We start from the raw sequence: 288358 nt of genomic DNA on the forward strand, positions 1-288358 counted from the left end.
TGGAACAGCGTCTCCCGCCCCCGGTCCAGAGAGGGTTCCCCAGCCCCTGGAAAGCCAGGACACCCCCTCGGCTGTCCCAACACGCCTCAGCTGAGGTCCTGAGCCAAGATCACTGTGCTGCCTGTGACTCCCGACTGAGCGCCAAAACCAGACCACTCCTTCCACCCTTAGTTGGCCACAATTGTCAGGGTGACCTCCAGAACCGCCTTGTCCTCCAGACAGCAGCTCACAAAACAACCACTGACCAAACTGCCTTGCCCACAATACAGGAACAAAACCCAGAGTGAAGACTTTCCCACTCTAGGAGTAAATTCTAGAATCAAGAGGAATTGGAAAGAAGTTTATATTTGTCTTTTATGTTTTAAAAGAGGCAAGACATTAGACATTCATGCCTTAGACCTTTGTTGAAGACTTAACCCCATTCAAGAACAGTTCCCATTCAAGAACAGTTCCTCTCAAAAGGAGAGAAAATTTAGAAGTCCCTGAGGACTTCATACTGAAAAATGGGTAGGCCTAAAAACCCACTAGCAGGAAGTGAAGCTTTGATTTCTACATGACTTAATTTCATCTTGACTATACAAGCTAGGGGAATGTGAGAAATCTCTCAATCTGTCAGCCTCATCTTCTTCACACAACTCTGGAAACAATTATAGGAAAGTTGCAGCAACAAATTGTAAACAAACCCAGATACTCAAAGAGTGAAGGAAGGGTTGATTGAGATGAGTATATGAAAGCAACCACCCTAAACAGAATGTAACATTTGAACAATAAGGCACAGCTAAGAGGCCCAGGACATTGAACTTTCTCCAAATATAATCTAACAGCTTCACTGAATTTAAACCAAATTTTAAAATTATTTTTGAAGGAAAACAGGGGGAATTATTTGCTGTCCAGGTGAGTTTGTAGCATCTTTCTGAAGACAGAAGCATAAAGAAGGATTTCATTAAAATGAATGGAATCTAGAGTTGGTAGGGATTACTCCATCCCTCCGCCAACACATACCCAACCCCATTTTCCATCTCTGGCAAATCACCACCTGAGGGTCCCAATCCTGTTACTCCACGCTAGCCCTCCCTGGACTCCCATTGAGGTATTTTATCATCTTCCCCCAGAGCATATCCGTTCCCTTTCAACATTGCCTTGCTCCATCCTCTGACCTACCTATTACTCACTTCCCTGACACCCTTTTCTAAACAGTTCTCCCATCACTCCCTTCCCACTCTGTTGCCACTCCCCAGGTTTCTACCCAGTTGACCAGCTCTCCCCCAAACCCTTGCCCTATCCACCCATCTCCACCATAATGTGTTTCCTGTCTGGCTCTTACTTAATAGAAGCCAAAGACTTTTGTAAATGTAGGGCCAAACACAGGAAAAAGGGCACAGTGAGCCCCAGATGACAAAGGGTCATCATCTGAATTTAAACAAAAAAAAACTTTTCCCCAGGTAATAGTTGAGATTCGTGCCACATACCCAAGCAGAATGCAGATTCTGCTTATTACAGGACCAAGGCAAGGCAACAATTTACTAATTCTTATATTTTCAGGGAAGTAATGATGTCCCTGTTCTACTTTTTTCTGTCAACTAATGATCAAGTTAGACCCTTATAGGAGTGTCAGTTTCCCTTCCCCCCTACCCTCAATACTTCACCTAGCCAGTGATTTTCAACCTTTTTACACTTGGAGACTCATGAAAATAGAATTATTTCGAAGACTGCTATGGCAGAAAATACCCTGAGCATAAGCGAATTTGACTAAGATCATTGGGTCTCTAATCTTCATAGAACATCAGAGTGGTTAATTCCTTCACAGACCAGCAGGAAATTTCTGGCCAACTGATTCACAGACTGGCAGTTTAAAAACACTGGTAAAGCGACCCTGGCTGGTTGGCTCAGTGGTAGAGCATTGGGCTGGCGTGTGGATGTCCTGGGTTTGATTTCTGGTCAGGGTACACAGAAGCAACCATCTGCTTCTCCACTCCTCCCCTCATCTCTCTCTCTCTCTCTCTCTCTCTCTTCTACAGCCATGGCTTGATTGGTTTGAGGGAGTTGGTTCCTGGTGCTGAGGATGGCTCCTGTGGCCTCCAGGTACAGGTGCTAAAAATAGCTCATTTGCAGAGCAACAGTGCAACACCCCAGATGGGCAGAGTATCGCCCATAGGGGGCTTGCCGGGTGCATCCCGGTGGGGTGCATGCAGGAGTCTGTCTCTGCCTCCCCTCCTCTGACTTAATAAAAAAACAAAAAGAAAAATACTGGTAAAGCATGAAGCAGATAGAAAGGAGAAACCTCAAGTTCAGCTTCAGGGGAAGGCCTGACTTGAGGGTAAGTTAGATTAAATCAGTTTTGGCACGGGAACTAAGTGGTTTGTGTTTTGTTTCAGATGGGAAAGTATGGCATTGATTTGATTTACCCCCAGGCACATAAATAACCTATTTTACCATCTAGGAAAAAATGTAGAGTAGCAGCCCTTCTTATCTTCCCTACTTTAAACTCAGACATGAGTTAGAATGAGACAGCTTTGTTTACTGTAAGATTTTAGGTCTCTCTTCTAATTCTTCAGGCCAGTCAAGGACCCCTGAGAACTAAGTCTTCTTATGTGCATTCTGACAACTGAAAAAACTGAGGAGTTAAGCAACTTGTCCAAGGATGTAGTTGGAAAACCCAGACATCCATTTCCAGAGCTTTTGCTCTTCCTGCATCCCTACAATGACATGGAATGCAGAAAAAAACCTCTGCTTGGATCACTTCACAAGTTTACCTTTCCATGGTGAGACTCTAGCCCCTTTTTCTAAATTCATTAAAAAGAAAAGCCAGAGGGGAGAAATTGAAGATCTTTTGTGAAATCTGCTAGAACATCATGGAAAGGAGCTGATATGACGAAGTAAAAACATGGATCTATCTCTGCCTCTTGGGACCATCCTAAGTTTACTTACTGGCCCAAGATCCAAGAGGCAAAGAGAGACATGCCTCAGAGCACACACAACAGAAAGGTTTGGGTGAGTTCTGGGAGACTCCGACCTGCCCCAGGCTAGGGAGGCACTACCTGAGTTCGCAGGCTACCTGGAGAGCTCTGCCCAGATTTATCTGAAACTGTCACTTTGGACTGACCCCGCCTTCCCCCCTTCTCCTCCCCCATGCCTGACCCTGCAGAGAAGCACGTCCAGCACGAATTCCTCCAAGCCTCAGATGCCTTTAGAATTTTAATGTGTCTAAAGAGTTCTCTACTTGACAGGCAGCATTAGTCAAGTTGAGTGGGTGAGGAGGACATTTCCTGGTGATCCAGGGCGTGGGGGAAGGGGAGACCCTCCTCCGTCCTTGCCTTGGCAGGCAGCTTCTGGAGACATCCCAAAGCAAGCAGCTTCTGGAGAGATCCGTGTGGGTGGTAGTGAGTACAGACAAGGGAGGGTTTCTTGCTGGGCAGGAATGCCCACGGGCCACACCTTCTTCAGCCCTCCAAGCACCCCATCGTGTCTGGACCCGTGAAGGGGGTGGCAGTGCCAGGGAGTGGGCTCTCCTGTGTCTGGCTCCAACAACCGGTTTATTGTGATGATTCTATTTGTGTTCCCTGTGTTCTGTTTGACTTGGCAGCCGGGAAGGGAAAGGGCAGCAGGTTCACTCCGGTTTGTACTGGGTGGTTCCCGCAGCCACACCCAGGCATTAAAGCCAGCGGCTTGCACCAAGATGCCTTTAGCTGGGGCCCCTCTGAGTGCAAAAGCAAGGTGTGGGAAGTATTTCCTTTCTGTGGGCTAGCCAGGTGTGGCTGGCATTTCACCTATTCCTGTATTACTAACATAACCCAGATTCAGGTCAAAGGGTGGCTTGGATCCCATCACCCTGGGATCTGGAACCAGGAGATGCTTGAAAAGAACCGTTGGGGCTGGATTACCTTGAGTCCCTCCTCCCCAATGGGTACCTTACCTCCTGCGACTAACACAAAAATCCAAGGTGACAATTGTGTTTTACTTTGAGGGACTCACATTTCCAAAATTGAAATCTAGACTTTCTTAAAGCATTCAAAGTAGGGATTCTTTTCATACAAGGTAGTAACATTCAAAGAAAACAGACTTCAGGGTCAAATCAGCTTAGTTGAGAGCTCTGGGTTTGCCCCATTATTTATCTGATCCTCTATCTAAAACTAAAATCTCTGGCATGTGGGAAATACCAGCTAACACTTACGGTACTACATTCCTGGCATTGTTCTAAGCATTTTAACGAAAACTCGTTTTAACTTCAAAACAACCTAAAGTGGTGAGTAGGTGAGTGCTATTATTATCATTCCCTTTTACAAATGAGAAACAGAGTCACAGAGAGGTTAAGGAAATTACCAGAGGTCACCCAGCTAAGTAACAGTGGATTCCACTGCAGGTAATCTGGCTCTGGAACCCATGTTCTTAACCACTACGAGGAGGTGTCATTCCTAGACAACTAACACTGACCCGGGAGCTAGAGATGCCATGGAGGGCAGACACAGATAGAGCCCCCAGTCCCCACCCTGCCATCCCCACACTTTACTTCCAAGGTTCCCAAGCCAACTTGAAAAGGACCTTTCTACCAAGCTTAGAACTGCCCTTGCCCTGGACCCTGGAATAGCCATTCCTTTTTTCTTTTTTAAAATTTTTATTTATTGATTTTGAGAGAGTGTGTATGGCCAGTAGCCATGGCCACCATCACAGCCGTCTGGCCCATGCAGGTTCGTATTAGATTTGGACAGTAAAGAAACGATGAAGCCAAGAACTGGTGGGCCATTAGCTTTAATCCTAGCTTGCACCCGGCGGGCAAGTAAAAACACACAATCTGGGCTCCAAAACCCACTCATTCGGTACTCACAAAGCTACTGACTTATCGGAGTTTCCTAGAATCAAAGGTTTCTAGCTCACTAGCCTTATTCTCCTATTACCCATCTCCTTCTCTCTGCACAAACTGCACAAACTGGCTTCTCCTTCAGCATTCTGCCATCTTGGCTGCTTCTCTTCTCCTTCACGTGGCCTTTATCTGCTCTCCTCTCTAATGCTAATCTCAGGAACCAAGAGAGCAAGCTCATGGTCTGCTCCATTTTATAGTGTAGAAATCAAAACCTTTAATCCAATATACAAATAGGGAAGTCTCTAACAGAAAGTCACTTATCTGAGGCATAATGGGATTCCTTATGAGAGTGCACCACCCTACATCATGTAACAGTCAAGGGTGTGGACAAAAGCTTAGTTTTAAAACTAAGCCTTCTTTAGGACCTGACCAGGTGGTGGCGCAGTGGATAGAGCATTGGACTGGGATGCGGAGGATCCAGGTTTGAGACCCCAAAGTCACCAGCTTGAGTGCGGGCTCATCTGGTTTGAGCAAAGCTCACCAGCTTGGACCCAAGGTCGCTGGCTTGAGCAAGGGGTTACTCAGTCTGCTGTAGCCCCACGGTCAAGGCACATATGAGAAAGCAATCAATGAAGAACTAAGGTGTTGGTTGCAACAAAAAACTGATAATTGATGCTTCTTATTTCTCTCTGTTCCTGTCTGTCTATCCCTATCTATCCCTCTCTCTGACTCTCTATGTAAATAAATAAATAAATAAATAACAATAACTTTGCCAGCTTATAGCCTGTCTCCCACACACAATGCAAACTATAAGTGAGCAAACATATACAGCTAGTGCTCAACTTACAACCATGATTGGTTCTGACAGACCGGTCATAACATGATTTGGTCGTTAGTTGAATAGGCTATATGTATAGTACTGTGAAATGTTATAAAAATCTTTAAAACATTTTATCATAATTTTCTTTGTTCATTTTATGCAATTTGTATCATCTCTACACCATTTTGATTCTTATTTTTATATTTGTCAGGTTTAAGTAAAACACTGCATTACCAGTACAACTGGTTTAATATTTGCAAAACATACAAAATTACAAAATACAGGTGCATACAAAAATATAAAATACAGGTGTAAAAAATACCATAGGAAACATTTTCCCAATTGCAAAACATATCAAAATATATAAACATGTACGAAACATTTTATTGGTCACTGGTGCTTGGCTGCGGATTGTTGATGTCGTCATCTGAGGCAGCAGTTGGGGTTACTGGAGTTGGTTTTTTCATAAATGTGTGTGATCGCATTCACTTTCTTTCCTCCTTCATACTTGTTTATTGATTGCTTTCTCATATGTGCCTTGACCAGGGGGTTACAGCAGAGCAAGTAGCCCCTTGGTCAAGCCAGTGACCTTGGGCTCAAACCAGCGACCATGGGGTCATGTCTATGATCCCATGCTCAAGCCAGCGCCCCTGCACTCAAGCTGGTGGACCCATGCTCAAGTTGGATGAGCCCGCACTCATTTTCGTGTTGAGATCAATGGCCTTTCTTTCTTTCTTGGCAGGCTGAGGCGTAGACAAAGACAATTTCCTCTTGGTGGACATCTTGGGAAGGTTTTGATGAAAAATATCCAAGAAACAAAACATAAATTGCTGTACCAAGTCAGGGATAACAGTTGAAATGGTGCACGTGGAGATGGTAGTGCTGCCGGAAGCTGGTCCGCACTGTCGTACACCCAGCTGGGCAACACTTGCGCTGCCAGACGCGGAGCAGTCATGGCTAGCGATTGTGGTTGTAAAGTCCAATGGCAGTAAGTTGCATAGGTCGTAAGTCGATCAATATCTGTATATCATATTTATAAACTTATTTGACCAACAGAGAGCAAGAAAAAGACATGTAGATTTTATATTATACCCATTCATGCTATCATTGGTTGTCTCTTTTTTTTTAAAGACTTTATTTATTCATTTTAGAGAGGAGAGAAGGAGGAGAGAGAGAGAGAGAGAGAGAGAGAGAGAGAAGAGGGGAGGAGCAGGAAGCATCAACTCCCATATGTGCCTTGACCAGGTAATCCCAGGGTTTTGAACCAGCGACCTCAGCATTCCAGGTCAACACTTTATCCACTGCGCGACCACAGGTCAGGCTGGTTGACTCTTGTACATGCCCTGACCAGGGGTTGAACCCACAACCTCAGCATGTTGCACTGATGCTCTAACTAACTGAGCCTCCCAGCTAGGGCTAGGATATCTTTTTTTTTTTGAGGGGGGGGAGGGGGGTAGCCTTTTATTTTTTTATTTAATTGTTTTTTAGATTTTATTTATTCATTTTTAGAGAGAGAAGAGAGAGAGAGAGAGAAGAGGGGAGAAGCAGGAAACATCAACTCTCATATGTGCCTTAACCAGGCAAGCCCAGGGTCTCAAACCGGTGACCTCAGCGTTCCAGGTTGATGCTTTACCCCCTGCACCACCACAGGTCAGGAAAATAGCCTTTTTTTTCCCCCCCTCTTGCCCTTATTAGGGCCAGAACATCTTTTTAGTTCTTTTTTTTTTCCTCACTAAACCAGGATCCAGTCAAGGTTCATACATTATATATGGTTAGAATTCCCACTTTCTTCTCATTAATAACTGACTTTTTTTTTTTTTTCAGGGACAGAGAGACAGTCAGAGAGAGGGATAGACAGGGACAGACAGGCAAGAATGGAGAGAGATGAGAAGCATCAATCATCAGTTTTTCATTGTGACACCTTAGTTGTTCATTGATTGCTTTCTCATATGTGCCTTGACCATGGGCCTTCAGCAGACCGAGTAACCCCTTGCTTGAGCCAGTGACCTTGGGTCCAAGCTGATGAGCTTTTGCTCAAACCAGATGAGCCCGCGCTCAAGCTGGCGACCTCGGGGACTTGAACCTGGGTCCTCCGCATCCCAGTCCGACACTCTATTCACTGCACCACCGCCTGGTCAGGCTAGCCTTTTTTTTTTTAATGCAGGCATTTCCTAGGTGAAGGTGATATCATGGTCATCCAGCCAGGTCCCAATAAAAGGACCTTAGCTTTCATGGGATACTCACCTGCCCCAGGGGCAGGAACAAGAACTTACACAGCCACACTTGGGGCCTGTCATGAAAGAGCATTCTACTGGGCAGGCCAGCGGGTGCCTCTCTGCGTTCCTTTGTATACTGGGGGGTGGCAGAATCAGGCTAGGGTTCAGGGAGTAAGCAAGCATGTCCAGCAGGCAAGGCCACAGAGCCCTTCCCTGAAGAAAGCAGCCCTGACCTAGACAGCCAGGTGATGAAACCATTTCCTCTTGAAGAGAGGCCTGCAGGGCCTGGCAAGGCCCTGGCTTTGTTCATCTGGCCACTCCCTACCGGATATGATAATGTACACTGTGGGTTTGAGACAGTTAGAATTACTTTTTAAATGGATGCAAGGTGTAGATTTATGGAGTGCTTAGCATGCTTTATGTGGCTGATATGGGTTCATGTATTTAATCCTTAAAGCAACACTATGAAATAAGTTCTATGATTATTCTTATTTGACAAATTTTAAAAAATGGAGGCATAGAGAAGTTAACTTCCCCCAGTCTGCATAGGCAGTAAGTGAAATTCAAACCCAGGACTGACTAACTTCTGAGACTATGCTCTTAACTGTCTAAAGCCACGTGGGAGCCCTTCCCTCAGAGTCAGTGGAGACACAAGACCAGGGAGGAGTCCTGAGACATTGCCATATTGGACTGGAGAGGGTGCGGTTCAAGGCCTCAAAGTCCACTTTTCTGTGGATCCTAAGGACCACTAGGTTCGTGTTTCCAAAAGTATCATTTGATTCTCAGGCTCTCACTGGCTACTTTTAGAGATCCAGTAGCCAGAGATGGTTCAGGAATTCCCTTAGGCTAACTAGATCCCATACTAAAGCCTAATGCTGGGCTCTTTGTCTGGCCATGCCCTGTCCCTCTGTGTTTGGGTCCTCTTCTGAGGCTGGGATGGCATCATGCAAGGCCAACCCAAAACCCCCAAGGCACCTTCTAGTCCTAGCCCTTTTGTAGCACCTCCTCACCCTCTACCTCTTCTCAACAAAACACACACCCTGTGGCGGTATTTAAGACCACCAGCCCCGGAACCAGACTCCCTAGGTCAGGGGTCAGGAAACTTTTTGGCTGAGAAAGCCATGAACGCCACATAATTTAAAATGTTATTCCATGAGAGCCATACTACGACCCATGTACATTACGCATTATCTAATAAAAATTTGGTGTTATCCTGGAGGACAGCTGTGATTGGCTCCAGCCTCCCACAACCATGAACATGAGCAGTAAGAAATGAATGAATTATAATACATGAGAATGTTTTATATTTTTAACATTATTATTATTTTTTTATTAAAGAGCCACATCTGACTTGCGAGCCATAGGTTCCCGACCCCTGCCCTAGGTATTAATCCTTGCTCTGCCAACTCATTTGCGAAGTATTTAGCTCTCAAATTATTGACTCTTTCTGTGCCTCAGTTTTCTTATCTGTAAAATGGGACTAACAATAGTACCTTCTTCATAGTGTTGCTGGGAGGACAGTGAGATAATGTGTGAGTGTGTAGCAGATGTTCAATGTTAGGCATTATGATTGTGGTGGTAGATTATTATTTCTTTGCATCCTTCTTTCTCTGGATATGAAATAGGTTTGTTGAAACCTGGCTCTAAGCTGTCATTTTCTGGGCCATTGTTCACACTGCTCCTTCCCTGTTCTGCTGCTGTCAATTCTTATGTCGTCCTTTCTGAAGTGATCCAAGGAAGGGGGTCCTTAGAATGGGGAAGAGTTCCTGTTAGATTAGGTCAGGGGTCTTTGGGAAATTCCGTACAGCCAATTTTCCTAAAAAATGTAATAGGTCAACTTGGGAAGGCAGCTGAAGCTATCAATTCATAGCAGCTGCTGAGAAATTGTTGTCAACACCTCAGTAGAGAGCCTCTCTATTGGACACAGAGCAGGTCGAAAGTCATGAAACCTGAAATAATTATTGAGCAACAGCAATACAGGGGATTACTGATGGCAAAATAAACAACCCATAAAAAAAAATCTACCCTTCTCCCTCCCTCCCCCTTCCCCCAGAACCCTTGGCTGTGATTCCCTGAAGACTCTCACCTCCTTTTCTTAGGTTATCATCTCAGGCTGACCACAAGCCATGTGTTAGTAGATTTTACCTTCTCACACAAGGGCCATACGAGCCCACATACCTACTAAATATAAGCTGCTGATGAGATGGGCCTGGGATAGAAAGTGAGCAACTAGATGGGGAGTTAGTGCTGCAGAGGAGAGTCAAGGTGAAGAGGTGCCTTATCTCAAATCTGAACAAAGGAGTGTATTTCCTGTGAAGTCTGATGAGGAAAAAAAAAATGCGGTTTGACTCCATCACACAAAGTAAGTTACCATGGGTCTTGCCCTGCTGTAGAACTTGAAAAGACCTGAGCTGCACATTTGCGGTTTGGTTGTGTTATCCAGTTCTGGGGCTGAAACATGCTGCTTTTAGTTCATGGCCGTAGAGTTTCCAGTCCTCCTTTACGCTCTTACGTGATGGTTTCAGGTTGGCCATACATCTGTCTCCACGATTCAGATGGAACAGCTGCCAGGTACCCCCACTGAGACCACATTAATAACAATAGTAGCTGCACCCGAAGGGTTGCCAAGTGCCAGGCACTGCTTTATCTGCCTCATTTCATTTATGATGCCCGCTCCACAGGTTAGGAGACTGAGGCTTAGTACAAGGAAAACGATGGATTCAGGCTCACGCAAGCAGAAAGGTGTGAAGTGCGAATTCACACCCTGGGCCCTGCCATGGGTATGAGTGCTTATCCACCAAATTACACACGATCATCACATGCTTCCCTCCTTCCACACCTTTGCCTGTGCTGCGCTCTGCCCTTTCTCCTTCACATCGACGGAGAATCCCATCTCCACTCTGTCCACCCCGCCAAGACCTTCCCCTCTGTCCTGGTGCCCCAGCCATTCTAGCGCAAAGTAATCTCTCACCCTTCTGAACCTTTTCATCCGGACTATTTATTTTTAGCACTTTATTATGCATCATCCTGTATTTTTATTCAAATGTTTTATTGCATAAACTGCAAACTTCCAAAAGTCAGGATCCACTTATTCCCCAGCACTCAGCCTACCGTGAACAAACCATCTGCTCAGCCAGTATCCAAACAAATGAAAGAAAACTCAGAATAAAGTGTTTCAAATGTGGCCTCTACAGAGGGTCTATTTTCGACAAGTGAGAGCCATTTTGAGCTCAGCTACTTTGAAAGGTAAATCTTTTTGTAGTCCCTCGTCCAATAATAAGTGTATGAGGAATGAAAGGAAGAACAAAATTCCTTCTGCATCACCTATGAGTAACTTGGGCAAATTTTCTGAACTCCTCCAAGTCTCAGTTTCCTTATCTATAAAATGGAGCTAATTCTCAGAGAGTCTACGTGAGAATAGGACCGTGTGAGGCTTGTCCTCTCGTGGTCCTTGGCACATGATGGCTACTACCATAATTATCATTATCACCATTACTACTTCCTAAACCTTTCATGGGAAATAGTTTCAGCTACTCAAAATTAGAGGAGTTGGGTCACTAGTACAATGAGTGAGAGGTGGAAAATTGCTACACGAGATGATCAAAACAATCCTAAGCAGCCACATGGCCCACAGTCTTCTGCATAGTGTTATTTACCAGTGGGGTTGCGTTTTGTTTCTGCTTGTGGCCAAGTCTGTGGGCAAGTCGGAACCCCCATGGGGTCTTCCTATGGAACTCAGTATACCGTTGCTGCGGGGGCCTGCTTTTCCTTTCTTTATTAAGAAAAGGAAACAGGAAATCGAATGTAAAACCCTCCAACGGTTAGTGTCACACCGAAGTTGTGAATTTAACCACACCCCCGCCAGGAAATGAAAGTACAGTTCTCACAGTGATGTTCCCTCTCCTTTCATGACCCACACAGTGTTTTTCAGATTTTAGTTAGATAGTGTAGATGAAAGGGCTGAACTTTGGGCAGTGGGCTGTCTTTGGGTATTTGTTGATTTGGGTATAGATTAACACAGATTTGATATTGAGCAAATGGAGAAGAGACTTTCATTTGCTGTATGACAGTATGGCTCTATCAGATGTCACAAACTGGGGTGTCCACAGGCAGATTTTGACCCACTGATAGTTTTTTTTTTTGTTCCAGCCCACATAGTGTATTTTAAAATTTGCTTCATTGCCAATGCTTAAAAACGAAGAAATTTCGCACATATGCACACACATATCCAATATAGATGTATGCCCTCCTTTGGCAGGGGATAGTGATAGTGTGTGACAACTCCTCTTTGGGTGAACACATGTCTTTGGTTTGATGTAGTCACAAAGCTGTGACTGCCTTTTAAATTCACGGAACAGAAGCCTGGTATCTCAAATGCAGGCAGGTTATCACAAGCTCCTTGAGGGCAAGGATTGTGCCTTAGCCCCAGTTTCCTTTCCAGAGCCTCGTACAGTGTGCCTGGCACGCTGGCACAGAGTAAGTGCTCGAGAAACGTTGATTGAGTGGGTAGATGGAGGGATCACTCGTTGAGTCCTTTGGGGCAGGGCATCTAGAAATGAAACTCACTCTAAGTCCTCTGTCCTCTGTGGGGTTGCTGCTCAGTCCTACAGGTGACGTGACTTACCTGAATCTGTATTTTTTAATAATGGTGTCATGCTGGCATTCATACAAGATTTCCACATAGTTTCTCTAATTCTTTTTTTATTATTATTATTTTAGAGGTGGGGGGGAGAGAGAGAGAAAAAGGAGGAGCAGGAAGCATCAACTCCCATATGTGCCTTGACCAGGCAAGCCTGGGGTTTTGAACCGGCAACCTCAGTGTTTCCAGGTTGACGCTTTATCCATGGCGCCACCACAGGTCAGGCAGTTTCTCTAATTCTTATGCACTGAGATAAAACACATACCTTGTGTGGTTACAAGTTTGGGATCTGGAGCCAGGCTGCCTAGGGTCCAATCTTAGCTCATCCATTCACCAGCTGTGTGGTCTCGGGCATGTTACTTTATCTCCCTGGGGCTTCATTTCTCCATCTGTAAAATGAGAGTACTAAGAGAACACTCCTCTAAAGTTGTGAGGATGAGGATTCCCTGAGTTGATGGATGTAGAATGTTTAGAAGAGCAACAAGCGTGCAGTTAGCAGTCAATAAACATTAGCTAGTATCCTCACTGAGAGCCCTGTTATGTGCCTTCTAAAAAAAACCAACACAAATGTCAACAATGAGAGCCTCTCCAGTGTCTGTCATCACGCCCCATAAGCCAAATGTGCTACTGATTTTGAAATATCTTACATGCTGAGCACAGAGTATATTGTTTTAACTTGTCCTCATCCTTGGAAGGTGTCCCAATTTCTTGTTCATTTCTTGGCAGTTAAAGCACACATGTTCCTAGGTGATGGCAGTAGTGCCCCATACACATAATCCCTTTAATACCCACCCACTGTGTAAACCGAGTCCCCTTCCCTCCTTGTCATCAGCCATGGGATCTTCTCTCCCTTTCCCCGAAGTGGCCAGCGTCATCTCATTCAGGGGGAGCTACCCTAACCACTGCAGCTGTTCAACACTGTGAGCATGCCAACAGCCATCCTCCTTTCCTCTCCACTCCCTGGGCTCCCAGACTCTCGGGCTCTCTGTGGTCCCCTCTCCGTCACAGCAGGGTGAATGGCTGTTAGAATTTATGAGCCTAAAAAAACAGGCAGCATTTAAAATTCTGAAAATTTCCCAGAAAATGCCAATTATGTTCCCCCCCCCAACCCATAGCCAGTTTATTCCTGGGTTAATATCATTATTATCCTATTATCATGGGGCAACTCTGAGAACAGGGAAAAAAAGGACTTAAGACAACACACTTGTGTGTATACGCACATAGATTTGTCTTAGGAAAACCAGTAAGCAGCTTCTGACACAGTATGAAGTGAAAATGTTCGGGGCAGTGATGCTTTGAGAGTGTTGAAAAGGTAGACCCAACTTTCATAAAGCCCAATAAAGGAAAGTGGGAATTTAAAACAGATTAAGTGGTGATTAACCATCTTTTAAAAAATTATTTCATAGATAAAGGCTATATGAGGAGTTTAATTAAAGAGCCTTTTTTGGAATATTTGAAATCTGATTTATAGTATAGCAGGGGTCCCCAAACTTTTTACACAGGGGGCCAGTTCACTGTCCCTCAGACCGTTGGAGGGCCAGACTATAAAAAAACTATGAACAAATCCCTATGCACACTACACATATCTTATTTTATTTTATTTATTTTTTTTTTAATTTTTTTTTATTTATTCATTTTAGAGAGGAGAGGGAGAGACAGAGACAGAGAGAGAGGAGAGACAGAAGCTGGAAGCATCAACTCCCATATGTGCCTTGACCAGGCAAGCCCAGGGTTTCGAACTGGCGACCTCAGCATTTCCAGGTCGACGCTTTATCCACTGCGCCACCACAGGTCAGGCCACATATCTTATTTTAAAGTAAAAAAACAAAATGGGAATGAATATAATATTTAAAATAGAGAACAAGTAAATTTAAATCAACAAACTGACCAGTATTTCAATGGGAACTATGCTCCTCTCACTGACCACCAATGAAAGAGGTGCCCCTTCCGGGTGTGCGGCGGGGGGCCAGATAAATGGCCTCAGGGGGCCGCATGCGGCCCACGGGCCGTAGTTTGGGGACCCCTGGTATAGGGCCTCCACTAATCCTGTCTTCATTTTCTCAAAAATACTAGTATCAGTTAACACTCAGACCCAAACTGGCCTAATCTAAATCGGTCAAGTATAAGGTGCTCGGCACACTGGCCTCCAGCCCGGGCCTGAGGCTGGACTCCCCAGGGTGTGGCTTGGCAGAGAAGCCGCCCGCCCAGGGGGCTGGAGCTGTCAGGTTCTGGTGGGAGTGGCACAATCCCAGCTGCTTTGGCAGGTCCTTGATGGTACCACAGGGACAATGTGGACAGGTCTGCGGTCCTCCACGAAGGACATCGAGGCCCGTACGTAATTCCTCCCCCTCACTCCACAGATGCATGGTGAGAGTGGAGTGTAACAAGACGGACCCCATGTAAATTATAGGAAAGATGCTAATCAGTGATGGCTGATCGCTGTGATGGCAAGAACATCACACCAACTACACTGCCCCACGCAGCAGTCCTTCCTGCCGGGACACAGTAGTGGGGCAGGGCAAGTCCCTCCCCCTTAGGCTTGAAGACAGAGATTATGGGCCCGCTGGTATTGTCCGTGGTCAGGTTTCCCAGGACTTGGCCTTGCCCCTTCAATCTCATCTACACCTGATCCAGGCCTGGAGGGGTTATCACAGCTTCCTAAAGAACGTGATATTTGAGTTGAAGCCTAAAGCAAACTCAGAGGAAAAAATGGAAGGGCATCCCAGATAGATGGAAGGTTCCTCGCTAACAGAGAGAGAACAAGAGCGTTTAGGACATTCATGGAATTGCAGGTGGTTCAGTAAGCTTTAAGGTGTCGGGGGTACAGTGAGGGGGAGAGGGAGCTGGCCCGCTCGGAGCAGGTGAGAGGGTTGCTGTGTAAGCTGGGCCAGAGGGAGAAGCGGGACCCAGATCCCAGAGGGCCTGTGTGCCCGCTCAAGTGGTCGGGTTTCCTCTGCATAGAGAGAAATGAAGAGCCTTTGAAGTTTATACAGTGGGGTGACCAGATTTGTGTTTTAGAAAGGTCACTCTGAAACCAAGAAAAGCCAAACAAAGAAAGGTCAGTCTGACAGGGAAGGGGGGAGACTGGGGGTGACAGGGAGACCACTGAGCAGCCAGAGCGGTGACTGCCTGCCCCCAGCCAGGGGCAGAGGGGAGGAACAGGAGTGGCAAGATTCTGTGTCAGTCAATTATTAATACACTGGGCACAGTGATTCATGTATACCTTCCCCATTCCTAGCTTCATTTCCCCATCCGGCCCCCGCAAGCTCTGTCTTTTAATCCAGTCCAGTTCCCTTCAGCCCTATGCAGCAGGCTGCCAAAGTTTTCTGGTTTTCTTCATGGAAAGCTCCCGAATTTTTCTCCCTAAAATTCCTTAGGAGTACTCTGGCCAGTGGAAGAGAAGGGTCTTCAGTGCCTTTCAGAGAGCAGCTAAGAAACAGGACTTTAGTCAAGTTACTAGTAATGGGAGCCCCACAGCGTGGTAGCTGCCAGTGATGGAAAACCCGAACCAGAAACAGGAGCGCCAGCCTCAGGCCTCACATTCCGCCAGGACCCAAGAGCCACGCTGTGGCCATGCCAAGTCTTCCCTCCTCTGGTCATGCCTTTTGGGCTCCATGATGTCAGCCAAATACATACCCTGGGCGATTATACACGGGAGTCACGTAGCTCCGAGGACAGAACATCTCCTCTCCCCTGCTCGTGTTGGGGGACCAGGCACATACCTGTGTGGTAAGCTCATCAAGCTCCTTTAGGCTTGTTTTGGGTGAACAATGTATATTTTGAGAAACCTGGTTCTTTCAAATTCATAAACAAATGAGCTATATATTATATTAGGAGTTTGCTGTATGTTTATCCATCAAAACTGACAGCTCTAAAAATATGTATTTAGATTTAATAGTGGGAGATACTAAGATAAATTAGATGTAATACATGACAAACTCTAGCAAGCCCCTGTCTTTACACAATAGTCACAATATTAGCACCGTAGGTCTTTTTAATCCGTAAGGAAAAATTTCCAAGTAAGATTTGTCCCCAGCGATGTTGGAAATGCCATCTTCTGTCGTCGGCCCATCCCTAAATTCAGGCTTGCATGTCTAGCTGCCCTTATTCCCGATGAAAAATCCCTGCCATTCATAGGTCAAGCTGTTTGTGTATAATTTATGATGCTCTTGGGTCCCTTCAAAGTGAAGGGTTACTGAAATGAAAGTTATTCTTATCGCCATACTAACAGCAGACCCACCACCTCAACTCATGAACACGCTCTGTCCTACAGCCCAAAGCGCATACACCCACATTCCTCCATCAGAAAGATCTTTCCATTTCCTTCAGAAAACAAACCACCTTCACATACAATTAGCCATCCCAGTAGTATATGCAGGCCTCCTCCCCCAGCGAGCTCCCGAGTGCATACGCACACCACACAGAGTCCTCCATCGCACACCACACACAGTCCTCCTAAGAGCCCCAGGGATGTGTGTGTGAGTGTCTGAACTGATGACATACTGTGACAGAAGCACAAGAGTGAGGCACAGCCACAAAGCAATGCAGGTCACAGCAATAGGCTTTATATAACCCAGAGCCACGGAGAGACCCAAAATAGCAGCCTCCCTGCTGCTCAGTTAGTCTCCTCCATCAAGCAAGGATAAAATTAGAGCAGGCACTGACGCGCACCTGCGTCTGCAGCGGGGCTCCAGGGAGACAGTGAGAACAGGCTTGACACTGCCATCGGCCATGCAGACTGCCAGATTCTTCAGGCCCAATCTGTCACCAGACAGAGAAGTGTGTGTGTCTGTGTGTGTGTGTGTTTGCATTTGCATGCGAGTACACGGGCTGTACGTGCGCACCATGTGCAGCCTGCTCTGAGGAGAACATTTCAAGGGGACGGCCTGGAACTATTTGGGGCTTTGAGAAGGATGTTCCAGGGCTTTGGGGAGGAAGTGGATTTCCACACCAGCCCCCCACTTACCTCCCAGTTCATCTTCACTGCCCTCCACACCACTTCTCTCTGGTCTTTACGGGGTCAAGTTTGACTGGAATGTCCCTCCTTTAGCATCTCATTCTGCAAAACAAAATCCAAATCCTACTATGTTTACTTCAGGTTGACCAAACACACGCAACCTAGAGATTAAAAGGCTGTGCCAAGACATCAGGAGGAAAGACAGGGCTGGGTGAATTTGGCTGACTGTTCTGTAGGTCTTGGGACCTTGACCTTGTCTGGAAGCCAAGATCACAGCTCACAGGTGTCATGGACAGAGATGCTGTCCAGGTGAGGCAGCACAGTGATCTGTTCATTTTCTGCTTAAACGTAGGCAGGGGCCCTGGCCGGTTGGCTCAGCGGTAGAGCGTCAGCTTAGCGAGCGGAGGACCCAGGTTCAATTCCCGGCCAGGGCACACAGGAGAAGCGCCCATTTGCTTCTCCACCCCTCCGCCACGCTTTCCTCTCTGTCTCTCTCTTCCCCTCCCGCAGCCAAGGCTCCATTGGAGCAAAGATGGCCTGGGCGCTGGGGATGGCTCGGTGGCCTCTGCCTCAGGCGCTGGAGTGGCTCTGGTCGCAATATGGCGACGCCCCGGAGGGGCAGAGCATCGCCCCCTGATGGGCAGAGCTTCGCCCCTGGTGGGTGTGCCGGGTGGATCCTGGTCGGGCGCATGCGGGAGTCTGTCTGACTGTCTCTCCCTGTTTCCAGCCTCAGAAAAATGAAAAAAAAATAAAAAATAAAAATAAAGGTGGGCAGGACAAAATATTTTCCCCCCTAAAAAATATATATGGTTAAAGATTTGTTATTTTGATCACTGGATGCCAGATATAAGTTCCAAGGGAGGAAGAGTAGCTGACCCCAGGAAAGAGAGACCAGAGAAATTACACGAATAGCACCGACAACATAAAAAGAAAATGGGTGGGGTTTATTTTTTGTTTTGTTTTGTTTTTTAAGGAAGTTATCATCCAATACTATTCCTTCTGAAATTCTACTAGTACGTGTTCATTTCTGGTGATAGCGGGTATTTCTGTCCTTGGAATTCTCTTCTCAGTAACTACTTCAGAGAGAGGTAGGTAACATACTAAACTGTTTCCCATGGAGGTATCAGTGATTTATCAAATCCTTTTTCTTTTAAGGTAACCCGAATAAATCCTGGACCTCCTGTGTGGCCCAGCGCCTGCACAGAAACATCTTACAAAACAAAGCACAACCATATATGCACAGGTGAAATAACCTAAACTAATTACAAACTCATTTAAATTTTATTCCCATTTTTATTTAAATATTGAGAAGAGCAAGACATAAAATTGTAGAAAAGGATCTAATCAGCAAACAAAACCACACTTCTAAACCTCCCCTTTCCTCTCCTCTCTACATCTTACAGCTGCTCTGAGCCCCCTAAAACTTTCAGACACCCAGCCCTCGGGAATATTTCTCTCTCCCAATGTCTCCTCTCTTAACTGTTTATTTTGTGTGTAGTTTGACTAGTTCTCTGGCTTCTTCGAGTCCGCTCCAATCTTCCCACTGTTCTTCTCACACACTGTTCTTACACACACAAAAGAGCATCCAGCAGATGACTCAGTAAGCGAGAATCTGTTCCCCCTTAGAATCCTGGGCATAGGTTCAGGAAGAGGGTGGGTATTCATCTTTTTCAACCAGCAGAGCTGTGATGCTCTGATGAGTGAGCTCAGGGATCCCTGGAGGGAGATTTCCTGGGAAAGGACCTTTCTAAAAAAGATGGATGGGCCTGACCAGGCAGTAGCACAGTGGATAGAGCTTCGGACTGGGATACGGAGGACCCAGGTTCAAGACCCCGAGGTCACCAGCTTGAGCGCGGGCTCATCTGGTTTGAGCAAAGCTCACCAGCTTGGACCCAAGGTCGCTGGCTCAAGCAAGGGGTCACTTGGTCTGCTGAAGGCCCACGGTCAAGGCACATATAAGAAAGCAATCAATGAACAACTAAGGTGCCGCAACGAAAAACTGATAATTGATGCTTCTCATCTCTCTCCGTTCCAGTCTGTCTGTCCTTATCTATCCCTCTCTCTGACTCTCTCTGTCTCTGTAAAAAAAAAAAGAGAGAGAGATAGATGGAATGGAGGAATGGCGAAATGCAAGTGGAAGGAGCTTCAGAGTGAAATTCTTGTTTGAGTTTTTGTCTCTACCCTACCCTGTACTGTCCCCAGGCCAAGAATTCATTGAAAGAACATGATGTTCATGACTTACTACGCCTCTCTTTTCTCAATTGCCCCCCAGCTAGCGGCCCCACTGGACAGCTCCATTGCCACTGAACAGGTTCTTCATACTCTTGTACCTTTGTTTATGATCTTCTGTCTTTTCAGAATGTCCTTCCCATACTTCCCTCTTCCCTACCCAACTGTCTCCATTCCTTGGCAGCCTAGAGCACTTAAATTCATTCTTCAGCCTGAACTGTGGTGGCACAGTGGATAAAGTGTTGACCTGGAATGCTAACATTGCTGGTTCGAAACCCTGGGCTTGCCCAGTCAAGGCATATAGGGGAAGCAACTACAATGAGTTGATGCTTCCTGCTCCTCCTCTCTCTCTGTCTCTCTCCCTCTGTCTAAAAATAAATAAGTTTTTTTAAAAAATTCATTCTTCACTGCTCAGCTCAAAGGTTTCCTAGCCTGGTATATTCCTATTCCTTCTCCCTACCCCAACTTTGATAGGCAGAATTCTAAACTGGACCCCAAGATTCCTGGCTTCTGGTGTACATCTCATATACCCTTGTATGCCCTTGAGTGTGGGTAGGCTTTGTATGATATGACATCACTTCCTTGATTATGGCAAAGGGGATTTTGCAGATGTAATTAAGATCCCTAATCTGTCGATTTTGAGTTCATTAAAAGAAATATTGGCCTGACCTGTGGTGGCGTAGTGGATAAAGCATCGACCTGGAAATGCTGAGGTCGCCGGTTTGAAACCCTGGGCTTGCCTGGTCAAGGCACATATGGAAGTTGGTGCTTCCAGCTCCTCCCCCCTGTCTCTCTCCTTTCTCTCTCTCTCTCTCTCTCTCTCTCTCTCTCCCCCCCCCTCTCCTCTCTAAAATGAATAAAATAAAAATAAAATGAAAAATAAAAGAAATATTGACCTGGGTAGCTCTGAGCTAATCAGGTAAGCCCTTCAAAAATGAAATTAGACTCCCACCCTCTGAAAGTAGATTCTCCCTCCGGCCTTGAAGAAGTAAGGAGCTATGTTGTGAGAGGGCCTATAGAAAGGGCCATGTGACAAGGACTCGAGAGCAGCAGAGGCTTGGAGAACGGTTCCCACTGACATCTAGTAGGAAAACAGGGACATCGGTTTTTCAGACTCAAGGAACTAAGCCCGTGAACTTGGAAGTGGACCTGAACTTTAGATGGCAATACAGCCTAACAGGCACCTGGCTTGCAGCCTGGTGAGTCCCTAAGCCGAGGACCCAATAAGCCATGCCTGGACTCCTGACACACAAAATCTACGTGATAATAAATGTTTGTTGTTTTAAGACACTAAGTTCACGGTAATTTGTTATGCAGCAATAGAAAACTCATACCAACCCTTCCCAGGAATGAATTTATCATCCTCTGGACATCAATATCACACCATAATATAATTACCCCCTGCACATCTATTGCTCCCGTTATCACTGCAGTCCAAGTCTCGGTCTTCTTTGGGCCTGGCCCCCAGTATCTGGAAGCTAATAGGTAGTAATAGTAGGAAGTAACACATGTTTGTTGAATTCATATCATACAAAACAAAAATTGCTTTTATTTTCACTTGCTGGGAATTTTAAGCAGAGGCCATCTTTTTTACCTCATCTGTAGGCAAGGCTGGCTCAGTTCTCCATGACATTTTAGATATACATAAATAGATTCAATTATTAATATAATGTGTCCCATAATAGCCCCTAAAACAAGATATTGTTTTGCAGCTCTCCTCTAGCTTTAGGCTATAACCTTTCTCTTGAATGTTCTGGGAATATCAGATCCTCCATAACAGCATCTTTAAAATCCCATATAATAATGCTGATCCTTAGTGAGCTCTGAGCAGCTGGTTCAGTCTATGCTTACATATCCAGGCCTCAACTCTTAGCCAAATATTGTCTCTCCCAGAAGCCTTCAGGACATCCCCCAAAGCATACCAGAGCATCTCTGCTGAACTGTTAGCCAATAGCTTCTGTATCTCATGTGGACGGTATCAGTTTCATTGTTGCTATATTGTTCCCTCAGAGATAATTGCATTGGCCAGTCCAGGTGGCCTGACTTTTGGTTTAGAAAATGCAGTCACTGAAGCTACACTACACATGATCCTAAAAACAGGGGACAGCTCTATAAGGTTGGTTTGCCTAATTCCTACCCCACCTCCATATACACATGTGTGTAAAACACAGGCACAGGGGTGTACACACACACCCCTCCTTTATTGGCTCCACTGATAATATATACAAATACCTGTAACAAGGGACAGAGCTTTTTTTTTTTTTTTAACTTTATTTATTCATTTTTAGAGAGGAGAGAGAGAGGGAGAGAGAGAAACAGAGAGAGAGAAGGGGGGAGGAGCTGGAAGCATCAACTCCCATATGTGCCTTGACCAGGAAAGCCCAGGGTTTTGAACCGGCGACCTCAGCATTTCCAGGTCGACGCTTTATCCACTGCGCCACCACAGGTCGGGACAGAGCTTTTTAATTCTCTCTGTAAACAAAAAAACAGTCATGGAATAAAAGCACGTGAGGGGGACTCTGGGTATACCAAGGCACACATTTTCTTTGTCACCGTTTTGCAACCTTGTCAGATTTCCTTTGGCCTAGAAAAAAAGGAGGCAAGACTTCTTATGCATCAGGGAATTTAAGCCAAGGGCCCTGGGGGCAGGGACAGAAGAGGAAGTAAGGGCAACATGACAGGCACTTCTCTGTGCCTTTGATTCAGACATTCCTGGTGCTTCCCAGGTGCAGACACCTTTCCCTAAGCCCATTCCTTTGCACGCAAAATGGGTGTGATAATCATGCTGACATCACGGGGCTGTCTTAAGGATTATATGGAACAATGTATGTAAGGCAGACAGTTCAAAGCCTGGCATACAAAAAACCACTCAGTGCCCTTTAGCTATTAACATTATTTGACCTCTAATCAGGCTCCAAGGGAGTCTTTTAGGGTCTCAGAAATTGAGTGGAAACAGGCCCACCCCCAGAGTTGCTGGTTGTTCATCAGCTCTTAGGGTCACTGGAAGGTAAGTAAGCCTGACGGACTCCTCAATACAGCCTGCTCCCCAGTCACCTCACCTTCATCTCGGGAGTGGCAGGGAAGGCCTCTGGCAAGAAACCCAGGAGTGAGACAATAGGTGTGAATGATGAAGCAGGAAGTCTGGCTTGGAAGCAAGCACCAGCAGTATACCACTCAGAGAGAACACCCGAGTCGGGCTGCTGATTGCGTGCTGAGCCATCATTCGGCTCACACTTCAACAGGAAGCTTTGTATCAGTGCCCCCAAATTAAAGGACACGGCCCTACAGGTCACCAGGGAAATAGAATGGGTTGGAGACCAAGGCCTCTTTTGAGATAGCACAGGCTTTGGCCTTCTGAGTTCAAATCTTATTATGTGACCTTACTCAACCTTCCAGAGCCTCTGCTGCTTTATCTTTGAAAGGGGCAGGGCTGTTGGGCGAGTTAATTGGGATAAATGTAGAGAGCCTATCACAGCACCTGGCCCACTCCATAAATGTGCGCCCTTCCCATTTCCCCTCCCAGGTGTCTGGGACACCCCTCCACCCCTTCCTTGTCTCCCGGCTGAAGACAGTTGACAACGATGTCTGAGATGACGCTGGTTCTTAATTATTTGATATTGCCACATATCTGGCCTTATCGCTGGTTATTGACTATAAGACTGGCTGCTTTCTTCTCCACCTGGCTCCTTCCTGCCAGGTGGTTTCTCCTGACGCACTTGGGCAGTGATGAAGGGTTGGGCCAGGTTGCCTAGTGGCTCCAGAATTGATTTGAAAAAGATTCTGCTTAATAGTCCGAACTTATGGAAAGGAAATGCTTTTAAAATGCACATGTATCTCTGAGCCTATAACACATACCCCTGTCCTTAGGGTGCCCTGGCTGCGGCCTCCCTCTGAATGCCCTGCCTGTTCCTTCCTCCTCCATTTTCGTGGTTCCTGGGCTTCTCTGCGGGATTCTCTGTGGGTTCTTCTTCCTCAGCCCATCTCCTGAGTGCCGGGATTTCAGAGTTCCACCCTGAGTCCTCTTCTCACATCCTGCCACACAGGCTCTCCGGTACCCTCTCATCCAGAGCCTCCACCACAACCATCCTCAGCTGATTTGCTAATCCATCTGTCTGGTTCACACTCCTGACCACAGGTTTATTTATACAGCTGCCTCTGGAACACTTCTGCCTGGTGGTTCCACGGCCCCTCGGGCTCAGTCTCCTCAACAACGCTGTCATGCAAACCCAGAAGAAGCCTAAGCAGACTCCTAGCTGCTCTCTATCTCCTGTGACTTCCATTTCCTTAGTCTCTCTTGACTATATCCCCTCCTTTCCATTCCCATTCTGCAGTCTACATGCAGGCTGGCATCTCATCTTCCCCGGAATACTGTCTCCCCCTCCCCCCTGTTCAGATGGACTCCCTGACTCCAACATCATTTCCATCACTGCCCTCAGGAGAACTTTCTAAAATGTAAATCTCCTCTTAAAATCCCGCAAGCCCTTTCTGTCAGTCAGGGGCCAGCCAGAGACCTGAAATCACACCAGTTTAACGTTTAAGATTCATTTCAGATCAATTATTTACTCCGTCTAAATTTGTCAACTAGGAAAGTGAAAAAACAAAGAGAATGCTAAGGTGGCAACTATGAAAAGGGCGCAGAGGGAAGCAGTTGGGATAATTAGTGTCCATTACATTAGTGATAAGGAAACAAACTAGTTGGAGAAGCAGAGTGCCCGCTCGCTGTCTCCTGCCTCTGTCCCTGGCCTCTTCTGCGGGCACAGCACCGCCTCCGCATCCTCAGCCCAAGTCCGCAGTCACCCTGCTTTCAATCCTCCAGGCTTGTCTGCTGTGGCTGCCGCCACCTGAAACGCAGCTCTCCACCCTTTTCTGGTCACTCGTCCCTCAAGAAAGGCTCCGTGGGGCTTCCTCCATTCAGAAAGGCTTTGCTGAGCACCACCCCGACTTCAGGCAGAGTTCAGTGGCCCCCTCTGTTAAGGGTTCACAGAACATCCTGGTCACGTCATCACCCTGGATTTTCGTTTTCATTTTAACCACCTAGGAGCTCCACGGGGCAGGATGGGGCAGTCCCTTTGCCCTCTTTGCATCTCCAGCTTTTAGCACCATGCCTGGCACATAGTATGTGCTCAATACATTTTTAAAATTGATTTGAGAGAGAGAGAAAAACATCATTTTGTTGTTCTACTTATTTATACAGTCCATGATTCATCCTGTATGTGCTCTGACAAGGGATTGAACTTGCAACCTTGGTATTTGGGGATGACACTCTAACCAACCTGGCCAGGGCTCGATAAATTGTTTAAAGTTAGACCTACATCACCTTTTATGTAAATAATCTCCTCTGCCTGCTTTCTCCATCAAGTCTGTGCTTTCTAAGGGCAGCTACACTTTTATCTGTCCAAGGATCAAAAAACCTTCAGTGGCTCCCCATTGTCTGAGGAATAAAGTCCAAATGCCTTAGCATACCATGTCTGGTGCTTGTCTCTGACCTTTCTATCTCGGCTTATTGCTCTACACCCCTGCGTGTACCATGAGCCCCTCCCATGCCAAGCGCCCATTACTTCCTCAATACCTTGGACTCTCTCCCTCCGGATCAGAGTTCACTCTGTTACCTCCACCGAGAAGCCTTTTGGGGCTTCCTTTGCCTGCTGCATCTCTCCTCAACCTTCAAAACCTAGTTTATCAGTTGCCTATTTCAAGAAGCCTTCCTGCATCCTCTGTTAGAAGTGGAAGATAAAATCCAAACGCCTAGCCTGACCTGTGGTGGTGCAGTGGATAAAGCGTCGACCTGGAAGTGCTAAGGTTGCCGGTTCGAAACCCTGGGCTTGCCAGGTCAAGGCACATATGGGAGTTGATGCTTCCAGCTCCTTCTCTCCTCTCTCTCTCTCTCTCTCTGTCTCTCCTTCTCCTCTCTAAAATGAATAAATAAATAAATTTAACAACAATAAAAAAAATCCAAACGCCTAACAGGACTTTCCCATCCCTGTGGGGTCTGGCCCCTGCCCACTGGTTCAGCCTTATCTCTTTCCACTTTCCTCTGTGCTCTGTCTGGCCTAGAATGCTTGTCTTCTCTGGTTCCTGGGAGGTGCCACGCTCTTTTGCACCACTGAGCAGTTGCACAAGCTGTTCTCTCTGTCTGGGAGGCTGTTTCTGCCGTCACTTCACCCCCCCCCCAACTTCCCTGAAGACCAAGTGGGTATTCTCTGCTACAAATTCTCCAGGCACCTGGTTTGTTCTTTTGTCCTTTCATTCAGCAACCGTCCCTCTGCCTGTAGACTAGACTGTACACTGCATGAAAGCAGGCCCGTGTGTGCCTCATTATCATTGCATCCCTGGCAGTCAGCCTGTGTCTGGCTCACACTGGATGCTCAGTCAATGTAATACATGTTGATTCACTAACAAGCTTCCCATGTATAGCTTTCTCAGCAGTCTGCAGCTAAGTAGTTATTTTTGTACATTTCTCCCCATCTTGATCATAAGATTCTTTAAACAAACAGAAAGAAAAACCCACTTTTTAATTTTGGTCCTTTTCAAAGATACAGAAAAATCAAGAGAATAATGTAATAAACCCCCTTTTCTCATCATGCTGCCTCGACAGTCATCAACAGTTGGCCGGCCTTCTTTCCTCTGTTCTCCCTTCTTTTTTTTTTTGTATCTTTCCGAAGCTGGAAACGAGGAGAGACAGTCAGACAGACTCCTGCATGCGCCCGACCGGGATCTACCCGGCACGCCCACCAGGGGGCGACGCTCTGCCTACCAGGGGGCGATGCTCTGCCCTCCGGGGCGTCGCTCTGTTGCGACCAGAGCCACTCTAGCACCTGGAACAGAGGCCAAGGAGCCATCCCCAGCGCCCGGGCCATCTTTGCTCCAATGGAGCCTTGGCTGCGGGAGGGGAAGAGAGAGACAGAGAGGAAGGAGAGGGGGAGGGGTGGAGAAGCAGATGGACGCTTCTCCTGTGTGTCCTGGCCGGGAGTTGAACCCAGGACTTCTGCACGCCAGGCCGACACTCTACCACTGAGCCAACCAGCCAGGGCTGTTCTCCCTTCTATTTCTAGTTTATTTCAAAGCGCATCTCAGGCATCATAAATTAAACACTTCTTGAGGGTTGATGTGTTTCTTTCATCTTTCACGGAACCCTTAGCTTAGCATCTGGCCCCTAACAGAGGATAAATGCCTATGAATTAATTAAGGAAAATGTCATTCATAAATTCATTCGACAAGGACTTATTGAGCAGCCAATATACGCCAGACACTCTTGGCATTGGAGATGGATTCTAGTGGGAGGGCACGGGGAATAAATGAGTAAATGAACAAATGATGACATTTTGAAAGTATCCCATAGTGGTAAGCTTTATGCAGATCATTAAAATGGGCGATGTGATAGCAAGTGATTAAGTGGCTACTTAGGACATGTGGTTAGGGAGAACCTTTCTGAGGAAGTGACCTTTAAACTGAGTCCTGAATGGCAAGAAGGAATCAGAATGTTCAGCTGAGTGGGAAAAGCCGTCCAGACGTGAAGAACAGCAACCACCGTGTCCCCGAGGTGGGGCCAGCTTGCCTGTTGGAGGAACAGACAGAGGGCAGTGTGGTGGCCTGAGGAGGCTGAGGGCAGTGGCAGGGGCTGGGGTCTCCGGAGCAGGCAGGCCACCTCCTGTAGGCCTTTATAAGGCATGGCGAGGAGTTTGGGTTTTGTTGAAGATTTGTTTGTAGGCCTTTATAAGGCATGGCGAGGAGTTTGGGTTTTGTTGAAGATTTGTTGGCTGTCCCTAAGAGGCTTTTAAGCAGGGGAGTGATATAATCTGTTTAAAAGATCATTCTGGCTGAGGCATGGCTAATAAATAAACCACAATTGCAATAGCTCAGGAGAGAGGGATGGGGCTTTAGAGCAGTTTGGAAGCAGCGGTGATAGACAGATGTGGAAGCCCCAGGGGGTGTTCTGGAGCCAGAAATGACAGGTCTCGCTGAGGGGCTGGATTGGAGGTGAGGGAAAGATTCCTGGGGGAAAAAGGTCAGTGACAGGAGAGGAAGTCATCAGGAAGTGCCAGCAAGTGAGCAGCAGCGTGCCCATACAAGTGGAATCAGCTACGTTCACGTAGTTTTATTTTGAAGGCTTCCACACCAGCCTCAGTTTCCTCTTTTGTCCAATGGGCATGGTGATATCATCTGAGGATTTCTTTTGAAAGTTAAATGAGATAGTGTGTAAAGGGCCAGCAGTGTCTGGCACAGAGTCAACACAAAATGAATGGGAATTCTTATCTACTGTCCCCACCCCAGACACACCCCTCAACCCATCAGCCATGGTCTGCCTGAGGATTCATTCTGGGGAATGGGTGTACTTCCGTCCCTCCTCTGGGAGTGTTACCATTCCCAGGAAGAACCAATTCACCTACTCACTTGTTGGGTAATTCTTGTGCTTTCAGTGCCTAGGATAGGAAGGGCTGGGACCACAGGGAGATCACTGCCCCAGGGCTAAAGTGTTCTCGGATGAGTGAGACCCAGAACTCCTGGGGTACCTGGACTTCCCCATAAAAGGGTAAGAATGAGAGGGAGCAGGAAGAGAGGGACACAAGGCACAGCCCCTTTGTCTCATGTGGGGTCCAGGGTCACAGGAGCCCCTAGGGACCCGCTGCTTTCTGCTCAGGGTTCCTCCCCGCCCCTAAGAACTTTCCTGGACCATCCTTAGGGGATGGTCTCCGAGAACCAGAACCCATGAGCAGAGGCCAGGGTATCCAAGAGTTGCTCCTTCTGTCTTCCTTCACCCCTGATGGACCACACGTGCTAATTTTTTTTTTCTTTTAAGTTACATACGTGTATGTGTCTACATACACACACACACATCTCTCTTTTTTTTTTATAAATATGTATATGCATAGAAGAGTAAAAGAGACATGCACTAAAATGTTAAAGGTGAATTTCTTTGGGTGAATAAACTATGAGCTTTTTTCATTTACCTTTGGGCTTTTCTGTATTTTCCACAATGCAGTGTTTTCTAACTGCACAACATCTTCCATGATTCTGGTCTGTTCCTGAAACCGTCTCCCTGGGGAATGTTTGTGGGAAAGTGATAGCAGAGAGCATTCGTTCACTCATTCACTCATTTCATTCATTCCTTTATTGACAAATATTTGAGTGCATAATGGGTGCTACTGCTGGACTTCATGATAATACAAGATATGTAAGAGACAGTTCCTGTCCACAGGAGCTTATAAATTCAGATTTTAAAAAATTAAAGCAGAGCCTGACCAGGCAGTGGCTCAGTGGATCGAGCATTGGCCTGGGATGCTGAGGACCCAGGTTCAAAACCCCAAAGTTGTCGGCTTGAGCCCAGGGGCGCCAGCTTGAGCGTGTGATCACAAACATGACCCTATGGTTACTGGCTTGAGCCCAAAGGTCACTAGCTTAAAGCCCAAGGTCGCTGGCTTGAGCAAGGGTTCAGTGGCTCAGCTGAAGCGCCCCTCACCCCCTGTCAAGGCACATATGAGAAAGCAATCAATGAACAACTAAAGTGCCTCAGTGAAGAACTGATGCTTCTCATCTCTCTCTCCCTTCCTGTCTGTCTGTCCTTGTCTGTCTGTCTCAAAAAAAAAAAGTTAAAGCAGAATACTGCAAGGAAATAACAAGTAATGTAAAAATAAAAATAAAGGGTTCTGAGGAGGATGAGATGACTTTCAGCCTGAGGCATTGGTATAATTACATGCAAGAACTGGGGTTTGAACTAGGCCTTTAGGGTGGGTCTGACTAGCTAAGTGAGGCAGTTGGAAGGGTGCAAGGTAGATGGCATAAGCAACAGCACAGAGGTAGGGAAATACCAGGGGTACGGAAAATAGCAGTAAAGACACTGTCTCTTGGCTGCCATGGCTAACAAGGTTTATTATGTAGATATATAAATATATGTATACTCACTCAAGAATTTGCTCCGAGTCATCCAGTAAAGTAGGTGGAGCTCCCATTTCACAGATAAGGAAAGTAAAAGTCTGAGGGGATAATGGCTTCTATCCAAAGCTTCCAAGTAGCAATGGGAGACATGGACAGAGAAGGTTCTCAGATCTCCAGACCCCATGGGTGCTCACACCTGGTAAAGAAGCTGTGGGTAGAGGTAAAGGGGTTCTCATCAGTGGAGAAAACTGAGTCACTAGAAATATGGAGCAGCATTCTATTACTCAGAAACATATAATCAAACAAACAAAGCAGCCCTTTGTGCGTATGTAGATAGGCTGTACACCATTGCTTGGTGTAAAGCCAGTAGCCACGACCACCATCACAGCCGCCTGGCCCATGCAGGTTCACATTAGATTCGGACAGATGGTAAAGAAACAATGGAATACTTACCTGGCAGGGGAGATACCATAATCACGAAGAAACAATGGAGCCAAGAACTGGTGGGCCATCATCTTTTTTTTTTTTTTTAATTTTAATTTTATTTTATTTATTCATTTTAGAGAGGAGAGAGAGAGAGAGAGAGAGACAGGGGGGAGGAGCTGGAAGCATCAACTCCCATATGTGCCTTGATCAGGCAAGCCCAGGGTTTCGAACCGGCGACCTCAGCATTTCCAGGTCGACGCTTTATCCACTGCACCACCACAGGTCAGGCCTGGGCCATCATCTTTAATCCTAGCTTGCACCCGGCAGGCAAGTAAAAACACACAATCTGGGCTCCAAAACCCACTCATTCAATGTTCACAAAGCTACTGACTTATCCAAGTTTCCTAGAATCAAAGGTTTCTAGCTCACTAGTCTCATTCACCTCTGTTCCCCATCTCCTTCCTTCTCCCTGCACAAACTCTGCACAAACTGGCTTTTCCTTCAGCACTCCGCCATCTTGGCTGCTTCTCCTGCCCTCCTCCACGTGGCCTTTCTCTGCTCTCTCCTCTAATACTAATCTCAGGAACCAAGAGAGAGCAAACTCCCGGTCTGCCCCCATTTTATAGTATAGAAATCAAAATCTCTTAATCCAATATACAAACAAGGAAGTCTCTGATACAAAGTCACTTATCTGAGGCATAATGGGATTCCTCATAAGAGTGCACCACCCACATCATGCAACAGTCAAGGGTGTGGGGAAAAGCTTAGTCTTAAAACTAAGACTCAGGCTATAACGACCCTGCCTGCTTACAGCCTGTCCCTCACACCCAATGCAAACTATAAGCGAGCAAACCTATATATCATATTTACAAACTTATTTGAACAACACTTGGGCATAGAGAAAGGTGTATGTATACCATGCTGTCAATATTCATTTGGGTGGGTGGGTGCAATAAACAAAGAAGAAAGGTAGTGGGTGAAAGAAGAAAAAAAGGAAATAAAACATGTTAGAGGACACATTGGGAGAAGCATAGGTATGTACAAATATGTTTGTTTGCAGGCATAATTTATAATGGCAAAAATGGGAACACTTAAAATATTTAGGTATAGATTTTAGTTAAGATAATTATGGCATTTTTGGACCATAGAAGAAACTTTTTTAGCCCTCATAAATGAGAAAAAGCATATGTAATTATTAACATAAAATAATTTGGCCGAGGCAGAAGACATTTTTTTTTTAATTTTAATTTTTTATTTATTCATTTTAGAGAGGAGAGAGGAGAGAGAGACAGAGAGAGAGAAGGGGGGAGGAGCTGGAAGCATCAACTCCCATATGTGCTTTGACCAGGCAAGCCCAGGGTTTCGGGCAGGCGACCTCAGCATTTCCAGGTCGACGCTTTATCCACTGTGCCACCACAGGTCAGGCCAGAAGACATATTTTTTTAAGTAGAAAAGTTATATATTAATATGTATAATATGATCCCAGCTCTTTGTTAATTTGCATATGGAAGCACTTCAATGATGGCTGCCAATGGCTATATGAGAGAGAGAGAGAGAGAGAGAGAGACAGAAACAGAGACAGAGAGACAGACAGAAAGGGAGAGAGATGAGATACATCAACTCATACTTGCGGTGCCTTAGTTGTTCATTGATTGCTTTTTCATATGTGCCTTGACTAGGAGACTCCAGCTAAACCAGTGACCCTTTGCTTAAGCCAGCGACCTTGGGTTCAAGCCAGTGACCATGGGGTCACATCTGTGATCCCAGGCTCAAGCTGGTGAGCCCACGCTCAAGTCAGCAACCTCAGGGTTTCGAACCTGGGTCCTCGGTGTCCCAGGCCAATGCTCTATCCACTGTGACACTACCTAGTCAGATGGAATTATGTTTTTTTAACAATAGCTTTTTTTTTTAATGTTGGGAAAATTTGCAAAAATTCTAATCTGCTTTTATATTACATTTTTTTTTTTTTTAATTTGCTGGAGTCAGTCTCTGGTATTGACCTTCCTTTATTTTCCTGATTGACCGAAGGGCCCCTTAGAGCACTATGAAGAAGGACTGCTGCTAGTGCTGCTGTTTCCTGAAATGTCCCGCATGCGAGAAGGCTTGTCCTGCTGCCCATCCTGTGGCTTCTTCACAAAAGATCCTCAGCCCCAAAATAAACACCCGGGGTGTTTCCTCTTCCTAAAGGGGAAGCAGAAGCCCCTGGTGAGCAGAGGGAAGGGTGAGCCTGTCTAGACCATCATCCAGGGGGAATTCTGTCCACACAGTTCCCCCTGGAAATCCCCGAGCTCTGCTGACTCAGGCCACCCATTCTGATGGTGCCTTAGATCGCAGCCATCCTTCCCCAAGGAAAGGCAAATTATTCCAGAGCCAATTGGTGCAGGGCATCTTTCAAAGGAGAATTTGCTCAGATAAGGTAATGGGTCTAATTACAGTCTCCCAGATTGATGTCCTGTCAAGTCCAGCCTTGGGCCCTGCCTGGAGATAACCTTCTCCTGCCAGGCTCTGGAAAAAAAAAAAAAAAAAAAAAAAAAAAAAAGGAAAAGAAAGAAAGTAAGCAAGAAATGGGCTGAAATGGCCTGAAGCACTCAGAGAACAAACAGACATTTCAGGAATGCAGGTAAAACAGGGTCCAAATTTTATTTATGAGTAAAAGAATCACGTGTAGTGATTCTCAGCTATGGCCAGGGTGCCCCCAGAAAACTTTTTTTTTTTGTATTTTTCTGAAGCTGGAAATGGGGAGAGACAGTCAGACAGACTCTCGCATGAGCCCGTCCGGGATCCACCCGGCACGCCCACCAGGGGCGATGCTCTGCCCCTCCGGGGCGTCGCTTTGTTGCAACCAGAGCCACTCTAGCGCCTGGGGCAGAGGCCAAGGAGCCATCCCCAGCGCCCGGGCCATCTTTGCTCCAATGGATTCTCGGCTGCGGGAGGGGAAGAGAGAGACAGAGAGGAAGGAGAGGGGGAGGGGTGGAGAAGCAGATGGGTGCTTCTCCTGTGTGCCCTGGCCAGGAATCGAACCCGGGACTTCTGCATGCCAGGCCGACGCTCTACCACTGAGCCAAACGGCCAGGGCCGAAAACATTTGACAATATCTGGTGATCTTTTGGATAGTCACAGCTGGAGCGTTTGTGTTCCGCTGGCAGCCAGGGGGCAGAGGCCTGGGGAGATAGATACTAAATGTCCCACAGTACACAGGAGAGCACCCTCCCTTGTCAAAGAGTCATCCAGCCCCAAATGTCAATAATGTCCAGGCTGTGAAACTGCTCTCAAGTGTGTCCTATACTTTACAGATGCCAAGAAAGGGGAGCTGGGGAAGCCCCCAGACTTGGGGACATCTGCAAAGGAAGACCCACGGGAAGAGGGTTTTCCTAAAGGTGAGAGCCCTGTTTCCAAACTGTCAGCCCCACTGAAACATGGGATAACTTTACTTCAAAAGTATTTTTTCAGTGATTGTCTTATACGTACTGTTTTTGAAAGATTTTATTTACTGATTTTAGAGAGAGGAGGAAGAAAGAAAGGGGTAGGGAAGGGGCAGGAAGTATCAACTAATAGCAGCTTCTCATATGTGCCTTGACCAGGCAAGCCCGGGGTTTCAAACCGACAACCTCAGCGTTCCAGGTCGATACTTTATCCACTGCGCCACCATAGGTCAGGTTAAAAGTACTATTTCTAAGGGGGGAAAAAAGAATATGGGAAAATGTGAAGGACAGGAAGGAGAAACACTTGGATTCTGGCCAATAGCTTTGCTCTGATTCTGAGGATTTAGTGATTAAAGACAGACTCTTTTGTCAAAAACCCAGCAAATAAAGTGAAAAGGTAAAATCTGTCTTGTTAACCTTTATAATTGTCTGGAACCTTAAAAATATCTTTATCCATGCCTGAAAGTATATCAGCAATACAAACTGAACTAGACATGTAATAATAACACTTGAATTAATTTAATTAATAGGCGGTCAAATGTCTAGGGTCGAAGTTGTGCTACAGGACAGAGAACCTGGCCCTTCAAGTCTGCCTGGGGCCAGCCAGTAATGTGTGGGTTCTTGATGTCATGCAGGAAAAATTTCACAACACAGGTCCTGGTGATTTTGAGAGCAAGTTTATTAAAGCTGGGACAGGAACGGAAGAAGCAACGAGAGAGCCGAGGCGGGGCCGCTTTGGCCCACTGAGAAGTCAGAGAAAAGGGGGCCTTGAAGGCAGGTTCAGGGGTGGGCCCCGGCCAAGCTGCCGCCGCCCACTGCTCCCCTGGTTGCAAGTTCATGGGGATCCTTAGAGTTTAGGACATACACAACTGTGGGGAAGAAGAGGGAAGGGGGAAGGGAAAGGCAAGCTTCTGGCGAGCTGGCTCCTCTGTCCTAAGGTCTTTTAAGGATGGAGAGATGAGGGGAGCTCCCAGCTCTCCTCAATAAAAGGAGGATCTCAATAAAATATTCATTAGCTCTTCAGGTGTCTCCTTTTAGGGCCCTGCTCTCCACTGACTGGTCAGGGCCAGAGCAGTGGGTCATTACTCAGTGCAGCTGGTCCTGAGGTCAGCCCTGGCATCCCTCATCTGGTTTAGCTGCTTTTCTGGGCCTGGAGCTGAAACACAACTGAGGCCTAGATGTTACCCCTAGGGTTTAATGCTTAAGGGCTATTCCCTGGCTCCCTTGTTGACTCCCTTGCTGAGGGGGTCTAACCTGCATTACCAGCAACATGCCAGGGGGGGGGAAGGTCAGGGAGGGTCTGAAAGGCATGACTGGAGATATGAAATAAGGGGTCTAAACTGGATGACCAGCAATGTGCTAGTGGAGGAAAGGTCACCCTGGGGGCAAGATCCTTGTCTTCCCACTCTTAACCGTTCCTAGACACCTGGGGCTCTCCACCCTGGTGACCTTCTGTGCCTGGCCTATAGTCTTTCCTCTGCTCATGTCTGTCTAACCGCCTACCACCGTTGCATCAATGAAGATTTGAATGAACTATATCTGCAATAATCACATCTGCCAGATCTTCACTTCACTTCTCCCTACATATCCTTGGTACTTACTTGAATATCTCGAGCTTCTGGTAAGATGCTGTTATGTGTCCTCCTCCCTAGATCTAATTGATTCAACAAGCATTTACTGTGCCCTCCCAGTGGGCCCAATGGTATGGGAGCTGCTGTGGATATGTGCATAATGCATGGATGCTAATTTGGGATTAGTCTAGGATTTTGAGACTTAAAGCTTGAAAAGAATGTGTTGCCTGTAATGGAAGAGGGTATCAGGTGAGCGAGTGGAGCTGGCTGGGGTTAGACGGTAATGACTCAGGGCAGAAGATGATCAAGGATATCCCCGTGGAAGATGTTCATGAAATCATTGGACCTGGAAGGTTGGATCTTAGGTGAGAACATGAGCTCAAGATCTAAATGTAGAAATCTTCCATGTAATAAAGAGTCCATTGAGATGGGTAGAAAATAGAACAGAAGCCCAAAGGCTGGATGGACCTCAAGGTGCAATTCATAGTTGAGGGGTAGGAGGAGGAAGGGAATGCAGCAAAGAGGATGACTAAGAACAATTAGAGAAATAGGAAGAAAACCAAGAGAGCACAGCACTGTTGCAAGTTGAGTTTGTTTGTTTTTAAGGGTGTTGTAGTAATATAAGGTTATAGTAATTAAATATATAGAAATATAAAAATATGGAAGATAAATAAAAGTAATTAAAATGACATTAAAAATAATTATTAAAATTAAATAAAGTTATGCCATTTGGATAGGAATTAATATAGTGGCTAGTGCCATAACTGTAATGTGATAAACAGACTCTGACTTACAAGCAGAGCCCAGTTAGTATGTGTGTGCAGTTATATATAGATAAGAAGTAACTTGGTGTTATTTACATTAACTTTGTAAATTAATGAAAATAAGAACATCTTAAAAAGTGGTTTAATGTGAACATTTCAGTAGATTGACATAGAGGGGAATCCCTGCGAGGAACTCCCAAAAAGGTGGTTTGAGGTGATAATCCGGTACATTGACACCTGTTATAAGGCGTTGGCCAGAAAAGGTACTAAAGCTGAGGGGCCCCGTGTTGCAGTAGTCGCCCAGACTCCAACGTTGATGTGGACTGTCTCCACGCCGCTCTGAGCTCTAACCAAAGACAGCTGAGAGGAGCATGCCAACGGGGCCCCCTTAAGCTGTATCCAGGCACGCCAAAAGGATTTGTGAGTAATAAATTGCCTGTGTGATTATTGCAACTAATTTGTTTGTCGGTAATGTCTTTCCTCCGGTGGCACTTAACAGTAGCATCCTCATAGCCGCCTCAAGAGTAGTCTCGAAGAGGCTGCCAGTCCTGCTTACAAGCAGGAGTGTCCCACTGCACAGGGCAGTCAAATCAGGGATGCCTGATCGACATCTTAGAGCTTGGGCTCTACTGGGACAAAGGGACAGTCAAAAAATGTCAAAGCTTCATAGCATGAACCCTGAGAAAAGAAGTCTGGGATGTAGTGTGACCAACTGTTCTATTGAATAGTTTGCCCCAGACTGTCCCAGTTTTAGTACTGGAAGTCCCATGTCCCATAAACATCTCAGTCCTAGGCGAACAGGACAGTTGGGATGTGCAAAGCCTTGAGCTAAACACTAAGCTGGGGCACCGACAACGAACAGCTCAGCAGCCAGCCGTGTCTGTACATATGCTCTGGGAGACCACATTTCCAAAAAATCTCATTCTGTGTTCACCACATCCTCTGAGCATGGCCCTGGCTCAGACACAGGCCAAGGTTAATAAACGAGTTGGAACCAGTCTTTGAAAACCTTTGATCACTTTTTTGAGGTTTTTGGCTTGGAAGCATTTCCTATCATAAAATTTAGTTAGCCAAACCCTGGGCTCAAGTACTGGTTTTCTAAGTTTTTTTCACTCAAGTGATTGCTTTTACTGGAAACTCACCTGTTAAGATAGAGTTGATGGCCTTTCAGAAAAGGAAGTAAACCTAAAAACTGATGCGATTGATAGATTAAAGAAAATTAGCTCACTCTATCAAAGCGACAGGTCCAATTGTTAGGCACCAAACTGATTTGGGGAACTAGAATGTATACATCCACCTCTGGCCACCTCCAGCAGCCCGTAGCTTTTCCGAAAACCAAATGTTATCGTGTTTTTGTGAGTGAACAGCGTCGCAAAGCTCTTTTTCCAGGAGTATCCTGTGATGCTTGGAAATCAGAGGAAATTGTAAATGAGTTCATGTTTTCTGTTTTTGTTTTTAACATGTTTCCGGTTCTGCCCATTTCCTTTAACCTGGAGGCCAGAAGCTGGCAGCCCGTGGGTCAACTCAGCCTGCGAGTGTGTTTTGTTTGGCCTGGAGGGTGTTTTTTAAAATTCTGAATTGCTTGCCAACATTTAAAAACCAGGAGATTTTACCCCCACTCCTCCCCTCCCCCCAAAATCCAGATTTCCTGCTTTTCTTGAAATATTGGGAGATCTAAGGCCATCGGGGTTGCATGTGCCCAGGGCAGTAATCCACAGGAGCCGAGCAGCAGCTGCCCGCTTTGGACAGGGCATGTGCCCTTTCGTTGGCCTCATGTCCATCTGGCCTGCTACCTTTCTTTACCTGCTAGGCCCATCTTAAGACTCCACAGAGAATAAGGCTCCCCAAATTCCTGTCATTAGTGCTAAACCACTTGCTTTGACCTATTTCCTGTTCTGCATCCCAAACGTGTTCCCAAACCTTGGAGGTTCTGGTGTTATAACTGATTTCCTGTTTGTGGATTCAGCTCGTCCCCTTTGCCGAACACCTGGCACCATTCCCCCAGGTTACCCAAGCTTCCTGCCTCTGCCCCTCTACACCAGCTCAACCCACCCCATGTTCCGTGCTACTGGCAGCTGCAAAATCAAGCCCCCGGCTCCCCCCACTTGGTTTGCTCTCACTTTGTATCTGTCCCTGCTCTTATTTCTCACTCACCACTTCCAGAGTCTACCTGGTTGCTGGTCCTTCAACTTGGTCTCCTGTTTCCAACCTTGACATCGTCCCTTGGACTTGACCACAGAGTTCAGCTCTTGTTTGAACTCTGGGCCTCCCTCTCTTATGCTTTGCTTGTGAGTCTTCCTACTTACAAAATCTTCAACTCAATCCAGCTCCAGCTCTTGGAAATTTATTAGTCAGAGTAATGCTAGCTGCTGTAACACACAAATCCCCAACAATTTCAGTGGTTTAACATAAAAAAAAATATGTCTCACTCACATAAGAGTGAAATGGGAGTTTTTCTGTCTTTTTTTTTTTTTTTTTTTTTTTACAGGGACAGAGAGAGAGTCAGAGATAGGGATAGACAGACAGGAATGGAGAGAGATGAGAAGCATCAATTATCAGTTTTTCGTTGCAACACCTTAGTTGTTCATTGGTTGCTTTCTCATATGTGCCTTGACTGGGGGCCTCAGCAGACCGAGTAACTCCTTGCTGGAGCCAGCGATCTTGGGTCCAAGCTGGTGAGCTTTTTGCTCAAGCCAGATGAGCCCGCGCTCTAGCTGGCGACCTCGGGGAATTGAACCTGGGTCCTCCCGCATCCCAGTCCGACACTCTATCCACTGCACCACCGCCTGGTCAGGCGGATGGGAGTTTTTCTGGCCTGAAGGCAGAACCCAGGCTCCTTCCAGCTGTGGCTTTGTGATCCTTGGGAGCGAATCCTCGTCCTCCTGCTAGTGGGTAGCAAAAAGGAGAATGGCAGGGGAACCCCTGCTTCCGAACTGCTTTCACTTCCACTCCCACTCCACTGGTGAGAACTCACATCTGTTCCCACCTAAATGTACGAGGAGATGGGAAAGGCAGTCTGTGGGTGAGGTACCATTCCCCAGGGACTATGCCATGCCGGAGGGGGGGGGGGAGAGCCTGAGTTTGGGGAGGAGAGCTGGCTGCCACAGCACCAGCCAAGCAGAGGTCCGCTAGCTGGTTCCCTGCTGAGCTGATACTAGTTTCCGTTATGTGTGGATGGGAGATCGCACACTTCTCTCCAGGATTATAGAATTCTCCATGGCAGAACTCTCTGTGGCAACTCACAGAAACCCAAATCAGCCTAAGAAAAAAAAGGGACATTTGTTGGCTCTCACAGCTGAGAAGTTCAGGAGCTGAGCTGGCTGAAAGTATAGTTGGGTCCAGACACTTCAGCAGGGGTGCTAAGTCTCTCCTCTCCTTCCATTTCCGTATCTTGACTCAGGCCCTCTCTTCTGCAGATTTTCTCCATAGGGCAGGAAAGGTGGCTGACAGCTGCCCTTGCTGTCCTCCCAATTCCATGCTCTAAAAAGAAAAAGCACTTTCTCCTCCAGCTCCAAGCTTTAAAACGACAGGAAAGCCTCCGCTTGGCAGGGCAGGAGTCTCAGTTCTACCGGGGAGGCAGATGAACTGGGAATTCCTTTCCCATTGGAGTGGGACAGGAGCAGCTGCCTTGGGCAGCAGGCTATAGAACAGACAAAGCAATATATATGCAAATTGTTGATCCACACAAGCTCTGACCAGACTTCTGTGACCCCAGCCAGACCCCAGGGAGCAACCCCCTGAGATCTGAGTACACTCACTGTGCACAATATTAGTTAAAGCCATGGTTTCTGTGAGAGGTAAAAGGATCTTCATGACTCTCCACGAATTCACTAGAGTTGGAGAAGGCCTGTTGCTAAGTTTTTAAAAAATAAAACCTGAAGATCTTAAAAACAAACAAAAAAAAAACCCTGGAGATCTTATAAGTTCCACCAAAAGGATGTATTTACATAATAAAAGATTATTGGAAAATTCCTGTTTTTCAGCCAGGAATTCACTTCAAATGCTGAAGTATCTCCTTTTTCTGACCATCTAACAAATAATTGCTAAGAATCTGAGATGTGCCTAGTTTTCTGTCAGGTACTGAATATGCAGCGATGGCTAAGTTCAAATCCATGGCCTCACGACACTTAGAGTCTCTAGTATTTAAAGAAACACAGTTGAGGCAAAATGTGATAGCAGGATGAAATTATTAAGATAATATTGCTATAAAAAAAAGACATAAGAGATTCCGAATCTTTCCTTTTCTTGGGATCATGTCAATGAACCCGCACTCAAGCCAGCAACGCCACGCTCAAGCTGGTGAAGCTGCACTCCAGCCAGCAACCTTGGGGTTTCAAACCTGGGACCTCAGCATACAAAGTTGATGCTCTATCTACTGTGCCACCACTGGTCAGACGACACCCTGAATCTTGAGTATAGAATCAAGAGATTTTCTTTTTTTTTTTTTAATTTTATATATTGATTATAGAGAGACAGAGAGGAGAGAAAGAGAAAAACATCCCCTTGTTGTGCCACTCATTATATGTTCATTGGTTGATTTTTTATTTTTTTTTAATTTATTTATTCATTTTTTAGAGAAGAGAGAGAGAGAGAGAGAAGGGGGGAGGAGCAGGAAGCATCAATTCCCATATGTGCCTTGACCGGGCAAGCCTAGGGTTTTGAACCAGCAACCTCAGCATTCCAGGTCGACGCTTTATCCACTGCGCCACCACAGGTCAGGCCAAGAGATTCTCAATAAGAAAAGAATTACTGATATGTTGAAGAAACAAAGGTAGGGATCAGGAGCAAATTCCTGATGTGTGGCAAAGCACTCTCGAATATAGGTGTCACTGGTATGCTACCTTGCCAGTATGCCATTGGGACCAGCCATCCTCTAATGCCTTCCTTGATTGCTACTGAGTTCTGAGTTTTTTGTTGTTGTTGTTGTTTGTTTTTTTCACAGAGACAGAGAGAGAGTCAGAGAGAGGGATAGGCAGGGAAAGACAGACAGGAATGGAGAGATGAGAAGTATCAATCATCAGTTTTTTGTTGCGACACCTTAGTTGTTCATTGATTGCTCTCTCATATGTGCCTTGACTGTGGTCCTTCAGCAGACCGAGTAACCCCTTGCTCCAGCCAGCGACCTTGGGTCCAAGCTGGTGAGCTTTTTGCTCAAACTAGATGAGCCTGCGCTCAAGCTGGCGACCTCGGGGTCTTGAACCTGGGTCCTTGGCATCCTAGTCCGATGCTCTATCCACCGCGCCACCGCCTGGTCAGGCTGCTACTGAGTTTTGTTTGTTTGTTTGGTTTTTGTTTGTTTTTTGTATTTTTCTGAAGTTGGAAATGGGGAGGCAGTCAGACAGACTCCCGCATGCGCCCAACTGGGATCCACCCGGCATGCCCACCAGGGGGCGATGCTCTGCCCATCTGGGAAGTCGCTCTGTTGCAACCAGAGCCACTCTAGCGCCTGAGGCAGAGGCCATAGAGCCATCCCCAGCGCCCGGGCCAACTTTGCTCCAGTGGAGCCTTGGCTGTGGGAGGGGAAGAGAGAGACAGAGAGGAAGGAGAGGGGGAGGTGGAGAAGCAGATGGGCGTCTCTCCTGTGTGCCCTGGCTGGGAATCGAACCCGGGACTCTTGCACGCCAGGCCAACACTCTACCACTGAGCCAACTGGCCAGGGCTGCTACTGAGTTTTAGTTGGAGATTTTCTCCCAAGAACACACACTACTAATTTTTTATTAAGTCAATGACAATTATTTTACATTTTCAACAACTTGTAATGTTATTATACAAAGAAAAGTAAACCCACACAATCTAGCTCTGGATTCTTCTAATAAACTTTTTATTGGAAGATAATTTTAGATTTACAGAAAAGTTGCAAATAATAATACAGAGAATTCTTATATACTCCTCATTCAATTTCTCCTAATAGTACATTTATCAAAAACAAAGAAAGCAACATTGGGCCTGACCAATGTTGGCGCAGTGGATAGATCGTCGGACTGGGATGCAGAGGACCCAGGTTCGAGACCCCAAGGTCGCCAGCTTGAGCGCAGGCTCACTTGGTTTGAGCAAAGCTCACTAGATTGGACCCAAGGTCCCTGGCTTGAGCAAGGGGTTACTCGGACTGCTGAAGGCCCACGGTCAAGGCACATATGAGAAAGCAATCAATGAAAAACTAAGGTGTCGCAAGAAAAAACTGAAGATTGATGCTTCTCATCTCTCTCCATTCCTGTCTGTTCCTATCTATCCCTCTCTCAGACTCTCTGTCTCTGTAAAAAAAAAAATAAAAAAATAAAAAAAAAGAAAGAAAGAAACATTGGTATATTACTATTAACTAAACTCCCTACTTTATTCTGATTTCACCAGTTTTTCTACTAACATCCATTTCTATTCTAGGACCCAATCCAGGAGACCACATTGCGTTTTGTAGCTCTTGATTTTTAAGGATGTTTTCCTTCAGACATGGGTCAACTCTGCCTCTCAATTCTGCCTCTTTTCCTCCCTCCTGCCAATGCTTAGACATTTCATGGTTCATTAGCACCTGCTCTAGAATGTGAGCAAGGGAAGGAAACAATTTTGAAATGCAAATTAGCCAAATGTTATTTATTGGTTTGTGGCAGTTAGCTCAGTTGCTAATAAGGCCAAGGTTATTGGCTTCATCTCTAGAAATGAGTCAGCTAGCTTAGCAATGACAGGGAAAATTTTGTCCTGTGGCCATTATTTGTACACTAAACCCTGTCCAGCTTTTCTTTCTTTTTTTTTTTTTTGTATTTTTCTGAAGCTGGAAACGGGGAGAGACGGTCAGACAGACTCCCGCATGCACCCGACCGGGATCCACCCGGCACGCCCACCAGAGGCGATGCTCTGCCCCACCAGGGCGTCGCTCTGCCGTGACCAGAGCCACTCTAGCGCCTGGGGCAGAGGCCAAGGAGCCATCCCCAGCGCCCGGGCCATCTTTGCTCCAATGGAGCCTTGGCTGCGGGAGGGGAAGAGAGAGACAGAGAGGAAGGAGGTGGGGGTGGAGAAGCAAATGGGCGCTTCTCCTATGTGCCCTGGCCGGGAATCGAACCCGGGTCCCCCACACGCCAGGCCGACGCTCTACCGCTGAGCCAACCGGCCAGGGCCATGTCCAGCTTTTCTTAAGTGCAATTTTTTTTTTTTTTTTTTTGCCACAAATGGGTAATGGTGGGAGAGCCTACCCTATTACCTTGCTACTCAGTCTGGCTCATGGACCAGTAGCATCAGCATGCACCTGGATCTTGTTAGAAATGCAGAATTGTGGTGCAGTGGATAAAGCGTCAACCTGGAAATGCTGAGGTTGCCGGTTCAAAACCCTGGGCTTGCCTGGTCAAGGTACATATGGGAGTTGATGCTTCTTGCTCCTCCCCCTTCTCTCTCTCTCTCCCTCTCTCTCTCTCTCTCTCTCTCTCTCTCTCTCTCTCTCTTTCTGTCTCCCCTCTCTATAATGAATAAATAAAATCTTAAAAAAAATAAAATAAAATAAACCTGACCAGGCAGTGGTGCAGTGGATAGAGCGTCGAACTGGGATGCAGAGGACCCGGGTTTGAGACCCCGAGGTTGCCAGCTTGAGCGCGGGTTCATCTGGTTTGAGCAAAAAGCCCACCAGCTTGGACCCAAGATCGCTGGCTCCAGCAAGGGGTTACTCAGTCTGCTGAAGGCCCGTGGTCAAGGTACATATGAGAAAGTAATCAATGAACAACTAAGGTGTTGCAATGTGCAATGAAAAACTAACGATTGATGCTTCTCATCTCTCTCTATTCCTGTCTGTCTATCCCTCTCTCTGACTCACTCTCTGTCTCTGTAAAAAATAAATAAATTTAAAAAATAAATAAAATAAAATGCAGATTCCTGGGCTGTGATCTAAATTTCCTGAATCTGATTATCTAGATGCAGCTAACTGGAATCTATTTAAAAAAAGAAAAAAAGAAAGGAAAAAAAAAGAAATGCAGAATTGCAGGTCCCACTCAGATCTAAGAATTAGAATCTGTTAGGTAATTAAAAAGCATGGCTGTTCACCAAGTTTATTGAGAACCTACCCAGTGTAGGTGCTGGAATTTCAAAAGAAAAAAAAAAATCAAATCTTGCTATCATAGAACAATACCATCTGTTTAGTAGGGATTCTAGACAAGCAAAATGACAATGACAATTACAAAGGCAATTATGAAGATGTGGCACATTTATACAATAGAATACTACTCAGCCATTAGATAAATTGAAATTCTGCCATTGCAACAATATAGATGGACCCTGTGAATATCATGCTAAATGAAATAAGTCAGTCAGAAAAGGACAAGAATCATATGATTTTACTAATATATGGGATATAACACAGAAAGCAACAAACAAAAAGAACTCATAGGTACACACAACAGTATGGTGGTTACCAGAGGGGAAGGAGGTGGTAAAAAGTTAAAAGGGGGTCAAATATATGGTGACAGAAAGAGACTAAACTTTTCCCTGGCTGGTTGGCTCAGTGGTAGAGCATCAGCCCAGCATGTGGATGTCCCAGGTGCAATTCCCAGTTAGGGCACACAGAAGAAGAGACCATCTGCTTCTCCATCCTCCCCTCCCCCCCTCTCTCTTCCACTTCTGCAGCCATGGCTCAATTGATTGGAGCAAGTTGGCCCCAGGCACTAAGGATGGCTCTGTAGCCTCCACCTCAGGCACTAAAAATAGTTTGGTTGCCAAGCAGCAGAACAACAGAGCAACTGCCCCAGATGGGCCCAGTAAGGGGATCTGCTGTCCTGGTTGGGGCACTGTGGGAGTCTGTCTCCCTGCCTCCCTTCTTGTCACTTAATAATTAAAAATAGAGAGACTAATCTTTGGATGGTGAGCACAAAATGCAATAATGTATTATAGAATTGTATATGTGAAACTTATATAAGCTTATTAGCCAGTGTCACCCCGCTAAATTTAATTTTATAAAAACAAAGGCAGTTTTGATGATGGGGTCATCAAATAAAAGACAGCCTAACCTTCAACTAGGAGACCAGAGAAGACTTTTCAGAGAATGTCTTATTTGAGCTGAGACCTGAAAAATAAGAAGGTTTAGCCAGTGTAAAGGGAGGAAGCTACAAGGGGTGAGGGTGGAGGAAAAGCAGGTTAGGGGTGAAGGAACTCAGAGGTAAGAAAGACCATGGCGTCTCTTGGGAACTGCACATAGCACAGCGTGGCTAGAACCTGAAATGCCAACACTGGGGATGAGCCACAAGTTTTTTTCTGTCTGTATTCACTGCATCATCAGCACATATTATTGAGCACCAACTACATGCTAGGCACCATCCTATGTGTTGGGGATTTAGCTAATAGATGTCACAGTCCCATTAGATATGGAACTTCAGTCCCAGTCAGTTAAATGTAATTACCCAACGAACCGGAGGGAAACGGTACACAATACATCAGAGGATCCCCAGGTGGAACAATCCAAGGGAGGCCAGGTCTGGGTTCAGATAAGCTCGGTAGACTGTGACAAATATTGAGAGGCTAAGGAAAGGGGTCCTAGCTAAAGCATCCTACAATGAAACAGTACATGAGTCCCATAGAGCCAGGAGGTGATGCCAAGGTCAGCACTGCACAGGGAATGGGAGGTATAGTTTTCTATTGCTGCCTAAGAAATTACCACCAACTGCCTGACCTGTGGTGGCGCAGTGGATAAAGCGTCAACCTGGAAACGCTGAGGTTGCCTGTTCAAAACCCTGGGCTTGCCTGGTCAAGGCATATATGGGAGTTGATGCTTCCTGCTCCTCTCCCCTTCTCTCTCTCTCTCTCTCTCTCTCTCTCTCTCTCTCCCCCCCCCCTATAATGAATAAAATCTTAAAAAAAAAAAAAAAAAAGAAATCACCACCAATTTAGTGGCTTAAAAAGTCACCCATGTTCACTGACAGTTCTGTAGCGAAGTCCAACAGGCTTAGTTGGGCTCTCTGCTTAGGTTCTCACAAGGCAGAAATCAAGGTATTATCAACCAAGCTGGGATTTTATCTGGAGGCCCTGTGGAAGAACCCACTTCTAAATGCATTCAGATGTTGGCAAAATCTAGCCCCATAAGGCTCTAGGACCGTAGTGCCTGTTTTCTTGCTGGCTGCCAACAAGGGTATGCTCTCTGCTCCTACATGCTGCCCACATTCCTCAAGTGATCTCCTCCATCTTCAAAGCCCTCAACAGTGCACCGACTCCCTCATGCTCTGTGTCTCCAACTTCCTCTTCTGCTGTCAGCCAGAGAAAGCTCTCAGCTCCTAAGGGCCCATGTGACTAGATGAGGCCTACCTGGATAATCTCCCTATCCTAAAGTCAGCCGTGTCAAATAACATAAATAGTCACGGGAGTGACCTATTCAGAGATTCTGGGGATTAGGACATCTTTGGGGATGGCAGTGGGAGACCATTTTATTCATTTTTTTTTTCTAGTGGGAGACCATTTTAGAAAGTCTGTCTACTACAGGAGCTTGGGATCAAAATGGAGATTTGGAATCTTCACCGGCCAGCCCTGGTCAGCAGCCAAGTCCCACATAAGATGCTTGGTGAGGATGGAAGCGGAGCCTGCATTCTGATGGTCTCCTGGGACGGTGGTCGGCAAACTCATTAGTCAACAGAGCCAAATATCAACAGTACAACGATTGAAATTTCTTTTGAGAGCCAAATTTTTTAAACTTAAACTATATAGGTAGGTTACATTCTTTATCGAGGTAGCACCCGCACGTGGTATTTTGTGGAAGAGCCACACTCAAGGGGCCAAAGAGCTGCGTGTGGCTCGTAAGCCACAGTTTGCCAACCGGTTTGCACTACTGTGACTGCACACAGTCAGAAAACTCTCACACCCACTTCATGATTTATCTGATCTCTTGTGGGATTCTGGTGATCATGGTTACTTCTGGGATCAAGCTCCTCCTTCCCCAGAATTAGGCCAGTCTACAAATCTCACCATCACTGTGAAGGGGCCCTGTTCTGTCCCACAGCCACTCAGAAATGGGGTTCAGTCCCCTTCCAGTCTTGGCACACATAGACACAGTCACTGTGGCCTTGGTGGGAACAGCAGGCCTTACTGTGGGCTGAAACACCCTATCACTCTCCCTGCCCACATCCCTCTCCTTACGGGCATGCTTGTTTCTCATGGTGCTTGTTTCTCGCTTGTGTCTCCCCTCTCCAACTTCTCTTCTTACACTGCTTTACCTCTTCTTGACTCTCAGAAGCCAACCTCGTTTCTCCCTTTATCACATGTAGAACAAGTTCCTTTCCCTAGGTCCAGGGCCTCTTTTGCACAGCTGATAATTTGGCTAAGATGTTCATCCTTAAGCCAGGACCACCCTCCTCCCAAGTCCTAGTCTCTCCATGGGAGTGAGGGTGAAGGCGGCTTCCCTCCTCCAGTCTCACAGACTGTGCGTAAGTGCTGGGTCAAACGGGGTCAGAGCCTGAGCAGGCGGTGGCGCAATGGATAGAGCGTTGGACTGGGATGCGGAGGACCTAGGTTCAAGACCCTGAGGTCGCCAGCTTGAGCGCGAGCTCATCTGGTTTGAGCAAAGCTCACCAGCTTGGACCCAAGGTCGCTGGCTCCAGCAAGGGGTTACTCGGTCTGCTGAAGGCCCGCGGTCAAGGCACATATGAGAAAACAATCAATGAACAATTAAGGTGTTGCAATAAAAAACTGATGATTGATGCTTCTCATCTCTCTTCGTTCCTGTCTGTCTGTCCCTATCTATCCCTCTCTCTGACTCTCTGTCTGTCTCTGTAAAAAAAAAAAAAAAAATGGGGCCAGAGACCCCAAACGGTGCCCAGGAGGGTGGAAACCGGGTCCCACCTAAAAGGAATAGGTTTTACTAATAGAGGGAACCGAGAATGAAGGTGCAAGTCTTGCTTTAGGAAGTGAGGAAGGAGCACAGAATTGGACTTAAAAGAAGATAAAGATTCAAGTAGGAAGAGAAGAGGAAATAGCTTTCCAGGCAGCCCTGCTGACAGAAAAGGCAGGGAGGAGGACTGTTTGGCTGCTTTTTACCCATTACTGGACCTCTGACTGGAAGGCAGGACTGTCACAGAACATGCAGGACATCCTGAGTGGTAAGGCCAACTTCTAAAAGGCCTAGAGCACAAGGCTATTGCTGGACTTCCCTTCTACAGGCAGTGAGGAGCCGTTGAGTTTTGGCGTGGTACTTCAGTTTGTGCTACCAAGGTCACTTTTATTGACTTAGCTGGTATGTTTGCAAATGTATACCTTCAGATTACAGAAAACCTGCCTTTATACACAAACACAGACACACACACACACACACCCATCTAATTCATAAAAGAGCAACTGGTTGGTAATATAAGAAGCTGCATTGATCTTGTTTTTTCCCTTTGGCTTAGTAATCCCTTAGTTCCCAGGGAATTGGCAGCAGAGCTGCCACTGACAGGCAACGTGTTGAAGACAATTAATTGCCTCCTAGCACGCAGTCCCCCTTGTACTGGGCCTTCTTAAAAGCTCGAGAGTATAAATTATGTTTCTCAGACTCCCTTGGGCTAGGGTTCTAGATGGTAAAAGGTGGAACCCTAGGGTAAAAAGCAGAAGAGAGTCGGGTCACCTCCCCGATGCGCTGGCAATATTCTGCTGATAAGCACCGGCAAGGCCAGGTGGACTCCTACAGCACAGTCCAGTGTGCAAGTTCCAGAGCCGTGAGTGTCAAGTGGAGCTGGAGGCAGAGGAGGCCGGGGTGGCACCTGATCCTTGGATTCCAGCCACAATGGCAAACTCTTAAACCGAGCCATTTCATTGGTAGTCTCCCAACTACGGCGGAGTTGCCGTTCCCCTGGCAGATCAGTTTTGCAGGACTGTGGTATTCATTCTAAGAGGGAGCTCAGTCCTCCAGCCCTTCTGATAATTATAAAATCATTCATTACTTCTTGATTAAAATATCTTGGCTGGCTTTTGTTTCTGGCTCTGAACCTTAATTTCTGTAGCAAGAGGTTATAAAAGCATAGTTTTGCACTAAATAGACTCTCAAAAAAAAAAAAAAAATTCTTACTGTTGACACCCAAACTGTAATGAATTGAGGGGCCTGGAATCACGTGCCTCTTAGCGTGTGGGCTTTTCTAAGCTAATGTTCCCAAAGTGTGATACAGATATCTCTAATGATATATAGCCCTCCCTTTGTAGGAGGACATTAAATCTCATGGGTACCTGACCAGTGGTGGTGCAGTGGATAGAGTGTTGAACTGGGATACTGAGCTCCTAGGTTCGAAACCCTGAGGTTGTCGGCTTGAGCACAGGCTCATCAGCTTAAGCATGGGGTCACCAGTTGAACATGGGGTCATAAACATGATTCCATGGTCACTGGCTTGAACCCAAAGGTCACTGGCTTGAATCCCAAGGTTTCTGGTTTGAACCCAAGGTCGCTGGCTTGAGCAAGGAGTCATGTATGAGAAGCAATCAATGAATAACTAAAGTGACACAACTATGAGTTGATGCTTCTCATCTCTCTCCCTTCCTTTTTCTTTCTCTCCCTTCTTTTTTATTTTATTTTATATTTTTTTATTCATTTTAGAGAGGAGAGGAGAGACAGAGAGAGAGGAGAGAGAGAGAGAGAGAGAGAGAGGAGAGACAGAGAGAGAGAAAGGGGGAGGAGCTGGAAGCATCAGCTCCCATATGTGCCTTGACCAGGCAAGCCCAGGGTTTTGAACCGGCGACCTCAGCACTTCCAGGTCAACGCTTTATCCCACTGTGCCACCACAGGTCAGGCCCTCTCCCTTCTTCTTTATCTCTCCCTTTTCCTCTACCTCTCCCTCTCTCTCATACAGCTGAACATTTACACACTTTTAATATTTTTTTAAACAGCTTTATTGAGATACCATGGGTTTTTTGTTTTTTTGTTTGGTTTGGTTTTTTTTTTTTTTTTAACAGAAACAGAGAGAGAGTCAGAGAAAGGGAGAGATAGGGACAGACAGACAGGAATGGAGAGAGATGAGAAGCATCAATCATCAGTATTTTGTTGCTGTTGTGACACCTTAGTTGTTCATTGATTGCTTTTTCATATGTGCCTTGACTATGGGCCTTCAGCAGACTGAGTAACTCCTTAGCTTGAGCCAGCGACCTTGGGTCCAAGCTGATGAGCTTTTTGCTCAAGCCAGATGAGCCTGTGCTCAAGCTGGTGACCTTGGGGTCTCGAACCTGGGTCCTCCACATCCCAGTCCGACGCTCTATCCTCTGCACCACCGCCTGGTCAGGCTAATATTTTTTTAATGTATACTAGAAGAGAATTTACAAGTAGCATATCAGACCTGATTTCATGAATATTAACTTCATAAATATCACTGCTTTTATTATATTATATTATTATATTATATTATTACTTCAATAATATGTTAATACATAACATATTATTGTTATGTATTACATACATAGTAACTTCATAAATATTATTGTTTATGGCAAGGCGAGAGTAGGTAGTGAGTATGCCAGCAAATCATGTTAATTAATCTAATAAAAATGTTAAATAAATAACAGATAGATGGCACACAGATCTGGCAAAACAAAACAAAAAACATACAAAGCATGAGGATGGTATTCTAATGACTGAGGTTAGTGAAACCGTTTCCTAGTTACTTATTCTTATGAGTCTCCTCACTGTACAAATGGAGGGGAGAAATTTGAGACCATAAATTCTCCAACCTGTACCAGACTCCAATCCCAAAGACCACCTTTCTTTTTTTTTTTTTTTTTTAGATTTTTATTTATTTATTCATTTTTAGAGAGGAGAGGGAGAGACAGAGAGAGAGACAGAGAGAGAGAGACAGAGAGAGAGAGAGAAAGGAGAGACAGAGAGAGAAAAGGAGGGAGGAGCTGGAAGCATCAACTCCCATATGTGCCTTGACCAGGCAAGCCCAGGGTTTTGAACCGGCGACCTCAGCATTTCCAGGTCGACGCTTTATCCACTGCGCCACCACAGGTCAGGCCTTTTTTTAAGATTTTATTTATTCATTTTTAGAGAGAGGGGACAGAGAGAGAGAGAGACAGAGAAAGAAAGGGGAAGGAGCAGAAAGCATCAACCCCCATATGTGCCTTGACCAGGCAAGCCCGGGGTTTCGAACCAGCGACCTCAGTGTTTCAGGTTGACGCTTTACTCACTGCGCCACCGCAGGTCAGGTGACCGTCCTTCTTTTTAACTCCAAGTAGTACTGAAGGTCTATATTACACTGCAGTGTCATGGAGAGGACACTTAGCACCTGTGGGTTATTATGCTCATCAGCAGGACCAAAGGGTGGGGTAGGGAGGAGAAACTGCAAATTGAGTCTGGCTCCAGGAACAGCATGTATTCAACACAGAGCCATAAGTCCAGAAATACCAGACTTGGGTGTGTTTGTTATGGAGACTTAGTATAGTGAAAGGGAGGATAAGAATCAAGGATTATTCTCCTCAAAGGAGATGCCAAAGTCATCGCCCAAGAGTCCCTATCAAAAGCCACATGCCCTAGACACTAACAAAATCAGAGGACAGCTAGCAGACACCCTGCCTCCCTGATCTTGTTTCCATTCCCTCAGACCTCAGAAGAGATACTGCAGATACATGACTCTAAATGTAATGAGCACAAATTGCAACTCCTCAAAATCTATACCTTGATAATGCTTAACTGCAACAGCAGAGAGATAAGACAAGAAACCGGACTAGAGGACATTTAGAAAAAAAGGGTCTAAGAGGTCGATGATTTCCAAATGCCCAGCTACTGATCAGTGTCCAGCTGGCTGCAGAATGATCACTTACCTGAGGGTTGGGTGTGTATGTGTGTGTGTGTGTGTGTGTGTTTAATATTTTTTGCAGCTTTATTGAGATATAATTGACCTATAACATTGTGTAAGTTTAAGGTGTACGACATGTTGATTTGATATGCTTATATATTGCAAAATGATTACTACCATAGGATGGGTGTGTGTTTCAAATTATAGATTCCCAGTCATTGCCCAGAGAGTTCTGGTTCAGATCAGAGATGGATTCTCAGGATCAGTGGTTTTTGTTTTTTGTTGTTGTTGTTTTGTTTTGTTTTTAATTTAATTTTATTTTTTTACAGAGGCAGAGACAGAGAGAGACAGACAGGGACAGACAGACAGGAATGGAGATGAGAAGCATCAATCATCAGTCTTTCATTGCACGTTGCAACACCTTAGCTGTTCATTGATTGCTTTCTCATATGTGCCTTGACCGTGGGCCCTCAGCAAACCGAATAACCCCTTTGCTCGAGCCAGTGACCTTGGGTTCAAGCTGGTAAGCTTTTGCTCAAACCAGATGAGCCCGCGCTCAAGCTGGCGAGCTCAGGGTCTCGAACCTGGGTCCTCTGCATCCCAGTCAGATGCTCTATTCACTGCGACACCGCCTGGTCAGGCTTGTTTTGTTTTTTTGTTTTTTTGTATTTTCCTGAAGTTAGAAGCCAGGAGGCAGAGAGACAGGCTCCCGCATGCACCCGACCAGGATCTACCCGGCATGCTCCCTAGGGGGCGATGCTCTGCCCATCTGGGGCTGTTGCTCCGTTGTAACCAGAGCCATTTTAGTGCCTGAGGCAGAGGCCATGGAGCCATCCTCAACATCCAGGCCAATTTTGCTCCAATGGAGCCGTGGCTATGGGAGGGGAAGAGAGAGATAGAGAGAAAGAAGAGGAGGAGGGGTGGAGAAGCAGATAGGAGCTTCTCCTGTGTGCCCTGGCCAGGAATCAAACCTGGGACTTCCACATGCTGGGCCGATGCTTTACCGCTCAGCCAACTGGCCAGGGCCTGTTTTTTGTTTTTTGTTTTTAGTGGAAGGCTTTTTTTTGTGTGTGTGGCAGAGACAGAGAGAGTCAGAGAGAGGGACAGATAGGGACGGACAGACAGACAGGAAGGGAAAGAGACGAGAAACATCAATTCTTCGTTGTGGTTCCTTAGTTGTTCATTGATTGATTTCTCATATGTGCCTTGACTGGGGGACTACAGCAGACCAAGTGACCCCTTGCTCGAGCCAGAGACCTTGGTTGGGCTTAAGCTGATGAGCCTTGCTCAAACCAGATGAGACTGCACTCAAGCTGGCGACCTCAGGGTCTCAAACCTGGGTCCTCCACATCCCAGTCCAACGCTCTATCCACTGCGCCCCACCTGGTCAGGCTGGCCAAGGCCTGTTTTTTAATATTTTATTTATTGATTTTACAGAGGAGAGAGAGGGATGGGGAACGAGAAGTATCAAATCATAGTTGCTTTACTTTAGTTGTTCGTTGATTGATTGCTTATCATATGTGCTTTGACCAGGAATGCCCAGGGCTTCAAACCAACACCCCCAGTGGTCCAGGTTGATGCTCTATCCACTGCACCACCACAGGCAAGGTAGGATCAGTGTTTTTAACAAGCTTCCCTGGTGGCTGTAGTAGCCTACTTTGTAAACTAATTTTTTAGCTCTTGTACCTCATGTCTATTTGCTTCTTCTCATTCCCCACTGGCCCAATGTAGTTCATTCCTTCCTTATTGGTTGATTCTAACAACTTGCAAACCCATCTTCTGCCTCTTTATTTCTCTAAACACTTTAGAGCCAAACCAATGACTGTGACAGAATGGAAAATCATAGTGTATCCAAAAAGAGCTTTACATCCTGGGAACAAGTCATGTAACTTCTCAAAACTATAAGTTTTCTTCATCTTTTAAAGTAGGAATTAAGGCCTGACCTGTGGTGGTGCAGTGGATAAAGCGTCGACCTGGAAATGCTGAGGTCACCAGTTCGAAACCCTGGGCTTGCCTGGTCAAGGCACATATGGGAGTTGATGCCTCCTGCTCCTCCCCCCTTCTCTCTCTGTCTCTCTCTACTCTCTCTCCCTCTCTGTCTCTCTCTCCTCTCTAAAAATGAATAAATAAAAAAATAAAGTAGGAATTAATAAATGTGTGCACATTACTGGATTGTTGAAAGGATCAAACAAAACTATTGATTCACCTCATCAGGTGGTGGCACAGTGGATAGAGTGTCAGCCTGGGACGCTGAGGACCCAGGTTCAAAACCCTGAGGTCGCCAGCTTGAGCATGGGCTCACCAGCTTGAGTGCAAGGTTGCTGGCTTCAGTATGGGATCATATACATGACCTCATGGTTGCTGGCTTGAATCTAAGGTCGCTGGCTTGAGCAAGGGGTCACTGGCTCAGCTGGAGCCCCTGGTCAAGGCACGTATGAAAAAGGCAATCAATGAACAGCTAAAGTGCCACAACCATGAGTTGATGCTTCTCATCTCTCTCCCTTCCTGTCCCTCTCTGTCTGTCTCTCTTGTGTACTAATGAAAACCAAACAAACAAAAAACTATTGATTCAAGCATTTGTGACATATGATCTAAGTTAATCACTTCACTTTTATGCCCAGAAGTATCCATGGCAACTGTCTCCCATCCCTTGTTCTGCAAGATTTTGTAGGACAATCAAAATAGCAGGTCCTCTGAGGTGGGCACATGACCTATGCCTACCCAATCAGACTCTCTTCTGGGAACTTGAATGTTGAGTAAGGATCCTGGGATGAGAGGTTTGAATTTTTTTTTAACTTTGCAGTTCATTTATTAATTATTCTGTTGTCTTTTATTTATCTTTTGAGATCTTGGAGGTTGAGTCATGACTTCATCCTCTGGAGATCCCCTCTTGCTTGGTCAGTTCTTCCTTCAATTCTGTAAACTCCCCAATATCCTTCTTACAGATTGTCCCCTTTTTCTTTTCAGTTAACCCAGAATTGTTTCCTGTTTTCTAAAACTGAAGAGCCCTAACTGATACAGCTCCCCACTGTCTACGGAATGAAGCATGCCAACTTCTCATCCTGCGGTACAGATTTTCCACATTATTTAGATCTCACTTCATGGCCCTTCCCTAAATAAGCTAAAGCCCTTGTGTAACAATCCCATGAGAGCCAGTTATAGACTGTTTGCATTTTATGGGCCAGGAGGGTGTCTCACTCATCTCTGTCCCATGCTAGATGACTTGATGTATTTTGACTGGATTTAATTAAGAACCAGCTCTGACATTTAAAAGAAGAAAAAGCATTCTATGGCTCATAGAAGAAATGCTTCCCAGAGACTAAGATTACAGAGAATCTGGGGCTATAAAGCAAGTTTTGGGAATATTTTTAAAGGTATATTCCTAATGGTATGTTCTATTTCTTTGGCTAGAAATTAGACTCCACAGTTTAAAGATAGAGGGCCTAAATGAACAAGCCAACTGATCTGAGTCTCAGTGAAGCCAAACTCCTCTGTGTTTATATACTGTAACCCTCTAGGTTATGCATTTTAGTGTCCAGAAAGATATTTGTTTCCTTCAGAATATCCTGACAACCCAGGAAATCTTACTCATAAGTATTGAGTTCTGGGAACTTAAATCAAATGGAGGAGTGCAAATTCTTAACCTATCACAAATAAAATTAAGAAAAAAGGTTGATTTTGTATTGATCTGGTAAGAAGACTATTAGTACATTCTCTTTCCCTTTCTTATCTGTCCTGCTTCCTCTGTTATGAGCTCTAGTCACCAATTAGCCATTGCTATCTGGGGCCCCATTCACCAGAGTTTTTTTATTACCTGATAGTGGAGAGGTAATGATTAAAGTAATTTCTCCTTCAAGAATGATTCAATTAACAAGGTAGCCTTGGGGTCCAATAAACTTGGGTTTATATCTTGCTCCGGCATTGTTTGTAGTTTAACTTCAAGCAAGTTACTTCCCCTCTCTAGGCCTCAGTTTCTTTATCCATAGAATAGGGATAATAATGCTGGCCGCCATCTCCAAGACTCTCATTCTGTTGGACCACGGTGGCTGTAGATCATTGGAATTTTGTTAACAGTAGGTTGTGATGAGGATCAAATGCCTGAAAAGCTCTAGAATGGTGCCTGGCACTGAATTCAGTGCTCAAAGCCTGTTCCTTTCTCTCCTGCTCTGATGACCTCTCCCCTAATACCATCTGTTCCTTTCCACTCCAGACCTCAGATCATATTGCATACAAGTATACGTACATTACAACATGCGATTTTAATATATATACATATACTATGTACACATTTGCTCATTTGCTCAACAAACAGTTATTGAGAATCCATGTGTGCTGGCAGTGTGATAAACTAGTTAGACAGGTTCCTTGTTCTCATGAATCTGGCTTTCTAGCAGGGGAGTATTCCTGGTGATGTGATAAGGAGACATGATATGGGGGTGGGGGGCACGTGGGCTAGGCAGGTGAGGGAAAGGGGGCCTGTGAGATCCAGAGGACAAGGAGGGGCCAGCCACAAACCAGGCTGGGGAAGAGCACCCCAGGCAGAGCACACAGCGAGTGCAACGGCCCAGGGCCGGAGCAGCTGGTACGTTTGAGGAACAGAAAGGGTCTGGTGCCAGGAGGGTGGAGGAGAGAGGAGAGGGCGGGCCCCTGCTGGTGTGGTGAGGAGTTGGGATGGAAATGCAACACTGGAGATGCTGCAGCAGGAAGGAATGGGGTCTGTTTTATATTTTAAGCTTAGTTTGTTTGTTTGTTTGTTTGTTGTTGTTTTTATTCATTTTAGAGAGAAGAGGAAGAGACAGAAAGAGAGAGGGAGAGAGAGGAGAGACAGAGAGAGAGAAGGGGGGAGGAGCTGGAAGCATCAACTCCCATATGTGCCTTGACCAGGCAAGCCCAGGGTTTCGAACCGGCGACCTCAGCATTTCCAGGTTGACACTTTATCCACTGCACCACCACAGGTCAGGCCTGTTTTATATTTTAAAAGCATCGCTCTGGCTGCTGTGCCTCAGAGTGGATTGCAAAGAGCCAGGATGGAAGCAAGCCTCTGTGACTACCACACACGCATGCTACCAGATGGGTGGACTCCCAGAGTTAGAAAGCACAGAGGAGCCTGGGAAACACTGGTCCTCACCCCTGCCTGCACAGTGCAATCACCTGGGGGCATTGTCAACAACATTCCAAGGATGCACAGCCACTACCGCAGGCCAGGAGAATCAGAATCTCATAGATGGGGACAGGCTACTGGGATTTTTTACAAAACTCTCTGGGATATTTTCTATGCATTCAGAGATGAAAATCACTGTGTCTGGGAGAACTCTCCAGAACTCAGAGTCAGGCTGCCCCAGAGACACCTTTCCAGGGTCTGACATCCTGTCATTATAATGTTCTTTCTCACAGTGAACTGAAATCATCTCTGGGTAGCTTCCCTGCTCACCCACTCTAGTGGGTAAAACCAGCAGCTCTCTTTTTCTACTAAAGTTACCCCTCTCTTCACCCCCATCAGCACAGTCAAGGCAAATCTCAGCCAAGGGGAGTGAAGGAATTGTGGGACTTCTGGGAATTGCCCCGTACCCCTGCAGGGTGCCATCTAAGAGGCTTTTGCATCCAGGGCACTGAGTGTGCTGCTCAGAGTTGGCAACAAGTCTCCAAGAGGTGCTGATGACTGTCCCCTCCCACCCAGTCCCCATGGAGAATTCGAGAGCTGGAAGAAGCTTTGGCATAAACGGTTTAATTCTAACTTAGCCATGGGTTGGCAGGAGAGGGAGCCAAGCACTAAATATAGTCAGCCTTGTATTTCTAAGGCGTTCCTAGAAGACCGAGAGCGAGGGAGAGAACTTATCAGCCACATTCTGGCAGGCCCTGTGCTCTATAATTTACAGCCCTCACAAAAGCTCCATAAAACAGATGCTGTTATTCTCAGTCAGAGATTAGGCAACCGAGGTTCGAAGAGGCAAAGTCACTTCACCGAGGTCCTGCCAAAGCCCCATGAAAACTGTTGTCCTCGCACGAAAGCCCCGGGTCCATCCGCCACTGCACCGTGTTGTCTTGGTGTCCTTTCCTAGACTCTCCCTTCAGTGGAGGGACGGCCAATATCACACTTTCCCCATGTCACCCCATTTGAGGTCAGTAGGGTACCTGACCCAGCTCTCTTGATCTTTGCTACTCCCTGCTCATCACTCTGTCTCCCTCACGCCCCCCACCCCAAGAGCCATCACGCAGTTCCCCCTCCTCTGGCTTCTCTCTTCTCTTCCTCCACCATGTTTCCTGCAAACCCAAGCAGAGCACAAAGCAGCCCTAAAGTATTAAGAAAGAACCAAACATGGAAGTTGAAAAGCAATCCTTTTCACTTGCATGTTGTTTTTTGTTTTGTTTTGCTTTGTTTTATACAGAGACAGAGAGAGAGTCAGAGAGAGGGATAGGTAGGGACAGATAGACAGAAACGGAGAGAGACGAGAAGCATCAGTCATCAGTTTTTCGTCGCAACACCTTAGTTGTTCATTGATTACTTTCTCATATGTGCCTTGACCAGGGGGCTACAGCAGACCGAGTGACCCCTCGCTCAAGCCAGTGACCTTGGGTCCAAGCTGGTGAGCTTTGCTCAAACCAGATGAGCCCGCACTCAAGCTGGCGTCCTTGGGGTCTCAAACCTGGGTCCTCCACGTCCCAGTCCAATGCTCTATCCACTGCACCACTGCCTGGTAAGGCACTTGCATGTTTTGATGAAGGGGCAGAGGGAGGGAACTGTTTTAACCCTTGTGTCTTGACATGTCGCTGACTGCTTTGCCTGAGTTGTTGTGATTTTGCATACTGATACCTCAACAGTGAGGAATTTCCCAACTACCCCAGGACTTCAGTGATCTCTCCTTTTGTGGGCTGTGTCTACAACAGAATTAGCACTTAACCTAGGAAATCAACTTATCCTGGAATATTCTCTGGCTTTTGTATATGGACATGTTGTGACTAACCACAGCCAGCACCCCACATTCAACTAAGAGGTTGTTTTATACTCCACTCCTGTGCCTCAACACCCCGATTGGCTGACCGTGTTGTATGCAGGGAGCACTCAATTCATACCTGAAAAGAGGCACCACACCTACTTCTAGACCTCAAAAGAGCAGGGCATAGAGAGAGAAGCCATTCTTTATGGCATTTTGCTTTCAAGGCACAGCTGAGGCTCTGGAGGAAGCCACTCCTGTAACCACAGTCCTCTTCCACCTGAAGGAAGCCTCCTCCAGCTGCTGACAGATGCTTTCGCCTCCTCCTCCCCTCCTCCAGAATGTCAGGTGCTCTGCCAGGCCCTTTTCTGATTTAGCTTCGTTAATTCTCACAACAGCATTACAGTGTTCCCATTTTACAGCTAGTGAAACTCAGGACCAGAAAGGGTAGCACCGGAAGTAACTTGCTCCAAGGTCCCGTGAGTTAGTAAAGGGCAGGTGTGCTGGGCCATGGATTGTCAGGCATCTAACACTCATTTCTGGGCTTCATCTCCACCAGAGTCAAGGCTCCTCAGAGTGGACACCAGGTTTGGGTTCTCCACAGGTCTTAGCCTGTGGCAGGGGCACAGTGACTGTTTGCTCAGTAAATTGTCAGAAGTTTACCCTGATTACCTATTGTGTGAGACGAGTATTGGGGTAAAGAGGAAGTGTTTGTGTAGGGATAAGGCCTGTATGCCTGATGGTGGCCCCGTGCCCTGGGCCAGGACATGAAGCCGGAGGTGGACAGCAGGATGGCACAAGGTGAGAGGCCCTTCCCTGAAAGGGGCTGCGGGAGGGTGAGGGGTGGACCAGAGACCTGGGATTCAGGGCAAGATGAGCACAGCATCTGAAGGTTGACTGGCTGTTGGCTTCCCCAGCCTCCGAGCCTGCAGGTGTCCACAACGGAAGGTGCTATAGGCCTGTAGGAAGAATTAGGCAGCCTCTCGGTGGACACGTGGGCCACCTGGGGTTGCAGGAGAAACCTGTGTGTGAGGTGGGGATTTGGGTTTGGGAGACCCTGGGGATAGATGTAGGATTTGAAGGAGCTCCCCAGGGAGATGAAAGAGAAATGCGGTTTGATTCAACACCTCTGAAAATAGGGCGTGGAGGGCCCCAGGTCAAGGAGGCCAAGCATGAGAAAGCATGGTTTGAAAGGTTCAGAAAAGACAGAACTTAATGTGAGGAAGCTGTGTGAAGGGAGGTTTAGGAATTTGGTTCAGAGAGATGGCTGGGCCTGATAGGGGACATGGAATGCCTCAGAAGGGTGGTGATAGTGGAAGTGTTAGCAGGACCCAAGCCCACCTCACCATTTACTTGCCTGAGGGACTTTGGGCCAGTCACTTAACCTGTCTGACCCTGAGTTTCCTTATCCATAAAATAAAAGGTCATAATATCATCATGAAGGCAAAATAAGATAAAGCACATACTGAGGTTAGGTAGCACGGTAGTCAGACAAAAAAAGTATTCAGCCTGACCAGGCGGTGGCGCAGCGGATAGAGCATTGGACTGGGATGTGGAGGACCCAGGTTTGAGACCCCGAGGTCACCAGCTTGAGTGCGGGCTCATCTGGTTTGAGCAAAGCTCACTAGCTTGGACACAAGGTCTCTGGCTCGAGCAAAGGGGTTACTCGGTCTGCTGCAGCCCCACGGTCGGGGCACATATGAGAGAGCAATCGATGAACAACTAGGGTGTCGCAACACGCAACAAGAACAAAAAAAACTGATGATTGATGCTTCTCATCTCTCTGTTCCTGTCTGTCTGTTCCTCTCTCTGACTCTCTCTCTCTCTCTGTCTCTGTAAAAAATAAAAAATAAATAAATTTAAAAAAGTATTCAATAAATGTGCAGATAGCAATAACTGATGATGGTGGTGTGAAGCCAGTAGCCAGTACCACCATCACAGCCACCTGGCCCATGCAGGTTCTCATTGGATTCGGACAGATGGTGATGAAACAACGGAGCCAAGAACTGGTGGGCCGTTAGCTTTAATCCTAGCTTGCACCCGGCGGGCAAGTAAAAACACACTCTGGGCTCCAAAACCCACTCATTCAGCGCTCACAAAGCTACTGACTTATCTGAGTTTCCTAGAATCAAAGGTTTCTAACCTCACCAGTCTCATTCACCTCTGTTCCTCATCTCCTGAAACTGGCTTCTCCTTCAACACTCTGCCATCTTGGCTGCTTCTCCTGGCCTCCTCCATGTGGCCTTTCTCTGCTCTCCTTTTCTGCTATCTCCTCTAATGCTAATCTCAGGAACAGAGAGAGAGAGAGAGAGAGAGAGAGAGAGAGCAACAAGCTCCGGGTCTGCCCCACTTTATAGTGCAGAAATCAAAATCTTTAATCCAATATACAAAATAGGGAAGTCTCTAATACAAAGTCACTTATCTGAGGCATGATGGGATTGCACTACCCCACATCAAAAAGGGTGGGAAAGGCTTAGTCCTAAAACTAAGCCCCTGGCTACAAGAATCCTGCCTGCCCACAGCCTGCCCACAGCCTGCCCCCAACACACATTAATATCACCTGGGTGACGGGCTTCCACGTAGGCAGCACCATCTTTAACAAAGTGAGCATAATATATTTTATCTGCCCAACAGGTGGAAAGATCAATGTATATTCCTGGGAAGAAGCGTTCTAGGAATATAGTGAAAAAATAAGCAACTGCCAATCTGTTCTCTTTCATAACAGCTTAAATGTACTGAGTACATACTATGTGCCAGACACCATTCTGTTTTATATGTTTTATTTCCTAAACATATAAATTAATCCTAACCACAGCCTTATGAGGTTGACATTATACTTATGCTCATTTACACGAGGAAGCAGAGGTGCAGAGAGTGTAGGTAACTAGCCTGAAGTCACAGTTAATGGGTTGTAGAACTCTGAATCCAGGCCCACTCACTTATATGCAGCCTCTCATCAGCTTAAATAAATGTCAGATATTTAGAGGATCCATCAGAGAACTGGTCATGGATTTGCAGCATGGCATGGGTATCCCAGACCTCTGGGGCATCAGGATCTCCCAGGGAGGGGATCCAAAACACACACTTCAGGGCTCCACATCCAGAAAGCCTGACTCTGGCAGCAGTGACAGTGATAGAAGTTAGAGTAGGGGGACAGAAATTTGATTTTTTTGTTTCTTTGGTTTGACTGACAGATCATGCCTTGGGTTTATTTGTATAAACAGCACAGGAGGACACCAACCCCATGCAGATAGCAGCCCAGGGGTCACACCAAGTCTTCCATCTTCACATCAACAGACAGAAGCCTCTACTTTGGAGCCTTCTTTGAGGCCTGGGCATCTTTGGGAGCCTGAGTCGGAGCTGGAGCTGGAGCTGCAGACACAGCCGTAGCCGCAGACTGGGTCTTGGTTTGAGTCACGACCTTGGACTTTGGCTGGCAGAGCTTGAGACCCCTGGTGGTACGGGCACAAACACTCTTCCCAAGCGTGGAGTGAGTGATGTAAGCAACTCGATTGAGCTTGTGGCTGCTCATCTCTGGGATCTTGGGCTTGACCTCCTTGGGCTTTACGAAGGCCTTGATACCCTTGGCACGTGTCGTCATGGCCTTGGCATTGTTGGCCCGCATCTTCTTCAGGCCCTTCTTGTTAAGCTTCTTGGCAAAGCACGCGTTCCTCGGAACTTGGGATTCACCTCTTAAGAGACTCATATCTTTGTGATAGGGGTTTCCTGATGCCACGTCTGTGCCATTTTCAGGACTGGTTGTACATGGTGTGGTTCTTGGACTTGGTCGTGACTGCACTGAAGCACACAGCTCTCAGAAATTTATATTTCAAACAAGATCCTTAGGGAATTCTGATGCAGGTGATCTAGAAGTAAGGGAAGGACACGTAGGCAATACAGGAATAACCAGATGGCCCAGTGGAGATAATATCTAGGTGACATGAAGTGGCAAGTCTCCCATATAAGGTGGCATTTGACTTGGGGCTTAAGGACGGATAGGATTTTGTACAACCCTCTACTTTTCTCTATTTAGAGGCTGTATTGGTTTGAACTGTGTCCCTATAGAAGATATGTTGAAATCCTAACCCCTGGCACCTTGTGAATGACTTTATTTGGAAAAAAATGTAAGTAAGTTCAGGATCTTGAGATGAATTCATCCCTGATTATCTGGGTGGGACCAAATTCCAATGACAAGTGTCCTTGTAAGAGACAGAAGAGAGAAACAGAGAGAAAGGGAAAAACCCACTTGAAGATAGAGGCAGAGACTGGTGTGATGCAGCCACAGGCCAAGGAAGGGGCGCCTGGAGCCCCCAGAGCTGGAAGAGGCAAGGAACATTTTCCCCCAGAGCCTCTGATAAAGCATGTTCCTGCTGACACCTTGAGTTCAGTTTTCTGGCCTCCAGAACTGTGACAAAATATATTTCTGTTTGAAGCCACCATATTTGTGTTAATTTTTAATGGCAGCGCTAGGAAACTAATATGAAGGCTTTCATCCTAGTCACACCATTTGCCCTGGGAAGGTCTTTGCAATTAAACACCGAGTTGTGGAGGTCACAGCTTGCAGACAGCTCAGCTGTGACTGCCAGATCCCTGGCCAGGACAGCAGGCCCTAAAGGAGGAGGTGGAACACTGCAGGTAATGATGTAGTGACATCACCTTTGAGAACTTGCGAATTCCCTTCTCTTTGGATGCAAGCGTGTAAAAAGTCAAAGGCAGGCCCTGCCCTCTGTCTCTGGGTTCACATTTTACAAAGGAGATCTCAACACCTAGAAAGTGTAATTTCAAGCTCAAAGTCACCCAGTAAGTGGGTGGCAGGCCAAAGCCAGGACTGCTATCTAGAGCTCACATTGGTGGAATGCCCAGTCCACAGCTCTCAGTGTGGGTTTGCCATGAAGCCCTGGTTATTATAATGCTGTAATGCTGTCTCTTTAATTTCACTCCAAAAGAGTCAATTATCTCTAATGACTGTCTGGTGGTCTGTCTTTCTTGTCCCTGACCAACATGTGGGTAGTGACTTTAGACCTCTGGTTTAGAGACTGATGATTCCCTTCCCCATTAGTGGTGTCTTCTGCTTTAGGGATGCAAGTTGATCTATCTTTGGAAGCCACTCTCCAAAATGCAGAAGTTGGCCATCTGTAGAACTGACAGCACTAGTTGTGGTCTGTGAAACACCAAATCTTGGAGAAGTACTTCTTTAGAAAGCTTATTAATACCTCCTTTGTCCATGTGCTGCAACGACTTTCTGCAAGGGAGAAGAAAAGGCTCCCTCATGTGCCTGCGGAGAGAGCTTCCTCCTCATCTGCAGCCCTTGCTTCCCATTCCTCCCTCTTGGCTAACACTGGAGCTGAGAACATAGCCAAAAGAGGAATGAACCTTGTCCCCAAACCGGTGTCCAAGCACTCTAGCTACTAGAGGACTAATTGCATGTCAGGTTCTAGGAGGAAGGGCAGCAGAGTTCAGCAGGAGAAACAGAAGTATAAATCAGACTGAGAAATATTTATTGAGCACGTACCACTTGAAAGGCATTGAAAGGTGGGGTGATAAAATAGGAGTGGGCAAGGATTAGGTTGGAGCATTAGTTTTCAATCCTGGATGCAGGTTGGATCCCAGGAAAGATTTTAAAAGTCCCAATGCTCTGGTTGTACCCCATACCATTTACATTAGAATGTCTGGGGGACATTCAGGCATTAGCACTTTTTTAAAGATTCCCAGATAATTTCAATGTGCAGCAGAGTTAGGGAACCACTGAAATATGATAGTCCCGTGGACCAAACCCAGATACTCTGTTTTCAGTGGTCTGAGTTGGGTCCTAGGTGGGCCCTAGGCACTGGCAGTTTTTTAAAAGCTGTTTAGGGGATTCCAGTGTGCAGAGGTGATTCCTATAGGCAATAAAGGGAAAGACACACAGGAATTACCAAGGTGCCTGCAGCTAGTGCTCTTTCCATCTGTATGGTCCCTGTCTCTTGCCAGAAGGAGTTTTTATTGAAGGAGAATGAGTTTTGGTGGATTCAAAGAATGCTGGATACCAGATACTGCTTAGTGGCCTGTCAAGGAAAAAAAAAAAAAAAAGGCATTGGAGAAGAAACCCCAAACTTTCTCAGAACCAGGAGTGAAGGTCGACAAGCGTGGTCCTCTGCTCCAACAAACTGTAAGGTCTCCAAGTGCTTTTGAAATCATCTCAAGCTCTTTGAGGATCTGCGTGTGTATTATCTTTGGGTACCGTGTCCAGATGTAGAGTGTAATATAGTCACATGTTTGGGGGTAGACGTCATTTGACTCTATTAATTCTTCTTTGGAAGGCCTCAACTATGGGGCTACTTCACAAAGTACAGTACCAGGCAATTTTCCCATTCTTTTCTTCTCAATACTTTTTTTTTGTAGCATAAGTGGCTACACACATAAGGTCAACAGTTCCCACCTTACTTACCCAGCCCTAATTCCTTCTCTCCTGGAGTCTCATATTTGCAACTCTTCTTTTTTTGTCCCTTTGTTTCTCTACTTCGACTCATCCAGTGGATTTTTTTTTCCCCATCTCATTTGTGCCTTGGAATTCTGCCTTCCTGGACTCCAGGACTTACTCTCTCTGCCCTGTCCCTAGGGCTGGTGTCCTCCATCAGCAAACGGTGCTGATGGGGCGGAGGAGATGCCTCCTTCTCATCCTTTTTCAACTTTGTTTTGCTCTCAAGGCATGTGAGTAGTGGTGATGGTTCATGTGATGATTCTTGCATTATCTGAAATTTATTCCTTTGGGAAATACTTCGTGTCTTTTGCTTGCATCATCTCTAAATTTCTTCCTAATAAAATTTTTGTTAAATCCAGACTCCTTAGTGCTCTCAGCTCACACATTTCACTTGCAGAACTTCGATCCTGGCAATCAGGATTTATAGGCTGTAGTATATAAGGCAGGGTCTTGATAGTTTATCTTAACATTGAGGAAGGACAGTAATTGTCAGGGACAGTTGTATTCCTGTTTCCCACTCAGGAAGATAGAAATTTAGCACCATAAGGATCTGAAGAGAAAGATAAAACAAGAGGAAGATCTTGTTTTTTCAAAGAAAGCAAATTTAGGAGAGATACTAGTAGATGCTACAAGTATCAACTATTAACATCTTCATAGATATTCTAAAAGGCTTAGACTCACTTAAAACCCACAAAAATGGAATTATGAATACGAGTGAAGGTGGGAAAAGACTACCCTGGAATCTCAGACTTCTCAGTGGAGTGGAAACTTAGTAAGTATCATGTTTAGGAAATGTAATGACAATTATGTCTGAAGACTAGTCTGCAGGTAGGAGCTCTCGTTTCTATTCTCAGCTCTAACACTGACTCAGCATGGACTGAGGCAAGTCACTTAACAGCTTTGGACCTCAGCTTCTCCACATGAAAAATGGCAAATAAAATATTAGCTAGAGTAGCTAGCATTTATTGAGCAACTGCTCTATGTTTATGTGCTAAGTGGTTTATAGTATGTTGTATTATTTCATTCATTCACTCAGCAAATATTTTTGAACACTCACCCACTATGTATAGGATAGTGCCTGGTCTCAGGGATCTATCAGATACAAAACAAAGACCTTGCTCTCTCTTAAAGATTAAATTCCAGTGGGACTGGGTGGTAATAAACAAGAAAAGAAATAACAAGATACTACCAAATAGTGACAAATGCCATGTAGGGAATAAAACCAGATCACGTGATGGAAAGTAACCTGAGGATAGGGTTACTTATACAGGGCGGCTCTCTTGGAGGTGACATTGGAGTTGGGACCTGAATGATGAGGAGAAGCCTGCAGAGGCCAGAGTCCATAGGACAAGTCCTGGGCAAGAAAATGCCAGCTAGACAGTAAGTGCAAAGGCCCTGAGGCATGTAGGAGTTTAAGCCCTTTGGAAGGCCAGGGGAGAGAGAGTGAATAGGTGGGTGTGGTGGAAGTGATTACTGGGTAAAATGAGATTAGAGAGGTAAGTAGGAGCCAGAACACAGTGGCTTTTCTAGCTATGGTAAGATATTTGGGATTTATTCTGATTGATCTAATTTACATTAAAAAAAAAACCCAGGAGGGAAAGGGGGTAGGGAGAAGTGGAGGAGAGTAGATGATGATGGAGATTTGACTTAGGGTAGTGAACATATACACTAATGCAATACAGAGATGATGTATTATAGAATTGTACATCTGAAAATTGTATAATTTTTTTTTCAGAGACAGAGAGAGAGTCAGAGAGAGGGATAGACAGGGACAGACAGACAGGAACGGAAAGATGAGAAGCATCAATCATTAGTTTTACATTGCAAGTTGTGACACTTTAGTTGCTCATTGATTGCTTTCTCACATGTGCCTTGACTGTGGGCCTTCAGCAGACCAAGTAACCCCTTGCTGGAGCCAGCGACCTTGGGTCCAAGCTGGTGAGCTTTGCTCAAACCAGATGAGCCCGCGCTCAAGCTGGCTACCTCAGGGTCTCGAACCTGGGTCTTCCGCATCCCAGTCTGACACTCTATCTACTGCACCACCGCCTGATCAGGCTATAATTTTTTAAACTAACGTCATCCCAATAAATTCAATAAAATTAAAAAATAAATAAAATTTCAAAATCCTTCCAAAAAACACAAAATGAGGAAAAACAACAAGTTCTGGGTGAGAGGGAGACTCTGATTCTCAGAGCTACCATATTATTAGATTCAAACACCCAGTTTTCAACAAAAATTACAAGACATACAAAGAAACATCAAAGTATGACCCTTTCAAAGGGAAAAAAATCAACAGAAACTCCCTGAAGAAGACCTGGCATCTGATCTACGAGGCAAAGACTTTACAAAACTGTCACATTTTATTTGCATCTATCTGGATTCATTTTTTACACCTATGTCTTTGATTCACTTGGAATTCAGTGTATCATAATATGAAATATAAATCCAACTCTATCTTTTTCTAGATGTCTCTCTAGTTGTCCCAACACTATTTGAATAATCCATCTTTTTCCCCACTGAATTGAGATATTACTTTATCATCTACTAAATTCCTGTATGTGTCTAGGTTTCTTTCTGAACACTCCTATTCTGTTCCATTAGCCCATGTTCCTCTTTCAAATACCATTATCAGACTTCTAAAATTGTTGGTGCTTTATGCTTTTGTATCTGATAAAGTGAGCCCTCTCCCATTGCTCTTCTTTATAAGAATATCCTGGTTGTTTTCTCTTTATTCTTTTTTCCTTTCTTTATTTCCTTTTATTTTTTTATTGAGTTATAACTGTCTATAACATACTGGTTTCAAATGTACAGCATAATGATTTGATATTTGTATGTATTGTAAAATAATCACCAAATGACCTTACTGGTTCCTTTGCTATATGGACGTTAGAATAAACTTTGCCATTTCAGGGGGGAAAATACCAATCAAGGTACATTAAGGAGCATGATCACAGTGGGGCAGGGATGGAAGCAAAGACAACAGTAGGGAAGTCATTGTATAGGTGCAAGGAGCAAACCTTTCTTGTAAAGAGTCAAGATAGGTCTAGTGAGCCACATAAACTTTTTTTTTTTTTTTTTTTTTTTTTACAGAGACAGAGAGAGAGTCAGAGAGAGGGATAGACAGGGACAGAGGGATAGACAAGGACAGACAGACAGGAATGGAGAGATGAGAAGCATCAATCATTAGTTTTTCGTCGTGCAATGCGACACCTTAGTTGTTCGTTGATTGCTTTCTCATATATGCCTTGACTGTGGGCCTTCAGCAGACCAAGTAACCCCTTGCTTGAGCCAGCGACCTTGGGTCCAAGCTGGTGAGCTTTTGCTCAAACCAGATGAGCCCGCGCTCAAGCTGGGGACCTCAGGGTCTCAAACCTGGGTCCTCGGCATCCCAGTCCGACGCTCTATCCACTGCCCCACTGCCTGTTCAGGCGAGCCACATAAACTTTCTATAGCACATCCTTCTCCTTCTTCCTGTCCTGCTCCTCCTCCTCCTGCTTTTTTAACACCTTCTAAAAATGTAAAAACCCTTTGTCCAAAAACAGGAGGTTGCATGCTGGATTCCGCCTGCCTAGCTGGGCAGTAGTTTGCTGATCCCTCACTTAGAGAGAAGTAGAAGCTGATTGCCATAAATTTAGGACACAGAACTGGTAGGATTTGCTGATGAACTCGCTGTGTGCGGAGGGGGTAAGAGAAAGAGGAAATGAAGATGGCTTCAGTGAAGTAGAAGGTGGTGTAATTTACTGAGATGGGGAAGAAGCAGATTTGGGAGTGGGGTGGGGAGAAAGGAAATTAAGAGTTCAGTATGAGCTGCCGATTAGTCATCCAAGTGGAGATGTCAAAGAGGGAGCCTGATACAGACACATTTGGGAGTTATCATCCACAGATACATTTCAAGTCATGGGACTGGGTGAGATCACCCAGAGTGCAGTGCAGAGGTTTCAGAACCAGGTCCTGGGGTCTGTGGAACTCAAAGGATCCATAAAAGAGGTCCTTGGAATCACTCTCTGGGTCAAAAAGTATGACACATGACAAACAATGCCCAACAGCTTTCCAAAAGGGCCTTTTGTATCTTCACAGAACTCATCTTGTTTTAGTGATTTAAATACACACTATGAGTGGGACTGTACACAAGAATGAGCAGTGTTGGTCAAATAAGCTTATAAAATATGATTCTTATGTTTGCTCACTTATAGTTTGCATTGGGGGCTGGGCAGCGCCAGGTATAGGTGGTCTGTGAAATTGCAAATTACCTTCCTGCTTCGGAAGGGCCATTATTTTGCTGATGTTTGCTGGAGGAGATGTTTTTGCACCAGAAAGTTTTGAAAAGAGAGAAGAAGAGGCAGAAAGAAGCCATGTTTGCAGAATGAGAGCAGAGAGAGTGCAGTGCTGAAGAAGAAGCCATGTTGGCAGGGAAAGAGGTGTGCAGATGGGGAACCAGAGCTGAGGGGCTTTGGGAGCCCTATTGAGGTTTGTGGGGCCTTTGATTCTAGGAGGAACCAGAGAATATTCTCCTGGTTGTGGAACCTGAGCATGTGTCAGGGGTTTGGGAACTCTGGATGAAGAGGGAAGTGTTTTCCCTGTGTGTTTGCTTATTGGCTGGTGCGAGACTTCAATAAAAGCATGGCCCACCATTTTTGGCTCCACTGTTTCTTTACTGTCTGCCCGAATCAGACGGGAACCTGCATGTGAACAGCCACGATGGTGGTGGCCACTGGCCTTACAGGCAGGACATGGGAATGAGGAATTCTTGACTGTTTTTGCTTTAGAGCTGGGGAGCCTCGGGCCACACTGGAGGATTTGGCTGGTTACAGGAGGTGCTGCGAGTGCAGAACTGCTTCCAATGATTCGCAACCGCAAAATCACCCAGCAAGCTTATCACAAATGCAGATTTTTACTAAGGGCTTCAGATTCACTGCTTGCGGTGAGATGTCTTTTAAACATACTCCCTCTCATACAAACAAAAGGTTGAGAAATCTGTGGCTTAGGTTAGGGATAGACTGGGTACAGGGTGTGTCCTGGTAACATTTCTTCACCTCCAGGGACTTGTGGTGCTTCAGGAATCTTAGGTAGGTCTGGCAGGGGCGATTTCAAAATGAGAGAGTGGCAGAGGACTGTGAGATCAGGAAGAAACATTTTCTTTGGTTTTGGGACACTTTTCTTTTGCTCTCCAATTAGAATGAGGCCTTTCCCCTCACAGTTGTAAACTGGTATATATATGGTATTATATATAATTGCAGATGCAATTTAAAAGTTTGGGTTCCCTAGGAGAATATACTCTGCCCTTTAGTTCTACAGCACTGAGGGGAGAATTTTTTTTCTGTCTTTATTTGGAAAAAGGAATACATTTTTCAATTCAAATACAAGATATACTTGTTGATGAAACTGAAATCATACCTACACTTTACATACATTATGACTTTGTGTGAAAACAGCTAAGGAATAATGTAAGGAATTTGCTGTTGGGCCTTCTGCTAGGAGCTAAGGAATCAATCTTGCATTCACTAAACCATTATTTATTTTGCCTTCTACATGCCAGGCACTATTTTAGATTCAGAAAGTAAAGCAGTAAACAAAACAAGACAAAAACTCCTGCCCCTCACAAAACAGATAAGTTAGGGAAACAAATTCATACACGTGATATGTAAAATGTACATTATATTACAATAGATAGTGGTGAGTACTAAAGGAGAAAAATATAAAGGAGGGAATGGGAACAGGAAAGAGGGGTTGGGATGAGTGAGACTACAGGACAAGAAAGGATTCGAGAGCTGTGATTTAGGAAAGTAACAATTTCTCTAGTCTCAATTACTTCAATCATTGGAAGCAGTTCTGCACTCACAGCACCTCCTGTAACCAGCCAAATCCTCCAGTGTGGCCCGAGGCTCCCCAACTCTAAAGCAAAAACAGTCAAGAATTCCTAATTCCCATGTCGTGCCTGTAAGGCCAGTGGCCACCACCATCATGGCTGTTCACATGCAGGTTCCCGTCTGATTCGGGCAGACAGTAAAGAAACAGTGGAGCCAAAAATGGCGGGCCATGCTTTTATTGAAGTCTCGCACCGGCCAACAAGCAAACACACAGGGAAAACACTTCCCTCTTCATCCAGAGTTCCCAAACCCCTGACACATGCTCAGGTTCCACAACCAGGAGAATATTCTCTGGTTCCTCCTGGTAAAATAATAAATAATGCCTTCCAAAAGAAGGTTCAGGTCCTTAGACTGACTTTGTTAAATTTTTTTGTTTTTCTTTAAGATCTTATTTATTGATTTTACAGAGATGAGTGGGGGAGCAAGAAGTAGCAACTCATAGTTTGCTTCACTTTAGTTGTTTATTGCCTGCTTGTTATATACGCCTTGACCAGGCAACCCAGGGCTTTGAACCCGGGACCTCATTGTTCCAGGTCGACACTCTATCCACTGTGCCACCACAGGCCAGGCAATAAGTCAGTTTTAAACTATGGCCCTTCAGAATCTCTTTGGCCTCTCAGGAACCTCCTTCCTTATCTGTGACATGAACAGACTTGCCCAGCCTTTGCATGTCACATGGTTTTTGAAAATGTCAAATGAGATACATGAATAGTTCAAAATGTAGACACTATTATATAAATGTAAGGTAAAAATTTAAAGAAAAAAACACAGAGCAAGTTTTTGGATTGCAAATCTCTTGTGGATGGCCAGTAGAGCCTCAGGACTGAGAATAAACAACGAATTACGTAACTGCTTTGTACTGATTCCCTACAATGCCAGGAAAAGGCCAATGAAAATTATCGAGATGTACCAGCAGACTGGCAATCTTATCGTAGATCAGGGATAAACTAATCAAACTAAATATTCCTAAGTGGACACCTCATTAAATAGTTATAACATGGTATTTGTCAAATTTTAAAATACTTCACAGCTCCTTTATGTTTGTTCTTGTTTTATTTGTGGAACTTTGGTTCCAGAAATAGAACTAGATGGATTGAAAGGAGTTATAAATATAGAACAATCATTTAAATTACCAAGAGCAGATGGCCCATCCTCAGGTATTTCTGTAGATCACAGGTAGTCAACGTTTTGATACCTGCCACCCACTTTTGTATCTGTTAGTAGTAAAATTTTCTAACTGCCCACCAGTTCCTCAGTAATGGTGACTTATAAAATAGGGAAATTACTTTATAAAATTTATAAAGCAGAGTTACAGCAAGTTAAAGCATATAATAATAATTACTTACCAAGTACTTTATGTCGGATTTTCACTGTTTGGCAGAATAAATCTTTTTTTTTTTTTTCCATCTTTGCCTTTATTTATTTATTTTAAAAGATTTTTTTATTTATTCATTATAGAGGGGGGGGGAGAGAGAGAGAGAGAGAGAGAGAGAGAGAGAGAGAGAAGGGGGAGGAGCAGGAAGCATGAACTCCCATATGTGCCTTGACCAGGCAAGCCCAGGGTTTTGAACCGGCAACCTCAGCGTTTCCAGGTTGACGCTTTATCCACTGCGCCACCACAGGTCAGGCCAGAATAAATCTTTATAAAACAACTTACTATAGTTAAGTCTATCTTTTTATTTATACATTGGCTGCTCCATTACTGCTCACCGTGAAAGCTGGAACGCCCACTAGTGGGCGGTAGGGACCAGGTTGACTACCACTGCTGTAGATGCTCAGCAAACATTAACCAAAGTAGATGATTCCAAACATAGGCTGTTGTGTATTTTTTTCCATCTTCATATTTTCTATAGCCCTGAATATTTGATAGCATCCTAAGAGTGGTTTGTTCAATAAATAAACATATTGGGCCTGATCAGGTGGTGGCGCAATGGATAGAACGTTGGTTTGGGACATGGAGGATCCAGGTTCGAAACCCCAAGGTCGCCAGCTAGAGAGCAGGCTCATCTGATTTGAGCAAGGCTCACCAGCTTGAGCCCAAGATCACTGGCTTGAGCAAGGGGTCACTCGGTCTGCTATAGCCCCCGGGTCAAGGCACATATGAAAATGCAATCAATGAACAACTAAGGTGCCTCAATGAAGAACTGATGCTTCTCTCTCCCTTCCTGTCTGTCCCTATCTGTCCCTCTGTCTCTGTCACACCCACAAAATAAATAAATAAACATATTGGTATACATGCATGGTATAGCATCTGGCACATAGTTGATACTCAATAAATATTTGTTAAACGAAAGCATGGTAACTGTGTAAATCTGCTTCCTATAGACGAGTGAATTTGATTCCTAAAATGTTTGTGCGTTTGAAACACACAAATACTTGCCTTCCCTTGACAACGCTCATCTGGTAAAACGAATTACGTCCATCTCTGAGACCAGACTAAAACACGCTGTTTTATTTGACTGTAATACAAAACACAAAGTCAGTTTGAACATTACCTAGCATAAGTGCTAAATAAGATGCACATTCAGAAAGCGAACAATTACTCCAGCCCAAATAGTCTGCTCAGCAGCATGCACTGGCCGCCCGTCCAGTTCACATTCACCAGGGGCCTTCTACTTCTCTGAGGTCCGGCCCCGCTCGCCTCGTAGCCATACAATCTTTCCGCTCAGACTACCGAAGTTTTCCTCAAGGAGTCAACGTCGCAGCTGTCATACTAGGGCCGGTAAGGCGGCACTGGAACTGCGCAACCTCCGCCTCTGTCCCCGCCCCGCGCACCTCGACAGCGGCCGGGCCAGCCCCGCAAAGGACTTTGTGGCTGTTTCCTATTGGGGCTCGGTTGCTATGGTATCACCAGCCTAAAAAGTGCTGGCAGTTTCCGTAAGTTAAAGAAGAATTACTTCCGGGTCTGCCCTTACTGGCTATGGCTGACTGAGCAGACCCCGAATTCAACGAAAATAAGTTTTCCTAGGGAAACTTCTCGAAAACCAGATTTAACCACTCTTAATTTGTGGGTGTGACCTGGTACCATATCCTTTCTTTCCTTTCAAAAGATTTACTATATAGTCTTCGTCTATTTGCCAGTCTCCAAAATGGCGCCGGGCGTAGGCCAGAGGTCAGTCACGTGGGCCCTCCCGGTTCCGGCGCTGTAGAGGCCCGGGTGGTGAACAGTCTCCGGCACCATGTCTGGTTTGTCTGGCCCTCGAGTCCAGCGTGGCCCTTGCCAGTTAGCGTTGCTGCTCTTATTCCTGCTCGGCCCCAGCTCGGTTCTTCCCATCTCCTTCCATCTTCCTGTTAACTCCCGCAAGTGCCTTCGCGAGGAGATCCACAAGGACCTGCTGGTGACCGGCGCATACGAGATCACCGACCAGTCCGGGGGCGCGGGCGGCCTGCGCACCCACCTCAAGGTGCGGCCCTGGGCGGGGCGCGGCGGGAGACCTCCGGCGTAGGCGAGGGGAAGACCGAGGGCTGGGGCTGGGGGTGTCCGGCGTGCGGAGGTCTGGAGGGCGGCTGGGCCTCCCCGGAGCGCGAAGGGCGGGTCGGGGAGACCGCCCCCTCACCTTGCTGGTTGGCGTTCGCGGGGCGGGGCTGTGCGCCAACGCTCCGGAACCCCGAGCGCGGCCGCCGCGAGGTCTTGGCGGATGTGGTGACAGCTGAGCTGGGGCGACCTCGACTTGGGTCGTCGTCGGGACCGTATATCTGTGTTGGGCTTAGGTACCTTGAACTGTAACTTGGTTCTTAGAAAAAGTTTTTGGATGTTGATTATTTGTGGGGATTGGAGTCATAAGACCCACTGAAACCTGCAAGAAGATATTAGAGGCGTTGACGCTTATTGAGAACAATGAAACCTGTTATTTGTTGAGCATTTAGCTCGGTGTGCGATCTTGTGCTACTTTACATACATTTCTGTTTAGTTCCTACACTCCTCTGTGAAGTAGGTACTGTTAGCTTCATTTTACACAGAAGGAAACTGAGGCTCAGAGAGACAGTAGAATAAAGTGATCCCAGAGCTGGAATCGATTCTTAGTTTGGGAGTTGTGTAAGGTGAAAGAAAGTGCTGGAATTTTGTTCTCTCTTTCCTTTTTTTTTTAATTTTATTTGTATTTTTCTGAAGTTGGAAACGGGGAGGCAGTCAGACAGACTGCCTCCCCGTTTCCATGCGGCCGAGCGGGATCCACCCGGCATGCCCACCAGGGGGCGATGCTCTGTTGCGACCAGAGCCATTCTAGCGCCTGAGGCAGAGGCCATGGAGCCATCCTCAGCGCCCGGGCCAACTTTGCTCCAAGGGAGCCTCGGCTGCGGGAGGGGAAAAGAGAGACAGAGAGGAAGGAGAGGGGGAGGGGTGGAGAAGCAGATGGGCGCCTCTCCTGTGTGCCCTGACCGGGAATCGAACCCGGGACTTCTGCACGCCAGGCCGACGCTCTACCATTGAACCAACTGGCCAGGACCCTCTCCTTGCTTTTTATTTGTAATTCCAGTGATCGACTAAATGGATTATTGGTCACAAGTGGTCTGAGTCTCTAGTCCTTTCCTTGCTAGTACCCCAGAGTCTGGAGTTGGCCAAGTCTCATGTAAATTTCAACGGTACTCTCTTGGTGACAACTACTATCATCCTGTCAGTCTGGGCCCATTTTGCCATTAGGATGACCGGATTGATCTTTGAAACGTTAATATAGTTTGATATTACTCAACATTGATTACATTTTAGGTACTTTTATTTTTTTTTATTTTTATTTTTTTTCATTTTTCTGAAGCTGGAAACGGGGAGAGACAGTCAGACAGACTCCCGCATGCGCCTGACCGGGATCCACCTGGCACGCCCACCAGGGGCGATGCTCTGCCCATCCTGGGCGTCGCCATGTTGCGACCAGAGCCACTCGAGCGCCTGAGGCAGAGGCCACAGAGCCATCCCCAGCGCCCGGGCCATCTTTGCTCCAATGGAGCCTTGGCTGCGGGAGGGGAAGAGAGAGACTGAGAGGAAAGCGCGGCAGAGGGGTGGAGAAGCAAATGGGCACTCCTCCTGTGTGCCCTGGCCGGGAATTGAACCCGGGTCCTCCGCACGCTAGGCCAACGCTCTACCGCTGAGCCAACCGGCCAGGGCCATTTTAGGTACTTTTATTCATTCACAACACGCACGTGGTTTTTTGTTTTGTTTTGTTTTGTTTTTACAGAGAGTCAGAGAGAGCAATAGGGACAGACAGACAGGAACGGAGAGATGAGAAGCATCAATCATTAGTTTTTCGTTGTTCATTGATTGCTTTCTCATAGGGCCTTCAGCAGACCGAGTAACCCCTTGCTCGAGCCAGCGAACTTGGGTCCAAGCTGGTGAGCTTTTGCTCAAACCAGATGAGCCCACGCTCAAGCTGGCAACCTCGGGGTCTCGAACCTGGGTCCTTCGTATCCCAGTCTGACGCTCTATGCACGTGGGGTTTTTTGTTTGTTTCTTTTGTTGTTGTTTTTACAGAGACAGAGAGAGTCAGAGAGAGAGATAGACAGGGACAGACAGGTAGGGAGAGATGAGAAGCATCAATCATTAGTTTTTCGTTGGCCATTGCTTACACTTTAGTTGTTCATTGATTGCTTTCTCATATGTGCCTTGACCGCGGGCCTTCAGCAAACCGAGTAACCCCTTGCTCGAGCCAGCAACCTTGGGTCCAAGCTGGTGAGCTTTTGCTCAAACTAGATGAGCCGGTGCTCAAGCTGGCGACCTCGGGGTCTCGAACCTGGTTCCTCAGCATCCCAGTCCAATGCTCTATCCACTGTGCCCCCACTTGGTCAGGCTTGTTTTGTTTTTTTTTAACAGAGTGGGTCTTAGACTAAATAAAAAGAGACATTTTTACTTTTTAATAGCACTTAAGTATAAGAGGACCATGATTTTCAAGTATTGGAACCCAGTAGTGGTAATAGAGAGAAACTGTTTTCAGGGCTATTGCTCAGTGACCCATCCTTTTATTAGTCTCTTCAGGTACCAAACTAATGTCTGGCCAGGAAAGCCATGATGGCATATTAGAGGCTAAAGACAATGTTTTGGTCATGGTTCTGGCCCTTCAAAGGATGTAGATAGTACATAGAATCAGAGAACAATTTGAACAAAGAAGGAGATTTGACTCTTATCTCTCCAGTGTTGACCCCTCTGATTTGTATTTATATTTTAAAAACCTTCAGTAGCTTACTGTTGTCCATCAGATAAAGTTCAAATTTCCAACATTCCCTGTAAGGCACTTCATCTGTTCCTGAAGCTTTATATATGTACTTTGTGGTTACTCCCCACTTTGCATTTTACAAATGAACGACCCTAAACAGTACCCTAAGCTCACTTATTTTCATTTTATGTTATAACCACTTGTGTTTATACCTCGGCTTCCTTATTAGATTCTTAGTATCTTGAGGGTAGGATTTATCTTCATGTTCCTATTCTTCAGAATGTGGCATACTGCCTTGCTTCTGGTAAGCACTTAATAAATATAGGAACATATTGCATGACCTAATGGGAATTATATCTGTATCCAAAGCTGCTGAAAGAACTCCTAACAGGAGCCTGTATATCTACCGTACATGCTAGTATTTTGCCATTATGGATAATTGGGAGTGGTATTAGAAACTTAATTTAGAGTAGCCAGAACTCAGCTCTTGATATGGGCCTTGTTGGCACATCTGATTTTTCAAATGAAGTTAGAAATCCAGATTATGATGTGAAAACTCCTGATTTTTAAATGTGACGAACTAATTCAGATTGTTTTTGGCATTGATTTGTTTTCCGTTTTATGGAGAAGAGCAGTTTATTGACCATATACCCAGTACTCAGAATCTTAGTTACTAGGGCCTTGTCACACTGATTTCATCTTAATTGCTTCCCCCTTTCATTTATGCTGAATTGTTTTAAAATAAATCACAGTATCCTGGTATTTCAGTCCTGCATACTTCTGCATGAATCTCTTAAAATTATGAACATAATTACAGTGTTTTGCAGCTATACTCACATATCACAAGATTAATTACTCACATATCACAAGATTAATAATTTTTTTTTTTTTTTGTATTTTTCTGAAGCTGGAAACGGGGAGAGACAGTCAGACAGACTCCCGCATGCGCCCGACCGGGATCCACCCGGCACACCCACCAGGGGCGACGCTCTGCCCACCAAGGGGCGATGCCCTGCCCCTCCGGGGCCTCACTCTGTTGCGACCAGAGCCACTCTAGTGCCTGGGGCAGAGGCCAAGGAGCCATCCCCAGCGCCCGGGCCATCTTTGCTCCAGTGGAGCCTCGGCTACGGGAGGGGAAGAGAGAGACAGAGAGGAAGGAGAGGGGGAGGGGTAGAGAAGCAGATGGGCGCTTCTCCTGTGTGCCATGGCCGGGAATCGAACCCGGGACTTCCGCACGCCAGGCCGACGCTCTACCACTGAGCCAACTGGCCAGGGCCAAGATTAATAATTTTTTTTTTTTTTTACAGGGACAGAGAGAGAGTCAGAGAGAGGGATAGATAGGGACAGACAGACAGGAACGGAGAGAGATGAGAAGCATCAATCATTAGTTTCTCGTTGCAACACCTTAGTTGTTCATTGATTGCTTTCTCATATGTGCCTTGACCGTGGGCCTTCAGCAGACCGAGTGACCCCTTGCTCAGTGACCTTAGGTCCGAGCTGGTGAGCTTTTTTTTGCTCAACCCAGATGAGCTCATGCTCAAGCTGGCGACCTCGGGGTCTCGAACCTGGGTCTTCTGCATCCCAGTCCGACGCTCCATCCACTGCGCCACCACCTGGTCAGGCACATACTTACATTTTGAATTTATGTTTGCTTTCTTGAGGTGTCGTTTAACCAGTCCTGTCCCTCATGTTTCTTGTAAAAGGAATCAAATGTAAAGACATACATAGATTCGGGTTTATCTTTTTGGTGAGGGTATTTCATGGGTGCTGTTGTGTATTTGAGGTGATATCATGACAGACTACACAGTACTTTTTGTGCCCCGTAGTGCTGCTAAGATTGACCAGTGGTTTCATGTGTGTATTAGTGTCTTACTGCTGCTGTAACGAATTCCAGAACTCAGTGGCTTAACACAACACACATTTATCTTACAGTTCTTGAAGTCAGAAGTCCTGAAAAGCTAGGTGTCATCAGGACAGTATTCCTTCTCATTTTAGGAGAAGGCTCTAGGGAAGAATTTGTTTCCTTGCCTTTTTCAACTTCTAGAGACTCCCTGCATTCTTTGGCTGGTGACCCCTTCTTCCATATTGAAAGCCAGTAGCTTTCAATTAGGGTGAAACAAGTTAACATAATATAGGTCTCAACTGCCCAATTCTACAACACATCTCTGTGCACTCAATTGTGTGTTCACCCCGCGTCCCAAGTCAAGTCTTTCTGTTTATGCCCCCATACTTTCTCCTACCCTCTCCCACCACCTACAACCACCTCACTGTTGTGTCCATGAAGATTTGTGTGTGTGTGTGTGTGTGTGTGTGTGTGTGTGTGTGTGTGACAGAGACAGAGAGAGGGACAGATAGGGACAGGCAGGCAGGAAGGGAGAGAGATGAGTAGCATCAATCTTTTGTTGTGGCACCTTGACTGGGGGCTACAGCAGACCGAGTGACCTCTTGCTCAAGCCAGTGACCATGGGCTCAAGCTGGTGAGCCTTGCTCAAACCAGTTGAGCCCGCACTCAAGCCAGCGACCTCGGGATTTCGAACCTGGGTCCTCTACGTCCCTGTCCAATGCTGTATACACTGCACCACCACCTGGATTTTATTTATTTATTTTTTTTTTACAGAGAGTCAGAGAGACGGATAAATAGGGGCAGACAGACAGGAATGGAGAGATGAGAAGCATCAATCATTAGTTTCCATTGCGCATTGTGACACCTTAGTTGTTCATTGATTGCTTTCTCATATGTGCCTTGACCGTGGGGCTACAGCAGACTGAGTGACCCCTTGCTTGAGCCAGCGACCTTGGCCTCAAGCTGGTGAGCCTTGCTCAAACCAGATGAGCCCACGCTTAAGCTGGCGACCTCGGGGTCTCGAGCCTGGGTCTTTCCGCATCCCAGTCCGACGCTCTATCCACTGCGCCACCGCCTGGTAAGGCTGGATTTATTTTTAAAGAATTCATCAATTAAGACCATTTGGTTATCCTGAAATTAAGAATTCATATAGGAAAGGCAGGAAAAATGCAGAATCTTTTCTTCAATGTTTTTCAGAGTAAGGAATTGTGCTTGTCATTTTCAATATAGTCCAGAGGGTTAACTATTCTGAAATTATTTTTTGTTGTTTCAAGTTTTAGTCATTGTTTAGTCAGTTACATTCATTCCTTATGCTCATGTCTCTGGCTTCCATATATCCTTTTGACACAATCCCATTAGGCTTTGATAGCTTCCTTGTTTTGTGGAACAATAAGCTATCCTAGGCTCATCTTTTGTGTGTTCAGCACCTGATCTGGAAGTAGCTACTCCACCAAGGAGTTCTGGTTCCTTTTAGTGAGGAATGGTATTTTAGAGACTACAAGCTGGATGTCACTTTTAAAAATTTAATATACTGAGCAGGCCTGACCAGGATGTGGCGCAGTGGATAGAGTGCCTGATGGGAAGCAGAAGACCCAGGTTCGAAACCCTGAGGTCGCCAGCTTGAGTGAGGGGTTGCTGACTTGAGCGTGGAATCATGTGGGATTATAGACATGATCCAGTGGTCACTGGCTTGAGCCCAAAGGTTGCTGGCTTGAACCTAAGATCAGTGCTCGAGCAAGAGGTCACTCGCTCTGCTGTAGCCCCCCAGTCAGGGCACATATGAGAAATCAATCACTGAACAACTAAGGAGCTGCAATGAAGAATTGATGCTTCACATCTCTCTCCCTGTCTGTCTGTCCCTTTCTCTCTCTTTCTTGAAAAAAATTTTTATTTTTTTTATTTATTTATTTTTACAGAGACAGAGAGAGTGTCAGAGAGCGGGATAGACAGGGACAGACAGGACGGAGAGATGAGAAGCATCAATCATCAGTTTTTCCTTGCGCATTGCAACACCTTAATTGTTCATTGATTGCCTTCTCATACGTGCCTTGACCGTGGGCCTTCAGCAGACCGAGTAACCCCTTGCCCGAGCTAGCGACCTTGGGCTCAAGCTGGTGAGCTTTTGCTCAAACCAGATGAGCCCGCGCTCAAGCTGGTGACCTCGGGGTCTCAAACCTGGGTCTTCCGCATCCCAGTTCGACGCTCTATCCACTGCACCACCGCCTGGTCAGGCAATTTTTTTATATTATATATTTTTTTATATTACACACACACACACACACACACACTGAGTAGGCCACAGAATACATTTGTGGACTTGATCTAGTTCCTAATAGTATCTGTTCACTCAGTTCTGGTTTCTCTTAAATTTTGACCACTGTGGCTGAGACTGCCTCAAGGATCCTCTCTATGCATCATTTCACCTTCTGAAGTGCAACTCCTGAGTGCAAGAATCTGGTTCAGCTCCTTTTATGCCAGCCTACATTCCAATCCTTCTCTTTGGACTTATGTCCATTTCTGGTTCAAGCAGGCATAGTTTGGGTAGAGGTTAGAACTGGACAAACTGTGTACTGTAATGCAAAAATCTGGCCAACTGGGCTTGGCATTTAGTTGTGCTCTACATGAGGAAGTCTCTCTTAGAAGGATCTTTGTGAATGTAGTATCTTTTTTTTTTTTTTTCTGAAGCTGGAAACGGGGAGATACAGTCAGACAGACTCCCGCATGCGCCCAACCGGGATTCACCCGGCACGACGCTCTACCCACCAGGGGGCGATGCTCTGCCCCTCCGGCTGCCGAGACCAGAGCCACCCCAGCACCTGGGGCAGAGGCCAAGGAGCCATCCCCAGCACCCGGGCCATCTTTGCTCCAATGGAGCCTTGGCTGCGGGAGGGGAAGAGAGAGACAGAGAGGAAGGAGGGGGGTGGTAGAGAAGCAAATGGGTGCCTCTCCTATGTGCCCTGGCCGGGAATTGAACCCGGGTCCCCCGCACGCCAGGCCAACGCTCTACCGCTGAGCCAACCGGCCAGGGCCGTGAATGTAGGATCTTGATTGACTTGTCTAATTCACCTTCTTCCTGTCAAAGAGCACCTTAATGTCCATTAAATACATCAGTATTATCATATATCACTCTATGTTGTAGTGTGTGTTTACCCATCTCCTCAGATAAACTAAAAGCTCCTTGAGCAGAGACTGTCTCATTCATCATTGAAATGCCTGTGTCTAATACAGTGCCTGGCACATAGTAGAACTTCAACATCAGGAATAAATGAACAAATGAATTGGCACTGTTCTAGCCTCATCTCTGATCTTTCCCTCTCTCTTCCTCTTCACTTTTCTTTACTCACTACCAACTAGCCATACTGAACACCTTCCAGTTCTGACTACAGTACAGTGTTCTCTTAACCTGGACCGGTCTTTGCCTGTACTCCTTTTCTGTCTGCTTCCATTACATCCTGTTTGGCATGACACTTTTATATAGTATGGTGCTTACTTTGTGAGCTCCTTAATGTCTTACTCATCTTGTGTCCTCAGTTTAATGTACTGTGTAGGCATTGTTGTACAACTAAGTTAATACATAGCTTAGTGTTATTGACAAGCCTGTGGTATAGTGGAAAGAGCCTGGACCTGGAGTCAGACAGTTTTGAATTCAAATTCCAGCAGCACCACCACTTATAGAGTGCATAGTCTTGGGGGAATTAGAGTGCATAACCCTTTCCCTTGGGTCCGGTCCCTTGTCTGTAAGGTAGGGATGACAGATCTCAGACTTGTTAGAAGGACTAATTGAAATGAGTTTTTATTGTGCCAAGCTCATGGTGATAGGCCATAGGCAATAGTACTCTTTCCTCTGTTGAATGAAAATTGAATTGCTAATCTGACTCCCCTGTCCTATATCATTGCAGTGACCAGATAAAGAACATGTTAATGGGAGTAATTCTGAGTATTTTGTTTGTGATTCTTCCATTCATTCAATAAATATTTGTTTAATATTTAGTGTATGCCAGACCTAGTTGGGGATATGGAAATGAACAGCAGACAAGGTCCGTTAACTCTGGTGGAGAACAGACAATAAACAAGTTAAAAAATACACAAAATTTCTGGTAGTAAACATAGACACTTCCTCATTACTTCAAGTCCTTAATAAAAGTCTGTTGTAGGGATTTAGAATCTCGACTCTGTTGATTTTTGAGTTGAAAATTACATTTTCATTAAGACTAGATGATACCATAATAGTTTAATAGGCTCTAGTACCATTTATTATTTAGAATGCTTGTGAAAATTGGAGGATGAATTCATTTTAGGGGATGAAATGAGTTGTTGTCTTAGAGTGATTTATACTTTGGGACTAGACTGCAAAAAGAGAAAAGGCAACTGTGGGAGTTGTCACAGTCATCGCCAGAAAGGAAAGAAAAGCCCAATGGTAATCATTTAAATCATTTATACTTTTTCAGCCTCTTCCAAATAATCTAATTGGTACTCATTTTTTCATTGTCATTTTTCAAGAGTGCTAATGAAAATTAACAACCTATTTTACTAAATGAGATTTTTAAATTTGGGTATTTACTCTGTTATGGTCCCAATCTTTCCCAACTAGTGAGAAAGCCAAATACGTGAAGAATGCAGCCTTGAGTCATAAGCCTATCACAAATTATCAGGAAGCTTCTTGACAGTTGGGAAACCATTGGCTTATAAACTGCCCCTCTCTCCACTGCATGCCAAAAGCTGTATGAAAAGATAAAAGTGCGTGTGTGTGTATGTGCACGTGCGCACGTACACACGCGATGTAGTTTTTAGATCAGGGGTCGGGAACCTATGGCTCTCAAGCCAGATGTGGCTCTTTTGATGGCTGCATCTGGCTCGCAAACAAATCTTTAATAAAATAAAAATAACGTTAAAAATATAAAACATTCGCCTGACCAGGCGGTGGCGCAATGGATAGAGCGTAGGACTGGGATGCGGAAGACCCAGGTTCAAGACCCCAAGGTCGCCAGCTTGAGCACAGGCTCATCTGGTTTGAGCAAGGCTCACCAGCTTGGACCCAAGGTCGCTGGCTCAAGCAAGGGGTTACTCGGTCTGCTGAAGGCCCAGGGTCAAGGCACATATGAGAAAGTAATCAATGAACAACTAAGGTGTCGCAACAAAAAACAAATGATTGATGCTTCTCATCTCTCTCCGTTCCCATCTGTCTGTCCCTAACTATCCCTCTCGCTGACTCTCTGTCTCTGTAAAAAATAAAACAAAAACCAAAAAAACCCCAAAAATATAAAACATTCTCATGTATAACAATCCATTCATTTCCTACCGCTCATGTTCATGGTTGTGGGTGGCTGGAGCCAATCACAACTGTCCTCCGGGACAACACCAAATTTTTATTGGATAATGCATAACGTACACGGGTCGTTGTATGGCTCTCACGGAATTACATTTTAAAATATGTGGCATTCATGGCTCTCTCAGCCAAAAAGGTTCCCAACCCCTGTTTTAGATTATTTTATTTGGAACAGTTATATTTCAGTTTATTACTGTTGTCTGTACTGAGGGCTGATCTTTTTAGTATGTCTGTTTCAAATTTACATTTGCTGTGACTGTTCAGTATGTTAGAAACGAGTCAGTAAATAGGTGCTTTAGTACAGAAGGGTAATTGGTACATTAACTTTTTTTTAAGATTTTTATTTATTCATTTTAGAGTGAGAGGAGAGAGAGAGAAAGAGAGAAGGGGAGGAGGAGCAGGAAGCATCAACTTCCATATGTGCCTTGACCAGGCAAGCCCAGGGTTTTGAACCAGAGACCCCAGCATTCCAGGTCAATGCTTTATCCACTGCGCCACCACAGGTCAGGCTTGGTACATTAACATTTAACTTATTTTTAGAGAGAGAGCAAGAGAGAGGGACAGACAGACTAAAAGGGAAAGAGATGAGAAGCATCAATTTTTTTTGTGTGTGTGACAGAGACAGAGAGAGTCAGAGAGAAGGACAGATAGGGACAGGCAGACAGGAACGTAGAGAGATGAGAAGCATCAGTTCTTCATTGCAGCACCTTAGTTGTTCATTGATTGCTTTCTTATATGTGCCTTGATGGGGGGGCGGGGGGGCTACAGCAGACTGAGTGACACCTTGCTCGAGCCAGCGACCTTGGACTCAAGCTGGTAAGCTTTGCTCAAACCAGATGAGCTTACACTCAAGCTGGCGACCTCGGGGTTTCGAACCTGGGTCCTCTGCATCCCAGTCCTACGCTCTATCCACTGCGCCACCGCCTGGTCAGGTGAGAAGCATCAATTCTTCCTTGAGGCATCATAGTTGTTCATTGATTGCTTTCTCATATGTGCCTTGACGGGGGGGGGGGGGGGGGGCTGCAGCAGAATGAGTGACCCCTTGCTCAAGCAAGCAACCATGGGATCATGTTATGATCCCATGCTCAAGCCGGATGAGCCCATGCTCAAGCCAGCAACCTCAGGGTTTAGAACCTGAGTCCTCAGTATCCCAGTCCAACGCTCTATCCAATGTGCCACCAACTGGTCAGGCGGTATGTTAACATTTAATAATATTAAAATCTAGTTTCTTTTCATATTATATCCAAAATTTCTAGTTTTAAATTAAAACCAAACCTTATTTTTCCTTGCCATACAAACTAAACAATATGATAAATCATTTAAATCTCTCCTATTCAGTAAACAGTTGTCCACAGTCATCTCTGTTTTGAACTGATCTAGACAAAGAGGACTGCTTATAATTTGAAATTGGACACCATATCTTTATGATGACTTCTGAAGACTGAGTTCAGTTTCTAGGAAAATGGAACGGATTTATAGAAGTAATCTAGTGGGATGCAGTGACTCTGTGCTGTTTCTTGTGTGAATTGCTGACTGGTGGTTGATCCTGAGCCATGACCCCCATACGCATACACAGCCTGGCAGCTTGGACAGTAGAGCCCTCTGTGAAATCAGCCAGCTGGCCACAAACCAGAATTTGGGCTCCCAAACAAGTCTCTGACTTGAGGGAGGTTGATGTCATCTGCTTTATTCTGTGTCCGACCTCATTGTTCCACATAACGTGTGGGAAATCAAGGGACTAGTTGTTAAGAAAGAACAAGGCCTTGTTTGTGCCTAAAAGGGTCACACTGGAGGTTTTTACCGTAAATAACTTTGGAACAGTATGAGAAAAAACATTTGATCAGGCTTCGCCCCCGCAGTAGTATTGTTAGGGCAGCTACTGGTCTTTCCTTCTCCCTTCCTCCTCCTCCTCTTTCTTCCCTCTTTCTTCCCCCCACCCTTTCCCCCTCACTCCCACACCCAGTCAAGCATGATGTATTATTGCTTGTGTTAGTTACTGTAGCAGATGCTGATAGAAGCAGGAAGAGACCGTCTCTCCATAATCACCCCAGTGCCTGGAAATTTTCAGTTTCTAGTTTTGACACTTCTACTAGCCTCCTTAAGAAGCAATACTTCTGTGCTGTGCTATTCCATTGCTGACTTGTGTTGGAAATGTAAAAGAATTTGGTGTTGCTAAATGCTGTTTGTGGTTTAAGCTTGACTTTGTTCTGAGTTAGATCTAAATGTGATCCTTTGATTTCAGGGAGGCATTTGACAGACTTGGACTTGGTATTTGCTCTTGTTTGAAAGGGTAAAGTAGTTCATGTCCATTAAATATAGCTTCTACATTATCAGAGTAGTCCTTGCTCTTTGTGCTCGAGAACAATGGTGACTTGTGGTAGCCTTTTAAAAATATGTCTAATACTATTTTTCTAGTTTTAAACTACAACATCTTCATTGATTGAGTGTTCTTTCTTCTTTTTTATATCTTAAAATAATAGACTCCATGGTGCAGGATTTACTTATGAATTGTTAACTAAATGAAGGGTATAGACCAGTGGTAGTCAACCTGGTCCCTACCGCCCACTAGTGGGCATTCCAGCTTTCATGGTGGGCAGTAGCGGAGCAACCAAAGTATAAATAAAAAGATAGATTTAACTAGAGTAAGTTGTTTTATAAAGATTTATTCTGCCAAACTTAGCAAAAATCCGACATAAAGTATTTGGTAAGTAATTATTATTATAGGCTTTAATTTGCTATCACTCTGCTTTATAAATTTTATAAAGTAAAGTACTTCCCTACTTTATAAATCACCATTACTGTGGAACTGGTGGGCAGTTAGAAAATTTTACTACTAACAGAGATACAAAAGTGGGCGGTAGGTATAAGAAGGTTGACTACCCCTGGTGTAGACCCACAACCCCTGATCATTATATATACACACACCATTCTCCCCCTCTTCCATGTAGTTTATTGCTCATTAGATTAAAAAACTCATGCTGGGAGTCGTCTTGTATTTCTTGCTATCCCTTATTTACCTGTCTGCCTTTTTCTTTCTGTTTCCATGCAGTAACCATTTGGATCCTAATCATTTTGGGATTTAGTCAGTGTAGGGAACTTTATCCAGCTTGCAATCCATTATCACCGTTAGGTTGGAAGTATGGTTAGTGACCTAAATATTTATGGAGTTCTGAGTTATCACTAACAAACAATTACAATAATAATAATAATGCTAATAATGACAATAATAACATTAATTGAGTGCTTGCCATGTGCCAGACACTGATCTAGACCCTTTATCTGTATTAAATTTAATCCTCACAGTAGCCTCATGAAGTTTGTGCTATTGTCTTCATTTTACACATGAGGCACAGAGAGGTTAAGGAACATACCCAGGGCCGTGTAGCTAGTAAGTGGCATAATTGTTATTTGAACACAGACCTGAGGTCTGACTCTAGAACAGGGGTCGGGGACCTTTTTGGCTGAGAGAGCCATGAACGCCACATATTTTAAAATGTAATTCCGTGAGAGCCATACAATGACCCGTGTACGTTACACATTATCCAATAAAAATTTGGTGTTGTCCCAGAGGACAGCTGTGATTGGCTCCAGCCACCCGCAACCATGAACATGAACGGTAGGAAATGAATGGATTGTAATACATGAGAATGTTTTATATTTTTAACATTATTTTTTTATTATTCAAGATTTGTCTGCGAGCCAGATGCAGCCATCAAAAGAGCCACATCTGGCTCGTGAGCCATAGGTTCCTGACCCTTGCTCTAGAACCTCAGTGTAGCTACTAAGCTGTACTGTCTCAAAGGGAGAAAAGGATAGGTGTCTCTGTTTCAGTTCATTTTTTTCAATGTATATATAGAGCTTCTATAGGGACTTGCTATTTCTAAATCCCTGTGTTTGTTATTAAGGATCTACAAAATTGATGGTTATCCTTAAAATAATATGTAACATCATATGTTCAGTATTATACTACGGACTGATCATAAACTGGAGATGGAGTGCAGTTGCGAGCCTGTTTGAAGGTTACATCTTCAGATTTTCACCAACTACAACAAAGCCACAAGCTGACTGACCTGCTGCTATTGTAGCACTCCAGGAAAAGAAATTTGCTTTTCATTTTGTTTTTGTTTTTAAACCATATTCTTGGACTGGTAGGATATTAAGCTGATTCAACAAATAAAAGCAATGTGTAACTTGTACCAGTAGGAAGAAGCAGACTTGCCACCTCCCCCCATGGGTCATATGTCATTTTGTAGGAATACGTTTAGACAGTCCAAATAATCTTTTTGTAACATCTCATTTAAAAGGTATGTGAAAATGCTTGTTTTCTGAGTAGACTAAAAATATCTTGAGAATCCAGAGAGAAGTGTGTGTATATATGTGTGCTTGACTTCATTTAAAATATTTTTTAAATTTTTTATTGTAGTATAGTATCAGGTTTACAGAAAAACAGTGAAGATAATACAGTTCCCATATACCCCCCCCCTATCGGTTTCCCCTGTTGTTAACTTTTTATATAAATATGGTATCTTACATTTGTCATACTGAATAACCCAGTGTTGACACATTATTATTTGTGTTTTCCATTGATTTTTGAGAGAGAGAGAAGCATCAACTCATTGTTCCTCTTAGTTTTGCACCCATTGATTGCTTCTCATACACTCCCTGACTGGGGCTTGAACCAGTGACCTCGGGGTCAATCTGGTGCCTTCAGGATTGATCTGGAGACCCCGGGAACCAACTGGCAACCTCGGCGCTCTGGGACAATGCTCTGTCCACTGCGCCACCGGCCAAGGCAACACATTATTATCTACAGTCCATACTTTATTCAGATTTCCTTAGTTTATGCCTTAGTTATTTCCTTAGTTCATTATTTCCTAATGTCCCTTTTTTTCTGTTCCAAAATCCCATCCTGGATATATATTATAATTAGCTCCTTTTGATTATGACAATTTCTCAGAATTTTCTTTCTTTCTTTTTTTTTTTTACTACCTTGTGAGTTTTGAGATGTACTAGTCAAGTGTTTTATAGGATGCCCCTCTTGGGATTTGTCTGATGTTTTCCTCGTGAGAAAACTGAGATTTGGGGAGGGAGATTATAGAGTTAACATGTCATTTTCATCACATCATGTCAGTGGAGCTTACTGTCAGCATGATTTATCACTGTTGATGTTGATCATGATCATCTGGCTGAGGTTGAGTTTGTCAGGTTTTTCTACTATCGGTTTACTTTTTCCCCCTTTCCATACAGTGCTTTTTGCGAGGAAGTCACTATTGGCAGCCCACACTTAAGGGGTGGAGAATTATTCTTGACATCTTTGAGGGTGCTGTTTCTTTCTTTTTCTAAATTTATTGATTAAAAAAAAATTTTTTTTTTACAGCGACAGAGAGAGAGTCAGAGAGAGGGATAGATAGGGACAGGACAGACAGGAACGGAGAGAGATGAGAAGCATCAGTTCTTCATTGCAGCACCTTAGTTGTTCATTGATTGATTTCTCATATGTGCCTTGACCACGGGCCTTCAGCAGACCGAGTAACCCCTTGCTGGAGCCAGCGACCTTGGGTCCAAGCTGGTGAGTTTTGCTCAAACCAGATGAGCCCGCGCTCAAGCTGGCGACCTCGAGGTCTCGAACTTGGGTCCTTCCGCATCCCAGTCCGACGCTCTGTCCACTGTGCCACCGCCTGGTCAGGCAAGGGTACTGTTTTTACAACAGTTATTTGAGAGTCTGTTGAACAGGAGATTTCTCTCTCTTCCCTTGTTTGTTTAATTTTTAATAGTATGGATTCATGGATATTTATTTTGTACTTTGGGTTATAATCCAAATACTACTTTATTTTCTTGCTCAAATTATATCAGCTTTGACTACTGGGACCACTTTCATGGGGCTCCTGTGTCCTTTTGACATATCCCCATTCTTATTTTTCCATTTTGTTTTGTTTTTGAGCACTTCCTTCCTTTTTAGCACTGCAAGATGCTCCAGACTCATCTTGTATATTTCCTGCCTTAGACCTGGGATGAGCCATTTCTCCAGAGACCTGGTTCTTTTTATCAAAGAATGGCATTAGGAACTGAGATCTGGGTGGAAAATATTATTTTTAAGACATCTTTTTCCAGCACTTTATTTATTTATTTATTTATTTACAGACTATGGTAGCAGCAAGTAGCCAAAAGTAGTTTCAGCCTTCTTGCAGCTTTAGAGTAAGGCTGGGAATTCTGTGAGCCACAAGAGGAGCTAGAACGGGAAGAGAAGTGGTTGTGCTAAAGGGCAGAGAAGCAGAGCACAGGAGCATTCATCCAGTTCCTTCAGGTCCCAGCTCTGCATTAGGTCAGGCAGATCATATGGAAGGTCACTAAAAGTACCCATTTGAACTGTAGGAAGGCCATGGTTGAAAATGGAGTGTCTGTTGGTCACAGTCCTTTCGCAAGGAACTTCCAGATAAGTTGTTCTTGGTATTTAGTTCTAGGAAAGTTATCTCTGAAGATAAATTTCTGAGATTTCATCAGAAAACAAATGATGTGTAACCTAACTTGCTTAATTCAGGTTGATAATGCCTATTTGTTTCTTCCTTCAGGAATTCTCTGTTCTCTTTTATTCCTAATTGTTTTATTGCCTAGTGTTTGGGCGTAAGCTCCTTGAAAGTCTTTTTGAAGTAGGCAGGGTATTATCTTTAATTTTATTTTATTTTTGTATTTTTCTGAAGTTGGAAACAGAGAGGCAGTCAGACAGACTCCCGCATGCACCCCACTGGGATCCACCCGGCCCTGGCCGGTTGGCTCAGTGGTAGAGCGTCGGCCTGGCGTGCAGGAGTCCTGGGTTCGATTCCCAGCCAGGGCACACAGGAGAAGCGCCCATCTGCTTCTCCACCCCTCCCCCTCTCCTTCCTCTCTGTCTCTCTCTTCCCCTCCCGCAGCCAGGGCTCCATTGGAGCAAAGTTGGCCCGGGCACTGAGGATGGCTCTATGGCCTCTGCCTCAGGTGCTAGAATGGCTCTGGTTGCAACAGAGTGATGCTCCAGATGGGCAGAGCATCGCCCCCTGGCAGGGTATTATCTTGAATGTTAGGTAAAGGAATAGGAGCAGGCTTTCCAGTCACTGCCTAGAATGGTCCAAGAAAATTCAGTTCTAAATGAGTTTGTATTCCCAGTGACCTCCGTTCTCACTTATTTAACAGTTTCAGTGTGAGAATATTCACATATTCTTGCCTGACCAGGCAGTGGTGCAGTGGATAGAGCATCAGACTGGGATGTGGAGGACCCAGGTTTGGGACCCTGAGGTTGCCAGCTTGAGCGAGGGCTTATCTGGTTTGAGCAAGGCTCACCAGCTTGAGCCCAAGGTTGCTGGCTCAAGCAAGGGGTCACTCAATGTGCTGTAGCCCCACGGTCAAGGAACATATGAGAATTCAATCAATGAACAACTAAGGAACCGCAACGAAGAATTGATGTTTCTCATCTCTCTCCCTTCCTGTCTATCCCTCTCTCTGACTCTTCCTGTCTCTGCCACAAAAAAAAAAAAAAAAAGGAATATTCACATATTCTTGACATCAGCTACTCTGCACATACAATTAACACTTTTTCCCCTACTTTTTTTTTAATTTATTTATTCATTTTAGAGAGGAACAGGAGAGACAGAGAGAGAGAAGGGGGGGAGGAGCTGGAAGCATCAACTCCCATATGTGCCTTGACCAGGCAAGCCCAGGGTTTCGAACCAGCGACCTCAGCATTTCCAGGTCAATTCTTTTTTTTTTTTTTTTTAAATAAATTTTTATTAATGGTAATGGGATGACATTAATAAATCAGGGTACATATATTCAAAGAAAACATGTCTAGGTTACCTTGTCATTAAATTATGTTGCATACCCCTCGCCCAAAGTCAGATTGTCCTTCGCCACCCTCTATCTAGTTCTCTGTGCCCCTCCCCCTCCCCCTAACTCTCCCCCTCCCCCTCCCCCTAACTCTCCCCCTGTCCTCCCTCCCCCCCAGGTCAATTCTTTATCCACTGCGCCACCACAGGTCAGGCCTTTTTCCCCTACTTTTTAAGTTGTGACCTTCGGTTTGCTTTTCTTTAGAAGGTATTATCTAGAAACAATCCTTTATTACTTCCTATTCTTTGATGTTATATGGAAAAAATTTATGGCTTGATACTACCCTTATCTATTTAAGAACTTTACAGTACATAGTATTGTGTTTTTCACTGTTAAAAGGGGAAGAAAAGAGTCCTTTAAGGGCTTGCTGTTACAGTAGGTGAAAGTGGCAGTTAGTTATTATTACCCAGGACGTTCTCTAGTAGGATTTAAAAGGGGAAAAAATAAAATCTCAGTTCTTGAGATACCAAATGATCTTTTAAGGTGATCTATAATCAGAACATTTTCATTATAGGAAATTTAAAACCATCATTTTAGCCTATTAGACTTTGCCAGCTCTGGCTAGTCACTGAGCTTGGCCCAGTTTTCTACTCCCTAATTTTAGCTACCTGCTGATTTATGTAATTATGTTGGGGTTAGGACATGTAGCTTTTTTCCCCCTTAGGATCAGTGGCTTGGTTCCTAAATAGCTGTACAGTTATCGAGAATTCTACTGATTTTCAGAAAAATTCTAGGATCTTTTAGAGTGCCCAGCAGTCCATAAGAGCCTGACATGAAGGTTAAGGTGTCCAGTTGCCTGAATGGATTTCCAAATTTCTAGATAATGATCCTCATATAGTTCTGTCAACTCAGTGTCATGAGGAATGTAGAAATGTGGAGGGCCTGGGGGAATTGTGATCATTATCACACACTATTTCTGGGAGGTAAATTTTCTGGGTGGTAAAAAAGGTACAGGCAGTGATGGGTCCTTTACCTTTAGCCTCTTGTAAATCATTTGAGTTTTTGCCCTACAATGAATTTCTTTTTTTTATTTATTAACTTGAGAGACAGAGAAGACCAGGAATTGAACCCACAACCTTGGTATATCGGAATGATGCTTCAACCAACTAAGCTACCTGGCCATGGCTGAATTTCTATTTCTGTATTTTTAAAATTTTTTCCATTGATTTGAGAGAGAGAGAGAAAGGGAGTAGGGAAAGAGATAGAGAAGTATCAACCTATTTCACTTAGTTGTTCCATTTAGTTGTGCACTCATTGATTGCTTCTCATGTGTGCCATGACAGGGGTTTAAACCCGCAACCTCTGGTGTACCAGGATGACACTTGATCCACTGAGCCACCTGGCTAGGGCCCAGGGCTGAATTTGTAATACATTTTCAAATTTTATACGATAGAATCAACAAAGCAAGAGATTTGCTTTAATGGATACATGATTGCAGTTCCTCAGTACAATGTAGAAGAGGAAAATTTAAACAATTTTTACCCCTCTGAGTACTATTTGAAGGTGTGGATTGTACAAGAGTCTTTCAGAAAAGCATGGCAGACTTTTTAATTCATTCTACAAATTACTCAATAAAGATTTTTGCCAATACCTTAGTAAATAGTTTTCTGACCTACATCTAAGCTCTTTTATCATAGAGTATCCTTAAATTACTTTTTTATTTGAAGAATGCTTTTACTATCTTAGGAGAATACAAAGATCATAAGCTGTTATTCTAGGAAATAAGATGGCAAAATATGTGCCAAATCTTATAAGCCCGATCAAGTTGGGTTGTTTGTTCTAGGCCAGTGACCTGCCCTCTTTCTTTGCCTGACCGAAGATGATGACATCTGTGATGACTGTTGAGTACTATACCCTTGATGTTCATTCCCTCTGTCCTCTATTGGTTTCATTTACATTTAAACATTTCTAGTAACCTGTAATCCTTTCCTTTTCCCTGAAGAATAATCTAGTATAGTGAGCAAATCTGGAAGCTTATTTTTAGAGTTTTTAGATTATCTGGAATATGAAAATCAGTTATTCCTAACACTGTCTTTTTTTTTTTTTTTTTTTTTCTGTATTTTTTCTGAAGCTGGAAACGGGGAGAGACAGTCAGACAGACTCCCGCATGCGCCTGACCGGGATCCACCCGGCACGCCCACCAGGGGGCGATGCTCTGCCCCTCCGGGGCGTCGCTCTGTTGCCACCAGAGCCACTCTAGCGCCTGGGGCAGAGGCCAAGGAGCCATCCCCAGCGCCCAGGCCATCTTTGCTCCAATGGAGCCTCAGCTGCGGGAGGGGAAGAGAAAGACAGAGAGGAAGGAGAGAGGGAGGGGTAGAGAAGCAGATGGGCGCTTCTCCTGTGTGCCCTGGCGGGGAATCGAACCCGGGACCCCTGCACACCAGGCCGACGCTCTATCACTGAGCCAGGGCCCCTAACACTGTCTTTTTGAGCTTCCTCTTTGCGTGTGTGTGTGTGTGTGTGTGCGCGCGTGCATGCAACAGAGAGGGACAGATAGGGACAGACAGGCAGGAAGGGAGAGAGATGAAAAGCATCAATTCTTCATTGCTGCACCTTAGTTGTTCATGGATTGCTTTCTCATATGTGCCTTGACTGAGGGGCTCCAGCAGAACAAGTGATCCCTTGCTCGAGCCAGTAACCATAGGTTCAAGCTGGTGAGCCTTGCTCAAACCAGATGAGCCTGCGCTCAAGCAGGCGACCTCGGGGTTTCGAACCTGAGTCCTCCACGTCCCAGTCTGACCCTCTATCCACTATGCCACTGCCTGGTCAGGCTCCTCTTTGCTCTTAAGACTTGTCATTGTGCTTTTGGGGGCTGGAAAGTGGAGAAGTGTATCTGATGGGTGAACAGATTCTGAAGAAAGGAAGAGTGGCACCACACCAGTGACCATACATAACTTTGGGATTTTATTAGTTCCCACACCATTTATTCTATGTGTATCCAAGGTTCTAAAGTAATCCTTTGTTAAGATTTTTCTTTTAATTGATGATTCAGAAAAAGCATCACACGAACAAGAAGCATTCAGGCATTTTAGGACTATATACTTGCTTGCAGTTTGTCTACTAATTATTGCTGACATTAAGGACTCTACCTTATGCCCACCTGCTAATCTCTTTAAGATGAAGAATACAGCCTGACCAGGCAGTGACACAGTGGATAGAGCGTCGGACTGGGATGTAGAGGACCCAGGTTCGAGACCCCGAGGTCGCCAGCTTGAGCGCGGGCTCATCTGGTTTGAGCAAAGCTCACAAGCTTGGACCCAAGGTCGCTGCCTCAAGCAAGGGGTTACTCGGTCTGCTGTAGCCCCACGGTCAAGGCACATATGAGAAAGCAATCAACAAACAACTAAGGTGTCGCAACGCGCAATGAAAAACTAATGATTGATACTTCTCATCTCTCCTGTCTGCCTGTCCCTGTCTATCCCTCTCTCTGACTCTCTGTCTCTGTAAAAAAATAAAAAAATAAAAAAAGATGAAGAATACAGACTGAACAGTCTGTGTCCTACTCAAGAGGACTCTCGGGTTCTCTGACATGCACTGACCCAAAGGATCCATCAGATTCTGTTAGTCTTTCGTGGCTTCTGTGCATACCACTTCTTTCAGATATTCTTTTTGTGGGGATGCAACATGAAATGTGAAAAGAGCATGAGTTTTAGACAGCTTCAAATACACACACACACTGTATTAAGTCTGTGTTAATGGACTAACTAGCCACTAAGTTTTCTCATTAGTAAAATGGGGATAATAAGACTGGCCTCTATGGGATTGTTGTTAGGATGGAAGGTTATGTATATAAAGTTTATAGCATAACTCCTTAATCCCCTTAGCCTTCCAAACCAATCAGATGCAGAGAAGCCAAGCCTAAATCACAATACAATGGTACCTTGAGATATGAGTTTAATTCGTTCTGTAACTGAGCTCGTAAGTCAGTTAACTCATATATCAAACAAATTTCTCCCATTTAAAATAACTGAGTGGATTCAATCTATTCCAGCCCTGTGAAACATCCCCAAACCATCCTAAATTATGAAAAAAGACATTTTTAATTAAGAAACACACGTATACTTTACTAATGCATAACAAATTTATGAAATAAAAGAAAAAAGTGATATTTAGTACTGTATTCTTACCTTGGAGACAGACGAGTGTGGCTAACAGAGTTGAATGGCAGAGGAGGAGAGAGGGAGGAAGAGATGCAGGCACTGTAGACACGTAAACTAAAACTGCACTTTCTTAACACTAAATGTAAACTAAAACTGCATTTTCTTTACTTTACACAAAACTAAAACTTCACTTTCTTACTTAAAATGAAACCACAAAAACTTAATTGTAAAAAAAAAAAATGTACTTTCTTAACTTTAAACTTAACCTAAGCTTAACATTATGTATTTTTCATTTAATCACCACCTGTTTTTGCCTTTTTGGCTACACTTTCGGCACTTTCACTTGCAGGACTTTTGAATAAAAATCTATCCAAAGAGGTTTGCTTTTGCCTGCCTTTTAAAATGTTACGGAAATGTGACAAACAAGTGTCATTAAAAGGTGCTGAAGCAGGACCAGTTGAAACTTTTTCTGGGTATTTCTTTTCAATGAAATTTGAAAGCTTCTCCCACATTGCCAGCATGTCTTTAATTTCACTTGTAGAAATCACTTCCTCCAATTCTACCTCCTCCTCACTACTAATCTCTTGCAGAAGCTCCGTATGTTGTTGCATCATCTGTAGCTCCTTCAATTCCTCAGTTGAGAGTTCCTCCTCATGTTCCTTGACAAGCTCGTTTATGTCACCTTCATCTACCTCCAGACCCATGGGCTTTCCGAGGGACACAATCTCCTCCAACACTTCTACCTCGGTCTCAGTCTCTGGTTCGAATCCTTCGAAGTCCCTGTCTGCAAAACATCAGGCCATAACTTTTTCCATGCCGAGTTCAAGGTTCTTTTTGTAAACTCTTGCCATACCAAGTCAATATTGCGTAAATATATCATGATGTTGTAGTGATCTTTCCACTCTTGAAGGGTTAGAATTGTATTCTCAGTCACCTCAAAGCAGCGGCGGAACAAGTGCTTTGTGTAAAGCTTTTTAAAGTTGGAAATGACCTGCTGATCTATAGGTTGCAAGATTGAAGTCGTGTTGGGTGGGAGGTAGAGGACTTTCACGAATTTGAACTCATCAAGAATGTCATCTTCCAGACCAGGTGGGTGGGCTGGAGCATTATCAAGGATTAGTAATGCTTTCATTGGGAGTTTATTTTCTTGAAGATATTTCTTCACTGCAGGACCAAAGACGAGACTTACCCATTCAATAAAAAACTGCTGCATAACCCATGCCGTAGCATTGGCACGCCACATAATCTGCAGTTTTTCTTTAAGAATCTTGTGAGTCTTAAAGGCTCGAGGATTTTCGGAATGATACACTAGCAGTGGCTTTACTTTCACTGCTAGCATTTACACACAATGCAAGGGTCAGATGATCCTTCATGGGTTTATGGCCTGGTAGCTTCTTCTCCTCTGCCGTGATGAAAGTCCTCAGGGGCATTTTTTTCAAAACAATCCTGTTTCGTCACAGTTGAATACTTGTTGGGGGATGTAGCCTTCCTTTGTGATAAGCGCAGCAAAACATGCGATAATACCTCCCACCCAACACGACTTCAGTCTTGCAACCTGTGGATCAGCAGGTCATTTCCAACTTTAAAAAGCTTTACACAAAGCACTTGTTCCGCCACTGCTTTGAGGTGACTGAGAATACAATTCTAACCCTTCAGAGAGTTATTAACATCAACACTAGCAGCTTCACCATGCCTCATAACCGAGTAGATGCCGGATCTCTTCTTGAAATTTTCAAACCAGCCATGACTTGCCTTAAATGTATCTTCTGCTGCCTCTTTTGAGGTTAATGGTTCTTTCTTCTTCAAGTCGCCGTAAATAATACGTGCCTTTTTACATATTACAGTCTCCGTCACTGTATCTCCTTCCAGCTCTTTCTCTTTCACCCACACCAGCAGAAGTTTCTTCATGGATATTTGTCCTTAATTGGAACAGAATTATAGTTCCTTTCACTAGATTTGCACTTTTGATGGCATCCTTTTGTTTAAGGATAGTACAAATTGTAGATGTATTGCAGTCGTACAGCCTTGCCAGTTCAGTCACTCGTACACCACGCTCATGTTTTTCTATTATTTCTTGTTTCACTTCTATGGACATCATTCTCTTCTTACCACTGTCCTTTACACTCACTTTCTTCGGCCCCATGATAGCACACAGAAAAAGTTAGTAAAAAATGATGCAAGAACGAGTACAGTGCACGAGATTCAACTCGATTCTGAGGGTAACACATGAGAAAGAACGAGATCCTGGTGTTGTGCTGCCAATTCTGGACCCGTGCGCCAATGCGCCAACTAGCGCAGCTTCCCAAATCACGACTCGTATCTCAGAATTTCGTTCGAATCTCAAACAAAAATACGGACTGAGTCTCAGCTCCTTTCTTAAAAAAATTCGTATGTCGGTCTGCTCGTATCTCAAGGTACCACTGTACTTTTCTCTGCTTCTGCATCCTGGCTGCTAGGTGTTGCCACTAGAAATCTGTGGTCCGTGATCTCAGCTGAGATCTCAGTGCTCAGTTCTTGTATCTAATTTTAGTCAGCTTTCTTCTTGTCCTATGCATAGATCAGAAATGGTGGCTCAAAAGAACTTGGTTCTATAGACATCATTTGTTTGACCTTGAGGTAATTTTCTAAATATTGGATTGGTTGTGAGGATTTAAAAATTAGGAGATTTCAGATAAAAGTTAAATGTCTAACTTCTTTTGAAAAATTTGGTGATACAAAAACCTGGCATGCCCTTGTCATCAGTGTTTACTCCCTGGAGACAGGCCCCTCCAGTTTGTCACCTTCACATCTTTTGGACTTATCCTGGTCTATTAGTCTCAGCTATGTTGCTCACTTGATCCTTTGGACATTTATTTTTTGGTCTTGTCTTGTAGTCCCTCCCCCCATAAAATCCCTCTAATCAGTCCTCTTCTCTCTGTATGCAAAGCCCTTACCATTTTTATTCTGCAGTGCTAGATAGTGGCCTAACCCATTTTCTTATCTCTAGTATTGTCCCTCTTGAGTCCGTTTTCCTAGTAGTAGCAGATTCATCTTTCTAAATTGCAAATTGAATCACAGCACTTTTCACATAAATTCTTTTTGTGGGGGAGGGGGGACAGACAGACAGGACAGAAGAGAAGTAAGAAGCATTAACTCATAGTTGTGGCAACTTAGTTGTTCATTGATTGTTTCATTGTTTCTCATATATGCTGGGTGCGGGGGGGGGGGGTGCTTCAACCAAGCCAGTGACCCCTTGCTCCAGCCAGAGACCTTGGGCTCAAGCTGGTGACCCCGTGCTCAAGCTGGTGAACCCAAGCTGGTGCTCAAGTTGCAACCTTGGGGTTTTGAACCTAGGACTTCAATGTCCCAGGCTGACACTCTATCCTCTGTGACACCACCTGATCAGGCTGTACAGATTTTTTTTTTTTTGTATTTTTCTGAAGCTGGAAACGGGGAGACACAGTCAGACAGACTCCCGCATGCGCCTGACCGGGATCCACCTGGCACGCCCACCAGGGCAATGCTCTGCCCACCAGGGGACGATGCTCTGTCCCTCCGGGGCGTCGCTCTGCCGCGACCAGAGCCACTCTAGCGCCTGGGGCAGAGGCCAAGGAGCCATCCCCAGCACCCGGGCCATCTTTGCTCCAATGGAGCCTTGGCTGCGGGAGGGGAAGAAAAAGACAGAGAGGAAGGAGGGGGGGAGAAGCAAATGGGCGCTTCTCCTATGTGCCCTGGCCGGGAATCGAACCCAGGTCCCCCGCACGCCAGGCCGACGCTCTACCGCTGAGCCAACCGGCCAGGGCCTGTACAGATTCTTAATTGCCTTTCCACTTTGTACCAAACGAAATTTAAACTCTTTAGCATGGAGTTGCAATTCTGTATGATTGGGTCAGTACCTCTCCAGCCACTTAATCTTTCTGTGCCTCACTTTTCTCCTGTGGAACATGGGGGAAATAATAGTTCTTACTTAGAGGTTATACTGAAGATTAAGTTAAAATGCATATAAAACACTTGGCATGGTATTTGACACTTAGTGCTCTATAATACTAGCTATTAGCATTATGATACCATGTTTAGTTTTGTTGTTTTTCCTGGATCCCAGTCCTTCATATTTGCCGTCTTTTCTACCCTGAATGTCCGAATCCCAGTTCTTCCCTTCATTGCACCTCATCCTTGAGGACTCACCTCATGTGTCATCTCCTCCATGATATACTTTCTGACTGTCCATAGTCCTGGGGCACCTGTGCATACCTCTAGTAGTATACTTTTTACATTGTAGTGAAGTTTTGTTTCTCATTTCTCTCCTTAGACTTTTAAAACCTTTAAAGATAGGAACTAACGTACACATCCTTGTTTCCCCAACGACCAGCACAGATGATGCATCTTAAATGCTTGACAAAGTCATGAATGATCAACATCATTCATGGCAGAAGATACTTGATTACTATTACTGCTGTTATTGTTAGGAAATTTAGAAGATGTTATAAAACCTTTTTAATTAACCCATTGTTTAAAATTCTGTCTAGCTATAATAACTATTTGTTACTGTTTTTCCCCAAAAAACAAAATAACTTTACTTCTGACCATAAGTGATAGAAAATCAAAAGAAAGCAAGTATAAAGAGATCTCACTACTCAGCAATAACTAGTGAAGTGCTTTAAATATATAAGCTTATATGTGTGGTGTTCAATTTTCGTATTTAAAATCTCACCTATAAATGAATCTTGTTTTGCAAACAATATTAGAAAAGAAATCTAGTTAAATATAATGAAGCCACTGTTTTGTGTTTCACATTGCAAGTAACTTCCATCTCAGGTAATGAAATTACCTTCTACTAAGAGAGCCATGTGCTTTAGAAAAGAAGTCTGAGATCCAGTCTGTCATAGTACCATGTCATTCCCTTCTTTATAGATGACCATTCACTTACCAGTACATGCCACCTTCTGTGCTTTCAGGCCATTCTCTAAGAGTGGAGCAGCTTAAGTTTGGAGAACGACAGCTAAGAACTTGTTAGAAAGACATCATTTGTGGAAACCAAGGATAACCTTTTGTAGGAGAACCTTCTTGTTTATATCCTGGGCTTCCCTCCGCCTGCCCCCCCCCCCAATGTAGCCACTGATATAATTGACATGACATTTGTAGGAATAAATCTACCAGGGGTTTTTTCGTTTGTTTTTATTTATTTATTTATTTATTTATTTGTTTGTATTTTTCTGAAGCTGGAAACAGGGAGAGACAGTCAGACAGACTCCCGCATGCGCCTGACCGAGATCCACCCGGCACACCCACCAGGGGCAACGCTCTGCCCACCAGGGGGCAATGCTCTGGCCCTCCGGGGCGTTGCTCTGCCGCTACCAGAGCCACTCCTGCGCCTGGGGCAGAGGCCAAGGAGCCATCCCCAGTGCCCGGGCCATCTTTGCTCCAATGGAGCCTTGGCTGCGGGAGGGGAAGAGAGAGACAGAGAGGAAGGAGGGGAGGGAATGGAGAAGCAAATGGGCGCTTCTCCTATGTGCCCTGGCCAGGAATCGAACCTGGGTCCCCTGCACGCCAGGCCGAAGCTCTACCGCTGAGCCAACCGGCCAGGGCCAATCTACCAGGTTTTAATCCATGCCTGCCTTTTCCTTCTCTCCTTATATCAGCCCATGCCACTCTCCACCCCACCCCAACCCCAACCCCAACCCAATCAAGATTTATTTTATAGAAAAAGTGTGTTCTGGCCCTGGCGGGTTGGCTCAGCGGTAGAGCGTCGGCCTGGCGTGTGGGGGACCTGGGTTCGATTCCCGGCCAGGGCACATAGGAGAAGCGCCCATTTGCTTCTTCACCCCCACCCCCTCCTTCCTCTCTGTCTCTCTCTTCCCCTCCCGCAGCTGAGGCTCCATTGGAGCAAAGATGGCCCGGGTGCTGGGGATGGCTCCTTGGCCTCTGCCCCAGGCACTAGAGTGGCTCTGGTCGCAGCAGAGCGACGCCCCGGAGGGGCAGAGCATCGCCCCCTGGTGGGTGCCGGGTGGATCCCAGTCGGGCACATGCGGGAGTCTGTCTGACTGTGTCTCCCCGTTTCCAGCTTCAGAAAAATACAAAATACAAAAAAAAAAAAGTGTGTTCTTATATATATTTATTCTTTTTGTAGTATATTCTTTTGGTAATCGTCCACTTCCATTTTTGTGACATGTCCCTTTCTGGAAAATGATACTGTTCTACATTCTATAAAGTAAACATTTGTTACTAAAACCAATTTATATCTCAACTGTCATTCTATAGTGGCAACAGATTTTAGCCTCCAGTGTGGATCGGCTGTTTGAATGAGTGAAATTTGCTGTATTTAAGTTCATCCACTAATTAAATTCCTGTCTTTGGGGATGGTTGGAACATAGTCATCATATGAGGGATGTCAGCTGGTCAAGACATTCCTCGTATGATGTGTTTCTTTCCACTTAACCAGTTTCTCTCAGTTTTCTTCCTCAGTGTTATTTGCTGCCTGTTCTTACTTACTTTTTTATTTTAGATCACGGATTCTGCTAGCCACATTCTGTACTCCAAGGAAGATGCAACCAAGGGGAAATTTGCCTTTACCACTGAAGATTATGACATGTTCGAAGTGTGTTTTGAGAGCAAGGGTAAGTAATCAGAATGTTGTCTGTCCCTGAGTTAAATGTCTTCTCTCAAGTTAGAGTGTGAACTTTATCTCTTAGGTCAGCAGAGAGAGGAGATGCAAGCTACATTTGTGGAGGTACACACACATGTAAGTGAAAGTGGCATTCTTTATGTGCAGGAATAGGCATTTCTTAAATGCTATGACACGCTTGGTGTGAATGATAAGAATTTAATTTGGGAACTTAATGTTATTGATAGGTTCTGCAACTTGAGTGAAATGATATATAATGAACAGTTTTACCACAGGCTAATTGATATAAACAAAAGTTAAGTTCCTGTGGCATCTCATCAATGTTGAATGAAATGTCATTAGACAACCTGCAAAGTCAGAAGCAGCTTTGGTTTCAGAGCACTTGTTATTTCCTAGTCCTAATATCATGGTTTGGATTCTTCTGTGCGTCTCAAGGCTAAGATCCCATAATAACTTTTAGGCTGATTACCTGATGGTTTCTATGCTCAGTGGTGGGTGAAAAAACAGATTCCTCTTCGCTTCCTATTCTTTCACTTCAAGGACACTAGACTAAAAGCTGGTGTATTTATACTTGTTATATTAGTTGGGACCCCTTTTGACTACAAGAGACAAAAAAACATAACTCAAACTGGCTTAAAGAGAAAGAAGGGAAAGACCATTTGACTCTCTAAACTGGGAAGTCTTTAATGTTGTGCTGACCTCAGGCCTGGCTAGTATTGGGGTTTTAACAGGAACTCTGCCTATCCTTAGTGCTTCCTTTCCTTGCCTCCATTTGACTTCATCTCAGCTTTTCTCCATATGGTAGCAAAAGGACTCCTGGCAATTTTACATGTATAGAATGTTCAGAACACTCTATCCTAGAAGAAAAGCAAGCACTTTGGCCAACAGCACCAGTAGAGTCCCAGGAATAGCAGATCAACTTGCCACTTTTGACAGTTAACCAAGAATTGACTCGATCTAGAGTGAGTCATTGAGCCTAAAAGCTAAGGGAGTTTGCCTGAAGTAAATAGAATACTAGATTAAGAGTAGATAATTAAAGGACTTTAATAGTGATTTCAGGACTGATATCCTTTTCCCTGCCCCCTCCCCTCAGTTCCAAGATGTCTCAACCATATTCTACACGTTTTCACATGGTTGTGCCTCTTTTACCTCAAGAGGTCATAAACTTCTCTTTCAAACTAGTTTTCCTCATCAGTATTACCACCATCCTTCCAGATACTTGGGCTCACATTTTTGAAATTATTTTTGTCTTTTCTAGTCGCTCTTCAAGTTATACTGATACTTCTTTCAAAGTATCTTCTGTATCTGTCACCACACACATCTAAATTCTAATCTTTTAAATCATGAATTATGTCATTAGCCTTCTAACTGATAGTCCTGTTTTGTTTTTATTTTATTTTTTTGTATTTTTCTGAAGTTGAAAACAGGGAGGCAGTCAGACTCCCGCATGCGCCCAACCGGGATCCAGGCATGCCCACCAGGGGGCAATGCTCTGCCCATTCGGGGCATCACTCTGTTGCAACCAGAGCCATTCTTGCGCCTGAGGCAGAGGCCACAGAGCCATCCTCAGCACCCGGGCCTACTTTGTTCCAGTGGAGCCTTGGCTGCGGGAGGGGAAGAGAGAGACAGAGAGGAAGGAGAGGGGGAGGGGTGGAGAAGCAGATGGGCGCTTCTTCTGTGTGCCCTGGCCAGGAATTGAACCCGGGACTGCTGCACGCCAGGCCGACGCCCTACCACTGAGCCAAACGGCCAGGGCCGAATCATAGGATTTTTGAGCTGGACAGATTTTAGGCACCGCAGCATTTAATAGGCTTTAATGCTCTCACTGCAGCCTTCCACTGCTCATCAGCCCCAGCCAGTCTGGTTTGCTCTGCCCTCCACACCGTGTCATTTATTCACTTGCTGGAGTGCTCTTTTCCTATATGAACATAAGTTTACCTTTAGTTCTTATACCCTCAACATTCTAGCCTACTTAATTTCTCAGTTAATTCATTCAGTAAATGATTATCAAGTACCCTGTATACTAAGCACTGTTCTAGGTGTTGGGGATGTAGCCATGAACAACATAAATATATATGTCAGATGGTAATGAGGGCTTTGGAGAAAAAACAAACACTCTGAGATGCTGAGCATGTCTTGGAAACAGCAAGGAGGTTAATGTGGCTTTCTCTAAATAGTACAATAGTACATCACTTACTGGTCAGATTAGTTATTTAGACAATTAAAGAGATAAGTAAAATTCAGGCATTTAAAGATATATATATAGAGAGAGAGAGAGAGAGCCTGGCCTGCAGTGATGGAGTGGATAAGTTTCAACCTGCAATGCTGAGGATGGATTTGAAACCCTGGGCTTGCCCAGTCAAGGCACAAATGAGAAGCAACCAATGAACAACTAAAGTAAAGCAACTATGAGTTGATACTTCTCAATCCCCACCCTCCTCTCTCTGTAAAATCAATCAATAAAAAAAGATATGCGTATAGATATGTATATACAGACATATAGATATCACGCACACACAGCCAGTGCTGTTTAAATGTCTCATATACATGTGGCTTAACTCCCAATTTTAAGCTTTTTATAAGGTTTTAAATTAGCCCTAAACTTAGCCATTAACCTACACTAATTCTAACCCTAACGTTACCCTTATCCTAACACTAAACCTAATCATAACCCTAAACATATTTTTATTCTAAATTTCTTTCTAATATGTTGATACTGTGCATGTAGATGTCTAGGAACTAGTTTTTAAAAATATAGGCCCTGGCCAGTTGGCTCAGTGGTAGAGTGTCATCCTGGCGTGTGGGTGTCCTAGGTTTGATTCCGGGTCAAGGCACACAGGAGAAGCGCCCATCTGCTTCTCCAGCCCTCCTCCTCCCCCTTCTCTTTCTCTCTCTTTCTCTTTCTCTTTCTCTTCTTCTCTAGCAGCCATCGCTCAATTGGTTTGAGCACACTGGCCCTGTGTGCTAAGGATGGCTCTGTGGAGCCTCCACCTCAGGTGCTAAAAATAGCTCGGCTGCAAGCATGGCCCCAGATGGGCGGGGCATTAGCCCCAGATGGGGGGTTGTTGGGTGAATCCTGGTCGGGGTGCATGCAGGAGTCTGTCTCTCTATCTCCCCTTCTCTCACTTGGAAAAGAAGGATGAAAAGTATGTGTGTGAATCTGTACACACACACACACACACACACACACACACACACACACAGTAAGCACTTAATTTCTAGTTTCATTTGTGTTCTCTATGTATTCTGGTATGAAGACTTGATACCATATAGTCTTGGGAGTACCTTTTAAAATTACCAGGCAAATGTAGAGAGAAATTACTGAAGGGTCATTTTACAAAGCAGCCCCTTTATGACCATGATGTGAGCTAAGGGGATATAGGCTGGCTGTTCTCTGCAAGAGACTGTATGGTCTGGACTCAGACCAGCCTGAGTGGTTTTGTGGTTTTACTTAAATGCCGTGGCAACGGAGGGTGGGAAGAGTTGCTTAGGAAGAAACTATCCTGATCATTTGGACCAGGTAGGGCTGTGAGCTGTTTGGATTCACAATTTTTTTTTTTTTTTTGTATTTTTCTGAAGCTGGAAACGGGGAGAGACAGGTCAGACAGACTCCCGCATGCACCCGACCGGGATCCACCCGGCACGCCCACCAGGGGCGAAGCTCTGCCCACCAGGGGGCGATGCTCTGCCCCTCCGAGGCGTCGCCATGTTGCGACCAGAGCCACTCTAGCGCCTGGGGCAGAGGCCAAGGAGCCATCCCCAGCGCCCGGGCCATCTTTGCTCCAATGGAGCCTTGGCTGCGGGAGGGGAAGAGAGAGACAGAGAGGAAGGAGGGGGGGGGTGGAGAAGCAAATGGGCGCTTCTCCTATGTGCCCTGGCCGGGAATCGAACCCGGGTCCCCCACACGCCAGGCTGACGCTCTACCGCTGAGCCAATCGGCCAGGGCCGGATTCACAATTTTTTAAATGAGAAAAGAGATGCAAAAATTTGCATTGTATCTCCATGGGCAGTGCTATGATCAGGATTGCACGTTGGATTGGCGAGAAGAGAGCTCTCTGGATGCCCTCTTTGTTTTGTTTTGTTTTGGAGACTTACTGGTTTAAATGCTCAAAAGATATCTATGATTTGTCACAGGTTTTTGAAATTTTCTATTTATTGATTTTAGAGAGAGAAGTAGGGAGAGAGAGAAATACTGATTTATTGTTCCACTTAATACATGCATTCATTGGTTGATTCTTGTATGTGCCCTGACCGGGGATCAAACCCACAACTTTGCCTGACCTGTGGTGGCGCAGTGAGATAAAGCATTGACCTGGAACATTGAGGTTGCTGGTTCGAAGCCTTGGGCTTGCCTGGTCAAGGCACATATGGGAGTTGAGGCTTCCTGCTCCTCCCCCTTCTCTCTTTCTGTCTCTCTCTCTCTCTCTCTCTCTCTCTCTCTCTCTGACTCCTCTCTCTCTAAAAATCAAGAAATAAAATAAAAATAAAAATAAAAAAAAACCCACAACTTTGGTGTTAGCATGATGCTTTAACCAATTAAAGTACCCAGCCAGGGCTTGTCATAGTTTTTAATCCTAATTAATAGAAATCTTATTTCTATTGCTTTTGAATTGATTTTTCTAGTCTGTTCTAAAGAACTTTACTGTCTTTTAAACATGCCATTCTCATTTCAATACCTGAGCTTTTGCCTATCCTTGTCATCTTGCTAGAATACTTTGTCCTGTGTTCAGGTGTTCCCTCTTAGTGAAGTCCATCCACAACTAATCTCTTCCCTCTAATCTTTGCCCCATTGCTGGGAATATCTGAACCAGTTTCTTTTTCTCTTAAAGTTTTATACTGCTTTGGGTTTTCACTGTAGCTTTTATTTGTGTTTATGTCTTAGACCCCCATCAAATTTCTTTTTCTTGAAAGAGAAAGAGAGGAAGAAAGAGAGAAGCATCAACTTGTTCCACTTAGTTGTGCCATTGATTGCTTCTCATATGTGTCCTGATTGGGGCTTGAACTGGAGACATCAGTGTCAAGCCAGTGACAGAGCAGCGACCTTGGGATCTGAGCCACTGGTGCTCTGGGATGACTATCCACTGCATCACCAGCCGGGGCCCCATCAAATTATTTAAAAGCAGAGATTGCAATCTCTAGCACAGTTCCTGGTACCCAGTGAGTTCTCAATGAGTTTAAATTAAATTGACTTTTGTCTGTTTTAGAAAACCTTCAGTGCCTCTCAGAAAGACACAGTACCATTCTCTGTCGCTTATAGTCTCAGGAGCCCCAATGCTTAAGTGGCACTGTTTCCCAAAACTCCTAATTGCATGTAGGCAGTTTCTTATTTTATAAATAATCAGGTGAGTCCAGGAGATTGAAGCTGAACAATTTTCAGGGGTTCTTGAGTCTTCTTCTTTTTTCTACTTAGAATTCCTTTGTAATCAAGCTGAATTATATTACCTTTTTTAGTATGAACATTGCTGTCTTGGCCCTACGATACCAAATAGGCATTCCTCTTTCTAAGAAGCATCTCTGAAAATTGTACTGTGTGTGTGTGTGTGTGTGTGTGAGAGAGAGAGAGAGAGAGAGAGACAGAGAGAGAGAGAAAGAGGGACAGATAGGGACAGTCAGGAAGGGATGAGAAGCATCAATTTTTTGTTGCAGCACCTTAGTTGTTCGTTGACTGCTTTCTCGTATGTGCCTTGATGTTGTGGGGGGGCTCCAGCAGATTGAGTGGCCCCTTGCTCAAGCCAGCAACCTTGCGCTCAAGCTGGTGAGCCTTGCTCAAACCAGATGAGCCTGCATTCAAGCGGGTGACCTGGGGTTTTGAACCTTGGTCCTACACTTCCCAGTCTGACGCTCTATCCACTGCGCCGCCACCAGGTCAGGCTGAAAATTGTACTTTTGTTGTCAAATTTTTTCTTGGGCTGTTCTCTTCTAAGGGCTTTGTGAGAATAGTCCTCTACCATTATATTTACCTATTGAAATGGCCTTACATTGACCAAAATGTTTGAATTACAGTGAAATGTTAGATAAGTCCTGTGTTCTTTTCAGTACTCATGTTTGTATTAAGTAAATCCAAGCTTAGTTTATGTCCAATAATCCTTTTCTCAAACTTTGACAGGACATCCTTTTCAGAAGTGGAAATGTATCTTTTCAACCTAAATTGGTATCCATTACCTATTGGTCTATATATGCCATTCAGTTTTATACTGTTTTGACTTTTGAGTTTTATTTCCTATTCCAGTAAGCCTGTGCTTTCTCTCCTCCTGTTCTATTCCTCTGTAGTACCAACTGCAGTACCTTGTGTCCTGCCCACTCAGATGTTTGCCAGCAGCATGTTCTCGTTGCTTTCCGGCACCCCACACAGACAGACGCTTTGTCTGGAATGCTTATGATTTTAGCCAGAGCCAGGAATTTTCTGCAGCTGAGTAGAGGGAGGAGTTTCAAATGGCTCTGTGCCCTCTATTGAGAGGGGAGGGGTTAGGGAGAGGGAGGGTGGGTGGGTGATTTCCCGGAATTTTAAATATTCCACACAATGAATCCTTTGATTCTTTCTCAGGAACAGGGCGGATACCTGACCAACTCGTGATCCTAGACATGAAGCATGGAGTGGAGGCAAAAAATTACGAAGAGGTATGTCCTGCTGTAACAGCCAGAGAAGGCAGTCATGTGCTCCGCCGTGAGGTTTCTGTGACCTACTAGGGCCAGCAGGCTGTGCTTTGCCCAGAAGACTGTGGTCTTCTCAGCAGTCATGTGACAGCCAGCTACATCTTTGATATAAAAGTTGTATTACCAGCCCTGAACAATATAATTCTGGCTGTGTTGTCAACCAGAAGATTAAACCAACTGTCCCATAGAAATGTTGGTGTGATAAAACATTCAAACATATGCCATTAGCACTCTTTTTTTTTTTTTTAACAGACAGAGGGAGAGTGAGGGATAGATAGGGACAGACAGAAATGGAGAGAGATGAAAGGCATCAATCATTAGTTTTTTGTTGCAACACCTTAGTTGTCCATTGATTGCTTTCTCAGATGTGCCTTGACTGTGGGCCTTCAACAGACCAAGTAACCCCTTGCTTGAGCCAGCGACCTTGGGTCCAAGCTGGTGAGCTTTGCTCAAACCAGATGAGCCTGTGCTCAAGCTGGCAACCTCGGGGTCTCGAACCTGGGTCCTCCGCTTCCCAGTCCGACGCTCTATCCACTGCGCCACCGCCTGATCAGGCGCCATTAGCATTGTTGAGACAGCAAGCAGGTGTATATTTATAATTTTTAAAAGCTGGAATTCGCCCTGGCCGAATACCTCGTTAGTGAGAGCATTGTCCCAAAGCGCAGAGGTTGCTGGTTCGATCCCAGTCAGGGCACATAAGAGAACAGATTGATATTCCTGTCTCTCCCTCCCTTTCCTCTCTCACTAAAATCACTCAATTAAAAAAAAAAAGAAAAGCTGGAATTTATTTAAATATTAATGTCCAAGATTAAGAAAAGTTATTTTATTTATTTATTTATTTATTTTCATTCCTAAGGTTTTTATCCTCAGATCGACAGGTCTATACAGGGTGGAGCAAAAGTTAGGTTTATAGTTGTTAGTTTGCAAAAACAGTTTCTTCTTGTATTTTTATTAATTATTGTATTATTTTCCATAAAAGCAACTGTAAACCTATTTTTGCCTATATATTTAAGGCATGATTCAGTGCTGTTTAGACTTGAACAACTATTCTACCTTTGAGAAACAAGAATAGTCAAAAATAGCTTTTAGTTAAAATAATTTCAAACTAATGAAGAGAGCAAGATAAAGTAAAAATACTGCAAAAGACTAGGACTAGTGATAATGAGTAGAAATTTTTGCTGACAGGAAGTGTAGAGAATAAAAGCTGGCCCTGGCCAGTTGGCTCAGCAGTAGAGCGTTGGCCTAGTGCAGAGGTTGGGAACCTTTTTGGCTGAGAGAGCCATGAACGCCACATATTTTAAAATGTAATTCCGTGAGAGCCATACAATGACCTGTGTACGTTATGCATTATCCAAAAAAAATTTGGTGTTAGTATTGTCCCGGAGGACAGCTGTGATTGGCTCCAGCCACCCGCAACCATGCACATGAGCGGTAGGAAATGAATGGATTGTAATACATGAGAATGTTTTATATTTTTGAATTATTTTTTTTATTAAAGATTTGTCTGCGAGCCAGGTGCAGCCATCAAGAGAGTCACATGTGGCTTGCTAGCCATAGGTTCCCGACCCCTGGCCTAGTGTGTGGAAGTCCCAGGTTTGATTCCCAGTCAGGGCACACAGGAAAAGTGACCATTTGCTTCTCCACTCCTTCCCCTCCCCCTTCTCTCTCTCTCTCTCTCTCTCTCCCCTCCCTCTCCCTCTCTCCTCTCTCCCCCCTTACCTCCCACCCCCCAACCCCGCCTCCTGCAGCCATGGTTTGAGCAAGTTGGCCCTACAAGTTGGCCCCAGGGGCTGAGGGTGGTCCTGTGGCCTGCGTCAGATGCTAAAATAAAATAGCTCGGTTGCTGAGCAGTGGAGTAGCAGTTCCAGATGGGCAGAGCAGCCAGGTAGATCCCAGTCGGGGTGCATGCAGGAGTCTGTCTCTCTGCCTCCCCACCTCTCACTTAATAAAAAGAGAGAGAGAGAGAATAAAAGCTGACATTTGGGAAGTAGAGAAGTCAAGGTGTGCATAAACTAAGGGGAAGGAGACTGAGCCCTTTGCATCTGTTATGAAAGACTTTGGGGGCAGTGCAGAATGTTTCCTCAACTCCAGAGCACCTTTGAAGAACCACAGAAACTAAGGCTGAGGGTTGATCTCTACAGTAAGATAAGAGTATTTTTACCCAGATTAGTCCTTACAAATAGTACCTGTGGGCATGAAGAGGTGGGGTACAGGAGATATAAATGGCTTCTGAAGAATGTAAGCTAAAAGAACAAGGAAAGTTGTTTTAAGTAATTTAAGAGAGTTTTCTACCACAACAGAACCAGAGAAATTGCTCTAGCTTTGGTTAGGATTTGGAGTGGGATATTCTAAAATGGAAGAGGATTGGAAGTGACTGGTTCTGCAATGGGAAGTAGTAGTACAGTTGCAGCTCTTCAGGTCTTTCCTCTCTCCTAGTTCAAGTGTTCAGTTAAGCAAAACTAGATCGAGTTATTCATAGGCAGTAAACAGTAACAAGTATGATATAGTAGTGAATGGAAGACAATTCCTGCTTGAGTCTTTGATTTGCTTGTTTCTTTCTCCAAGCTAGTTTATTTATTTTTTTATATTATTATTATTTATTTTTTTTACAGGGACAGAGAGAGAATCAGAGAGGGATAGACAGGAACAGACAGACAGGAACGGAGAGATGAGAAGTATCAATCATCAGTTTTTTGTTGCGAGACCTTAGTTGTTCATTGATTACTTTCTCATAAGTGCCTTGACTGCGGGCCTTCAGCAGACCGAGTAACCCCTTGCTTGAGCCAGTGACCTTGGGTCCAAGCTGGTGAGCTTTTGCTCAAACCAGATGAGCCCGCACTCAAGCTGGTGACCTCAGGGTCTTGAACCTGGGTTCTCTGCATCCCAGTCTGACGCTCTATCCACTGAGCCACCGCCTGGTCAGGCTCCAAGCTAGTTTAATTAAAAGAAATGAGAGATTCCTTTTAAACTTTTGTGATTTAGAAGGATCTTAATTACATTTAAATGACATATAGTACAGTGCTGTTGTATGGTATAAGACACTAAGAAAAATGTAGTTATTATGAGGTGGAAGAATAGGTAAAATGATTTTCAGGTTTTGCTTACTGCTGCTATATCCTCATTCTCTAAGCAAGCATTCATTGAATTCCTACTGTGTGAAATTTTCCTGTTGTAACCCCCCATGTGATGACTTACCTTAGGCAATGTATATTAAATAACAGGCCACTTGATTAAAAATCAGGCATAGTTTCTTCTCCAAAATAGGTGGTATTGTTATAAGTTTACATATATACTAATGTGGACATCACGAGCATAGAGCATTTTAGAACCCCTATACCTCCTGGAATTTCCATTATCCTTGGACTTTGTTGACACCAGCAAAATGCCATTATCTTTCCTGACCTTTTGCTTAACCTAAGAGGGGAATCCCTAGCAGAAAGCAAACCACATCGCTTCCTTTGCGCTGTTTCCTGCTGTTAAAGTCCGGCACGTCCTAAGCCTTCTTTACGCACATGGTTACAACACAGGTCTAAATTCTGTTTCTTAACCAAAAAACTCCTCCCACTGCTTTCTTTGGCAACCTTCCCTCTTCCCCCCGCCCCACCCCGAAAAAGCCTACCAAATTGAAACAGAGGAGGATAAGTGGTTATGACATAGGCCAAAGACCGTGTCAATTTATGGCTAGGCTCCCTTGAACTTTGCTTAGAAACAGCTGTTAGTTGTGTCTGAGCTAATGCTTGGGATAAGAAAATGGACTGTCGTTGCCTGACTGGTGGTGGCACAGTGGGTAGGGCGTCGACCCGGGATGCTGAGGTCCCAGGTTCAAAATACCAGGGTCACTGGCTTGAGCTAGGGGTCACTGGCCTGGCTGGAGCCCCCAGTCAAGGCAGGTATGAGACTCATCTCTACCCTCCCTGCCAAATAAAAATAAAAAAGAAAGAAAATAGATAGTAGAACCACTGTTCCCTGGTTAATTACCAGGGAGCAGTGAGCATGTGTAGAGGTTTTTGAGGCACTTAATTTTCAGGCCTTTAGATAATGGAGAGCTGTTGTCTGCAGAGGATTTGGGTCCTTTGGCATCAGTCTTTATTTTTAAAGATTTTATTGATTTAGAGAGAGGAGAGAGAGAAAGGGAGGGAAGAGCAGGAAGCTCTACTCATAGTAATTGCTTCTCATATGTTCCTTGACCAGGTAAGCTCAGGGTTTCAAACCGGGGACCTCAGTATTCCAGGTCAACACTCGATCCACAGCGCTACCACAGGTCAGGCTGCATCAGTATTTAGATTCAGGAAGGTGATATATTTCTTTAACTTTCTTCACATCCAACATATCTCTCTCCGTGACATTTGTGGACTTCATAATTCTGAGATGCCATATGGCCCTGTAAAACTCAGTAGTAATCAGTGTCTCCAGAGCTGGACAGAGTACCACACTACCTACTACCAAATTGTTATGGAGGATTTAATTAGTAAATGTATGTGAAATCGCTGTGAAAACACAATAAAAATGTAAGATGATATTTGGAAGATGGATGGTTGCCATATTTTAAAGAAGCAGTGTCTTGCCCTGGCCGGTTGGTTCAGCGGTAGAGCGTCAGCCTGGCGTGTGGAAGTCCCTGGTTTGATTTCCGGTCAGGGCACATAGAAGTGCCCATCTGCTTCTCTACCTGTCCCCCTCTCCTTCCTCTCTGTCTCTTTCTTCTCCTCCCGCAGCCAAGGCTTCATTGGAGCACAGTTGGCCCAGGTGCTGAAGATGGCTCCATGGCCTCTGCCTAGGGCACTAGAAACGGAGCAATGGCACAGATGGGCCAAGCATCGCCCTCTGGTGGTCATTATGGGTGGAACCCGGTTGGGCACATGCGGGAGTCTGTCTCTCTCCCTCACCACTTCTTGCTTCAGAAAAATATAAAAAAAAAAAAAAAAAAATAGAGGCTGCTTCTTATAGTGCAAACTCTTTAAATAGAAAGAATACTTATATCTTCAGAAATGAAACACTTGCGATCCTCTGTTATGTTTTAAGGACCTCTCATCCAGTCTTTTACTTGGGGTAAAAGACTTGGGGGTGGGGCATCTTTGTTGAGTCAGTATGTCCATTGACCATTTCTTTTTAATTTGTGGTCTCTGAACTAGAGCAGCTGTTTGCAGGGGCTCACGGTCTAATCGTGCAGTTGTGGGAATGAAAGCAGATACTGTCCCACAGAGAAGGAGCTGTGTCACATTCTCTGACTCTGGGTTGTGTATGTCCCTCCTTGCTGTGGAAGTCAGTGTTTTCACCAGGACTAAAATTCTTTTTTGCCTACGGGTTCTTTTAGTTAGTCATTTGCAGTCAACAGATACACCAAAAACAGTTTTCTTCGTTGGAACAACTGAAGACTGTCCAAATGTCTTTCTTTGAATGCCCTCAGGAAGGAGAAACTCTGGTTCTGTGTACTAGATCCAAATCCCTTTGTTGACATAAGTTAAGTGAAATAACGGGTAAGGCACCAAATGTAATTGGTCAGTTCAGTAGATTTTAGCTTCCTTCACCTACTCTTTCTGGAAACTGCCAAATGGCTCTGACAGAGTAAATAGGATCCTACTAACTTTCATTTAGCGCTAAGGTTGGTGGTATTATGTAGACTTATTTTGGCACATTGACCTTTTGAGCTTCTGTGAAGAGGCCCGTGATTCACATGCCCCAAGTGCAAGTAGACTTGTTCTTGGATGACATTCTGTCCTCTTTATTTTCATTGTGTTAGACTAAATGGTCTCCACATTTATTGCTGTGCTTCTCAAATTTTCAGGGGCTGTTGTGGAGGGCATGGCGGTAAGAAAGTAATTTGACTGAATTTGGCTAACCACAGGAAGTTTCTCATATTAACCAGTGTCACCTCAATAAATTCAGTAAAAAGGAGGGGAAAAAAGAAGCTTCTCTCTTTAATCTCAGTGCTCCACCAAGGATCGGAATCTGGTGATTCTCCAGAGGTTGGTTTCGCATGTGTTTTAAAAAGCAGTGTTTCAGAATTCATACCTTTCTTTGCTACAATTACATACAACTCTGTACTCTTTAGATTCAGATCATCACTGGAGGATTGCAAGCTTTGGATATGGTTAAGAAGAGTAATTTTACAATTATTTTGGAGATGTTTGCAGGCAGAGGCTTTATAGCTTTTAGCTTTTCCAAACAAACTACCTGTGAACGTGACAGATGTGGTAGAGAGAACTTTCCTAGGCAGTGGGCCTCCTGAAAATGAATGCCAAGTGAAAGTAGATGTCCAGTGTTCTTAGCTTCAGGGGACCAGCAGTAGTTACCCGCTGGGAGAAAGTTGGCTCCTTTGAAGAAAGCACAGAATGGTCAGAACAGGTCGTTTACAAGCATTGGCCATGTATCAGATGTGGGGAACTATACCAAGTGTACATTTCTTACATTCCCCTGAGTTCAGGCCACAAGTGTGTGTGTTGGGGGGATAAAAATCAGAATGTGAGTATGACAATGTATTATTGAGTCGTAATTGTGTGGCTAGTAGAAGTTCTGTCGGGCTTTAGGGAAGAGGGAATAGGTGTGGACAGGAGTGGCTAAAGGAGATTCCATGGTTAGATAGGAAAGATAGGTAGAGCTTTTACATTTTTGATGCTGAATAAACGTTTTGGTGACCCTGAGTTGGGAGTCAAAGACCATGGGTCTTCTAATCTTGGTCTTCCACCTAAAGGACTGAGTAACATTTTAATATCTTCACTTTCCTCCTTCGTAAAATGAAGTCCCTTGTACTAATATTTTTTGATTATTGAACAGCTAGGTGCAGCCTGCAAGGAGAATGCTACCCCCTAGTGGAAAACATATGGTCCACACTGTCAGATAGGCTTTACTTTTATCAACACACACATCATCCCTTCCAGCTGTGGAAGAGAGAAGGTAGACTAGAAGAATAATGGCGTGCCTTCATGATATGTGTAATTTCACATTCTTACAGACACTTTGAACATTAAATATAAGATGTTTATAAGAGCACAACAGTCAGTGGGGATTTTGATAGAGGTTTTCTTGTTAGCTTGTTATGCTGAGTAGGATATAAAGCAGAATCATCTTTTGTTCGATGATTAATTAAATGCTTAGTCCTAGACAAGCAAAGAGGGTTTTCCTGACAATAATTGTTTTATAATTTTAATTTGTTTTATAATTTTATTCTCTCTGTCTGTAAAAATTAGAATAACAGCGTGAAACCTAGGAAATTTGACTAGAAAACTGGACAACTTACCCAGATATTTGTGGCCTAATGTAGCTCATTCACTTTACTTTTGATCCAGAAAACACTTAGTGTGGTCATCTGATTTCCTCAAATTTTCAGTACCTACAGAATAAAATAGAAACTCAAACCTGGATTCTAATCCCAGCTCCACAAAGCTCTGAGACCGTGGGAAAGTTATTTAACACTCTGAGCCTTAATTTTCTCATCTGAAAAATTTAGGGATAATAATATTCTAGGGTTAGGAAGATTTAGATAGATTACAAACTATAAAATGCATATCACATTCTGGCTATATACTAAGCCTAATTCATTATAGTACCTTCATCCTTTTTTTGTGTGTGTGGCAGAGACAGATAAGAGTCAGAGAGAGGGACAGATAGGGACAGACAGACAGGAAGGGAGAGAGATGAGAAACATCAATTCTTCTTTGCGGTTCCTTAGTTGTTCATTGATTGCTTTCTCATATGTGCCTTGACCGTGGGGCTATAGCAGACCGAGTAACCCCTTGCTGGAGCCAGCGACCTTGGGCTCAAGCTGGTTAGCCTTGCTCAAACCAGATGAGCTCACGCTCAAGCTGGCGACCTCGGGGTTTGAACCTGGGTCCTCCACATCCCAGTCCGACGCTCTATCCACTGTGCCACTGCCTGGTCAGGCCCTTCTTCATCCTTTTGCTCAGTTTAGCTCCAGTCTAACTTTTGAGCCTTGTATTTGCTATTATCGACCATTCTCCCTCAAGCTGTGCATGTTGACATATGACTGCATGCATGTACATACACATACATGCACACCAGACTGTTATGATTAGGCTACTCATGATCTCCTAAATGCCGCTTGCAGCCTCCTCCCTCCATGTTTTGATTTGCAAGTTCCTTCAGTGTTGAATGTCTTTCTCATCTCTTTCAAAATCCTATACAACTTATGAGACACAACTCCCTGTCCTGTTAAGCTTTCCATTATCCTTTCAGCTGTAATTAATCTTATGCTACTTTCTTTCCATTCACTTTTTTTTTTTTTTTTTTTTTTTTTCATTTTTCTGAAGCTGGAAACAGGGAGAGACAGTCAGACAGACTCCCGCATGCGCCCAACCGGGATCCACCCGGCACGCCCACCAGGGGCGATGCTCTGCCCACCAGGGGGCGATGCTCTGCCCATCCTGGGCGTCGCCATGTTGCGACCAGAGCCACTCTAGCACCTGAGGCAGAGGCCACAGAGCCATCCCCAGTGCCCGGGCCATCTTTGCTCCAATGGAGCCTTGGCTGTGGGAGGGGAAGAGAGAGACAGAGAGGAAAGCGCGGCGCAGGGGTGGAGAAGCAAATGGGCGCTTCTCCTGTGTGCCCTGGCCGGGAATCGAACCCGGGTCCTCCGCACGCTAGGCCGACGCTCTACCGCTGAGCCAACCGGCCAGGGCCATTCACTTTTAATATGTGCCTTTGTTGTAGAAATTAATATATACTGCTCACAAAAATTAGGGTTTATTTCAAAAATGAATATGAAGTGATAAAGCATTTGATTTTTTTTTTCTTTTTGTATTTTTCTGAAGCTGAAAACGGGGAGGCAGTCAGACAGACTCCCGCATGCGCCCGACCGGGATCCACCCAGCATGCCCACCCAGAGGGTGATGCTCTGCCCATCTGGGGCATTGCTTTGTTGCAACCAGAGCCATTCTAGCGCCCGAGGCAGAGGCCACAAAGCCATCCTCAGCGCCCGGGCCAACTTTGCTCCAGTGGAGCCTTGGCTGCAGGAGGGGAAGAGAGAGAGAGAGGAAGGAGAGGGGGAGGGGTGGAGAAGCAGATGGGCGCTTCTCCTGTGTGCCCTGGCCAGGAATCGAACCCGGGACTCCTGCACACTAGGCCGACACTCTATCACTGAGCCAACTGGCCAGGGCGCATTTTATTTTTTTTATTAAATAGGAACATCAGGAAGCAAATGACAAGTCAAAGAAAATTGATTATGCAAATGAGATTCAAAACCAACTTTTCATTGGTGAAAATGCACTATTACTAACGGCTGAAAGTACTGGCTTATCTGCATGTTCCCTAGTCCCCTAATTTATAATGCCTTAAATTATGCTTATAGGTTTTTTAAAAGATTTTATTTATTGATTTTTTTTTTTTTTTTTTTTTTAATTTTTTTTTTTTTTTTTTTTTCATTTTTCTGAAGCTGGAAACAGGGAGAGACAGTCAGACAGACTCCCGCATGCGCCCGACCGGGATCCACCCGGCACGCCCACCATGGGGCGGCGCTCTGCCCACCAGGGGGCGATGCTCTGCCCATCCTGGGCGTCGCCATATTGCGACCAGAGCCACTCTAGCGCCTGGGGCAGAGGCCGAGGAGCCATCCCCAGCGCCCGGGCCATCTTTGCTCCAATGGAGCCTTGGCTGCGGGAGGGGAAGAGAGAGACAGAGAGGAAAGCGAGGCGGAGGGGTGGAGAAGCAAATGGGCGCTTCTCCTGTGTGCCCTGGCCGGGAATCGAACCCGGGTCCTCCGCACGCTAGGCCGACGCTCTACCGCTGAGCCAACCGGCCAGGGCTTATTTATTGATTTTATAGAGAGAGGAAGGGAAGAGAGAAGTATCAATTCATAGTTGCTTCATTTTGGTTGTTCATTGCTTGCTTGTTGCTTGTTGTATGTGCCTTGACCGGGCGAGCCTAGGGTTTCAAACTGGCAACCTCAGCGTTCCAGGTCAACTCTCTCTCCACTGCACCACCACAGGCCAGATGGTTATATCTTTTTACGTGAGTCTTCCCACCAGACTGAGCTTTTTAGGAGCAGAGATCATAGTTTTCCTTCGTGTCGTGCACATGGTAAGCATTCAGAACATTGTTGTTAGTGTCTTAAATGTTCAAAACAAAACTTCTTTACATTTGTTTTGATTTCTAGGTTTATATTAAGCATATATTAAGCAATGGTTAGTTTTTACCATTGAGTGTCCATTTGTTAGATAGTTGCAAGAGCAAGTTGGTTTTCAATATTGTTTTAGTCTATTGGCGATTCTTTAAGTTTCCTAGATCTTAAATTATATCAACAGTAAAAGTAGTTATTAGGTAGAGATGTTTTTTTGAAAAAGATATCATTATCCCACTCATAGAAGTCTGAAAATAATTTTTTGAGTTAAAAGTCTGAATTAAGGACAGGATTGAGGAGGGGTTGCACTGAAGTAGTAACATCGACTTGGATGATAGGAATTGAGTGTTTGGTTATGCATAGAGTCTTCAGTGGGTCTATACTGGAAAAAGGGTTGGGGAATTGAATGATTAAGTAGACAGTGGCCTGTGTACAGTATGGAATACTGTGCAGCAGTTAAGAATGAAGTGGGTTTGCAAGCACTGAAGGCTTTGGAAAGATCTTATCATAAATGGGGGGGGGGGGCAAGCCATAGAATAGTATCTGCATTTTGATCCCATTTATAAATAGTTTTAAATGATATATTTCCATGTACATTTATATTCATACAAAAGCATAGTGTGCATCTTCTAACAAGGTCTGGAAAGATACGCACCCAAGTTCATAACTATGGTTATCTCTGAGAAGGAATTGTGTGGATGGGAGAACTGAGCTATGAAGGTGGGCTTTCTGTTTTTCCCCTTCTGAATAAGTTCAATTTTTTTAGCAGGAGAACATATTTATGTGTTGCTTGTACAACTAAAAAGAATGAAATACCAGAAAGGAAAAGCATCAAAAATAGTTTGGGGGGGCTCTAAACTACAAAAGCAACCTCAGTACCAAATTTATTTTTTTAACTTTTTTTAATTTTTAAGAAAGTTTTTTTGAGCCACACTGAGAACATATGCTGGAAGCAAGATCTGAAATGCTTCCCAAATTTATTTTAATTTAATCATCCATTTTTAGGTTTTTTTAGGCCTTAGAGCTATTATCATTTAACAACAACAAAAAGTAGAGAAGCTTGTTAGAAGTAGTCTTCATAGAAATTTTTTTTTTCAGAAGTGAGAAGCAGGGGAAGGGGGAAGAGGCAGACAGACTCCCACATGAGCTGGACCAGGATCCACCCGGCATGCCCACCAAGGGGTGATGCTCAACTCCCCTGGGGGGTTTCTTTGCTGCAATTGGAGCCATTCTAATGCCTGAGGCAGAGGCCATGGAGCCATCCTCAGTGCCCAGGCCAACTTTTGCTCCAGTGGAGCCTTGGCTGCAGGAGGGGAAGAGAGAGATAGAAAGGAAGGAGAAGGGGAAGGGTGGAGAAGCAGATGGGTGCTTCTCCTGTGTGCCCTGGCCAGGAGTCAGACCTGGGACTTCCACATGCCAGGCCGACGCTCTACCACTGAACCAACCAGCCAGGACCCAGAGTAATTTTTACAGGTATTATTTTCAATTGTCAGAGGCATAGCCATAGTTTCACTTTCAGTTCCTTTTGCAAGTTTCTATTTAGGGAACTTTAAATCATTTATCTCTAAAAAACTATCATGCTATAGCTTTCATACTATCTCTCAGGAAGCTTTGGAGAAGGGTGTATTAGACCAGGAGGGAAAATGTTCAACAGATTAAGGTTTAGCTTATTATATTTCTTGTATTGGTATCTTTTTCCTTAGGAACTTCCTTGCTCTATGGCTCTGTATAAATCAAGCAACAGACATAGTCTAGGTTAATGGCAAAGCCTGATATTTGGGATTTCAGCTACTAGACTTAGCTCAGGCCTGACCAGGTGGTGGTGCAGTGGATAGAGCGTCGGACTAGGATGCGGAGGACCCAGGTTCTAAACCCTGAGGTTGCCAGCTTGAGTGTGGGCTCATCTGGTTTGAGCAAGGCCCAAGGTCACTGGTTCCAGCAAGGAGTTACTCAGTCTGCTGTAGGCCCCCCCCCCCCCCCCCCCCCCCCGTTAAGGCACATATGAGAAAGCAATCAATGAACAACTACGGTGCTGCAATGAAGAATTGATGCTTCTCATTTCTCTTTCTTCCTGTCTGTCTGTTCCTATCTGTCCCTCTCTCTGACTCTCTCTGTCTCTGTCACACACAAAAAAAGTTAGTTCAGTGCTTTAACTATTGGTTAAATCTTATACCCAGTTAGTCTAATTCTGTTCTGCAGCTGTCAGTTATACCATTAACTCTAACAAACATTTTACAAATGTAAGAAAATGTACATCCAGTAAAATAAAACTTAGGTGGATCATTGCAAATCTATCAGTACATTTTAAATACTTAAGTAGCAACTCAATTTTTATATCCTTATCTTACCAGCAGTTTCTATCTATTTTAAATAACTCTCGTCTTATTCTTCATAAGTTCAGTGAAGATTACAGATAAGCAAAGGGAACATAACACATTTAAACTCTTTCCATTCATTCTATGGTAACTGCTGTTAAAATTTAACAGAACAGCCTGACCAGGCGGTGGCGCAGTGGATAGAGTGTTGGACTGGGATGTGGAAGGACCCAGGTTCGAGACCCCGAAGTTGCCAGCTTGAGCGCGGGCTCATCTGGCTTGAGCAAAAGCTCACCAGCTTGGACCCAGGGTCGCTAGCTCCAGCAAGGGGTTACTCAGTCTGCTGAAGGCCCGCAGTGAAGGCACATATGAGAAAAGCAATCAATGAACAACTAAGAAGTTGCAACGTGCAACGAAAAAGTAATGATTGATGCTTCTCATCTCTTTCCATTCCTGTCTGTCTGTCCCTGTCTATCCCTCTGACTCTCTCTCTGTCTCTGTAAAAAAAAAAAAAAAAAATTTAACAGAACAGAGAAAAAGAACAAGGAAGGCAAACTAGACAAGAGAGAACACGTTGGGAGTTCTATAATGTATGGTGAATAGGGAGTAAAGAAACCTGTGTAGAAAAATAATTTTTGAAGAATTTACTAGACAGAAAAATTTAAGAGCAGCTGGAATATGAGTTTTAGGATCTGGAAAGTTCTGGGGGTATATCCCCATTCTAAAGCAAATGATACTCTAAGAATGATAGGAAAAACAGAATAACCAAATCCTACTTTATAGCCTACCACATTATAGTCCTTCAAGTGAGGTTTTAATTAAAACTAAAATGTAAAAAATCTGAGATATAAACATACAAACATTTGTAGGAAAAGGAAGAAAAGCCCCAACTTGAAAATCTGTTACATGACAGAAAAGATTTTAAATTTGGTGAAACTTTTTAAAAGACCTGTTATTACCTTGTGTTCTTTTTTATTTTTTTTATTTTTTTATTTTTTTATTTTTTTTACAGAGACAGAGTGAGTCAGAGAGAGAGATAGACAAGGACAGACAGGAATGGAGAGAGATGAGAAGCATCAATCATTAGTTTTTCATTGAGCGTTGCAATACCTTAGTTGTTCATTGATTGCTTTCTCATATATGCCTTGACCGCAAGCCTTCAGCAGACCGAGTAGCCCCTTGCTGGAGCCAGCAACCTTGGGTCCAAGCTGGTGAGCTTTTGCTCAAACCAGATGAGCCTGCGCTCAAGCTGGCGACCTCAGGGTCTCAAACCTGGGTCCTCTGCATCCCAGTCCGACGCTCTAGCCACTGCGCCACCGCCTGATCAGGCTACCTTGTGTTCTTGACCAGAGCAATTATTTCAGGGATTGGGTTCATAATTCCTTTCTTTTTCAGATTGCAAAAGTTGAGAAACTCAAACCTTTAGAAGTGGAACTGCGACGCCTAGAAGACCTCTCAGAATCTATCGTTAATGATTTTGCCTACATGAAGAAGCGAGAGGAGGAGATGCGCGACACCAATGGTGAGGGAGGGCAGCTCTTGCTTCTCCAGAAACGAGCTGTAATGGAATCAGATGCTGACACCTTAAATGCCAGTGTACCCTTTTCTCAGTTTTGCCAAGGGCGGTTGGGGGGAGGGGTATATGGAAAAATAATTACTTAAGTCAGTGCTGCTGCTCCAGGTAAATGAGCCTTGTTAGATTTTCAAGGAAATAGAAATTTCTTCCATGATATATAGTTGACTGTATTCTCAGTTAATCATATATCAAAAAGTTTTTTTCAGTTGCGCCACTGAGTTATGATTCAGAGTGTGTCTTGACACACTAGGCTTGAAAGACTCATGGTTTTTGCCCTAGCTGGCTGGGTTCAGTGTCATTCCGATTACACCAAGGTTTTGGGTTCGATCCCTGCTTAGGGCATATAACAAGAATCAACCAGTGAATGCATAAATAAGTAGAACACTAAATTGATATTTCTCTCCCTCTCCAAAAGCAATCAGTAAATAAAAATACAGACTCATGGCTTTTGGTTTCATATTATACTTCTTAAGCTCAGCTATCACAGTATATCAAATTGATAATACTGATCTTTGTCATTTTTAGCATTTATATAGAATAATGAACATTTAGGAGAAAGCTATCTGAAATCCTACTGTTAGGCCTAGGGATGGAGTAAAGTTCATGAATTGCCTTTCCCCTGGCCATTGTTCAGCCTGCTGGGCCTCACTTCATCACCTTTACAAGGCTTTTGCTTATTTTTTTAGAGTCAACAAACACTCGGGTTCTGTACTTCAGCATCTTTTCAATGTTCTGCCTCATTGGACTAGCCACTTGGCAAGTCTTTTACCTTCGTCGTTTCTTCAAGGCCAAGAAGTTGATTGAGTAATAAGGCCTGCTCTCCTCCCACCTGTATCTCAGCCAGCAGAACATCACTGGGACATGCCTGGCCAAGGCATCCTACCAACAGCACCATCAGGCATGTTGGAACTTTCTTGCCAGAATTGATCTATCTTGGTATGGGAGGACATTGGTTACCACCTACACCCAACAAGTCATTGAGGGACTTCCTTTTAACTTGATAGGATTTGGACTGGTTTCGCAGCAATAGGACTGTTACTAGAGTCACCTATGACAAAAAAATAGAGGTTACCTAGATAATGCCAAAGCCAGCATTTATACTGGGTTTCCTCATGCGATCAGTTTGAACCAAGTTCTCTTTCCTTTTCCCACTTGCTCACCAGCTTGGGCTTCCACTCTAGTTCCTTTCCCAGGGTTTGTACGACCACATGGAACTTGTTTCATTCTGATTCTCCTCTTTGGGTTTCTGGGTGAAAACACCTTTGACTTTATCTTAACCCTTAGCTGAAATGTTTAGGTAGTTTCTGATAATATCCTTTCATAATTTTATGTCTCTTAAAAGAGTGATGGGTGTGACACCCCATAAAAGTGAGCTTTGATCTACAGATAAGTCTGAAATTTCATTTTAGAGAATTAAAATATTTGTGCTCAACTGCTTGAATTTTTGTGTGTGTGTATTTATGTGTATTTAGTTCTCTGCAATTTTATTACATGTGTCGATTCATATAACCACCACCGTAAAATTTGCAAAGCAGTTCCATCACATGGATCCATTGTGCTTCCCTGAAGGCCCCCGGATCCATTGTGCTTCCCTGAAGGCCCCCAGATCCATTGTGCTCCCCTGAAGCCACAGCCTCCTCCCTTCCTTACCCCTGAGCCCTAGCCTCTGGTAACCAGTCACTAATCTGTTCATCGCTCTCATTTTGTCAGTTCAAGAATGTTGTATAAATGGAATCATATAGTATGTAACCTTCTGAGATTAACTTTTCACTAAGCATAATTCCCTGAGGTCCAGCCAGGTTGGTGCATGTATCAATAGTTTGTTCCTTTTTATTACTTACTAGTATTTCATGGTGTGGATGCAGCAGTTCGTTTCACCAGTCACCCATGGAAGTACATGGGGTTGTTTTCAGTATTTGGCCTGTTGATAATAAAGCTTCTGTGAATATTCACGTGCAGATTTTCATGTGGACATATATTTTCATTTCTCTGGGATAAAAATGCTCCAGAGAGCAGTTGCTGGGTTATATGGTGAGCACGTTTATTTTTTTAAGAGACCGCCTACTCTTCTTCCGGATTGAGTGTGCCATTTTACTTATGTTCTCACCAGTGCTGTACGACTAATCAGGTTTCTCCCCACCTCACTGGTATTTGCTGTTGTTATTACTTTTTGTCAGTCATTCAATAGATGTATGTAATGAGACCTCATTATGATTTTTATTTGTATTTTCCTAATAGCTAATGATGTTGAACATCTTTTCATAAGCGTATTTGCCATCTAAATATCTTCCTCAGTGAATTATATGTTCATGTCCTTTGCCCATTTCCTAATTAGGTATTCTTTATACTAATGAATTTTGAGAGTTCCTTATATATCCTAGATAAAAGTCTTTTATCAGCTATGTGGTTACTTGAATTTTTAACATTAACTTTTACCAAGGAATAAAATTAGTAAAATTTACCAAGTCTTCGTACATGGTCAGTCACTGACTTAATTCCTGTCATGATATGTCCCCTGAGACATAGGAGGTATAAAAAGAAACATAATTGGGAGGGTCATCATAAATAGAGTAAGTACTTGAGAATACATGTTGTGAAAGCAAGACCAAGAATTGTAAGAATTGGAGGTGCCCAGAGGCCAATACTAATACAAATAAGAGAACGGGGATACAAATGACCATGTTTATAAAGTTATATTAAACAGTTATTGAAAATTTCCCCACTTCTCCCAGGAAAGGAGATAGGAGTTTGTCCTTTCTGTAACCTCTTATTAATCCTGCTGGCTGCTAAGGGCTTGTCTAATCACAGTGGCAAGAATTACAGAATTTAGGGCCATGTAGCGTGCAGTTGAGAATTAGCTTATTGGAATTAACAGACACCACCACTGTGATGACCTGGATAAAGTACAAGGGTGGAAGAGGAAGTGAGTTATGTTAATGTCTCAGCTACTGTGAACCCAAAAGCCTTTTTTCCCCATTTGACTCCCCATATCAATTTCTCTGGTGTGGCATAGAAGTGATTCTTTCATTAATATGTGCAACATTGCCATCTGCTGTTAAGAATTGGTAGGCACTGCTTCTGAAAGCTGGCAGCTGAATTCTTGCCATAAAGGCAGCGGGTGCTGAGAAAAATCTATATTACATATACTAAACGACAGAAGGCACATTTAAGTAGGGAAGAGAAAGACCAAATTTGTGGACTAAGATCCATCTGTTGACATTTAAAGGTGAAATTTTGTACCATTATCCTAATAAGATACTCTCATATTTCTGACTAGTGCCTTTCCCCTTTTTTAGAAGCAATGAAAGCTACTCAGTTGGTTATACTATTCTGTTCTGACCAAAGGTCAATGAAGAAAATAGAAGAGGAGAATATTTTATTTTGCTGATGTTTTTGTTCTCAAATGTGACTTTATAGAACTAAAATTCTTTCATGTCCTTTCCTTTTATTTTTGCCAAAACTACCAACTTGGACATTTGTGCTTCTGGTTTAAAGTTCATTGATATTACACCTTGATGTTAAATTTATTTGCCTTTGTTAAAAAGCAAGAGCAAGTCAGCTTTTAAAATGAGGATGTTATCTGTTTTTCTCTAATTTTGAGCCTGTTATTCATCACAGTCTATATAGTACAGATGAGAATGATGCAGTTTAAGCAAGCCTTGTTATAGCATTGTCGTAAACCTGTCACAAGCCATTTTTCTGTTCAATGGAAAGAGGCATGTGGGATTTATACAGATTTACTTGTAAGTATTGGATGGGGATTTTTGTGTAAATTTTGTCAAATAAAGGCTAGCAGAAACCATCTTAGGTGTATTTTTCTGTTATTCTTGAGTACCTCTTTGTCTGGATCGGCCGTAATTCCCCCATATTCCTCTGTTTCAATGATGGCAAAGTATATGTGATAAAGTAAAGAAAAAATATAATTGCCCATAATTTACTCCAGATGGATAAAGTTTATGTGAGCTAGCAAAAACTAATTATAAGTGCATAGAAAAATAATTACCCACCTTCAGAAAGATCAAATTGGGTTCTGGAAGCCAGGCATTCTGTAGCTTCTCATTTTTGGAAACTGCAATTGGAATTATTCCTACAGAGGGTCTTCTCCCTTGCCTCCATTTTTTTTTTTTTTTACAGGGACAGAGAGAGAGAGAGGGATAGATAGGGATAAACAGGAACAGAGAGAGATAAGAAGCATCAATCATCAGTTTTGTGACACCTTAGTTGTTCATTGATTGCCTTCTTATATGTGCCTTGACCGCGGGCCTTCAGCAGACCGAGTAACCCCTTGCTCTAGCCAGAGACCTTGAGTCCAAGCTAGTGAGTTTTGCTCAAACCCAATGAGCCCGCGCTCAAGCTGGCGACCTCAGGGTCTCAAACCTGGGTCGTCCGCATCCCAGTCCGACGCTCTTATCCACTGTACCACTGCCTGGTCAGGCAAAGTTCAGAAATATTTAGTTTTACTTAAACTCATTATAAAGAAAAACTGAGCATGCATGTTTCTGTTCTGTATTCTCTAAGATGGAACAGGACATTTGTCTGTTAAACTTATATCAATGCATTATAAATAGAACAATTCACAGTAGCAGGCTAACCAAGTTATAAAAACTCTAGTTCCTCATTGCAAAGATGCCAGGGAAAAAAGTCTTTAAGCTTTGACTGAAACCTATTCAGTTTCTCTGAATGAAAGTCAACACTTGTGATATTAAAATAATTTTTTTCTCTTGGTTTCAGAGTGAGAGAGGAAGGGAGAGGGTGGAGGGAAAGAGGAGAGAGAGAGAAGCATTAATTCGTTCCACTTAGTTGTTTTAGTTAGTTGTGCACTCATTAGTTGCTTCTTGTATGTGTCCTGACCAGGGATCGAACTCCTGACCTCCACACTCACAACTACGCTCTATTCATTGAGTCACCTGGACTGGGAACACTTCTGATTTTAAGTAATTGTGTTTTCCATTCTTTTTAATTCAAGAAAACATTTATTGAATATTCTGGGTTTTTTTCTTTTCTTTTCTTTTTTTTTTTAGTTTTTTCTGAAGCTGGAAACGGGGAGAGACAGTCAGACAGACTCCTGCATGCGCCCGACCGGGATCCACCCGGCAAGCCCATCAGGGGCGACGCTCTGCCCACCAGGGGGCGATGCTCTGCCCCTCTGGGGGTCACTCTGCCACGACCAGAGCCACTCTAGCGCCTGGGGCAGCGGCCAAGAAGCCATCCCCAGCGCCCGGGCCATCTTTGCTCCAATGGAGCCTTGGCTGCGATAGGGGAAGAGAGAGACAGAGAGGAAGAAGGGGGGGTGGAGAAGCAAATGGGCGCTTCTCCTATGTGCCCTGGCCGGGAATCGAACCCGGGTCCCCCGTATGCCAGGCCGACGCTCTACCACTGAGCCAACCGGCCAGGGCCCTGGGTTTTTTTAAGTGTTGAACTAAACTCTGGAGTAGACCCAGAAAATAAGGAGCATTACCTATCCTCAAAAGTGCCTTCTAATCAACAGGGAGGTAAATGAAATGGCCTTTATCTGGAATGATCTTCCTACTTTGCTTAGCCATTACTGACTTAACATTTTGGATATTCCTCCAGGAAGCCTTCACTAATCCAGCAAGTTTGTCTTGGAAAGATGCCCTTCCTAAATGCCTTTCTAGAAGTCTGTTCTTTCCATATAATGGCACCATAACTTATACACAATTATCCTTATGATTTCTTCATTACCTGTCTGTTATATGGACTGTGAGCTCCACTGGAGTAGGAACTATGTTTACTTTCTCTCTTGTAACCCAGTATCTGGCACAAGTTGGTACTCAGTGTTTGTTGAATAAATAAATTGAAAATTCAAAACCTCTGTACAATAGAGAACTCTGGAATGAAACCAACAAAATAAAACTTAATAGGTCAGTCTTGCATTTAAAAAGTCTTATATAGCCTGACCACGCGGTGGCGCAGTGGATAGAGCATCAAACTGGGATGCGGAGGACCCAGGTTCGAGACCCCCAAGGTTGCCAGCTTGAGCGTGGGCTCATCTGGTTTGAGCAAAGCTCACGAGGTTGGACCCAAGGTCACTGGCTTGAGCAAGAGGTTACTCGGTCTGCTGTAGCCCCACGGTCAAGGCACATATGAGAAAGCAATCAGTGAACAACTAAGGTGTCACAACGAAAAACTGATGATTGATCCTTCTCATCTTTCTCTGCTCCTGTCTGTCTGTCCCTATCTATCCCTCTCTCTGACTCTCTCTCTGTCTCTGTAAAACAACAACAACAAAAAAAAAGTCTTATATACGGCACTGGCCAGTTGGCTCAATGGTAGAGCGTCGGCCTGGCATGTAGATGTCCTGGGTTCAATTCCCAGTCAGGGCACATAGGAGAAGCGCTCATTTGCTTCTCCACCCCTCTCCCTCTCATTTCTCTCTCTTTCTTCTCCTCGTGTAGCCATGGCTCAATTCGAACAAGCTGGCCCCTGGTGCTGAGGATGGCTCTATGGCCTCTGCCTCAAGCTCTAAGAAGAGCTTGGTTGCTTAGCAACAGCAATGCGCCCCCCCCCCCCAGATGGGCAGAGCATCACCCTCCCAGTGGGCTTGCCAGGTGGATCCTGGTCAGGGCGCATGTAGGAGTCTGTCTCTGCCTCCCCTCCTCTCACTGAATTAAAAAAAATAATTTAAAAATATATAACATATACATATATTAACAACATAATTAGTATATGTGTGTGTGTGTGTGAGAGAGAGAGAGAGACAGACAGAGAGAGGGACAGACAGGAAAGGAGAGAGATGAGAAGCACCAGTTCTTTGCAGCACCTTAGTTGTTCATTGATTGCTTTCTCATATGTGCCTTGACCAGATGGGTTACAGCAGAACGAGTGACCCCTTGCTCAAGCTGGTGAGCCTTGCTCAAACCAGATGAGCTTGCATTCAACCCTGCGACCTCAGGGTTTTTAACCTGGGTCCACCACATCCCAGTCCTACACTCTATCCACTGCACTACCACCTGTCCAGGCAATAATTATTTTTAAGCCTAAAATATCAAGCACTTTTCGAGGCACTGATGCTATATAGCTGTAAACAAGAGTGCAAAAATCCTCTCATGGAGCTTATATTGTAATGAATGGATATAGCCAATAAAGTAAACATAATAAACAAGACATTGATATTTTATAGACACATATTGTGAAGAAAACGAGTGATGTGATCTGGTGGGAGAGCTATGTTACTTTGGATTGAATTAGATATGAAAAGGTTTTAGTTAAGCACAGGCACAGTAAGCAGACCATTATTATGAAGGCTGGTAGACTAACAGAACAGAAATACTGAATCTAGATCAAAGGAGACAGAAGACCCCTTTACTCTCTATTCAGGCCCAATGTTATGCAGAGTGTACTTTGAAAGGAATGTTGATGAACTGTGAAGAGGTCAGAGGAATGTAAAAGCATTAGTTAGCCATCACCCCATTCTGCCAATTCTCTTCCTCCAATTTGCTGGCGCTATCCACCTAGTTAAAAACCTGGAAGTGTCTCCTGGACTCTCATATTGACCTCACCAACCACATCCCAACCAATCATAAAGTTTAAATGTTCCTTGTATGGATTTATTCTATCTGGACCTTCTCTTCACTCACACTGATAGAACCTTAATGCCTCTTCTTTTCTTAGACTAGAAATTGCCTCTTAACTGATCTCCCTGACTCCAGTCTTTGTTTTCCATATTGTTATCAGAGTTCTTTGTAAAATAAAACTCCATCCTATGTAAGGTGACCATATTGTATAATATATTGTCTGAGCTGGGCACTTGAGCTAAAGAAGGCTCTAATTATGCTGGGGGTGGGGGATTGTAAATTAGGACTTCCCCAGTAAATAGGAACATATAGTCACACTAATCCTATACTCCCTGCTAAAAATTTTCCAATAATTTTCCATTGCCCACAGGAAAAGCCAAATTCTGTAGAACTATATTTGAGGTCCTGTCTCCTTCTACCCCCCACATGCACCCTGGCCTCGAAGAAAGTGACCTGACCTTAGCCACCAACATATCCTGCTCTATGACAGATCTAGAGCCAGATTGCTGGGTTTGACTCCCAGCTCTCCTTACTGGCTGTGTAACAACAGTGAGCAGCTTACTTAGCCTCTCTGTACCTGTTTCTTCTGCAGAATGAGAATAACAGGATTAAGCGGGATGATAATATGAGAAGAAACCATGAGTGGCGCTAGAAACACAATACTCCATAAATGTTAGCTGTTAACTTTCTTATGTAGATCATATTCCCACCTTTACAGATCAAAAAATAAGCTTGGAGCCCTGGCCAGATAGCTCAAAGCACAGAGGTTGCCGGTTCCATCCCCAGTCAGGGCACATATGTTCCTGTCTCTCTCCTTCTCTCTAACAATAAAATAAACATTAAAAAAAATAAACTTGGAGATGTGAAATTGCCCAAGGTCACATAACTGATGGAGCACGTGTTCCCACTGTATTGCAGTTTCCTTAGCGGCTTGATGACAGGGATCATCCTATTGCAGATTCCCCACTCCCAAATACAGTGGCACCTAGCTCTCAAAGAATGTTGCGTGAGATCAGAGGGTCAAAGATTTGGAAAGACACAAGGATGCTAAATATGAAAAAAGAGAAAAGTGTCAACAGAATTGGCTTAAAAAATAATTGGAGGGGAAGGAGGGTTGTGTTTAAAAGGGAGGGACCTAGGATGGTCCTGAGAGAAATAACTGGGCCCACTGACTCTTGAGATGACAGCAGACAAACATTTCCGCTTACTACACTATCTCTCTAAACGAAGAGCGCTGTGCAACGCTGGAAGGTGCACCTGTCCAATCACTGCCCCGAGATAGGCTTGGCGCCAAGATGAGACTGGATGAACTTCGGCTTTTGAAACTGTCGTGGGACTGGCCCGGGGTCGGGGAAGTGGTCTACAGACCCGTCCGTCATCCCCTTGCTCTAGCCGGAGCCCTGCGGTTCCATGCGGTTCCACGCGGTTCCCGCCATACGCCCCCCACCCCGCGCGAGGCCTCACTTTCCCCGGTGGCCGGGAGGGAGACAGTAAGCAGCGGGTCAGCCAAGGCGGAGGAGAACCCGCCGGGCCGGAAGCACCCACGAATGCTTCCGGGTCAGGGGGAAGGAGCCACCATGGAACCTCGCGGGGTTGCAAGTCTGGCGGAGTCGCGGGCCGGCATCTGAAGCGACAGAAGTACAGCGGGGCAAGCGCCGCTGGTGACACGCAGGCCGGTTCCGCGGCCGCCGCCATGTCGGTGCTGGGCGAGTACGAGCGACACTGCGATTCCATCAACTCGGACTTTGGGAGCGAGTCTGGGGGTGGCGGGGACTCAGGCCCGGGGCCCAGCGCCGGCCCGGGGTCGCGAACCGGCGGCGGCGCGCCGGAGCAGGAGGAGCTGCACTACATCCCCATCCGCGTCCTGGGCCGCGGCGCCTTCGGGGAGGCCACGCTGTACCGGCGCACCGAGGTAGCGGCCCGGCTGCGGCCGTCCCTGCCCCTCCCTCGCGGCCCCGCGGCCCCCGCGTCTGGTCCTCACTGGGGGCTTGGGCACCCGCAGGGTGTACGTCTGAGTTCTCTTCACCCCTGTTCCAAGTCACCTGTACTAGGGACTCGTTGGATCACTGGTTTTACTACCTGGTCGTTTTTGTTTAACCCGGGGAAGGTGGCAAGTCATTGAATCTTCTCTTAGCCTTACTTTCCCCATCTATAAAATGAGGTTAGTAATAACGACCTTTAGAATAATCTTTATTTAAAAAGTTATTTTGAAATTCAAGCAAAGGAGCTCTGCAAAGTGTAAATTAAAGTGGTATACAAATGCAGAGTGTTGTCAAAACTTCCTCTCCTGCTGTATAGCTAGCTCCCCAAAGCCAGGGTGGGGAGGGCCGGCAGAGCTTCAGAATACCGTCATTGGCAGCCCCGGTACCTTTGCCGTTATCTTTAAGTGCAGATGTGATTACTCAACTGGAGATTTTTCTTGGAGATCATTGTGGAGATCGTCGTGTGTTGGTTTCTTCATCAGTGTTTATTCAGCATCGTTGATGCCTGGAGAATACTTTTTTTTTTTTTGGTATATTCTAAGCCATTAATTCTTAACTTTGGGCAGGGGCGGGCACAAGGATTCCTTTGAGAATCTAATGTAAACATAATCGCCCCATCCACATTTGCACGTGTACATATTCTTTGAAGAGATTCGTGGATCACCCACCTCTTAAGTTCACAATGTACACTGACCTAAAACCCTGTGGTGGTGACTCTTCCAAGAACTAACCATAAACTGATTCCGATCACTAAGCTGTTAAAGCCTTTAGAATAGTTGAGAGTGTAATGAGAACTTGCTAGGTTGCTGAAGGTGATTCATCCATCAGTGATCCATTTGGAGTTGTGTGTGTTCCAAGTTAACATAGTTTTAAGGCTAAAAGATGGAGGAGAGAGATGGTTGCAAGAGAATATCTTATAAGTGTTGTTTTTTTTTATCCTAATGCCACATTGGTGTATGATGTTAGAGTTACTTATTAGTATTGTTTTCTTATTTGTACTCACAGTGTGAAAAAGAGAAGCATTAGTGTACCTGTGTTATATTTCTAGAAACTAAGACAGTATATTTAAATGACTTACTTACATTAGAAGTAAATTTTTGGCTAGAATAGTTTTATACCTCCTTGCCCATGCCTTTCCATTATTATCATGTTGAACTTGATTACTGACATTGTTTTAAGTTCAATTTGATTACACTTCTCCAAAACTGCATAGCATTATCCATATCACCAGATATTTACTAGATCTGTGAAGTTATAAAGGTTGAATTAGAAGCAGCCCTTTCTCTCAAGAAGCTTATATTTCAATGGGAAGACAAGTTAGTAAGCATCTATAAGTTTTATGTGTATATAAATTAAAAGAATGGACAAATCATTTCAGCTCTGAAAATTAAGGGAATGGTTGCATGTGCAGCAGAAGGTTCATGACGACCTTCTCAAAAAAGTTTAAAGGCCTAGCAGAGCCATTCTAAAGGGTTATTTAGGCAGGGACGTACCTGGTCTGGGGACCAGTGTCAGGAAAAAATTAGCAATAGTATGAAAGGGAGTGGATATTGGAAACTGCAGGTAACTTTTCATGATTAGAGAAAAACATATGCTACATAAAAGTGACAGGAGATAGAAAGTGAATTTAAGCCTGTAGCTATGACTTATTCGTACCCAGAAAGGTAAACCAAAATCACTAGAGAAATCTAAACATATAAAAATAGAGGCAAGTATAATATTTCCATTTTACAAAAAACTGGTCACCCATAGATAACTACTCCAATTCTTTACTTCCAGTATTCTAGCCCTACTACAATTCTCATCATGACTAACAGTCTCTCATTATGTTCCTCAACAGAATCTTTGACTTCTACTTCCACCCCATATTTTTACCTGGAATTGACATGCAGATCAAATGTAGCATTTGAATGTTCTGCAGTCAAGTATGATGTTCAGTTGTATGCCAAACCTTTAAAGTCTGCTCATGTTTTTTGTTTAAAGGCAAACATAAAAACAGTTAGTCTCTACCCTTCTAGGAAGTTTTCTTTCTAGATTTACAGATCTGTGTGGATTCATTCACAGCCAGTCAAGAGGAAAGCACTATACCTCTATTGCTGTATTGTAGGATGACTCATTGGTTGTGTGGAAGGAAGTCGATTTGACCCGACTGTCTGAAAAGGAACGTCGTGATGCCCTGAACGAGATTGTTATTCTGGCACTGCTGCAGCACGACAACATCATTGCCTACTACAATCACTTCATGGACAATACCACCCTGCTGATTGAGCTGGAATATTGTAATGGTAAGGTAGAATTCAGTGGGACTTCCTCCGGCAAGATAGTCTTGTGCTCCCACTTACCTTGAAGGGGAGCAAAAAAGAAAAGGCATGTACGTTGATAAAAACTTTAAATGAATTTCTTGAGTTTAGAGCAGGGGTAGTCAACCTTTTTATACCTACCGCCCACTTTTGTATCTCTGTTAGTAGTAAAATTTTCTAACCGCCCACTGGTTCCACAGTAATGGTGATTTATAAAGTAGGGAAGTAACTTTACTTTATAAAATTCATAAAGCAGAGTTACAGCAAGTTAAAACATATAATAATAATTACTTACCAAGTACTTTATGTTAGATTTTCACTAAGTTTGGCAGAATAAATCTTTATAAAACAACTTACTATAGTTAAATCTACCTTTTTATTTATACTTTGGCTACTCTGCTACCGCCCACCATGAAAGCTGGAACGCCCACTAGTGGTTGGTAGGGACCAGGTTGACTACCACTGGCCTAGAGGATTAGTTCAGACCCTGGAGACTTTTGGGAGTTAGGTACAAAATAAAGGGAGGGATTTTCCCTTGCATACTCAAATTCTGCCTTGTGATTATAGTTCCATCTTCAAATTACTTGTTCAGTTGGGTTTTACATTCATTTTTCAAGGTTTTTTTTTTTCTCATGAAATGACATGAATTGGGCATCAGAGGCAGTGTGGCTTGATAAGATATTAATGAAATCTTTTAGGTGATATTGATTTATATTGACTTCAGTGAAAGTTGTCCTACTGAAAAGTGGTCCAAAGATCATAACTGGATGAATGAAAATGATATAGTATAAAGCATGGCCTTATTTAATTGGTGTCTGATTTCTTCAGATCATTTTGCTTATGAGATAACAGCATGGTCTAGTGGTTAAGAAGAGACTCTGAACCCACATCCCAAGCTTCACAACTTTTTAGCTCTGTAACCTTATACAAGAAACAACTTTTCTGTGTCTCAGCTTCCTTATTTTAATAGGAGTTTGTTGGCAACTTACCTCCCAGGGTTATTGTAGTAAATGATTGTAAAACCCCCTGTACCATACTTGCTATATAGCAAATATTTTGTAGTTGTTTGTTTTTTATATAGCAGATGTTTGATACTGTAGTAGCTGTTTTCCTTCTTATTATGTAAGAGAATCTCTCCTAAGGCCCTGATTGGCAAACTGCAGCTCGCAAGCCACGTGTGGCTCTTTGGCCCCTTGAGTGTGGCTCTTCCACAAAATTCCATGTGCGGCGCTACCTCGATAAGGAATGTACCTACCTATATAGTTTAAGTTTAAAAAATTTGGCTCTCAAAAGAAATTTCAGTCGTTGTACTGTTGATATTTGGCTCTGTTGACTAATGTGTTTGCCGACCATTGGCCTAAGGCCTTTCTTGAGCCACATGCTAAAGTGGTCGCAGCATATTCTTCACTTCAATCTCTGAGAGAAAGCTCCTAGATTCTCACTTTCTTGTCTAGACTCTTGTGTATCATGACTGTTCCTGATACACAGGGTTCTGATACATTTAGGGTTTTGAGCAACCCTAAATGTACAAGATCATAGTACAGATTTCAGAGTTAGCAGAAACCTCAAGTAGTTAACTTCCTTTGTGGTTAAGAGACTCTAGAACAAATGGTACGTTTATTGAAACTTCAAGTTATTAAATCACAGGGGAGAAAACTTAGCTAAGGCTAAACTGTAAGTTACAGTTGCAGGAAGGAAGTAAAATGACCCATGATTATTTGTAGTCCGTATTACTTAATAAAAGAAAGGGGGAAGCAAATGGAGACTTATTCCACAGGAATGAATTAGTAAAGGGATTAATGACTACAAACAGTCTAGAGCAGCATTTTTTTATTATTATTAAGTGAAAGGTGGGGAGGGAGAGAGACAGACTTCTGCATGTGCACTGACCGGGATCCACCTGGCAAGTCTCCTCCAAGGCATGCTCTGCCCATCTGGGTCTGGGGCTGCTGCTCTGTTGCTCAGTAACCAAGCTATTTTAGTGCCAGAGACGAGGCCATGGAGTCATCCTCAGCACCCAGGCCAACTTGCTCGAACCATTTGAGCCATGGCTGTGGGAGGGGAAGAGGGGGGGGGGAGGAGTGGAGATGCAGATGGTCACTTCTGCATGCCCTAATCAGAAATCAAACCTGAGACTTCCACATGCCGCTGACACTACTACTAACCCAACCGGCCAGGGCCTAGAACAGCTATTTTCAACCTTTTTCATCTCACGGCACACATAAACTAAATTACTAAAATTCTGTGGTACACCAAGTATTTTTTGCTGATTTAACAAAAAAAAAAGTGTAATTTTGATTCATTCACACCAGATGGCTGTTGTTGTGTTGGCTATTTCATTTTTTTAATCTGACAGTCTAAGGGAAAAGATGTGGATGCCCCTGTCTAAATCGTCAGATTTGAATGTTTTAAAAATTCTTGCAGCAAGCCAGTGTGCTTCTTATGGCATACCAGTATGCCAAGGTAGGTACCCTGGTTGAAAATCGCTGGTCTAGGGTGTTCCTTAAACTTTGGGAAACCTTTTTTTTTTTTTTTTTTTCATTTTTCTGAAGCTGGAAACAGGGAGAGACAGTCAGACAGACTCCCGCATGCGCCCGACCGGGATCCACCCGGCACGCCCACCAGGGGCGATGCTCTGCCCATCCTGGGCGTCGCCATGTTGCGACCAGAGCCACTCTAGCGCCTGAGGCAGAGGCCACAGAGCCATCCCCAGCGCTGGGCCATCTTTGCTCCAATGGAGCCTTGGCTGCGGGAGGGGAGGAGAGAGACAGAGAGGAAAGCGCAGCGGAGGGGTGGAGAAGCAAATGGGTGCTTCTCCTGTGTGCCCTGGCCGGGAATCGAACCCAGGTCCTCCGCACGCTAGGCTGACGCTCTACCGCTGAGCCAACCGGCCAGGGCCGGGAAACCTTTTCAATGGAAAGAAAAAGAAGTTGATACACATATGTATATACAAAACATTTTATTACTGTTGTAACCCAAATGTTCCAGTAGTCACAGAGAGAGAGTTATTATAGAAATGTTACAGATTCTTTTAAAAGGAGTTCTAGAAAAGAAAATCTTACGATTTTTGAAGACATTCAAGGTAATTTCACTATTTGGGATACTCTAGGAATGCTCTTTATTCTCATATTTTCAGAAATGTCTGACTTTCTGTTTTTGTATTGAGCCTCTTCCATTAGGGAGGGGAGGGGAAACTTTAAAGACTATTTTTTATACAGTCCTTGAGAGTTAGGAAGCATTTTGTACCCATGTGAAGAGCCAGGAGGGAAGAAGGAGTTTCCTTCAGAAAGGAAGCAGAATCCTTCATTTCATTAGTTACCTGTTAAAATCCTATTAGATACAGGAGCCAAGTTTTGATCTCTATCAAAGCAATTCAAACCTGTCTCTTGTTTAATTTCAGGAGGGAACCTGTATGACAAAATCCTTCGTCAGAAGGACAAGTTGTTTGAGGAAGAGGTAATTTATATTTCTATGCTAGGAAGTTAGAATTATAATGTGTTATATTCTGGTTCTGTATTAACTCTTCCAACAATGAAGAGTGTTTCTTTTTCCTTTTGTTCAGACTCCTTCCAGGCTCTGGTTGATATTCATGAGAAAGGAAACCTCTAACAAGGAAGCTGTCTATAGCTGCTTCCTAAACGGTTTACCTCTACATCATGATTCTCTGTGGGCTTTCTTTCCCGGTTCTGTTACTGCGCACTGGTACGCCCAGTTTTCCATATCTTTGTATTCTTCTTGGATTTCCTCCCACAAGTCCGCTTCACCATACTGTATTTTATAATGACACTGGAACTATTTTACGATTATCTGCTTTTTCTTTTTACCCCCACCCACAAGCAAGAGATGTCAAGTCATGTTGAATCATAACCTCTGCCTGCAGCTTCCTTTGTTTTATTTGTTTGAGAGCTAGAGAGAGTATTTAAATTGAATTTTTGTTTGTTTCCAGCCCAAATGTAATTTATTTTTTCTCTGCAGATGGTGCTGTGGTACCTATTTCAGATTGTTTCAGCAGTGAGCTGTATCCATAAAGCTGGGATCCTTCATAGGTAATGATTAAAAGAATATGGGATTGATTCCTCCCTGCCAATCCAGCCCCACCTTGGGTACCTCCTATCAGCACTATATATATATATTTTTTTTGATTAAGCAGTGAAGGCCTTTATAGCAATGTATTTTAGAAAGGAGAGTGAGTAACGAGGGGTGTTACCTTTTCTTCCTGAAGTTAAACCATGTTTATGATCTAGGAAGAATCCTCTATACCTAAGTATTGCTCAGTCATTTCTTGAAGAGATATTTTAGAATTCATTTGATTAATTTATCAGTAAAGCTTACAAGCCTCTATGAGAAGTGGTATTAAATTGGTTGGAATTCACTGTAAATGTTTCCTCTGAACAATAGTAAGTGGCAGTTGTTTTAAATTCTGTCATTTTAATTTGAATAAAAAACATATTTGATATAATTAATTGTACAATTTTACTAGATCTTCGCTGGGGTGGGAAGGGGGACAGTTTTCTATTCATTTCTAGCTATAGGAGAGAACCATTATAAATATTTGCACATCATTATATCCTTCATGAGTTATTGGCCATTGCTAAAGATTAATGTTAATACACCAGTATTTTTTTGTTGGTTTATTAATTGTTAACATATATATATTTCTTGATAGCTATTGCATGGCTACTGTCACATACTATTTTCTTTACAAAAATTACAGAGACTATTGTTCTGATTTTCCACATCTTTTAGTAAAGGAAGCTAGAGTGTAAACTAGGCATGGTCGAATTGTTTTACTATGGTCAGTTCATCTTCAGAAAAATAGCCAATGATTTTATTTAGGTGTTCTACACAGCTTAATCATGTTGCTGCTGGGACAAGCAGCCTCTTCTCTTGCCTTAACAGATTTGAAATTTTGACACCAACCAAATGTTACAGTTGCCTTGATATCACTTCATGCAAAGCATAAATGGTAATTGAAAAGACAGGATACCTTAACGGAATTACCCGTCGCACCATTTTTTTGTCTGAGTCTCCTGTGGGCTTTGGCGATATGGGGGGCATGATAGTGCCGTGAGGCCTTGGAAAATGTTGTTAATTTTCAGACTCCCCCAAGTACCCTTCTCAGTGTTAAAGTACGTGTGAAAGTGATGACCACTGTTTGGTTCCATAACAGTCTGAGCAGTGGTGGCGCACTTGTTTTTATCCTATACAATCCTGGTTCAGGGGGAGATGAGCTAAAATAATTGACTGTAAGGCCTTACTAGGCAGCACCTTTTTTTTTTTTTTTTCCAGAGATATAAAGACATTAAATATTTTTCTGACCAAGGCAAACCTGATAAAACTTGGAGATTATGGACTAGCAAAGAAACTCAATTCTGAATATTCCATGGCTGAGACGGTAAATATGTTCCCTTGTCTTTTTTCTTTTTCCTTTCCAGCACCATGAAGCAAGACCCCCCTAAATCTTGCACCCTTTTTAAGAATATTCTTGCAGGTTCTCCATACTTATAAAGCAAGTCTTCAGGAGTCTTTTTCCTGGGCACACTAACAGGCACTTACATACTCAAACAGGTGTCCTTTCAAGAGTCATTGTCCTTATTACAGCTCTGACCTCAAAGCCCTTTCTGACACTGCTGACTTTAGAGACTTTTCTAAAAGGAACAAAATGCTTTACCTTTTTTTCCAGCCTAGAAGCTTTAGTAGATTTTACTTTATCGCTTATTCATTTGAGCTTATGATGTTAGACATCTCTTTTTGTGTTTTTGAATTTTTTTGGTTCAGAAGCCATATATTACAAATATAGGCTGATGCCCAGAGAACAGTTAGTTCTTTAATATTAATACAGTCTGAACTGCAGGCTCCCTTCTCACCTGATCCTAAGAAAGACCATTGGTAAAGAGTAGATATATAAGTTGACCTGTAAGGAATTATAAAACCCACTTATTACTCTTCTGGTTTCACAATGCTCTGTCTTTAAAAGAACTTGAAAATGAAAGTTTAATAAAAAATAATTTTGTTCCGATGATGTTTTTTGATAATGTTGAGATATGCCTGTAAGCACTATAGAGACACCCAAGGATGCTGATAGCCAGGGTTGGGAGTCTGCTTCAGAAACTCAGTCTATTTTTATGGTGGTGCCATGTTGAGCTTCTGAGAAAGCAGTCTTGTCTTATGTGGATTTTTCTCATCAAGAATAATCTGATAAAACAAAGATTTGATTGTTCTTAACCAGTTACTGTAAATGAAAGAACGATATGAAAATTTATAAATGCCATGTAAGCCAACTGAAAATTGTTATATTGATTAAAGACAGCTCGATTTTATTAGACTTTCTGGGGCACTTATTGTCTCTTATCTTGGGAAAGACATGACCTTCATTCAGGACATTTTTATTTCCAAATTTAGTCTTTAATTCAAGAAATCGTTTTCAAATTTGAAGTAAATTCACTAGCTGTGTTAGTAATACAGGTGTCAAATTGAGCCATTTAAAAAGCTTCATTACTATGCATTTCAATTAGAACTTTTTTTTTTCTAGAGACAGAAAGAGAGTCAGAGAGAGGGATAGATAGGAACAGACAGACAGGAACAGAGAGAGATGAGAAGCCTCAATCATCAGTTTTTCGTTGCGACACCTTGGTTGTTCATTGATTGCTTTCTCATATGTGCCTTGACCGTGGACCTTCAGCAGACCAAGTAATCCAAGCTGGTGAGCTTTTGCTCAAACCAGATGAGCCCGCACTCAAGCTGGCGACCTCAGGGTCTCGAACCTGGGTCGTCCGCATCCCAGTCCGACACTCTATCCACTGCACCACCGCCTGGTCAGGCTCAATTAGAACTTGTAACCGCTTTGATCAGTTACCTTCTCCCCAGTGCCAGTTGTCCCCCACCCTGCCCCTTGGTGAACTTTTATTAATTGTGTCTTTATCTGTGTGAAGTCTTCAGTGGGCCTTGAGTGCACACAGCCTCTGTGACCTAGGAATCACAGAGCTGTTGTGGCTCCCAAATTACCGTAGTGCCTTTATCACTGTTCCTTTTTAATTGGCCTGAGAGATTTGATATGAATAAGATTTCTCCCCATAGTGACATCATCTCATAAAAACCACTATGGGATATACTGATGAATGTTTTATGGTTGTTATCACTAGTTCTTTGGAAATTTAATTTAATTGTGGAAATATTAATATGGTTATCTCAGAAAAGAAGTGATTCTTTGATTGTTTTTTTTATTGTTCAGCTTGTAGGAACTCCATATTACATGTCTCCAGAGCTTTGCCAAGGGGTGAAATACAATTTCAAGTCTGATATTTGGGCAGTAGGCTGCGTCATTTTTGAACTGCTTACGCTAAAGAGAACATTTGATGCTACAGTAAGTTGCCGTGTTATCTCCACATTGTCCTTGCAAATGGTACAGCTTGATTAAGATAATCAACTTCATTTATCCCTGAGCTTCTGATTTCTTGAACAGAAATCAACTCTAGGCAAAAATAACAACCAGTGTCCTGGCACTGGCTTAGTAGTGTATTATTAGAATACTATAGACCAGATTCATCTTCACTCTGAATTCCCCATTGAATAATCATAATCAAGTAGTTTGAGTACTGTGCTTCAATTTGTTAACTATAATTTTAAAACTGGCTCTAGGATCAATGTGTTGCTATAGTTTAGATGAGCTGTTTGTTTTATTTCTTATGCTTCAGCTACATCTTTTTTTTTTAATTAAGGCAAATTATATAATACTCATTAAAGTGATTTGATATTTTTTATGAAAAATTATTCACTGACTCTTACTAAAGATTGTTATTGTTTTATGGATAACAAATCCTTTTAGTCTTTTTTCTTCTTAAGTAAAGCCCATTGTAAAGCAGTGCTTCTCAAATGTTAATATGCCAAGGAAATCACCTGGGCATCTTGTTTAAATGCAGACATTTTTGAGTAATCAGGACAGGGCTGATAGTTTCTAGATCATGCTACTAGTCTATGGACCACAATTTGAGTAACAAAAATGAGTTAACATTCAGTCTCCTTTACAAACCTGGTATGAGAACTTAGGCAACTCACTTCATCTCTTTGGTTCTCTATTTTATTATCTATAACAATATATGTATTCCTCTGACAGAGAGGCTCTGATAATGTAAATGTAAGATAATGCAAATTCATTGGCCTTTCCTGGGACATATTTATTTTTATAAATTCTGAAGTTTTTTCTGGTATACCACCTAATTCTCCTAAATATTGTAGTGGAAGGAAAATGAGTTTTGAAGTCAGATAGACTTTGGTTGGAATTATAGCTTCATTTTTTTACTATCTGTAGTCTTGGGAAAGTTACTTTACATCTTTGAATTGGTAATGATAATAACCTCCTTGTGGGGTGTTTGCAAGGGTTAACAAAGATCAACTACATAACATGCTTGCCTAGTGCATACTGGTCTCTGTAAAGGCTGTGATGGTATTATAATAATAATATTGTTATCATTATCAGCTTATTATTGTTATCCACTGCCTTGTCTGTTGGAGTACAGCATCACCTATATAAACTATTTTGAGGATATATAAATTAGGAGGCAAATTAATTGGCAAAGGAGGTACTTAAAGCTAAGAAGCATGACTAGCCTTGCTCTCTTTTGGGGGGGATTCATTTGGAGGGTCAGCTCATAATGTACTCTTAAGAATTATGCTGGTGGCCACATTGTCATATCTCCATGTTGGCCAGTTGGCTTCACTCTGTGGTGGCAGCAGTGCATTCCTGACCATTTCTTACTAATGCATACTAATAGTTATAAAAAGAAGTCAGACCTAATGCAGAATATCGCCACTTCTTTAAATAATAGTCACAGACTTCTCAGAGCCCCTACTGGTCTATTACAGAGTCATCTTTATAAAACCAAGAACAATGCAATCATCATTTTCTTATAGAATCCACTCAACTTGTGTGTGAAGATAGTACAAGGAATCCGGGCCATGGAAGTTGATTCTAGTCAGTACTCCTTGGAACTGATCCAAATGGTCCATGCGTGCCTTGACCAGGTAAGTGCGACTTAGATACTGATTTCAGTTTAGTGTTTTTTCCTGTCAGCTTTAGTGTTTGGAGTATGACATAGGTGAATGTGCACAAAACCACATCCACTTCCCCAGGTAAGGTGTATTTTTATCTATATGCAGAAGAATAGGCATTGGCAGTTAATGATAATTATGTGCTTCAGTCAACAAATTCTTACTTTATTTTGCTTTGTTTTTTATTGTGAAATTATGCTTCGTTTTTTATGGTCAAGGTTTTTATAATTTGATTTTATAAAAGTATAGGTAACTTAGAGTTCTTAATATTCAGAATGTATATAGTTCTAATATCTCATAGTTTGCCTTGCATTGTATTTCTGGGTCAATATTATTCAAAGTATGGTCCTGGAACCAATGGCTTGGGGTGAGAAGGTTTACAAGCAAAATATGAAGACTTCTGAGCCCCACCACAGACCAATGTGGATAAAGCCAGAAATCTTTCCTTGTAACAAGTACTCTGCAAGAGTCTTGTGTTCTATATATATTGAAATTTGAGAGCCACTGCCAGCAGAACAAGTGAACAAGGCACATTTTCACTCATGTGCCAGTGTTGACGTTAATGAGATAAACCTGAGGCATGGAGTATGACATAAGAAATACAGTTTTAAAAGAAAAGGATAATATATGGTGGTCTTTGAATAGTTCGCCAACAGCCTTCTAAGAGGAAGTAAAGGGCCTCTCTAGATCCCACTTTGCTCATTCCCTTTAAGTTAAAACTAGCTCCATTTTTACCTTTTAGGATCCTGAGCAGAGACCCACTGCAGATGAACTGCTAGGTCGCCCCCTTCTCAGGAAACGCAGGAGGTAAAGTACAAAATGTCACTCTGTCGTCTTTCTGTAGGTGGTTGACCGTTAGAGGTCTGAGCAGAGCACCACAAAGAGTGGTGTTTCCTGACTTGGCCGCTCTGGTGCTATTTTCTACCAGCATCTCTGCTTTCATTATTTGAGGGTAGCTCCTGACTTGCACCTCCTTAGCCTGTGTTTTGTTTTACATTTATACTGATGAGACCCTAGAGCTCTGCATACCTCATCTGTGAGTTTTAATCTAGAGTCGGATCAATAGAGTTTAGTAATTCTGAGAAGGTATCCTTAGGTTTGTATCTGAGTTCTGCCTTTATATTTGTCAAGGTATTTAACCTTCTGTTCCTTGGTTTTCTCCTTGTAAAGTGAGGTAGCATGAGGATTAAAGGAGGGCCTGTGCAAGGTGCTCAGCAATTATTCGGTGGTAGTGTGGATTTGGGCCAAGCCTTTTTTCCTTTTTTATAAGTGCATTCCTTTACGTGGGAGGTTAGATTTGAAGGGGTCCCCTTCAGATACCTTTTGCCCATTTGACAGGTTGTTTCCTGAGATTTATTCTGTTAGGGGTAGGAAGGAGGTCCTTTATCCCCCACTTCCTGTAGGAGCCTTCAAACCCTAACTTAAAGAAAGAGGTGTTCTTTATCCTTCTTAAATGTTCAAGTCTGTATTTCATCCTGTTGCACTATTTTTTCCTTACTACCCTTCTTCCTCCCCAACCAGTTCTTTGTTTCTGTATCTTTCCAATATTCACACACTTACTATGCTCTTCTCAAGTCCTGTCCGTTAGAGACATTAATTATATACCTAATTCCGCAGTCTTTCCTGTTTAGTCAGTACCATTGTTGTGTCATTTAATTAATCTTTTCTAGTTCTTTTCCAGAACAGTGTTTTAGTGCCAGGTGTCTTTAATGTGGTCTAGTGTACTTGATAGTATGCAGGAGAATTGCGGGGATTCTTCAGATAAAGCAATGTGACCTTACATTTATATTCTGTTTATTCAGGCAATATCACTTCTTGGAGCTGATTAAGCATGTTTAAATTTTTTATCTGACTTATTTCCCAACAGAATAATCACTATTTTTATCTCTTATTTAAATATTTCCATTGATAATTTTTAATTGCAATTTTTATTGAGATAAATATAGATTCACACACAAAGAATAGAACTTTGTACTTTGATGGAAAATCATAAGACAAAGAGCTTTCCAGATAAAGCACAGACATAGGAAGTTGTAGGAAATATTCCAGAAACACTAAGTCCTATTTGGCTATATCAGTAGTTCTAGATGTGCAGCTTTCAAAAAATACCAACGGCTAAGCACCACCCCAGGAATTCAGCTGAAATAATCGGATTAGGCAAGATGAAAACCCTGGGCTCAAACATGGGTAGTAAATAAAAGAAAGGAAGATTGGGAAAAGTAGGTAGAGAATTTTGAGTGCCACACAAAGGAATTTGTGTTTAGTTCAAGAAATAGTACAAAAGTGCCTGACCAGGCGGTGGCGCAGTGGATAGAGAGTCGGACTGGGATGAGGAAGACCCAGGTTCGAAACCCCGAGGTCACCAGCTTGAGCGCGGGCTCATCTGGTTTGAGCAAAAAAGCTCACCAGCTTGAGCTCAAGGTCGCTGGCTCGAGCAAGGAGTTACTCAGTCTGCTGAAGGCCCACGGTCAAGGCACATATGAGAAAGCAATCAATGAACAACTAAGGTGTCGCAACGAAAAACTGATGATTGATGCTTCTCATCTCTCTCCATTCCTGTCTGTCTGTCCCTGTCTATCCCTCTCTCTGACTCTCTCTCTGTCTCTAAAAAAAAGAAATAGCCCTGGCCGGTTGGCTCAGCGGTAGAGCGTCGGCCTAGCGTGCGGAGGACCCGGGTTCGATTCCCGGCCAGGGCACACAGGAGAAGCGCCCATTTGCTTCTCCACCCCTCCGCCGCGCCTTCCTCTCTGTCTCTCTCTTCCCCTCCCGCAGCCAAGGCTCCATTGGAGCAAAGATGGCCCGGGCGCTGGGGATGGCTCTGTGGCCTCTGCCTCAGGCGCTAAAGTGGCTCTGGTCGCAACATGGCGACGCCCAGGATGGGCAGAGCGTCGCCCCTGGTGGGCGTGCCGGGTGGATCCCGGTCAGGCGCATGCGGGAGTCTGTCTGACTGTCTCTCCCCGTTTCCAGCTTCAGAAAAATGAAAAAAAAAATAATAATAAAATAAAAAAATAAATAAATAAATAAATAAAAGAAATAGTACAAAAGTATTGGATGTTTATAAGAGGACAGTTCATGTGATTAGAGGCGTGCCTAAGAGTTCATTTAACAATACTAATATCAGTGTTAAATCATTGTTGCACTGGGTGAAGTGGATTGGAACTATGGTAGGCAGTGCTGTCATAGTCAAGGTGGGAAGTAAAGCTGCCCAGAACTAAGGTGGTGTGAGTGGAAAGGAGAGGTGAATGTGGAGGGCATTGTATAGGTAGGATCTGTAGAACTCGTTGACTGGGAGAATGGGGGCGTGAGGGTGGCAGTTATAGAAATAGGAGAGTCAGAGAGAAAAGTTTCATGGGAGAATGATAATGAGCTGAGATTTAGAGATGTTGAGTTGAGGGAGTCAGTGGGCAGACTGGATGGAAATGTTGGCAGGTCCTTAAAAATGTGCAGCAGAGGTCTCAAGGCTCTCTGGTCCAGCCTGGGGCATTTCTCGGAGATAGAAAACAAATGGCCCAAACTGCTGGTCCCCTGGTATTTAATGACTTGTTGTCTAAAGCCAGGCCTGTATAACTGTTTGGGTTATATCAAGGTGTTTCTAAAAGTACTGTAATGTTGTATAAGATACATGGTTTATAGAGGATTAAATCTGTGTATTAAAGAGACACTAGTGCAGTTTAGCGTTCTATTACTTTGCTCATCTATCTTTGCCTTTGTTTTGGTAGAGAAATGGAAGAAAAAGTCACACTGCTTAATGCACCTACAAAGAGACCAAGGTAAATGTTCAAGAGACTTGAAAAGTTATATCTCTTAAATTACCACCAGGGGGTCTGTCTGTTGGGGCTCTGCGTTGTTTGATCCCAGTAATTAGTCTTTGGCCTTCTTTCAGGAGCCAAAATCTGTTTAAATGTCAGATAGTCATTTCTGAGAAAAAGAAAGCTATAATTTCACCCTCATGCTAAAGTGGACATCATTACCATGATGACTGTTGACAAGTTGAAAAGTGAGGTGTGGCGGGTCAGACCGGAATCTGATCCGGCCGCACTGTGCTGAGGCCCTGAGGCAGGACTGGCAAAGCCTGCAACGATCAAGGTTTGACATAGGTTGTCAAGAAAGAACATACTTTCTCACACCATAATTGGTAGTTCTCAGGGAACAGACTGGAAGCATGTTTCTCTGATAGAGTTTTTATGTTAAAATGTGCCTTTATTCTGGGGGCGTTGGCAGGTCGAGCACTGTGACGGAAGCACCCATTGCTGTGGTAACATCGCGAACCAGTGAAGTCTATGTTTGGGGGGGTGGAAAATCCACTCCGCAGAAACTGGACGTCATCAAGAGTGGCTGTAGTGCTCGGCAAGTGTGTGCAGGGAACACCCACTTTGCTGTGGTCACAGTGGAGAAGGAACTGTATACCTGGGTGGTAAGTGAAAGCTAAGTACTTTCAAACAGTGATGTAAACATAATTGTTTACTGGACCCAGGATGTCTAAGTATTTTATTAGTTGTACATGTGCTGCAGGAGTAGCAGCATTGGGTAATAGGATGTAAGCTCCTTTGAGAGCAGTGATTTTGTCTTTTTAACTTCATTGATGAATGCCCAATGACTGGTACATATTAGGTCTCTTGTAAAAGTTTTTTGAATGAGTGAATGTATGAATGAATGAATGAGGGAAAGACTTATAAGAGCCCTAGTTTTGGCCTTAGGTGACTGGACTCTCATTTACAGCTGGATGATTTCAGAAAGTCACTCAATTACTCTCTTCTGTTACTGTGAGGCTCAGAGCAACTAGTATCTGTGAGATGGCTTTGTAGGCAAATAAGCAGTGTACATGTCAGGACCTCCATCAGCGTTTGAAGGTGGCTAAGTGTATCTTGAGTAGGATTTTCCTGTGTTTCCATCAGATTCCACCCCATCTCTCAACTTGAACAGATCCTCTGTTGCTATTTCTTTATCTCCCACTCATTCCTCATTCATCTACAGTGCAGCTTCCATCTGTCATTCAGTTGAAACTACTCTTGACAAAATGACTTATAAATTGTGAAATTAAAAGATATTTTTCACAAGCAAGTGATTATCTTGCTTGATCTCCCAGCAGCATTTGATACAGTTGAGCACTTCTTCTTAAAGCTTTGGCTGTTCTTCCTTTATCTGATTTTGTCTTAGGTCCTCGGTTTTTACTCTTCATGCTGAGGGAGCTCATTTTTTCCAGTCATTTCCAGTAACTTCTACATGAGGACAGGCGTTATCCCCAGTGTGTGACAAAGTAGAGAAACTCAACTATTGATCGATAGAATGAATGAATGATATGGCCTCTGTTATAGAGTGTTAATTTGTTATTTCATAAAACACTGTCGCTTAATGAACTAGCCTCTGAGTGTGCTGCCAGAGTACAGTGAAATTAGCACCTTAAAAACATTTAACTCTGGTTGGTGATTCAGTGGATAGAGCATTGGCCGGTGTGTGAACATCCTATGTTCAATTCCTGGTCAGGGCACACATGAGAAGCGAACATCTGCTTCTCTCCCCCTTCTCTCCCTCTTCTCCTCCTGCAGCCAGTAGCTTGATGGGTTCAAATTCCAGCCCTGGGTACTGAGGATATCTCAGTCGGTCTGAGCATTGGCCTAAAAATAGCTTGGTTGATTTGAGCATCGGCCCAAGATGGGGTTGCTGGATAGAGCCCAGTCAGGGCACATGCGGAAGTCTATCGTACTATCTCCCCTCCTCTCACTTAAAAAAGAAAAAAAATTATATATAAGGACTTAGAGTTGAATTACTGAATGAAAAGAATTATCTCTAAAAATATTGAAAAGTCATTTAGGATTATTCCCAGGGCTGTATAGCATCCTCTTTGATGTAGCCAGATTCCTTATAACTGTTCCATATTTCAGGGAAACTGACCACAATTTGTAAAACTTTAGTAAGGATTTCTAAGAAGATGAACTGCTGTCGAAAATAAATTAGACTATATAAATGAATGTTTTCTCCATCACTTATAATTAAATATATATAGTTTACCTTAGACTTGAAAGGAAGAGACAAAATTGGGACTCTGTCCTTTCAAGGCCTGATGGATATCAGTCTGGATACTTTTTAAATCCTTACCTGCTGGCAGGGGGTTTATACAACCTACTATTAAGAGGTTTAATCTCCTTACTCATTTTTTTTTTCATTTCTAAATCCAGCTGATTTTTTCCCCTCCTTTGTTTGTTTTTTATTAAGTGAGAGGCAGGGAGGCAGAGAGACAGACTCCTGCATGCGCCCTGACCAGGATCCATCTGACAAGCTCCTGTGGGGTGATGTCTGCCCACCTGGGGCTGTTGCTCCACTGCTCGGCACCTGAGCCATTTTAGCACCTGAGGTGAGGCCATGAAGCCATCCTCAGTGCCCAGGGCCAGCTTGCTCAAATGAGCCATGGCTGCGGAAGAGGATAAGAGAGAGAGAGAGAGAGAAGGAGGAGGAGGGGTGGAGAAGCAGACGGTCACTTCTCCTGTGTGCCCTGACTGGGAATTGAACCCAGGACTTCCACACACTGGGCCGGTGCTCTACCACTGAGCCAACCGGCCAGGGCCTGTTTTCTTAATAAGGAGTTTTACTGAAGGTTAGCTTTTGGCATGAGCTGTTAAAACTTCACAAGCCTCTTTATTTTACAGAACATGCAAGGGGGAACTAAACTCCATGGTCAGCTGGGCCATGGAGACAAAGCCTCCTACCGACAGCCAAAGCATGTGGAAAAGTTGCAAGGCAAAGCTATCCGTCAGGTGTCATGTGGAGATGATTTCACTGTCTGTGTGACAGGTAAGCCAGCAGCAGAAAGTATCCAAGTATATTTAATGTGGGCTGTTGTACTTGAGATACTGTGCAGTTTTAGTTGGAATTTTATAACAAAAGACAGTATTTACAGAACCAAAGACAATAAGCAAATGTACATATTAATACCAATGTACTCAATTTGCTCTAATATTAGGGGGTGATGAGCAAGGAGAAGGCAGGTGGATAACAGAGAAGAGGTGGGATGTGGGATGTTGCAGGTGTGGGGAAAAATAACCTTGCCACCTAATCAGGTGTGGATGACACTAAGTCAGAAATTAAGAGGTAAAATTTAGTTTTGATCTTGCCAGTACTCACTTTATGATTCTTTTGTACTTCTCTTTTACCCTATAAAATAGAGATGGCCCCAGTAAAAGTGTAAGCCTTTTAACATGATACTACTACATTTTTAACTGTTACTGTAATAGTACACGTGACGCCCTAAACACAAACAACTCTGGACTTGCACCGTCTATCCTTCAGGTTTCTCTGATGTCATCATCTCCTGTGAGATCATTGGCTGGGGTAGTCCCCATCCAGCCCAGTTATCTGATTAGACAAAAGAAGCCATTCCTTAGGTGGGCTCTGCTTTCCTTCCTGTTGCAGATGAGGGTCAGCTCTATGCCTTTGGATCTGATTATTATGGCTGCATGGGGGTGGACAAGGTTGCTGGCCCCGAAGTACTAGAACCCATGCAGCTGAACTTCTTCCTGAGCAATCCCGTGGAGCAGGTCTCCTGTGGAGATAATCATGTGGTCGTTTTGACACGAAACAAAGAAGTCTATTCTTGGGGCTGTGGTGAATATGGTAGGTGTAGCTTTGTCTCTGTCCATTTATTCCCAGGAACACCACTGCCTTCAGGCTGTGTGCATTTAAACACATCTTGTAGGCTTTCCTTGAGAAGTGCTAATTTAGTAATGCAGAATCTTATAGAGCATTTTCATTTGGAAGGAGGCCCTCATGTTAATGATTTTCTTTCTTATGTGTCTCAGGACGACTGGGTTTGGATTCAGAAGAGGATTATTATACACCACAAAAGGTAGAATCAGAAGGAGCTTCCTCCTAAAGCCTACCTAGGTCACACAGACCTCAGTAACATGTCCTCTTTCCCTGACTCCTCATATCAAGGTGTTTATTTCTGAAATATTTCCTACCTGGGATACTGCAGGATTCCTGTTTTAGCACAGATGTGGTCTTGTCATCTGAGTAAGTTAAGAAAGAGGATATAGCCACTGTGGAGTCACATCTTAATCGGGGATGAAAGCTAAAGTTAGCTTGGACAGTTAAAAAGTCACATTGAGCTAAATACATGCTGGAAAATTCCTTGGGAAGGCATTGGAAAACAACATACTCTCTTTGAACCCAACACAGCCATTTTCCTCTCCTATTTCCACAGTTGAACTCCAGATGAATAGTTGTTTGTACTTAGGGGTCATGTTGTATGAAACATAGTATCTCATTACTCTCATGGGTACAAGAGCTGGTACAGTGAAACCAGCTGAGAGAAGAGCGTGGTCCGGTCCATCTCTATCACACCCACCCTAGGGCACAGGCTCGCCCACTTGCCCACTTGAAGGTTGGCTGTAGTCAACTATCCCATTCACATTAACAGTGCTTATTTACATTTTAAAAATTAATGTATTTGTGGGACCATTCTCTGTGGGATTACTGGCTGTTTCTCTTCTGAAAAAGCTGTAGTAGGAACTTTGAGGTTTGAGTTTTTACATTTTACAGACATCCAGCCAGCCAGCCTGCCCTCCGCCCCGCCACCACCACAACCATTCTCCAGCCCTGTGTAGTCAGCTGCAGAGGAACAGGAGCATTGGAGTCCCGGCCAGTCCCTCAGTGCTCCTGCCCCTCACTCTGACCAGACTGGGACCCTCAGGACAGGAGCATTGGAGTCCCGGCCAGTCCCTCGGTGCTCCTGCCCCCTCACTCTGACCAGACTGGGACCCTCAGGACAGGAGCATTGGAGTCCCGGCCAGTCCCTCAGTGCTCCTGTCCCTCACTCTGACCAGACTGGGACCCTCAGGACAGGAGCATTGGAGTCCCGGCCAGTCCCTCAGTGCTCCTGCCCCTCACTCTGACCAGACTGGGACCCTCAGGGCAGCAACATTGGAGTCCCGGCCAGTCCCTCGGTGCTCCTGCCCCCTCACTCTGACCAGACTGGGACCCTCAGGGCTACTGAACTTCTGTGGTAACTGTCCTGGGCCCTCCATCTCAGAGGACAAGGCCAGCAATGGAGGGGAGCTGCTCTCCCAGTTCTCTGAGCAGTTTCCCTCAGTAGGACCCGTCACTAAACAAACCTTGACGGGCTCTCTGTTCCGCTGACCTAGAACTGCCTTCCTTTACTTTATTATAAAACTTGTGCTCTCTGTTGGAGACAAGTAGCCTCTAAGCTGCTGTGCGCATCTGAAGAGCATAGAGATAGCTTTACTTCCCTGGAGTCATTCTGTTAAATAAAGGACTTTTTTTTCACTTTTTTAAGAATCTGAGGGTTTTTACTAATACAATACGTCTTGGGGGATTTTTTTCTGATTTTTTTTTTCTTGCAGGTGGATGTTCCGAAGGCCTTGATTATTGTCGCAGTTCAGTGTGGCTGTGATGGGACATTTCTGCTGACCCAGTCGGGGAAAGTGCTGGCCTGTGGACTTAATGAGTTCAACAAACTGGGTCTGAACCAGTGTATGTCCGGCATCATCAACCACGAAGTGAGTACCTCCTTTGGTGTCCCAATCTTTTGGGAATGCGATTGTCAGAATCTCTTTGGGAATGCTATTATTGGTTAGTGACCGTGGAATTTGCCTTAAGAGTAAAGTGAGAATCTCTTGGACATATTTGGCAAAAGAAGCCAACTGCAAAAGAATACATACTATATAATTCAAACTACATAAAGTTTAAGAATAGGCAAGATTAACTTATTCAAAATTATTTTTACTTACTGGCTTTAGAGCAGGAGGGAGAGAGAAAGGGGGAGAGAAAGAGAAAAACATCAATTTGTTGCTCTACAAAAAAGCAATCTCTGTCCCTGGCTGGGTAGCTCAGTTGGTAGAGCATTGGCCCAGTGCACAAAGGTTGTGGGTTCAGTCCCCAGTCAGGGCACATCCAGGAACAGATTGATGCTTCTGTCTCTCTCCTTTCCTTTCTCTTAAAATCAATAAATGAATTTTTTTTAAAAGTAGGCAGTCTCTGAAATAGTGATTCTCCAATTTGGGGCAAGTCTGGGGAGGGTATCTGTGTGGTTTGAAATGCATATTCAAAATTACCATTACAGTAGCCCCCCCCCCCTTTTTTTTGTGACAGACAGACAGGGAGGGAGAGAAATGAGAAGCATCAGTTCTTCGTTGTGGCTCCTTAGTTGTTCATGGATTGCTTTCTCATTTGTGCCTTGACCGGGGGACTAAAGCAGACCGAGTGACCCTTTGCTCAAACCAGCGAGCTTGGGCTCAAGCTGGTGAGTTTTGTTCAAACCAGATGAGCCCGCACTCAAGCCGGCGACCTCAGGGTTTTGAACCTGGGTCCTCTACGTCCCAGTCCAACGCTCTAGCCACTGTGCCACTGGGACTGTGCACTGGTCAGGCACAGTAGTTCTCCTTTAGCCACCATTTTGATTACCTACTGTCAACCAGATCCAAAAATATTAAATGGAAAATTCCAGAAATAATTCATACATTTTAAATATGCGCTTATCTGAGCAGCGTGATGAAATCTTGCATTTTCCCAGTTTGCTTGAAAGGCCTTTGGTCACCATGACAACATTCTTCGCCTATCCTCCCTCTATCTTTTACCTCATGAATCTCCACTTTTGTTTTACCTTGTTTCAGGCATATCATGAAGTTCCCTACACAACCTCCTTTACATTGGCCAAACAGTTGTCCTTTTATAAGATCCGCACAATTGCCCCAGGCAAGACTCACACAGCTGCTATTGATGGTGAGTTGATTTGCAACTGTATACACAGGCCTTAGTAGCTCAAGCTCTGTTTTTCTATCAAGTATAAGCTTTTCTAAACAATAGTATGTTCTGATTTCCCCCAAGTATCCAGTGTTACCTCATTAACAAATTAAGGCATTCAAATAGGTATTTGTTGCTAATTATTAATGTATAATCAATACATGCCTTAATGAGAATGCCATACCTATCATTCCAGAAAACTGTTGTTTCTAATTAGCACCATCTGTAAATTTTCTAAGTTAGGTAGTACCCGTTCTCTACATTTGTAGTACAATATTAGAAAATACAGTAGTGAGTCACTTCCTGGCTCTGATTGGTCATAATTCTATGTACCTAGCAAGCTGCCCTAGGTCCAGGATCGTGGAGCTAGCTTTATATTTGTATGCAGACTTTTAACAAGCAGAAGATAATCCATGGAACTCTGAACTGGTTCCTTTTTCCCTCTGTTCCAAGACCCATTTGTGCCTGGTTATTTTTGCTTCTCTCTCAGAGCGGGGCCGGCTGCTGACCTTTGGCTGCAACAAGTGTGGACAGCTGGGCGTTGGGAATTATAAAAAGCGCCTAGGAATTAACCTGTTGGGAGGACCCCTAGGTGGGAAGCAAGTGATCAGGGTCTCCTGCGGAGATGAGTTTACCATTGCTGCCACGGACGGTGAGTCTGCGCACAGCCTTCCAAGCTTCCTGGGCGGGTGGCTGTGTTTTAATTTTGGGTTGGGAAAGAGATAGACTGATTATTTGTGTAGTTGGATCCTATGTTTACTTTTTAATTTGTGTTAAATTGGTGGCAGTTGTGTGTGTGGAGCTTTATTTTTATGTGTTGAGCATAGTGATTGTTTTCTAGATAATGGCCTGTTAATCTAGGTTCCTCATTTTTTACTTTCACCTTTTTGGTAAAATGTTTTAAGAGATAGAAATATACATTCATATATACTGATAAATACATATGTATGTACATACATATACAGTGGTACCTTGAGAAACAAACAGACCAACATACAAATTTTTTAAGATATGAGTTACGACTCAGTCCGTATTTTTGTTTGAGATCTGAGTGAAATTCCGAGATACGAGTGAAATTCCAAGATACAAGTCATTATTCGGGAAGCTGCCACTAGTTGGTGCATTGGCACACGGGTCCAATATCAGCAGTTTGATATACGAGTTGACTGACTTAAGAGCTCGGTTACAGAACGAATTAAATTCGTATCTCAAGGTACCACTGTATATACTATACATACATACATAGATATAGGTATATATATAGGTATATGTATATGTATGTATATATACGGACACCTTGTTCAGCACCATGTGGGCTGCAGTAAATGTTGGCTGTGTGTCTGGAGCAGAGAACGACCTGACTTGACTGTGCTCCTTGCCTGGGCTCGGCTGCCCTGCAGAGCTGTGCTCAGGAACTGCTGAGGCCGAGGACCGAGTGCTGTGTGCCAGCTCTCGGAGCTGTCTCCTCCCTCTCAGCAGTTCTCTCCGCGGCAGCGCTTGCTCGCTCCACCGCTGCTCTTCTGACTGCCACTTCTGCCAGTCTTCATTTCCTGTTTCCCTCCCTCTTTCTTCTGCTTGCTTTTTTTTTTTTTTTTAAGATTTTGTATAGTGATTTTAGAGAGAGAGGAAGGGGTGGGAGGACCAGAAAGCATCAGCTCATAGTAGTTACTTCTCGTGTGTGCCTTGATCACGCAAGCCCAGGGTTTTGAACCAGCGACCGCAGTGCTCCAGGTCTACACTCTATGTGCTGTGACACCGCAGGCCGGGTTCTTCTGCTCTCTTTTTTTCTCTTTTTTTTTCTATTCCTGGACTTTTTTTCTGGACTTTTTTGTAGCTACTTCTTTCTTGTGACTGATGGACAACGAATCACATTGCATCTTGGTCTGTTTGGACTCATTTTCAGCTTGTTTTGGTGTTGACATGCTCTGAGATGTCTTTGTTTTAGTCTTGTCTATCTGTTGAATATACATGAAGGACCCAGGGATAGTGTCAGATAAGTTATCTGTCACTGTGTTTAGTTGAGCGAACCAACTTTCAGAGCGGCACATTAACCTTCACTGCTTGTCCTAAAACAAGGGATTTTAGGAAGCAAATTGTTCAGTTGGACTAGATAAATGGAAATGTTACCTAGAAAGCCAGGGTCAGGATGTCACTAAGGATTAAAAGCGCAGCAAGTGGCCCTGGCTGGTTGGCTCAGCGGTAGAGCGTCGGCCTGGCGTGCGGGGGACCTGGGTTCGATTCCCGGCCAGGGCACATAGGAGAAGCGCCCATTTGCTTCTCCACCCCCCCTTCCTCTCTGTCTCTCTCTTCCCCTCCCTCAGCCAAGGCTCCATTGGAGCAAAGATGGCCCGGGCGCTGGGGATGGCTCCTTGGCCTCTGCCCCAGGCGCTAGAGTGGCTCTGGTTGCGACAGAGCGACGCCCCAGAGGGGCAGAGCATCGCCCCCTGGTGGGCAGAGCGTTGCCCCTGGTGGGCATGCCGGGTGGATCCCGGTCGGGCGCATGCAGGAGTCTGTCTGACTGTCTTTCCCCGTTTCCAGCTTCAGAAAAAAAATACAAAAAAAAAAAAAAAGCGCAGCAAGTTCAGGCCTTGACCAGTTGGTGCAGTGGTAGAGTAGAGCGTTGACTCAGTGTGTGGATATCGTGGGTTCGATTCCTAGTCAGGAGATTGAGTCCCAGCCATCTGCTTCTCCACTCCTCCCCCTTCTCTTTCTCTCTCTCTCCCCTCCCCCCCTTCTTCTCCCACAGCCATGGCTCAATTGACTCAAGCACGTCAGCCCCGGGCACTGAGGATGGCTCTGTGAAGCCACCTCAGGTACTAAAAATAGCTCAGTTGCGAGTATGGGCCCCAGATAGGCAGAGCATCAGCCTTAGATGGGGGTCACTGGGTGAGTCTTGGTCAGGGTGCATGCAATAATCTGTCTATCTCTCCTGTCAGTTGGAAAAGAAAAAAAAAGTGCAGCAAGTTAAGTAGCGCTTTCAGGCAGGGTCTCAAAGAGGTAATGTTTCTTCAGCAAATCTGTATACTTCACAGGTTAAATTTCAGAATGAGGGGTGTAGAATTGGATTCTGTGGCCGGGCATATTACCTCTTGAACAACGTTCCTGTACTCTTCTAAGCTGTACTTGATTGCCTCGTTCACATAGCAGACAGAGTGCCCGCTGTACTCTAGTCCTTTAGGCTCTGGGAATCTAGAAGAGCCTTGTACTCAAGGAACTCACAGTCTAGTAAGGTGGGGGAGATATACATACAAACAGAGGAGTGCAGGCAGGTGGGTCAGGTGCCGTGATGCCAGCATCGCACTCCTTCCTCTAAACCCTGGAGTGCCCAGGTCTCAGTCCTTCTCTCTCTCCACTGTCTCCCTTCACTTCCTAGGTGAGCTCACTACCTTAAATCGCCCCCCTATACACTGACAGCTTTATATTACCACCCCTGACCTCCACACTCACAGAACCCCTCAACTTAGATGTCTAAGCTAGGCTAGACCCGTTTTCCCAGGTCAGCCCTGATTCATGCCTGTTGTCCTGGCTTAATCATTAATAGCACCCTTTTCATTCGAAATGTCCTGCTTTGGATAAGAAGTTACAGGCATCTCAAACAAACTTATTATATTTAAAATCAAACTTCTGATTTTCTGTGCAAAGCTGTTTTACCTGCAGCCTTCCAATCTCAGTAGATGGTGGCTCCATCCAAACCCCATGTCTCATCCATCAGCAAACTTCCTGATTATCTTCAGAATGTTTCCAGCTGCTTCTCAGCATCATCACTACTACGACTGGTCTCCCTGCTTTCACCATTGGTCCCCTGCAATCAATTCTCCTCATGGTAGTCCGAGAGATTTTTTAAAAATACCTACAGTTGAGAACCTCTAATAGTTTTCTCTCTCAGTCAGTAAAGTTAAATCATTACAGTGTCCTGTGTAGGTCCCACATGACCAGGACACGAGCTACCTCCTGATCTCTCTTACATTGCTCTAGCCACAGGGGCCTTCTTGTTCCTTGTTGGTGATGCTCACGTTGCCTACAGGACCTTTGCCCTGCTGTTTCCTCTGCCTGGAAGGCTCTTCCCCTACGTACCCACGTGCTGCTCTTCCTTCAGTCGGGTCTCTGCCAAGTATCCACGGGTATTCTCTAATAATTCTCCACTATTTTTGATTTCCACTACTTTTCTTTACCATTTCTCTTCCTTTATAGCACTTGCTATGACCTGAAGTATTAGATACTTACTTTTTATTTACCAGTTTCCACCACTAGAATGTCGGCTCCACAGAGCAGCGACTGTTTTGTTCACTGCTCTGTCCCCGGTACCTCAAGCAGATGCCCAGTGATGTTTGAATGAATGACCAAAAGAGTTGTTAAGTGAGGGAATGAATAAATGGCTGATGGCAGTGCGTGTGCGCGGTGGTCATTTTATCTGGGTGGTATCAGGAATTGTTTAGGCTTATATAGCAGAATTAACAGCTATCCATTATTTTGTACAGAGTGGGTTATGACCGAGCTCTGGGTCATAAAGATGGGGAACTCAAAGAGTTGGGAAGCCAGTGTTCTGTTAAACTATCTGCTGTTTAATGTTTTTTTAATTTTCTCTAGATAATCACATTTTTGCCTGGGGCAATGGTGGTAACGGTCGGCTGGCAATGACCCCCACAGAGAGACCTCATGGCTCCGATATCTGTACCTCATGGCCTCGGCCCATTTTTGGATCTCTACATCACGTCCCAGATCTATCTTGCCGTGGCTGGCACACCATTCTCATTGTTGGTAAGGGTTTCATATCCATGAGTTGACATGACTATTTCTGTACTCTTATAATGTCAGTGGTGACATGTCTAGTAATAGGAACAGAACATCGTCACTTCCTGAGCTTTGTCGTTTGCCACCTCTTGGCCACTATTTAATATAACTTTGTTTTCTGCCTTCCTTGCCATTGAAGTTGTTACTTCTAGTCCTCTGCTAATTAATTTGTCTGTGTTCATGCTACTGTAAGAAACGTTTAGTATCCTTTAAAAGGAAACTAAATCATAACTGCTTTCTGCATAAAGATTGCTTTTGTTATGAACTGAATTATATAAAGGCCTACTGTGAGGGTTTACAAGTTCATTCTTTTAGATCAGTGGTTCATAATCTTGGCTGCATGTTAGAGTCCCCTGAGGAGCTTTTAGAAATCCCTCCCCAATTAAATCTGAATATGTGGGGTTGGACTAGGCATTGTTACTTTCTAAAGCTTCCCAAATGGCCTGTCCAGGCGGTGGCACAGTGGATAGAGTGTCGGACTGGGATGCGGAAGACCCAGGTTCGAGACCCCAAGGTCACCAGCTTCAGCGAGGGCTCATCTGGTTTGAGCAAAAGCTCACCAGCTTGAGCCCAAGGTTGCTGGCTCCAGCAAGGGGTTGCTTGGTCTGCTGAAGGCCCGCGGTCAAGGCACATATGAGAAAGCAATCAATGAACAACTAAGGTGTTGCAACGCGCAATGAAAAACTAATGATTGATGCTTCTCATCTCTCTCCGTTCCTGTCGGTCTGTCCCTGTCTATCCCTCTCTCTGACTCACTCTCTGTCTCTGTAAAAAAATAAATAAATAAAATAAAGCTTCCCAAATGATTTTAAAGAACAGTTAGGGAGGCCCGACCAGGCAGTGGTGCAGTGGATAGAGCATTGGACTGGGACGCGGAGGACCCAGGTTTGAAACTCTGAGGTCACCAGCTTGAGCCCAAGGTCGCTGGCTTGAGCAAGGGGTCACTCAGCCTGCTGTAGCCCCCTGGTCAAGGCACATATGAGAAAGCAATTGATGAACAGCTAAGGTGCTGCAATGAAGACTTGACTCTTCTCATCTCTCTCCCTTCCTGTCTGTCCCTCTCTGTCTTTCTCTGTCACACACACACAAAAAGAACAGTTAGGGAGTATTGCTACTTTACATAAGTGAATATAGTTAGAGAAGCTAGTGGTACTTGGCTTATATTAAATCTAAAACAGTAATTAATTTTTCATTTCTCTGGAGTGAGGGATAGCAGTTATCTCCTAGATTAACTCCCTGTCCTACTCCTTCTCACTTTTCCAGCGATAGCTGTATATAATGATTAACTACTGAATATTTTTCCTCAGAGAAAGTACTGAATTCTAAGACCATCCGTTCCAATAGCAGCGGCTTATCCATTGGAACTGGTAAGTAGGAATGTCTTAGCGACTAGTGGTTTTGTGAAGTGTGGGACTTGGGGTTGGATTCCATGCAGTCTCCCACAAAAAAAGGAAATAGGAAATATCTTTGGGAAATGAGGAATACAGTGATCAAGAGGGAGGATCATATTTCGGTGGATTTCACAATAAATTACGACTTTTACATTGCAGTTGGGGGAAGAGTTCATCGTTGCCACCATGCATATGGAAGTAATTAAGTGGCTTGCCCAACATTGTAATATGACTTTATGTATTGTTCCTTCCCTTACTGTGCTTAGGGGCTGTGGGTTCTGTCTACCCTGTACTTCCATGGCATTCCTAGGGGTATTCTAGTCTATAGAAATAGCTCTTCAGAACAGGCCGTAAAAATTAAAAGTTGGCTAAACTTCCAAGTGGTTAGGAAACAGCCCAGAGCTTTCTGGTAGTCCTCCTTCGGCTTCTTTATTGTTGGTGCTGTGTTATTTGGGACCCTGCCAGGAAACTGGACCCGTGTTCCTTTTTGGTATTCTACTTGTTAGAGTACCTGTAGTCTTTGGTATCTCAGAACCTGGATTCTGATATTTTGTGGAATCAAACAGATGAAGACCCAGAATCAAAGCAGATTAATACAAAAAGAAATACGATAGTTGAAGATCTGATCTAGAGTTGTTGAACTTCATGCATGCACGCACACACATTATACCTCTTACTAGTTTCCTTTAGTAATTCATTGTTCAGCATCTTTATGCATATTACTATCTGTCACAAATGATAAAATGTCTTTTTGCTAAGCTCAGCTGTTAAGAGCTTTGTTTTGCTGGGCCAGTATTCAAAAGAAAAACATAAGATTAAAAGCACATGTCCACTGGCTAGAAAACGTAAACTCTGTAAGTTCAGGGATTTTTTTTGTCTTTTTTTATTCTTTAATTTTATCCACATTGCCTAGAAGAAAGCCTGGCAAGTGGTAAATGCTCAGTAAGTATTTATTAGTTGACTGTATAATAACCATGCAATGAAATGTTATACAAGAGTAAAAATGAACAATGTCTACAAATTTTTCTATAATGTAAAATGTAAAAAGAAAGTTACAGCAGACTACATGCATTTTATAAAGTTCAAAACCCAGCAAAATAAATATTAAGGATACATAAATATGTGATAACGTTTTTTTAAGGAAGCAGTGATAAATACAGTGTTAAACAGTGGTTTCATCTGGGTAGCAGGCCCGAGAAGGACGGGCTTCACAAAGCTGACCACGCGACCTAGGTGCTGCTGTACGGCGTGGTCCCTCGCGCTTCTGCAGCATTGGGAATGTCCCGTATCTGTGCTGTCCGGTGTAATAGCCACTAGCCACATGTGCTTACTGAGTACTTAGAGTGGCTACTGTGATCGAGGAACAGAATTTTTAATTTTATTTAAATACCCATATAGGATACTATATTGGAAAGCACAATTCTAATTCTTCAGGGGGGGTAGATTTGTGTGTGTTTATTTTGTTAGGCATCAAGATTTACACATGTTAAAAATCTTACGTCAAACTTAAATGTAACAATTTTTAAAAGACATTTAAAACAAAAAGTAAGTTTCAGACTGCTTTTGGTGTCTATAGTTTGCCACTTGGGTTAGGATCACAGTGTGATACCGTTAGTCAGCCCATGTAGCTGGTGATCACAACAGTCCTATACATTTATTTTACTTTAAAATATACCATGCAATTATTGTTTTTTTCTTAGCTTTGGCAGTTTACTTTTTAAATTATATTTTTCTTTGTCCCATAGTAAAATTCAGTTTTAGTTCTTGACTACACATTAGCTGGTCTTCATTAAGACCAGCTTCATCTAGACTCTATATGGAATATGCCTCATGTTATGAAAGAACCAGCCATCATATTTTTAAATTTTTTATAGTCATAGGAGAATTTAATAAATTTAATGGTTGAAGACTTCTCCATTCAGGTGTTTCCCCAGAAAGGAAGTTGGTGGTGAGTTGATCTGGCAGCTTTAGGTGGTTTTTGGCTCAAATGTGAATGAGCTTTAACATATCAGATGACCCTCTGTGGAGGATGCTGGAGTTTGGATGTACTTATTAAAGCGAAGGTGCTGGATTTGGTGAGCTATGGTTGGGGTGATTGGTTGCTTATGCTTTAGAACATTGATCATCTGCTACGAACATAGGATAAGCAAGTTTGGAAAGTAGAGGTGAATTACAATATCATTACAAAGATACTGAAATATAATACCTGTGTAATAACTAAAAAATTAGTCCTAAATATCGGACTTACACTGTTGTTATTCCACTTAATGCAACTCTAGTAACCTCTCTCGGGGTCAGTGGCACTATAAGATGGTGGGTCTGTCTTGCTGCATAGCAGACATGTATGTCTCTGTGCTGTGTATCTGTCAGTGGTTCAGAGCTCTAGCCCAGGAGGCGGTGGCGGTGGCGGCGGCGGCGGCGGAGAAGAGGAGGACAGTCGGCAGGAATCTGAAACCCCTGATCCAAGTGGAGGCTTCCGAGGAACCATGGAAGCAGACCGAGGAATGGAGGGTTTAGTCAGTCCCACGGAGGCCATGGGGATCAGCAGTGGGGCCAGCAGCTCCTGTCCCGGCTGGCTTCGAAAGGTAATTCCTTTGGGAGAGGTACATAAAGATAGCACGTCCTCTGCAGGGTCTAGAAAGGAGTTGTCAGAATCATCCAGTTTCCCAAGTGCTATTGAAGTGTTTGCAGCGGGCACCTGGGTTTCTGATTTCTACCTGGAACAGATTCACCAAATCTTGAAATTTTTTGTTCTACCTGACAAGAAGAGATACAAAATGCTCTCAGATCTGAGTTAGTTCAATGAAAGGAAATTAATACAGCCGCCTTTGAAGGCAGTTTTTGTAATGCGTGTGTGCACAGATTAAGCTTCTGATTTTGCACTGTGGTTTGTAGAAGTGGAACTCTGGGGCAGTTGGAACACCTGACAACAGAGAAATGGATTATGAAAGTTGAAGTGCAGACAGTAAAACTGTTAGGGCATATTTATTTGTATGGAAAGTTGGTTATAGCACATGGCTACGCGTGAAGGGATGGGATACCTGTGCAGTATGAGCCGTTCTTTTAACAAATACGTAATGCATAGGGCAAGGCCTACTAGGAAGACTCTACATGATTTAACAGTGGTTATCGGTCAGTGATAGAATTGCTGGTGATTTTTATCATCCCCCTTTGCCCATCCACCTTTATATTATTTCATTTTCTATAGTAAATATTTATAGATTTGTGTGTATGTGTGTGAAATTAAAAACAATTATTTTTTACCAAAGGAGAATCTATATATTTCACCTCCCTATATAATAACTTGATAACTATATGAGAGAGTGAACGGAGGTTACATACACTGTACTATCTAAAGCATCAGCCTCAGCCATTAGAAGCCTGGCAGTTGGCCTAACATCACGTTAGCTTCCCAACTGACTGAATAGCCTCCATAGAATAAGTGTACTAGAGAAACATGCCACACGCTCAAACTCTGTTCTTGAATTTGAGTTCTATCACTAACTCCTCTGAGGAAGAGCTGGCAGGTTGTGGACAGGTAGGGTGAGCTGTTGTAACCATAACTATCCTGCCCCACTAGAGGGCGCTGATGTCACAACGAATGAAAGCGATAGAAATTGGGGAATTTGGGAGAAAGTAAATGGCTCAAACAGAACTGATGAGATTCTTTCTCTTATACATAGGAGCTGGAAAATGCAGAATTTATCCCCATGCCTGACAGCCCATCTCCCCTCAGTGCAGTTTTCTCAGAATCTGAGAAAGATACCCTGCCCTATGAGGAACTGCAAGGACTCAAAGTGGCCTCGGAGGCGCCTTCAGAATACAAGCCCCCAGCAGGAGCCTGGGTAACTGAGCTTTTTGCCTTTGAATCTCAACTAGGTAAACAGTGGCTGCCAGCTCTGCCCAGTTCTGTGGCCTCGCTGTCTCCTCCTCTAGCTTCCTGGTCTCCCAGCTGCCCTGGACTCATTCATCACCCTGTCTGTTTGGTAGTGTTAACAGTCTGTACCGAAAGGTAAATTGAGTTGTCTTGGGAAAGTAGTCACCCTGTCACATTGCTGACAGGCTGACACTTTTCAATAGTCTCTGCCTCAAGTACTAAAAGTGAAATTCCAAAACTGAAATCTAGTTTCTCATGACACTGCTCAGGGTGGGTTGGACGCTTTAAATACAGAGTGGGACAAAAGTAGGTTTACAGTTTGAGTACACAAAACATGGAATTTATCCTTGTATTATTTATTAATTATCATATGATATTACATATGAACAACATAAGCCTACTTTTGCCCAAGCCCATGTAAATAAGAAATAATGCTTGTAATCCAATGAGGGAGTATACCTAGAAATGAAATGTGGTCAATACCTCAGTGAAACTGTAAAGCAGGGGTCACCACTTTTGGGGACCTAAACATAGTTATTATTTTAGGCTTTGAGGGCCATACAGTCTCTAACAGCCATACCACTCTAACACTGTAGCGCAAAAGCAGCCATAGATAGATAATACATAATGAATGAACATGCTGTGTTCCAATAAAACTTTTATTTACAAAAACCAGCAATTGCCCTACCAGGTGGTAGCACAATGGATAGAGTATTGGCCTGGAATGCTGAGGACTCAGGTTTGAAACCCCGAGGTCACCAGCTTGAGCATGGGATCATAGACATGGCCCCATGGTCACTGCCTTGAAGCCCAAGGTTGCTGGCTTGAGCAAGGGGTCACTGGCTTGGCTGGAGCCCCCTGATCAAGGCACATATGAGAAAGCAATCAATGAAAAAGTAAAGTGCCACAGTGAAGAATTGATGCTTCTCATCTCTCTCCCTTCCTGTCTGTGTCCCTATCTGTCTCTTTCTTCTCTCTCTAGCTAAAAAATAAAAATAAAAACTGGCAGTAGTTCTGAATTGGTCTATCAGCAAACTCATTAGTCAACAGAGCCAAATATCAACAGTACAATGATTGAAATTTATTTTGAGAGCCAAATTTTTTAAACTTAAACTATATAGGTAGGTACATTTCTTATCGAGGTAGCGCCCGCATGTGGTATTTTTTGGAAGAGCCACACTCAAGGGGCCAAAGAGCCGCATGTGGCTCGTGAGCCGCAGTTTGCCGACCAGGGGTATGGGACTGTCTTATGCTGACCCTTGCTATAAACCGTGTACAATAGACAAAGGGAGAAAAGTTCAGACAAGGAATATTGGAAAGCTTCCCAGGAGAGTTAAAACCTTTGAAACTTCCAGGTGAATGTTTTTAATTCCTCTGTCAATTAGCATTCTTGAATTGTTTTGGCAGTCCTGTTTACAGAACACTTGTCAAACCTCTTCTGAAGTGTGAGCTACGATATTTCATTAATTTGACACTTGGATCACAGTTTCCTCACTGTGATCAGAAAGACTTGTTCCAAACTAAATTATGCTTTCCCCACTTCAGCATCTTTTTTTTTTTTTTTTTTTTGTATTTTTCTGAAGCTGGAAACGGGGAGAGACGGTCAGACAGACTCCCACATGCGCCCGACCGGGATCCACCCGGCACGCCCACCAGGGGAAACGTTCTGCCCACCAGGGGGCGATGCTCTGCCCCTCCGGGGCGTCACTCTGCCGAGACCAGAGCCACTCTAGCGCCTGGGGCAGAGGCCAAGGAGCCATCCCCAGCGCCTGGGCCATCTTTGCTCCAATGGAGCCTTGGCTGCGGGAGGGGAAGAGAGAGACAGAGAGGAAGGGGGGGGGGTGGAGGGGTGGAGAAGCAAATGGGCACTTCTCCTATGTGCCCTGGCCGGGAATCGAACCCGGGTCCCCCGCACGCCAGGCCGACGCTCTACCGCTGAGCCAACCGACCAGGGCCCCCACTTCAGCATCTTAAATGGGAAGACATCGGTACACTTGAAGATTTTTTCACAAAGTCCTCCAAAATAGATGATTGTTCTTTTACCTTAGCATAATGGAGACTGAGGCAGCTACTCTTGCGATCCTGGCTGATTTCTCTTTCTCTTGCATTTACTTCATATGTCTATTGTTTTTATCTTATTATTTTAAAAGTAAAATCTGATTGCACTTTGAGGAAATTTGGGTTGGGGAGCTGAGGCATCTGAGCAGGACTTCCTATGACCTCCCTCTCTTCACTCCCTAGCCGCCTCGGCTGAGTCCTGCGGGAACGTGTGCAGGGAAGGGAGCGCCGCTGAGCCCTCCGAGCTGTGCGTGCAGCGCTCTGCAGGTGGAGGTGGGGCGCCTGCAGGGGCTGGTGTTGAAGTGTCTGGCTGAGCAACAGAGGCTACAGCAAGAAAACCTACAGATTTTTACCCAACTACAGAAGCTGAACAAGAAATTAGAAGGAGGGCAGCAGGTGAGAGCATTAAAAGAATAATTCAAATTGTTCTGAAGAATAACAGAGACAGCTTTGGCCTGCTGGCTCAGTAGGCAGAGTGTCGGCCTGGCATATGGATGTCTTGGGTTCAATTCCTGGTCAGGGCACACGGGAGAAGCAACCATTGTTTCCCTTCCCTTCCCCTTTCTGTCTCTTCCCTTGTCACAGCCAGTGGCTTGAGCATTGGCCCTGGGCACTGAGGATAGCTCGTTGGTCCAAGGGTCAACCACAGGCACTAAAAATAGCTTGGTTGATTCAAGCATTGATTGTCCTCAGACAGCAGCTGCCAGGTGGATCCTGGTCAGGGCACATGCCGGAGTCTGTCTCACTATCTCCCCTCCTCTCATTTAAAGTAAATAAATAACAGAAACAAAACACCAAGGACTGACCTATACTTACTCCTTTGCAAGTTCTTACCCTTTAATGATGTAACTTTTTGAATTAATCCCTGAAGCCCTAGACCTTGTTCAGGCACCTGGATTGAATTCTTTTTATCACCTAATTTTTTTTTGTATTTTTTTAATGTTTATTTTATTGATATTAGAGAGAGGAAGGGAGAGATCAGGAAAGAAACAGGAACATCTCTTTCTGTGTGTGCCCTGACCAGGAATCAAACTGGCTGCCTCTGTGCTTCAGGGATGCTCTGACCAGAGCAGTCTGTCCAGGCTTGTCACTTAATTTCTATTGTTTTTTATTTTGTCTTTTCCATATTATTATGAAAAACTTTAAACATTACAGTTCAACAAACACTCATATATATCTGCCATCTAGATTCAACAATTATTAACATGTTGTCATATTTGTTTCAAGTGTTTGTATGTGTTTAGAATATGTGTAGTTATTTGTGTATTTTAAATAAATGACTTTTTATTTTGCTAAACCATTTTCAAGTAAATTATAAAAGTCATGACATAGCCTAAATACTTTTATTTTACATACTCCAAAATAAAGACATTTATTCTCCTGGATAACCATAATACTATTATCATACTTAACAAAATTAACACTAATAATATTAATTCTTTTCCAGTATCTAGTTGATACTCAAAGCTTTTCCAGTTTTTCCACAAAAAAATGTCCTTAACTGTTTTTATCAGACCAGAATCCAGTCAGAAACCCCATGTTACATTGTTATGTCTGTTTCTCTTAATCGAGAACAAGTACCTCCACTACCATCCCTTTTTTGTGTGTTTTTTTTTTTTATTTTCAAGGCATTGGCTTGAAGAAACAGGGTCAGTTGTTTAACAGTGTTTTAAACTGCCAGTTGGTAGACTGGTGCCGATCTATCAGAAATTTCCTGCTGCTCCATGAAAGTGTTAACTACCAGGTGTTGTATGACGATTATAGACAGAAAGATCTTCATTGAATTCACTTATGGTCAGGGTAATTTCTGCCTTAGTAGGCCCTGAAACAATTCTATTGTCACTGGTCCCCAAGTGTAAAAATGTTGAAAACCACTGGTTTAACAGAATGCCTCACATTTCTGGATGTCTTTTTTCTTGGGGCATTGCTTAACTTGTTCTTTTGTCACCCTGTCACATCTGTATACTTTAGACATAAGGCTCAGTCAGATTTAGGTTAAACATTTTTGATAAAAATACTTCACAGATGGCGCTGCATGCATTGTTTTAAGAGCCATAGTATAGAGTGAACGAGGGTAGGAGGCACTGTGGTTCCGCCCTTGGCTTTGTCCGGTACCAGCTTTCTGTGCTTGGACAAATTACTTTGTTTCAGTGAGCCCTGCTTTCTCATCTAAAAATACTACTGCTACCCACTTTGTATGGTGGTTTAAGGATTAAATAATGTCTATGGAAATACTCTGGAAAGTAACATTCACACCTGTGATAAGGGGCTGGGGGGCTGGGGATTGGCAGCAGCAGAATTGTTTTGCCTTGGGCTGTCTCAGTTTTAAATTTTCCAAATCCCAGAAAATCCTGCAGTCCTGGACAAACCAGGACAGTGTGTCATCTCACCTGCAGCAAACGTAAAGGTGTAGACTTGACCTGAGGTAGTATTATGAACTTTTTACAAAACTGCGGCCACAAATCCTTAAGAGTTTGAATTGAAAATCTAGCCCTGGATTGCTTCACTAGGCGGCTGCATTGCTAACGTGGAACTGTTTTACCCGGACAGGTGGGGATGCATTCCAGAGGAACTCAGACGGCAAAGGAAGAGCTGGAAATGGATCCAAAGCCTGACATAGATTCCGATTCCTGGTGCCTTCTGGGAACAGATTCCTGTCGACCCAGCCTCTAGTCTCCTGAGCCTGAATAGCCTCCAGGAAACTGGGATCCACAGAACTTCACAGCACACTTACTGAATGCAGAGAGCGCTTTCCTGGCTTCGTTCACTTGCAGACAAGGAGCGCAAGGCAGAGGCTCTGAAGCACTTTCCACACACCCGTGGAGAGTGGGCACTGCCTGTTAGATAGGATGTAGCAGTGGTGTTTTGGAGAATGGAAGGGCCCCTGGCCCTGGCTTTGTCCTCAGTGACTGCCATAGCAACAGCAGCTCTGTACCTCATCTGGTGATCCCACCTTTGAAGAGGGGACACAATGCTCACCTTAATTTTGCTGGTAGCAGCTTATATCCCATTTATCATTTTCACCATTAATTGGAAGCTGCCTCGGGAATTCAACACCAGGCATTGCGCCTCTGGGTGGAGGAGAGGGCTGGAACCAGGCGCGGCCCACCCAGGGCCATCTAGAGAGTGGGGGAGTATTCCAAGCCCTCTCAGAAGCCCTGAGTCCAGGAAGATATGTCTGGTGGAGTCAGTCTCTAGGGCGTGTTTACAGAAAGTTGTCACATCGTGCAGTTCAGTGCTTTAGGAGGAAAAGTAGGCTTAGATTGCTTTTCCTCTGAGGTTGATTGAAATTTCTGCAGTGAATAGAGAAAGCAGGACAGGTCCCTCCTCATGACACAGCTGGAGCATCAGGGTGGGCTTTCCTGGCTTGGGAAGGGATCTGTGAGAGATGAGGTGTCTTGTAGAGAATTGAGGTAGTGGGGCAGTAGGAATGGCCTTAGGAGAAAACCGTGAGCGAGAGGAAGGCTCCTTTGGCTGCCTCTTCCCTGGTGTCTTTGAGAGGCCTAGAGTGACCCGAGCCTTCTGCCCAGAAGAAGGCTGCTCATGCCTCTGCCTTCTTGGCTCTTCGGGTTCTGATCCTGACGTCAGCAGCCCCAACCACTCCCTTTCTGTATGTCCTGTCAGTATTTTCCCCCTGTGTTTTATGAAGCCATATCAGCGAGTCTGGATCACCTTTCCTACTTGAGTCGCCCAAAGCCAGCCCCAAACCTGGTAGTCCCTGCAGCCTGTCAGAGGGTAGAGCCTGCCGAGTGACTGCAAGTTGGCTGAGAGCCGCCCTCTAAGCCCGTCGCCACGTCCTCGGAGACAGGAGCAAGCTAGCTTTCCCAAAGAAACGCCCAGAGGCGTTTGATGATTTTGCTTAAGGCTGTGAGCTTTGTGGTTCCACATAGCCTTATGAAGGGTCACAGGAGCTGCCTTGATGAATTTCACATCCTACCTTCCTAGAAACAGCTACATTAATTTTGTTTCATTTTCCCTAAACCAAAAAAATGAATGTTGAATGTCTGTTTAATGTTTTGGAAGGATCTATGCAGTGGGGATGGTGTCATTTCCGCAGTGCTGGTGATGCAAAGCTGACGCTCCGGAAACCCCAGGCTGGGGATGGGCAACTCTGTTCAATGGGATCTTCTGTGGTTGATGATCCCATTGTTTTCTCAATTCTGGGAAGCCTAGTACAATTGTACTGACGTAATCACTGAAGCCTTTTCTTAAAGTAAGGGAAGGGGCCAACCCTGGATTAAGCTACAAATTCTGGGGACTTGAGGGTTTGCTATAAACCCTAACAATGAGTTTTGGTTCATCGTATTAAATGCAACTTTGAATTTTTTAAGGACTGACTGGCCTTTCACGTCCCTGAATCCCTCATGCTTACCATCTCAGCAGGCCTGAGAGGCAGGGTTGGTTTGGGTGTTAATCATGAGTGTTGCTTCTGCTGTGGATCTGAGGAATATGGGGCGCTGCCGAGACCAGGGGACGGAGTGAGCACTGAGGGGAGGGTGAGAGCCCCGCCCTGTGCCAGAGGCCTTATTCTCTGGCAGTGGAATGCTGTGGTCATTTTCTCTAGCATGTTCCCTTGGGAAACCTAGGTTTGCTATGAATCTGGCTGAGAATCTAAGTTCTGTGCCTTAGAAACAATTTGCATTTTCCCAAATTGTGCCTGGGACAGCCATATGATTTTCCCCATCAAACAGCTATGCAAGCAGAAACCAGTTCAAAGGTGGCAGCCATGCATTAGATACAGTGAAGGGCGAGGCAGCAGAAATGCCTTTGAATGGTTTTCTGTAGCTAATTCTCTACTTTCTTCTCTATGCAGTGCCAGGTGATTAAGTTTTCCAGTAGTATTGCTTTTGAGTTACAGTATAACCTGAGTTACTCCTCTGCTGAAGAACTAGCTTATTGTTCGCCAGATGTTTGAAAGGTTGAGGGTGGAGTGGTTTGGCATTTCTGTTTTAAATAAACATTTAAACTCTCAATCAGTGCTATGCCTCAGTAAATCTGTGCCTGGACCTTAGTCACTGAGGATCAAACACTCAGATTCTAGGCCTTCGTGAATCTTTGACTCCATGGTCTGTAACAGAAACAACACACAGAAATAATCTTTGCTTTCCAATTTCCTTGTCTTGCTAACAGAATCATTTCTGCTGCTACCTCCCACTCCCCCCCCAAAATAAAACTTCTGAAAGACAGTGCTTAACAATGCAGAGGGAGAAAACAGTGAGGCATGGAAGAGGAAGGATCATGCCTTGTATTACCTCCCCAGTCACAGTGGGCCTTTTCAAGTGATAATGCCAGTTTGAGTTTATAACACTGTGCTCCCCCAAGAGGCTGGCCTGTCTGTTGGTCTCCCTGGCATAGCATAGCCCAGTTACAGCTTCCCTTGGCTGAGCATTTCACCAAAGTGTAAAGCAAAAGCTGCCTGAAACTCAAATTTCATTTGATTTGCCATATATTTGGAAACGTTCATAGTAGAACAACTCTGAAGCAAAGATGTATTGTAAATAAATGATTTCAAATGAGTATCCCTGGGCCTAAAAAGAAGTATTATTCGTGATAGTATAAGGGCAGTGTAGGCTGTAGTTAGGGCTACGAAACGTGTTCCTGCTGCAAAGCCAAAATCACTTACTGCTTCAGTAATTAACTATGGAAGTAAGCATACTGATCACTAAACCTCACAAAATCACAACATCAGGGAGAACACCACTATCTCATCTCTGCTACCTCCTGTGCCATTGTGAAGAGTGATAAATTGATGACACAAAAAAATAATATTGACCGGCCCTGGCCGGTTGGCTCAGAGGCAGAGCAGCAGTCAGGCGAGTGGAAGTCCCGGGTTCGATTCCCGGCCAGGGCACACAGGAGAAGCGCCCATCTGCTTCTCCACCACCCCCCCTTCCTCTCTGTCTCTCTCTTCCCCTCCCACAGCCCAGGCTCCATTGGAGCAAAGTTGGTCCGGGCACTGAGGATGGCTCCATGGCCTCCACCTCAGGTGCTACAATGGCTCCAGCCGCAACAGGAGCAACGCCCCAGATGGACAGCATCGCCCCCTGGTGGGCATGCCAGGTGGATCCCGGTTGAGTGCATGCAGGAGTCTGTCTGACTGCTTCCCCGCTTCTAACTTCCAAAACACACACACAAAAAAAGGAAAATGTTGACCAAAGGTCCTGTGCCATGTTAAGTACACTGCTGGTAACACTGTCTTAGCACATCTGCACACACTGCCAGTGAATTGAGTTACCATGAGATATCCCCACTGATTAACCTTTTGAACTTTAAATTTTATTATTTTTATTTGTACTAAAGGTTCTTGAATGAAGTAGTGTAATACATGCACTAAAAGCAGCATTTAGTTTTCCACAATCATCCTCTGCTATCCAGGAAGAGACTTAGATAGAAAAAGGTTTCTAAGTTCTTCCCAGATGTCAGATCAGGCTGAATATAAAAGACTAATACCCATTGCTAATATAATCAAGGCCTTAGCATATTGAGACTGAAGGGAACACTTAAGACATTGACTATTGTTTTCGCTCCAGCAACGGAGGAATGAATAACTGCCTTCTGTGTCTATAGAAAGCACTCCCCCCACACAACTTTTGTTCTCCCTGGAGGGTCCTGATCTGTGACCTTAATAATAACATCATCCAGGGATCCCAAACCCAGTGCCAGTGGGTCCAGGCACATAAGGCAACTTGCAAAGCTGGCCAGGCAGGGCTGTGAGGATCCGAGCTCTGCCGCCTCTCAAGAAGCAGCTGACTCTAAACCTCATTCAATTAACGCTATGCAGGGTTGCCAGCCTGGTGTTTCCAGAACTTCCCGTTATTTGAGATGTTCCATACCCCTATGTTTAAGTGCCAGATTATATTTTTAGTGCTGTGCCAGCCCAATAAAACCTGTCTGTGGGGCACAGCAGTCCACAGGCTAACAACACTTAGTAACTATGGCGACAGCTCATTGCCATCTACTGTTCTTACCATTGGATGTGAAACTGTGTACTTTATTAAACTTGCCTGGAGAATGAATATGTTGGGTTAAATATCTGATGTGCTTATGTGAGTTTTCTTTAAGAGAACAACCAAAAGCCCTGTTATGTGATACCTCCTTTTCTTTGCAACTATTAAGAGCATAAAGCAAATATATGTTGTTCTTAAAATATATAAAAAAAATTTTCAGCCTAGTGTCCTGTAGTTTCACAGCCAAAAGCCTTAAACTCACATTTCAAGTTGGCTTGCTCTATTAGCCCTGGCCCTCAGCAGATGCTGCAGAGGGAACGAATCAGTGGTAAGTGGCCTTTGTTGAGTAAAATATGGTTTTACTGTCTGCCAGTCCCCTTTTCCTGGGTCAGGTTGGGTGATTTTTTTCCCAGTGTTTTAAACTTAACAATTTAAATAATTTTATCAGGACAATAACCCTACTGGTATTTCAGATGGCATCAGACATTACTTTATAACCATTCCCACTTGACAAGTCTAGGACTCACTCATTTTATTATGTTTAATTTTAAATCCCCAAAGCCCATTTATTCAGGGCCTAATTATAAAAGTTACTTGCACTAGGCATGATTCTGCCCAGAGAAAATTAAAAATATCTGGTACCTCTTCAAAATTTACTTTCTAAAATAGAAATTAACTGTGGTATAATCAGCAGGAACATGGGACATAGTAATGTCCTAGCTTGTTTTGATGGTACTTTGCCACCTCACCTAAAATGCCATCCAACCAACTTGCCAACCTCATTTGAAAGAGTGCTAGCAACAGCTGAAATGGAAGATTCTTCTCTTTTTTTTAACATCAGAAAAAAAGAACTGCAGAGACATCTAGTGTGGTTTCCCCCATTCCTACCCTGGGAAGTGGATAAAGATGAGGTTCCCTTTATTACACAGTACACCGTAGGGAGGGTTTAGGATACACTAACACTCTAACCTTACATATTTGTATTGGCTTTTAGCCAGGCCCATGCCACCAGAGAGGTCAAGGGCAGACGTCCAATTGTCTCACAACAACATTGTATTATCTTTTATAAGATATACCATCTGGGTGATCATGATCCTTTGATATCAACTCATCGTAATGAGCCAACTTCTTGCAAGAGCAAGAAGAGTTAACTGGAACCACAGACAGACAAGCCGAGGCAGTGGCAAGAAGGCAGAGCAAATGTGGGCGCTGAGCACAAACCACAAGTCAGCTTGTGAGAAGAGCTTTAATGTAGCCTGCTCACTACTCCTAAGTGTCTTCACCCATCAGTCTTAGGGCAATAACATAAGGCATGCCAGCCTGAGGTGGTGATTTAGTGGGAAGCCTGGCTTCCTTCTGCCTCCTGTTGCTTAGCAATGGGCTTCTCACTGATTTCAGCTCTGCAGGCAGATCTGGGACATGTGAAAGTGTTAGTTCTTCCTGCTTTACACCAAATTATTCTAGTCCCGCTTACTGCTGAAGAGAAGCAGAGTTTTCTCGAACTTCTGAGGTTTCCGCTGCTGCCTGCTCAACTGCAATGCTTCCTTGGAGGCGGAGGACGGTTCTTGATGGTCTTACACTTGGGAATGTGCCGCTCGGCCACCTTGGGGGCAAAGTGCCGGCTGCAGTGGGGACACTGAAGATAGTCTGGGTTTTCTGCAGGCAGGATGGGGGGCAAGTGTGAGGGGTCTCCACCTTTGGCAATTACCTGCTGGATCTCTCGAGCCTGACGGAGGGTACGGATGAAAGATTCATGCTTCTGTCTCCAGTTGCTCTTATGAGGGGGCTCAGCCTATAAGTAGAAGGAAGACTGATCATCCAACCTGGCATTTATCTCATCTCCTGAGTCTCCACTATAAGGATGGTAAGGAAGTAAAAAGGTGTTAATTTGCGAGGTCAAAGAGAACAGGAAAGGAGCAACAGGGAAAACAGACTTGGAGGGGACACTTCAAGGGCCTGCAGGGGGGTAAGTACCGGGAGGCAGGCCACTTCCCCCACAGAACCCTCGAGAGCCTCCACGCTCGGAAGTAAGTGCCAGGTAGTGGGAAGGGGGCGGTGCCGGGCCGGAAATAGGTTGGATCGCAGGGCTGCTTTCCCACTGGGCACATCCGGCCCCCTCACAGGAGAACAGGGATTTATTCTCTGGAGAAACTGACCAGCCAGGTGGCAGATTCAGGAAGTCCAGGCAGAGGGGGGAAAGGGTTCATTCTAGGGCTGAAAATAGGGATTAAGTACAAGTGTGCAGGATAGATTGTGGAACTGTCAGCCTCCTTCACCTACTCAGCTCCCAGACTACCAGGCATATGGGCACCTTCTTAGGGGACTGACGGGTTCTCTAGATGCACCAAGCAGGCAACAGAAGAGCCATCAGGCTCTGGCTCTGGGGGACCCCAATTAAAAGGCTCACTGTTTGATAACCCTAATATGAAGGTCCTTAGTCAATAAGCCCCACTTAAGCTTAAATATGAATGGACAACCAAGTATTACCAGTTATTTGAGTACTTTCTAACAAGACAAGCACCAAAACAAGAACACGATCAAACACTCAGGAAGCAGCAACAAGTCAGGTAGCAGAAGAAAAACAATTTGTACAAAAAATTCTAATATCGCCTGACCTGTGCTGGCACAGTGGATAAAATGTCAACCTGAAATGCTGAGGTCACTGGTTCGAAACCCTGGGCTTGCCTGGTCAAGGCACATATAAGAAGCAACTACTATGAATTGATGCTTCCTGTTCCTGCCCCCCTTCCTTTCTCTTCTCTCTAAAAAAAAAATAAATAAATAAAACCATTTAAAAATCCTAATATTAACAAAGGAGTACTAGGAGAGATTGTATCCATGAAACAAGAATATATATACTAGGGAAAAGGAATAACCAAAGAACCAGAAAGAATTATTATAAATTAATTAAATTATATAGTTAAATAATTATATAGTTAAAAATAAAAATAGAAATGTTATAAAACAATGTCAAGAAAATTATGCAGAATGGGGAAAAAATCAAGATGGGAGAGTAGGAAAGAAAATATTAAAAAATTAGAAAGTCCAGGAAGATCAACATCTGACCAACAGGCATTCCAAAAAGAACAGAGAAAGCAAGAGGAGGAAATTACTAAAGAAATAATATTATAAACATTCCTAGAGTTACATGTCACTACTCCTGAGACTGAAATAGCCTAGCAAGTATCCAACACAATCATTGTAAAATTTCAGAATTTTAGAATGAAGAGAGAATCCCATAAGCTTTTAGAAAAAGAAAAAAAAAATTTCATACAACAGAGCAAGAATCAAAATGGCGTTAAATTTCTCAACAGTAACATTGGATTCTAAAAGCTAGTGGAAAATGCCTCAAAAATTCTGACAAAAACATTTTTCACCAAGAATGTTATTTTTTTTTTAATTTATTGATTTTCTTAGAGAGAGGAGAGAAAAAGGAGTGGGAGAAGGAACAGGAAGCATCAACTCATAGTAGTTGCTTCTCATATGTGCCTTGACCGGGTAAGCTCAGGATTTCGAACCAGTGACCTCAGCATTCCAGATCCACACTTTATCCACTGCGCCATCACAGGTCAGGCCACCAAGAATTTTATACTTGGCCAAATCATCAACATAGATATTTTCATTCATCCCAAGACAAAGAAAATATGTCTCCTGTGCATCTTTCTTAGTAAGCTTCCACAAGGCAAGGAGTAGGGCAAGAAAAAGGAAGACAAAGGATGCTGAAAACAGGGGACCCAAACAATGGAGAAGCAAAGAGAAGTCCCAAGACAACAGGTCTGCACCAGGCCTGGAGAATAACCAGTCCAGATAGAGTAGGAGGAAAACAAGTGGTCAGAGGGTGGTTTCCAGAATTTAAAAGAATCAAACTGACCAATTGTGAGAGGTGTTTGGGCAATTACAAAACCATTAACATGTTTATGGAGATAAGGCATGAAGGAAGCTGAGCAAATGAAAACATGAGTCAATTATTAACTCCAGGTGTATGTAGGCAAAATTAATATGGTTATTATAATGTAAATATCTTACTGCGTTAATTGCAATTGTGTTAATGACTACTGGTTTAACGCAAAGTTGTGATTCCACCTCAATGGAAGTAGGAGGAGAAAAGTAGGAGGAGAAGGGATAAGAAAGGGAGTTTAACCTGCAGCATCTATAAGAGGAACTCAACAGATCATGTACAAAGTTGATAAATCAAGAAAATAGTGTACTATTTAGAAATATGGAAATGCATACCAGAAGAGTCATCCATCAGAACTACAGACTGCCAATGGAACAGAATAGAGAGCCCAGAAATAAAACCACATATATACAGTCAAATCATCTTTGATAAAGGAGCCAAAAACACACAATGGAGAAAAGAAAGCCTCTTCAATAAATGGTGCTAGGGAAAACTGGAAAGCCACATGCAAAAGAATGAAACTCGACTACGGTTTGTCCCCTTGTACTAAAATTAATTTAAAATGAATCAAAGACCTAAATATAAAATCTGAAACAATAAAATACATAGAAGAAAACCTAGATACTAAACTCATGGACTTTGGCCATAGAGAACATTTTATTAATTTGACTTCAAAGGCAAGGGAAGTAAAGGCAAAGATAAATGAATGGGACCACATCAGACTTAGAAGCTTTTGCACAGTAAAAGAAACTGACAACAAAACAAACAGACCGCCAACTAAATGGGAGATGATATTTTCAAACAATAGCTCAGATAAGGGGCTAATATCCAAAATATATAAAGGACTCACAAAACTCAACAACAAACAAGCAAACAATACAATAAAAAAAATGGGAAGAGGACATGAACAGACACTTCTCCGAAGAAGAAATACAAATGGCCAACAGATATATGAAAAGATGCTCATCTTCACTAGCTATTAGAGAAATGCAAATCAAAACTACAATGAGATACCACTTATACCTGTTAGATTAGCTATTATCAACAAGACAGGTACTAACAAGGGTTGAAGAGGCTGTAGAGAAAAAGGAACCCTCATTCACTGTTGGTGGGAATGTAAAGTAGTACAACCATTATGGAAGAAAGTATGGTGGTTCCTCAAAAAATTAAGAATAGAATTACCATATGACCCAGCAATCCCTCTACTGGGAATATACCCCCCCAAACTCAAAAACACTGATACGTAAAGACACATGCAGCCCCATGTTCATCGCAGCATTTTTAATGGTGGCCAAGACATGGAAACAACCAAAACGCCCTTCAATAGATGATTGGATGAACAAAATGTGGTACATATACACTATGGAATACTACTCAGCCATAAGAAATGACATAGGATCGCCTGACCAGGCGGTGGCGCAGTGGATAGAGCGTCGAACTGGGATGTGGAAGACCCAGGTTCGAGACCCTGAGGTCGCCAGCTTGAGCGTGGGCTCATCTGGTTTAAGCAAAGTTCACCAACTTGGACCCAAGGTCGCTGGCTCGAGCAACGGGTTACTTGGTCTGCTTAAGGCCCGCGGTCAAGGCACATGTGAGAAAGCAATCAATGAACAACTAAGGTGCCACAACGAAAAACTGATGATTGATGCTTCTCATCTCTCTGCGTTCCTGTCTGTCCCTATCTATCCCTCTCTGTCTCTAAATAAATAAATAAATAAATAAAATCTTAAAAAAAAAAACTAAGTAAAGAAATGACATAGGATCATTTACGACAACATGGAAGGACCTTGATTGATAACATTATACTGAGTGAAATAAGTAAATCAGAAAAAACTAAGAACTATATGATTCCATACATAGGTGAGACACAAAATGGAGACTCATGGACATAGATAAGAGTGCAGTGGATAGCAGGGGGAGGGGAAGGGAGGGGAGGGAGGAGGAGGGGCATAAAGAGAAACAAATAAAAGGTGACAGAGGACGATTTGACTTTGGGTGATGGGTATACCACATAATCGAATGTCAAAGTGATCTGGAGATGTTTTCTCTAAATCTATGTGCTCTAGTTGACCAATGTCACCCCGTTAATATTAATTGTCTAAATAAAACTAAATTAAAAAAAAAGAACTACAGACTGCCTCTGGGAACAAGATTAGGGCTGGAGATGGAAGAAGTAGAATACTACGAATCTGTATTATAAATCACTTAGTAATACATGATTATAAAAATGGATTTGAATATTTGGATTAAAATGACTTAAAAAGAAGAAAAAAGGAGGCAAGAAGTTACTTGGTAATATGACATCATTAATGGTGAAGAGATGGTAAAGAGCAGTGTCAGAGACGGAATCCAGGAACCTTTCAAAGAACTGAAGTAGAGAAACGTTTGTTAGTTATATGATACTTAAACTTAAATTCTTCATTGTATTAAAATTTTATTCCATTAACACAATCAAAAAGTACAAAATGGGACCTCCGTGTTCCAATGCTTCTGGTCCAGTAGAGAGACAGGAGGTATGGAGAACATTAAAGGATATTGGAAAAATCACCAGCTCTGAGTACACTGGAGGAGAGACAGGGAGACACAAACAACTCAGCTCCCAAAAGCACAGAGTTGGGGACCAAGACTGAGGATAGTCCAAGGAAGAGAGCACATCTCAATCCAGCTCCTTTCTGTCTTGGTATTCTCAATACAAATATCCCCCCAAACTCGTTTCTGCAAAGCAAGAGTGTCTGAGCTCAGAAACCCAGTTCTTTTACTTCACTGACCACGGTATTTAGGAATTTAAGAAATACAAGGTTCTTTTAGGTTCTGAACAGAAATAAACCACTATAGTGGGACAGAAAATACCCCAGTGGATTATTGGGTTGATCAGAAAGAAAACAGGAAAGAACACACACTGGTGATCATATCTTTACCTGCAAGAGCAAAATGTTGACTTCTCATTTGAAACTGGACTTCAACCTGACCTGTGGTGATGCAGTGGATAAAGCGTCAACCTGGAAACACTGAGGACGCCAATTCGAAACCCTGGGCTTGCCTGGTCAAGGCACATATGGGAGTTGATGCTTCCTGCTCCTCCCCCCTTCTCTCTCTCTCCTCTCCAAAATGAATAAAAAATATTTTTTTAAAAAATTGGACTTCAGCCTGACCAGGCGGAGGGGCAGTGGATAGAGCATCGGACTGGGATGCAGAAGACACAGGTTTGAGACCCCGCGGTCGCCAGCTTGAGCACGGGCTCATCTGGGTTGAGAAAAAAAAAAAAAAAAAGCTCACCAGCTCAGATCCAAGGTCGCTGGCTCAAGCAAGGGGTCACTCCGTCTGCTGAAGGCTCACAGTCAAGGCACATATGAGAAAGCAATCAATGAACAACTAAGGTGTCGCAACGAGAAACTGATGATTGATGCTTCTCATCTCTCTCTGTTCCTGTCTGTCTGTCCCTATCTATCCCTCTCTCTGACTCTCTCTCTGTCCCTGTAAAAAAAAAAAAAAAAAAATTGGACTTCAAGGAAATTATCTGTGAACACAGAAGGGACTTTCTTGTGGTGACCTCCAAACCGTACTGAAAGAAAGAACTCTAACGGCAAATGAGCTCTCCTAGCAGCCAACAAAGAAACATGAGTTTTTAAAGGGCCCAGCGAATACGCACATAAATTGTAAAGTGCTAACAGACAAGAGGTGCTAGTGCAGCCGAGGAAGGGTTGGAAAGAAAACAGAATGAGCCTCTCATATGTTGCTAGATGTTAGAGCTGGGTGGGGTTTTGAGGTCACGTGGTCTAGACCAGGGGTCCCCAAACTTTTTACACAGGGGGCCAGTTCACTGTCCCTCAGACCATTGGAGGGCCGGACTATAAAAAAAACTATGAACAAATCCCTATGCACACTGCACATATCTTATTTTACAGTAAGAAAACAAAATGGGAACAAATACAATAATTAAAATAAAGAACAAGTAAATTTAAATCAACAAACTGACCAGTATTTCAATGGGAACTATAGGCCTGCTTTTGGCTAATGAGATGGTCAATGTGCTCCTCTCACTGAGCACCAATGAAAAAGGTGCCCCTTCCGGAAGTGCGGCGGGGGGCCGGATAAATGGCCTCAGGGGGCCGTAGTTTGGGGACCCCTGGTCTAGACTTTTCTAAATTTTGAATATTTGCATACCACATTCACTTTCTCCCCATATGAATATTTTTCTTTAAATTCATGATTCCCAAAACCAAGGATGCAATATGTTTTATTTTTCTAAAACACACGAAAACTACTAAAATAAAAAATGTTGGTCAGCATGCCATACTTTAAGAAACACTCATTTACAAAATAAGAGGCATAACCTTGATGGGGGGGGGGGGGCTGGGGGGGGTGGAGTTATTTACGGGACACTCTCTCCAGATCCGACGGTCCAAATGTGCCTATGAATTTCCCTTAAATGTATCATGGAAATGTCCTAAAGTCCTTACTTTTTACAACCTAGTTTTTCTACAGCTAGGATTGTTACCCAAAAATAACGTCCTTTACCTTTAAGGTGTTTATACTCTAAATGGAGAGAATTCAAAACTTAATTGCATTTCACGTATTTACTTAGAAGGGATAGCAGAATTGAGCTAATCTTGAAAAAGTAGATATGGTTACCGGAGTAGTAACAGATTCCAATCTTGGGAGGTGCTAAAAAGTATATTACAAAGTAAAAGGAACTCTCTCAAGGTAGTGAAATGCAGAATAGTTTTTTTCTTTATATTTTTCATGTCTTTTAAGTTTTCTACAATAAATGTTTATTAATTTTATAATCAAAAAGACATAGGCCCTGGCCAGTTGGCTCAGTGGCCTGGCAAGTGGATGTCCTGTCCTGGCGAGTGGATGTCCCAGGTTTGATTCCCAGTCAGGGCACAGAGGAGAAGTGACCATCTGCTTCGCTACCCCACCCCACCCGTTTCTCCCTCCCTCTCTCTCTCTCTCTCTCTCTCTCTCTCTCTCTCTTCCTCTCTTCCTCCTCCTCCCCTCCTGCAGCCATGGCTCAATTGGAACAAGTTGACCCTGGGCACTGAGGATGGCTCCATGGCCTCTGCCTCAGACGCTAAAAAATGGCTCCAGTTGCAACAGGGCAAGGACCCCAGATGGGCAGAGCATCGCCCCCTAGTGGGTGTGCCGGGTGGACCCCAGTCAGGCGCATGTAGGAGTCTATCACTGCCTCCCCTCTTCTCACTGAATTTAAAAAAAAGTCGTGTGTGTGTATACTTAATGTTTTTTTAACTTTTATTTTTTTATTTTAGTGAGAGAAGAATGGGGAGAGAGAGACAGAGAGAGAGAGAGAGGGACATTGATATGTCCCTGTTTGTGCCTTGACCGAAGATCAAACCCGCAACCTCTGTTTTGTAACGATGCTCTAACCAACTGAGCCATATATTTTTAAGTCTAGATTTTGGAGTCATTTTAACCCAGATTTATAGGCTGACTCTGCCATTTAAAGCTGTTTGTGATCTCAAGCAAGTTAACCTTTCTGAGATTTGATTTTGAATTGATGAGATGATGAAATCCTCACATGGTTATGGTGAGGGTCATATGAAAAGTTCCTGTCACAGGCCCTGGCCGGTTGACTCAGTGGTAGAGCGTCGGCCTGGCATGCAGTAGTCCCGGGTTCGATTCCCGGCCAGGGCACACAGGAGAAGCGCCCATCTGCTTCTCCACCCCTCCCCCTCTCCTTCCTCTCTGTCTCTCTCTCCCCCTCCCACAGCCAAGGCTCCATTGGAGCAAGGATGGCCCGGGCGCTGGGGATGGCTCCTTGGCCTCTGCCCCAGGAGCTGGAGTGGCTCTGGTCACGACAGAGCGACGCCCCGGAGGGGCAGAGCATCACCCCCTGGTGGGCATGCCAGGTGGATCCCGGTCGGGCGCATGCGGGAGTCTGTCTGACTGTCTCTCCCTGTTTCCAGCTTCAGAAAAATACAAAAAAAAAAAAAAAAAATGAAAAGTTCCTGTCACAGTAATAATCAATAAATGTTAATTCTCACTTTTTCCTTATATGACACTTGAAATTTTTCTTAAAAAAAAAAAAAAGAAAAGATCCTTGCTCTGGCCAGATGGCTTGGTTGGTTAGAGTTTCATCCCAAGCACAGAGGTTATGGGTTTGCTCCCCAGTTAGGGCACATACAGGAACAGATGATGTTCCTGTCTTTCTGTCTCCCTTTCTCCTTTCTTCTCTCTTTAAAATTTTTTAGTTAGTTAACTAAAAAAACAAAAAACCTTATGAGGATATAACACTGATTGCCCATGCAATGATGCCTGCTCAAAGTCAAATCCGTAAGGACCTTGTTACCTTGACTGAGGCTGGTCCCTTCCAGTTCAAGTACTGCTCTAGCTCTGTGCCCTTGGCCCGGGCCATGGAGGAGTCAAACACTTTCCTCTTGGAACCCTGCATCCTGCTGCAGACGTTGGAGTGTCTCTCCAGCCTGAGCAGGAGAAACTTGCGTCCGCAGTGGCTGCACTCCCCGAGTTCTGGCTCTTCAGTGGAACAGCTGGAACCTGAGGAGTCTGGTGCCCTAGATAAGGTAGAATTGCTGCTGGACCCAGGCGAAGCACTGCCTGGTGCTTCTGAAGGCTGAGAAAACTTTTCCTTCACTGGTCCAGAGACTCGGTCTCGGATTTTGTTATTGCTTGCCACTAGTCTTTCCCTTTTGAGCTTCTGTATCCCATAATCAGAGAACTGGAATGGACTAGAATTTTCTTGAGACCATCCCCGAGTTCCACCCTCTCCACTGTCTCTACTGAAGACCTCGTTGGGCCTGTATTCTGGGGAGAAGATCGGTTTGTACATGGTGTTGCTATTACCTTTAACTCTCCTGGGGACTGTCAGTCTCTGTAGCTCTCCTTTTTCATGTTCCTCAGCCTGTTCCTTTTCCTTCTGGATCCTTCTCAGTTCAACCTCTGTCTTCTTCAGCTTTTCCCTCAGGAGGGTCTCTTTTCTTTGAATTTCCTCCTCTAAACTCTCCCGTGCAGCTTCTAATCTTTGGATCTCCGTCCACTCAGTCCTGCTGGGGTTTGCCCGGGCCTTCTCTTCCTGCATGGCAGCAACAATACCAACCCCAGATGATTTTGCCCAGTTCCTCGAACCCAAACTGCTGTATGAAAACTCCCCTGGCCCAGGGCATCTTGGAGAGACGTTCTGGCCCCCATCCATGCCAGTCTCACCTGGACTGCGAGACTTCCGATGGAACACCGGTTTCAGTGGGTATGCCCGGTCCACTCCAACTCGCTTCTTTGTAAAGGGGAGGAATTCCTGGTTCTTCACTTTGGGATACCAGGATTGAGGGGCTGCCGAGTAAAATAAACCCTTTGCTTGGCTCTGGAGATGGGTTCTTGGATCTTGCTGGCTGATCCCAGCATAGTGGGGATAGTAGTTACCGGCTTCTGTGCAGCTGTTCCATTTGGAGTGAGCGTAGAGATTATTCAGCGTTGGTTCTCTATTGCTCAAAATATTCCCCCGGGAATTGTTCCTCAGGTGCCCCATTGAGGATTGCTGGGAAGAGTCCCCTTTTTCACAGGGGTCTTGCTTAGTTGAGTGGAGCCCTGGTCCTTCTGTTTTACTATCTGGGAGCATGATGCCCGCAGGCGGAGGTGGCACCAAATGGAGACTGGCCACTCAGGGCCTGGACTGAAGCCTAGGAGAGATTTACACCAGATAAATGTGAGAAGTCTGTCTGAGGTTCACCCCAGTCGCTAAAGCAAACTGTTTCTACATTCGTCCTAACCACATTTTCCTATAAACATTTTAGGGACAGTAGTGCTGGTTCTCACTAGAGCTTTCCTTTAGTAAGCATTTGGTGAGTGCTTGTTCCTTATTTGTGAATGTTAGTTTCTGAGAACAGAAAAATTAATGTGACACAGGTGTTCCTGCCACCTACCTTTCCCCTCCAGTACCCGCCTCTGCCGTACAGTGTACTCCGTAATAGGTGGAAAGAGCTATTGAAAAGAGCTATTGGATTGAACGTCGGATTTTAATCCTGTGACACAGGACAAGCAACTTCCCCTTGCTGGCTCCAGTGTCTTCTCCCATAAACTGAGGGCTTCGCTCAGAGTTACCTGACTGCAATTTAGGGACGTTCCGACTCTAAGCCCAGCCCTATCACTTTACAGGTGAGAAAACCGGGCCCGGAAGCGAGTGGCAGGCACAAAGAGACTTCCCTCCTGCTGGATCCTTGCCTGACTCCAAGGAGCAAAGAGGCCGCTCAGGGCCAGCAGGTTCCTGGCTGTCAAACCCTCACCCGAGGAGTCCCTGCGGGGCAGACGGCGGGAGGTTTGTAACTTGAGAAGCGGGAGCCACCTGACCTGACCGCCGCTGGTTTTAGATCCGGAACAGGAAGTCACCTTCTGTCCTGGAGGTGTCAGCGAGGTTACCCCCATTGGACACTACGCTTTGGAGACAAGCCTTCATCCTTTTTCCATCCAGCCCTTAGGACATCCAGGTGCTGACCTCATGTCTCTCCGCCCTTCCGCGTACCTGAGGCTCTCAGGGACAACTTCTTCTCAGGAACAAACCCCAACAGATTTCCCCACCAAAACCCTTCACTCAACTGACCTAGCGCAGGCGTTCTCAGGGGCCCCTGTTGTTCCCGTTGCCTGGAGACGGGAGCGTGCGCGCCCGGCCCCCCCTCTCGCCACTTCAGAATCACGCACAGGCGCAGTACTAACGTGAAGGGGTGCGGCTGGCCTGAGACTTGATGCGGTGTCCCGCCAGCTCTGCTGCTCCGTCCAGCCCTGCCCTTGGGAAACGGGGGAGGGGACGGGAGAGGCTTTTTTGGGGCTTCATCAAAGATTTTGTATTTTTCTGAGGACGATGACCCCAGACCTTGGGGCGTGCCCTTCTCTGGCAGAGGGAGGAACCCCTAGATATGCCCTGGAGTCATTGTGCCGTAGGAGTCCGAGATCCGTCCACTTGGTGGGAGTGGGCCTGCTGATAGCCTTTCTTAGCACGCTTCGCTGCTTGGTACCGGCCCCAGGTACGGCTATATATAATTAATATGTCTCCGTGCTTTTCCTCGCCAATAGTTTGGACTTTGCGGTCAGATTTTAGCAACTCAGCTGGATTTTGCTGCGCGGTGTCTTTCTGGGGTAGTTTTGTAGCCAATCTAATTATTTTGATGTAGTGTTTTATTCTCACGTGGTAACTCTGGCCGTCTCTTCTTACGGCCTAAGAATGACTCAACCAAATGTAATGATAATCAAGTTAACTACCAGATCGAAAAGAATCAGTATAACCTGGTGTCAACACTAAGTGATAATATTCTATGACTTGTTAACATCAGAAGAGTTTATTTGCCTCATGCTTCAGTTCATTTGTGTAAGCTGTTTGGAACAGGTGATTGACTTTTTTTTCCTGTAACTACTTAAAAGATTCATGCTCGTGGAAAATAATATAGACAGCAGTAGGCAGTAGTGTTGCTACTTTGACATGTCATATTACAGCTTTTACAATTACAAAGAAATTCCTTGGTGGGTTCCCTAGGGCATTTTTAAAAATTTCTTTTCTTTCCTAGTTAACTGTCTACTGCCTTCTCTACAGTTTATGCAATTCAGATGTTTCCCACTCTTAAGGTGCCAATTATCTCAGCAGTCTGGCAACTGGGTAGCTTCCTTCCAGTCTGGCAGAATTTTCTAGAGTTTTTTCCCTCCATCTTGACATCCTTCCTTCTTTATGAGGAAGAAGAATCTTTCGATTTCTAGGCGTTCTCTTGAATTAATCCCTTTCAGAAATGGACTCCATCTTGTTAACTTCAAGTTGTGTCTTTCCATGTACTCCTTCTCTTTGGTTTTAAAATGCTATACTTTTTCCCCTGCAAAACAAACCTTATTTGACGTGTCACCTCTTTTCTTAGGGTCTCATTCATTACTCCTCTTCTCCACAAGACTTCTTGGTAGAAAACTTGACATTTGCTGCCCCCACATTCTCATCTCCCCCTCATTGTACAGTCCATTGTGGTGTGGCCAGGCTACCAGTGACCTTCCAGTGACCAAGGACAAAAGCTGCTACTTCTTCAGTCTACTTATTATTTTTTTAAATTTTTATTTATTTATTTTAGCGAGAGAAGAAGGGAGGGAAAGAGAGAGACAGGAATATTAATCTGTTCTGCATGTGCTCTGATCCGAAATTGAACCAGCAATCTCTGTGCTTCAGGAAGACACTTTAACTAACCAAGCTATCTGGCCAGGGCTAGCCTATTATTTAGTATAATTGATTTTTCACCCCCTTGGAATTCTCTCTTCACTTGCTCCTGTGCCTTCTTGGTTTCTTCTTTAATGTCCTTGCCCCATCTTCTTCCAGGCATCTGGCATTTGTCTTTTCTTCACCTGCCCCTGGAGTTTAGGACCTAGTCAACTTGGTCCCTACTGCCTACTAGTGGGCGTTCCAGCTTTCATGGTGGGTGGTAGCGGAGTAACCAAAGTTTAAATAAAAAGACAGATTTTTGGCCCTGGCCGGTTGGCTCAGTGGTAGAGCGTCGGCCTGGCATGCAGAAGTCCCGGGTTCGATTCCCGGCCAGGGCACACAGGAGAAGCGCCCATCTGCTTCTCCACCCCCCCCTCCTTCCTCTCTGTCTCTCTCTTCCCCTCCTGCAGCCGCAGCCGAGGCTCCATTGGAGCAAAGTTGGCCCGGGCGCTGAGGATGGCTCTATGGCCTCTGCCTCAGGCGCTAGAATGGCTCTGGTTGCAACAGAGCAATGCCCCAGATGGGCAGAGCATCGCCCCCTGGTGGGCATGCTGGGTGGATCCTGGTCAGGTGCATGCGGGAGTCTGTCTGACTGCCTCCCTGTTTTCAACTTCAGAAAAATATAAACAAACAAATAAATAAATAGTAAAAAAAAAACAAACCAAAAAACAGATTTAACTATAGTAAGTTGTTTTATAAAGATTTATTCTGCCAAACTTAGCAAAAATCTGACACAAAGTACTTGGTAGTAATTATTATTATATGCTTTAACTTGCTGTAACTCTGCTTTATAAATTTTATAAAGTAAACTTACTTCCCTACTTTATAAATCACCATTACTGTGGAACTGGTGGGCGGTTAGAAAATTTTACTACTAACAAATGCAAAAGTGGGCGGTAGGTATAAAAAGGTTGACTACCTCTGGTTTAGGTGTTCTCCAAAGCCCTCTTATTTCTCATACATATGCAGGTCCAGACATTCTCTTCCTTAATGGTTTCATCCAAATGCTGAAATTTCAGGTATCACCTATGTTTAAATGATAACTGGCTTAGTTAGCTCTCTCTCCTTAGTTGCAGACTCGATTTTCCATCTATTTAGTACCTCAGGAACCCGAAACTCAATATGACAGGAAACAGACTCGTGATCATCTCCCCATTGCCCAGTCCACTTCTCCAGTGTTCCCTCTCATGCTGAAAGCATCAGTCACCTTCTACTCCATCCCCTTTGTCCTCCCTTACCTCTAAATGGGCATCGGGTTCTGACTAATTTACTCTGCATTGTCTCTCTCTCTCTCTCTATCTCTCTTTTTTTTTTTTACAGAGACAGAGAGTGAATCAGAGAGAGGGACAGATAGGGACAGACAGACAGGAACGGAGAGAGATGAGAAGCATCAATCATCAGTTTTTTGTTGTGACACCTTAGTTGTTCATTGATTGCTTTCTCATATGTGTCTTGACCGTGGGCCTTCACAGACCGAGTAACCTCTTGCTCGAGCCAGCAACCTCGGGTCCAAACTGGTGAGCTTTTGCTCAAACCAGATGAGGCTGCGCTCAAGCTGGCGACCTCGGGGTCTCGAACCTGGGTCTTCTGCATCCCCGTCCGACGCTGTATCCACTGCGCCACCACCTGGTCAGGCTCTGCATTGTCTCTTTTTAAAATTTTATTTATTTATTTATAAATTTTAGTGAGAGAGAAAGGTACAGAGAGAGAGAGGAACATACATCTGTTCCGGTATGTGCCCTGACCAGGGATTGAACTAGCAACCTCTGTGCTTCAGGATGATGCTCTAACCAATTGAACTATCCAACCAGGGCTCTGTATTGTCTCTTATACATGACTCTTCCTTTACATTTCTACTGCCCTGTGTGAGTTCTTACTCAATGAGATGGCATGCATCACTCTCCTAACTACTATTCTTTATTTTTTCAAAGTTTTTATGAGTTTATTTGCGTCAAACTGAAGATATATGCCCGGGAGCAAAATCTCCCTGCTTTTCTTGTCTTCAACATCTACTCTTTGAGTTCATCCTTCCTGCTACTGCCAGAATAATTATTCTAAATATGTCTCACCCTATCATTCCCCTACCCAGTGGCTTCTACCTTTACCTATAGAATAAAGTTAAGATGTATAATTTTAACCTGGTATTTCAACCTCCAGCCTATCTTTCACACCCTGCCTCCCCCGAGTCCAGCCCAGTGGATCTCAACCCTGGCTGTGCTTTAGTACTACCTGGAAAGCAATTCCTGGGGGTGAGACCTGGGTATCTGCATTTTTCAAAGGTCCCCTCAATGTCCTAATGTGTGGCTAGGATTGAGAGCCCCCGGTCTAGCCACACCTGACTACTTGCACTTTCTTACCTCAGTGGTACTACCTCACTCCAAGCTCCACATACTGAGAGGTGGTAGAGCACAGTATTTATGGAAGTGGGCTCTGCACTTAGACTGCTTGGAACTAAATCCTGGCTCCATCACTTAACTGGTTGTGGTTGGGTAATAGTCTGTTTCCTCCAAGAACATTTTCCTAGTCTTCCCAGTCAGAATGAATGTCTTGGTTCCTTTGTGCACTCCTGATATTTTCTGTTCTTGTTATAGCACGGGGCTGTCTCATGATGAGCTCTCAGTGATGTTCACGGAATTGAATTAGCATGTTGTGCATTGTATTGTCATTATTTGCATGCTTATTTGTTTCTTACACTAAATTAAAAAAAAAAAAAAACCTCTTTGAGGACAAAAATTGTATATCATTCATCTTTTTATATCCTATAATGTCCTATACATAGTGGACAATCAATGGGTTTTTAATTCTACAGAGAGAAAATAGTTTTTTAAAGGAATTTTAGAGAAAGATATAACATCAGCCAGGTACTCTGTTTATCATTATTTTCAAATGTTGCCAAGAATAACATTCAATCCAGCTTCCCTTCCTAACCCTACCTCATGCTAGCACTAAGGTTGTATTATTACCAGAAGGCAGACCTGGCCCTTTTGGTCTGCCAATAGTGTGTGGGTGTTTGACTTCGTGCAGGAAAAATTTTATAACACGAGTCCAGGTGATTTTGAGAGGAAGCTTATCAAAGCTGGGGACAGTGAAACAAGGAAGGGCCTAGACTAGAAGAAGCAACAGGACGGCACCTAGGTGGAGTTGCCTTGGCTCTCTAGAAACCTTATGGGAAAGAAGTGAGCCTACACTGGAAGTCAGAGAAAAGGGACCTCGGAGACAGGTTCGAGGGTGAGAGTGGGAAGAGCTGCTGCTGTCCACTGCTCCCCTGGTGTCTAGTCTCATGGTGACCCTTAAAGTTTAGGAGATGCACACCTGTGGAGGAAGAAGAGGAGGGGGAAGGGACAGGCAAGAGCTTGCTCCGGGGTGGGAGAGCAGGTGAGAGCTTGCTGGGTCCTTTATTTTGAGGGTTTTTAAAGACTGGAAGTTTAGGGGAGGATTTCAATAGAATATTCATCCGCTTTTCTAGGTGTGCCCTCTCAGGGGGTCATTATTCACTATAGGTGGTCTTGGCTTTTATTTATTTATTTATTTATTTTGCTGCTTTTCTGGACCTGGAGCAGATAAAACTTAGATGTTATCTCTAGGGAAGTGACATTTTGCATCTAACTGCAAATTGTTCGGCCAGTTTGTTCAGCTGGCTCAGTTTCCCCGTTCTACTTGCCACGGAATTTTCCTAGCTTCTTACTATCCTACCTCAATATGACTATCCAGGATCCAGAGCCTCATTTCCTAGTGTTTTTTCGTCTATGTCTTTCTTCCCAGGACAACATGAGAAAAACGATGCACTTACTGATTGAGAAGGGGTGAGGGCTGCGCCTGTGAAATTCGAGCTGAGAACCTGGACAGATCCCCAACCCCAGGCTCCTGAGCTGTGCCAGGCAACCGGTCCCGAAGTCCCACCCTCTGGTGGGCCCTGGGCCGAGCGCCTTGTCCCTGATTGGTCGAGGGACGTGATGGGCATAGGGGACAGCGAAAGAAGAGCTGTGCTCTGAGCTTCCGGGAGCGGGGTTACGCGACGGGGGGAACCGTTGGCGTGGTGGTCGCCGGTGTTGTCCCGGCCTCCTGACCCGAGAGACGGGAGGGTGAGCCTGGGAGCTGGCGGGGCGTACCCATCAGTTCCATTAGCCTTAAATGTTAGTGGAAGGGTATTCTGGTGGCCGTGAGGAAGCAAGGTCCGTGGAAAGTGGGAGGGATGGGGAGGGAGCGGGACCGGTGTGGGAAGGTAATTGGATAAAAAGGTAATTGCCCCCGAAGAGGCCACTGTGGGCAACAGCGACCCGACGCTCCCTTTCCCAGGTGTCTTCCTGTTACTTCACACACCTGCGCTTACACATATCCGCTCACATAGGGGGCTTTAAGGTCAGAGAGAGGTCGCAGTGGTTAAGGCTGCAGAAGTATGGGGGTGGCTCTTTCTGCTTTAGGATTGGGGGTCCTGGAATAGGATAATGAGCCCCGTTTTCTTTCCTGTTTTCCTGGTTTCTGACAGGTTTGAGCATGAATATGGCGGAAGGGGACACCCTGATATCAGTGGATTATGAAATTTTTGGAAAGGTGCAAGGGGTGTTTTTCCGCAAGTACACTCAGGTATGTGGCCTCCAGGCTTTGGGACATGCCTTGGTTATGTGCAGGAAACAGGTGACGTGCTCCTGCTAAAATGCATGAGGAGAAGCTGGCTCTTTAATAGCTGTGTGGCAAAGGTGGTTTGTGGAGTGATGGGTATGAAAATGCTTTGCAGTGGGTAAAATACAATGTAAATGGCAGGTTCATCTGCTGTTGCTATTATTATTATTATTATCATTCCTAACAGCGGTACTTGAGTACCTAGACACATATTAATGAGCTTCTCTCTTCCAAAGGAGATGCTAGGGCTTCCCCAGTTCTCCCTGTTCTGGCATCATCAAACCAGTCACGATTCTTGTAGGAAAGCTAACGTTGATTAAGGAGATGGCATTTAGATGAACTTAGGACATTTATGTAATTTATGTAATAGTTGCTTCTGTAACTACTGCATTTTCTTTCTTTCTTTAATTTATTCATTTTTAGAGAGGAGAGAGAGAGGGCGAGAGAGAGACAGGGAGAGAGAAGGGGGGAGGAGCTGGAAGCATCAACTCCCATATGTGCCTTGACCAGGCAAGCCCAGGGTTTCGAACCAGCGACCTCAGCATTTCCAGGTCGACGCTTTATCCACTGCGCCACCACAGGTCAGGCACTACTGCATTTTCTTTAGACTTCTTACACTTATTCAGCCTTTCCCCATCTCCCCACTTAATCCACTTCTACTCATTTTGGCTTTGAAAGAAGAATTGCCTTTTCCAGCTAAAGGTTTTCTAATGAAAATACTTAGTCCATTCCAGGATAAGTAATGATAACACTGAACATAGAGTCAGGTATTCCTACTAGAGTACTAGGAAGAAATTGAGAGATGAGCAAACTATTGATAGCTTCTATCTCTGCCTTAATGTCACTAATCTTCCCTTAACATGTGCACAGAACTGCTATCTCAGTTTCTCTTCTGTCTTGGGCGGGGGGGGGCGGTTATTGAGCTATTGCCTGTCCAATGTATTTCCAGACCCAAAGATAACAAGTTAAGACCGCAGAATTCTTCTTTTTTTTAATTAAGTGAGAAGGGGGGAGGCGGGGAGGCAGAGAGACAGACTCCCGCATGTGCCCTGACCCAGATCCACCTGGCAAGCCCACTCAGGGGGCGATGCTCTGCCCATCTGGGGCCACTGCTTCCAAGGGAGCTATTTCAGTGCCTGAGGTGAGGCCATGGAGCCCAGGGCCAAGTTGCTTGAACCCTTCAAGCCATGACTGCGGGAGGGGAAGAAAGAAAAAAGGGTGGGGGGGGAGTGGAGAAAGGGATGGTCGCTTCTCCTATGTGCCCTGACTGGAAATCGATCCGGAGACATCCATATGCCTGGCCAAAGCTCTACTGCTAAGACAACCGGCCAGGGCCTAAATTTTCCATGTGTCACATTCCTGGGACTCTGGTACTTAAATTCAACCCGAATCTTTGAAATATGAAAGTTAAATGTCATTACTTCTTTTTCCAATTGCCTGCAAATCATTTTCACCTGTTCCACACTCATATAAGAACTGCCTGTTGGAAAAAAAAAGAATTGTTGCAAGTCATAGTGAAAGGGCTGTTTCAGTTAGCTATGCTACCATTTATGCAGAGTAAGTTTCTGTGATGTAGTAAATGGAAGTAACAGTTTCAAAGATTAATTGCAGTTGCTGAGGATCGGATGGTAATATACTTCATCTTTACTGCTGTTCCCACCCCCAAATTTAGGGACAGTAAAAGAATGCAGAAAAACAAATATTGATTTGGAAAACTTAATTTTTTTTTTTTTTTCATTTTTCTGAAGCTGGAAACAGGGAGAGACAGTCAGACAGACTCCCGCATGCACCCGACCGGGATCCACCCGGCACGCCCACCATGGGGTGACGCTCTGCCCACCAGGGGGCGATGCTCTGCCCATCCTGGGCATCGCCATATTGCGACCAGAGCCACTCTAGCGCCTGAGGCAGAGGCCTCAGAGCCATCCCCAGCGCCCGGGCCATCTTTGCTCCAATGGAGCCTTGGCTGCGGGAGGGGAAGAGAGAGACAGAGAGGAAAGCGCGGCGGAGGGGTGGAGAAGCAAATGGGCGCTTCTCCTATGTGCCCTGGCTGGGAATCGAACCCGGGTCCTCCGCACGCTAGGCCGACACTCTACCACTGAGCCAACGGAAAACTTTAAGGAAAATGCTATCCTTTTTACTTCTTGATTAGAGTTGTAGCTTATTCTTTTTTTTTTTTTTTTTGTAGCTTATTCTTTACTACTTATAATCACTTAAATATATATGTTCATTTTAACAATTGTTTTGTTTTGCTACAGTCTGTTTGCATGTTGATATCTAACTTCATAATTAAATTCCATCACTCCTAGAATGGAATGGACTTTTTTCAAATTGGAATATAATTCATATCCCATAACACTCACCTTTTAAAAGTGTATGATTCAAAGAAATAAATAAAAGTGTATGATTCAGTTTTAGTATATTCACAAAGCTATACACTAATTCCAGAACATTTTATCAGCCCCATTAGAAACCATATATCCATTAGCATTCACACCTTATCCCTCTAGCACCTGGCAATCCCTAACCTCATTTCAATTTGTGTGGTTTTGTCTATTATGGACATTTAATGTCAATGATATCATATAACTTGTGGCCTTTTGTGTTTCATTTCTTTCAGTAACACAAAGATTTTTCAAGGTTCATTCATAATGTAACATATTGGTACTTGAATTCTTTTTTATGACAATAATATTCCATGTATGGCTATATCACATTTTATATATCCATTCATCAATTGATAGGCCCTTAAGTTGTTATCACTTTTTTTCCCCCTTCTTTTCCAAGTGAGAGGAGGAGAGATAGTGAGACAGACTCCTCCTGCATGTGCCCCAACCTACCTGGCAGCCCCATCTGGGGCTGATGCCCACAACTGAGCTATTTTTAGAGCCTGATACAGAGGCTCCAGAGAACATCCTCAGTGCCTGGGGCTGATGCTCTCAAACCAATCAAGCCATGGCTTCAGGAGAAGAAAAAGAGAGAGGAGGAAGTGGAGGGGAGAAGCAGATGGTCACTACTTCTGTGTGGCCTGACTGGGAATTGAACCCAGGACATCCACATGCTGGGCCAGTGCTCTACCACTGAACGAACTTGCCAGGGCCTATTTTCACTTTTTTTTTCTTTTTCTTTTTTTTTAGTGAGAGAAGGGGATGGAAAGAGACAGACTCCCACATGTGCCCCAACCAGGATCCACCCAGCAAACCCACTAGGGGGTGATGCTCTACCTATCTGGGGTCATTGCTCCGTTGCTCAGCAACTGAGCCATTTTTTTTAAGTGCCTGAAGTGGAGGCCACGGAGCCATCCTCAGTGCCAGAGGCCAGCTCGCTTGAACCAATAGAGCCATGGCTGTGGGAGGGGAAGAGAGAAAAAAAGAAGGGGAAGGGGAGGGGTGGAGAAGCAGATGGTCGCTTCTTCTGTGTGCCTTGACCGGGAATTGAACCTATTTTCACTTTTTAAAAAATTTATTATTTATTGATTTGAGAGAGACAAGGAGACAGGAACTTCAACCTGTTCTCATATGTGTCCTGACTGGGGATCAAACCAACAACCTCTGCATATCAGGATGATGCTCTAATCAACCAAGCTATCTGGCCAGGGCAAGGTTATTTTCAATTTTGGCTAAATGATGCTGTGAACATGTATGTACTTATTTTTATGCAAACATTGTTTTCAATTCCCCTGGGTATATATACCAAGGACTAGCTTGCTGAGTCACAAAGTACTCCATATATAATTTTTTATATAGAACAGCAAAACTATTTTCTAAAGCAGTTACATCATTTTACATTCCCATTAATGATGTACGAGAATTTCAGTTTCTCCAGATCCTTGCCAACAATTGTTACTATCTGTCTTTTTTATTAGAACCATCCTAGTGTGTGTGAAGTGGTATCCCGTGGTCTTTTGTTTTGTCTTGAGGTATCAATGAATTTAAAAGGATTGAAGTCATGAAAAAGCATGTTCTCTGATCACAATGGAACTAAACTACAAATTCATACCAGAAAAATAACTGGAAAATCCTCAAATATATAAAAACCATATCATACACTTTTAAAAATTATGGTAAAATATAGATAATGAAGAATTTTTTGTTTTTTGTTTTGTTTTGTTTTTAAAGCAGTTCCCTTTTTTTAATTTTTTTTTTTTTTTTTTTTTTTTTTACGGAGGCAGAGATAGACAGGGACAGACAGGACTGGAGAGAGATGAGAAGCATCAATCATTAGTTTTTCATTGCGCGTTGTGACTTCTTAGTTGTTCATTGATTGCTTTCTCATATGTGCCTTGACCGCGGGCCTTCAGCAGACCGAGTAACCCCTCGCTGGAGCCAGCAACCCTGGGTCCAAGCTGGTGAGCTTTTTGCTCAAGCCAGATGAGCCCATGCTCAAGCTGGCAACCTTGGGGTCTCGAACCTGGGTCCTTCCGCATCCCAGTCCGATGCTCTATCCACTGCGCCACCACCTGGTCAGGCAAGAATTTTTTGTTTCAACCACTTTTAGTGTACAGTTTAGTGAACGTAAGTACATTTACACTGTTGTACTGCCATCACAACGGTCCATCCACAGAACTCGTCTTGCAAAACTGATACTCTATGCACGTTAAACAATAACTCCTATTTCTTTCCAGCACCTGGTGATCCAGAACTACTACTGTCTCCATGAATTAGACTACTTCTAGGTGCCTCATATAAGTGGATTCATACAGGGTTTTTGTAACTGCTCTCATGAGTATGATATCCTCAAGGACCAACCATGTTGTAGCATGTGTCTGAATTTCCTTTTTAAAGCTTAGTAATATTCCAGTGTATGTATATTCCCTCATTGTGGTTTGTTTGCCTTCTTCTAATGACTAATGATGTTGGAACATCTTTTCATGAGCTTTTTGGCACATGAAAAAAAGACATTGTATATCTTCTCTGGAGAAGTGACTGACTATTCAAATCCTTTGCCCATTTTTTTTTAAGACTGCTTGCCAAACTTTTTTTTTTTTTTTTTTTTGTATTTTTCTGAAGTTGGAAATGGGGAGGCAGTCAAACAGACTCCCGCATGCGCCCGACCAGGATCCACCCGGCATGCCCACCAGGGGGCAATGCTCTGCCCATCTGGGGCGTTGCTCTGTTGCAACCTGAGCCATTCTAGCGCCTGAGGCAGAGGCCATGGAGCCATCCTCAGTGCCCGGGCCAACTTTGCTCCAATGGAGCCTTGGCTGTGGGAGGGGAAGAGAGAGACAGAGAAGAAGGAGAGGGGGAGGGGTGGAGAAGCAGATGGACGCTTCTCCTGTGTGCCCTGGCCGGGAATCAAACCGGGACTCCTGCATGCCAGGCCGACGCTCTACCACTGAGCCAACCGGCCAGGGCCTTCCTTTGCCCATTTTTAATTATTTGTCTTATTGTTGAATTGTAAAAATTTTTATATATTCTGGATACTAGCCCATTATTATATTATTTCAAATATTTCTCCTGAGAGTTTTCTTTTTTTTCTCTTTCTTTCTTTCTTTCTTTCTTTCTTTCTTTCTTTCTTTCTCTTTCTTTCTTTCTTTCTTTCTTTCATGACAGAGAGAAAGACAGACAGGAAGGGAGAGAGAAAGCATCAATTCTTTGTTGCAGCACCGTAGTTGCTCATTGATTGCCCTCTCATATGTGCCTCAACCTGGGGGCTACAGCAGACTGAGTGACCCCTTGCTCAATCCAGCGACCTGGAGCTCAAGCTGGTGAGCTTTGCTCAAACCAGATGAGCCCAGGCCCTGGCCAGTTGGCTCAGTGGTGGAGTGTCGGCCTGGCATGCAGAAGTCCCGGGTTTGATTCCTGGCCAGGGCACACAGGAGAAGCACCCATCTGCTTCTCCACCCCTCCCCCTCTCCTTCCTCTCTGTCTCTCTCTTCCTCTCCCTCAGCCAAGGCTCCATTGGAGCAAAGTTGGCCCAGGCGCTGAGGATGGCTCCATGGCCTTTGCCTCAGGTGCTAGAATGGCTCTGGTTGCAACAGAGCGACACCCCAGATGGGCAGAGCATCGCCCCCTGGTGGGCATGCCGGGTGGATCCTGGTCGGGCGCATGCGGGAGTCTGTCTGACTGACTCCCCGTTTCCAACTTCAGAAAATAGAAAAAACAAAACAAAACAGATGAGCCCATGCTCATGCTGGCGACCTCGGGGTCTCAAACCTGGGTCCTCTGCATCGCAGTTCGACGCTCCATCTGCTGCGCTACCACCTGGTCAGGCTCCTTTTTACTTTCTTGATGAAACTTTGAAGCACAGAAGTTTTTAATATTGACGAAATCTAATTTATCTATTTCTTTTGTTGCTTGGAATTTTAGTTCTATATCTCAGAAACCTTTACCTAATCCAAGGTAATGAAAGTTCATTCTTATGTTTTCTTCTAAAAGTTTCTCCTAAGTGTTTTATAGTTTAATCTCTTAGCTTTAGGTGTTTGATCTAATTTCAGTTCATTTTTATTATTTTTTGAGAGAGAAAGAGGGAAAGAGAAGAAGGGAGAGAGATGAGAGGCACCAACTCATAGTTTAGGCACTTTAGTTCATTGATTGCTTCTCGTATGTGCCTTGACTAGGAAGGCTCCAGCCAAGCCAGTGATCTTGGGCTCAAGCCAACGACCTTGGGCTTCAAGCCAGAAACTTTTGGGCCCAAGCCAGCAACATTGGGATCATGTTGATGATCCGGCACTCGAACTAGCAACCCCACACTCAAGTGGTGAGCCCGCGCTCAAGCTGGCAACCTCGGGATTTCAAACCTGGGACTTCAGCGTCTCAGGTCAGTGCTCTTATCACAGGTCAGGCAAGTTTCTGTTACTTTTTTATTTTTGTTTATTGATTTCAGAGAGAGAGCCTGCATATGTTTCTGTATGTGCCCTGACCAGGGATCAAACTGGCAACCTTTGTGCATTGGGATGATCCTCTAACCAACTGAGCAGTCCGGCCAGGGCAGTTTCAGTTAATTTTTTAGGTGCTGTGAGGTAAAGAGTTCAACTTTATGCTTTTGCATGTAGATATCCAGTTGTCCCAGCACCATTTGTCAAAATACTATCATTTCCCCCACTGAATTTTTGTGGCATTGTTGTCAAAATTCAGTTGACTACATATGTAAGCGTAATTTCTGGACCTCAATTTTATTCCATTGGTCTGTATGTCTGTCCTTATGCCAGTACTGCACTGTCTTGATTACTGTAGCTTTGTAGTAAATTTTGAGACTGGGCTATGTGAGTCCTTCAGCTTTGTTCTTTGTAAAGATTATGTTTACCTACTCTGGGTCCTCATATTGTCATGATAATTTTAGGATCAATTTGTCAATTTCTGCTATGAAGGCAGCTGGGATTTTGATAGAAATTGTATAGCCTCTGTAGATCAATTTAAGGAGTATTGTCATCTTAATATTGTCTTCCCACCCATGACATCAGGTGTTTCTTTCCTTTTATTTAGATCTTTTTAAATTTTTTTCAACAGGGTTTTGTACTTTTCCATATGTGTTACACTGCTTTTGTTAAATTTCTTTCTAAGAATTTTATTACTTTGGTGCTATTATAAATAGAACTGTTTCCTTCATTTCATTGTGATTTATTATAGCTATTGTATAGAAATATATTTTTGTATAGTGATCTTGTATCCTGCAAACTTGTGAGCTTGTTTATTAGTTTGTCTGTGTGTGTGTGTGTGTGTGTGTGTGTGTGTGTGTGTGTGTGTGTGTTAGGATTTTGCTGTATATATGTCATCTCGGTGAGTAGAGGTGGTTTTATTCCTTCCTTCCGATTCTGACTGCCTTCTTTCTTTTTCCCAGCCCTGGCTAGAATCTCCAGTATAATGTTGAGTAGAAGTGGCAACAGCAAACATCCTTGTCTTCTTCCTGAACACAGGGCAAATGTTTTCAGTCTTTCACCATTGATGTTAGCTGTGAGTTTTCACAGATGCTTTTTATCAGGTCGAGGAATTCCCTTCTGTTCTTACTTTGTTCCATGTTTTATCATAAAAAGATGTTGGACTTGGTGAAATGCTTTTACTTCATCTATTGAGATGATCATCTGGTTTCTATTTTATTTATTAATATGGTGTTTTATTTATTAATATGGTATATTGATTTTTGCGTGTTGACCCAACCTTGCATTCCTGGGATACAATTTTTCATCTTGTAATCCTTTTCATATGTTTCTGGATTTGGTTCACTCATATTTGTTGAGTTTTTCATCAGTACTCACAAGGGATATTCATCTTTAGTTTTCTTGTGTTATCTTTTTTTTCTCTCTTTTTAAGACTTGTCAGACTGCTTTCAGAATGTGTAATTATTTTTAAGAGAGAGAGAGACAGGAGTGGAGACAGAAGGAAGAGAGAGATTGAAAAGTATCAACTTATAGTTGCTTCACTTTAGTTGCTCACTGATTGCTTTTTGTATGTGCCTTGACCAGGCAAGCCCAGGGTTTCAAATCAGTGACCTCAGCATTCCAGGTTGCCGGCTTATCCACTGCGCCACCACAGGCTAGGCCATTCTTCACATTTTTATGTCGCCTTCTTCTGCACTTAGTGCGTGCTGTAGGTATCTCCTATTTTTCTTCATTCCTTAATTTCCTCTGTTTCCTTTAAATTGTTATTTGACTCCAGCTCTTTTTTTCATTATGCGTTATGTCTTTGCTTTAAACATATGATTTGATGGATACTTCAGTTCCTCATCAAACATGGTTTTGCCGTGCATAACATTTTCTTTGGCCACCTCCAGCTATTTCCCACATTTACTAGGTCACTACTTTGACGTTTGGGCATGCAATCATGTTAACTTCATTTTCTTTTGTAATCCAATCCCTTTTATTGAGGTAGATTACTTTAACAATAACTTTTATGATACCCTTACTTGGAAATTTTACAAAAATAAAATTACCTCTAAAACATTGGTATCTTTTCAAATGTTCAGTGATTCCACAGTTTAATGACTTAAAGGAAAAAACATTGGAAAGGCTAAGAAAAGAGCAACTACAATGATTTGATGGTCTTCATAAGCTTACTCAACTTTAAAAGTGTGATTATTTAGACAGAAGAAAAGAAAAGTGCATACTTAATAGTTATGTGATCTTGTCCTGGCTGGGTAGCTCAGGTGGATAGAGCATCCTTCCAATAGCCAAAGTTGCAGGTTTGATCCCCGGTCAGGGCACATACAAGAATCAACCAATGAATGCATGAATAAGTGGAACAATAAATTCAATGTTTCTCTTTCTCCTTTTCTATTTCTTTCCCTTTCCCTCTCTTCCTTCCTCTCTCAAATCAATAAATTTTAAAAAATTTATGTAATCTCAAGAAAGTTTGATTTTCAGAGACTGATCACCAGTTGCTCTTTCCTTCTCTAAGAGGATGACAGAAGTGGGCTTTGGATACAACATAAAGACAGCAGGTTAGACAGTTTTTCTACTGGGAGAACAATGGAATGAGTTGCCTATGAAATTGTGAAATACTCTCTAATGATCTAGAGATATAATGGACACTTATTCATCTGGTTTTGTTTAGGTATGGTTCTGGTTAAAGACAAAGAGAAGGATCAGATACTTCCATGCTTTTTCTATTTAATATACCAAGTAGATTCTTGATTAGGAGAAGGGAAAATGTACAGCCTAGTGTCCCAACAACATTTAGCCTGGGGAATCATTTTGAAAGCATCTGATTTGGTCTTAAGTCATTAGTTCTACATAGTGAAAAATTCTAGTGCCTGGGTTTTATAGGGTAGAAAAAGGAAATGAAGTGGCCAACACTTCATATTAAAATCAGCAATGAGATTCTTGCTGTTCTTGTTTTAACTGTTCTGGACAATATCAAATTAGTTTCAGTGGCTTGATTCTAGGCCAAGATTCTGGCAATAGATTGTCATCTGACTTTGTTTTGTTTAATCTCACTGGATTTCTCTCTCTCGTTTTTTGTTTCCCTTAGGCAGAGGGTAAAAACCTGGGATTGGTAGGCTGGGTCCAGAACACTGACCAAGGTACAGTGCAAGGACAATTGCAAGGTCCCATCTCCAAAGTGCGTCATATGCAGAAATGGCTGGAAACAAGAGGAAGTCCCAAATCTCACATCGATAGAGCAATCTTCAACAATGAGAAAGTCATTTTAAAGCTGGATTACTCCGATTTCCAAATCGTAAAATAATGGCCAAATTTAAATTTTCTAAGAGAAACACAGTGGTTTTGTTTTTTATTGTTAATAGAGATAGAATTATTCTGAGTCCAATGTTAGAATTTGTAAGTTATTTTACTATTAGACACTTGAATATTACTGTATATAATATGTATGATGGAAGGAAGAATAAGAACTGTACACAATTCTAATAAAAGCACATCAAAACCATCTGTGTAGGCTGAACTTCATTTTGGGGAAAATAGGAGGTATTTACTCAGTAAACATTTGGGGGGAAATAATTTTGAGGTAAAGAAGTCTGAAAGAAAAAGTTAGCAGTTAACTTTCAATCAATTTTTAAAATGATTTTCATGATGTTTCCCTCCCCCCATGACGTTTTCTTAAGGAAATTTCATGCCTAATAAGAACAAATACTGCAAAGTTCAATTTGTTAGCAGCTCAAATGATATTTTGGACTAATTACTTTTAATTTTCCTGAGTTTCTGCTGTCATTTTTCTCTCTGGGTAAGGAATTCACGAAAAGCAATGTTGTGGGCTAACTTATGTCCCTTCCCACCCCTCCATTCATGGTCAAGCCCTAACCCCCAGCACCTCAGAATGTGACTCTATTTAGAGACAGGATCTTTAAAGAGGTAAGGTTAAATGAGGTCATTAGTGTGGGCCTCATCAGGTATGCCCCAGTATCCTTATTAAAGAAGAGGAAATTTGGACTCAGCCAGCCAACCACAAGTCAGAAGAGAGTCCACAGAAGACATAAACCATGTCTTAAACCTTGATCTCAGACTTCTAGCCTCCAGAACTGTGACAGAATAAATTTCAGTGGTTTAAGGCAGAACCCTGTCTGTGGTAGTTTATTGTAGCAAACTAATATAAGCAATAATCAGAGTTTTGCTAGAAATCTGATTGGTTTGATAAGCCTTTAAGCAAGTACACATCAAATGTTTATTGGGTTTGACAAATCTGCCACAAATTCCAACTTTTTAAAATATAAGGTTTCAGCCTGACCTGTGGTGGCTCAGTGGGTCCAGTATCAACCTGGAAGACTGAGGTTGCTGGTCCAAAACCCTGGGCTTGCGGGGTCAAGGCACACACGAGTAGCAAATATTACCTGTTGATGCTCCCTGTTCCTCCCCTACTCCTTTCTCTCTCTCCTCTCTCTAATAATATCTTTTTAAAAATGTTTCAATAGAAATGAGAGCACAAACTGGTTAATAATTTCCAAAATATCTATTTTCAGTGTTCTTAGAGTTCCATTCTCATTCTGTCAGCAAAGAAGCCATGGTGGTACTGGGAAGACACCCCAAAAGGGCAACGAAGGGAGGCCTAGTGTCCTCATCTGTAAATTAAGAGTTGGGGTAAACAGTTTCTCAGTCTTACCAGCTCTTAAGTGCTATAGTTTGATAAAATGGAAGGCTCTGGATATATTTATTCACTGGTGCCTAACACAAGCCAGGCACTGTTCTTGGCCATGGGGTACAGCGGTAAACAAAATAGACAAAATCCCTACCAGATGGCTTAGTGAGGGAAGATAGACATAAGCAAATAAAATAATGCACTGAATTAGATACTAGCGTGTGCTAAGGAGAAACGGGAAAGAAGAAACAAAAACAAAAGTAAAAATTGCTAGAAAAGGGGATGAGGATTGGGAAACCAGGAACCAGCTTGAAGAGACCTTGGAGGCTCAATGAGTGCGCATGCGCACTGAGGTATCCGGGTCGAGGGACTTCTCGGCGAATCTCAGAAGCGCATGCTCTGCTCTCGCGCGTGCACGAGCCTCTCGAGCCAAAGAACGCGCAGCGGGCGTCGGAGGCGGTTGGTATCTGGAGTTGGTAAAACGCTATTTGAGGTGACTGGGGGCAAAGCTCGCGACGAAAGGATGATTCCGGGAACTCGCCTAACACCAGAAGGGTTGTGACGACCGCTGCGGGCCAGCTTTGCGGACCCGGCTGCGCAAGGGCTCCAGGACGCCTCGCGGCCTGCCTGCCCGCCCCTCGGGCGCCCTCGTCCCGGCCGGCCGGTTTAGGGTGCGAGTCGGGGGCGGGGCCCGGGTGCACCCTGAGCCTGGAGGGCCTGCGGCCGCGGCTCTTACCCCAAAGCTTTGCATTCGGCAGATCTGCAGATCTGGTTTTCCCAGGGTTGAAAAACTGGCCCCACCACTTCCGAGAGATCTAGCCCATGTTGCTCTCATTTATGAAGAAGGGATGGGACCTTTAATCGCACTATAATTTTAATATTACTTTTTTTACTACGAGAAAACTTAAAAAATCAAGGTTAGACAGCCCTTACCATTATTGTTATGGCCAAAGTAATTTGTAAATACCAAGAGCATTAAAAGGATATTAATAAGAACCTAAAAATTCTTTATCAAAGTAAATACATGAACAAGATTTAAAAATCAAATGATACAGAAAGGCTTATAATGAAAAAGAATTTTCCTGCCGTATCCTTTCCCATTCCCAGTCTCTTTCCCCTGAGGTAACTACACTTAACCATGATAATAAGTTATTATTAATAATCTCTTAATGCCCATCTCTTCTTGATGCAATAATCTGACTTTATTTCCTCCTGTTTCTTCACTTTCTTATTATAGTGTCCTGATACCTCATTATGAGTTTTTTCTAAATGTCATGGTTATTGTGTAACGTATAAATGTTATGAAACTAGCTTGGGTTTTCTGTGTGTGAATAATTTCTAGCTAATGTTTCTTAACGGAATTTAGGCATCTGTTTTTGGTGAAGTGATTAGAATTTCGAACAGTCTTCATGGGTCAACTTCAAAGTGTGATGATGATTTCACTTGAGGGCATATGGGATTTAGAAGGGATCAGTAAAAATTATGAAATTATCTATGCAGCTTTTAGATGTTAAACCCATTACATCAAACATGAGCTGTGGGATGTGCCTAGAGATCAGAGCTATAATTTGTTTTATTCTGTTTTACAACGTGGCTTAATAGATTTCATTGACGGCAAATGATATTTTGAGAATGCTTTAGAGAAATGGGTAATGCTTTAGAGAAATGGGTAATGCTACGTAACTCGGACGCTTTGATAGTATGTGTGTGTGTGTGTGTTTCTTTGTCCCATAGGCAATTATTTACGGTCTGCGAAGGAAACCAGTGCCTGGCATTCTCACCAGCTTTCTACCTGCCATGATCAAGTGCTTGTCAGATGAAGTTCAAGCCAAATTGCGTTCTGGTTTGGCTATATGCTCCTTAGGCCAGTGTGTGGAGGAGCTTGTCCTCAACAGTATTGATGCTGACGCAAAATGTGTGGCTGTGAGGGTGAATATGGAAATCTTCCAAGTTCAAGTGATAGACAATGGATTTGGGATGGGGAGTGATGATGTAGACAAGGTGGGAAATCGTTATTTCACTAGTAAATGCAGCTCCATACAGGACTTGGAGAACCCAAGGTTTTACGGTTTCCGAGGCGAGGCTTTGGCCAGTATAGCCGACATGGCCAGTGTTGTGGAAATTTCATCCAAGAAAAACACGAAAGTGAAAACTTTTGTGAAGCTGTTTCAGAATGGAAAAGCCCTGAAAGCTTATGAAGCTGACTTGACGAGACCAAGTGGTGGCACAACAGTAACAGTATACAACCTGTTTTATCAGTTACCAGTAAGGAGGAAGTCCATGGATCCTAGACTGGAGTTTGAGAAGGTTAGGCAGAGGATAGAAGCCCTCTCACTCATGCACCCTTCCATTTCATTCTCTTTGAGAAATGATATTTCTGGTTCCATGGTTCTTCAACTCCCTAAAACCAAAGACATATATTCCCGATTCTGTCAAATTTATGGACTAGGTAAGTCCCAAAAATTAAGAGAAATAAAATTTAAATATAAGGAGTTTGAGCTTAGTGGCTATATCAGCTCTGAAGCCCATTACAATAAGAATATGCAGTTCTTGTTTGTGAACAAAAGGTTCGTTTTAAGGACGAAGTTGCATAAACTCATTGACTTTTTATTAAGGAAAGAAAGTATTATATGCAAGCCAAAAAATAGCTCTGCCAGTAGGCAAATAAATTCAAGTCCCCGGCATCGGTCTAACCCAGAACTCCATGGGATATATGTAATCAATGTGCAGTGCCAATTCTGTGAATATGATGTGTGTATGGAGCCAGCAAAAACTCTGATTGAGTTTCAGAACTGGGATACCGCTTTGGTTTGCATTCAAGAAGGAATGAAGATGTTTTTAAAGAAAGAAAAGTTATTTGTGGAATTATCAGGTGAGGACATTAAGGAATTTAATGAAGATAATGATTTTAGTTTATTTGATGCTACTCTTCAGAAGCATGTGTCCTCTGATAAGAAGTGTGACCAGGTCAGTTTCCAAGAAGCATGTAATAATACTTTGGATTCCTATGAAGTGTTTAATTTGCAATCAAAAGCTGTAAAAAGGAAAGCTACAGAAAACATAAGCACACAGAATTCTGGGGATTCAGCAGCTATTAGAAAAACAGATGATTCATTTTTATCCACTTATGAATCAGATGGCCCAGGTCATAGTAAAAAGACAGAGTCGGCTTTACAAGGCAAAGATAGCTCCTGCTCAAAATCAAGGATCTTGAAACAAGAGAGAGCTGAAGCATCAGAATCAGGAGAAAATGAAAAACATAAAAAGCCTTGCTTGGAACTTAACTCTTGGGAAACTCTATGTGGAACCAGTTCAGAGATGTTTGCAAGCCCTTTTCAGGCATTAGATCACTTTGAGGAGAGTGGAGAAGATCTAGAAATACAGAAAGTAAGTACTGCCATTAATGGCATGGCTGCAGACATCCTGAAAAATAATAGAATCCAGAATCAACTAGATACATTTAAAGGTGCTGCTGAAATGGGATGCCACCGTCTGCCTTTAGAGACAACATTAATGAGAGTACCTGATGCTAAGGGGGAGGAAGAGAAAAGAAAAAAAGAACCTAGTAGTTGTGGACAGATTAAATTAGGTTCCACTGGCTTTATAACTCATGTGGTACAAAATGAACATACTAAACCAACTGAAACGGAACATTTATTTAAAAATTGTGTTCGACCTGGACCTGTGAGTGCCAAAGAAACATTTGGAAATAGAATGCACCATTCAGTTGAGACTCCAAACATCAAAGATTTAACCAACACTTTAACTGAAGAATTTGTTCAACTGCCCAACAAAAAATTGTGCAGAACAAATATACATTATAAGCTGGAGAACAAACCTATACCAGCTTACAAAAATTTTGCTGTGTTTCAGGAAGGTAGTAAAAAGTCATACACAGGTGGCTTATTACCCAACACATCCTCTTTCTCTCAGTGTAGGCAGCTTTCAAATGGTAGTAAGAGAAAAGATAAGTTGATTAATTCCTCCAGACCCATAGCCCCTAAGAAACTAAGCTTAAATTCACAACTGGGATCTTTAGAGAAGTTTAAGAGGCAATATGGGAAGGTTAAAAATCCTCTGACTACAGAAGAGGAAAATAATTTTGAAATCACTACCAATCTCAGTTCTCAGGTTGAACCTGACATTTCACAGAGAGACAAAAACCTATTAGATAGCTCTGATATGTGTAAAGTCACTACTATGAAACATAAAGATTCAAATAGTAGTCAATCAGTCAGTCACGTCCCTTGTTCAGAAAACTTTCCATTCACCAAGGAAGAAGGCTGTTTAGAACAACAGATGCCTTCCATAAGGGAAAGTCCGGTAACTCTAAAGGATCTATCTCATTTGAACAGAAGACCTTTGGATGTTGAGAAGTCACCTGAATCACTAGCCTCTAAATTATCCAGATTGAAAGATTCTGAAAAAGAGACTCAAGCAATGGAGATGAGTCATTTTATTGAACTTCCACAATCAGATGCCAGTAGGAAAGACAGTGACCTGTGCAGTGGGTTATCCTTAGATTCTTGTATGTTACTTAAAAACAAGCATAAAAAACCAGACAGTGTTATCATCCCAATGTCAGACTCTGTCACACAGGATAGTTCCTTCAGTAAGGATAGTGAAACATATTCTAACAACAGTACATCAAAAAACTCTGCGATACCAGGAACATCTTTGGTATTGCCCTATAATAATTCTGCAGTCATTAATAAAGATTCAGATGTTCTCACCGCTTCAGAACAATGGATGAGAAGTCCTGACTCTCCCAGTAGAATGTTAATGAGTCACACAGACAACCCAAATGGAGCTGGTTTTCAGAGTGAGGAGTCTATAGAAAGAACTTGTGAAAATGAAGAGTCAAACGCATGTTCTTTGGACTGGCAGCAGCATTTTGATGTAGCCCTGGGAAGAATGGTTTACATCAACAAAATAACTGGACTTAGCACCTTTATTGCTCCTACTGAGGACCTTCGGGCTGCTTGTACTAAGGACCTGACAACTGTGGCTGTCGATGTCATACTCGAGAATGGTAAGTATAGAGTGTTCACTGCATGAAATGCTTTTGGAGATGATCTCAGCACATAGAACATTTTGAATTTTAATTGTAAAATATGTTTTATGGTATATGACGATTCTCTAGGTCCAATATTATTTAAGTCAAGAAATGCCATGAAAGACTTATAGAATGGAAGTGCACATATATGTGTCTATGGGTGTGTAACATGTAAGAGGGTGAGACAGTTTTTTAATGAAATTGTACTATTAATGGTAGAGAAGATCAACTGTGCTTCCCTAGCCTGCTTCCCCCTCACTCCCAAACACACAACTCTGCTAGAAATGTAAAGGCACCTGCAATGGCAGTATAGTATATTTCTGCAGGTTGCTCTCTGCAGTTCCCAGGTCAACAGCCAGAGTGACCCTGTAATCATCCTAGGTTTCCCAGTAAAATCTATGGCTCAGTACATATATACTGCTCACAAAAATTAGGGGGTATTTTATTGCTTCATATTCATTTTGAAATATCCCCTAATTTTTGTGAGCAGTTATATAATAATATATATGTTTTGGTTATTGTTTGTTTTTTTAGAAAATAGGACTTGACCATAATTTTCTTTTTGGAATATAGGTTAAACATATACTTTCATAACTGTGCTTTTCAAATGTACTTACAACGCATATGCTAATCCACTTGACCTGTTTATTGTATAAGTAGCTATTATTCAGGAAGACAATAATGTGGGTTTTATTTTTTTCTTTAAAGATTTTACTTATTGATTTAGAGAGAGGAGAGAGAGAGAGAGAGAGAGAGAGAGAGAGAGAGAGAGAGAAAGGTGAGGGAGAGGAGTGGGAAGCATCAACTCGTTGCTTCTCCTGTGTGCCTTAACTGGGCAAGCTCAGGATTTCATACTGGCGACCTCAGCGTTCCAAGTTGACGTTCTATCCACTGGGCCACCACAGGTAAGGCTAATGTGGCTTTTAGATTATACAACAAGGCTACATCAGAACCTAGACTGGGACTCAGTTCTCAAGTCTAAGGCATCATTAAAAGTGACATTGTTTTGGCAGTGTGTTTAGAGCCAGATGTTGGGAGATGGTAAAGCTGATTTCCATCTGGCGATAATCTTGGTTTTGCATCAGGAGGATAAACATTAAGTGTGCATCCATATTAAAAGTCTTAAATGTTGCAAAAGAATATAAATTACATGAATTTAATTGCAAATTTATAATTTCTCTTTAGGATTAATATCTCTGGAAGGAGGCTCTGATTTGAGATTAAATAAGATCTTTATTTTTCAGCGGGCTTTTTTTTCCTTGTGAAAAAAATTACTCTAGTAACTTTCAAAGTATTAAATAGAAGAAAGCCCTTTTCTTTCAATGTGCCCCTGAGACTCTCAGGTTGCTCTTAAAGACACATGTGTTTTTCAATCTATAGTTTTATGTCCTGATTTATACTGAATGCTTATCAGAGATAAATCTAAGGAACTGGCACCTCATCTTCCTGAAATGCAACTGCTTCTGATATGGTAAAAAAATAGCTGGATTACGTTAAACTGAGATGGCTGTTGTTAAAGGGAGAAATCCTGGTTGGCCGCCATACTCAACATAAACATCTGCTTCTGTTAAATAAATCTAGATGTTTAAAAAACACTTTAACCTACTTAACTTTCTGGGTTAACAAGTCTCCTAATGAACTTTTGAGGGTCATATTGACTCAGAGTTTCATAATGGAAAGTGAAGTATCAATAATTTGGATATAGAAACAAGTTCCTTGAAAGGGTGGCTCCTAAGCACCCTCCATTTACATAGCGTGTTACCTTTGTGGAAATGGCTGGTGTATAGCAGGATATTAGGCCATTGTTGAACTGTCCATAAAAACGTTAGAGGAATCATCAGGAGATGAACTTAACTGCACAGAAGAAAGGAAATATGAAGGTAATTTTAAGTTGTGTCCAGTCTCTTGGCGGTTTTTCTCTTTAAAATGTCGTTAACTCTGCAACCTGATTTCACTTCCCGCTTTAATTTTACCATTCTGAATTATTCATCTGTCTCCAGTTTTTGTCCAATGGATTTACCTTTTTGAAATAATAGTTTCATCATGTTTTGCCCTGTTCTAAAACTGTCAGATTCAGAGCCTGGCCGGCCTGCTCAGTGGATAGGGCATTGTCCTGGCATGCCGGGGTCATGGGTTTGGTCCTCAGGGCACATATAAGAAGCAACCAATGAGGGAACAACTAAGTGGAACAATGAGTTGATGCATCTCTCTCTCTCTCTCCCTTCTCCTCTCCTTCCCCACCCCTCTCTCAAATCAATGGAAAGAATTTTTTTTTTTAATTTGTCAGATTCAGCATTGTTTCTAAAACACAAAACTGATTGTTCCTCAGAGAGGTGGGTAAATTTGGGCCAGATCTTAATAGACTTTAGAGTTTAAATTGAGAACTTTTCATTCATTTATTTATTCAGTCATTGATTGATTGTTCATACAGTGCTGGGCCCTCCCACATCGCAAATTAACTGATTTTGCTTTTAGGAGTTCACAGTCTATTAGATAAGAAAGCTATCTAAGTATGATTATAACGTGATGAGATAAATATTATAATAGATACATATATTGAGATAAGAGACATATAAATTGGGGACTTGTGAAGGTTGTACTCAGTAGTAAAGGATGACAAGTACCATTATATATTTAACACAGTGTTTCTCAGCTGTGGCACTGTTGACATTTTGGACTAAATAATTTTTGTTGCAGAGTTTGCCTAGTACATTCTTATTATTAGCAGCATTCCTAGCCTCTATCTGCTCCATGCCGGTAGCGCCCTTCACCCAAGTTGTGACAACCAAAAATGTCTCAAGATATTGCCTTATATCCCCATGTGAAATTGCCCCCATTGAGAATCAGTGATCTATTTTAGGTCCTCATTCTGCCTAGTATTCACGGATAATAGGATTAAGCATTAATGTAAATTCCTAAGTTAGCAGAGTAACTTCATTAAAGAACTTTTGACCCTCAATCTAATGTTTAGTAGTCTGCCTTTATGTCTTGATTCAGTTTATGCAGAAAGTGATTTAATTAACTTAATTTTTAAGTTTATTTATACGTTGAATTCAAATGTTAGGTTTTTCTTTTCTTACGTTTAGGATCTCAGTACAGGTGTCATCCTTTTAGAAGCGACCTTGTTCTTCCTTTCCTTCCTAGAGCTCGGGAAGAGAGAACTGTGATGAGACAGAATAACAGAGGTAGGGGCAATAACAGAAATTGCTGGGACACCTAGTACACAATGTACCAGCTAATTAAAAAAAAACAAAACAAAACAGCTGGGTTGTATTATTAAGCTTGATCAGTGCCAGCTGTGCCTTACTGGAACCAGGAATACCCCACGGTCCTATTAAACAGCAGAACTAAGTAGTTCTGTGCATGCATTTAGATCAGAAATTACTTTTCCAGACTTCAGGTCAATACTGGGTGATTATGCAGTCTGTGGAGTCTTGTGCCTGAGAACTTGTTTGTTATTTTTAAAGATTACATTGTACTCCGTATTACAATAGGTTTATGTAAGCAAAACTTATTTTTTTTTAAAAAAACTACAGATATTATTTGGTTTTTGTTTCTAAAAATAGATAAGGTATGCTTTTTACTAAAGGAAGTAAGGCTATTAATTTCAACCACTTTCTTCTGGACTTGCATTCTGAAATATCTCTTGCAAATAATTTGGAGAAAAAGCTATAATGCCAGAAGATACAGTCATCAACTCCTAGTTTAAAAAGTAACAGATAAAAACAATTTAGAGATAGGGAACGCTGAACCATTGTAGAATCTCAGAATAATGTGTCTGATCTTTGATCTTGAGGCTGTACCATACCAAATATGAGATGGCATTCACCTTTTTTCCTGAGGCTCTTGATGCCAACTTTACCTGTCCCCTTTTGCACTAGACACTGTGGACGATGCCGTTGGTAGCACATCGCTTCAGTCTTTGTTCTCAGAATGGGAAAATCCAGTATTTGCCCGTTATCCAGAGGTGGGTCTACAGCAGTTTTTCTTTGCTCGTCATTTTAAAATTTGAATTTCATTTACGTTGGATATGGGCATGACTGACTGTACTAATTTGTAATTTTGAATGGAAAGTGGGTGTGTTTTCAAATAGTTTATTTGGAAATGAATGTTTCGGGTAGAAAGGAAGAATCAAAATTCATAGCATTTTGGGGAGCTCAGCTCTAATTTTGGATTAAACATATGTAATCAGTGCGGGACTAGTAAATGTGTTTGCTACTTTTATTGAGGGTTTTGTGTTTTTTTTGTATTTTTCTGAAGTTGGAAACGGGGAGGCAGTCAGACAGACTCCCGCATGCGCCCGACTGGGATCCACCCGGCACGCCCACCAGGGGGCGATGCTCTGCCCATCTGGGCATTGCTCTGTTGCAACCAGGGCCATTCTAGCACCTGAGGCAGAGGCCACAGAGCCATCCTCAGCGCCGGGGCCAACTTTGCTCCATTGGAGCCTTGGCTGCGGGAGGGGAAGAGAGAGACAGAGAGGAAGGAGAGGGACGGAGAAGCAGATGGGCGCTTCTCCTGTGTGCCCTGGCCGGGAATCAAACCCGGGACTCCTGCACGCCAGGCCAACGCTCTACCACTGAGCCAACTGGCCAGGGCCTGTTTGCTACTTTTAAAAACCATGACTTGTAGTTTTGGCAAAGTGTTTAGAGTGGTGATATTAAAAACTGTCGTTAAATTAGTGAATCTTCCACTGGAGGATCAGTTAGTTCATCATTGGAACTGAGTGTGTGTTCTCTCCTCAGTGGTTGTCACAGAATGTACTTTGTGAGTTGTAATGAGGGTTTAGAATAGATGAGAGTTTAATTATTGATTCTTCAGTTAAGGTGCCTGTAAGGACTTGATCATGGAGCCTGGACAAGTTGTTATTCTGAAATAGTGTCCGCTTTTGTCAGTAATTTTGTTCATAGAGCCTTTTGAATTTCTTCAAGTTCTCTGAACTCAGCATACCGCTGGTAGATTCTATGAAAATGAATGTTTTTAAAGTACCTTGAGATCTTCGGTAAAACAGTTCTGCAGACCTAAAAAATTTTAATTCAAGTTGTATTTGTGTTGGGTCTTTCTAGGTTGCTGTTGATGTCAGCAGCGGTCAGGCTGAAAGCCTCGCAGTTAAAATCCACAACATCTTGTTTCCCTACCGTTTCACCAAAGACATGATTCATTCCATGCAGGTAAAAGATTGACTTTGAAATCTCATAAGAACTATGTAACAGACCTAAGCTAGGCTAACTCTTGTGAAATTGGATTTATTAGACCACCCTGGTCAAGGCATATGTGTTTTTTTTGTTTTGTTTTGTTTTGTTTTTGTTTTGTTTTTTTTTACAGAGATTGAGAGTGAGTCAGAGAGAGGGATAGACAGGGACAGACAGACAGGAATGGAGAGAGATGAGAAGCATCAATCATTAGTTTTTCATTGCGCGTTGCAATACCTTAGTTGTTCATTGATTGCTTTCTCATATATGCCTTGACCGCGGGCCTTCAGCAGACTGAGTAACCCCTTGCTGGAGCCAGCGACCTTGGGTTCAAGCTGGTGGGTTTTTGCTCAAACCAGATGAGCCCGTGCTCAAGCTGGCGACCTCGGGGTCTCGAACCTGGGTCCTCCGCATCCCAGTCCGACGCTCTATCCACTGCGCCACCGCCTGGTCAGGCAAGGCATATGTGTTTTTTAAAATCTTTCTGGAACTTTATCATCAGAAGAAAAAGAAAAGGACTGAAATTAATTACAAAGAAAAAGAAGTCCTTAATAGTGGGAGCAGGTTTGGAGGGATGAATTATGGATTCAGATTCACAGTTTCAAGGTTTATAAATTAACTTGATATTTTGACAATAATTTATAGATCAACTAAATACTACAGAGAGATTGTCCTTAAATGTACAACAGTGTTCCTTTTTAAAAAACCCTCTGTTTGTGAGGCTACACATGACATGGCTCAGGAGACCAAAAGGGACCTCTTGTCTCGTACTTTTTTCTAGATTGTCCTCTCTCTACACCAATCTCTGGTATCTTTGTCTCCTTGTTTTCTATGTGGGAACAAATTAAGGAGGTTGGATAGATCGAGGTGAACTCCTAACTGGCATTGACCTGGTACCAGAGCAAACACTTGATCCAGAAATAGGCCCTGGGGTAGTGGTGTAGGTTAGGGGGTGTGCAGGGAGCCTTATCAGTACCTGGACAGAGCGGAGCCACCAAGGCCTAAAGCCGCTGGTAGCTTTTTAACTTACTGCTTTAATGGACTGGCTCTTCCAAAATGGTTTTCCTTGCTTTTACATAAATTTTAAAAATTTATTTTGGCTCTGTTTGTATCGATCTCCGGTCATATTAATAATTCTGTGGTTATATCACCCATCAAGAAGACTCATTCTGATACCATATTAGAAGCAGTTGCATGTCAGTGTTGGGAAAATTTCAGGTCTACTCTTTCAAGTCTTGTGAGCATGTCCCTATCAGATGCCTCAGTCTGTGATCCTTATATGCCTTCTGATCACTCTGCTTGCCGTTCCTTTCTCCTTCCCGAGGACGCCCTCAGGTTCATCAGCACCTGTCTCAGTTTAGATCTGAAAGTTATAGTGCAGACAACTCTAAATTAAGTACAGTTTTCTCTCTTTCTTTCTTTAGTTTTATCTCTTTCTATAGAAATAAGCCCTTGTTGATTTTTATGGAGCGTCGTACCACTTCTTTCACTGTCTGGCAGGTTCTCCAGCAAGTGGATAACAAGTTTATTGCCTGTTTAGTGAGCACGAAGCCTGAAGAGAAGGGTGAGGCAGGTAAGACTGGACTTGAACCTTGACTAATAACCAGCCGCTCTGACAGCCTCCTTGTAAGGTTTTTTTTTTTTCCTATACGATACCATTGCAATGATTTGGAAAGATTATGGAAAACCAGTCTAAATTAAAATTATGAAGTAAGAGTTTTAAAGTATATTTAGTTTTATAAACACACACACATATATAATGTAGGACATACATATGGAAGATGCATGTTAAGCTATTAAACAGTAGTTACTTTGGAGTGAGAATGGGAGTGGGCAGAGGGGGAATTTTTCATGTTTTGTTCTTTAAAATATTTTATATTGTTTCACATTTTTTTGTTTGTTTGTTTTTGTTTGTTTCACATTTAAATAATATTTTAATGGGCCTGTGGTGGCACAGTGGATAAAGCGTTGACCTGGAATGCTGAGGTCACCGGTTCGAAACCCTGAGCTTGCCCAGTCAAGGCACATATAGAAGTTGATGCTTTCTGCTCCTCCCCTTTCTCTCTCTCTAAAAATAAATAAATAAAATCTTTAAAAAAAGAATTAAAAAAATATTTTAATGTATTCCCTTTATAATATAGAAAGTTTATATAATGAACTGTACTAGGTTTATCCACAGTTAAATACAGGGTGGGGCATAAGTAGGGTCACAGTTGTGAGTACATGAAACAGCTTATTCTTGTGTTATTATTTATTAATTATTGTATTTTTTATACCAACAGCTGTAAACTTACTTTTGCCCCACCCTGTACAATCTGTTGGTGATCTGCTTTAGTAAAATAATAATAGTTTGTAAATAATATTAACTCAGTCAGTAAATATGTGCAAGACTGTATGAGGCCCTAGGGATACAATAGTAGGAGAAAATACAGGGAGGAGAAACAAATATGATAATTACACAAATGTTAAATAACACCAGCTAGTGTGATGGAGGAAACGAGGCTGTGAGAACGTGTATTTGGAGAGTCGACTTAGTGCGGCCAGGAAAGGTGTCCTTGGTAAAGTGAGACGGGAAGTGTGAGTATGAGTTAACCAGGGGAAGGAGAGGGAGGAGTCTTCCGGTGGAGGGAATAGCCTGCGATTTCCTCTTCTTCCCTGAGGGGAAGCAGGGTACCTGTAGTGTAGTCCGAGTGGGAGCAAGAAGATGAGGCCGGGCCTCAAATGCCAATTACAGGTTTAGCTTTGTCCAGTACCACCTGGAAACAACTGAAAGCTTTCTGTTTTCTCTTTTTATTGGTTCTGATGTTATTTTTGTGATGGCGTGTGTTATATCACGTTTGCATTTTGATAATATTGCTCTGGTGGCAGGGTGGAGAATGGATTGGGTGTGGGTGCAGTCCCAGGAACTGGAGAGAGACTATCACAAGGAAATGACGGGATAAGCTGGGACCAGGGGAGACTAGAGAAGCGAATGCATTGGAAAGATATTTAGGAGATAAAAGTCAGCAGGTTTTGGTGAAAGATTGGATATGAGGAAGGTATGTCAAAGATGACTCCTACTTTTCTGACCCCCAAAACTGAGTGGATGTTGTTGCAGGAGATCATGGGGTTGGATGAGAAGCAGGCAGAGAGTGAAAATCATGAGTTCAGTCTGAAATCTGTTGGAAATGTTCAAGAAGATGTCAAGAGTATGGTTGGGTATCACAGGGTTGGGACTAGAAGAGCATTCTGACAAGTTGTCGGCGTAAAGCCGGTCTTTGAAATCGCGTGTGTAACTTGATTACCTAGAAAAGAGTGAAGGGTAAGGAGAAGAGATTCTGAGTCTAGAATCAGTCCAACACATAACAGCTCATCAGAAAAGGATGAGCCAGCAAAAGAGGCTGTGAAGGAACCTATCCTCTATTTCCTCTCTAGCTAGAGAAATAAAAGGAAAGTAGACGAAGGTTGTGTTGCAAAGAGGAGATTTAAATGCTGCCAAGAGGTTAAGTAAGATGAGGACCAAAATTTTCTGTTCAGTTTTGTGACAGTGGGAGTCAGGGACTTCACATGAGGTCTGTTTCAGAAAAGAGGTATAATTTCAAGGAGAGACTCAAAAATCTGACATGGAAGAGGGACTTAAAGAGGGGGCGGGGGAGAGAAGGCGTTTTTCTTTTCTGTAAGCACACTTACAATGCTTGGTACTGTAAGGCTGCGGAAGAGCCCCGAGGGGCCGAGAGCCCTGGCACAAGCAGAGGAGTTGGCTCCAGAAGAGCAGACCTGCAGGCAAGTGCTTTGGCAGTTTGAAAGCAGTTAATTCTCTCCGTATTTCAAATATTCCCATTTGTGCTGTTTATAGTGTAGACTTGTCTAATAAATGTCTTCATAGATCAAAGGGAAATTAACCAAAATCCTATCATAATTATCATAAATATATGGAATTACTAAAGGTCAAATTAAAGTATTGCTGTTTCTAGAAAAGTATTGCTGTTTCTATCCAAATCTCTAGTAATGACCCCTGACATGAGCGTAGCCATAAAACCTGTAGATGTTCAAAGAAACAAAAGGGCCCTATTTAAATTTCTCTTCAGATTCTATATGATCACTGTATTGGTCAGCTGCCACCAAAGAGTACTCTTATAAATACATTTTCCTAAATCAAAATGTGTTTTTACTGTTGCTCATCAGTACCAAAAGCAACTTATTCCTGTAGCTGACTTACTTATATTTTAATATCTAAATATATTTCTGTAATGGACAAATATATTATTGTTTTAAATTATAGTGAAATTATTATCATATATTTGCATTTCTATTGCATGTTTTCACCTACAGTAAAATGTAGTTGTTAAGTTATGATACCCTAAAGAATAAAGATTCATGGGTTTATTCTGTAAATAATTACTGAGTGCCTGTTATACACCCGATTGCTGTTATACATGCTAGGAATGTAACAGACAAAAATCTTGCCCCTGTGCCACTTGTATTCTCTTGTGTTGAAATATTTAAAATACAGCTTCAAGCACTAGTAAATTACCTTCCTGTATTCTGCTTCATTCAAGAAATGAAAAAGGTTGTGAACACTGTGTATACTATAAACCATTCCTTCAGAGTCAGGTACAGGATTGAATTTTTTAGGGTCACTGACTCTTGGTAATCCACATTTGCTCTAGTTTCAAATTTGAGATTACTCCCTCACAATTTATTATTTATTCCATTGGCTTGCCCAGTACAGGACGTCTAGTATTCATCACAACCAGCTGCAACTCCTCCTATCCTCAAAGGAGTTTAAAATTCAACATTTTGGGGCTTGTTTCTGTGGTTGCACATGCTGTCAGAAAAATTACTTCCTTCTTTTCTTTAAATCTTAGCTCCCATGGCCTGGATTTGAGAGTGTCATAGAAACAAGACAGGCATTATCTGTTTTGATCAAATTCAAGAGAAGAACTTTTATTTTAGTATAATCAATAGCAATAAACCTCAACCCTTTGGCCAAAAGTATTAAACTTACAAGCTAAAAAGATGTAGTAATGTGAGACTCAGTCCTCCTGTTACTGGGAAAAATATTAGTTTTGGCTTTTGGGGTCAGGACATTCTGCCTCCTCTCTTGCACTTGAGCGTCAAAAGTCTTGCTACTGAAAGTCTAAGTAGCATCGTCACCTGGGAGTTTATGGGAATTGCAGAAGCCTGTGTCCCACCCGTAACCTGCTGAATCAGAGCCTGCATTTTAGTAAGATCCCTCGGGGATTTGAACACCCATCAAACTTTGAGAAGATCAAGGCAAACTGTGACGGGTGGGCCAGGTCCAGCCATCACCTGCTTTTGTACAGCTGGTAGATAAGAATGGTTTTTACATTTTGAAATGTTTGGGGAAAAGCAGCAGAAGAATATTTTTGACACATTACAATTACGCATATAAAATTTTATGGGAACAGAGCTGCAGTATTTGCGTATTGTCTATGGCTGCTTTGGTTCAAAATGAGTAGTTGTGACAGAAACCATGTGTCCCAGAAGCCTGAAACATTTATTCTCCAGCCCTTCATGGAAAAAAATTTTCCGAGCCTCTGATCTAAAGTGTAGCAGAATTACATTCTTCATGGGTTCCAGCGTAGCTTGCAAACCAAACCCAGCCAATTAGAATAACGTATTGTTTAATGATCCATCATTGTATCAAATTTGAATTAATAAAGCAAAATTAGTATTTAAAGATTAAAATGTAGGGCTTTAACCTTGTTTCATAAATGAAATATTAATGAACTAAAGAGTTTTTCATTGTTGTAGTTCTCCCCATGATTTTATATTTTTAGGAAATAAAGGATAGTTGTTCCTACTCAGTATGTTTCTCTTATGCTCACCTCCTTGACTGTTTGAATTAACGTTTTTCTCCCTCACTACACCACGATTGTTTTCATCTTGGTCTGGTCATTTGAAGCTCCAGTAATCCTTGGTGATCTTCTAGGTGGAAATTTGCTCGTCTTGGTGGATCAGCATGCTGCCCATGAGCGTGTCCGTTTGGAGCAGCTTATTATAGGTAAGGATCTGTTTGGACTAGAAAAGATTTGAGACTCTCAGCAGAATTAGTATACCTGAAAGAGTTTTTCTAACTGTGACTGTTGAGGAAAATGAATTGTATGTTTTAAAAAAATTAAGTTGAGCCTGACCTGTGGTGGCACAGTGGATAAAGTGTCGACCTGGAATGCTAAGGTCACCAGTTTGAAACCCTGGGCTTGCCCGGTCAAGGCATATACGAGAAGCAACTACTACGAGTTGATGCTTCCTGCTCCTTCCCCTACCCCTCTTCTGCCTTTCTCTCTCTCTTTTTTCCATTGGAAAAAAACCCATTTTTTAAAATTAAGATTCAGTACTCTGGTTTGGCTTCTTTTATCACTGGAAGAATGTCATCATTCACTTTCCTAATTCAAACATGTGGCTCTTACATAGTCGGAGATACATTTGCTGTGTATCTAGCATCGCCTCTCGGGACTGGCTGTCTAAGGGTTAGGCTGCTGCGTTATGACGTCAGCACAAACATGTGCTGCTCCACATGCCCGTGATATCTCAGTGTTCCTTCTTCACGGTTCATCAAGCAGAGACCACCAACAGCTCAGAAGGCCCAATACATTGTTTTTATTTTAAAGTGTGTGTTGACTAGGTAGTATAATCAAATAGGTTCTTAAAGGTATAAAGGGGAAAATAATAAAGTCTTCTTTGTAACCGTGTCCCTCATCCCACCTACTTTCTCTCCCCAGAGGCAGCCAGTATCTAATTTGTTATGTTTTCTTCCAAAGTCAGTATGTGCCTTTTCATCTTCACTGCCCTTTTCTCACCATGAAGCAGTGTCCCCCAAGAGGTAAAATACCAGGAAAATCTTTACTCCTATGGTCAAGTAATGAAGGATCTAATGTCAGAGAGTTAGGTGAGGACCTCGGGAGATATCTCAGTGATGTTAGTTCCATGTTCATTTTTCCTTGTAAAATGAAGACCTACCTAATTGTTGGAAAAGATATAGTAAGAGACAGTGTTGGAAAAACTTATTTGCTATAGCCCCTGGACCATTTGAGAATAGTTCTACTGGCCTAAGTCTCTTCAGAGACGGGGAACCCCTTCTGAAGGATGGGGAAGCCTTCTTGAGCCACAGGATAATATAGTAAACCCATTTTATTTCCTTGGTCATTCACATTATTCACCTCTGTTACTAAAGTCACATTTATCGACTATCTACAGGAACATTGCAGTGTTCATTTGCATGTAAGACTTAAGTCTTAATATTTCTTATTTTTGAAAATACTGCTAAAATGAATAAACAGACTGGATATTTGCTAGTTTTACTTTAATAATGGAAATTCAAAGCCTAAAACTGTACATTGCACACACTGCTAAGCGCTGTAGTAATTACATGGCTGTCTTACCGTGCTTCATTTATGTCTGAATCTAGAAGACTTCCTACTCTTACCCCATTCATCTTTCTCCCAATAGATTCCTATGAGAAACAACAGCCACAAGGTTCTGGTCGGAAGAGATTACTGTCTTCCACTGTAAGTCCTCCACTAGAGATAACAGTAACAGAGGAACAAAGGAGACTCCTACGGTTAGTACCACCATGAGCACATGATGTTGATAGTGTAAATATTCACAGTTCTGTGAAGTAGAAACATAACTGTTGTTCCTTTTTTTTTTGTATGAGACACCTGAGACTAAGAGAGGTTATGTGACTTGTTCACGGTCGTAACAACGATTAAGGGGTGGAGTGGGCACTCAGATACAGGTTTTCTGACTCCACATGCTGTTCTTTCCACTATATCACAGCTGCTGAGTATAGGATAGAGTTTCCCTGATAATTTTTTCCAGCAGTTGGCTTAGAATATTCTTACCATTCCTTGGAACGGGCAGTGTTTATGCTGTGCTGTTTCTGAAAGCAAAGTCACTGCAGTAATTGCTTCCATTCTGCTTTGCCCTGGTGCATTCTAGATCCCTAGTTTTCATTATCATAATCACAATGGGAAAGAAGTAAAGCACTGGGCCACAAGGAAGGGGCAAAGCCTATCGTGAATCACAGCATGGGTCTTTTTCCCACTTTTGGGCAACACAGCTTATTGGAAATGAAAGAGAGCATTATCTCTGAATTTACTTCAGGTTTTGGAATATGCCTTCTCCCTGGGGTATGATTTATATTAGAGGCAGATCCATTTATTTACATCCCATTAATCAGGACTTCTCAGTTCCTGGGGCTGTTAATTACCTCCCTGCTTTCATGCTGATTCCAAACACTCTCAGCCCCTTTATTTGTGCCAGACTTTTGTAAGTGCCAGCACGAGAAGTTAGCAATTGCTCAGTGAAAAATTAAAACTTAGGAACAAGACTTAGAAATAAATTCCCTCAATGGAAAAGAAAAAAAAAAGATTACTATAATTCAAAAAGGAAATTTAGTAATAAAATACTAAACACTCATAAATGTAAGAAAAACATTTGAGTATAACTTATAAAGCTTATGACAGCCTTTTTTTTTTTTTTTTTTTACAGAGACAGAGAGTCAGAGAGAGGGATAGATAGGGACAGACAGGAACAGAGAGAGATGAGAAGCATCAATCATTAGTTTTTCATTGCGACACCTTAGTTGTTCATTGATTGCTTTCTCATATGTGCCTTGACCGTGGGGCTACAGCAGATCGAATAAACCCTTGCTGGAGCCAGCGACCTTGCTCAAACCAGATGAGCCCGTGCTCAAGCTGGCGACCTCGGGGTCTCGAACCTGGGTCCTCTGCATCCCAGTCCGATGCTCTATCCACTGCGCCACCACCTTGTCAGGCACTTATGACAGCTTTTGAGAAACGTCCAAGTTTTTGGAACCAGTAGTGAAATGTGAAGGAAGTAATACTTTTACTTTCATTTGAGGTTGTAATATTACATTTGAGGCTCTCTCTTTAGGTGTTACCACGAAAACCTGGAAGATCTGGGCCTTGGAGTTACGTTTCCAGACACTGGTGATTCTCTGGTACTTGTAGGAAAAGTACCACTCTGTTTTGCAGAAAGAGAAGCCAATGAACTTCGAAGAGGAAGATCTACCGTGACCAAAAGTATCGTGGAGGTAAGACACAGTTGCAGAAATTGAAATTGCTGAGTGTTAGTAACCTCCTATTTTGTTTAGAAACTCTCTCTATTCACCTTTTATTCAGTAAGCATTTATGAACTAACTGCTGTGTGCCGGGTGCAAGAGTCAAAGATGAATTAGCAAGGTGAGGAAGAAGGACCTTTAAGTGATTAAAATACAGTGAAACTTGGGCAGTTTGAAGTATGTTTAGAAGGGCTATGGAAATGCAAATTGATTACTCTGCCCAGGACAGTCGAAGTCAAGGAAACTGTCACAGAAAAGCTGGGGGGGGTTTTCCTTTTTTTTTTTTTTTTTTACAGAGACAGAGTGTCAGAGTGAGGGATAGACAGGGACAGACAGACAGGAACGGAGAGATGAGAAGCATCAATCATCAGTTTTTCATTGTGCATTGCGACACCTTAGTTGTTCATTGATTGCTTTCTCATATGTGCCTTGACCGTGGGCCTTCAGCAGACCGAGTAACCCCTAGCTTGAGCCAGCGACCTTGGGTCCAAGCTGGTGAATTTTTGCTCAAGCCAGATGAGCCCGCGCTCAAGCTGGCGACCTCAGGGTCTCAAACTTGGGTCTTCCGCATCCCAGTCCCAGTCTGACGCTCTATCCACTGCGCCACCGCCTGGTCAGGCTTCCTTTCCTTTTTAGAAAATGTCCTGTAAAACATCAGGAGCCTGCCAGATACAGAGGGGAGGAGAAGGGCATTCTAGACAGAGCAACAGAGATCAGACTTGCCTCAGATCCTGTGTTTAGGGAACTACCGATACATGTGATTCAAACTGAGCTGCATATAGGGACCAGGTGAGGCGAGATAGGTCGTCAGGACCAAATCATAAAGGGATTTAACATATTCTGCTAAGTAGTTTGCATTTCGTCCTGTAGGTAGCCAGTTAGAAAGAGTGAGAAACATTTTCGCATGGCATTTTAAATGTGACCACATGTACAGATGTTTGGGAAAGGTCGGAAAGCTGCTGCTAGGACGCGGCATTGTGGGTGTTGAAGAGGCCCGTTACTTTTTAATTTGTTCTTTTTTTTTTAACAACAAACATAATTTATCTTGTCTTTGTTGCCTTTTATCCCTGTTTCCTATTAGTGTTTTCTTTATTTCTCTTTTTCTTTCCTACTGGCTTAGAAATTTGAATTTGTATATGTAACATAATTTAAAAGTAATTTGTTTCTCTGTTTTCTTGCTAAACTACACAAAAATCAGCCATCACTCCCTCCCATCATCCCTGTGCTGCCTGTTTTAATCTACTTGTTTTTAATCCCCCTGGGAGTCATTCATTTTATAGTCAATATTTAGGTTAACCAAAATTGTTTAACAGCGTTTTTTTCACTGTTGCATCTTGCATCCTTTGTGTTCAGTTACTTTCTTTCCTTTTTTTTGTTTTTGTGACAGAGACAGAGAGGGACAGATAGGGACAGACAGACAGGAAGGGGGAGAGATGAGAAGCATCAATTCTTTGTTGCAGCTCCTTAGTCTCCTTACTTGTTCATTGATTGCTTTCTCATAAGTGCTTTGATGGGGGGCGGGGGCTACAGTAGAGTGAGTGACCCCTTGTTCAAGCCAGCGACTGTGGGGTCATGTCTATGATCCCACACTCAAGCCAGTGAACCTGTGCTCAAGCTGGTGAGCCCGTGCTCAAGCCGGATGAGCCCACGCTCAAGCTGGCGACCTTGAGTTTTAAGCATGGGTCCTCTGTGTCCCAGTTTGACACTCTATCCACTGCACCACCACCTGGTCAGGCCAGTTTCTTTTCAATGGGGTAAATCTCTTAGAAGTCCTTTCTTTTTAATTAAAAAATTTTAATTTATTGTGTGGACATGGTTACAAGCATCATACTCAATATAACACCCTCTATACACTGCATCGTGCTTAAAAGTTCTTCTTTTAAGAGTCCATTAGCCTGACTGGGTGGTGGTGCAGTAGATTGAGCATCAAACTGGGATGCGGAGGACCCAGGTTCAAAACTCCAAGGCACCAGCTTCAGCCAGGCTCATCTGGTTTGAGCAAGGCTCACCAGCTTGAAGCCCAAGGTCGCTGGCTTGAGTAAGGGGTCACTCAGTCTGCTATAGCCTCCCGGTCAAGGCACATATGAGAAAGCAATCAATGAACAACTAAGGTGCCGCAACGAAGAACTGATGCTTCTCATCTCTCTCCCTTCCTGTCTGTCTGTCCCTCTCTCTGTCTCTGTCATACACACATACACACACATACACAAAGGAGTCCATTAATGATAAACTGTCTTTGAAAATATTTTGCCTTTACACTTGCATGTCTAGCTAAAAATAGAATCTCATATTGTTGGTTATTCCTCAGTATTTTGAAAATATTCCTTTTCTTTCTATTTTTCCTTTTTTTTTTTTTGGCGGGCAGGGAGAGGTTGTTATGTACTGGTTCAAATAGAAGACTAGACAAAGTCAATAGCAGTGGTAATGTAGAGGAGAAACATATTTGAAACTGTTTGGAAGACAGAATCAAGAAGCCTTGGCAATCAATGGAATATAAAAGGGATAAAGAACAGATAAGTAATGATTTGAGGGTTCTTACTCGGGTGACTGGAAGGAGGGTGGTGCCACTGACCGAAGAAGGAAGTCGGAGAGGAGGAGTACACCTGTCTGGGAGTTCGAGTCTCAGCCTCAGTTCAGGGACACTGAATGTGCCTCCAAGAGGGGACGTCCAGTACATAGGTAGATGTAAAGATCTGGCACTTAGGCAAGAAGGCTGGACTACCTGTCTCTATTTGGGAGTTAGCAGTGTATATATTTTGATATATCAGAAGCTGGCAAGGGTCTAAAGGAAGTGGGGTTGTCCATGGAAAGCGTGAAGACAAAAAGAGACAAGAACGAAGGGCAGCTCGTGGAACACCGGCATTCCAGGTATGCATGTTTTAGCAAAGGTCTGGAAGGCCGCTGCTGAACAAGAAACTGGAAAGGGTCTTTGAATTTATTTGGTCAGCGAGGGAGGAGGAGATGGGAAAGTTATATTGCCAAAGCCAAGGGAAGTTCTAAGCAACATGGGAACGGTCAATAATCACAAGTTGGATTTGGCTATTACAAGGACATTGATTACCCTGTGGGATCATTTCCTGGGAGTCAGGTGGGGCTGAAGACAGATTGCTATGGGTCAGGGAATGAGTGAAGGGAGCAGAAGTGGAGCTGAGTATATGAGTCTTTTGGGAACTTTGGCTGCATACAGAGGAAGAGTTTTTGGGCTACCTTGATTTTACTCTTTCCAAACTGCACTTTGATCAGACAGCCTTTGCTTTGTTTTCAGCACCGTCCTTTCTCCCAACATAGCTTATTTTTCCAAGGCCTCTCCTCCAAGTTGTCGTAAATCCAAGAGATAGGATCTTTTAGAATCTTTTGTTGTAATTCAACCCCTAAGTATTTAACCAGAAAATTATAATAAAATATTTTCCCAAAGTAACTTCAAAGACTATTCGTTAAGAGTTTACTTCAAGTTGAAACAAAGCTTATGGTGTCAGAAAATCTTGATTATGTTAAGTCAGGCTGATCGGGAGGGATTCTGTTGATTTTGGAAGAAGCTGAAATCATTTTGATGTCTTGAAGAAAAGGTAGCTACTTGGATCCTAGCAGTTGAAAGATAGCTAATACATCTTTCTATAAAGTTCTATCCTGTGGCCTAATGAATGAGCCATTTTCATATTATTTAATTTAACCTCCTGATCGGTGGTGGCTCAATGGATAGTGTCAACCTGGGACTCTGAGGTTCCGGGTTCGAAATCCCGAGGTCGCCACTTGAGTATGGGCTCATCCAGCTTGAGTGCAGGCTCACCAGCTTGAGCAGGGGCTCACTGAAATGATCCCATGGTCACTGGCTTGAGCCCAAGGCCGCTGGCTTGGCTGGAGCCCCCCAGTCAAGTATAAGAAGCAATCAATGAACAACTAAAGTGTTGCAACTGCGAGTTGATGTTTCTCATCTCTCCCTGTCTCTTTCTCTCTCTCTCTCTCCCTAGCTAAAATATATATGTGTATATATTATTTAACTTATCTAGAATTAATTGAACCATTGAAATATGAAATGAACAGAGAATAGGTCTGTTCCCCCCCCCCCAGGCTTATACACTATTGTTTTACTAGTCCCAGGTATACAAGCACAAGGAGAATAGCAAAGAAGTTAGGTTCGGTCTGTGTCCACACTAAGCTTTATTAGTGAGTCAGGTATTTTTTATATATATTTATTATTATTATTATTATTATTATTATTATTTAAATAATACTTCCATTTATTGAGTGCTTTCTACATGCCTGTAGAGTGGGTCAGGTATTATGAGACATCTTTCTGTTTAGGTTTGTTTGGGAAAATAGGTGCTTTAAAAAATACGTAGTTATCTGCCAGCAATCTCTCGGTGCACTGCTCATTCATAGGCGTGGTGGACAAGAGTGTGCATGAGGGAGGGAGAGAAGTGTCTGAGCCTGGTTTGAAAAGAAAATCTCCCATGTTGTAATCTCAGGAAGCTAATTTACACAGAGCCATTTCTAGGAAAAGAAATCCATCTCAAAATAGTTACTTCCAGAGTTTAAACAGATTGGTAGCATGAAATAGTGTCTGCTCTAAATTTCTTTAAATATCCTCTTGTAGATATTAACATCAGCAGGGATATAACTGTTTAAAAAAGGCTGTCCTTGGGACAGAGAGATACTAGTGAGGAGAAACTTCTCAACAAAATGCGTCCGAAAATAAGCTTTTTGACCTGATGGGAACCATTAAAAACAAAACAAAAAAACCTGCCTTTGGGAACTAAGTGACTACTTATGTTTATGATATTTAAGCAAGTGTTATACTGAGTGCACGGTTGTGTTGATGACTCTTGTATATTTATTCTGTTTCTGTGTAACATTACACTTGTTCTGGTTGAGATTATGAATACAAACAGCCTCTTAGAGAGGTGCCTCCCTGATATTTAGAATCAGTTGAATCATCAAGGCTACTCTCACCAGTTACATAACCTTCTGAGTTGATGAGCTACTTCTGGGAAAGTTTCAGCAGTTAAATATATTCTCTATTCAGTAAGAGTTCTATTCAGTTGTCTTGGTATTTCATATTTAAAGTGCCTTAAAACAAATTATTTGTCCCTAAGTGCCATATTGCTGGGACTCTCCCGAAGGGGTAATATTCTAAAGAAGAAAACAGATATTTTGTCAACTATCAAAGGGCAAGTATAACATAACAGTAGATTAATGCCTGTTTTCCTTTTTGCTTTGTAGGAATTTATTCGAGAACAAGTGGAGGTAAACTTTTCTCTTATTGGGGGTTTCACACAGATGTACCACACACAGAAGACATCATTGCCCTGTTTCTTTTCCCCATTAATAAAGAATGTGTTTATGCATTAGCTACTCCAGACCACAAGAGGCATCCAGGGGACGTTGCCACTGACTGTCCAGAAGGTGCTGGCATCTCAAGCCTGCCACGGTGAGACGCAGCACCACAGCTGGGCGCACCCCTGCATGCTAAGGGGTGCAGCAAGTATGAAAGCGGCAGAAGGCACGGTCACTGCTCGCCTCTGGGAGGGAACAGTTTAGATCAAGAAACTGAGTACACTCAAAATGAACACTAAAAAATTCCTTTTACAAAGCAAAGTACCAACACATATACAGGGTGGGGCAAAAGTAGGTCAACAGTTGTGCATATGCAAAACAATTTATTCTTTATTTCTTGTATTACTATTTATAAATGTATGATTTTCCATATGGACAACCTTTGCCCCACCCTGTATTTGACTATGATACAGACTCACTTACGTGAGTGGAGGAGTGTCTCTAGAGGAGGTACATTTTGAATGAGCCCAGGGACATGGAGCCACAGGATGAAAGGGAGAGTTCACTGCAGGGGAAGGAAACAGCCTGTGCAGAGACCCAGGGGCGCAAATTAGCAAATTAATTACATGAAGTGCAGCAGAGAGTATTAATACATTTGGCTGGTAAGAAAGAATAGACACCTAGAGGGTCACAACAGAACCTTTAGGTTTTATACAGAAGGCATTGGGATCATTGAGGGTTCTCGAGTAGAGTAATATCATGAAATATAGAGAGTGGGATCAGAGGAACTTACCTTCGGGATCCGGACAGCTACAGAATCCCCTGCAACTGTCACTGGACCACAAAGGGGTCTCCGGTCTGCTGACACCTCCCTCTGTTGATCTCTCTCCATCAACCTTCTCTCTTCACTTCCTGCCTTTTCCAGCTTAGTAACCAGTCACTCATGAATTTGTCTCCCGCAAATATCCTAACTGCCTTCACCCCTTTATCCTATCTTTACTCCTCGTATGTTCGGACTCCATTACCAGATTTCATCATCTGCCTTCAGAATGGGTCTTAATTCTATGATGTGACCTGCTTCCATTGCTACTCCCTACTTCTTGCCACCTGAGCCCTCTCACTTAGACCCCGCGTCCTTCCTGGCTCTGCTTCGAGCTGCTTCCGTCAGCACCCTGAGGAACCTTTTTGAAACATTCCTCTAAGCATGTCATTCTTCTGACTAAAATGGGTCAACACTGTTCATCGCTGTTAGGATGAAAATGTTACTCTTCTCCGTGGCCGGCCAGGGCTTGGTGATCCGGCCCTGCCTCTCCGGTTTCCTCTCCCTCCGCCTTCCCTTTACGCCCAGCCCGCTTCCTCAGCCTTGTTCTTAGGTTTCTGCTCCTTCTGCATTTGCCCTTTTCCTCCGTCTGAAATGCCTTTCCAGTTCCTTCTTGTCTTTTGTAACCTTCGGTCTCAGATTAAATATCATTTTGCCAGGAAACCCTTCCCTGACCTTCTAAACTGGGTTTGGTTTTTCTGTTTCATATTCTTTCATACCCTATATTTTATAGTACATATACTTTTATAATTTAAATATATAATATAAAATATTTAATCATATAAATTTTTGTGTAATTAATTTGATGTTTGTCTACCTGTTAGACCCATCGGATCGTAAACTTCATGAGAGCAAAGACCCTTGTTTCATTCACTGCCTGGCGTACCCCCTAATTCAAAGTATATACTTATAAATATTTGTTGACTCAGTCAGTCAATGTATGCATAAAGTCAGGTTCTGACAATATGAGAGTTTAGATTAGGAAGAGTATTATGGAAATAGAAAAAAGCAAATAAAATGGATATTGTAGGAAATGATCAGAGATCTTGGTGATAGATTGGCTGCAGACAGAAGATGACCTTGATTTCATAAACCTGTAAAAAGTAGTCAAAAATATTACACTTGTCTCTTTGAGAAAAACTCTGAAAGCAAAGTCGTAACAAGTGAAAAATGTCCCCAACTGGGATCAGAATGACCAGGGCCCCCCAAGGAAAAGCTGAGAGAGAGGTCAGTGCTAGAGCCGTAGCTTCATCCATGGCTGGAAGTGCCAATTTCAGGCCGCATTAAAGTCGCATGAAAGACGCCGTGGAAATACGTCGCTTTCCCAGATACTTGGCTCTGACCCCGGGTAGCATCAGTTTCCCACCATAGACACCATAACCTGCTTGTTTCTGTCTTTCGTTTAGGGGCCATTAAGTTTAATGATGGCCTGAGCCTGGAGGAGAGCTATCGCCTCATTGAAGCCCTGTCCTGGTGCCAGCTGCCGTTCCAGTGTGCTCACGGAAGGCCTTCCATGCTGCCGTTAGCCGACATCGACCACTTGGGGCAGGAGAAACGGGTACCGTAATGACTAACAGAAGAGGAAGCAACGTTTATCTGCTTTTTCTTTGCCAGATCCTTTTATCCATATGTAACCTGTCTTAATCCTTTCCAAAACAGGAGATTTTTTTAAAATTACGCATTGGAAGTTTTATGGAAAGTCTCGCCATTTCATCTTCTATCTCAAATTCAAATGGAGCTTAGGCTAAATGGACAGATTATACACATGGTGCCTTTGTATATTTTAAGCTTAACACATGTACAAACTGACGTATTCTGAACATCTGTTGCCTACTGGGTCTAGGTTTGATCAGATACCAGAGATGCTCTGGGGTTACTGAAAGCTGGTGGGAACAGACTCACTGCTGGCAAATGTAACCTAAACCGCCAGTTGCTCGATGGTCCTTGCTGGAAAAGGTGACCTTGCTGGAAACGGTAGCCATGTCCAAGGACCTCTAGAGTTATGATTTGGGGATCTTCAGGCAGGGGTACCAAGCTTAGGAGATCTCCGCATTAGGCTTTGGCCCAGATTGCTCAGCAGCCCAGGAACAATGATGTTGACAATACAATAAGGCACAGAGTGATTTAATTTAAAGAGCATTTCACCCTGGTAGGATAGCTCAGTTGGTTAGAGCCTCATCCCAATATGCCAAGGTTGTGGGTTTGATCCCCAGTCAGGGCACATACAAGAGTCAACCAATGAATGCATAAATAAGTGGAACAACAAATCAGTATTTCTCTCTCTCTCTCTCTCTCTCTCTCTATCTCTCTCTCTCTCTCTCTCTCTCTCCCCCCTTTTCTCTTTCTAAAATCAGTCAATAAAAACAAGTTAATTCCCTGTCCTTGTTACAATGTTAAATGAAACAGAACACAGGAACATAGTAAGAATGCCCGTGCTGCTTTCCAAATTCTTTCCTTTGGCTTCCTTTCCTGCCAAAGGCTCTGAAGTCTTTCCTTGAATGGAGTTTTCAGGCATGGTGTTTTCTCACTCATCCAGTAGATTTTACATCATTAAAAACTTTTTGCTTCACATGACAATAATGAAAAAACATTGTGTCCCTGTTCCTGAAGAGAGGGGAATCTAGACTTCAACTTTTCAGTCACACTTATTGCTAGAAAATCTACAATCTTCTCTGAATACAGAATTAGAAATCTAAACAGATCTGAATAGCCAGAATGAGGAAATATCATACTTAGATGCTACTTGCCTTTTCATTCTGGTAATTGGAGTTACTCTCTTTCTTCCCCTAGATTAAACCCAATCTTGCAAAACTTCGCAAAATGGCCCAAGCCTGGCGTCTCTTTGGAAAAGCAGAAGGATGTGACACAAGGCAGAGCCTGCAGGCATCCACACCTCCCTGTGAGCCACCCTGAGGATTATTGATCAGTAAGGAATCAAAGGGATGCTGACTCTGTGCCTCTGAGCGGACAGCATAGAGAGCAGGGACCACCAGTGTCAACTGGGCCAGCCTGGTGCACGAGCACCGTGTCAGTCTTCCCAAGTGGATGGTCCCTCTAGTTGAGCAGCCAGACGGAATTCAAACCTGAGGACACTTCATTCATTTGCATTCACGAACACTGGAGGTTGCTCAAAATTATCTATTTTTTGTAACTTATTTAGGGATAAAATTTAATGATTAATTATCTGACTGTCTGATTGGTTGGTTTGTGGTTTTCTTGGAGTGGGATGTAGGACTTTTTTTTTTTTTGGCTTTCCAATTTCTTCCAGCCTCATAATTTGCATTGAAGTTAATTTACCTGATGCTGAACTCCTAGGAATCAGGTCCACCGTCCTGGATGCCCAAGGCCCCTCTACGAGTCCCCGCCCTCCCGTCTGCGTCTTCCATCCCAAGCGCAGACTATAGGGTTTTTCTACACTCAGTAAAAATGCTCTCTGCAGTCTCCCATCAAGCCTGTACTTAGGTTATTATAGAGATAAACACTATCAATAAAGACAAACAAGGATAGGATAGAAAAAATTAAAACCCTTTTCTTTGTTTTTTCATTTAAAAAACCCAGACTGATGTTGGTATCCCAGACCAGTAAAATGATGAAAGTACTATGAACTTGTTTTTAAAATATGAGTTTTTGTACTTTATAAAGTTTCTCTTTATGTGAAAGCAATTTTCTTATCAAAGTGCAGCAATTATTCCTTCAGCCTAACCAGATGTGTTCTCTACATTTTCTTCAGGAGACAAGGGTTCTTTGGTCCCTTTCAAATTATGTCTTGGTTTTATTACTGTATGCATATCTATAATTTTATTTCAGGTATTTCTGAAAATGTTATGCCACTTTTAATTTGTATTTCCCCCATCTATTTAGATGACTTGATTTCTGGTTAATAAGACTGAACAGACTAAAGTCTTACAGAAGGAAAGAAAGCTAAAACCAGCTGGTAATATTTATTGCAACTGGGATGTTATACAATGAAAAAGATGTTGCAATGAGAATTTCCACTTTTGTGTTTCCGGACTAGCCTGCTCAAACTGGCCTTTGTATCAATGGAATTACTTTCCTCGTGTTTCAATACAGGAAAGAAATTTGTGCTCATGGAAGAAGAGTTTGCCAGCAGCCCTGCAGTGAATCTTACAGGAGCAGTGAAGTATTGCATTCATTAGTGTGTGCCTCAGAGAACGTTCAGGGAAAGCCTTCACTGGTTTTCAAGGGGCTCCTTGTAGAATTACGTAATTGGAACCCTGAAGAATAGGCACCACTGTCTAGAAAGGCTCTTTATTCTCCTAAATACGCATAAACGGTTTCATAGACGGGAGAGATGACCTTAGAGAGGAGGGTGTTTTCAGAGGATTTGCAAAACTATCAGGGACTCTGCCCCCAGGCCCAGTGAGGTGCCTTGGCCTTGACCTCTGTCTCCACTCCCCAGAGCTACATGGAGGCCAGCTGTCCTGGGAGTTTTCAAAATCATTTTAGGTCAGACCAATTTGTGGGATTAAAAAAAAAAGTATTGCGGAGGACCCGGGTTCGATTCCCGGCCAGGGCACATAGGAGAAGCGCCCATTTGCTTCTCCACCCCTCCGCCGCGCTTTCCTCTCTGTCTCTCTCTTCCCCTCCCGCAGCCAAGGCTCCATTGGAGCAAAGATGGCCCGGGCGCTGGGGATGGCTCTGTGGCCTCTGCCTCAGGCGCTAGAGTGGCTCTGGTCGCAATATGGCGACGCCCAGGATGGGCAGAGCATCGCCCCCTGGTGGGCAGAGCGTCGCCCCATGGTGGGTGTGCCGGGTGGATCCCAGTCGGGCGCATGCGGGAGTCTGTCTGACTGTCTCTCCCTGTTTCCAGCTTCAGAAAAATGAAAAAAATTTAAAAAAAAAAAAAAAGTGTTACAATACCTCATATTAGGATGATGGGGTGCAACTGCAAAAGGTTTTGCTATAATCACAAAGCACTGTTTTCTGGAGAATAAGAGAGGATTAGAAAAAGTTCTCCATAAATTATGTAACCAATTTTCCTAGCTAGCCAGAATCAATCAATGTAAGAGATAATTATCTTATTTTAATAATTTATGAACTCAGTGGCATGCATCAGCATAAACCCAACCTATTAACCAAAAATATCTAACATTACTTTTATTATTGCCTGTTAGGGTTTTGTTTTGTTTTTAACTCAGGTACCATAAGAGCAAAGATACATTTAAATTTTCCAGTTTATCCATGGAAAATAATTCCATTGATGCAAAGGCCAATTGGAGTAGGCCAGTCAGGAAATACAGAAGTGGAAATTCTCATTGCAATATCTTTTTTTTGGTCGTTGTGACAGACAGTCAGACAGAGGGACAGATAGGGACAGACAGATAGGAAGGGAGAGAGATGAGAAGCATCAATTCTTTGTTGCAGCACCTTAGTTGTTCATTGATTGTTTTCTCATATGTGCCTTGACCGTGGGGCTACAGCAGAGCGAGTGATCCCTTGCTCAAGCCAGCGACCTTGGGCTCAAGCTGGTGAGCCCTGCTCAAACCAGATGAGTCCACTCTCAAGCTGACGACCTCGGGGTCTCGAACCTGGGTCCTCCACTTCCCAGTCCGACGCTCTATCCAGGCTCATTACGATATCTTTGTTATAATTTTAAGGTTTACAAAATAATTTTTACATTTCTATCTTATTCGTGTTTCTTAGTTAACCCATGAGATAAGGTGGTGGTATTCTCTCCATTTTACAGAGGGGGAAACTAAGGTTTAAAAAAATAAAAATAAAAATATATATATATATATATTTTTTTTTTTTGGTACTTTTCTGAAGTTGGAAACGGTGAGGCAGTCAGACTCCCGCATGCGCCTGACCGGGATCCACCCGGCATGCCCACCAGGGGGCGATGCTCTGTTGCAACCAGGGCCATTCTAGCACCTGAGGCAGAGGCCACAGAGCCATCCTCAGTGCCCGGGCCAACTTTGCTCCAATGGAGCCTTGGCTGCAGGAGGGGAAGAGAGAGGAAGGAGAGAGGGAGGGGTGGAGAAGCAGATGGGCGCTTCTCCTGTGTGCCCTGGCCGGGAATCGAACCCAGGACTCTGCATGCCAGGCCGATGCTTTACCACTGAGCCAAACGGCCAGGGCTAAGGTTAAAAATATTAAGTGACATGTCTAAGATCACACAGCAAATAAGTAAAGCTGAGAGTATCCAAGTTTTCTAGCTCCAAGAACAATAATAGTTAACATGTTATACATTATTTCAACCTGTACAAGTCCTCCTAGGAAGTAGTATCTCTCTTTTACAGTGAGACTAGTAAGGCTCAGAGACATTAACTATATATATAGTTTGCTGAGGACCTAAGAGAGCCCCATTCAGACTCAGGTCTGTGTGACTTCACACTGTACACTCCTTTCTATTATTATCTCCACTCTGCCCTAAGGATGTTTTTATTAGCGACTTAATCAGTTTGAAACTTAGTGATTCAATTTTATTAGATTCTGGTTAGTGGAGAGATGAGACATGGAATGAAGCTGTTCTTGAGAGTTCCTTTTTTTGGTAACATCCTTCAGATTTTTATTGAGAAATAAAGGAGCAAAACGCCAAGAACCTTATCTGTCGTCAGGGAGAGAGGCAAGGAAACTGATGGTAGATTATGTAGCTTCCTCTAGGCTTAGGGAGCTATGTCTTTATTACTGAGATAAGAGGAAATCTGCCAGAATTAAGGCTACGGATGGCAGTTGGAGCTAGTGTCAGGAAGCGTAGCGTGTAGACTAGAAGGAAGGAGAGGGACTGGGAAGAGGGCTAGGATAAGGTCTGGAACCTAGCTGAGGATCTGGAACTCCACGAGTAGTTGACAGTGTTCTAGCAAGCAGATTTCAGAGCCAGGCAAAGGGTCAAAACAAATGAACAGCTGGGATCTGGGCCTAACAGACAGTGAAAGAAACAAGGCAGGCAGAACAGGGCGGAGCGGGAGGGGGCCAAGTGTTAGAGTTGTGTAGGGGCTGTGGAGGCCATGCCGAGTGAGAACAGATGAGGCTGTCAGTTCCTAGAGAGCACTGACAGCGAGCCCCACTGAAGCGGCACTGCCAACAGCACAGCTGGGTGAAGGAAGAGCAGTTTCTGGCGCAAAGAATGCAACTCTCCCTTCTTCCACCTCAAGTGCTACCCCATTCCATCAAAACTCGACGAAAGCACGGCGACAGCAAGAAATGATAGGGATGGTGGCCACTATAGAACCTGCCTATTTTCAACCTTTCTGAGCCAAAGTCACGCATCAACAGCAAGGTGGCAAAAGGGTGGGCTCAGAAGATAGGAAAGTCTAGAAAACCAAAAATAAATCCAGATAATCACCAAATAAACCCTTCTGTCCCTCCACACATTTATTTATTCATCATTCCATAACTCCTGAGTCCCTTTCTAAATATTTTGCATCAGAAGTTGTGGGAAATAGGAAGAAAAAAAGGGGTTATCCAATGGCTTAGGATTTCTCAAACCCTGGGGTCATTTTCAACACATGCCCATTTGTCATAAAGCACTCAGTCTTATCCAGAAACATCTGGTAAAGTTCAGGCAACCTGATCAAAGCCCGTGGGGAGCTGAGTATCTTACATATTGGAAAGCTATCGAGCCAGCAAGCTAGTGTGACTCAGCTAGCAGTCTGAAGAAGCTAGATTTGGCTGGACTCGACCTTTAACTTGCCTAGTTAAACAAGTGCTCTTGTGCCCTGGCTGGCTAACTCAGCAGTAGCCCGGTGTGTGGAAGTCCTGGGTTTGATTCCTGGCCAGGGCACACAGGAGAAGCACCCATCTGCTTCTCCATCCTTCCCTCTCTCTTTTCTTTTTCTTTCTTTCTTTTCTTTCTTTCTTTCTCTTTCTCGCTCTCTCTCTCTCTCTCTTCCCCTCCCATTGGAGAAAAGTTGGCCCAGGCCCTGAGGATGGCTCCATGGCCTCTGCCTCAGGTGCTAGAAAGGCTCCGGTTGCAACAGAACACCGCCCCCTACTGGGCATGCCAGGTGGATCCCAGTGGGGCACATGCAGGAGTCTGTCTCTGCTTCCCTGCTTCTCACTTTAGAAAAATACATTATAAAAAACAAACAAGTGCTCTTGTTGACCTCAAAGTAGTATCCAATGACGGCACCCACAAATATATGATTTGGAGTTAGCTTGTTATTAGTTTATCATTATTCAAGGTGTTTCATCACCTCTCTTTTGTAGTTGTAAACTGCAGAATTTAATGTATAAATTAGATATGAATCTTGTCAACTTTTTCCTAGGGAGCTCTTAATTCTAAATGTAACATGCCTGGAAAAAAACCCTACTGAAAGGCCCCTTCTTTTCAGCACGGTATTTAGTAAAACATCAAGCAGTCACCATCTCAAGTGCGGTTAGACGCAAAGGCTGCCCTCCATAGTGTGAGTGTTGCAAAGACTGAAAGCTTAGACCATAGCTCTTTATTGATAATAATTGCTCTGCCATTGCACAACATCCTGGAACAGCTGTTTGGCGAATGAAAGAATAATTCAAAGCAAAGCAGGCCAGATATAAAACATTTCCAAGGCACCTTTTAAAATAGCTCCTTTGTGTCAAGTAGGTGCACGTCTGCAGAGGGGGTTTTTGAGAGGACAAGTGGATAGTATGAGGCCTTTCCAATAATTACATCACCATCTGGTCCTATCTTTATAAAGGAGTTCTAATGTACTGAGTTCTACATATGTGGTATTGTAGAGCTCAAGGATGGAACTGACTGGCAGCCTTCCTCAGCTCACACTGATGCAACAGATTGCTTTGAGAAATGGTTTTGGAGCACATCTGTGAAACGTATGATCCTAGGGGCACTGGCATTTCTTCCTTTGAGGTATCACTTTACACTTAAGTTTTTTCTTGGTAGGGTTATTTTTCAGAGATTTCTCTTCTGAGGCTAAATTAGGAATTTCTGTTCCTTATTTGAGTTCCAAGAATTGTGCCTTTCCTGCCCTCTGCCCGAATTGGAAGATACAAACCGTGGGAAAAAGTGTCTTTATAAACTGTATTAAGTAAGTTATCTAACTTGGTTTGTTCAGCATAGTCAGGAAACCTTTCTCATCCGTGGAATCCTCTATTAATTCTAAGCTAAAAGGTTTTTTCTTTTTAAATGAGTGTTCTGGGTTCTGCCTGCAGAGGTGGGGAGGGAGGTGGGCACAGAGGCTGCTAGGTAGGAGTCGACGTGGAACTCTTGCTTCTCCTGTTAAGATCATTGTCTCCCTTTCCAATATTTACTCTTCCTCAAATAGGAAAAGGGAGAGAGGGAAAGAGAACAAAATGAGGTATATAAATAACTTTGTGGAGTTTATTTGAGGTCCCCCAAAATTGTAAATAATATGCACTTATGCAGTTTTGTTCTAGGCACGGTAAAAGTCGACCAGAGAGAGCCTCTTCCCTTGTAACCTTCATCATCTCAGTTATGCCTGGGAAGGACGTGGTGCTAATTTTAAACCCGGAGACTAAGATGCACAAAGAACAAGTATCATACAGCATTTCTGGAGCCAGAAATGGATTTAAGTTCCTTGACTCACTGCTGCTCTTACTCCAGACCACACAATTATACCCAAGTGGATTGCTGTTAGAATTGGGGCCTTCGGAGGAGACAATTGCTCCTAATTGGCAGCTCTAGGTCACTTCACTGAGAAAGCGTGGGGTCTTAGATGCTGTGAGAAATAATTGACAGACTGAGGCCTGAGTGAGTCAGGCTCTTCTGAGTCATAGGACTTTGAGGTCAGTCCTTTAGACTGACTCCCGAGATCTTTTCTTTCTTCTTTTTTTCTCCCTCAGGGTAGACAAGAACCCTAAGGCACAAGTCTATCTGAGGTAGTTACTAAAAGAGTACCTCTGGCCAGTGTTTACCCAAGTGTTGTTATCAAATCACCAGTTAAAATCCATTGGGACACCTGTTAAACATGCAGACTCCTGGGCCCCCTCTACCCACCGACACTGCAAGAGGCAGGCCAGCCTGTGACAAGCATTCCAGGGCTTTCCTGTACAGTCTTCTGCCTTGGACCCTGCTTCAGACCAGTACTTCCCAAACACACACATCACCTGGATACCTGGGAGACTTAAAAATGTCATTATTAAAGTAGTACACATAAAATAGAAACTATATAAAATAAAACTAGATGTCTTCCTGCTTGCCAACTTGGTATTATTCTTCCTTTTCATTTTTTTAACTTTTTTAAGACTTTATTGATTTTAGAGGGGGGGGGCAATGGGGATCGAGAAGTATCGACTCATAGTTGCTTCACTTTAGTTGTTCATTGTTTGCTTGTCGCTTCTTGTATGTGCCTTGACCCAGCAAGCCCAGGGTTTTGAACCAGCAGCCTCAGCACTCCAGGCTGACACTTTATCCACAGCACCAGCACAGGCCAAGCTATTCTTCCTGACTTTTATACCTGTGCAAGCACATTTTGATTTAACAAAGGAGCATAGTACACATATTTCTCTGCAGCTTGATTTCTCAAGCTTATTTTTAACTAATAGAAAATGGACTTCCTTACAAATCTATCCCTTTCATTAGCACAAGGTTCACATATCAAAAGCCTACAGGGGTTACACACACAACATGAAATCAGTTAAATGGACCCAGAAAAACTGCAGAAAATTGGAGGTTTTCCACCCAAAGGAATCAGAAGCTACCCAACTGTCGCCAACTGCTACCACTTGGGAATATAGATCCAGAACTGCCAAGTCTGAGTTCTCAAAAGAAGCAAGAAATCTAAATTCATTTAATGTGTAATCTCCAGATATTTAAATACAGATAACTAACTCAAATTAAATACTGGGTGAACCAGCCAAAATGTCTTCAATCCAGACACCGCCCTCAAAGCCACCCTTTTTTTTTTTTTTTTTTTACAGGGACAGAGAGAGAGTCAGAGAGAGGGATAGACAGGGACAGACAGGAACAGAGAGATGAGGACCATCAATCATCAGTTTTTCATTGCGACACCTTAGTTGTTCATTGATTGCTTTCTCATATGTGCCTTGACCGTGGGCCTTCAGTAGACTGAGTAACCCCTTGCTCAAGCCAGCGACCTTGGGTCCAAGCTGATGAGCTTTTTGCTCAAGCCAGATGAGCCCGCGCTCAAGCTGGCGACCTCGGGGTCTCAAACCTGGGTCTTCCGCATCCCAGTCTGACGCTCTAAACCAGGGGTCTCAAACTCACGGCCCGCCAAACAATTTTGTGCGGCCCGCAGACTAATCCACAAAGTTCAAAATATTTTGGATAAAATAAAGTAAGCCTAGGGGCCTACTTGTATTTTTCATTTCTCTAGCATCCTAGCTAGATATTAGCTTAGTTAACAGCAGTTGTGATGCGAACTACACTTTCTGGTCGTTTTGTGACACTGAGTAAACTGCATGTACGATTGTGCTTATTGTACTGATTTTTTTTTGTTTTTAACTGCAGTGAGAAAAGTATTGCGTAACAGTTGCCTTTTGTAGACCTAGTGCAGCCCGCCAACGGCTGTGATCTTGCTCTGCAGCCCACATGCTGAGTTGAGTTTGAGACCCCTGCTCTAAACACTGCGCCACCACCTGGTCAGGCTCAAGCCACCCTTTTGAAACCTCTATTGCAGTGGATATACATAGTGTTCCACGGAATGTCACATCTATTTTAACCCCCCCCCCTTTTTTTTAAATTAAGTAAGAGGCAGGAAGGCTGAGACAGACTCCTGCATGTACTGATTGGGATCCACCCGGCAAGCCCCCTATGGGGCAATGCTCTGCCCATCTGGGGCCGCTGCTTGGTTGCTCAGCAACTGAGCTATTTTTAGCATCTGAAGAAAGGCCACAGAGCCATCCTCAGTGGCTGGGGCCAGCTTTCTCAAACCATTTGAGCCATAGCTGTAGGAGGGAGAGAGAGAGAGAAGGGGCAAGGATGGAGCAGATGGTTGTTTCTCCTGTGCCCTGACCAGGAATCGAACCCAGGACTTCCACACACTGGGGCAGATGCTCTACTGCTGAGCCAACAGGCCAGAGCCTACTTTAAAACTTTTCTTGCTTCAATTACAGAATATAAAATGTTACTGCTAAACACTTTGGCTGTGACATTACAGCTGCTACAATGGACAATCTTGCCTATACCTTCGTGTGCGTATACAAATAATTCTACAAGTGCAGGTTCAAAACAGCTCCAAAAAGATTGCACCAGTTTACAATCCCATTAACAGTACATGAGAGAGTTCTTTCCTGGGGAGCTCTAACAGATCCCCAGGTGCCACCAGAGACCAGGTGTCATGGGTCTGGGATGGAGCTCACAAATGTTTGTTTTTTCAAGTTCCCAGATGGTTCTAGTGATTAGAGAGGATTTGGAATCACTGTCTTAGATTACTACTAGGTTGTCTGGGACCATTTCCAGTAAATTATAAAGGAAACTGTAACTATTTCTCACTTGTACTTCTGTTCCAGACGGTCACTCCTAATTACAGCGCTGTATGGAAACACGGAAAGGGCTCCACTGCTGCTGCTTCACGCAGCTCAGTCAGAGCAGAACAATAAATAAACCAACGCAGGAACCTTCGAGCAGCTTTTATTGGCACAGCCTATGAAAAGGTGTGGCGGCCATTTCTGAGCAAGAACCAGTATCCTAGCAAGTTATTCAGTGTTATGTTTAACACACCACTGAACCAGAAAGTTTAAGTTCCTGAAAGAGATACCCCAGGTCACTAAGAAGCTCCAGAATCAATAGGTCAAGGCCTGCTGCTCTGTTAAGACCTGAAAGGTAAGAAAACAAAACAAAAAAACCCACAGTCCTGGATGTGCATCCATGTTAGGTAATGGCTAAAAAGGCAGAACACAGTATCTGGCTTTTTCAGACTGACTCCAGTTCATCCCCATTACAAGGAAAGTGCATGTCAGCAGCGACACGGAAGTCTCCTCTGCATTCCGTGTTTGCCCAAGCAGCTTCCGCTTAGGATGAGCATGTCATAGGACGTGATCGTCAGGGTGGTAGAGTTCACTCATCAGGCGGTAGATGTAGGAGGGCGCGTTCCCACCAATGTTGGAGATAAAGAGGGTGATGAGCTCTGGGGGGACGTAGTCAAACACAGGACAATGAACGCTGACTTTCTCCAGAATGTCCCCTGAAAGGCAATCACACGTGACAAAGACAAAGCTGAGGATCCTGCTCTAATGAGTAGGTAGCAGATAGATTCTAGGCTCGATAACGCAGACACACTTGCTACCTCAAGGCAGGAAAGCTGCAGCAAACTGCAAACCAGAAAAGAGAACTTCAGATCATAATACTCCCCGATTAAACTCTCCAACGCCTCTTCTTAGCCCACAGAATAGAATTCAAACTTGGAGGTTCGGGCCCTCCCCGCCACACTCTACTAACCACGAACCATACCCCTCTATCTCATGCTCATTCCTCCCAAGCCATGTGGCCATCTTCTTCCAACTGGCTGAGCATGTACCCAACTCAGGTGCTTGGCACCAAAGCCCGGAAAACTCTTTCCTTGACCTTCACGTGGGGCTCTATGTGTTCAGAACTCGGCTGAAATGTCATCTCATTAAGACCTTTCCCCAGTCGAAGGTAGTCCCCTAGCCACTTTCTATTTCATCTTCTGTAGCTGTTATTTTCCTAACTATGACCTGACATTTTCCCGTCCATCTGCTGCAACAGAAGGTAAGCTGTGTGAGCAGGGCCTGTCTGTAGTGTTCACTGCTGTATTAGTGCCTAGAACAGTGCTGGACACACAGTGGATGCCCTATAGATATAAAGAAATAGATGAAGTTATTCAAGTTCCAAGCAGAATTAGAACCCCAAATACTACGCTTTGCTCCCAGAGGGTCTTTACAGCCATGTTAACTGTTGATGAGGCTCAATGAACACAGCTGTCACCTTCAGAAGTCAGAGAAAAGGAGCCCAACACTCAGTACCCAAGTTACAGGCCAGTTTTATAAGTAGGAACATTTCAGAGCCTGCTCCCTTTGGCAGCCACGTCACCAAAACGACTCCCCACAGCAACTGAAGACAAGTGCATTTCCCAATGGGTTGTTGCCTGTGTCTCAAACGACAGGCAAAGCTGAACCCCAACACTGGGTGTTCCAACCCACCCTGGCCCCAGTAACTCAGCTAAAGTATATTAGTTTCAAACAAAATGAACCTAAACTAGATCAGGTCTCTAGGCACTCTAAGCTGGACTCCAAGCCCCCACAATAAGGATGATTCCAAGCCCCCACAATAAGAATGATAAAAAGCACAACCTGACAGCATTCAATCTCATTGACCATCAAAATCAAAACCGAAACACCAAAACACACACGTGTGCGCACACACGTGCATACTTCTGTACCTTCTGTGAAGGGCAGGACTTCTTCAGGAGTCACAAACTTATGAAACGAATCTTCTTTGTTGGGGAACTAGAAAAGAAGAAAAAAAAATTTCTTTTTTTTTTTTTGTATTTTTCTGAAGCTGGAAACGGGGAGAGACAGTCAGACAGACTCCCTCATGCGCCCGACCGGGATCCACCCGGCACACCCACCAGGGGCGACGCTCTGCCCACCAGGGGGCGATGCTCTGCCCCTCCGGGGCGTCGCTCTGCCGTGACCAGAGCCACTCTAGCGCCTGGGGCAGAGGCCAAGGAGCCATCCCTAGCGCCCGGGCCATCTTTGCTCCAATGGAGCCTTGGCTGCGGGAGGGGAAGAGAGAGACAGAGAGGAAGGAGAGGGGGTGGAGAAGCAGATGGGCGCTTCTCCTGTATGCCCTGGCCGGGAACCAAACCCGGGTCCCCTGCACGCCAGGCCGACGCTCTACCGCTGAGCCAACCAGCCAGGGCCAAAAAAAATTTTTTTAAATGAAGCCAGCAATTCTATTTCTAGGTATTTACCCAAGGAGGAAAAAAAAAAATTCCACAAAAAAGCATGTGCTATCATAGCAGCATGATTGACAAAAGCCAAAGATAGAAAGAACCCAAATGCCCATCAACAGGTGAATAAGTTGTGCTATATCCATACACTGGAATATTATTCAGCCATAAACAGAAACCAAGTACTGTGCTGCAACTCAGATGACCCGCAAATACATTAAAGTGCAAGAAGACATAAGCAAAAGGGCACATACAGTATTCCTATTATAGAAACTATCCAGAAGAGGCAAACCCTGGGAGACAGAAAGCAGATTAGTGATTACTAGCAGATGAGAAGAAGGGAGAAAAGGGAATGATTACTTCATGGGTACAGCGTGTTTTTCTGGGACGATGAAAAAGTTCTGAAACTGGAGAGTGCTGGTTGCACAATGCTGTGCACGTAGTAAATGCCACCGAACTGAACATTTTAAAATGGTTGATTGTATATTATGTAAATTAAACCTCAATTTAAAAAAATAGTGACCTATAAAAAGATTGGCATTTTCAAAGCAAATAGTTCGTATCACTAATGAAACGACTCTTCACTTAGTAACTGCCTATATTCAGGCCTTGGAGGCAGTACCTGGAACTATGACAAATAAAACAAATAGTATGTTCCTAGTTTTAAGTTGCTTGGCATTTTGAAAAGTAGTCAGGGTGATGAGGAGTGGTGGCCATGTAAACAATGGGCCTCCCCAACTAGGCACTGTCCTGACTTGACAATTTCGACTTCTGAAAGCTGACAGGTTAAAAATATCGATTGTTTTTCCTGGATCAAAACTCCTGTGGCTTTTCCAGTCTCCCCTGGATCTAATCCACTGAGTAAATGCAAATAAAGAGGAGCCCCAGAGCGAGTGGGGTGAAGGCCCAGAGATAAGCCCACACCTCGGCTCCCCTCTCCCCGCTGCTTACAGGCAGACAGACGTACCTGTGGGGAAAGCTTGAACATGGGGGCACAGACGATGAGTGGGGTGGAGTGGTGTTTTGCTGCCAATGCTAGGGTGTGAGTTCCAGTCACTGCTCGCAGGGCACCATTGGCCAGGATGGTCTTCGTGCCAATGATCACCTTGGAGACAGGAAGAAAGATGTGAGCCATCCTGGGGACAAAGCCTTAAAAGGGCCATCGTGCATAACAGCCTCAATGCTCAGGACCGAGTCTTGGCATACTGAGGGGTCACAGAACAGGGGAAAGGGAGTCTGGGTGCAGGACCACAAGTTCTAGCTCTAACGCGGGTTCCCAAGAAAAGGGTGAACGTAGTACAGAACAGGAAATGAAGAGCTGCTGCTTTCAGCCTGGTCTTCAAAATTCATACCATACTCCCGACTCCCAAGAAGCGGGGAGCCTTGCTCATTTTCCATCCACCGCCACCAAGCTCTCTGAGCATGGGGGGGGGGGGGGCTCTACTGGAGCTCTAGTAGCTGACCTGCCACTTCATCCTGTCAATGCTTTAATCAAAGAGGCTATTCCAAATGAGGAATAATGACACAGACAAAGGGAAAGTAATTCAGTTAATAGATTTAAAAGGCCCAAGTATGTACTCTCAAAACTCTTCTTACAGACATTACAAAAGTAAAAGTATTTGAGTTATAATCTTCCTGAAGTCAACATAATATAATTCCACACACACCCACCTTGTTGACTCTTGACATCACAGCAAAAATGGCAGCATCAGTCATGACAGTTGTCTCAATACCTTCTTTAGACAAATTGATTGCCATTTCATGACCCTGCAACAGGACAGAAAGGCTGATGCCGGGACAAAGAGTAACAGATAGTGAAAGACTTTGCAAATGTAACTAGTTCTAGACAATTTTGTGATAATGGGCACATATAACATACAATGAACTCATTTTTGTGCCTGTGGTAGGTACTCTCTGGTGAGCTGCAAGGAAGCTAATAAATGTTTAATACTCCAGAGCAGCCACAAACTGGAACTACTTGTTTGTATAATTGGGCGTCACTGACAACAGAGCTCCCAGATCATTATTTTACAACATTTTGCCTCCTTACATATTTCCTTTTTTAAAACCTATTATTTATCTAGGGATTAAGTGAGGTGAGACCAAGACACGGTCATCCCCAAGGTAATTTGCTGTATTTTAATTCCTAAAAGGAACAATATTTACCACCTGGCCTGTGGTGGTGCAGTGGATAAAGCGTCGACCTGGAACACAGAGGTCGATGGTTCAAAACCCTGGGCTTGCCTGGTCAAGGCACATATGGGAGTTGATGCTTCCTGCTCCTCCCTTCCCTCTCTCTCTCCTTCTCTCCCTCTCTCTCTCTCTCTCCTTCTCTCTCTCTCTTCTCTAAAATGAATTTAAAAAATCTTTAAAATATATATATATATATATTTTTTTTTTTTAACAGAGACAGAGAGAGGGATAGATAAGGATGGACAGACAGACAGGAATGGAGAGAGATGAGAAACATCAATCATCAGTTTTTCATTGCGACACCTTAATTGTTCATTGATTGCTTTCTCATATATGCCTTGACTGTGGGCCTTCAGCAGACCGAGTAATCCCTTGCTCAAGCCAGCAACCTTGGGTCCAAGCTGGTGAGCTTTGCTCAAACCAGATGAGCCTGCGCTCAAGCTGGTGACCTCAGGGTCTCGAACCTGGGTCCTAGTCCAACACTCTATGTACTGCGCCACCGCCTGGTCAGGCTAAAAGTAATCTTAAGGAAACAATATTTACCTTTCCATCAACCCAGCAGTTCACTCAACATTTTTTTAGGTGAGAAAAGGGGAGATAGTGAGGCAGACTCCTACATGTACCCAAACCAAGATCCACCCAGCAACCCAATCTGGGGCCAATTCTCCAGTACCAAGCTATTTTTAGTGCCTGAGGCAACATGCTTTGCACCAACTGAGCTATCCTCTGTGCCTGGGGCAATACTCAATCAAGCCACTGGCTGCAGGAGGGGAAAAGGAAGAGCAGAAGGAGGGAAAGGGGAGTGTAGGAGGAAAGAAGCATATGGTTGCTTCTCCTGTGCGCCCTTCATACACCAGGCCAACGCTTTATCAACTGAGCCACCAGCCAGGCCCTCACCCAACTTTCTTAAACCAATGTTTATGGATATTCACAGGATGAACAACTTGAAAATTTCTTGAATGTTTTACTTTACCTCTTAATATCTTGCTTATCAATTCAAAGTTGGCATGAACCCCATCTATCATTCCTTTATTCTCTCCTCATTTTTAATTTTTCTTAGCAAGTCCAGCAGTCCTACCTGACAGAAAGGAGCACACTCTGCCACAATGACATGGAATTTCCTCTCCTGGGCAGCCTCTTTGAGGAAGGCCTCAACTGTTCGGGAGAAGCCAATGGTCATGATCACCTCATTAGAGTGGATGTGCTCCAGAGCCTGGGCTGCAATGTTCTCCATCGTCCCTTCTGCAAGAACGGTCAGCTTTACAAAGAAAATATGAAACTGCCATGCCACAACACAGACAGATATGACACAGCACAAAAGGGCATTATGCCCACACACAGACGGTCCACCTAGCCGATCTTAGTAACTCCAGGTTTATAAATTTCATATGAAATGTCCCATCTTCTTAAAAACCCTGCTTCTCTGTGATCGTCTACCTCCCAAGTTCTCAGCCTGTCCTCTTTCCCAGCAGTTCCCCCTCATCATTAACTTACCCCTAACCTGCAGTAACACCAGCTCCTTCACAACTGACTTTGAAGACAATGACTTCAGGCAAGAAATGGTCCAATCTGGGAAAGTCTTAAAGTGCTCAGAGTGGGGTAAACATAACTTCTCCCTAAAAAAAAATCCTTCAAAAGGTGGCTACCACACCTCCACCTGAGGGAGGTCACAGAAGAAAAATAGGGGAGGAATTTGGAACCAGCAGCTCAGTGCACTGACAGACCCAACTTCTTCCTCCCTTGAAGAACTCTGATCTTAGTAATAAACATGTACAGGTCTCCTAGGTCAAAGACAAGAGGAATGGTGGTAGTATGAGTGGGTATAAAAATCCAGGAGGAAGTTTAGTGAAGGAGGGTCTACTAGCCATGGTTTTAGGGAGTTCATCTTCTTTAAAATGAAAATATAGTCCTGTCCTCATGGAGTCTCTGCCACAGTGGATTTGCAGTCTATGAAGGGTTGGTCTTAGCCCTACCGCCTGTTCTAATCCTTCCTAATCAGGACGGAGGACAAACCTCTGAGAACCAGACTACTAGTTATCTCCCATCACTAATGATGACTATAACTCCGAGGGTCTTGCATTGTTCCCTCATTTTTCTGCAATCGGTCCTCCTGTTCACCTAGGATCAGTACTCTTACCCAGTTCCACAAGCAGCTCATTAATTGCCTCAATGATGTTGGACTGGAGTTGGGCATAAGGTAAGCTGAAATCCTCGTTCAGGCCTCCGGATGTCAAGAGTTTGTGCAGGGACTCCTGCTGGTCGCTCTCGTCGCTGCGTCCGTGGAGTCTATGGAGGCAACGAGACCCAAAGAAGGAGGTGAGAAGGCATCGTGATGTGTGACAAGACCTATTAAGCTCCAATAAAGGCTCCAAGTGGGGTCAGGGGTTCGAGCAAAAAGCGTCACAGAATCCAAACCTGATCCTAGCACGTAGGACTAACCTGCCATACTCCTCCCGGATGATCCTGAGCACTCTCCGCACCATGTTGCCCACCGTGGTCTCTGAAGGCTGCGCGGCCGTCATCCTCCGACCCTCTCTGCGGATCAGTTCCATCAGCTCCCCTGCAGTCCAAGACAGAGAGAGTGAGCAGAGCAAGCGCGCGGTGAGGCCTGGGCGACTTTCTGTCCGAGAATGGGGAACGGAAAGTGGCCAGGGCCACGATGGAGCTAGGCCTGCCTTACCTGCGTTGCTCCAGCGGTGGTCCGTGATGATCTGGCACAGCAGCCCCAGGGTCTCCCGAGCCATGTCTTCGGAGCTCCGCCGCCCACCGCCCCGCTTCAGAGCCTCCACGAAACTCTCGATCCTCTCCGACAACTCCGAGGCCTTAGCCTCGGCTCCTGGCATCTTGAAAGAAGCGGCCGTGAGGTCGGAATCCACACCTGGAAGACCAGCAGGTTTGCACTTCCGGGGCGGACCAGGTCGGCTTCCGCTCCGCGAAAAAAACTCCAGTTTGGGAGACGGCAGGCCACGCCTCTCGCTGCCTGAGCCAATCAGAGACGTGGAGTCTCAGTTTATTTACAGCCGAGAATCTGCGCGCCCTAGGACAGAAGCGGAGCTGGACTTTGCCCGTCGCTCAGACGCTAAAGCGGTGACTCGAGAGACCTTCAGAGTGGCTAGTCACGTTGCCATGGGAACAGTTTGTTTTAAAGCCTGACACTACTACCGAGGTTATGTTGGAGAGGTTGTGGCTTATATTCCTGGTTCCCCAGCTCCGGTGAACGCATCTTCGGACACTGACGCTCAGAATGCGCGTCCAGGACCCACTACCCCGTGGACAGACCCACCCTTTATAACAGGGGTCCCCAAACTTTTTACACAGGGGCCAGTTCACTGTCCCTCAGACCGTTGGAGGGCGGGACTATAAAAAAAACCATGAACAAATCCCTATACACACTGCACATATCTTATTTTAAAGTAAAAAGATAAAACGGGAACAAATACAATATTTAAAATAAAGAACTAGTAAATTTAAATCAACAAACTGACCAGTATGTCAATGGGAACTATGCTCCCCTCACTGACCACCAATGAAAGAGGTGCCCCTTCCGGAAGTGTGGCGGGGTGGATAGATGGCCTCGGGGCCACATGTGGCCTGCAGGCCGTAGTTTGGGGACCCCTGCTTTATAATGCTGTGTTTGCGCCTGTGCCTCTCTAACAGATTCAGCTTCCTGAGTGCAAGGGACCGTATCTTTTTTGCCTTTGCCTAGGACACCTAATGTAAGACTGAGCGATTAGGAATGAGGAAACCGATACCCACCACAATAAAGAGATTCAAAGTGGAAGCTAATATGGGAGCAAAGCTGATGTCTTTCCATTTGGACATACTACAGAGGCTAGACAATATAATACAATATCAAGAACTACCACTTACTTAATGCTTACATATGTTGGGCAGTGCATGTGAATTGTCTCATCTAATGCAACTCAGTGAGGTATGGCCTGTTATCCTTCTTTTACAGATTAGGAAACAGAGTCACAGAATCTAAACAGTAAGGGGATACATTTATATTAAATCCAGGGCTATCTGAAGGCAAAGTCTGTGTGTAATGAGAATCTCTATTTCCTTAAGATTAATTCTTAGAAGTGGAATCCTTGGGCTCATACATTTTTAAGACTTGTTACAATTGACAAATTGCCCTTTGAAAAGATATATCAATACCAAAATTAGATGATAACCCAAGAAAACTACAGACTAGTATCTCTCATGAATAGTAGATGCAAAAATTTGCAACAAATTGCTGTATTAGTAAATCAAATCCAGCAACACATAAAAAGATTAATACAGCCTGACCGGGCGGTGGCGCAGTGGATAGAGCATCAGACTGGGATGCGGAAGACCCAGGTTCGAGACCCCGAGGTCGCCAGCTTGAGCGAGGGCTCATCTGGCTTGAACAAAAGCTCACCAACTTGAGCTCAAGGTCGCTGGCTCAAGCAAGGGGTTACTCGGTCTGCTGAAGGCCCGCGGTCAAGGCACGTATGAGAAGGCAATCAATGAACAATTAAGGTGTTGCAATGCGCAACGAAAAACTAATGATTGATGCTTCTTATCTCTCCGTTCCTGTCTGTCTGTCCCTGTCTACCCTCTCTCTGTAAAAAAAAAAAAAGATTAATACATAATTACCAAGGACAATTTAAACTTGGAATGCATATCTGTTCCAATAGTTGAAATCAATCAATTTAATAAATATATTAATAATCTAAAGAGTTAAGCCACATGATTATATAGATTTATGCAAGAAGCTGTTTACAAAATTCAACAGCTATTTAATTAAAACAGAACTTACAAAACTAGAAATAGACGGGAACTTCTTTAACTTGATAAAGAGCATCTACAAAATCCTACACCTAACATCATACTTTATGGTGAAAGACTCCTTTCTCCCTAAAATCAGGAACAAGGGCAAGGATGTCTACTTTCACCATTCCTATTTAATATCATACTTAAAGTCCTAGCCATTGCAATAAGCAAAGAAAAAAATTTTAAGCATACAGAGTGGAAAAAAAGAAAAACTATTCATGTTCACAGCAGACATCATCTATATAGAAAATCCAAAAGAATCAATAATAACAAAAAAATTTCTCTGGAACTAATAAGTAATTTAGCAAGGATACAAGACCAACACACAAAATTCAATTATATTTCTCTATACTAACAATGAATAGAAACCAAAACTGAAAATACAATAATTCCCAAAATCCATAAAAATTAGTCAATTTTACTGCATGTTGAGTTTAAATGTCTTAAAATTGCATCAGTGTACATGCTTACTAGTACTTGTCATTATTGTTGTTCTTTATTTTTTCAAGTACCAAGCCATTAAAAAATAAGACACATACTATTTTATACATATAAATATAAATATATGTGTGTGTGAGAAGTTATGAAGCATAACAACAAATGAACAACCATGACCCATCTTTCAACTTAAAAATTAAAATTCTGCCCTGGCCGGTTGGCTCAGTGGTAGAGCGTCGGCCTAGCGTGCGGAGGACCCGGGTTCGATTCCCGGCCAGGGCACACAGGAGAAGTGCCCATTTGCTTCTCCACCCCTCCGCCGCGCTTTCCTCTCTGTCTCTCTCTTCCCCTCCTGCAGCCAAGGCTCCATTGGAGCAAAGTTGGCCCGGATGCTGGGGATGGCTCTGTGGCCTCTGCCTCAGGCACTAGAGTGGCTCTGGTCGCAACATGGCGACGCCCAGGATGGACAGAGCATCGCCCCCTGGTGGGCAGAGCTTCGCCCCATGGTGGGCGTGCCGGGTGGATCCCGGTCGGGCGCATGCGGGAGTCTATCTGACTGTCTCTCCCTGTTTCCAGCTTCAGAAAAATGGAAAGAAAAAAAAAAATTAAAATTCTCAAGCTGAACCTGTGATTGCACAGTGGATAGTGTGTCAGTCTGGAACACTGAGGTTGCTGGTTTCATATCATGGGCTTGTCTGGTCAGGGCACATACGGCAAGCAATCAATGAACAAGATGCTCTGGGCTGTAAGTGATAAAATAAAACAAACCTGAAAATTATATAAACAATAGAGAAATTAATTGTTTCATATAATAAAAAGCCTAAAGGTTGGGCAACTTTCTGGGTGTGTTGATTTCACATAATGACATAAATAAAAGGCACCACAGTACCCAGACTAACAGTGCAGGCTCTGAAGCTAGACTGTTGGGTTTACATCCCAGCTCTTCCACTTACTGGGTGTGTGACATCGAGCAATGACTTATCCTATTTCTGCCTCACCTTCTTCTTTTGGAAATGGTTATCTTAAGAGTACTATCTCATAGGATTGCTGTAAGGATGAAAAGAGTTAATATATGTAAAATGCCCATTAAGTGTTGATATTACCAAAGAGTCTAGGTTCTTTCTGGATTTTTGTTTGTTGGTTTTTCTGTTCTGCCATCCTTAGCATGTTAACTTTATCCTCAGTCCTGAGATTGCATGGCCACAAGATAGCTGCTGTAACTCTAGGCATCACATCCAATAAGACCAGAGATAGAAGAGACTAACTAGTCTTCTCTGTTTTTTTCTTAAGAACAGAAAGCCTTTCCAGGAAGTCCCAAATGGACCTTACTTATATTCCACTAACTAGAAAATGGGTTACCCTACACTAGTCTGTAAAATACAGGAGAATGAAAGTACCATACTTGGTTTCTTAGATCAATCAGATTTATCCATAAGCTAAAACCACTTACTCTCTGGATAGGCTGTGGCTGGTGGCTCAGTGGATAGAGCATCTGCCTAGCATATGGATGTCCTGGGTTTGATTCCCAGTCAGGGCACACAGGAGAAGCGACCATCTGCTTCTCCACCCCTTTTCTCCCTCTTCTCCGCAGCCAGTGGCTTGATTGGTTCAAGCAGGCACTGAGGATAGCTTGGATGGTCTGAGCATAGCAGCCTAGGTACTAAGAATAACTTGGTATTTGAGTATCAGCCCTAAACGGGGTTGCCGGGTAGATCCCAGTCAGGGCACATGTGGGATTCTGCCTCACTATCTCCCCTCCTCTCACCTGAAAAAAAAGAGAAAGAAAGGAAAAGAAACCAAACAAAATCAGTTCTTTAAATAAGGAAGCAAGAAATGAATATGAGGTAGACAACCAAAATGTCTACCATACATCACATAAGAAAAATGGGCAAACCATATATACCAGCAATCCATGAGAGAAGAAATACAAATGGTAAATGTGAAAAATGTTGGCCCTGGCTGGTTGGCTCAGTGGTAGAGCGTCGGCCTGGCGTGCAGGAGTCCCGGGTTCAATTCCCGGCCAGGGCACAAAGGAGAAGCGCCCATCTGCTTCTCCACCCTTCCCCCTCTCCTTCCTCTCTGTGTCTCTCTCTTCCCCTCCCGCAGCCAAGGCTCCATTGGAGCAAAGTTGGCCCGGGCACCGAGGATGGCTCTGTGGCCTCTGCCTAAGGTGCTAGAATGGCTCTGGTTGCAACAGAGCAACGCCCCAGATGGGCAGAGCATCGCCCCCTTGTGGGCATGCCGGGTGGATCCCGGTCGGGCGCATGCAGGAGTCTGTCTGACTGCCTCCCTGTTTCCAACTTCAGAAAAATACAAAAAAAAAAAAAAAGTGAAAAATGTTCCTCGTGATTAATGATAAATGTAAATTAAAACTGATTAAATCAATTTGGCAATGATGATTAGAATAAGAATCACCACCAATAGCAAAAAATATATAAGGTGTGTAGGAATAAGACTGACATAAGATGTATAGGCCTATATAAAGAAAACTATAAATTTTTCTGAACATAAAGAACACCTAAATAAACAATGGATTTGTAAGATCTATTTATATATATATTAAAGATAGCAACTGTTTGAGTACAATTTGTGTTGCAATATTAGTATTTTTAGAAATATTGCCAAATTCTTATATATTGCTGTGGGATTGTACATTGAAAGACCTTCAGTAGGACAATTTGGAAAAACCTAGCAAAGACTTTAAAATGTGCATTCATAATCTTTAAACCAGTATGCCCATGTCTAGAAATTTATCCTAAGGAAATAATCAGAAATAGATACAAAGGTTTATCTGCAATAGTATTTTTACTTTATTATTTATAACATAAATATTTCTAAATATTCAAAATTAAGAAATTATAATACAACCATACAATAGAATATCATGTTTAGGAGAATAATGACAGGAAATGTTTAATGATCAGGAGAATTGTTGATGACATATTAGATTTCAAAAGCAAGTTGTATACAGTCACTCTGGAAAATAGTTTGACAGTCCCTTTAAAAACTAAAAATGGATTTTTTTATTTTTTATTTTTTTATTTTTTTTTTTGCATTTTTCCGAAGTTGGAAACAGGGAGAGACAGACAGACTCCCGCATGCGCCCGACCAGGATCCACCCAGCATGCCCACCAGGGGCGACGCTCCGCCCACCAGGGGGCGATGCTCTGCCCCTCCCGGGCATCGCTCTGCCGAGACCAGAGCCACTCCAGCGCCTGGGGCAGAGGCCAAGGAGCCATCCCCAGCACCGGGGCCATCCCCGCTCCAGTGGAGCCTTGGCTGCGGGAGGGGAAGAGAGAGACAGAGAGGAAGGAGGGGGGGGTGGAGAAGCAAATGGGCGCCTCTCCCATGTGCCCCGGCCGGGAATCGAACCCGGGTCCCCCTCACGCCAGGCCGACGCTCCACCGCTGAGCCAACCGGCCAGGGCCCTAAAAATGGATTTTTAATACAACCCAGCAATTGCACTCTTGGTCATTTATCCCATAGAAGTGAGCACTTAGATCCAAATAGGAATTTGTACCTGAATGTTCATAGCAGCTTTATTCATAATAGCCCCAAACTGGAAATCACCCAAATATCCTCCAATTGGTTAATTTTTAAAGAAATGGTGGTACATCCGTCCATACCACTGAATATGGCTCAGTAACAAATAAGAACAAATTGTTGATATGTGCAACAACTTAGATAAACGTCAAGGAAATTACACTGAGTGAAAAATGCCACTCTCAAAAGTGTATGTACTACGTAATTCCATTTATGTGACCTTCTTTAAATAGCATAATTTAGAGATAAAGAACCGATTAGTGGTTGCCAGGGTTTAGGGATGAGTAGGGGCCATAAGATGGGTGTGATTATAAAGTAATGACATAAACTAATGTCACCCCAATAAATGCTATAAAAATTTTTTTAGAAATAGTACGGCTGAGTCTCTTAACTGTGGTGATGATTATGCAAGGCTACACATGATAAACTTGGATTGAACTGCAAAGACACACATACGTGCAAGTATACGTAATAAAATCTAAATAAGCTCTCTGGGTTGTACCAATGTCAATATCTCGGTTTCATTATTGTACTATAGTTGCATAAGATGTTATCACTGGAGGACGCAGAGGGAAGGGTGCATGGGACCTTGGTGTACATTCCTTTCAACTTCCTGTTTATGATTATTTCAAAATAAATCGTCAAACAAAAACTTCATAAGCCAGGATTTCTAAAATAAAAACATCTATTTAAAAGAAAATTATAAAATATTATATTATATTTCTCTAGCTATAATTGTTAAATGACTCAGTGCTAAAATAGACAGTAAAAGAGACTTTGTTTAAAGTCTGCAATTTTTCAAAATAGGGTGCAAAAAATAATACATTTAGTGGGATCTCAACTTCATTTAAAATATTTATATATGTTATATATATTATATATAAATATATATACATATGCTCTCATGTACTTATAGACATGTAGTATATCATAACTATATATACTGTATCTACATATATCTCCATATCTATCTATCTAGGTATGGGTGGGCGGGTAGATGTGTACGTGTATAAATAAGATATATCTCTAGGTAGTGGGATTGCAGGTTTATTGGAGACTCCTAATTGCCTCAAAAGTCATTCTTCTATAGTAATAGAGTTTTAACTGGGCACATAGCCACCCAGAATAAAGATATTTCTGTCTCCTCAGCAGGTAGATGTGTACATGTGACTATATTCTTACCAAGGGGCTAGCGTGCAAGTGTTGTGTTGCTGCTTCTAAGAACCTTCCCTAGGAAATGGCCGGCATGAATCCTTGGCCTCTTTCCCTCTTTCCCTTTGCTCTGACAGCTTAGATGGAGAGGATGCAAGCCACACTGCGGGCTGTAGTGAGCTGGAAGCAGTAGGACTCTTCCTCCTCCTCCTGAGGTCTCTGAGGGTTGAAACTCTTGTACCAGCCTGGACACTCAGACTTCATATAGCTGCAAGCAAAAGGAACCTGAGACAAGGGTTACGTGTAAGCCACTGTTACCTTGGGGTCTCCATCCCTTGCAGTCACACCCCACCCTAACAAATACAAGAGAGATTTTTATTTTTATTTGTGTGCTGTTCTGTGTTTTCCAAAATATCTAAAATAAACACGTTCCATTTTTAATCAAAAGGAAATGTTATTTGTAAGAAAGAAGAAAAATAAGAAATCTTGCCACAGACCCATTCTCTCAAACCAGGAGCATGATTTTGTTAATTTTCCCACCGTGTCCTAATTTCAAGCGTTCTGGATGTTATCAGCATAATTATCAAATCATAGTTTCCAAACTTAATTTGGAGAATAAGGTGATGATGATGATAATCCTCAACTGGGGGAAGGAAGACCTATGAAAATATTTGTGCCTTTCTCCTCCTGCGCTAAGAATCTCCTTTAAGGCCATCGGATCACTTCCTTTTCCTGAAGGGCTTTGACTCAACGCTTGGGCATGTGCATACACTACTGTTTTTATCCTTCTCTGATTGTTTTGGTGGACAAGTCATGTCTCTACGCAACCTGAGAACAAGTGCTATTGTAGTGGACACCTGTTGTTTTTGTCTGTCCTGAACACCCCCCTTTCCTTTGGGAACTGCCCCTCCTCATCCCATGTCATTCAGGTGGAACTGTCAATCCCAAGGCCTCCTGATGCCTCAAGAAGCCCCTAGCCACAGGGGGAGCACACCACTCAGGTCTGATCAGTCTCCCCACTTCCAAGCTGATTGGCTGTGTAAAGCCGTTCAGTCCTTCCCTGTGATTTGCTATAGAGACCCCGGAAGAACACAGGTTTCTCTCCTTGAGATTATCTGGTGTAAGGAGGTTGATTTGGAACTATCAGTGGCCAGCTTTCTGGCCTCATGGAGAAAGTTTGTCTGCAGAAGGAAGTCAGACAACCCCTCCAGGAGAAACAGAGCAAATAAGTTGAATGCTTGAAATGAGCTGATGTAAGCCCTTAGATTTAGTCAGGCCTGAAGATAGAGCTACCCTTGGATTTTTCAACAAATTCCCCTTTGGCTTAACTTTGTGAGTTGCTAGAGCCTTGATTTAAGCTTCTCTTCCTAGAAGCCCAACCCTATTTTCAGACCAAGTAGGAGTTCATTATTATTTGATTGATTCTGCTGGATTAAAAGCTAATCTTGGTCTATATGTGGATTTATATTTTTGTGGAATCTGTCTCTGTTCTTAAGATTCCCTGCCACTTGAATATAGTCAATGGCTAGGAATTTGGAGGGAAATTCTAATGACAGACACAGGTAGTAGTACAGAATGTGTGATTAGAAACAAAACACTACCCTATTATTATTAGAGTTGCAGGTTAACAGTTGTTCTTTATAGACCAACATATTCCATATGTCACAAATATTTAGAGCATCTTCATACCAAGCACCATATTTTGCTTATTGGTAAACAGCCCCTGTACTAGGGGAAACTCATCCCTTACACTTAGGGTATTTTGCCTTTTAGTTAAAGACTTTCATATTTCTTATCCCTTTTGCTGTCTAATGAAGTTGGCTGATTCTGGTCAAGAGATCCGTTATTCCGCAATTGATAGGTTCATCCTAAGTGATAATTGATCAAGCATGTGGGTAGACAAAAACAAATAGTCTGTGATTTTGAAATTTAAAAAAATGTGGAAACCAGGGCCCACTGGCCAGTTATCCTCCTGGCTACGGTGGCAGCCTAGTTGAACATTAAGCTGCTGAAAATTTGGGTTTGGAAGGCATATGGATCTCAGTTCAGATCTTAGGTCTACCCCTCCCAACAGTGACATTTGAAATATGGTAGTGATCTCAAAGATTTAGAGACATTGTACTTCTATTGACTTTTAAAGAAGTGGGTCTGGATACCCATTACATAATTGAGAGCATTTATTTAAATATCCATAAAAGGTGATTTGGGGGTAGCTGATAAGGATCTAGTTGTAACTTTGAAGACTAAGTAATCAGGAGAAAAATAAAGCCAGCTTTTATTTCCATAACGCCTCTCTTTCAAGAATGAATAGGTTATTGTAACTACCTGAGAGCCTTCAGAACAGCAGCAGACTTTGCATGATGGGATGGCCCAGTCAGGAAGCCTCTGCTCTGGGTTCAGCCTGGGAGGCACCCAGCTTCCCACCACTCTTGGTGTGAAGGTGACACAGCGCCTTGGCTGCAGACAGAGGCAGCCAGAGGCTCCCGAAGGCCCCAGGCTCACCCCTCCCATCTGCTTTCTTCCTTCCCTGTAATCATTCCTGTTTCTGGTTTGATGCCTGTGGCCAGGAACATCCCTAACAACAGTTATCATCTAACTTCAGAGTGTAGTTTGGTGAACTGGTTCCTGACCAGGGTGGGAAGCCAGGGAGGGTGCCTTCTCAAGCATGCTGTCTACATGGTGCATAACGTAGTGAGTGAGGAAAAGCTAAGAATTGGGATCAGAATTGTCTTTCAAATATCAGCTAATTTCATTCTTTGGGGCTTGAATAAGAATCACAGTGTCCTCCAATGAGTGAGCACCAACATCTAAAAGTCTTCCAAAACTCTACAGGGTTAATATTAAGGTCTTTCGTTTACAGCTTACAGCGGAGGAAGCTGAGGATCAGAGACATTAAGTGACATGCATCGTCCTATAGCGAGTGGGGCAGAGCTTAGGTTCTAACTCAAGTACGTATGTCTGTCTCCAGAGGCCTCCACAGTGCCTCCTAATTCCACGGCATCCACACCCTTCGTGTTAGAGTGGGAAGGATGGCCTTTAGGGGTCAAACAGGGGCCAGGCTTCCACGAGTCTAAGATTCATGATCTCTTCAGGATCTTGGTGCTGTAATCTCAGTGGCCCTACCTGTCCCTGAGTAAAGGGGCAGGGGATGGGACTAGAGCTGATGCTGAGAACGCTGAGTGGCGGGCCCTGGAGCTGTGCCTGCGGTGCTAGGATACCTAGCACACGCCTGACTGGGGGGTGGGCGGGGTGGACAGGGAAGGCCCTGCTGGGTTCTGAAGCAGCGCTGCCAGCCCCTTTCCCGGGAAGGGAAGTCTGCACAAACCGCTCAGGGCTCCAAGGCCCTACCCTGGGGTGGATGGCTCTGCGGACCCCGTGACCAGGCGCACCCCGTGGGAAAGCTTTGGCCCTGGCCTGCCTGGGAGCCATGAGGTGCCGCCTCCTGCCCACGGCTTGGCTGGGCAGGTTCCCAAGTGGCTTGGACTCCTCCCTCTTTACCCCTCTCCCCCCCACAAATTCCCCAGGGAGTCAAGGAGGCCACTGGCAAAGCTGGCCCTCAGTGCCCCAGTCCTTCCCAGCCCTTCTCAGCAGACCATGAAGCCAGGTTTCCCCAGGAGAACCGGAGGAGGCCCTCCAACCTCCGGAGAGCGCCCCTGTTCCTAGGCATGTCTAGGGCTGGCAGGCCCCATCTCCACTCCTTCCCCCGCACGCCACGCGGAGGCTCCCCTCTGGGCGGCAGTCACTGGGCTTTGGGTATGGTTTGTTGTTTTTGCAGCTGGGCTGGGGCGGAGCAGCAGCGGAAGGCGTCTCTGTCCTGGGCACTGACCGTCTGAGAAAGCCCTGAGCCCGAATTCCCACTAGGACTAAGGCAACCCCTTCGAGTTAGTGACTGTCCTGTTCCTGGGGAGAGGCCCCTGGGTCAGGCCCAGAGTATGGAGAGAAGGCAGAGAAAGAGGCCAGCGATGGGGAGAACAAGAGCTTACGGCTCATCCCGAGCGCTCTCTGAGCCAGCACTACCCTGTGCTACTTGCCCGCATGTCCAACTGCAGCTGGACAGAGCCACTCCCCTCCCCCATCCCACACACATCTGGCAGATCCTGGAACAAGCTTCCTTAAAATAAATAACAAACAAAACAAAAAATCTCATTTAGTGGGGGCAAAATGTCAGAAACTAAAAAGAATAAAGATCACACATAATCCCTTCCCTTCACTTGAAAGTATTCATTGCAGACATCTCCGTGTATTTCCCTATGACCTCTTTGTTTTCTATTGTGTTAAAACAAACGTAACATAAATTTACCATTTTAACCATTTTTAAGGGTACCGTTCGTGGCACTCACACTGTTGCACAACCATCACCATCTCCAGAACTTTTCCTCTCCCCAAACTGAAACCCGGTACTCATTAAACACTAGCTCACCATTCCCCGTAGCCCCTGGCAACCATAGAGACCTATGTCTCTGTGAATGTGACTACTGTAGGAACCTCACATAAATGAACTCATAACTCATATAATATTTGCCCTTTTCTGTCTGGCTCATTTCACTTAGCATAATGTCCTCAAAGTTCATCCATGTAGCATGTGTCAGAATTCATTCCTTTTTTTTTTTTTTTTTTGTATTTTTTTTTTTTCTTTCTGAAGCTGGAAACAGGGAGAGACAGCCAGACAGACTCCCACATGCGCCCGGCCGGGATCCACCCAGCACGCCCACCAGGGGCAACGCTCTGCCCACCAGGGGGCGATGCTCTGCCCCTCTGGGGCGTCGCGGGGCGTCGCTCTGCCGCGACCAGAGCCACTCTAGCTCCCGGGGCAGAGGCCAAGGAGCCATCCCCAGCGCCCGGGCCATCTTTGCTCCAATGGAGCCTTGGCTGCAGGAGGGGAAGAGAGAGACAGAGAGGAAGGAGGGGGGGGAGAAACAAATGGGCGCTTCTCCTATGTGCCCTGGCCGGGAATCGAACCCGGGTCCCCCGCACGCCAGGCCGATGCTCTACCGCTGAGCCAACCGGCCAGGGCCAGAATTCATTCCTTTTGAAGGCTGAATAATAGTCCATTTTACACACACACACACACACATACACACATACTTTGTTTATCCATTTATAAAGTATTTTTTCACATAATTAAGATTGTACTATGTCACCAGTTAGATATCCTGATTTTTTTTTACTCAGACACCGTCATGTCATTAAAATTTTTTTCTAAATATAATTTTCAGTGCTATTTACTTCCTTGTGTGAATGGATATAGCATAATATACTTAACCCCTCGCCTGTCATTGGATACTAAGGTATAGTCTCTTTTTGCTTGTTTATAATTATAAATGACCCTGTAGAAATTTTTATGGGCTCTCCTGCAGTCCCGCCTGACTTCTGGAATTTCAAATTGTTTCCCATGGAAGAGTGCCAAAAGTGGAATTGTTCATCAAGGTGATGAACGTTCCTCAGTCTCGATAAATAGCACCCCGAACTTTCTAGAAAAAGTGTGCCCGTTGCTCCTCCATGAGCAGTGTATGAAATATAGAGCTTTCCTTCCTTCACCACACGTTCCTCAAAGTCCTGAGCACCCGTGTGCCTGGCCCAGAGGAGCGGTGATTGTGCTCTGCCCTCTCTCCCCCTGGAGCAAGGTGGAGACCTCCACCAGCGGGAATTCAGGGTACCCGCCCATCCTCACGCGCCCCGAGGCTGCTCTGTCCTAGTGGGCTGGCCTGTCCAATCGAGGTGACAAGTTCTTTTTTCTTTTCTTTTTTTTTCCCCAGAGAGAGAGAGAAAGAGAAGAAAGAGGAAGACAGGGAAAGAGACAGGAAAGGAGAGATGAAAAGTTTCAACTCATAGCTGCATCACCTTAGTTGTTCATTGATTGCTTTCTCATATGTGCCTTGACCAGGGGGTTCCAGCCAAGCCAGTGATCCCTTGCTCAAGCCAGCAACCTTGGTAAGTTGAGGTGACAAGTTCTTGATGGCCAAGGGGTAAAGTGGTTCAGGAGAGAAACAGCCTGGGCTTGGAGCCTGCTCAGAGATGGCAGTTACTGAGCCAACTGGGTACAAGGAGGCAGCTGGTGGGGTAAGGGTGCAGGGCCTTCTTCCTGAGTGTAGCATAGGCTTGGCCCAGGACCACTCTTTTGACCTCGTAGTGACTGCTCAACCAACCCCGTAGCTGTATTAATGGTAGCCATTTATTCAGGGCTTCCTATAGGCTAGGCTCATTGACTGCTTGCACAAACCCTATGCCTTAGATACCTCTATTGTTCCCATTTCACTGACAAAACAACCAAGTTTCTCAGCCATTCGGCACCTTGTTTGAGACACACAGCGGTGTACTGTCGAGCTGGGATTCTTAATCGGGTGTTTCTATCTAGAGCTTGTGCTACAGACTGTTGTCCTTTCCTGCTCTTCTCACAGGGGCTCTGCTGGCACTCGAGGCTAGGAGAGAGAGAGGAGAGCTGTGGACCAGTGACGGTCTATGGGGTGGCACTGAGCGCTTCCCTGTCTGCCCAGCTCTGCCAGGTCCTGAGCGCTTCCCTGTCTGCCCAGCTCTGCCAGGTCCTGGGCTGGAGATCCCTGGCTACGAGGAATGAGGAGTGTTTCATGCCCCACGGGGACCTGGCTGGGGCAGCTGGGGACCACGCTGCGCACAAAAGGCCTGATTGTGTTACAGATTCTGTTCTTTGGGAAAATAAGTATCACGAAGTCATCTTGTTTTGGACAATCTGGTGTCCCAGAGACCCAAAGCCAAAGAAAACATGGGCTGAGGACCCAGAGCCAGCAGTGCCGAAAGCTGCAGGTGAAGCAGGCCCTTCCCGGGGCGGGCAGGGGAGCCGCTGTGGGTTCCCAGGCTGAGGTCCGGCACTGGCCCCCAGAGCAGCTTCTTCGTGCATGGCTCCCTGGGTCCGGGCCAAGGATGAGAGGAGTTATCCCACGGGCAGGTGGGAGCAGGGGGTCAGGGGAGCTCAGCGTCCCCTGCTAAACCCCGGCTTTGGGAGCCTGCACACTGAGGGGCCTCACCACATCCAGGAGGCACTGGAAGCTCAGGGATCTGCAAATTATGCGGGCTCCGTTCCGGAGCCTGAGCAACAGGCATGGGCAGGAGCCAGGTTGGGGACTGGCCAGGCCTCGAGCAGCCAGAGCACCCTACAAGGCAAAGGAAGGCAGCTGAGTGGGAACCCAGGCAGGGAGGGCTGGGGTTTTTTTCCGGAACAGGATTCCCTGTGGGGTGCAGAGCAGAAATCAGTGGGCTCCAGAGTCTGGGACGTGCCTGTTGGACTCTACTGGGGTCAAGAGGGCTGTCCACTGGCCTGGCCTCACCAGCCAAAGCCAACACAGGAAATGCCTAACAGACCTCAACGTCCGGGCACCTAATTTATTCTGGCTGCCAGGGAGCGCCGCCTCCACGGCTTCAGCTGTAGACAGCAATACCGGCTGGGAGAGAGCAATGACATTAGTGCTCAGGGGATGCGCGGTCCCCAGGCCTGTCCTCCTGGGCCCTCTGCCCAGGCAGGAGGAGCAGGGGCGAGCACAGAGGCCAGCAGGCAGCGAGAGGAGCCAGGCGTTACCCTGGCCGGCGGCCACCGGGCGTGTTGTTAGGATCAGTTTCAAGCTCCTGCTTTTTGGAGGAGAGCTGTAAGGGGTCATTCCCCTCCCGACGCCCCAGGAAGGAGCCTGATGGGCAGACAGTTGTTAACGCCCCGCCTTGCCGCCACCGTGGTGATTAAGGTGCTGTAATTGGCCTCACAGCCAGGCAGGGGCCCAGCCTGCCAGCCCGGCAGCCACCAGGGTCTGCGGAGCACAGAAAGGGGCCGCGGGGAACAAGTGGGCCGTAACTCTTTGTGTTGATCGTTGATGGGATTAGTTTGTGAATTGACACTCAATCCTTAGTGATTTCCTTTCTGGGGCCCCAGCTACAGCTAGAATGGCTAGAGGCTAGAACCGTTGGGGTGGAGTGGGGGCAGGGAGGAGACCTAGGCCTTCCCAGACCCTTTGTAAACTGGGCACTAACTGGGACCAGCACAGGACTCTACTCTAGGCATGGCCTCAGCTTGGCTAAAGCCCATCCTGCTGCCCCTCAGTGACTGTTCAGCCAACCCCAGGTGGAGGGACCAGCCTCTCTCTCGACAGTAGCGACCCGCTTTCCCACCTGCCCCTTGGTAGTTGGTACAAGTTGAGCCTTGCAGGTGTATTGTGTATTCCCAGGCCCAGCATGGTGCCTGGCACAAAGGTAGTTTGCCAAGGATATTGGCAAAAATCAGTTTCTTCTTCCCTAATTGGCCTGAGTGCCTTGTGGGAGCTCTTTTCCAAACAGTATCGGGAATGGACAGCTCTCCAGAGGCCCCCTGGTCTGTGTTCCTGTGTGTACGGACGGCACCCCTTAGGCTATGTCTGCTGGCGGCTGTGCCACACTGCGGCTGCATCCCCCTTTCTTCATTAGCAGGCGTGCACGAGTGTGCACGTGCGTGTGCGTGCCCGCTCAGGGGTGTTTTCTTCCCTGCCCATCCTCTGTGTTCTTCTAGTTCCCTGGGTCTCCCCCCGCTGGAGGTCCCAGGCAGGGAGGAGGAAGGCTAGGTGCCTAGTGTGGAGGTCCCTGCGTCACAACGTTTTCAGAGCCTGTCCTGTTTACACTGCAGTCTGGGGCACAGCTGGGCTGGCCTCTCATTTTCCTGTCCCCTCAGTCACCTCCTTGAAGAGGGTGCCCCAAACCCTCTGGGATTAGGAGCTGGTCCTAGCTACTCAGAGCTTCAGCCTCCCTGCAGCTGGTGGACATGCTGGAGGCCAGGTAGGTGGAGGCTGCAGGGGAATACAGGATGGTAGCCCGAGCAAGAGAACACAGGCTTAGCTGGGCAGCTTCAGCAGGCAGGAGTAATGGCCGGCACCCACCAAAGGTGTTAAGCAAGAAATGTCCCTGGAGGCCCGGGGAGAGGACAACCAGGGCAGGGATGTGTGTGCCCAAGGCACACTGGGGGCTGAAATACAATCTCTCCGATTGTCATTGGTTTGAAAGTCCCTCCACTGACAGCTGATCAGCCCAGGCCTCCAGGGCTGTAGGCCCCTGAGTGTGAGTGTGGCGTGGGCTATTGGGGTGCCCTGGAGGAGGGGCACCGCTGCACTCCAGGCAGACCCTGCACCCCCTCCCCAGCGTGCTGCCTCCTTCTCATTTTTCACCCCTCTCTCCCATCGCAAATCTCCGGCAGGGCCTTCCCGGCCTCTCTGCGCCATCAGGCCCACTCTCTAGAGAAGAGTCTGGAAGCTGGGGCAGCGTGGGAATAAGGCTGGGGACAAGCCATTAAAGCTTTCTGAACCTCAGTTTTTTCACCTTTAAAATGGGAGTGAGAAATATCCACTCCACTTACTGCATTGGAAGGCTATTAATGAAGTGTTGTTGAATGAAAACTGTAGGATATAATACAAAATGCATCGAAGACAGTTTGGAAGGATATCCAATAATTTTGAGGCATGTTAATCCTGGGGTATGGGAGTGGTGAGGGAGGGACAGACTAACGGGTGGGAGGAAAGGTAATTTTTCTTTTAAATAATATTCTTTGATAGAGCTTGAATTTTACTTCAACAAGATGCACCATTTTTGGTAATTAAAAATGTGAGCGTTCTGCCTGACCTGTGGTGGTGCAGTGGATCAAGCGTCAACCTGGAACTCTGAGTGCGCCGGTTCAAAACCCCAGGCTTGCCCTGTCAGGGCACATACAAGAAACAATGACTACGAGTCGATGCTTCCCACTCACCCCCACCCCCTGCCCCACCATTGCTCTCTCTCTCTCTCTCCTCTCTCTAAAATCAATAAATAAAATCTTTTTTAAAAAATTAGTAAACATGTAAGGGTTCTATCTTAAAGAGTTGTTTCCAGCTTTAAATGTTAACATAGGGTTACTGAATGAATGAATGAATGCATGCATGCATAAATGAAGGCCTAGAGCATGACTGGCTCATTACACGCTTCTCTTTTGCCCTGTAAGACAACTGACTTATATTTTCTCTCCTTGTTTATCCACCTTCTTTCCCTGAAGGGGTTAAAATAGCAGCACTCCTAAAGCAGAGTAAGGGAGTTCAGGAGCCGTCCCCCCCACCCCCCCACCTCCGTGAGGCCTCAGTGGGATGTGTGGGGTGGCATCCCCTGCCACGCCTCAGTCCCAGGGCAGGCTACTCGAGCCAGCCCACTCAGCTCTAGTGAGGACCTGCTTCCAATTACCCATGAAATCTGAGCTGGAAAAGACCTATTAAAGCCCCATTTAGTTTGATCCCCCTGGGGAACAGGGATCTTTTCCGGCGACATCCCCCTCCTTGTCTGACTGGGACTCCAAGCCCTTTGGATGTTATCTCCTCCTGGGTCAATATTGTGACAACTCCAGCTGTGACCCAGGCCACCCTGGAGCCAGAGCTGATCTGGGCCTGTCGCGGTGGTTCAGGGAGCCCCAAACACAGATCCCTTCCTGCCTCGGGGGCTCCCAGAGGGAGAGGCGGCAGCTACAGGAAGACTGACCACCCTCCCGCCGGAGCTCAGCCTGGCCTGCACCCCTCTTCCCAGTTTTCAATGACTCTGGGCCAACCTGGTCATCCTGTGGGAAGCTCTTATTCATAGGGACCATCTTTTACATAGTCCCAGTTGCGCCTGGTACAAGGTCCCATGTTTCATAACATCCATTACATAAGAAATAATAAATAAGGATGATTAATGACCTCCTCCCGTCCCTGGGCTCGCCTGGGTCAGACCTCCCAGGGAAGGCACAGGAGCCTTGGGAGGAGGAGGGAGAGGCCCCGGGTGTGGAGGGGTACCCACCCTCCCTCTACATCCACCCCAAGCACCTCTGCATGGCCTTCCCCATGGCCACTCACCAGGGAGCAAGAGGAAGCCGCGGGGAAAGGCATGGCAGGGTCCCCCCGAGGTGGTGGGCCCTCGGCTCCTCTGCCTCCATGCCAGGGCACACTCTCCCGTGCAGTGAGCCTCAATTCTCCAAGGACCACCCTGGGAAGGATCGTGTACCCTGAACCCACGGCCGCCCTGCCAGTCCCCCTCACGGGGCCTCTCGTGCCCCTCCCAGGACTGTACTCCAGGGACCAGGTGGGACTGGGCTGGGCCTTTGGGGGTGGTCTTCTGGGGGAACTTGTGGCTTCCTTCCTGAATTTTGGAGCAGCAGGGAGGGAGTGAGGAAGCCACTTTGGGGGCAAGGCTGGGGCAGCCTCTTGGAGGTGAGAGGAGGGCAGCAGGAAATGGCCGATAAGGAGGCCCCGGAGCAGGGGTCGGGAACCTTTTTGGCTGAGAGAGCCATGAACGCCATATATTTTAAAATCTAATTCCGTGAGAGCCATACAATGACCCGGGTATGTTATGCATTATCCAATAAAAATTTGGTGTTGTCCCAGAGGACAGCTGTGATTGGCTCCAGCCACCCTCAACCATGAACATGAGCGGTAGGAAATGAATGGATTGTAATACATGAGAATGTTTTATATTTTTAACATTATTATTATTTTTTTATTAAAGATTTGTCTGCGAGCCAGATGTAGCCATCAAAGAGCCACATCTGGCTTGCGAGCCATAGGTTCCCGACCCCTGCCCTGGAGGGAGGTGTGCACAGAAATGTGTCTGACTGTTCATCTCCCTAGACGCCCCCTGGGACCCCTGGCTGCAGAGGACAGAGCTGGATGGGGGGAGAGCTTTCTAAAGGCCATCCACAGTGTCTTACCTCTGACCCACTCCACCAGCTCCGTGGGCAGGTAGGGATCCTGTTGGTGGGATCTTTGCGGACAGTTAGTTTGTGGCCTTTGTCAGTGAAGGACGTTCCTTTATTAGGTCTTGCCTAAGCTTCCTTGCTGTGCTTTCAACATATATCTCCTTATTCTCTCTAAAGTGGGTCCAGAAATGGACCCTCCCTCCATTAACCTGGAGCTTTGTTCCTTCAAAGTTGACTCCCCAGAGGAAAGAAGATCAGAGCTCTAGCATTCTCTGGGTACCCAAGCCCAACACCATTCCCCGTCAGGACCCGATATATGCACCTCCTCGCAGGTCCAGGGAGGGCTCCTGTTGCCTGGCGACCAGGACGGAATCATTATTTTTTGCTGGACTCATCCTGAGCCCTCCTAGTCCTGGCCAGCTCAACAGGGTGCTGAAGGTTGAAGGCGGGGCTAGACTCCTGCCACTCACAGCTGCTCATGATCTTAGCCCATCAATCACACAAGAATGCTCCATTCATCTCTGTCAGAAGTCGGAGAGCAGTGTGAAACCTCTCCCTACTTCCTGAGAAGTTAGGGGCTACATTGAAGGCAGACTGGACTTGTCTTTCTCTTTACCCCTGGGCTTGGCAGAGGAAGCTCATGAGGACATGTCCACCCATGTGCTCATACAGATCCACCTGCGTATGTGAGCACACACCTTCAACACCCCAAACACCCATACAGGCTCACATTGCATGCACGCTTTGGCACACATGCACAAGTTCACCGGCACAGACTCCCATGCACACACGTGCACATATACCTACTTTCACACATTCCCACACCTGTCCAAACACACACACAGCTTCCCATGCACATGCATGCTGTGTCTTTCTATGAACACTTATATTCACCCACACAGCATGACATACTTTGTGTGCACTCACACAGGACAACAATGGGAGGCTGTCAGCTGCTGCTTGGTTCAGATAATAGAATCTCTGATGGGAGGTGTTCACGGCCATCGGCTCTGGACAGCAGGGGAGGGGGTGGAAGAGAAAACCTGGGCCCCCAAAGGAGGTTTCTCTCATGTCTTTTGGGGAGGATCAGCCTTCCAAGGGAACCAGGAGGCCCAGGCCTTGCACAGTGGGTAGGATTTCAGTAGGTGAGCAAGGTGGTGGAGCTCTCTGGGAAGAGGGACGGCCTGCACGGGGGAGGAGAGAGGGAGAGGTTCAGGTCAAGTCCTGGGGGAAAGCTCGGGGACCATTTGGTTGGAGTGAAGGGTTCTCTGGCACAGCCGAGGAGGCGGATGATGAAGCTGAAGAGTGCAAAGGGCCTTTTTGTAGTGGGGAGCCACGGAAAATGTTGAGTAGGAGTGAACTCAGAACGGCCCTTTGGGAGGCTTTATTGGCTCAGCGCTTTGTGCTAAAGAAGCACAGAGGGGGAAACGAGTGATTCTGCCTGGAACAGATGGGGATGAGCAAAAGTGTCCTCATATCTGACATGGGCCTCGAAGGATGGAGAGGAGTTGTCTAGACAAGAAATGTCAGGAGGAAGAACCAAAGCTGAACCTGGCAGTGGGGGCCGGGGGAAGGGCTGTGTTATTTTTTATGTGTGCTCTGTACAGCCAGACGCTGGTTGTCCTGAGGAGCTGAACACAGTGTCTGCGCCAGAAACAGGAGTCTAGGCAGCTATGACCAAGTCCACTGGGACATACAAAAAAATAACGAGTGAACAGTGCTTGATGCTACCTGGGGCAAGCTGACCTGACACCAGGAAAGAGAGGAACTATTCTCCTGAGTGAGTGAGAGCCATGGGGTGAGGACGCAGAGGGGGCTCAGGGCCGGCTAGCTGACCTTCCAGAGATATCCACTCAAGTCTCAGGGGCACCGGGATAAAGAATGGGGACCACCTGGCCCTGAGCCTTTGACACCTCCCCTCCCTGGGAAACCTGCCTGAAGACATCCCCGCCAGTCTCTACCCACCCGTGACCCCACTACCCTGCTGAGATCCACAGCCGAGGGGCTCAGCACTCCAGGCTGTAGTCCCACCTCTCCCCATCTCCAGCCTCCATCTCTCCAGAGCGGGAAACACCACATCCCAGCTGTCTGTCCCAAATCCACCTGGAGGCCAGCCAGCTTGGCTGAAGCCCAGCTTAGGCTGGACCCAGGAGACACTGCCGGGAAGAGGCAAGGACTGGAAGGAAGCGACAGGGCCAAAGCTGGGCCCCTCTCTGGACTCTACCCTGTAGGGATCCCCCTGGAACATCTGTGGGCTTGCCGATCGCTGCCTACTCCTAGAGCCCCCGATCCCCTGGGCTTTGGGCTGTAAGCCTCTTAGTGTGGCCCTGACAAGGTACAGGTTGCTGTAACAGCTGGTAGTTGGACTCCACCCTGATTACCAAAAGCCTAGAGGCCTGGCCTTGAGCCCCCTTTGGGATTGAAATGAACCCGGAGTCACATCTTGCAGACTTGAAAGCTTGTCAACAGGCTTACCCAGAGACCCTCACTCTGACAACAACTCCTTCCTTCCTCCCGGCCCTCCCATCTTCCTAAGCCAACAGCTTGCATCAGCAGCAACAGCTGCTCAGCTCTCTGGGCAGCCCGGGGCCACTACCGTCACTGTGGGAGATGAAAGGAGACTGAGTACATGGGAGCTCCACGCTGCTGAACCCTCCCTTGTTCTGGGGAACAGGCCGCTCTCATCCTCTGGACAGCAGCCCTGCTGCGGCCCCCGCCCCTGAACAAGCTCTTCCCCCTTTCCACTACGCTATGTCCTCTCCCATTCAACTCCCGGCAGGAGACATGTCTGCTGCCCCTGATCACTGGGTGCCCAATTTATTTGCCACATTTTGTGCAAATTCGCCCTTTACCTCTTTTGCCTACCAGACAGAAGAACTGAAGAAACTCAGAGTCAGGGTGTCAAAAAGCAGGACAGACAGCCTGAGGACACAGAATCTGAGACTGTTCCCAGGGACACCTGGTCAGGGGAAGGAGACACAGAAGAGAACAGCAGGACAGAGGCCCGTGATCAGGTGACTTCCACCTGACCGCATAAGGATCCTGGCTGTCGAAGGGACAGCTTTGGTGCTCCTGTGGGGACAATGGCCAGCTCTGAGACAAGCTAATGAGGACAGTGGACTGGCCCCTTCAATTTTTTCCACTGTTGGTCTCGGCCAGGCCTGGGGCTCTGGAGGGGCCACCTAGTGGGCAGTGGCAGTGGGGCAGGTAAGAATGTGAGCTTCAGAGTTAGACATTTTAGTCTGCCCCTCACAGGCTGTGTGACCCAGGGCATGTGTCTTCACCTCTCTGTGACTCAGTTTCCTCAGTTAAAATGTGTCTACAATTCTTGGGACTTGAGTAAGTTAATAAATATTCGCAGTGTTCGACAGAGTTCCTGGAGCTTCGTAAGCACTCTCTGGGCCACGCTGTCCTTCTCTTATTCTGAGCTTTGAGCTCCTTGTTTGTCAGAGGAGATAATAATGCATACATCCCAGTGGCTGTGGGAGCGAGCGGTGCACCAGTAGAGGTCAATGCAGAGTCCCACTCCCAGTTTGCCCGCCTCCAGGGCCAGGACCCACTCTGTGTCCCACCCCAACACCTCACTGTGCTGCCCAGGCCCCCGGGCCGGCCTCGTGCCCAGTCAGGCAACAGGTGGCAGGGCCGGCAGAGCGCAGGTGCAGCCTTGCAGGGGATGTGGGGGTGTCCCGCTGTTTCCTCCCCAGCACTGCTTCCCCCAGCTGCTAGCGGGGCAGGCCAGGCCCAGGAGGAAGGCAGCAAACACAGCCACGTGCAGCCGAACAGCCGGGGCTGAGTAAGCTCCGCTTCCTGCTGCCATGTCAGCAGGCTCAGCAGCAGTGGCCAGTGGGTGGCTCACAATGCTTGCTGGAGCTCTGTGACTGGGCAGGGTCACTTCCCTGAATTGTCCTTGACGCCAGCTCCCCCAACACACCTGGCCGGCCGGCTTGGCTGGAGAGCGGCAGGGTGACTGACAGGCCTGAGAACACCATCCCGGGTGGCCGCCGGCACCCAGCTCTCCCCAGGCCAGGAGGCAGGGGCCTGGCGGGGCACGAGGTTGTCACCCACAAGAAAGACAGGCTGATGTTGAGTTAGACAAAAGCCCACTGTGCCCGCAGGCAGGCAGCAGCGTGAGTGTGCAGAATGTGTGGGGCTCTAACTCCAGAACTGGGCTCGGGCCATCCGCTCTGCCATCCTCACTGGCCACATCTCCCACTATCTCAGTGGGCCTAGGGTAGAAAAGACCCCAGCAGACATACAGCCATAAAAAATGGCCATATCAGTGGCCAGCACTGATATGGAGAAATGTGCAACTCGACTGCCCACTAGCCAAAGCAATGTGTCCAGAGCCACCCCTGGGATGTGACTTTTTAGCTCTAACAACAAAGATGTAAAAGCGTGCTAACACCAAGGGCTGCTGCGTACAGGGTCTCAGCACTCTCAGCCATTGCAGGGCGGACTGGAAACGGAAGCAGCCTTTCTGAAGGGCAACTTGACAATGAGCATCACAGCCTCTGACCTAGAGATTCTATTTCTAGGAACTTAAGGCACAAGAGCTACAGATGTGTTGTGAAGGTGCTCACTGCATCATTGTTAATAATGGACAAAATGCTAAATATAACCTAAATACCCAATGATGGGAGGATTTAAAAAGAAAGATTTAGCCACTCAGTGGTAAGTGTTCCCTAGGAGTACAACCATTAAAAATGACACCAGCCCTGGCCGGTTGGCTCAGCGGTAGAGCGTCGGCCTAGCGTGCGGAGGACCCGGGTTCGATTCCCGGCCAGGGCACACAGGAGAAGCGCCCATTTGCTTCTCCACCCCTCCGCCGCACTTTCCTCTCTGTCTCTCTCTTCCCCTCCCGCAGCCAAGGCTCCATTGGAGCAAAGATGGCCCGGGCGCTGGGGATGGCTCTGTGGCCTCTGCCTCAGGCGCTAGAGTGGCTCTGGTTGCAATATGGCGACGCCCAGGATGGGCAGAGCATCGCCCCCTGGTGGGCAGAGCGTCTCCCTGTGGTGGGCGTGCCGGGTGGATCCCGGTCGGGCGCATGCGGGAGTCTGTCTGACTGTCTCTCCCCGTTTCCAGCTTCAGAAAAATGAAAAAAAAAAAAAAAAAAAAAATGACACCAAGCCCTGGCCGGTTGGCTCAGTGGTAGAGCGTCGGCCTGGCATACAGGAGTCCCAGATTCGATTCCCGGCCAGGGCACAAAGGAGAAGCGCCCATCTGCTTCTCCACCCCTCCCCCTCTCCTTCCTCTCTGTCTCTCTCTTCCCCTCCCGCAGCCAAGGCTTCATTGGAGCAAAGTTGGCCCGGGCACTGAGGATGGCTCTGTGGCCTCTGCCTCAGGCGCTAGAATGGCTCTGGTTGCAACAGAGCAACGCCCCAGATGGGCAGAGCATCGCCCCCTGGTGGGCATGCCGGATGGATCCTGGTCGGGCACATGTGGGAGTCTGTCTGACTACCTCCCCGTTTCCAACTTCAGAAAATACAAAAAAAAAAAAAAATGACGCCAAGTAGCAGCACTCTCAAACTTTAAGGTGCTTAAGAAGTACCTGGAGGTCTTGCTAAAATGAAGAATTTAATTCAATAGGTCTGGTGAGATCTAAAATTCTGAATGTCTAACAAGCTCTCAAGGGATGTTGATGCTGCTGATCCCCAGACCATTTTCAGCAGCAAGACTGTAGAATGTTTACTACTGATATAAACAAGGATTTCCAAAATATGATAAAATGAAGAAAAGGATGCTATAAAACAATAGGATACCATTTTTATACAAAAAAAAAAAAAAGAGATATGCCCACATAAAAAGAAACCAGAAAGATATACAACAAAATATTAAGAGGTGTTTTTTTTCCCTGGGTAATAAAATTGAGTGATTTTTAAAATTTTTATTTTTTAATTACAGTTTATATTCAATATCATTTTGTATTAGTTTGGGGTGTACTGTATGGTGGTTAGGTAATCATGTACTTTACAAAGTGATTCCGCCCAGTATTTCCAGTACCCGCCTGGCACCACACATAGTTATTATAATTTTATTGACTATATTCCCTATGCTGTACTTGACATTCCCCTGTTTTGTAACTATTAGAATTGGGTGATTTGTATCTTATTTTTTATGCTAATTTGTATTTTCTACAATAGATGTATATTGTTTAATTAAAACAAAGTGGCTGGATTCGCCCTGATAGCTCAGTTGGTAGAGCATCGTTCTGAAGTACAGAGGTTGTCAGTTTGATCCCTAGTCCGGGCACAGACAGGAACAGATCGATGATCCTTTCTCTCTCTCTCTCTCTCCCTTTCTATCTGTCTCCCTCCCTTCCTCTCTATCTAAAATCAATAAAATAAACATGAAAAAATAAGTGGCTGGGTTTGTACTGCTAGGCCACACCCCCAATGTGAGGGCTGGGTCTCACTGCCTGGGACCAGTATTCTTTGGACCCAGACCATGAAGAGGAACCCCCAGGTGGTGGGCTAGCAGATGAGCTGTCCATGTGGAGACAGGCGCAGGTTAGAAACTGGGCCCTTGACCCTGGGGGCAGCTATCTCAGACTCCGGACAGAAACCCATCCCTGTCCGCTTGCTATCTGTGTCTCTGTTGTCCTCCCTTCCCCTGAGTACCCGCTGGGACCAGCAGGATGGGAGCATGGGAACCAGGAAGAGAGAGACGCCCAAGGGAAGGTGAACCCAGTTCCAAGGGCAGAGTCTGGGCCCCCAGTAGCTCCTCCAGAAGCTCTTCTTCCAGGACCAACTTCCAAGGGCCCGAGTTTGCTTTGCTAAGGGACAGGCTTCCTGTACAGAGTGGTTGCTGCGTTTTCCTACCTGAGGATGGGTGGCTGTAGAGAGGACCATCAAGCGCGTGCTCAGTATTTTGGGAGGTAACCTGCTAGATGACTTTGGGTAGGCCCTGCGACCTTCTTTCTCTACCTGAGCATTCTCAGCCGTAATAGAGAGGAAAATTGCCCGGGGATCCTGTGAGTAAATGCAGATTCTGGGGGAATAGTGGGTTCTTAGAAGAAAGATAAAGAAGTGACTCGGGATACATGACGTCATTTGGAGTATTTGATTCATAATTTGGGGAAATTAGATTTCCCAAAGCTTTCCTGATAAAAAGCTAGAGCTGGAAGGTTAAAGAGTGAAATTGCAAATATCAGCTTCCAGACCCAACTGCACCTCCAGTCCTACCCCAGGCCCGCCCACCACCCCATTATAGCCACTGCCGGAACCAATTCTGCCCCTGAGGGTCTCCTGGGCTGTAGACTTGAGGCCTCTGTTCTCCAAACGAGGGGAGCTGGAGGCAGAGGAGTATCTTTCGAGAAGCAGCCAAGTGTTCTTTGACTCACAGGAGAGCTTGAGGCCCGAGGGGCCAGCTGGAGGTCCGCTGTCTGTCTGCTGAAGGCTCCGCTAGACTTTCTGTCTCCTCCACCCCTGGGAATCCAACCATAAGAGGAATGAAACTGGCTCCCCTCTGCACCCCTCGCCCCCAACACAGTTTCCTTCCTGTGCTCTCTAGGGGAAGATGAGAGCTGGGAAGGGAGGGATGCGGCTGGGGAAGCAGGTCCAGCCCAGCTGGGCCACAACATCTGTATCCTTAACAGTGGCCTCTTCAGTCCGACTTCGAACTGAGAGGGGATGGGAGAGTCCCGATTCTTCCCAGGAAAAAGTGATCTGACTCACTCCCCAGGATAAGCCATAGAAAAATGCAGCCATTTTAATGAAACTCTTAGAGAACTGTGGACCTCATTCTCTCACTTTTATATGGTAAAATGTAGAACAGCACATACGTTAACAGAAAACTTTAAAATATCAGTGACTTGAACAAGATAGAAGTTGATATCCCCCACACATAAAATAACTCTGGATGAATGCAGGCCAGGGCTGGTGTGGCAATCCTGTAAAGTTTTCAAGGAGCCAGTTTCCTTGCAACTCAACCTCATGGCCCAAGATGACTGTAAGAGCTCCTACCATCGTATTTGAGTTCCAGGTAAAAGCTTGGCAGATAGAGAAGTCAGATATAACACCTGCCTTTAAGGAGATTTCCCAGAGGTCAAACCAAACACTTCCACTTATAGAATCCTAAGAAGCCCTAAGGGGCAGCAGTTGGCCAGAACTTAGTTCCAGCCAAAAAAGGCTGGAAGTGAACTCTTTCATCTGGGTAGCACTGGGTCCCAGTCACTGCCCTGTTTCAGGGCACTCTCAGCTCTGTAATAACAACAGACCTGGTCTTTCTGACTCCCAGCCAAATCCTCCACCTGCTCCGAGTTGTTTATTCAAAATGTACATCTGGTCACACCATTCCCCTACTCGAGAACCTGCACTGGTTCTCTGGAGCCCTTGGAATAAACTATGAATTCTCAGCATGGTCTTTAAAGAACTTCACAATCTGACCCCAGCCTTCCCTTCCAGCCTCCTTTCTGGGCACAGCCCTGCCCCCACCCTGCATACTGTCCAGACCCTCCAGATTCCTCAGTGTCCCCCATATAGTCCATACCTCACCAAGCTGATCCCCGACTACAATGCTCTTTCTACCCTTCAATTCCTGGTGAGCTTCGATTCATCCTGTGTGATGCTGCATGGACCTTACCATCTCCATGTGAAGCCTCTCTTGTCCCTTCTGTGGACCTCCCTGGAAGTCTCTGGAATGCTCTTTCACATGCTCGAAGGTCCTCAAGAGCGCTGGGCATCTAAGGTTCGGAGCCACTCACCTGCCTGCAATCAGGAGTCTGCAGCAGAGGCTCTGAAGGGCTTTGTTTTGCACAGACTTGGTGTTAAGATAACATCAAGCCTTTCCCACTGGACTAGAAGCTCCTCAAGGGCCATCATCATCTTCGGGTCCGCAGCAGGGAGCCCAGGGGCTGGTGCCGAGTGAGGGACCCACTGAAGATGCAGCTCTCTCCTGTCCTTAGCACTGAGTCCTGCTGATTCGCCAGGCCTGGCCTCCTCCCTCTGACGTCCAGAGTGACGACCTGACTATGAGCTAACTCTGAGGGACGACATTAAAATGGAACAGATACCGGCCCTCGCAGTGACTCTCACCCACATTCGCGTTGTTCCAGTTATGAGATGTTTAGTCTATACCAGGGGTCGGGAACCTATGGCTCACGAGCCAGATGTGGCTCTTTTGATGGCTGCATCTGGCTCGCAGACAAATCTTTAATAAAAAAAAAAAATAACGTTAAAAATATAAAACATTCTCATGTATTACATGTAACGTACACGGGTCGTTGTATGGCTCTCACAAAATTACATTTTAAAATATGTGGTGTTTATGGATCTCTCAGCCAAAGTTTCCCAACCCCTGGTCTATACTGTCTCCACTGACCTTTGAACTCACAACAGAGATATCATTCCTGACGAGAGCAGAAGACCCTCACCACCCCTGGGCCCTGGGCAGTTGGGGTGAGCATCAAGTGGAGCTTCCAGACCTTTCGTCCCATTGCCAGCTTTGCAACACTGAGGGAAGGCTTTGGGGCCAGAGTGGCTGCCTCCCAGGACACTGCAGCCTCAGACACGGTGTCCTGAGGGTAAGAGGCGGAGGGGGATCTTTTGGTTACTGTTTCCTTCACCTCCCCCCAAGTCCCTCTCCACATGGTCAGGGAGGTCCTCCAGTTACTACCCAGAGAGCAGGCATTACTTTTGTTCCTTTCGGGGGAATAGCTAGAGAAAACACTTGTCACATTGACACTGTGAAGACATGGCTTGGGCATCAAGAGCTCCTTCTCTGCCCTGGCCGGATGGCTCGGTTGGTTATGCCCCGAAGCACAGAGGCTGCTGGTTTGATCCCCGGTCAGGGCACATACAGGATCAGATTGATGTTTCTGTCTCTCTCTTGCTTGCTAAAATCAATAAAATAAATTCAAAAAAGAGAAAAAAGAACTCCTTTTCCAAGAGGCCTCAGGCCCTGGTCTAGAGCTCATTTCCCTTCCCCTTTCACAGAATCTTTCCACTCGTGGGTGGGGGCCTTCCCTGGGGAAGGGATGGTCAGGGTTCCCAGGCCAGGGAGAGCCAACATTTATTTTGATCACACACACACACACACACACACACACACACACACACACACACACACCACACTCCACATCTTCCCTACCCTTTATGTTCCCATAGTACTCAGACGCTACTTCATAATCACCCGTGACTGTCTGTGAGCTGGAGCATTTCTGTCTCCTTGTGTGACTGGCACAGAGCAGGGGCCCCACGAACATGGGTGCCCTCTTTTCTCCCACCCTCTCCCCATATTCCCACTCTGTGGAGAAGGAGATCTCCAAGGTTGGCTCCACCCCTCAGAGGGCAGAGGAATGACCTGGAAGACTTGCTTTCTCTGGGACGGCTTTCCTGCCACCCACGGTGACCATTGTCCTGGTGACCACAGCAGGGTTTGCTTGAAGCCTGGTGGGAGTAATCTGGCCCACCTCTTTGCCTAATCCCCAGGAAATGATCATAATCTCTGGGGTTGTTAAGCACTTATAGTGCACCAGGCACTGTGCTAAGTGATCAACTTTCACTTTCTCATTTGATCCACAGCCAGCCTCTGTGATGGGGTTACAAAGCTGAAAGGACTTGCCCTAGGTCCTGCAGCTATATAAAGCAGCGCTCAATCCCTGCCCGGCACTGCCTCTCTGCCCAGCCTCGGCTTGTCCTCGTGCACCTCTCTCCCTTCTGCTGCTTCCTGCTTGAGGGAACTTGCATAAGTGACTTCACGTCCCTGAACTTCCGTTTCTTCACCTGAGATGTGAGGCAGCAACACTTCCCTTGAAGGAGGTTGGGAGATGCCCACGTATCGAGTGTGTCAGGCACAGAGCCTGGCACACAGGAGGTGAAACGTGGGCAGGAGCCACCACCCGCCATCATCCCTCAGGCCTCCCCAGCAGAGTCGGGGAGCGTAAGGGTGACCTGCCATCCGCAACCACCCAGCTGTCACTGAGGTGGGACAGCCCCAAGCTGTCGGTGGCCTCTCCAGTCCTCAGAAAGCTCCGTTCCACGTCACAGCCGATTAGTTACAAATAGCTTCCTCTCCTCGTGTATCACTTACACCACAGAGAGAAAGGGGCGATTGTTCCCGAGAAGGAAGGACTCCCTGGCCCCTCTCACCGGGGCAGCTGAGAGCGCAATGGCGAGGAGGGTCTGGGAGGAGAAGGGGGGCATAGTCACAGGAAATGAGGATGTGGAGGGTCCCTGCAGTTGGGAAAGGACCGGCTGACTGCCCACTCCCAGTGGGCAGCAGGCAGGCGGGGGACCAAGGCTTAACAAGGGTCCTGAGTTGTGAGCGCAGGAAGGGAAGGCAGGTATGGCCCCAGCTCATGAGCCCGATTCCTCGACAGCAGCCTGCCAAGCAGCCCCAGCTGGGAAGGACTGGCAGCCGGAGCGCAGCAGGTGCCCAGCCCCTGGGTCCCTCTAAAGCTTCGCACACCACTGGGACCTAAACAAATGTCCTCCTCAAAGCAGCCACGCCGGCCGGCCTTCCAGCCCCTCTGCTTTCAGGACAGCCCAGGACGGAGACTAGAAGAGCCTGGAAGGAAGCTCGGTGTCAGCAAGCCCGCCGGAAGTGAAGGGCTAGCTGTGGCCCAGGGCCTTCCTTTGCTCCCGATGGTCCTTGGCTTCGCTGCCACCACTAAGCTAGATCCCTCCTTTAAAGCAAAGGGACAAGAATGTACAGAGTGCCCCTATGTCATTTCTCTTAGCACAGCTGACACCAGCTGGCATTTTCACAAAGGGCTTTACTAAATACTAAGGGGGAACAAAAGGGAAATAATTACAGAAAACACGAAAAACCCAGCCCTGGCTGCCAAGTTCCCAAAGGCCTGGGACGAGGCCGCAGCACCTCGCCTAGCTTCCCTGGTTCACAGCCCTCGTGGCGGGTGCCATCTTGTTTCCCACCCCTGGGAACCACTTGGCACCCACGGTCTCTACCCTTATCTCCCTTCTAACCCGGCCCCACCCTAGGCCTCCCATTGGGTTCTGGTCACTGGCCCAAGGCATGAGCCTGGTCCCCTGGGGACTGGTGGGGCTGTGGTGACCAACCCAGGGCATGATTACACAGTAACAGGAGGCCGTCCTCCCACACTCTTGCCCCACCAGAGAGGCCCACCCAAGTTGTCTTGAGCACGGGGTCTTGAAGATGTGCTTCTGAAGGTGGAAGGACATTTGGATAAGAAATGGACAGACTTGGGACATTTTTTTTCTTGGGGGGAGGAGAAAGTGCTCTAAGGATTGGCCCAACTCAACAAACACCAATGAAGCACCTACTGTGTGCCAGGCACTGCACAAGGTGCTGGGATCCAAGGGTGAACAGGTGTCTGTCCTATCAGATACTACAGTTTGCGGGAAGGTAGACAAGCAGCAGGGGAGTGATGAGGCAAGGGCCAGGTGCCACGATGAAGAGGCAATTCAAGGTGCTGTGGCAACCTTGATGAGGGGTGTATCACCCAGTGGTGGTGGCCAAAATGAATGAAGTGCTTGAGAGAAGGAGAGGGGCTCAGGTGTGAGGCTGGGTGGGGCCCAGGAGGTAGGAGGAGAAGGCAGAAGAGGCCAGCCAAGCCTCTTCTTGCCCCTGACTTTGGGTAGCAGGTGGCTATAGTATGTCCTGCCTATAAAGTAGAAAGGCCTCAGTCCCCACTGCCCACTGCTGTGCTCCTTGCCAGACAGGAAGGGGGAGAGTCCAGTCCTTGGATAGTCTAGTTCTCACCCTCCAATCACCATACCCAGGTCAAGGACAGAGTCAGGGGGAATGTGCTGACCCAGGGCCACACTGCTCTCGCACCAGAAGCCAAATTGTCATCGAGAGAGAAGACAAAGTCATCATTGGGAAATAGCTCAGACCTGAACAGGGTAGGCCAAAAGGGGAAAATGAGTCAGGGGATGGATTCAGGCAGGTGTTTCAAGCTAAGCCTATGACTAATGCAAGGTGTGGGAAGCCCTGTGTTTTGGGGCAGCCGTGGGAGGCAGAGGCTGTTCTGGCCTCCAAGCGTGCAGAACTAGAACTCATGGCTGCTCAGGATAGCTACCGTCACGGACCAAACTGCTTCTACAGCCTAGTGTTGACCTGTATTTGCTCCAGGCCTGGAATAAGGGCTTCTCCCTCCCACATGTCAACTTTGCAGAGTTTGTCCAACACTGCTGCAGCACTGCTGGAAAGGTTTGACACATTGGCCCTGCTTTCAAGGCATTTGCAACCTGGAGGGTAAAAAGAACTTACACTCACTGGAAAGAGCCCTGGAGAAAAACCAGGCTGATCTCCATCTCTGTTCCTCCCTTAATAGCTAAATAGCTAAGTGATTATGTGCAAATTACCTATACTCCCTGCGCTTCTGTTTTTCAATTCTTCAAAACGGGAAGCATTAAAACCTATCTCATAGGTTTGTTGTGAGAATTCAATGAGTTGATGTATTTAAAGCACCAGGCATGCGGCTAGGCACATAATGAGTGCTCAATATACGTCAGTTCTCTCTCCAGAACAACAATAAATGATTGTGATGAGAACAGTGAAATGTTGAATTGTGAACACTGACTTGGCCAGTAGACCTATTCAGCACCTGAACCTACTTAGAAGCTTCCGTGACTGCTGAGGACTGAGCGCCTGGATGGCAATGGTGAGAATTTGTGTGTGTATCTGTGCATGCGTGTACATGCGAGCACATACACATGTGAATCCTCCCGTTCGTTTGCTCCTCTGCAGTTGGCAGAAGCATGAGATTATTTTCTGTTTCATTCCATGATAACAAGGACTCTGCCCTGTAACTATAGTATTTTTATATATCTAATAAGAATCAAGTGTTTCTTAGAAATCATGTCTAACAACTACCATTTCCTGCGGTCCAGGTGCCTCAGCAGTCTTCACCTATAAGGTGAGTGCTGTGATTATTCCCACTTCGGCCGGAAGCAGACAGGGCTCTGAGTAAAGGAAGTTATTTGAGGTCATAGGGCTGGTAAGGACGGAGCCGCAGTTCAGAGCAGCAGAGCCACCAGCACGCCTGTCCTGGACTGGATGTGAGCAAGAGGAAACTTCTATTGAACACATGGACATTTGGTGATCTTGTTGGTTTCTACCACCTACCCTGGCTAACTCATCTCAAAACTCCAAAAGCTCTGTTTAGAAGGGTATGGTACCCAGGTTAGTGACAAAGACACTGAAACACGCTTGTGAGAATCGCAGACATGGCCCAGATATTGAGCCCACTCCACAGTGTAAGAGAGCTGCAGCATCCCCAACCCCCACTTCCTATGAATATAAACTTTGGGAACCTCCATACGACATGCCCAGCACCTGAGGCCGTGCCTGGAGCAGAGTATCAACTGAAAATAAAAGGGTGAATCAGTAAAAACACACAAACATACAAATATACACAACCCTATACATACAATTATAGGCAAATATGCCCTATAAATAAATACCCAGAACATTCGGTTATAGATAAGCATATCCAAATAATACTTCAATACACATACTCATGCACAATACACAGCCGTGCCCCAATACACAAATCCAAATCCAAAATTAAGACACACATAAACATATACATATGATGCACAGATGTTATGGGCAAACATATATGCTCCAAATATGCACAAACACACACCTACTCACCTTCATACACATGCACAGCGATTCCCAGGCATCCCAGGCCCAGGAAGGAGTCTGTCTGCCCCATGAGCCCTAGCATGTTGGAGCTTGTCAGAAAGTTCTTTATAGCTCCTGCTTAGCTGACGAGTAACTGGCCCCTGGCTTCTGGACTTCCGGGCTTGGGGTTAGCCAGGCAGGGAGGCTGAATCTCTAGCAGCCCCTCGTGGGTGGGCAGGCAGGCAGCGGACACGGAGGTCACTGGGGTGAAAGGCTGGGGCTGTCCTGGCCTCTCTGATTCTGGTGGAATGTGCACTGTAGGGGCCACCGCCCAGACCTCCCTCCTCCTCTCCCGCAGCCCCCCACCACAGCCCCCCGCCAACTCATGACCCCAAATCCTGCCAGGCTCTTGAAGTGAAGGGGCCATGCACGAAGGATGGTGGTGACGATGAATGTTTGAGGACCCCGAGAGGGCACACACAAATGCACAGAGATGCACAATGACACACAGAAGTTAGTGTAGACATTTCCACACGGAGCAAGACACACACACACAGGAAGACATGTAAATTCACGAGCCCACTGAAACGCACGTTTAGACACACTTCCAAACACACCTAGAGACAGAGTGGACACATACATACACATAATCACACAAGCAGATGGAGATACCAAGGGACCCAGATTCACACACAAGTGACATTTGTACATACAGTAGACACACGCAGACACTCAGACCACACAGAGACTCAGCACAGGTGGATCTTCACAGTCACGCTTAAATGCCCACATACACGCACAGACCAGGAGGAAATGCTGTACCAGGTCCCTCGCCAATTTGCATGTGGTGGGCTCCTGGTGGGGCCTGAGAAAACTGCTTCCCCCAGAGGAGTAGGCTGCCCTGTTGTCTGAGTGCTTGGCCAGGAGGAGGGTGTGTGGGGCAGAGAGCTGGTTCTGGCGCCAGGTGGCTTGGATTTTGTCTCTGTCGGTTACACACACGCACACTTTTCAAGTGCATATGTTTGTACAATATATACATGCAGGGGCACTCTTGGAACCTCGGTTTCTTCATCCTAAAAATGAGGTTAATAATCCTTTCACCCCCGAGGACTGTGGAGATGGCATAAGGTGGCACTGTGAAGGGCCAGACCAAATTGCTGCTTTCCTAGCAGCCCAGGGGCACACTTGCTCAGAGGCCCCTCAAGTTTTGTTCGCAGATGTCGGGCTCCACAGCTGGATCCCCCATGCGAGGTAGTCAGCCGAGAAGCTCGGGAGAGGAGCTGTGAGCCTCATTCCGCCGGTAGCACTAGATCCTGGTGCCCCGGGCACCTGGCTCCGGGCCGCCACGGGGTAAGCTGAGGGCTGGGCTCCCGCGGAGCGCGAGGGTCGGCGTCTGGAGCGCCCCTTCCACACAGTGCGGGCCGAGCCCGCTGAGATCCACGCCGCCCTCGCCGCCAGCCCGGCCGGCTCCGTGCTTGGCCGCTCCCTGGGACCCCAGCCGGAGTCTTGTCCACGGTGGGCGGGGCGGGCCTGGAGCCCCGCCCCATTCACGGCCCTTGAAACCCAGTCGCCGGCAAGCTCCGGTCCCAGAAGGGAGCAGCTGTCTGAGCAGGAAGCCGCATCCCCACTGGTCAGCCGGGGGAAGACCTGGGGTCGCGCTGGGAGCCCAACGGACCTTCTCCAGGGACCCGCCTGCTTCACACCACCCCGCCCGCCGGGCGCTTCGCATCAGGTTCCCCAGCCACAGACTTACCTGAGGGCTCCTGAATCCCCAGGACTTCCAGAGGATGCTCGGGCCACCAGCGGGGGCCTCGGGGCAATAGTAAGGGCGGCATCCAGCACCTCACTCAGCTCCTCTCCTCCTGTGCCAGGGACTGCCCCAGGGGGATGAGCATGGTGATCGGAGCCCCCTACCTTGGGACATCTGAGAAGATGCTTGCCATGAGGCTCTTCACCTGCTTCCTTCAGCTCATGCCTGGGCTGGCGCTGCCTGCTGTGTCCCCCCAGGTAAGACCCACCCCCCACATGCCGTCCTGGCTCCCCAGATCTTCCCAACCCCAGCGCTCAGAGCAGGGAGCTCAGAAATCACAGACCCGAACAGGAGCGGCACCTCCAAGGATGTCCACACATTTCCCCGGAGTCAGGCTGGACCACAGTTGTCTGGGAGGAGACCTCAGGCTGGGCTGTCCCAGACTTCAGCTCTGGGGTCTGTCTTGGTGGGGGCAGGGAAGCCACAGGGAAGAGAGGGAGGTTTCCTGTCTGGCCCCTGGAGCCATAGTGGCTTTGCTAAAAGCATCTTTCCACTAATCCCAAGCTGGTCCCTGGCCTGTGGTCAGGGTCGAGGCCTGTGACCAGGCAGACGCCCCCAGGACCTCTGACCTGGTCTGGTGGAGCGGAAGCCAGCAGAAGAGGCCATTGGTGGAGAGGCTGGGCCCTGCCCCCGTCAGGGCCCCGGTTGAGCCCAAGGCTTTAGGGTGGGCTGGGGACAAGACAAGAGGTCCTGCTGTGCTGTCTCTCCCTGGTGGGCAGTCGGAGGTCCTGAATGCAGGGCCTGGGGAAGTGAGCAGGGCCCTTTTCCCAGGAGCCGGGGGAGTCTGGCCAGGAGCCAACTTGGGCAGTGAAATCCTGACAAAGCCAATGAGCTGCCTTCCCACTGCGCTGTCCCACTGCCGTGGGAGTCCCCAGCCCCAGCCCAGGAGAGGGTGGGCTAGACAGTCCCCCGGGGCAAAAGAGCCTCACCACCAGCCACCCGCTTGCCAGCTGCAGGGCTGGCCAGAGGTATAATATTACCAGCAGCACCAGGCCGTGGCGCCACCCTCTTCAGCCCCTCAGCTCCCACCAGCTTGCTTCAGCCCCCCGGCCCCCACCAAGCCATTGCCTCTCTGGGGCTCTGGCACCCAGCCAAAGTGGGTTGCATAGAGTCCAGCAGGGCTAGCTTGGAGACTGGATAGGAGGAAGACCCCGAAGGGATTGCAAGATCTTCGGGACACGGAAAGCAAAGCATCTCCAAAAGCCTCCAGACTCCCACCCTTTCCAAATGAGGAAACTGAGGCCAGAGTGAGGACTGGAACCTACCCAGAGTCCAGAGAGGTTTTAGTTGGACCAAAGAGAGACAGCCCCGAGACAGGGCAAAGGGAGTGTGTGGTCGGCGGGGGGGGAGCTCAGAAGGGCCTCTATACTCTTGCCAGTCCACTCGGTCCTAGAGCACAGAGGCCCGCGGAGGCCCCCTCATCTCTGCATCTTTCTTTCCGCAGCAATTGGCCGTGTCTGCTGAGAACAACTCATCATCAGAGGTGGAAGGTAAGCAGGCTGATTGGTGTGTGTGCTCAGGAAGCCCTCTCTCCCACGCCTCTGCAGAGGATGGGAAGGGACTGGCATGAAGGGTGGATACAGGATGATATCAAGTGCAGGCTGGCTGATGCCCTGGCTGACAAAGTTGGCAGGGCTAGAAAAATCCCCCCATTGTGACCCAGAGGCCTAGAGATTCTTGAGCCAAGGTCACCCAGAGAGCAGGGCTGGGGCCAGTATACTCGGTTGGTCTAGTTGGTTCGGAGCCCCTTCCCAGCATGATGTCAGGGGGCAGATGAGGTCTTGGAGGGCAATGTGGGCAGTGAGTGCCAAGGACTAGACTGGTGGTCTGGGAGCTGGGTGGGTACAGTGGGCAAGCAATCAAGAGAATCAGGGGGAGAAGGGACCTTCCCAGCAGCCAGCTCTTCCCAGCAGCCAGGCCTCTCCATTGATTACAAACAGACAGAACATGAGTCGCGCCCTCCATGGCCCCTCCACTCCCTACCCTGGAGTTGCATCAGGAGGGAGTCTTCAAAAGCTAGATGGTTGCCAAAGAGACATACGTGCAGAAGGCAGGATGCTCATGCCAGGCCCCCTGCCTTGCTCCTCCCTCTCTGCCTCTCCAAGACGTGCAGCGAGGCCACACACCATTTCTGAGGCTTCCCACAGCGCTGTGGAAGAGGAAGCGTGCAGGGACATGCACACGCACACATGTGATAGCCAATTTGAGCTGGGAACACACTCTCTCTCTCTGCTGACCTGCCTGTTCAGTCGCCAGCCTCTCTTGGGTCTGGCCATGCTTTCATGCCTGAATCCCAGGTCCTTTGGATGTTGAGAAGATGAGGAAGGTAGCAGTAGCCCTTGATTTCATTGATACGCTCTCCCTCCCCTTTCTGCGCCCTCTGAAACTGACACGATATTATACTCTCTGAGATTTGGGGAGGGATCCATCACCTCCTCAACCCCATGTCCTTTTTGATGCTTTTAGTGTATTTCAGGCAACAGTTACTAAAGAAATCTGAGCCTCAGTTTCCATACCTGTAAATGAGAACAGTAAACTATATAATATCTAAGTTTTTTTTTTCCTAAGATTGTAGGATTCTCTGACTGCATTGAGGGGACACAGAAATATATATTTCCCAGGGACAGGGCTGAAGAGGCTTGGAAGTGTCCATTCATTAGGGCAGCTAACCTGTCATCCTGATCAATATGGGAGCCTCTTGTGTAGCCAGGGAAAGTCCCGTGGGCTTTGGACTTTAGTTGTCAAAATCTAAAAATTCCATCCCCTCCCGCTAACACCTGACAAAAACAGCATGGTCTGTACTTTGCAGCCCGGGATGTTAATCTTTTCTACTACTATTATGATAATACTGCTGGCCCTTTACTCTAAATCGGTGCTGACCATGGGCTGTGAACCAGGAAGGCCCTCGATTCTCCAGATTTCATAGATGAAGAACCGGCGGCTCACAGAGGTCCTTGGAGTTACCTAAAGCCTCGGACACTCCTCAGTATCCACGGCTCATGGCTGAGCAGGCGTGAGCAGAGTGTACCTTGCAGCAGGCTGGCTGTGTGCCCCACCAGTGACTGTAGAGAGGACACTTGCTGGGCTTTGGCTGGTGGCCAGCAGTTCTGCTCAGCCCTGTGGCCTCCCGGTGGCCTACTCAGGAGCTTGCTCTCAGGATTAAACATTTGCCTCCTTGGGTCTCTTCCATCCTGGGTGGTAGGCAGCTGGAGCCAGATAAGAGGCTCATGCACAGGGCTGTTGAGAGCTGAGAGCCTGCTCAGAACCCTGGGAGCAGCCTTTGCGGGACAGCCTTGCCCTGGCTGGGGGCTCGACTGGGCCACAGCCTGCCGCTCCTCTCCCCCCACCCCTGCCTCCGCAGCAGGTCTGGGGCCAGAGGAAGTGCTCTCAGGAGCAGCTGAACAGAGCTCTTTCCTGAAGGCCTCAGCCCACATCTGGGAGTGGTCAACGGCCCCTTATCCAGCCCGCCCCTCGTTTCTCCCACACACCCAGACAGCCAACACCAGGGACCAACTGCCCCTTTGCCTTTGGCTGCCAGGTAAACCAGGCCCAGCTCACCTCCTTCTCGGCTTTTCCGCAACACGATCTGGCCATGTGGTCCAGACAGTGGTGGATTTCAGGGCCCAGCAGTCCGAGCCCTGTTGATGCAGCCTGTGTGGTGGGCTTTGGGGGTGAGGAAAGGAAATCCCTTCTGTTGCCGCCAAGGCTCAGCTGGCTCTGCTTAACTTGGCTGTGGCCTCAACAGCCCAGCTGGATGGAAGTCTGCTCGCATAGACGGGCAGGGGGCTGGGGTGCCCCTTCTCTGCTGCTGTCCTGGGGAGGATCCTGAGCCTGCTATGGCACTTTGTCGGCTGGCTAGTCCTCTGCTATTATTTATGTTTTCCAAAGTGGAGATGAAATGTTTAGAGTTACATAGCGCTCATGAAGATTTTAAACTAAACAAGCATTCATGGAGTTGCGA

At 44.7% G+C, this 288358-nt stretch overlaps 6 protein-coding genes, 1 non-coding gene and 1 pseudogene across 17 annotated transcripts in view; 4 read left to right on the forward strand and 4 right to left on the reverse strand.

The window, feature by feature from the left end:
• Positions 1-61146: 61146 nt before the first annotated feature.
• On the reverse strand, positions 61147-63574 carry LOC136377016 (large ribosomal subunit protein eL29 pseudogene; annotated as a pseudogene).
• Positions 63575-73582: 10008 nt separating this feature from the next.
• TMED10 (transmembrane p24 trafficking protein 10) lies at positions 73583-126958 on the forward strand. The gene is made up of 5 exons (XM_066344323.1): positions 73583-74079; positions 102423-102534; positions 109087-109160; positions 122976-123102; positions 123843-126958. The coding sequence occupies exons 1-5, from the start codon at positions 73855-73857 to the stop codon at positions 123962-123964; spliced, it is 660 nt and encodes a 219-aa protein (XP_066200420.1). The 5' UTR covers positions 73583-73854; the 3' UTR covers positions 123965-126958.
• LOC136377961 (small Cajal body-specific RNA 1) lies at positions 123361-123519 on the reverse strand. Its single transcript, XR_010746559.1, has one exon. It is a non-coding gene; the product is annotated as a small Cajal body-specific RNA 1 (non-coding RNA).
• Positions 126959-132227: 5269 nt separating the features above from the next.
• NEK9 (NIMA related kinase 9) lies at positions 132228-171866 on the forward strand. The gene is made up of 22 exons (XM_066344733.1): positions 132228-132603; positions 134781-134958; positions 138374-138429; positions 138949-139019; positions 140263-140368; positions 142205-142336; positions 143884-143994; positions 144764-144828; positions 147741-147791; positions 148243-148435; positions 150666-150810; positions 151429-151629; positions 151815-151861; positions 153378-153533; positions 154647-154755; positions 155267-155428; positions 159364-159534; positions 160875-160934; positions 163329-163543; positions 164642-164803; positions 167077-167289; positions 169444-171866. The coding sequence occupies exons 1-22, from the start codon at positions 132385-132387 to the stop codon at positions 169564-169566; spliced, it is 2946 nt and encodes a 981-aa protein (XP_066200830.1). The 5' UTR covers positions 132228-132384; the 3' UTR covers positions 169567-171866.
• A 2924-nt stretch (positions 171867-174790) lies between these two features.
• Positions 174791-186212, reverse strand: ZC2HC1C (zinc finger C2HC-type containing 1C). 3 transcript variants are annotated; one of them, XM_066344183.1, is made up of 3 exons: positions 186097-186212; positions 184049-185390; positions 174791-175632 (listed from the first exon to the last, which is right to left on the reverse strand). In XM_066344183.1, the coding sequence occupies exons 2-3, from the start codon at positions 185327-185329 to the stop codon at positions 175369-175371; spliced, it is 1545 nt and encodes a 514-aa protein (XP_066200280.1). In that variant the 5' UTR covers positions 185330-185390; positions 186097-186212; the 3' UTR covers positions 174791-175368. The 3 variants fall into 3 exon arrangements, with proteins under 3 accessions (XP_066200280.1, XP_066200281.1, XP_066200279.1); XM_066344184.1 differs by having other exon boundaries at positions 186058-186127; XM_066344182.1 differs by lacking the exon at positions 186097-186212 and adding an exon at positions 185812-185914.
• On the forward strand, positions 186080-233068 carry LOC136377415 (acylphosphatase-1). Of its 9 annotated transcripts, XM_066344181.1 has the most exons (14): positions 186432-186728; positions 192420-192517; positions 205750-209047; positions 212158-212256; positions 212953-213038; positions 214138-214242; positions 215764-215836; positions 220199-220270; positions 221716-221827; positions 223165-223324; positions 228572-228595; positions 228701-228779; positions 230852-231003; positions 232236-233068. In XM_066344181.1, exons 1-14 carry the CDS (start codon positions 186566-186568, stop codon positions 232356-232358), a joined length of 4644 nt encoding a protein of 1547 aa, XP_066200278.1. In that variant the 5' UTR covers positions 186432-186565; the 3' UTR covers positions 232359-233068. The 9 variants fall into 9 exon arrangements, with proteins under 9 accessions (XP_066200275.1, XP_066200278.1, XP_066200272.1 ...); XM_066344173.1 differs by lacking the exons at positions 186432-186728; positions 192420-192517 and adding an exon at positions 204421-204474; XM_066344172.1 differs by lacking the exons at positions 186432-186728; positions 192420-192517 and adding an exon at positions 204447-204508.
• Positions 233069-241940: 8872 nt separating this feature from the next.
• Positions 241941-249336, reverse strand: EIF2B2 (eukaryotic translation initiation factor 2B subunit beta). Its single transcript, XM_066342531.1, has 8 exons — positions 249111-249336; positions 248870-248990; positions 248568-248716; positions 247509-247672; positions 245909-246004; positions 245205-245342; positions 243725-243791; positions 241941-242509 (listed from the first exon to the last, which is right to left on the reverse strand). The coding sequence occupies exons 1-8, from the start codon at positions 249271-249273 to the stop codon at positions 242352-242354; spliced, it is 1056 nt and encodes a 351-aa protein (XP_066198628.1). The 5' UTR covers positions 249274-249336; the 3' UTR covers positions 241941-242351.
• A 34861-nt stretch (positions 249337-284197) lies between these two features.
• The window catches only part of PGF (placental growth factor), a 14852-nt gene continuing 10691 nt past the window's right edge, over positions 284198-288358 (forward strand). Inside the window, exons 1-3 of the mRNA XM_066341831.1 lie at positions 284198-284319; positions 284459-284594; positions 285842-285887. Coding sequence (XP_066197928.1) covers positions 284475-284594; positions 285842-285887 — 166 coding nt within the window. The 5' untranslated portion in view covers positions 284198-284319; positions 284459-284474. The remainder of the gene's footprint in view (positions 284320-284458; positions 284595-285841; positions 285888-288358) is intronic.

Source organism: Saccopteryx leptura, chromosome 6 (genome assembly GCF_036850995.1).
Source record: "Saccopteryx leptura isolate mSacLep1 chromosome 6, mSacLep1_pri_phased_curated, whole genome shotgun sequence".
Lineage (NCBI taxonomy): Eukaryota > Metazoa > Chordata > Mammalia > Chiroptera > Emballonuridae > Saccopteryx > Saccopteryx leptura.

Coding starts and splice junctions, on each gene's coding strand:
- TMED10 (XM_066344323.1), top strand. CDS start 73,855: ATGTCTGGTTTGTCTGGCCCTCGAGTCCAGCGTGGCCCTTGCCAGTTA. Junction 74,080..102,422: donor GCCTGCGCACCCACCTCAAG/GTGCGGCCCTGG, acceptor TTTTTATTTTAG/ATCACGGATTCTGCTAGCCA. Junction 123,103..123,842: donor GGAGATGCGCGACACCAATG/GTGAGGGAGGGC, acceptor TTATTTTTTTAG/AGTCAACAAACACTCGGGTT.
- NEK9 (XM_066344733.1), top strand. CDS start 132,385: ATGTCGGTGCTGGGCGAGTACGAGCGACACTGCGATTCCATCAACTCG. Junction 143,995..144,763: donor TCCATGCGTGCCTTGACCAG/GTAAGTGCGACT, acceptor TTTACCTTTTAG/GATCCTGAGCAGAGACCCAC. Junction 151,630..151,814: donor TTGGGGCTGTGGTGAATATG/GTAGGTGTAGCT, acceptor TATGTGTCTCAG/GACGACTGGGTTTGGATTCA.
- ZC2HC1C (XM_066344183.1), bottom strand. CDS start 185,329: ATGCTCCCAGATAGTAAAACAGAAGGACCAGGGCTCCACTCAACTAAG. Junction 175,633..184,048: donor AGGGACCAGCCTCAGTCAAG/GTAACAAGGTCC, acceptor TTCTACTTATAG/GCTGAGCCCCCTCATAAGAG.
- LOC136377415 (XM_066344181.1), top strand. CDS start 186,566: ATGACCCCAGACCTTGGGGCGTGCCCTTCTCTGGCAGAGGGAGGAACC. Junction 214,243..215,763: donor ACATGATTCATTCCATGCAG/GTAAAAGATTGA, acceptor ACTGTCTGGCAG/GTTCTCCAGCAAGTGGATAA. Junction 223,325..228,571: donor TGACCAAAAGTATCGTGGAG/GTAAGACACAGT, acceptor TTTGCTTTGTAG/GAATTTATTCGAGAACAAGT.
- EIF2B2 (XM_066342531.1), bottom strand. CDS start 249,273: ATGCCAGGAGCCGAGGCTAAGGCCTCGGAGTTGTCGGAGAGGATCGAG. Junction 247,673..248,567: donor TGAGCTGCTTGTGGAACTGG/GTAAGAGTACTG, acceptor CCGTTCTTGCAG/AAGGGACGATGGAGAACATT. Junction 245,343..245,908: donor TGATGTCAAGAGTCAACAAG/GTGGGTGTGTGT, acceptor CCTGTCTCCAAG/GTGATCATTGGCACGAAGAC.